Source organism: Entelurus aequoreus, linkage group LG14 (assembly GCF_033978785.1).
Source record: "Entelurus aequoreus isolate RoL-2023_Sb linkage group LG14, RoL_Eaeq_v1.1, whole genome shotgun sequence".
Lineage (NCBI taxonomy): Eukaryota > Metazoa > Chordata > Actinopteri > Syngnathiformes > Syngnathidae > Entelurus > Entelurus aequoreus.
Genome location: NC_084744.1, coordinates 34,467,712 through 34,730,727, shown reverse-complemented (window position 1 = coordinate 34,730,727; position 263,016 = coordinate 34,467,712). Strand labels below are relative to the sequence as shown.

Genomic DNA, 263,016 nt, shown 5'->3' with positions numbered 1-263,016 from the left:
AATAAATTTTTTTTGTCTTTTAGAGTTATAAATCTTTCTCTCTGGAATAAAAAAAAAATCTTGCTTATTTCCAGAATAATAAATCTTGCTTTCTGGAATAAAAGAAGTTGATTTCTAAAATTATAAATCTTGCTTTCTGGAATTAAAAAATATATAATTTCTAGAACAATAAATCTTGTTTTCTGGAACAAAAAAAAAAATAGTTTTTTTAGTATTATAAATCAAATATGCTTTTTGAAATAAAAAAAATATTTCTTTGTGAAACAAAAAAATCTTGTTTTCTGGAGTAATACATCTTGTTTTCTGGAATTAAAAAAGAAAGGTATTTTAGAACAATAAATCTTGCTTTCTGGAATTAAAAAAGTTTATTTCTAGAACAATAAATATTGCTTCCTGGAATTTAAAAAATATTGCTTTCAAGAATAATACATCTTGTTTTCTGGAATAAAAAAAAATCTTGCTTTCTCAAATGGAAAAATATGATTTTTGGAATAAAAAAAATATTTCTTTGTGGAACAAAAAAAAAAAATTTTCTGGAATTAAAAAAAAAAAAGTATTTTATAACAATAAATCTTTCTCTCTGGAGTAAAAAAAATCTTGCTTTCTGGATTTAAAAAAAGTTGATTTCTAGAATAATAAATCTTGCTTCCTGGAAATAAAAAATATATAATTTCTAGAACAATAAATCTTTTTTTCTGGAATAAAAAAACTATTTTTTTCCCTAGAATAATAAATCTTGCTTTCTGGAATTAAAAATAATTTCTAGAAGACTATATCTTGTTTTTCCTGGAATTAAAAAAAAGTATTGTTTTTTAGAAAAATACATTTTAAAAATTGGAATGTAAAAAATATTGCTTTCAAGAATAATAAATCTTGTTTTCTGGAATAAAAAAAAATCTTGCTTTCTTAAATGGAAAAATATTTATTTCCAGAATTATAAATGTTGCTTTCTGGAATAAAAAAATATTTATTTGTAAAACAAAAAATCTTGTTTTCTGGAAAAAAAAAAAATTGTCTTTTAGAATTATAAATCTTTCTCTCTGGAAAAAAAAATCTTGCTTACTTCCAGAATTATAAATCTTGTTTTCTGGAATTAAAAAAGTTGATTTCTAGAACAGTAAATCTTGTTTTCTGTAATAAAAAAAGAAATCTTGCTTTCTGAAATGGAAAAATATTTATTTCCAGAATTATAAATTGTGCTTTCTTGAAAAAAAAAAATTGTTCTTTGTAGAACAAAAAATCTTGTTTTCTGGAATAATAAATCCTGTTTTCTGGAATAAAAAAAAAATTGTCTTTTAGAACAATAACTATATGTGGAGTAAAAAAATCTTGCTTTCTGAAATGGAAAAAATATTTATTTCCAGAATTATAAATCTTGTTTTCTGGAAAAAATAAATAAAAATGTTTTTTTAGAATAATAAATCTTGCTTTCTGGATTTGAAAAAAGTTTGATTTCTAGAATAATACATTTTGCTTCCTGGAAATAAAAAATATATAATTTCTAGAACAATAAATATTTTTTCCTGGAATAAAAAAACAATTTTTTTTTCTAGAATAATAAATCTTGCTTTCTGGAATTAAAAAAATATAATTTCTAGAAGACTATATCTTGTTTTTCCTGGAATTAAGAAAAAGTATTGTTTTTTAGAATAATACATTTTAAAAATTGGAATCTAAAAAATATTGCTTTCAAGAATAATAAATCTTGTTTTCTGGAATTAAAAAAAATATTGCTTTCTTAAATGGAAAAATATTTATTTCCAGAATTATAAATTTTGCTTTCTGGAATAAAAAAAAAAAAATTTGTAAAACAAAAAATCTTGTTTTCTGGAATAAAAAAAATATTGTCTTTTAGAATTATAAATCTTTCTCTCTGGAATAAAAAAAAATCTTGCTCTCTGAAATGGAAACATGTTTATTTCCAGAATTATAAATCTTGTTTTCTGGAATAAAAAAAAAAGTATTTTAGAACAATAACTATTTATCTGTGGAGTAAAAAAAATCTTGCTTTCTGAAATGGAAAAAATATTTATTTCCAGAATTATAAATCTTGTTTTCTGGAATAAAAGAAGTTGATTTCTAAAATTATAAATCTTGCTTTCTGGAATTAAAAAATATATAATTTTTAGAACAATAAATCTTGTTTTCTGGAACAAAAAAAGATATAGTTTTTTTAGTATTATAAATCAATTATGCTTTTTTAAATAACATTTTTTATTATTTGTGAAACAAAAAAATCTTGTTTTCTGGAATAATACATCTTGTTTTCTGGAATTAAAAAAGAAAGGTATTTTAGAACAATAAATCTTGCTGTCTGGAATTAAAAAAGTTGATTTCTAGAACAATAAATATTGCTTCCTGGAATTTAAAAAATATTGCTTTCAAGAATAATACATCTTGTTTTCTGGAATAAAAAAAAAATCTTGCTTTCTCAAATGGAAAAATATGATTTTTGGAATAAAAAAAATATTTCTTTGTGGAACAAAAAAAAAATTATTTTCTGGAATTAAAAAAAAAATTGTCTTTTAGAACAATGAATCTTTCTCTCTGGAGTAAAAAAAATCTTGCTTTCTGGATTTAAAAAAAGTTGATTTCTAGAATAATAAATCTTGCTTCCTGGAAATAAAAAAAATATAATTTCTAGAACAATAAATCTTTTTTTCTGGAATAATTTTTTTTTTCTTTTTCTTGAATAATAAATTTTGCTTTCTGGAATTAAAAAAATATAATTTCTAGAAGACTATCTTGTTTTTCCTGGAATTAAAAAAAAGTATTGTTTTTTAGAATAATACATTTTAAAAATTGGAATCTAAAAAATATTGCTTTCAAGAATAATAAATCTTGTATTCTGGAATAAAAAAAAATCTTGCTTTCTTAAATGGAAAAATATTTATTTCCAGAATTATAAATTTTGCTTTCTGGAATAAAAAAATATTTATTTGTAAAACAAAAAATCTTGTTTTCTGGAACAAAAAAATATATAGTTTTTTTAGTATTATAAATCAAATATGCTTTTTGAAATAAAAAAAATATTTCTTTGTGAAACAAAAAAATCTTGTTTTCTGGAATAATAAATCTTGTTTTCTGGAGTTAAAAAAGAAAGGTACTTTAGAACAATAAATCTTTCTCTCTGGAGTAAAAAAAAAATCTTGCTTTCCGGATTTAAAAAAAGTTGATTTCTAGAACAATAAATCTTGCTTCCTGGAATTTAAAAAATATTGCTTTTAAGAATAATACATCTTGTTTTCTGGAATAAATAAAAAATCTTGCTTTCTCAAATGGAAAAATATGATTTTTGGAATAAAAAAAATATTATTTTCTGGAATAATAAATATTGTTTTCTGGAATTTAAAAAAAAATTGTCTTTTAAAACAATAAATCTTTCTCTCTGGAGTAAAAAAAAATCTTGCTTTCTGGATTTAAAAAAAGTTGATTTCTAGAATAATACATTTTGCTTTCTGGAATTAAAAATATATAATTTCTAGAACACTAAATCTTGTTTTTCCTGGAATAAAAATAAGTATTAGTTTTTTAGAATAATACATTTTAAAAATTGGATTCTAAAAAATATTGCTTCCAAGAATAATAAATCTTGTATTCTGGAATAAAAAAAAATCTTGCTTTCTTAAATGGAAAAATATTTATTTCCAGAATTATAAATTTTGCTTTCTGGAATAAAAAAATATTTATTTGTAAAACAAAAAATCTTGTTTTCTGGAATTAAAAAAATCTTGTCTTTTAGAATTATAAATGTTTCTCTCTGGAAAAAAAAAATCTTGCTTTCTGAAATGGAAACATGTTTATTTCCAGAATTATAAATCTTGTTTTCTGGAATTAAAAAAGTTGATTTCTAGAACAGTAAATCTTGTTTTCTGGAAAAAAAAAAAAATCTTGCTTTCTGAAATGGAAAAATATTTATTTCCAGAATTATAAATTGTGCTTTCTGGAAAAAAAATATATTTCTTTGTAGAACAAAAAATCTTGTTTTCTGGAATAATAAATCCTGTTTTCTGGAATAAAAAAAATATTGTCTTTTAGAACAATAACTATTTATCTGTGGAGTAAAAAAAATCTTGCTTTCTGAAATGGAAAAAATATTTATTTCCAGAATTATAAATCTTGTTTTCTGGAAAAAAAAGAAAAAAAAAGTTTTTTTAGAATAATAAATCTTGCTTTCTGGATTAAAAGAAGTATATTTGTAGAATAAGTGTTAGTTTGGACTGACTTGTTATCCACAGTGTGGAGCGTGGCCGTCATCTTGCTGTAGTTCCTCACAGGCTCCTCCTCCATGGTTGCCGCGGCAACAGAAAGCTGACCAAAGAGTTGAACTAACCAGGTGAGGCGAGCGATGCCACTGAAGGCCATGAACCCAGAACTGGCCTTCAGAGCGCCACCTGTGGACAGCAGGTCTTGGATCAGACTTGTGGGCTTTTCCAAGGTTTTAGCTGGTTCAGAACCAGGTCCACTCGGTGGACGCAACACAAGCTGAAGGTGACCAGACCATGGACACATTCTGTTGGCCACCAGGATTAGTGAGTCCGAGTCTCAGTGAGTCAGGACTAACTCGTTAGCGAGGACGCCTTAGTGGTCCATTTTGTGTTTGACACAAATTGGTACATAAATATATCACCCCTAATCAGGTCTATGTGTCCTAATCAGGTCTATGTGTCCTATACAGGTCTATGTGTCCTATACAGGTCTATGTGTCCATGGTCTCTATCCCTAATCAGGTCTATGTGTCCTATACAGGTCTATGTGTCCATGGTCTCTATCCCTAATCAGGTCTATGTGTCCTATACAGGTCTATGTGTCCATGGTCTCTAGCCCTAATCAGGTCTATGTGTCCTATACAGGTCTATGTGTCCATGGTCTCTATCCCTAATCAGGTCTATGTGTCCATGGTCTCTATCCATAATCAGGTCTATGTGTCCTATACAGGTCTATGTGTCCATGGTCTCTATCCCTAATCAGGTCTATGTGTCCTATACAGGTCTATGTGTCCATGGTCTCCATCCCTATACAGGTCTATGTGTCCATGGTCTCCATCCCTATTCAGGTCTATGTGTCCATGGTCTTCATCCCTATACAGGTCTATGTGTCCATGGTCTCCATCCCTATACAGGTCTATGTGTCCTATACAGGTCTATGTGTCCATGGTCTCCATCCCTATACAGGTATATGTGTCCATGGTCTCCATCCCTATACAGGTCTATGTGTCCATGGTCTCCATCCCTATACAGGTCTATGTGTCCATGGTCTCCATCCCTATACAGGTCTATGTGTCCATGGTCTCCATCCCTATACAGGTCTATGTGTCCTATACAGGTCTATGTGTCCATGGTCTCCATCCCTATACAGGTCTATGTGTCCATGGTCTCCATCCCTATACAGGTCTATGTGTCCATGGTCTCCATCCCTATACAGGTCTATGGGTCCATGGTCTCCATCCCTATACAGGTCTATGGGTCCATGGTCTCCATCCCTATACAGGTCTATGTGTCCATGGTCCCCATCCCTATACAGGTCTATGTGTCCATGGTCTCCATCCCTATACAGGTCTATGTGTCCATGGTCTCCATCCCTATACAGGTCTATGTGTCCATGGTCTCCATCCCTATACAGGTCTATGTGTCCATGGTCTCCATCCCTATACAGGTCTATGTGTCCATGGTCTCCATCCCTATACAGGTCTATGTGTCCATGGTCTCCATCCCTATACAGGTCTATGTGTCCATGGTCTCCATCTCTATACAGGTCTATGTGTCCATGATCTCCATCCCTATACAGGTCTATGTGTCCATGGTCTCTATCCCTATACAGGTCTATGTGTCCATGGTTTCCGTCCCTATACAGGTCTATGTGTCCATGGTCTCCATCCCTATACAGGTCTATGTGTCCATGGTTTCCATCCCTATACAGGTCTATGTGTCCATGGTCTCCATCCCTATACAGGTCTATGTGTCCATGGTCTCCATCCCTATACAGGTCTATGTGTCCATGGTCTCCATCCCTATACAGGTCTATGTGTCCATGGTCTCCATCCCTATACAGGTCTATGTGTCCATGGTCTCGGACTGGAGTTTAAAAACTGTAGAAAGACTCGCCTGTAAAATGAAGACTTCCTTCCAGCAGGATCTTTCCTTGGACTTCTTTCTGCAGGGCTTGGAAGTCTGCTGACATCAGCTCGATGTGTTCCTCGTGAAGAACCACACCTGCACACACACACACACACACACACACACACACACACACACACACACACACACACACACACACACACACACACACACACACACACACACACACACACACACAGAGTCAAGATCTTGTGGACAAGACCAGGTGTGTCCTGCCAGAACATTATTTGCTGGACTCTTGGGTGGTGTGCCTGGTGATTGTGTCCGTGGAGGACCACCTATCCAAGACCGTGGTACCAGGACATGTGCTGACTGGAGCAGGCCTTGCCTTGGTCTATCCAGCAGTTCTAGGTCCCCAAAGCTGCCACACATGAGTGAAGGGTGGGCAGAGCTGTGGACACTCGGGCTTTTGTCATTTCTTAACAAACTGGACATCAACTTGGAGAAGCTGTCTAGTCTGCAAGGCGAAGGTAAATTTGTTCAAACACAAACATTTTCATCTAGATTTCTTCTTCTTCCCCTTGGGATGGTTTTGCAAGGTCGTTGCTAGGAGACTGATCCAGAGCTCCAAATTCCTTCTCCGTCTTTATTGGACACACTCTTGTAGTTTGTTACTTCTGTTGGACTGTGTTATCACGAAAATACTCAGCGAGAGCAACAAAGTCAAGGGACAAGCGACTCTTCAGGCTTATGTCTGCCACCTAGTGTTGGTTTGAGACTAGGGACTAGACTCTTCAGGCTTATGTCTGCCACCTAGTGTTGGTTTGAGACTAGGGACTAGACTCTTCAGGCTTATGTCTGCCACCTAGTGTTGGTTTGGACTAGGGACTAGACTCTTCAGGCTTATGTCTGCCACCTAGTGTTGGTTTGAGACTAGGGAGTAGACTCTTCAGGCTTATGTCTGCCACCTAGTGTTGGTTTGAGACTAGGGACTAGACTCTTCAGGCTTATGTCTGCCACCTAGTGTTGGTTTGAGACTAGGGACTAGACTCTTCAGGCTTATGTCTGCCACCTAGGGTTGGTTTGAGACTAGGGACTAGACTCTTCAGGTTTATGTCTGCCACCTAGTGTTGGTTTGAGACTAGGGACTAGACTCTTCAGGCTTATGTCTGCCACCTAGTGTTGGTTTGAGACTAGGGACTAGACTCTTCAGGTTTATGTCTGCCACCTAGTGTTGGTTTGAGACTAGGGACTAGACTCTTCAGGCTTATGTCTGCCACCTAGTGTTGGTTTGAGACTAGGGACTAGACTCTTCAGGCTTATGTCTGCCACCTAGTGTTGGTTTGAGACTAGGGACTAGACTCTTCAGGCTTATGTCTGCCACCTAGTGTTGGTTTGAGACTAGGGACTAGACTCTTCAGGCTTATGTCTGCCACCTAGTGTTGGTTTGAGACTAGGGACTAGACTCTTCAGGCTTATGTCTGCCACCTAGTGTTGGTTTGAGACTAGGGACTAGACTCTTCAGGTTTATGTCTGCCACCTAGTGTTGGTTTGAGACTAGGGACTAGACTCTTCAGGCTTATGTCTGCCACCTAGTGTTGGTTTGACACTAGGGACTAGACTCTTCAGGTTTATGTCTGCCACCTAGTGTTGGTTTGAGACTAGGGACTAGACTCTTCAGGTTTATGTCTGCCACCTAGTGTTGGTTTGAGACTAGGGACGAGACTCTTCAGGTTTATGTCTGCCACCTAGTGTTGGTTTGAGACTAGGGACTAGACTCTTCAGGCTTATGTCTGCCACCTAGTGTTGGTTTGAGACTAGGGACTAGACTCTTCAGGCTTATGTCTGCCACCTAGTGTTGGTTTGAGACTAGGGACTAGACTCTTCAGGTTTATGTCTGCCACCTAGTGTTGGTTTGAGACTACGGACTAGACTCTTCAGGCTTATGTCTGCCACCTAGTGTTGGTTTGAGACTAGGGACTGGACTCTTCAGGTTTATGCCTTCCACCTAGTGTTGGTTTGAGACTAGGGACTAGACTCTTCAGGTTTATGTCTGCCACCTAGTGTTGGTTTGAGACTAGGGACTAGACTCTTCAGGTTTATGTCTGCCACCTAGTGTTGGTTTGAGACTAGGGACTAGACTCTTCAGGCTTATGTCTGCCACCTAGTGTTGGTTTGAGACTAGGGACTAGACTCTTCAGGCTTATGTCTGCCACCTAGTGTTGGTTTGAGACTAGGGACTAGACTCTTCAGGTTTATGTCTGCCACCTAGTGTTGGTTTGAGACTAGGGACTAGACTCTTCAGGCTTATGTCTGCCACCTAGTGTTGGTTTGAGACTAGGGACTACACTCTTCTGGTTTATGTCTGCCACCTAGTGTTGGTTTGAGACTAGGGACTAGACTCTTCAGGCTTATGTCTGCCACCTAGTGTTGGTTTGAGACTAGGGACTAGACTCTTCAGGTTTATGTCTGCCACCTAGTGTTGGTTTGAGACTAGGCACTAGACTCTTCAGGTTTATGTCTGCCACCTAGTGTTGGTTTGAGACTAGGGACTAGACTCTTCAGACTTATGTCTGCCACCTAGTGTTGGTTTGAGACTAGGGACTAGACTCTTCAGGCTTATGTCTGCCACCTAGTGTTGGTGTGAGACTAGGGACTAGACTCTTCAGGTTTATGTCTGCCACCTAGTGTTGGTTTGAGACTAGGGACTAGACTCTTCAGGTTTATGTCTGCCACCTACAGTGTTGGTTTGAGACTAGGGACTAGACTCTTCAGGTTTATGTCTGCCACCTAGTGTTGGTTTGAGACTAGGAACTAGACTCTTCAGGTTTATGTCTGCCACCTACAGTGTTGGTTTGAGACTAGGGACTAGACTCTTCAGGTTTATGTCTGCCACCTAGTGTTGGTTTGAGACTAGGGACTAGACTCTTCAGGCTTATGTCTGCCACCTAGTGTTGGTTTGAGACTAGGGACTAGACTCTTCAGGCTTATGTCTGCCACCTAGTGTTGGTTTGAGACTAGGGACTACACTCTTCTGGTTTATGTCTGCCACCTAGTGTTGGTTTGAGACTAGGGACTAGACTCTTCAGGCTTATGTCTGCCACCTAGTGTTGGTTTGAGACTAGGGACTAGACTCTTCAGGTTTATGTCTGCCACCTAGTGTTGGTTTGAGACTAGGCACTAGACTCTTCAGGTTTATGTCTGCCACCTAGTGTTGGTTTGAGACTAGGGACTAGACTCTTCAGACTTATGTCTGCCACCTAGTGTTGGTTTGAGACTAGGGACTAGACTCTTCAGGCTTATGTCTGCCACCTAGTGTTGGTTTGAGACTAGGGACTAGTCTCTTCAGGTTTATGTCTGCCACCTAGTGTTGGTTTGAGACTAGGGACTAGACTCTTCAGGTTTATGTCTGCCACCTACAGTGTTGGTTTGAGACTAGGGACTAGACTCTTCAGGTTTATGTCTGCCACCTTGTGTTGGTTTGAGACTAGGCACTAGACTCTTCAGGTTTATGTCTGCCACCTACAGTGTTGGTTTGAGACTAGGGACTAGACTCTTCAGGTTTATGTCTGCCACCTAGTGTTGGTTTGAGACTAGGGACTAGACTCTTCAGGCTTATGTCTGCCACCTAGTGTTGGTTTGAGACTAGGGACTAGACTCTTCAGGCTTATGTCTGCCACCTAGTGTTGGTTTGAGTCTAGGGACTAGACTCTTCAGGTTTATGTCTGCCACCTAGTGTTGGTTTGAGACTAGGGACTAGACTCTTCAGGTTTATGTCTGCCACCTAGTGTTGGTTTGAGACTAGGGACTAGACTCGTCAGGTTTATGTCTGCCACCTAGTGTTGGTTTGAGACTAGGGACTGGACTCTTCAGGTTTATGTCTGCCACCTAGTGTTGGTTTGAGACTAGGGACTAGACTCTTCAGGTTTATGTCTGCCACCTACTGTTGGTTTGAGACTAGGGACTAGACTCTTCAGGTTTATGTCTGCCACCTAGTGTTGGTTTGAGACTAGGGACTAGACTCTTCAGGCTTATGTCTGCCACCTAGTGTTGGTTTGAGACTAGGGACTAGACTCTTCAGGTTTATGTCTGCCACCTAGTGTTGGTTTGAGACTAGGGACTAGACTCTTCAGGCTTATGTCTGCCACCTAGTGTTGGTTTGAGACTAGGGACTAGACTCTTCAGGCTTATGTCTGCCACCTAGTGTTGGTTTGAGACTAGGGACTAGACTCTTCAGGCTTATGTCTGCCACCTAGTGTTGGTTTGAGACTAGGGACTAGACTCTTCAGGTTTAAGTCTGCCACCTAGTGTTGGTTTGAGACTAGGGACTAGAGTCTTCAGGTTTATGTCTGCCACCTACAGTGTTGGTTTGAGACTAGGGACTAGACTCTTCAGGTTTATGTCTGCCACCTAGTGTTGGTTTGGGACTAGGGACTAGACTCTTCAGGCTTATGTCTGCCACCTAGTGTTGGTTTGAGACTAGGGACTCGACTCTTCAGGCTTATGTCTGCCACCTAGTGTTGGTTTGAGACTAGAGACTAGACTCTTCAGGCTTATGTCTGCCACCTAGTGTTGGTTTGAGACTAGGGACTAGACTCTTCAGGTTTATGTCTGCCACCTAGTGTTGGTTTGAGACTAGGGACTAGACTCTTCAGGCTTATGTCTGCCACCTAGTGTTGGTTTGAGACTAGGGACTAGACTCTTCAGGTTTATGTCTGCCACCTAGTGTTGGTTTGAGACTAGGCACTAGACTCTTCAGGTTTATGTCTGCCACCTAGTGTTGGTTTGAGACTAGGGACTAGACTCTTCAGACTTATGTCTGCCACCTAGTGTTGGTTTGAGACTAGGGACTAGACTCTTCAGGCTTATGTCTGCCACCTAGTGTTGGTTTGAGACTAGGGACTAGTCTCTTCAGGTTTATGTCTGCCACCTAGTGTTGGTTTGAGACTAGGGACTAGACTCTTCAGGTTTATGTCTGCCACCTACAGTGTTGGTTTGAGACTAGGGACTAGACTCTTCAGGTTTATGTCTGCCACCTTGTGTTGGTTTGAGACTAGGAACTAGACTCTTCAGGTTTATGCCTGCCACCTACAGTGTTGGTTTGAGACTAGGGACTAGACTCTTCAGGTTTATGTCTGCCACCTAGTGTTGGTTTGAGACTAGGGACTAGACTCTTCAGGCTTATGTCTGCCACCTAGTGTTGGTTTGAGACTAGGGACTAGACTCTTCAGGCTTATGTCTGCCACCTAGTGTTGGTTTGAGACTAGGGACTAGACTCTTCAGGTTTATGTCTGCCACCTAGTGTTGGTTTGAGACTAGGGACTAGACTCTTCAGGTTTATGTCTGCCACCTAGTGTTGGTTTGAGACTAGGGACTAGACTCATCAGGTTTATGTCTGCCACCTAGTGTTGGTTTGAGACTAGGGACTGGACTCTTCAGGTTTATGTCTGCCACCTAGTGTTGGTTTGAGACTAGGGACTAGACTCTTCAGGTTTATGTCTGCCACCTACTGTTGGTTTGAGACTAGGGACTAGACTCTTCAGACTTATGTCTGCCACCTAGTGTTGGTTTGAGACTAGGGACTAGACTCTTCAGGCTTATGTCTGCCACCTAGTGTTGGTTTGAGACTAGGGACTAGACTCTTCAGGTTTATGTCTGCCACCTAGTGTTGGTTTGAGACTAGGGACTAGACTCTTCAGGCTTATGTCTGCCACCTAGTGTTGGTTTGAGACTAGGGACTAGACTCTTCAGGCTTATGTCTGCCACCTAGTGTTGGTTTGAGACTAGGGACTAGACTCTTCAGGCTTATGTCTGCCACCTAGTGTTGGTTTGAGACTAGGGACTAGACTCTTCAGGTTTAAGTCTGCCACCTAGTGTTGGTTTGAGACTAGGGACTAGAGTCTTCAGGTTTATGTCTGCCACCTACAGTGTTGGTTTGAGACTAGGGACTAGACTCTTCAGGTTTATGTCTGCCACCTAGTGTTGGTTTGGGACTAGGGACTAGACTCTTCAGGCTTATGTCTGCCACCTAGTGTTGGTTTGAGACTAGGGACTCGACTCTTCAGGCTTATGTCTGCCACCTAGTGTTGGTTTGAGACTAGAGACTAGACTCTTCAGGCTTATGTCTGCCACCTAGTGTTGGTTTGAGACTAGGGACTAGACTCTTCAGGTTTATGTCTGCCACCTAGTGTTGGTTTGAGACTAGGGACTAGACTCTTCAGGTTTATGTCTGCCACCTAGTGTTGGTTTGAGACTAGGGACTAGACTCTTCAGGTTTATGTCTGCCACCTAGTGTTGGTTTGAGACTAGGGACTCGACTCTTCAGGCTTATGTCTGCCACCTAGTGTTGGTTTGAGACTAGAGACTAGACTCTTCAGGCTTATGTCTGCCACATAGTGTTGGTTTGAGACTAGAGACTGGACTCTTCAGGTTTATGTCTGCCACCTAGTGTTGGTTTGAGACTAGGGACTAGACTCTTCAGGTTTATGTCCGCCACCTACTGTTGGTTTGAGACTAGGGACTAGACTCTTCAGACTTATGTCTGCCACCTAGTGTTGGTTTGAGACTAGGGACTAGACTCTTCAGGCTTATGTCTGCCACCTAGTGTTGGTTTGAGACTAGGGACTAGACTCTTCAGGCTTATGTCTGCCACCTAGTGTTGGTTTGAGACTAGGGACTAGACTCTTCAGGTTTATGTCTGCCACCTAGTGTTGGTTTGAGACTAGGGACTAGACTCTTCAGGTTTATGTCTGCCACCCAGTGTTGGTTTGAGACTAGGGACTAGACTCTTCAGGCTTATGTCTGCCACCTAGTGTTGGTTTGAGACTAGGGACTAGACTCTTCAGGCTTATGTCTGCCACCTAGTGTTGGTTTGAGACTAGGGACTAGACTCTTCAGGTTAATGTCTGCCACCTAGTGTTGGTTTGAGACTAGGGACTAGACTCTTCAGGCTTATGTCTGCCACCTAGTGTTGGTTTGAGACTAGGGACTAGACTCTTCAGGCTTATGTCTGCCACCTAGTGTTGGTTTGAGACTAGGGACTAGACTCTTCAGGCTTATGTCTGCCACCTAGTGTTGGTTTGAGACTAGGGACTAGACACTTCAGGCTTATGTCGGCCACCTAGTGTTGCTTTGAGACTAGGGACTAGATTCTTCAGGCTTATGTCTGCCACCTAGTGTTGGTTTGAGACTAGGGACTAGACTCTTCAGGTTTATGTCTGCCACCTAGTGTTGGTTTGAGACTAGGGACTAGACTCTTCAGGCTTATGTCTGCCACCTAGTGTTGGTTTGAGACTAGGGACTAGACCCTTCAGGCTTATGTCTGCCACCTAGTGTTGGTTTGAGACTAGGGACTAGACTCTTCAGGCTTATGTCTGCCACCTAGTGTTGGTTTGAGACTAGGGACTAGACTCTTCAGGTTTAAGTCTGCCACCTAGTGTTGGTTTGAGACTAGGGACTAGACTCTTCAGGTTTATGTCTGCCACCTACAGTGTTGGTTTGAGACTAGGGACTAGACTCTTCAGGTTTATGTCTGCCACCTAGTGTTGGTTTGGGACTAGGGACTAGACTCTTCAGGCTTATGTCTGCCACCTAGTGTTGGTTTGAGACTAGGGACTCGACTCTTCAGGCTTATGTCTGCCACCTAGTGTTGGTTTGAGACTAGGGACTAGACTCTTCAGGCTTATGTCTGCCACCTAGTGTTGGTTTGAGACTAGGGACTAGACTCTTCAGGTTTATGTCTGCCACCTAGTGTTGGTTTGAGACTAGGGACTAGACTCTTCAGGTTTATGTCTGCCACCTAGTGTTGGTTTGAGACTAGGGACTAGACTCTTCAGGTTTATGTCTGCCACCTAGTGTTGGTTTGAGACTAGGGACTCGACTCTTCAGGCTTATGTCTGCCACCTAGTGTTGGTTTGAGACTAGAGACTAGACTCTTCAGGCTTATGTCTGCCACATAGTGTTGGTTTGAGACTAGAGACTAGACTCTTCAGGTTTATGTCTGCCACATAGTGTTGGTTTGAGACTAGAGACTAGACTCTTCAGACTTATGTCTGCCACCTAGTGTTGGTTTGAGACTAGGGACTAGACTCTTCAGGCTTATGTCTGCCACCTAGTGTTGGTTTGAGACTAGGGACTAGACTCTTCAGGCTTATGTCTGCCACCTAGTGTTGCTTTGAGACTAGGGACTAGACTCTTCAGGCTTATGTCTGCCACCTAGTGTTGGTTTGAGACTAGGGACTAGACTCTTCAGGTTTATGTCTGCCACCTAGTGTTGGTTTGAGACTAGGGACTAGACTCTTCAGGCTTATGTCTGCCACCTAGTGTTGGTTTGAGACTAGGGACTAGACTCTTCAGGCTTATGTCTGCCACCTAGTGTTGGTTTGAGACTAGGGACTAGACTCTTCAGGTTTAAGTCTGCCACCTAGTGTTGGTTTGAGACTAGGGACTAGACTCTTCAGGTTTATGTCTGCCACCTAGTGTTGGTTTGAGACTAGGGACTAGACTCTTCAGGCTTATGTCTGCCACCTAGTATTGGTTTGAGACTAGGGACTAGACTCTTCAGGCTTATGTCTGCCACCTAGTGTTGGTTTGAGACTAGGGACTAGACTCTTCAGGTTTAAGTCTGCCACCTAGTGTTGGTTTGAGACTAGGGACTAGACTCTTCAGGTTTATGTCTGCCACCTACAGTGTTGGTTTGAGACTAGGGACTAGACTCTTCAGGTTTATGTCTGCCACCTAGTGTTGGTTTGAGACTAGGGACTAGACTCTTCAGGCTTATGTCTGCCACCTAGTGTTGGTTTGAGACTAGGGACTAGACTCTTCAGGCTTATGTCTGCCACTTAGTGTTGGTTTGAGACTAGGGACTAGACTCTTCAGGTTTATGTCTGCCACCTAGTGTTGGTTTGAGACTAGGGACTAGACTCTTCAGGCTTATGTCTGCCACCTAGTGTTGGTTTGAGACTAGGGACTAGAGTCTTCAGGCATATGTCTGCCACCTAGTGTTGATTTGAGACTAGGGACTAGACTCTTCAGGTTTATGTCTGCCACCTAGTGTTGGTTTGAGACTAGGGACTAGACTCTTCAGGCTTATGTCTGCCACCTAGTGTTGGTTTGAGACTAGGGACTAGACTCTTCAGGCTTATGTCTGCCACCTAGTGTTGGTTTGAGACTAGGGACTAGACTCTTCAGGTTTATGTCTGCCACCTAGTGTTGGTTTGAGACTAGGGACTAGACTCTTCAGGCTTATGTCTGCCACCTAGTGTTGGTTTGAGACTAGGGACTAGACTCTTCAGGCTTATGTCTGCCACCTAGTGTTGGTTTGAGACTAGGGACTAGACTCTTCAGGCTTTTCAAACAGAGTGTAGTAGCGTTGTTGATTCATGAGTACCGTGGTACTATACTAGTACCGCTATATAGTCCAGACTTTATGGAAAGGTGTGAGTCCTCGGAACAGCTCACCTTTGTCCTCAGCCAAGTCCCAGAGGTGGGCAGCAGCGTGGGAGGTGAGGGTAATGGGGTATTCCACACACACGTGCTTCCCTGCCTGCAGGAACTTCCTGCAAGTATCAAGCATAGCGTCCCTACGCTTTGAACCCTGCGGCTTGGAAAAAGGTGCGGCTAATTTGTGCATTTTTCTTCTCCGTATTCAACAAATACTTTTCCTTTTACATATACACTGAAAAGGTGTGTTGAAGTACTAGTGTTTTCTTAAAGGTACAGTACAGGTGTTGAAGTACTAGTGTTTTCTTAAAGGTACAGTACAGTGTTTAAGTACTAGTATTTTCTTAAAGGTACAGTACAGGTGTTGAAGTACTAGTGTTTTCTTAAAGGTACAGTACAGGTGTTGAAGTACCTGACGTAGTCTTGGTGTGAGGCATTCTCAGTGCAGATGAAGACAACATGGATGTCGTCTCTCTTCACAACTTCTTCTTCTGACAGCTGACACACTCCTTGTTCGCTCTCCAGTCTTCTCCTGTTGACAAACACGTCAGCAAAGAGTGTGTGTGTGTGTGTGTGTGTGTGTGTGTTACCTGGAGACGAAGCCTTTGAGAGTGAGTCGTTCAGCAGGACTGCCTTGCAGCGGAGCCAACATGTCTCTGATCCTCACCCGCCCCGCTGTGCCCACACCCAACACTGCTGCTCCAAACATGCTGACAAACAACAACAACAACAATAGGAGCTTGCAGCTACACAACAGCTAAGCACACAAGCCAGACATAGTAATAATCATTCAACAATATAAACAATTATGGTGCACAATACTCTCACACGCACAACGTCTCCAAGGCAGATTAGAAAGTATCCAGTAACAAACGTGTCCGCATCATTTAATTACTGCGTCTGGCGCTTCATGGCAGCACAGTCGCCATTAATTTTACTGTAAAAGAGCACTTTTCTGTTTAAAGTAAGAAAAAAAACACTGTATATTTTACAGTAAAATTGAGCTTCCATGTTTTTACTGTAAAAAACAGCAGTACTGTTGTCATTTACAGTAATATACTGTACAAACTGCAGAGAATTGTACAGTAACTAACTGAGCTGCCAGTTTGTTTGTTTTGTTACCACAAAATCAGAGTAAATTTTTTTTTAAAATATATATATGTATATAAAAAAATATATATATATAAAAAATGTTTATTTATATATATTTTATTTTTTACTCTGAGATATATATATATATATGAAATATTTATAAATTAATTGTCATTTTTCATTGTTACAAAATGTCCCATGCATTTGAGTATATACTGTATATATATATATATATATATATATATATATATATATATATATATATATATATATATATATATATATATATATATATACTCAAATGCATGGGACATTTTGTAACAATTAAAATATTTCATACATGTAGACATATGGATATTAAAAACCACTTTTCGACGTCAAGATTGCTGAATGACTTGCTGGTGTACTGACATGACCAGTAACACTGCTACTATTAACACTAACCTTAACCTTAGGGTTAAGGTTAGTGTTAACCCTAACCCTAACCCACATAATAATTCAAAAGAAAAATATTTTAATGACGCTGTTCCTCATAACGACCACCAGATGGCAGCGCTGATGTGTTTTGGTTTTATAAGTCGTTTATTTGACTAAATACTGCCTCGGCGTTTATTCCTCAGTGAAATATTACTAATAATAAGTAATATTGTTTATAATAAGTAATATTGATAATAATAATATTACGAATAGTGACATTTTAACAGCGAGCAAACGTTGATGTTTAAATACTCCATTCAAGATAATGTCGTAGCTTAAATGCTAACAAATAATTCATGAATGTAACCATGTCATTATTACAATCACCAGTTAAACCCGAACAAGATATTAGATTTAACTTACATTCTCAGAATAAAACATAGTTTGTGTTTCTTACCTGCTTTGTCGCGGTCTTGGTTGAGCTGCACCGGAAGTAGCTCTCAAACACCAACGGAAGTAGATTCTCCTTCTTTCCGTTTAATGGCGGTTGGGAGGCCGGAAGTCGGTCTTTTCAAGCTAAAGCTCAAACGAGGCTAAAGCTAGTGCCCGGTGTGTCTCCACATGACGTAATGCATGAATAGATGTGTGTTTACTGGTGTCTCCACATGACAACTGTGTTTAGTGGTGACGTCATGCATGAATAGCTGCAGTGGCGCATAGACATCTTGTATGGGTCCGCCATCTTGAAGCGGGCAACATCTCCATCTAGTGGCAGGATCAAACTTCTACATGTAGATATATTTAATACAAACTTCTACATGTAGATATGATACAGTGCACATGAATTGTCCTATTTTAATATTCACAGTGGGATAAACAATACAATATTCTGACTTTACTGTAAACAAGTATTTTGCAAACACATATATACACTTTTCTATTTATAATATATACCTGTACATATTAAACTATGCTTTTACTTCATTAATTATGTTGTAGTGGTACTTATTAGGCTGGTACTCTCCGGTACACCTGGATAGACCTTACCTCTCCGGTACACCTGAATAGACCTTACCTCTCCGGTACACCTGAATAGACCTCACCTCTCCAGTACACCTGGATAGACCTCACCTCTCCAGTACACCCGGATAGACCTTACCTCTGCGGTACACCTGAATAGACCTTACCTCTCCGGTACACCTGGATAGACCTTACCTCTACAGTACACCTGGATAGACCTTACCTCTCCGGTAAACCTGAATAGACCTCACCTCTCCAGTACACCTGGATAGACCTTACCTCTCCGGTACACCTGAATAGACCTCACCTCTCCAGTACACCTGGATAGACCTTACCTCTCCGGTACACCTGGGTAGACCTTACCTCTCCGGTACACCTGGGTAGACCTTACCTCTCCGGTACACCTGAATACACCTTACCTCTCCGGTACACCTGGATAGACCTTACCTCTCCGGTACACCTGGATAGACCTTACCTCTCCGGTACACCTAAATAGACCTTACCCTTTCCGGTACACCTGAATAGACCTTACCTCTCCGGTACACCTGAATAGACCTCACCTCTCCAGTACACCTGGATAGACCTTACCTCTCCGGTACACCTAAATACACCTTACCTCTCCGGCACACCTGGATAGACCTTACCATGAAGTCTGAGGCCTGTGATGTTGTGTATAAGTCCATGGAACACAATTGAAATGTAAATGTTTAATAAGTAGCACATTTGACTACTAACATGGTAACCTTTAAAAGATGCGCAGTAAAAAAAACATGAATTAAAGTAGTAGTACTAGTAGTAGTATTTAAAAAGTTACAATGAAACAAACAAAACAAAACAAGCCTTCAATGATTTAAAAAGTAGAAAAACATGGTACTATGAAGTACTACATGTAGTCGCTGATCACAAGTACCACCTGTAATACATGATCATGTAGTACATGAACATTTAGTACATGATTATGTAGTACATGAACATTTAGTACATGATCATGTAGTACATGAACATTTAGTACATGATTATGTAGTACATGAACATTTAGTACATAATATAGTTTAACATTTAGTACATAATCATGTAGTACATGAACATTTAGTACATAATTATGTAGTGCATGAACATTTACTACATAATCATGTAGTACATGAACATTTAGTACATAATTATGTAGTACATGAACATTTAGTACATAATTATGTAGTACATGAACATTTAGTACATGATCATGTAGTACATGAACATTTAGTACATAATATAGTTTAAGAACATTTAGTACATAATCATGTAGTACATGAACATTTAGTACATAATCATGTAGTACATGAACATTTAGTACATGATTATGTAGTACATGAACATTTAGTACATAATATAGTTTAAGAACATTTAGTACATAATCATGTAGTACATGAACATTTAGTACATAATCATGTAGTATATAAACATTTAGTACATAATTATGTAGTACATGAACATTTAGTACATGATCATGTAGTACAAGCACGTTTAGTACATAATCATGTACTACATTAACATTTAGTACATGATCATGTAGTACATGAACATTTAGTACATCATGTAGTACATGATCATGTAGTACATGAACATTTAGTACATCATGTAGTACATGAACATTTAGTACATGATCATGTAGCACATGAACATTTAGTACATGATCATGTAGGACATGAACATTTAGTACATGATCATGTAGTACATGAACATTTAGTACATGATTATGTAGTACATGAACATTTAGTACATGATTATGTAGTACATTATAATTTTTTATTTATTTAATTTGTTGAAAGGACTAGTTGGTACAATCCCTGGGGACTCTGCATGGCAGGGGCGTCCTCCTCCCTGAGCCAGGCTTGCACCTGACCGCATACCTAAGTGAGGCTAGGTGACACTGCTGGGAGGCTTTTCCACCATTGGGACACATCTAGTGTATGTAGTACATGAACATTTAGTACATGATCATGTAGTACATGAACATTTAGTACATGATCATGTAGTACATGAACATTTAGTACATGATCATGTAGTACATGAACTTTAGTACATAATTCTGTAGTACATGAACATTTAGTACATAATATAGTTTAAGCACATTTAGTACATAATCATGTAGTACATGAACATTTAGTACATGATCATGTAGTACATGAACATTTAGTACATGATCATGTAGTACATGAACATTTAGTACATGATTAAGTAGTACATGAACATTTAGTACATGATCATGTAGTACATGAACATTTAGTACATGATTAAGTAGTACATGAACATTTAGTACATGATCATGTAGTACATGAACACGTACTACATGATGATGAAGTACATAAACATTTAGTACATGAACATGTAGTACATGATGATGAAGTACATAAACATGTAGTACATGAACATTTAGTACATGATCATGTAGTACATGAACATGTAGTACATGATGATGAAGTACATAAACATTTAGTACATGAACACGTAGTACATGATGATGAGAGTTTTCAGGAGTGTGAATGGATCAAAGTACTACCAAAGTACGCAGTGATGGTCTTCAGTTTGTTGTTGAGTAAGTTTTGTTCCACTTCCACTTTTCCTCCTGCACCCGCCAGGGAGACAACCTATGAACACATTATTATTACTACTACATGAATATTCACAACACAGAAATGATCACATGAATATTCATAATGCATACGATATTACATGAATATTCATAACATACATTATTATTATTATTAAATGAAAATTCCAATACATGACTTGATTCTGGATGGGAGTTAGTAATGTACTATCAGGAATATATGTGAGTGAATAAGTGAATATGACATGAATATATGGGGAGTTAGATGTGTGAGTGAATAAGTGAATATGACATGAATATATGGGGAGTTAGATGTGTGAGTGAATAAGTGAATATGACATGAATATATGGGAGTTAGATGTGTGAGTAAATAAGTGAATATGACATGAATATATGGGGAGTTAGATGTGTGAGTGAATAAGTGAATATGACATGAATATATGGGGAGCTAGATGTGTGAGTGAATAAGTGAATATGACATGAATATATGGGGAGTTAGATGTGTGAGTGAATAAGTGAATATGACATGAATATATGGGGAGTTAGATGTGTGAGTGAATAAGTGAATATGACATGAATATATGGGGAGTTAGATGTGTGAGTGAATAAGTGAATATGACATGAATATATGGGGAGTTAGATGTGTGAGTGAATAAGTGAATATGACATGAATATATGGGGAGTTAGATGTGTGAGTGAATAAGTACATATGACATGAATATATGGGGAGTTAGATGTGTGAGTGAATAAGTAAATATGACATGAATATATGGGGAGTTAGATGTGTGAGTGAATAAGTACATATGACATGAATATATGGGGAGTTAGATGTGTGAGTGAATAAGTGAATATGACATGAATATATGGGGAGGTCGATGTGTGAGTGAATAAGTGAATATGACATGAATATATGGGGAGTTAGATGTGTGAGTGAATAAGTACATATGACATGAATATATGGGGAGTTAGATGTGTGAGTGAATAAGTACATATGACATGTATATATGGGAGTTAGATGTGTGAGTGAATAAGTGAATATGACATGAATATATGGGAGTTAGACGTGTGAGTGAATAAGTACATATGACATGAATATATGGGAGTTAAGATGTGTGAGTGAATAAGTGAATATGACATGAATATATGGGAGTTAGATGTGTGAGTGAATGAGTGAATATGACATGAATATATGTGAGTTAGATGTGTGAGTGAATAAGTAAATATGACATGAATATATGGGGTGTTAGATGTGTGAGTGAATAAGTGAATATGACATGAATATATGGGGAGTTAGATGTGTGAGTGAATAAGTGAATATGACATGAATATATGTGAGTTAGATGTGTGAGTGAGTAAGTACATATGACATGAATATATGGGAGTTAGATGTGTGAGTGAATAAGTACATATGACATGAATATATGTGAGTTAGATGTGTGAGTGAATAAGTGAATATGACATGAATATATGGGGAGTCAGATGTGTGAGTGAATAAGTGAATATGACATGTATATATGGGAGTTAGATGTGTGAGTGAATAAGTTAATATGACATGAATATATGGGAGTTAGATGTGTGAGTGAATATGTACATTTGACATGAATATATGGGAGTTAGATGTGTGAGTGAATAAGTACATATGACATGAATATATGGGAGTTAGATGTGTGAGTGAATAAGTGAATATGACATGAATATATGGGAGTTAGATGTGTGAGTGAATAAGTGAATATGACATGAATATATGTGAGTTAGATGTATGAGTGAATAAGTAAATATGACATGAACATATGGGGAGTTAGATGTGTGAGTGAATAAGTACATATGACATGAATACATGGGAGTTAGATGTGTGAGTGAATAAGTGAATATGACATGAATATATGTGAGTTAGATGTGTGAGTGAATAAGTACATATGACATGAATATATGGGAGTTAGATGTGTGAGTGAATAAGTGCATATGACATGAATATATGTGAGTTAGATGTGTGAGTGAATAAGTGAATATGACATGAATATATGGGGAGTTAGATGTGTGAGTGAATAAGTACATATGACATGAATATATGTGAGTTAGATGTGTGAGTGAATAAGTGAATATGACATGAATATATGGGAGTTAGATGTGTGAGTGAATAAGTAAACATGACATGAATATATGGGAGTTAGATGTGTGAGTGAATAAGTGAATATGACATGAATATATGGGGAGTTAGATGTGTGAGTGAATAAGTGAATATGACATGAATATATGTGAGTTAGATGTGTGAGTGAATAAGTACATATGACATGAATATATGGGAGTTAGATGTGTGAGTGAATAAGTACATATGACATGAATATATGGGGAGTTAGATGTGTGAGTGAATAAGTAAATATGACATGACTATATGGGAGTTAGATGTGTGAGTGAATATGTACATATGACATGAATATATGGGAGTTAGATGTGTGAGTGAATAAGTACATATGACATGAATATATAGGAGTTAGATGTGTGAATGAATAAGTGAATATGACATGAATATATGGTGAGTTAGATGTGTGAGTGAATAAGTGAATATGACATGAATATATGTGAGTTAGATGTGTGAGTGAATAAGTAAATATGACATGAATATATGGGGAGTTAGATGTGTGAGTGAATAAGTGAATATGACATGAATATATGGTGAGTTAGATGTGTGAGTGAATAAGTGAATATGACATGAATATATGTGAGTTAGATGTGTGAGTGAATAAGTACATATGACATGAATATATGGGGAGTTAGATGTGTGAGTGAATAAGTACATATGACATGAATATATGGGGAGTTAGATGTGTGAGTGAATAAGTGAATATGACATGAATATATGGTGAGTTAGATGTGTGAGTGAATAAGTGAATATGACATGAATATATGTGAGTTAGATGTGTGAGTGAATAAGTAAATATGACATGAATATATGGGGAGTTAGATGTGTGAGTGAATAAGTGAATATGACATGAATATATGTGAGTTAGATGTGTGAGTGAATAAGTAAATATGACATGAATATATGGGGAGTTAGATGTGTGAGTGAATAAGTGAATATGACATGAATATATGGGGAGTTAGATGTGTGAGTGAATAAGTGAATATGACATTAATATATGGGAGTTAGATGTGTGAGTGAATAAGTACATATGACATGAATATATGGGGAGTTAGTGTGAGTGAATAAGTGAATATGACATGAATATATGTGAGTTAGATGTGTGAGTGAATAAGTGAATATGACATGAATATATGGGAGTTAGATGTGTGAGTGAATAAGTACATATGACATGAATATATGGGAGTTAGATGTGTGAGTGAATAAGTGAATATGACATGAATATATGGGAGTTAGATGTGTGAGTGAATAAGTACATATGACATGAATATATGGGAGTTAGATGTGTGAGTGAATAAGTGAATATGACATGAATATATGGGAGTTAGATGTGTGAGTGAATAAGTGAATATGACATGAATATATGGGAGTTAGATGTGTGAGTGAATAAGTGAACATGACATGAATATATGGTGAGTTAGATGTGTGAGTGAATAAGTGAATATGACATGAATATATGGGAGTTAGATGTGTGAGTGAATAAGTGAATATGACATGAATATATGGGGAGTTAGATGTGTGAGTGATTAAGTGAATATGACATGAATATATGGGAGTTAGATGTGTGAGTGAATAAGTACATATGACATGAATATATGGGAGTTAGATGTGTGAGTGAATAAGTGAATATGACATGAATATATGGGAGTTAGATGTGTGAGTGAATAAGTACATATGACATGAATATATGGTGAGTTAGATGTGTGAGTGAATAAGTACATATGACGTGAATATATGGGAGTTAGATGTGTGAGTGAATAAGTGAATATGACATGAATATATGGGAGTTAGATGTGTGAGTGAATAAGTACATATGACATGAATATATGGGAGTTAGATGTGTGAGTGAATAAGTGAATATGACATGAATATATGGGAGTTAGATGTGTGAGTGAATAAGTGAATATGACATGAATATATGGGAGTTAGATGTGTGAGTGAATAAGTGAATATGACATGAATATATGGTGAGTTTGATGTGAGTGAATAAGTGAATATGACATGAATATATGGGAGTTAGATGTGTGAGTGAATAAGTGAATATGACATGAATATATGGGGAGTTAGATGTGTGAGTGAATAAGTGAATATGACATGAATATATGGGAGTTAGATGTGTGAGTGAATAAGTACATATGACATGAATATATGGGAGTTAGATGTGTGAGTGAATAAGTACATATGACATGAATATATGGGAGTTAGATGTGTGAGTGAATAAGTGAATACGACATGAATATATGGGAGTTAGATGTGTGAGTGAATAAGTGAATATGACATGAATATATGGGGAGTTAGATGTATGAGTGAACAAGTGAATATGACATGAATATATGGGAGTTAGATGTGTGAGTGAATAAGTGAATATGACATGAATATATGGTGAGTTAGATGTGTGAGTGAATAAGTGAATATGACATGAATATATGGTGAGTTAGATGTGTGAGTGAATAAGTGAATATGACATGAATATATGTGAGTTAGATGTGTGAGTGAATAAGTGAATATGACATGAATATATGGGGAGTTAGATGTGTGAGTGAATAAGTGAATATGACATGAATATATGGGGAGTTAGATGTGTGAGTGAATAAGTAAATATGACATGAATATATGGTGTTAGATGTGTGAGTGAATAAGTGAATATGACATGAATATATGGGGAGTTAGATGTGTGAGTGAATAAGTGAATATGACATGAGTATATATGGGGAGTTAGATGTGTGAGTGAATAAGTACATATGACATGAATATATGGGAGTTAGATGTGTGAGTGAATAAGTGAATATGACATGAATATATGGGGAGTTAGATGTGTGAGTGAATAAGTGAATATGACATGAATATATGGGAGTTAGATGTGTGAGTGAATAAGTACATATGACATGAATATATGGGAGTTAGATGTGTGAGTGAATAAGTACATATGACATGAATATATGGGAGTTAGATGTGTGAGTGAATAAGTGAATACGACATGAATATATGGGAGTTAGATGTGTGAGTGAATAAGTGAATATGACATGAATATATGGGGAGTTAGATGTATGAGTGAATAAGTGAATATGACATGAATATATGGGGAGTTAGATGTGTGAGTGAATAAGTACATATGACATGAATATATGTGAGTTAGATGTGTGAGTGAATAAGTGAATATGACATGAATATATGGGAGTTAGATGTGTGAGTGAATAAGTGAATATGACATGAATATATGGGAGTTAGATGTGTGAGTGAATAAGTGAATATGACATGAATATATGGTGAGTTAGATGTGTGAGTGAATAAGTGAATATGACATGAATATATGGTGAGTTAGATGTGTGAGTGAATAAGTACATATGACATGAATATATGTGAGTTAGATGTGTGAGTGAATAAGTGAATATGACATGAATATATGGGGAGTTAGATGTGTGAGTGAATAAGTGAATATGACATGAATATATGGGGAGTTAGATGTGTGAGTGAATAAGTAAATATGACATGAATATATGGTGTTAGATGTGTGAGTGAATAAGTGAATATGACATGAATATATGGGGAGTTAGATGTGTGAGTGAATAAGTGAATATGACATGAATATATGGGGAGTTAGATGTGTGAGTGAATAAGTGAATATGACATGAATATATGGGGAGTTAGATGTGTGAGTGAATAAGTGAATATGACATGAATATATGGGGAGTTAGATGTGTGAGTGAATAAGTGAATACGACATGAATATATGGGAGTTAGATGTGTGAGTGAATAAGTGAATATGACATGAATATATGGGGAGTTAGATGTGTGAGTGAATAAGTGAATATGACATGAATATATGGGGAGTTAGATGTGTGAGTGAATAAGTGAATATGACATGAATATATGGGGAGTTAGATGTGTGAGTGAATAAGTGAATATGACATGAATATATGGGAGTTAGATGTGTGAGTGAATAAGTGAATACGACATGAATATATGGGAGTTAGATGTGTGAGTGAATAAGTGAACATGACATGAATATATGGGAGTTAGATGTGTGAGTGAATAAGTGAATATGACATGAATATATGGTGAGTTAGATGTGTGAGTGAATAAGTGAATACGACATGAATATATGGGAGTTAGATGTGTGAGTGAATAAGTGAATATGACATGAATATATGGGAGTTAGATGTGTGAGTGAATAAGTGAATATGACATGAATATGTAATAAAGACATAGTAGAAGTGACCTGGTCCATGTCAGCGTTGCGAGGCAGGAAGTAGACGATGTTGTCTGTGATCTGATTGGCCACATGGAAGATGTGAAAAGTGAGTACTGTCAAGGAGGATAATAATACTTGGTAAGTACTGTCAAAGATGTGTAAAAGTGAGTACTGTCAAGGAGGATAATAATACTTGGTAAGTACTGTCAAAGATGTGTAAAAGTGAGTACTGTCAAGGAGGATAATAATACTTGGTAAGTACTGTCAAAGATGTGTAAAAGTGAGTACTGTCAAGGAGGATAATAATACTTGGTAAGTACTGTCAAAGATGTGTAAAAGTGAGTACTGTCCATGAGGATAATAATACTTGGTAAGTACTGTCAAAGATGTGTAAAAGTGAGTACTGTCAAGGAGGATAATAATACTTGCTAAGTACTGTCAAAGATGTGAAAAGTGAGTACTGTCAAGGAGGATAATAATACTTGGTAAGTACTGTCAAAGATGTGTAAAAGTGAGTACTGTCAAGGAGGATAATAATATTTGCTAAGTACTGTCAAAGATGTGTAAAAGTGAGTACTGTCAAGGAGGATAATAATACTTGCTAAGTACTTTCAAAGATGTGTAAAAGTGAGTACTGTCAAGGAGGATAATAATACTTGCTAAGTACTGTCAAAGATGTGTAAAAGTGAGTACTGTCAAAGAGGATAATAATACTTGCTAAGTACTGTCAAAGATGTGTAAAAGTGAGTACTGTCAAGGAGGATAATAATACTTGCTAAGTACTGTCAAAGATGTGTAAAAGTGAGTACTGTCAAGGAGGATAATAATACTTGGTAAGTACTGTCAAAGATGTGTAAAAGTGAGTACTGTCAAGGAGGATAATAATACTTGGTAAGTACTGTCAAAGATGTGTAAAAGTGAGTACTGTCAAGGATAATAATACTTGGTAAGTACTGTCAAAGATGTGCAAAAGTGAGTACTGTCAAGGAGGATAATAATACTTGGTAAGTACTGTCAAAGATGTGTAAAAGTGAGTACTGTCAAGGAGGATAATAATACTTGGTAAGTACTGTCAAAGATGTGTAAAAGTGAGTACTGTCAAGGAGGATAATAATACTTGGTAAGTACTGTCAAAGATGTGTAAAAGTGAGTACTGTCAAGGAGGATAATAATACTTGGTAAGTACTGTCAAAGATGTGTAAAAGTGAGTACTGTCAAGGATAATAATACTTGGTAAGTACTGTCAAAGATGTGTAAAAGTGAGTACTGTCAAGGAGGATAATAATACTTGGTAAGTACTGTCAAAGATGTGTAAAAGTGAGTACTGTCAAGGATAATAATACTTGGTAAGTACTGTCAAAGATGTGTAAAAGTGAGTACTGTCAAGGAGGATAATAATACTTGGTAAGTACTGTCAACGATGTGTAAAAGTGAGTACTGTCAAGGAGGATAATAATACTTGGTAAGTACTGTCAAAGATGTGTAAAAGTGAGTACTGTCAAGGATAATAATACTTGGTAAGTACTGTCAAAGATGTGTAAAAGTGAGTACTTTCAAGGAGGATAAAACTACAAAGGATATCCATCGGGCTCCATCATGGTCCTGAGATCAAAGACTTGGGCAGTCAGGTAGTCTGGACCCCCCCAGGGGGGAGACAGGAAGACCACGTCACCGCGCAGACGAGGTGCTAGCTGGAGGAAGTCTCCCTGCACGAAGTCGATGTGGCGCTCCACGCCATAGACGGCGGCGTTGTGGCGCGCCAAGTCCAGACGCAGCGGGTCGATGTCCACCGCCAGCACTGAGGGCACACGCACAGAGTCTTTGGTCCCAGGAGGAGCAAGGATGCGGACACGTTTGGTACTGGCGACTTTTCTATGTGTAAATAATGATATATCTTTACAGTGTCACCTATGAGTGCTACTGCGTGCTTAGCTGTGGTGTAGCAGCACTCCAATCATAATAATAAATATGTTTTTAAGCCATTAAATATAAGTGCAAGTTCACCACTTTAGTCATCAGTTTGGCGCTTGAGAAACTGACTTCTTCTGTTTGTTTGATGATGTCATTACTGCCACAAGTGGTGGAAAAGTGCATTACAGCTGAGTGTTGTATACAATAACAGATTTACATGAAACTGCGGTACATAAATACATGTGTTTTCATATTTTTAATGGTTATAAATGAAAAAGGTCTATTTCGTTCTGTTAACTGAGGACTAGAATGCAGCTGTGATAGGCTCCAGCACCCCCCGCCACCCTGAAGGGGACAAACGGTAGAAAATATGTAACATATGACATTATTTAGTGAGAGAATAATGGATAAGTCATTGAGGGTTGATGTCAACATGAAACTATTCTTACATTTTTAAATGACGTGGGGGGCCACCTTAAACAATGAGGTATGCCACATTACACTACGTGGAGGGCCACATTAAACATTGTGGCAAGCGACTTTAAACATTGTGGCAGGCCACCTTATACGACGCAGCAAACCACTTTTAACGACATGGCAAGACACCTTAAATGATATGGCGGGCCAACTTAAATGACGTGGGGGGCCACTTTAAACAATATGGTATGCCACATTACACAACGTGGAGGGCCACTCTAAACATTGTGGCAGGCCACCTTATACGACGCAGCAAACCACTTTTAACGACATGGCAAGACACCTTAAATGATATGGCGGGCCAACTTAAATGACGTGGGGGGCCACTTTAAACAATATGGTATGCCACATTACACAACGTGGAGGGCCACTTTAAAACATTGTGGCAAGCGACTTTAAACATTGTGGCAGGCCACCTTATACGACGCAGCAAACCACTTTTAACGACATGGCGGGACACCTTAAATGATATGGCGGGCCAACTTAAATGACGTGGGGGGCCACTTTAAACAATATGGTATGCCACATTACACAACGTGGAGGGCCACTTTAAAACATTGTGGCAAGCGACTTTAAACATTGTGGCAGGCCACCTTATACGACGCAGCAAACCACTTTTAACGACATGGCGGGACACCTTAAATGATATGGCGGGCCAACTTAAATGACGTGGGGGGCCACTTTAAACAATATGGTATGCCACATTACACAACATGGAGGGCCACTTTAAAACATTGTGGCAAGCGACTTTAAACATTGTGGCAGGCCACCTTATACGACGCAGCAAACCACTTTTAACGACATGGCGGGACACCTTAAATGATATGGCGGGCCAACTTAAATGACGTGGGGGGCCATTTTAAACAATATGGTATGCCACATTACACAACGTGGAGGGCCACTTTAAAACATTGTGGCAAGCGACTTTAAACATTGTGGCAGGCCACCTTATACGACGCAGCAAACCACTTTTAACGACATGGCGGAACACCTTAAATGATATGGCGGGCCAACTTAAATGATGTGGGGGGCCACATTAAACAATATGGTATGCCACATTACACAACATGGAGGGCCACTTTAAAACATTGTGGCAAGCGACTTTAAACATTGTGGCAGGCCACCTTATACGACGCGGAAAACCACATTAAACGACGTGGCGGGGCACATTAAATGACGTTGTGGGCCAATTCAAACAAGGTGGTAGTACACATCAAACGAGGTAGCGGGCCAATTCAAACAAGGTGGTGGTGCACATCAAACGAGGTAGCGGGCCAATTCAAACGAGGTGGCGGTGCACATCAAACGAGGTAGCGGGCCAATTCAAACAAGGTGGCGGTGCACATCAAACGAGGTAGCGGGCCACTTCAAACAATGTGGCGGTGCACATCAAACGAGGTGACGGGCCAATTCAAACAAGGTGGTGGTGCACATCAAATGAGGTGGCGGGCCAAATTAAACAAGGTGGCGGGCCAATTCAAACAAGGTGGTAGTACACATCAAACAAGGTAGCGGGCCAATTCAAACAAGGTGGTGGTGCACATCAAACGAGGTAGCGGGCCAATTCAAACAAGGTGGCGGTGCACATCAAATGAGGTGATGGGCCAATTCAAACAAGGTGGCGGTGCACATCAAACGAGGTAGCGGGCCAATTCAAACGATGTGGCGGTGCACATCAAATGAGGTGACGGGCCAATTCAAACAAGGTGGCGGTGCACATCAAATTAGGTGGCGGGCCAATTCAAACAAGGTGGCGGTGCACATCAAATGAGGTGGCGGGCCAATTTAAACGAGGTGGCGGTGCACATCAAATGAGGTGGCGGGCCAATTCAAACAAGGTGGTGGTGCACATCAAACGAGGTAGCGGGCCAATTTAAACGAAGTGGCGGTGCACATCAAATGAGGTGGCGGGCCATTTCAAACAAGGTGGTGGTGCACATCAAATGAGGTGGCGGGCCAATTTAAACGATGTGGCGGTGCACATCAAATGAGGTGGCGGTGCACATGAAACAAGGTGGCGGTGCACATGAAATGAGGTGGCGAGCCAACATAAATGACATTGTGGGCCACTTTAAACAATGTAATTGGCCACCTTATATGACGCGGTAACCCACATTCAATGTCGTGGCAGGCCAATTTAAACGAGGTGGAAGTGCATATAAAAGGATGTGGCGGTGCACATGAAAGGAGGTGGTGGTGCACATGAAAGGAGGTGGTGGTGCACATGAAAGGATGTGGTGGTGCACATGAAAGGAGGTGGCGAGCCACCTTAAATGACGTTGTGGGCCAGTTTAAACAATGTAACCGTCCACGTCATATGACGCAGCAAACCACATTCAACGTCGTGGCGGGCAAATTTAAATGAGGTGTTGGTGCACATGAAAGGAGGTGGCGGCGCACATGAAAGGAGGTGGCGGCGCACATGAAAGGAGGTGGCGGCGCACATAAAAGGAGGTGGCGGCGCACATGAAAGGAGGTGGCGGCGCACATGAAAGGAGGTGACAGGCCATATGAAAGGAGGTGACAGGCCATGTGAAAGGAGGTGGTGGCGCACATGAAAGGAGGTGGCGGCGCACATGAAAGGAGGTGGCGGCGCACATGAAAGGAGGTGGCGGTGCACATGAAAGGAGGTGACGGGCCATTTGAAAGGAGGTGTTGGCGCACATGAAAGGAGGTGGTGGGGCACATGAAAGGAGGTGGCGGCGCACATGAAAGGAGGTGACAGGCGCACGTGAAAGGATGTGGCGGCGCACGTGAAAGGAGGTGGCGGCGCACGTGAAAGGAGGTGGCGGCGCACGTGAAAGGAGGTGACAGGCGCACGTGAAAGGAGGTGACAGGCGCACGTGAAAGGAGGTGGCGGCGCACGTGAAAGGAGGTGGCGGCGCACATGAAAGGAGGTGGCGGCGCACATGAAAGGAGGTGGCGGGGCACATGAAAGGAGGTGGCGGGGCACATGAAAGGAGGTGGCGGGGCACATGAAAGGAGGTGGCGGGGCACATGTAAGGAGGTGGTGGGGCACATGAAAGGAGGTGACAGGCCATGTGAAAAGAGGTGGTGGCGCACATGAAAGGAGGTGGCGGCGCACATGAAAGGAGGTGACAGGCCATGTGAAAGGTGGCGGCGCACATGAAAGGAGGTGGCGGTGCACATGAAAGGAGGTGACAGGCCATGTGAAAGAATGTGGCGGCGCACATGAAAGGAGGTGGTGGGGCACATGAAAGGAGGTGACAGGCGCACGTGAAAGGAGGTGACAGGCCATGTGAAAGGAGGTGGCGGCGCACGTGAAAGGAGGTGGCGGCGCACATGAAAGGAGGTGGCGGCGCACATGAAAGGAGGTGGTGGCGCAAATGAAAGGAGGTGGTGGCGCACATGAAAGGAGGTGACAGGCGCACGTGAAAGGAGGTGACAGGCCATGTGAAAGAAGGTGGCGGCGCACATGAAAGGAGGTGGTGGGGCACATGAAAGGAGGTGGCAGCGCACATGAAAGGAGGTGGCGGCGCACATGAAAGGAGGTGACAGGCCATGTGAAAGGAGGTGGCGGCGCACATGAAAGGAGGTGACAGGCCATGTGAAAGGAGGTGGCGGCGCACATGAAAGGAGGTGACAGGCCATGTGAAAGGAGGTGGCGGCGCACATGAAAGGAGGTGACAGGCCATGTGAAAGGATGTGGTGGTGCACATGAAAGGAGGTGGCGAGCCACCTTAAATGACGTTGTGGGCCACTTTAAACAATGTAACCGTCCATGTCATATGACGCAGCAAACCACGTTCAACGTCGTGGCGGGCCAATTTAAATGAGGTGGTGGCGCACATGAAAGGAGGTGGCGGCGCACATGAAAGGAGGTGACAGGCCATGTGAAAGGAGGTGGCGGCGCACATGAAAGGATGTGGCGGCGCACATGAAAGGATGTGGCGGTGCACATGAAAGGAGGTGACGGGCCATTTGAAAGGAGGTGACGGGCCATTTGAAAGGAGGTGGCGGCGCACATGAAAGGAGGTGGCGGCGCACATGAAAGGAGGTGGCGGCGCACATGAAAGGATGTGGCGGCGCACATGAAAGGAGGTGACAGGCGCACGTGAAAGGAGGTAGCGGCGCACATGAAAGGAGGTGACAGGCCATCTGAAAGGAGGTGACAGGCCATGTGAAAGGAGGTGGTGGCGCACATGAAAGGAGGTGGCGGTGCACATGAAAGGAGGTGGCGGTGCACATGAAAGGAGGTGACGGGCCATTTGAAAGGCGGTGTTGGCGCACATGAAAGGAGGTGGCGGCGCACATGAAAGGATGTGGTGGGGCACATGAAAGGAGGTGGCGGCGCACATGAAAGGAGGTGACAGGCGCACGTGAAAGGAGGTGACGGCCATGTGAAAGGAGGTGGCGGCGCACGTGAAAGGAGGTGGCGGCGCACGTGAAAGGGGGTGGCGGCGCACGTGAAAGGAGGTGGCGGGGCACGTGAAAGGAGGTGACAGGCCATGTGAAAGGAGGTGGCGGCGCACATGAAAGGAGGTGGCGGCGCACATGAAAGGAGGTGGTGGCGCACATGAAAGGAGGTGGCGGCGCACATGAAAGGAGGTGGCGGGGCACATGAAAGGAGGTGGCGGGGCACATGAAAGGAGGTGGCGGGGCACATGTAAGGAGGTGGCGGGGCACATGTAAGGAGGTGGCGGGGCATGTGAAAAGAGGTGGCGGCGCACATGAAAGGAGGTGGCGGCGCACATGAAAGGAGGTAGCGGCGCACATGAAAGGAGGTGACAGGCCATGTGAAAGGTGGCGGCGCACATGAAAGGAGGTGGCGGTGCACATGAAAGGAGGTGACAGGCCATGTGAAAGGAGGTGGCGGCGCACATGAAAGGATGTGGCGGGGCACATGAAAGGAGGTGGTGGCGCACATGAAAGGAGGTGGCGGCGCACATGAAAGGAGGTGACAGGCCATATGAAAGGAGGTGGTTGCGCACATGAAAGGAGGTGGCGGCGCACATGAAAGGAGGTGGCGGCGCACATGAAAGGAGGTGACAGGCGCACATGAAAGGAGGTGACAGGCGCACATGAAAGGAGGTGACAGGCCATGTGAAAGGAGGTGGCGGTGCACATGAAAGGAGGTGGTGGCGCACATGAAAGGAGGTGGCGGCGCACATGAAAGGAGGTGGTGGCGCACATGAAAGGAGGTGACAGGCGCACGTGAAAGGAGGTGACAGGCCATGTGAAAGGAGGTGGTGGCGCACATGAAAGGAGGTGGTGGGGCACATGAAAGGAGGTGACAGGCCATGTGAAAGGAGGTGGCGGCGCACATGAAAGGAGGTGACAGGCCATGTGAAAGGAGGTGTTGGGGCACATGAAAGGAGGTGGCGGGGCACATGAAAGGAGGTGGCGGCGCACATGAAAGGAGGTGACAGGCCATGTGAAAGGAGGTGGCGGCGCACATGAAAGGAGGTGACAGGCCATGTGAAAGGAGGTGGCGGCGCACATGAAAGGAGGTGACAGGCCATGTGAAAGGAGGTGGCGGCGCACATGAAAGGAGGTGACAGGCCATGTGAAAGGAGGTGGCGGCGCACATGAAAGGAGGTGGTTGCGCACATGAAAGGAGGTGGCGGCGCACATGAAAGGAGGTGGCGGCGCACATGAAAGGATGTGGCGGGGCACATGAAAGGAGGTGGTGGCGCACATGAAAGGAGGTGACAGGCGCACGTGAAAGGAGGTGACAGGCCATGTGAAAGGAGGTGGCGGCGCACATGAAAGGAGGTGGCGGCGCACATGAAAGGAGGTGGCGGCGCACATGAAAGGAGGTGACAGGCGCACGTGAAAGGAGGTGACAGGCCATGTGAAAGGAGGTGGTGGCGCACATGAAAGGAGGTGGTGGGGCACATGAAAGGAGGTGGCGGCGCACATGAAAGGAGGTGACAGGCCATGTGAAAGGAGGTGGCGGCGCACATGAAAGGAGGTGACAGGCCATGTGAAAGGAGGTGGTGGGGCACATGAAAGGAGGTGGTGGCGCACATGAAAGGAGGTGACAGGCCATGTGAAAGGAGGTGGCGGCGCACATGAAAGGAGGTGACAGGCCATGTGAAAGGAGGTGGCGGCGCACATGAAAGGAGGTGACAGGCCATGTGAAAGGAGGTGGCGGCGCACATGAAAGGAGGTGACAGGCCATGTGAAAGGAGGTGACAGGCCATGTGAAAGGAGGTGGTGGGGCACATGAAAGGAGGTGGCGGCGCACATGAAAGGAGGTGGTGGGGCACATGAAAGGAGATGACAGGCCATGTGAAAGGAGGTGGTGGCGCACGCGAAAGGAGGTGACAGGCCATATGAAAGGAGGTGGCGGCGCACGTGAAAGGAGGTGACAGGCCATGTGAAAGGAGGTGGCGGTGCACATGAAAGGAGGTGGTGGCGCACATGAAAGGAGGTGGCGGCGCACGTGAAAGGAGGTGACAGGCCATGTGAAAGGAGGTGGTGGCGCACGTGAAAGGAGGTGGTGGCGCACGTAAAAGGGGGTGGTGGCGCACATGAAAGGAGGTGACAGGTCATGTGAAAGGAGGTGGGTATGACAGGGCTGTGACATAACTGTTGTGAAAAGAGTACTCACCTCTCTTGCCAGCGAGTGCAAACTGGATGGCGTTTCCTCCCACGCCACAGAAGGCATCGATGACCAGCTGAGCGTGCGAGAAGTTGCAAGCCACTCTCAGGGCGATGTGCTCTGCGATCTTCTCTGGCGTGACGGAGAACCAACCCTCTGCAGCACATACAGTATTAGCACCACTTCACTAGTATTAGCACCACTTCACTAGTATCAGCACCACTTCACTAGTATTAGCACCACTTCACTAGTATTAGCACCACTTCACTAGTATCAGCACCACTTCACTAGTATTAGCACCACTTCACTAGTATCAGCACCACTTCACTAGTATTAGCACCACTTCACTAGTATCAGCACCACTTCACTAGTATGAGCACCACTTCACTAGTATTAGCACCACTTCACTAGTATCAGCACCACTTCACTAGTATTAGCACCACTTCACTAGTATCAGCACCACTTCACTAGTATCAGCACCACTTCACTAGCACCACTTCACTAGTATTAGCACCACGTCACTAGTATTAGCACCACTTCACTAGTATCAGCACCACTTCACTAGTATTAGCACCACTTCACTAGCACCACTTCACTAGTATTAGCACCACTTCACTAGCACCACTTCACTAGTATTAGCACCACTTCACTACATGCTTGTGTGCACATCCACACTGAATGTTACCTTGGATTATGTTTAAAGGATGAAAACATTCCTCTAACATTGACCTCGGTCTAGTCAGGTTTACATTCCTCTAACATTGACCTCGGTCTAGTCAGGTTAACATTCCTCTAACACTGACCTCGGTCTAGTCAGGTTTACATTCCTCTAACATTGACCTCAGTCTAGTCAGGTTTACATTCCTCTAACACTGACCTCGGTCTAGTCAGGTTTACATTCCTCTAACATTGACCTCGGTCTAGTCAGGTTAACATTCCTCTAACACTGACCTCGGTCTAGTCAGGTTTACATTCCTCTAACACTGACCTTGGTCTAGTCAGGATAACATTCCTCTAACACTGACCTCGGTCTAGTCAGGTTAACATTCCTCTAACACTGACCTGGGCCTAGTCAGGTTAACATTCCTCTAACACTGACCTCGGTCTAGTCAGGTTAACATTCCTCTAACACTGATCTCGGTCTAGTCAGGTTAACATTCCTCTAACACTGACCTCGGTCTAGTCAAGTTAACATTCCTCTAACTGACCTCGGTCTAGTCAGGTTAACATTCCTCTAACACTGACCTCGGTCTAGTCAGGTTAACATTCCTCTAACACTGACCTCGGTCTAGTCAGGTTAACATTCCTCTAATACTGACCTCGGTCTAGTCAGGTTTACATTCCTCTAACACTGACCTGGGTCTAGTCAGGTTTAGATTCCTCTAACACTGACCTCGGTCTAGTCAGGTTTACATTCCTCTAACACTGACCTCGGTCTAGTCAGGTTAACATTCCTCTAACACGGACCTCGGTCTAGTCAGATTAACATTCCTCTAACACTGACCTCGGTCTAGTCAGGTTAACATTCCTCTAACACTGACCTCGGTCTAGTCAGGTTTACATTCCTCTAACACTGACCTCGGTCTAGTCAGGTTTACATTCCTCTAACACTGACCTCGGTCTAGTCGGATTCCTTGGTCGAAGCGGGAGAAGAGTCTGTAGCGCTGAGCCCAGTACTTGGCCAGACCTGGTTCTGATGCCATGTCTGCTGGGACCTGCTGCTGCTTATTGGCCCACTTCCTCTTCTTCTTCTTACACTTCCTGCCACCTTCAACACATTCACTCTGTCACCATACTACAGCACAACTGTCAACACATTCACTCTGTCACCATACTACAACACAACTGTCAACACATTCACTCTGTCACCATACTACAGCACAACTGTCAACACATTCACTCTGTCACCATACTACAACACAACTGTCAACACATTCACTCTGTCACCATACTACAGCACAACTGTCAACACATTCACTCTGTCACCATACTACAGCACAACTGTCACAACCTTCACTCTGTCACCATACTACAGCACAACTATCAACACATTCACTCTCTCACCATACTACAGCACAACTATCAACACATTCACTCTGTCACCATACTACAGCACAACTGTCAACACATTCACTCTGTCACCATACCACAGCACAACAGTCAACACATTCACTCTGTCACCATACCACAGCACAACATCAACACATTCACTCTGTCACCATACTACAGCACAACTATCAACACATTCACTCTGTCACCATACTACAGCACAACTATCAACACATTCACTCTGTCACCATACTACAGCACAACTGTCAACACATTCACTCTGTCACCATACTACAGCACAACTGTCAACACATTCACTCTGTCACCATACTACAGCACAACTGTCAACACATTCACTCTGTCACCATACTACAGCACAACTGTCAATACATTCACTCTGTCACCATACTACAGCACAACTGTCAACACATTCACTCTGTCACCATACTACAGCACAACTGTCACAACCTTCACTCTGTCACCATACTACAGCACAACTATCAACACATTCACTCTCTCACCATACTACAGCACAACTATCAACACATTCACTCTGTCACCATACTACAGCACAACTGTCAACACATTCACTCTGTCACCATACTACAGCACAACAGTCAACACATTCACTCTGTCACCATACCACAGCACAACATCAACACATTCACTCTGTCACCATACTACAGCACAACTGTCAACACATTCACTCTGTCACCATACTACAGCACAACTATCAACACATTCACTCTGTCACCATACTACAGCACAACTGTCAACACATTCACTCTGTCACCATACTACAGCACAACTATCAACACATTCACTCTGTCACCATACTACAGCACAACTGTCAACACATTCACTCTGTCACCATACTACAGCACAACAGTCAACACATTCACTCTGTCACCATACTACAGCACAACTGTCAACACATTCACTCTGTCACCATACTACAGCACGACTGTCAACACATTCACTCCGTCACCATACTACAGCACAACTGTCAACACATTCACTCTGTCACCATACTACAGCACAACTGTCAACACTTTCACTCCGTCACCATACTACAGCCCAACTGTCACAACCGTCACACTGTCACCATACTACAGCACAACTGTCAACACATTCACTCTGTCACCATACTACAGCACAACTGTCAACACATTCACTCTGTCACCATACTACAGCACAACTGTCAACACATTCACTCTGTCACCATACTACAGCACAACTGTCAACACATTCACTCTGTCACCATACCACAGCACAACTATCAACACATTCACTCTGTCACCATACTACAGCACAACTGTCACAACCTTCACTGTTCAACTTTTAAACCCAGCTGCGATACGTACAACTGCAGCGATATCAGTCTCATTATTATCATGATTATTATTGTTGTTATTGTTATGATTATTATTGTTGTTAGTATCATGATTATTACTGTTGTTACTATCATGATTATTATTGTTGTTATTATTATCATCAATATAATTGTTATTATTATGATTATTATTGTTGTTAATATTATGATTATTATTGTTGTTATTATTATGATTATTAATGTTGTTGTTATTATGATTATTAATGTTGTTAGTATGATTATTATTGTTATTATTATAATTACTATTTGTATTTTTATGAGAACTATTATTTTTATTATTATGATTATTATTGTTGTTATTATGATTATTGTTGTTATGATTATTATTGTTATTATTATAATTATTATTGTTGTTTCTATTATGATTATTAATGTTGTTATCATTATGATTATTATTGTTATTATTATAATTACTATTTGTATTTTTATGATTAATATTGTTTTTGTTATTATGATTATTAATGTTATTATTAACATGATTACTATTGCTGTTATGATTATTATTGTTATCGTGATTATTATTGTTATTATGATATTGTTGTTATCATTATGACTATTGTTATTATTATTATGATTACTATTGTTATTATATTACTATTGTTATTGTTATGATTATTGTTGTTATGATTATCATTGTTATTATTATTATTATGAATACTATTGTTATTATTATGATTACTATTATTATTATTGTTGTTATTATTGTTATGATTATTATGATTACTATTATTGTTATTATTATGATTACTATTATTGTTATTATCATGATTATTATTGTTATTATGATTATTATTATTATTATGAATACTATTGTTATTATTATGATTATTATTATTATAATTATTATGATAACTATTGTTATTATTATGATTACTATTGTTATTATCATGATTATTATTGTTATTATGATTATTATTATTATGACTACTATTGTTGTTATTATGATTACTACTGTTATTATAATTATGATTTTATTATTATGATTAATATTGTTGTTATTATTATTACTATTGTTGTTATTATTATAATTATGATCGTTATTATGATTACTATTGTGATTACTATTTTTATTATTATTATTACTATTGTTATTGTAATTATAATTGTTATTATTATGATTACTATTATGATTATTATTGTTGTTATTATTATAATAACTATTGTGGTTATTGTGATTACTATTGTCATTTTGAAGATTATTGTTGTGATGATTATTACTCACCACCATTGACAGCAGGTGTGTGGGGTATCTGCACAGCTTCTAAGTGTGGATGAGATGTTCCTTCATCAAGAAGAGGAGGAAGGACACTTTTTCCTTCACACTCCTCAGGGTCCAAGGAGCTGCTACTTCTCTCCTGGTCTTGTGGGGACACATCAGAGTGTGACACCTTCCTCTCCTGGTCTTGTGGGGACACATCAGAGTGTGACACATTCATCTCCTGGTCTTGTGGGGACACATCAGAGTGTGACACCTTCCTCTCCTGGTCTTGTGCGGACACATCAGAGTGTGACACCTTCCTCTCCTGGTCTTGTGGGGACACATCAGAGTGTGACACCTTCATCTCCTGGTCTTGTGGGGACACATCAGAGTGTGACACCTTCATCTCCTCACGTGACGAGCTCTGATCTTCATGCTCTATGTTCTCAAGGAAGTCACGCACCTGTGAAAAGATGTTTGTTTACTTCTGCAAACTACATTCTCTCAAGTTAGAAACATGTTGGCATTACATTCAAAGTCAAATTATAATAATAATAATAATAATACTAATAATAATAATAATAATAATGTATGATTGTCTCAGAATGATTGTCAACCTTAGGCAAAATCCCAAAAAAGTGCAGTTTTGCCTTCATTAGTTTCACCACCTGCTGCTGCCACTAATCTAGCCCCTTTGTATGTACCTGCTCTGTCCTATGTTGGCTCTACACAACACTTGACCTTTGTTAGGCTATGTGCTAAGTACTAACTTTGTATGTTCTGCTGCTTCTGGTCCTTCTGTCCTTTGTTAGGCTATGTGCTAAGTACTAACTTTTTATGTTGTCTGGATTTAAGACTTCTGCTACTTCCTGTCCTTCTGCATCCTGACAACACAACCACCCAGACATGGTCTTGGTATTGTCAGGGCATTCAACTGTCTGGTTTGTCTGCACATCTAGTCTTAGTCTTAGATTGGTCACATCTAGTCTTAGACTCCAGAATAATGTAGTCTTGGATTTAGATTGGTCACATCTAACACTGGATGTGACCAATCTAAGTCTAAGACTAGATGTGACCAATCTAAGTCTAACACTAGATGTGACCAATCTAAGTCTAACACTAGATGTGACCAATCTAAGTCTAACACTAGATGTGACCAATCTAAGTCTAAGACTAGATGTGACCAATCTAAGTCTAAGACTAGATGTGACCAATCTAAGTCTAACACTAGATGTGACCAATCTAAGTCTAAGACTAGATGTGATCAATCTAAGTCTAAGACTAGATGTGACCGATCTAAGTCTAAGACGAGATATGATCAATCTAAGACTAAGACTAGCTATGACCAATCTAAGTCTAAGACTAGATGTGATCAATCTAAGTCTAAGACTAGATGTGACCGATCTAAGTCTAACACTAGATGTGACCAATCTAAGTCTAACACTAGATGTGACCAATCTAAGTCTAAGACTAGATGTGACCGATCTAAGTCTAAGACTAGATGTGATCAATCTAAGTCTAAGACTAGATGTGACCGATCTAAGTCTAAGACTAGATGTGACCAATCTAAGTCTACGACTAGATGTGACCAATCTAAGTCTAACACTAGATGTGACCAATCTAAGTCTAAGACTAGATGTGACCAATCTAAGTCTAAGACTAGATGTGACCAATCTAAGTCTAACACTAGATGTGACCAATCTAAGTCTAAGACTAGATGTGACCAATCTAAGTCTAACACTAGATGTGATCAATCTAAGTCTAAAACTAGATGTGACCGATCTAAGTCTAAGACGAGATATGATCAATCTAAGACTAAGACTAGCTATGACCAATCTAAGTCTAAGACTAGATGTGATCAATCTAAGTCTAAGACTAGATGTGACCGATCTAAGTCTAACACTAGATGTGACCAATCTAAGTCTAACACTAGATGTGACCAATCTAAGTCTAAGACTAGATGTGACCAATCTAAGTCTAAGACTAGATGTGATCAATCTAAGTCTAAGTCTAGATGTGACCGATCTAAGTCTAAGACGAGATATGATCAATCTAAGACTAAGACGAGATGTGACCAATCTAAGTCTAAGACTAGATGTGACCGATCTAAGTCTAACACTAGATGTGACCAATCTAAGTCTAACACTAGATGTGACCAATCTAAGTCAAAGACTAGATGTGACCAATCTAAGTCTAGGACTAGATGTGACCAATCTAAGTCTAAGACTAGAAGTGACCAATCTAAGTCTAAGACTAGATTAGAAGTCCAGGAGTATGAACAGGGAATACCAAGACCTGGAGGAATGCGAACATCCATAGACACTCTGTAAGACTATTTCAGGGACAAGAACCCTTATAACCCTTAGGCCTGGGGGACCATGTTGTTACTAGAACAAGAGCCAAGCAGTGTGGACTATGGAGAAAAGCAACATAGTTACGTAACACCACTAGCTGCTTCAAAGACCTAAGAGAGGTTAAAGGCTAGTTTGGACTCTGATTCCAATCACTTGTATTGATCATCGACTATATTTGTAAGGCGGTCACTTCCCCGGTCTTACCTTGTGAAGGGTGCTGCAGCACTGTGGCTGTGTCAGGTCCTCCTGGTCCTCCTGGTCCTCTGTGAACCTGATGTGTTGGTTGATGTTGTTGCCGCCTTTCTTGGAGCACCATCGCCTCCATCGCTTCTGGCCTGGAACGTCTTTGAAGTCGAACACATTGTCAAACCTGAGACACAAGGAGAGGATTCTAAGTGATGGACTAGAACTGGGGATTTGTGGAGTCTAAGTGATGGACTGGGTCAGGGTTAGAACCGTGGAATTGTGGATTCTAAGAGATGGACTGGGTTAGGGTTGGAACCGTGAAATTGTGGATTCTAAGTCATAGGCTGGGTTAGGGTTGGAACCGTGGATTTGTGGATTCTAAGTGATAGACTGGGTTAGGGTTGGAACCGTGGATTTGTGGATTCTAAGTGATAGACTGGGTTAGGGTTGGAACCGTGGATTTGTGGATTCTAAGTGATAGACTGGGTTAGGGTTGGAACCGTGGAATTGTGGATTCTAAGTGATAGACTGGGTCAGGGTTGGAACCGTGGATTTGTGGATTCTAAGTGATGGACTGTGTCAGGGTTAGAACCGTGAAATTGTGGATTCTAAGTGATAGACTGGGTCAGGGTTAGAACCGTGAAATTGTGGATTCTAAGTGATAGACTGGGTCAGGGTTGGAACCGTGGATTTGTGGATTCTAAGTGATAGACTGGGTCAGGGTTGGAACCGTGGAATTGTGGATTCTAAGTGATAGACTGGGTCAGGGTTGGAACCGTGGAATTGTGGATTCTAAGTGATAGACTGGGTTAGGGTTGGAACCGTGGATTTGTGGATTCTAAGTGATAGACTGGGTCAGGGTTGGAACCGTGGATTTGTGGATTCTAAGTGATGGACTGGGTCAGGGTTAGAACCGTGGAATTGTGGATTCTAAGTGATAGACTGGGTCAGGGTTGGAACCGTGGAATTGTGGATTCTAAGTGATGGACTGGGTCAGGGTTGGAACCGTGGATTCTAAGTGATAGACTGGGTTAGGGTTGGAACCGTGGAATTGTGGATTCTAAGTGATAGACTGGGTCAGGGTTGGAACCGTGGATTTGTGGATTCTAAGTGATAGACTGGGTTAGGGTTGGAACCGTGGATTTGTGGATTCTAAGTGATGGACTGGGTCAGGGTTAGAACTGTGGAATTGTGGATTCTAAGTGATAGACTGGGTCAGGGTTGGAACCGTGGAATTGTGGATTCTAAGTGATGGACTGGGTCAGGGTTGGAACCGTGGATTCTAAGTGATAGACTGGGTTAGGGTTGGAACCGTGGAATTGTGGATTCTAAGTGATAGACTGGGTCAGGGTTGGAACCGTGGATTTGTGGATTCTAAGTGATGGACTGGGTTAGGGTTAGAATTGTGGATTGTAAGTGATGGACTGGGTTAGGGTTAGAATTGTAGATTCTAAGTGATAGACTGGGTCAGGGTTGGAACCGTGGATTTGTGGATTCTAAGTGATGGACTGGGTTAGGGTTGGAACCGTGGCTTTGTGGAGTCTAAGTGATGGACTGGGTCAGGGTTGGAACTGTGGATTTGTGGAGTCTAAGTGATGGACTGGGTCAGGGTTGGAACGGTGGATTTGTGGATTCTAAGTGATAGACTGGGTCAGGGTTGGAACCGTGGAATTGTGGAGTCTAAGTGATAGACTGGGTCAGGGTTGGAACCGTGGATTTGTGGATTCTAAGTGATGGACTGGGTTAGGGTTGGAACCGTGGCTTTGTGGAGTCTAAGTGATGGACTGGGTCAGGGTTGGAACTGTGGATTTGTGGAGTCTAAGTGATGGACTGGGTCAGGGTTGGAACCGTGGATTTGTGGATTCTAAGTGATAGACTGGGTCAGGGTTGGAACCGTGGAATTGTGGAGTCTAAGTGATAGACTGGGTCAGGGTTGGAACCGTGGATTTGTGGATTCTAAGTGATGGACTGGGTTAGGGTTGGAACCGTGGCTTTGTGGAGTCTAAGTGATGGACTGGGTCAGGGTTGGAACCGTGGATTTGTGGAGTCTAAGTGATGGACTGGGTCAGGGTTGGAACCGTGGAATTGTGGAGTCTAAGTGATAGACTGGGTCAGGGTTGGAACCGTGGGATTGTGGATTCTAAGTGATAGACTGGGTCAGGGTTGGAACCGTGGATTTGTGGAGTTTAAGTGATGGACTGGGTCAGGGTTGGAACCGTGGAATTGTGGATTCTAAGTGATAGACTGGGTCAGGGTTGGAACCGTGGATTTGTGGATTCTAAGTGATGGACTGGGTTAGGGTTGGAACCGTGGAATTCTAAGTGATGGACTGGGTTAGGGTTGGAACCGTGGAATTGTGGATTCTAAGTGATGGACTCGGTCAGGGTTGGGACCGTGGATTTGTGGATTCTAAGTGATGGACTGGGTTAGGGTTGGAATTGTGGATTCTAAGTGATGGACTGGGTTAGGGTTAGAATTGTGGATTCTAAGTTATGGACTGGAATGGAGGAGACTGCTCAGACTCACATAGATTGTGGATTGTGTTTGAGTCCAAGTTTCTTCCAGGCTTCATCACGTGACAGATGAGGCGTCTCCTCGGCATCAAGTTCATGACTGCAAGACAACAGGAGATTATACATTCATGAAGTGTGTATGTGCTGGATAAGGTGATGTGTGTTTGTGCTGGATAAGATGATGTGTGTATGTGCTGGATAAGGTGATGTGTGTATGTGCTGGATAAGATGATGTGTGTATGTGGTGGATAAGATGATGTGTGTATGTGGTGGATAAGATGATGTGTGTATGTGGTGGATAAGATGATGTGTGTATGTGCTGGATAAGAAGATGTGTGTATGTGGTGGATAAGATGATGTGTGTATGTGCTGGATAAGATGATGTGTGTATGTGCTGGATAAGATGATGTGTGTATGTGGTGGATAAGATGATGTGTGTATGTGGTGGATAAGATGATGTGTGTATGTGCTGGATAAGAAGATGTGTGTATGTGCTTGATAAGATGATGTGTGTATGTGGTGGATAAGATGATGTGTGTATGTGCTGGATAAGATGATGTGTGTATGTGCTGGATAAGATGATGTATGTATGTGGTGGATAAGATGATGTGTGTATGTGGTGGATAAGATGATGTGTGTATGTGCTGGATAAGATGATGTGTGTATGTGCTGGATAAGATGATGTGTGTATGTGCTGGATAAGATGATGTGTGTATGTGCTGGATAATATGATGTGTGTATGTGCTGGATAAGGTGATGTGTGTATGTGCTGGACAAGGTGATGTGTGTATGTGGTGGATAAGATGATGTGTGCTGGATAAGATGATGTGTGTATGTGCTGGATAAGATGATGTGTGTATGTGGTGGATAAAGTGATGTGTGTATGTGCTGGATAAGATGATGTGTGTATGTGGTGGATAAGATGATGTGTGTATGTGCTGGATAAGATGATGTGTGTATGTGCTGGATAAGGTGATGTGTGTATGTGCTGGACAAGGTGATGTGTGTATGTGCTGGATAAGATGATGTGTGTATGTGGTGGATAAGATGATGTGTGTATGTGCTGGACAAGGTGATATGTGTATGTGCTGGATAAGATGATGTGTGTATGTGGTGGATAAGGTGATGTGTGTATGTGGTGAATAATGTGATGTGTGTATGTGGTGGATAAGGTGATGTGTGTATGTGGTGGATAAGATGATGTGTGCTGGATAAGATGATGTGTGTATGTGCTGGATAAGATGATGTGTGTATGTGGTGGATAAAGTGATGTGTGTATGTGCTGGATAAGATGATGTGTGTATGTGGTGGATAAGATGATGTGTGTATGTGCTGGATAAGATGATGTGTGTATGTGCTGGATAAGATGATGTGTGTATGTGCTGGATAAGATGATGTGTGTATGTGGTGGATAAGATTATGTGTGTATGTGGTGGATAAGATGATGTGTGTATGTGGTGGATAAGATGATGTGTGTATGTGCTGGATAAGATGATGTGTGTATGTGCTGGATAAGATGATGTGTGTATGTGGTGGATAAGGTGATGTGTGTATGTGGTGGATAAGGTGATGTGTTGAAGTCACCTGCGTTTGACCTTGGCATGTCCTCTTGAGGGACCTTCATCTCCACCATCATCCTCATGGTCACCATTGAACATTCTGGAAGTCACTGTTTGGCTGGTGCTGCCAGCCGCTAGTCGGGAGTCTGAAGTACATCAAACATCAAGTTGACTTGGCTGGTGCTGCCAGCAGCTAGTCGGGAGTCTGAAGTACATCAAACATCAAGTTGACTTGGCTGGTGCTGCCAGCAGCTAGTCGGGAGTCTGAAGTACATCAAACATCAAGTGGACTCGGCTGGTGCTGCCAGCAGCTAGTCGGGAGTCTGAAGTACATCAAACATGAAGTTGACTTGGCTGGTGCTGCCAGCAGCTAGTCGGGAGTCTGAAGTACATCAAACATCAAGTTGACTTGGCTGGTGCTGCCAGCAGCTAGTCGGGAGTCTGAAGTACATCAAACATCAAGTTGACTTGGCTGGTGCTGCCAGCAACTAGTCGGGAGTCTAAAGTACATCAAACATCAAGTTGACTTGGCTGGTGCTGCCAGCAGCTAGTCGGGAGTCTGAAGTACATCAAACATGAAGTTGACTTGGCTGGTGCTGCCAGCAGCTAGTCGGGAGTCTGAAGTACATCAAACATCAAGTTGACTTGGCTGGTGCTGCCAGCAGCTAGTCGGGAGTCTGAAGTACATCAAACATGAAGTTGACTTGGCTGGTGCTGCCAGCAGCTAGTCGGGAGTCTGAAGTACACCGAACATCATGTTCACTTGGCTGGTACCATGGCCTTAATACCGTGGTAATACCATACCGTGGCCTTAATACCGTGGTAATATCATACTGTGGCCTTAATACCGTGGTAATATCGTACCGTGGCCTTAATACCGTGGTAATATCGTACCGTGGCCTTAATACCGTGGTAATATCATACCGTGGCCTTAATACCATGGTAATATCATACCGTGGCCTTAATACCGTGGTAATATCATATTGTGGCCTTAATACAGTGGTAATATCATACCGTGGCCTTAATACCGTGGTAATATCATACCGTGGCCTTAATACCGTGGTAATATCATACTGTGGCCTTAATACCGTGGTAATATCATATTGTGGGCCTTAATACCGTGGTAATATCGTACTGTGGCCTTAATACCGTGGTAATATCATACTGTGGCCTTAATACCGTGGTAATATCGTACCGTGGTCTAAATACCATGGTAATATCATACTGTGGCCTTAACCGTGGTAATATCGTACCGTGGCCTTAATACCGTGGTAATATCATACTGTGGCCTTAATACCGTGGTAATATCATACCGTGGCCTTAATACCGTGGTAATATCATACAGTGGCCTTAATACCGTGGTAATATCGTACCGTGGCCTTAATACCGTGGTAATATCATACCGTGGCCTTAATACCGTGGTAATATCATACCGTGGCCTTAATACCGTGGTAATATCGTACCGTGGCCTTAATACCGTGGTAATACCATACCGTGGCCTTAATACCGTGGTAATATCGTACAGAGGCCTTAATACCGTGGTAATATCATACCGTGGACTTAATACCGTGGTAATATCATACCGTGGCCTTAATACCGTGGTAATATCATACCGTGGTAATATCATACCGTGGCCTTAATACCGTGGCCTTAATACCGTGGTAATATCATACCGTGGTAATATCGTACCGTGTCCTTAATACCGTGGTAATATCATACCGTGGCCTTAATACCGTGGTAATATCATACCGTGGCCTTAATACCATGGTAATATCATACTGTGGCCTTAATACCGTGGTAATATCGTACCGTGGCCTTAATACCGTGGTAATATCATACCGTGGCCTTAATACCGTGGTAATATCGTACCGAGGCCTTAATACCGTGGTAATATCATACCGTGGACTTAATACCGTGGTAATATCATACCGTGGCCTTAATACCGTGGTAATATCATACCGTGGCCTTAATACCGTGGTAATATCATACCGTGGTCTTAATACCGTGGTAATATCGTACCGTGTCCTTAATACCGTGGTAATATCATACCGTGGCCTTAATACCGTGGTAATATCATACCGTGGCCTTAATACCGTGGTAATATCATACCGTGGTCTTAATACCGTGGTAATATCGTACCGTGGCCTTAATACTGTGCTAATATCGTACAGTGGGAGTCATAAATATGGCTCAAGGACTACTACTACTAATAATGGTAATGGTATGTGTAAGTCACTGACCTGTAGGCTGGGTAGCTTCCTGCTGAGAGGAAACATCCGACTTCTTGCCACAATCTCCTGCATCACAGGGCTGATCAGACCTGGGCTGGTGTGGAAGGACGTGGGTAGCAACTTGAGGCCATCTTGTTTGAGAGTCAGGTGAGTGTAAAGAGCAGTTGTGTTCTAGAAGAAGGTTGAAGTCTTTCTCTGACGTTGCCTCACAGGTCCATCCCTGTGCTGCCCAGTAGGAGTACTGCTCCCAGTACAGGTAGTAGGTGTCTGTGGCGTGCTGGTCCCAGGTGGTCTTGGTGCTGGGATGGTCCCAAGGAGCCACTTGGGAACCTTCTGAAGACCCATGCTTGTCCTGCCAGCTGCTCCACAGCAGACCTTCACCCTGTTGGGCTGCAGCACACAAGACAACAGCTCATTTTATTGTCCTCTTCAATATATATATATATATATATATATATATATATATATATATATATATATATATATATATATATATATATATATATATATATAAAAATATATATATATATATTTTTTTTAAATATTACTTTTTCAATTAAAAAAGTCTATATTTTTTATCATTGTAATATATAAGATCAGATTTCTTTAAATAAAAAATAATTTAATAAACAATATTAAAATATATATTTATTTTTATTTGATATGTATATCAATTATATTATATATATTTGCAAACATTATTTTGTAGTTATTATTTTCAATTAAAAACTGTTTTTATTTTTTATTATTGTAAATATATCTAAATGATAAAAAAAATTTAAAAATGTGTTTTATTTTTTATATGTATATATATACACATTAGGGCTGCAACAACTAATCAATTAAATTGATTAAAATCGATTATAAAAATAGTTGCCGATTAATTTAGTCATCGATTCGTTGGATCTATGCTACGCGCATGCGCAGAAGCTTTTTTTAAATAAAAATTTAAAAAAAAAAAACAACCTTTTTTTTTTTTAATAAACCTTTATTTATAAACTGCAACATGTATATATATTTATATATGTATATTTATATATATGGAAAAATAATAATTATGAAAAATAATATCAAAAATATATATACATATATTTTAAAATGTTATTAATTTTTAAAAAATCTGATTTTATTTTATATATGTATATATATATAATACAAATATTTAAAAAATATATCTATAAATATATTTTAAAATGTTACTAATTTTAAAAAATCTGATTTTATTTTATATATATATAAAATCTAATTTTTTAAATTAATAACATTTTAAAATATATGTATATATTTTTTTTAATATTATTTTATTAATTAAAAAAATTCTGATTTTATTTTATATATATATAAATAAAATCTGATTTTTTTAAATTAATATTCTAAAATATATGTTGTTGTTTTTTTAAATATTATTTTTCGTAATATTTATTATTTTTCAATATATATAAAAATATATATATATATATATAAATATATGTTTAAATTAAAACTGAAAAAAACAAAACAGTTTTCATCACACACACAAATATATGATATAATAAAACTTTTTATTGGACAAAGTATTAATATATATAAAAAACAATATTTCAAAAAATATCTATTTTTATACATCATTTTAATACTATTAATAGTTTGTTACATAGTTGTGTGGTTTTGTGCTATATTTTACCCCAGTAGGCCTGCCAGCCTTCATGGTGATCACACAGGGTCTCCAAATGTTCCCCCAGGGTCTCCGTCTCCAGTTCTTCCTCCACACCGTTCCTGTCGTCTGTGCAAGCAATCAAATCACTTTTTATTCACTTGGAGTAACTCCTGCTTCATGTTCACATAGACTGCACAATGCTGCTGGTGTAACTCCTGCTTCATGTTCACATAGACTGCACAATGCTGCTGGTGTAACTCCTGCTTCATGTTCACATAGACTGCACAATGCTGCTGGTGTAACTCCTGCTTCATGTTCACATAGACTGCACAATGCTGCTGTTTATGTGGATATTTACAACTGCAACTTACTTGATTTGCTGCCATGGAGGCGAGGATCGCTTAGTTGTGAAACACAGCTAGAAAGTGGGATCATACTTACACGCTTATAAGGGGGACCATTTTGGGTCCTCAAGACCTTAAGTGTCATTTTTGTTCTTAAACTGTCAACAAATAATAATGAACCAAAATCAATGTTGTTATGAATTATTGACATTTTCAAGGCTCCAATTATTTCACATCAAATATTACACTTTGACATATTTTTTGGGGGAAATATTGCATATTTTGTGTGTTTGCCATATTAAAACATAGTTATGTTTGACAGCAGGGGCATAAAACAAATCATAATAATTAGGGATGTCCGATAATGGCTTTTTGCCGATATCCGATATTGTCCAACTCTTTAATTACCGATACCGATATCAACCGATACCGATATCAACCGATATATGCAGTCGTGGAATTAACACATTATTATGCCTAATTTGGACAACCATGTATGGTGAAGATAAGGTCCTTTTTTAAAAAAATAATAAAATAAGATAACTAAATTAAAAACATTTTCTTGAATAAAAAAGAAAGTAAAACAATATGAAAACAGTTACATAGAAACTAGTAATTAATGAAAATGAGTAAAATTAACTGTTAAAGGTTAGTACTATTAGTGGAGCAGCAGCACGCACAATCATGTGTGCTTACGGACTGTATCCCTTGCAGACTGTATTGATATATATTGATATATAATGTAGGAAGCAGAATATTGATAACAGAAAGAAATGGGGGGAGGGAGGTTTTTTGGGTTGGTGCACTAATTGTAAGTGTATCTTGTGTTTTTTATGTTGATTTAATTTAAAAAAAACAAACAAACAAAAAAAAAAACGATACAGATAATAAAAAAAACGATACCGATAATTTCCGATATTACATTTTAACGCATTTATCGGCCGATAATATTGGCAGGCCGATATTATCGGACATCCCTAATAATAATGCAACAAAAACAGATAATTGACAGATAGACCTGAAGTTGATGTAGAGATTGAAAAGAAAGCCTTGAAAAGAAAAAAAATAATGACTTATTTTTGAACACTTTTATGAGTGGGACCCTTTCGGATCCCTGGGAATTTGAGTGTCTTTTTTATTTTTTAACAAAATCAATGTTATTAATTATTGACATATAAAAGGCTCCAATTACTTCACATGAAATATTCCCCATTTTGGGGGGAAATATTGCATATTTTGTGTGTTTGCCATTTCAACACCAACATTTTATTTGACAAAAAGGGCACAACACCAACAAAAAAACATGACATTTTTTTAAAAAAAATTCTAATTGACAGATAGATCTGAAGTTGATGTTGAGATTTATGTGTTGAGAGTAAACAAATAATACTTTGATGAGTGGGACCATTTCGGGTCCCCAATACCTTTAGTGCAGTGGTCCCCAACCACCGGACCGCGGCACGGTACCGGTCCGCGGACCGATTGGTATCAGGCCGCACAAGAAATTAAAAAAAAAATAAAAATAATAATTTAATGAAATAATTTATTTTATGAAATCAACATAAAAAACACAATGTATACATTATATATCAATATAGATCAATACAGTCTGCAGGGATACCGTCCGTAAGCACACATGATTGTATTTATTTATGTAAAAAAAAAAAAAAAAAAAAATTTTTTTTTTAAATTTTTTAAATACACCCCCCCACCCCCCACCCCCCACCGGTCCGTGGGACAAATTTTCAAGCAGCTACAAAAAGGTTGGGGACCACTGCTTTAGTGTATTTTGTTTTAAACTGTCATTGCTAAAAAAAAAATCAAAAAATAATTCTAAATCATAGTTATGAGTTATTGATTTTTTTGTCTCCAATTAAAATATTCCAGAAAAAAAAACCCACCTATTTTTAACACTTTAATGAGTGGGACCCTTTTGGGTCCCCAAGACCTTTAGTGTAATCTTTTTTTTTAATAACTATCATAGTTAAAAGAATAATAGTGAATTAAAATCAATGTTATGAAATATTGTTCTGACCTTGGTTGGTGGTGTCTTCCTGCTGGTCTTGGAGAGGCTTAGTCGGGTATGAAGCTGACTTTTTCTTGCAGCCTTTCTCCTGTCACAGCAACACAACTTGTACTAACTAACTAGTCATGTCAGGAACATGTAATACTGCTGGTCTTGTACTAACTAGTCATGTCAGGGACATGTAATACTGCTGGTCATGTACTAACTAGTCATGTCAGGAACATGTAATACTGCTGGTCTTGTACTAACTAGTCATGTCAGGAACATGTAATACTGCTGGTCTTGTACTAACTAGTCATGTCAGGAAGATAGAAATACTGCTAGTCTTGTACTAACTAGTCATGTCAGGAACATGTAATGCTGCTGGTCTTGTACTAACTAGTCATGTCAGGAAAATGTAATACTGTTGGTCTTGTACTAACTAGTCATGTCAGGGACATGTAATACTGCTGGTCATGTACTAACTAGTCATGTCAGGAACATGTAATACTGCTGGTCTTGTACTAACTAGTCATGTCAGGAACATGTAATACTGCTGGTCTTGTACTAACTAGTCATGTCAGGAAGATAGAAATACTGCTAGTCTTGTACTAACTAGTCATGTCAGGAACATGTAATACTGCTGGTCTTGTACTAACTAGTCATGTCAGGGACATGTAATACTGGTGGTCTTGTACTAACTAGTCATGTCAGGAACATGTAATACTGCTGGTCTTGTACTAACTAGTCATGTCAGGGACATGTAATACTGCTGGTCTTGTACTAACTAGTCATGCCAGGAACATGTAATACTGCTGGTCTTGTACTAACTAGTCATGTCAGGAACATGTAATACTGCTGGTCTTGTACTAACTAGTCATGTCAGGAAGATATAAATACTGCTAGTCTTGTACTAACTAGTCATGTCAGGAACATGTAATACTGCTGGTCTTGTACTAACTAGTCATGTCAGGAACATGTAATACTGCTGGTCTTGTACTAACTAGTCATGTCAGGGACATGTAATACTGCTGGTCATGTACTAACTAGTCATGTCAGGAACATGTAATACTGCTGGTCTTGTACTAACTAGTCATGTCAGGAAGATAGAAATACTGCTAGTCTTGTACTAACTAGTCATATCAGGAACATGTAATACTGCTGGTCTTGCACTAACTAGTCATGTCAGGGACATGTAATACTGCTGTTCTTGTACTAACTAGTCATGTCAGGAACATGTAATACTGCTGGTCTTGTACTAACTAGTCATGTCAGGAACATGTAATACTGCTGGTCTTGTACTAACTAGTCATGTCAGGAACATGTAATACTGCTGGTCTTGTACTAACTAGTCATGTCAGGTACATGTAATACTGCTAGTCTTGTACTAACTAGTCATGTCAGGGACATGTAATACTGCCGGTCATGTACTAACTAGTCATGTCATGAACATGTAATACTGCCGGTCTTGTACTAACTGGTCATGTCAGGTACATGTAATACTGCTAGTCTTGTACTAACTAGTCATGTCAGGTACATGTAATACTGCTGGTCTTGTACTAACTAGTCATGTCAGGTACATGTAATACTGCCGGTCTTGTACTAACTAGTCATGTCAGGGACATGTAATACTGCCGGTCTTGTACTAACTAGTCATGTCAGGGACATGTAACACTGCCGGTCTTGTACTAACTAGTCATGTCAGGAACATGTAATACTGCTGATCTTGTACTAACTAGTCATGTCAGGAACATGTAATACTGCCGGTCTTGTGCTAACTAGTCGTGTCAGGAACATGTAATACTGCCGGTCTTGTGCTAACTAGTCATGTCAGGAACATGTAATATTGCCGGTCTTGTACTAACTAGTCATGTCAGGAACATGTAATACTGCTGGTCTTGTACTAACTAGTCATGTCAGGAAGATAGAAATACTGCTTGTCTTGTACTAACTAGTCATGTCAGGAACATGTAATACTGCTGGTCTTGTACTAACTAGTCATGTCAGCAAGATAGAAATACTGCTAGTCTTGTACTAACTAGTCATGTCAGGAACATGTAATACTGCCGGTCTTGTACTAACTAGTCATGTCAGGGACATGTAATACTGCCGTCTTGTGCTAACTAGTCATGTCAGGAACATGTAATACTGCCGGTCTTGTACTAAGTAGTCATGTCAGGAACATGTAATACTGCCGGTCTTGTACTAACTAGTCATGTCAGGAACATGTAATACTGCTGGTCTTGTACTAACTAGTCATGTCAGGAAGATAGAAATACTGCTAGTCTTGTACTAACTAGTCATGTCAGGAACATGTAATACTGCTGGTCTTGTACTAACTAGTCATGTCAGGGACATGTAATACTGCTGGTCTTGTACTAACTAGTCATGCCAGGAACATGTAATACTGCGGGTCTCGTACTAACTAGTCATGTCAGGAACATGTAATACTGCCGGTCTTGTACTAACTGTTCATGTCAGGTACATGTAATACTGCTGGTCTTGTACTAACTAGTCATGTCAGGTACATGTAATACTGCTGGTCTTGTACTAACTAGTCATGTCAGGTACATGTAATACTGCCGGTCTTGTACTAACTAGTCATGTCAGGAACATGTAATACTGCCGGTCTTGTACTAACTAGTCATGTCAGGGACATGTAATACTGCTAGTCTTGTACTAACTAGTCATGCCAGGGACATGTAATACTGCCGGTCTTGTACTAACTAGTCATGTCAGGGACATGTAATACTGCCGGTCTTGTACTAACTAGTCATGTCAGGAACATGTAATACTGCCGGTCTTGTACTAACTAGTCATGTCAGGAACATGTAATACTGCCGGTCTTGTACTAACTAGTCATGTCAGGAACATGTAATACTGCCGGTCTTGTACTAACTAGTCATGTAAGGAACATGTAATACTGCCGGTCTTGTACTAACTAGTCATGTCAGGAACATGTAATACTGCCGGTCTTGTACTAACTAGTCATGTCAGGGACATGTAATACTGCCGGTCTTGTACTAACTAGTCATGTCAGGGACATGTAATACTGCCGGTCTTGTACTAACTAGTCATGTCAGGGACATGTAATACTGCCGGTCATGTACTAACTAGTCATGTCAGGGACATGTAATACTGCTGGTCATGTACTAACTAGTCATGTCAGGAACATGTAATACTGCTGGTCTTGTACTAACTAGTCATGTCAGGAACATGTAATACTGCTGGTCTTGTACTAACTAGTCATGTCAGGAACATGTAATACTGCTGGTCTTGTACTAACTAGTCATGTCAGGGACATGTAATACTGCTGGTCTTGTACTAACTAGTCATGTCAGGAACATGTAATACTGCTGATCTTGTACTAACTAGTCATGTCAGGAACATGTAATACTGCCGGTCTTGTGCTAACTAGTCGTGTCAGGAACATGTAATACTGCCGGTCTTGTGCTAACTAGTCATGTCAGGAACATGTAATATTGCCGGTCTTGTACTAACTAGTCATGTCAGGAACATGTAATACTGCTGGTCTTGTACTAACTAGTCATGTCAGGAACATGTAATACTGCCGGTCTTGTACTAACTAGTCATGTCAGGAACATGTAATACTGCTGGTCTTGTACTAACTAGTCATGTCAGGAAGATAGAAATACTGCTTGTCTTGTACTAACTAGTCATGTCAGGAACATGTAATACTGCTGGTCTTGTACTAACTAGTCATGTCAGCAAGATAGAAATACTGCTAGTCTTGTACTAACTAGTCATGTCAGGAACATGTAATACTGCCGGTCTTGTACTAACTAGTCATGTCAGGGACATGTAATACTGCCGTCTTGTGCTAACTAGTCATGTCAGGAACATGTAATACTGCCGGTCTTGTACTAAGTAGTCATGTCAGGAACATGTAATACTGCCGGTCTTGTACTAACTAGTCATGTCAGGAACATGTAATACTGCTGGTCTTGTACTAACTAGTCATGTCAGGAAGATAGAAATACTGCTAGTCTTGTACTAACTAGTCATGTCAGGAACATGTAATACTGCTGGTCTTGTACTAACTAGTCATGTCAGGGACATGTAATACTGCTGGTCTTGTACTAACTAGTCATGCCAGGAACATGTAATACTGCGGGTCTCGTACTAACTAGTCATGTCAGGAACATGTAATACTGCCGGTCTTGTACTAACTGTTCATGTCAGGTACATGTAATACTGCTGGTCTTGTACTAACTAGTCATGTCAGGTACATGTAATACTGCTGGTCTTGTACTAACTAGTCATGTCAGGTACATGTAATACTGCCGGTCTTGTACTAACTAGTCATGTCAGGAACATGTAATACTGCCGGTCTTGTACTAACTAGTCATGTCAGGGACATGTAATACTGCTAGTCTTGTACTAACTAGTCATGTCAGGTACATGTAATACTGCTGGTCTTGTACTAACTAGTCATGTCAGGTACATGTAATACTGCCGGTCTTGTACTAACTAGTCATGCCAGGGACATGTAATACTGCCGGTCTTGTACTAACTAGTCATGTCAGGGACATGTAATACTGCCGGTCTTGTACTAACTAGTCATGTCAGGAACATGTAATACTGCCGGTCTTGTACTAACTAGTCATGTCAGGAACATGTAATACTGCCGGTCTTGTACTAACTAGTCATGTCAGGAACATGTAATACTGCCGGTCTTGTACTAACTAGTCATGTAAGGAACATGTAATACTGCCGGTCTTGTACTAACTAGTCATGTCAGGAACATGTAATACTGCCGGTCTTGTACTAACTAGTCATGTCAGGGACATGTAATACTGCCGGTCTTGTACTAACTAGTCATGTCAGGGACATGTAATACTGCCGGTCTTGTACTAACTAGTCATGTCAGGGACATGTAATACTGCCGGTCATGTACTAACTAGTCATGTCAGGGACATGTAATACTGCTGGTCATGTACTAACTAGTCATGTCAGGAACATGTAATACTGCTGGTCTTGTACTAACTAGTCATGTCAGGAACATGTAATACTGCTGGTCTTGTACTAACTAGTCATGTCAGGAACATGTAATACTGCTGGTCTTGTACTAACTAGTCATGTCAGGGACATGTAATACTGCTGGTCTTGTACTAACTAGTCATGCCAGGAACATGTAATACTGCGGGTCTTGTACTAACTAGTCATGTCAGGAACATGTAATACTGCCGGTCTTGTACTAACTGTTCATGTCAGGTACATGTAATACTGCTGGTCTTCTACTAACTAGTCATGTCAGGTACATGTAATACTGCTGGTCTTGTACTAACTAGTCATGTCAGGTACATGTAATACTGCCGGTCTTGTACTAACTAGTCATGTCAGGGACATGTAATACTGCCGGTCTTGTACTAACTAGTCATGTCAGGAACATGTAATACTGCCGGTATTGTACTAACTAGTCATGTAAGGAACATGTAATACTGCCGGTCTTGTACTAACTAGTCATGTCAGGAACATGTAATACTGCCGGTATTGTACTAACTAGTCATGTCAGGGACATGTAACACTGCCGGTCTTGTACTAACTAGTCATGTCAGGGACATGTAACACTGCCGGTCTTGTACTAACTAGTCATGTCAGGGACATGTAACACTGCCGGTCTTGTACTAACTAGTCATGTCAGGGACATGTAATACTGCCGGTCTTGTACTAACTAGTCATGTCAGGAACATGTAATACTGCCGGTCTTGTACTAACTAGTCATGTCAGGGACATGTAATACTGCCGGTCTTGTACTAACTAGTCATGTCAGGAACATGTAATACTGCCGGTCTTGTACTAACTAGTCATGTCAGGAACATGTAATACTGCCGGTCTTGTACTAACTAGTCATGTCAGGAACATGTAATACTGCCGGTCTTGTACTAACTAGTCATGTCAGGGACATGTAATACTGCCGGTCTTGTACTAACTAGTCATGTCAGGGACATGTAATACTGCCGGTCTTCTACTAACTAGTCATGTCAGGAACATGTAATACTGCCGGTCTTGTACTAACTAGTCATGTCAGGAACATGTAATACTGCCGGTCTTGTACTAACTAGTCATGTCAGGGACATGTAATACTGCTGAACTTGTACTAACTAGTCATGTCAGGGACATGTAATACTGCTGAACTTGTACTAAAAAGTCATGTCAGGAACATGTAATACTGCTGGTCTTGTACTAACTAGTCATGTCAGGAACATGTAATACTGCCGGTCTTGTACTAACTAGTCATGTCAGGGACATGTAATACTGCCGGTCTTATACTAACTAGTCATGTCAGGGACATGTAATACTGCTGGTCTTGTACTAACTAGTCATGTCAGGAACATGTAATACTGCTGGTCTTGTACTAACTAGTCATGTCAGGCACATGTAATACTGCTGGTCTTGTACTAACTAGTCATGTCAGGGACATGTAATACTGCTGGTCTTGTACTAACTAGTCATGTCAGGAACATGTAATACTGCTGGTCTTGTACTAACTAGTCATGTCAGGGACATGTAATACTGCTGGTCTTGTACTAACTAGTCATGTCAGGAACATGTAATACTGCTGGTCTTGTACTAACTAGTCATGTCAGGGACATGTAACACTGCCGGTCTTGTACTAACTAGTCATGTCAGGAACATGTAATACTGCCGGTCTTGTACTAACTAGTCATGTCAGGGACATGTAATACTGCTGGTCTTGTACTAACTAGTCATGTCAGGAACATGTAATACTGCTGGTCTTGTACTAACTAGTCATGTCAGGGACATGTAATACTGCTGGTCTTGTACTAACTAGTCATGTCAGGAACATGTAATACTGCTGGTCTTGTACTAACTAGTCATGTCAGGGACATGTAACACTGCCGGTCTTGTACTAACTAGTCATGTCAGGAACATGTAATACTGCCGGTCTTGTACTAACTAGTCATGTCAGGGACATGTAATACTGCCGGTATTGTACTAACTAGTCATGTCAGGGACATGTAATACTGCCGGTCTTGTACTAACTAGTCATGTCAGGGACATGTAACACTACCGGTCTTGTACTAACTAGTCATGTCAGGAACATGTAATACTGCCGGTCTTGTACTAACTAGTCATGTCAGGAACATGTAATACTGCCGGTCTTGTACTAACTAGTCATGTCAGGGACATGTAACACTGCCGGTCTTGTACTAACTAGTCATGTCAGGGACATGTAACACTGCCGGTCTTGTACTAACTAGTCATGTCAGGGACATGTAATACTGCCGGTCTTGTACTAACTAGTCATGTCAGGAACATGTAATACTGCCGGTCTTGTACTAACTAGTCATGTCAGGGACATGTAACACTGCCGGTCTTGTACTAACTAGTCATGTCAGGGACATGTAATACTGCTGGTCTTGTACTAACTAGTCATGTCAGGAACATGTAATACTGCTGGTCTTGTACTAACTAGTCATGTCAGGAACATGTAATACTGCTGGTCTTGTACTAACTAGTCATGCCAGGAACATGTAATACTGCCGGTCTTGTACTAACTAGTCATGTCAGGAACATGTAATACTGCCGGTCTTGTACTAACTAGTCATGTCAGGGACATGTAATACTGCTGGTCTTGTACTAACTAGTCATGTCAGGAACATGTAATAATGCCGGTCTTGTACTAACTAGTCATGTCAGGAACATGTAATACTGCCGGTCTTGTACTAACTAGTCATGTCAGGGACATGTAATACTGCCGGTCGTGTACGAACTAGTCATGTCAGGAACATGTAATACTGCCGGTCTTGTACTAACTAGTCATGTCAGGAACATGTAATACTGCCGGTCTTGTACTAACTAGTCATGTCAGGAACATGTAATACCGCCGGTCTTGTACTAACTAGTCATGTCAGGAACATGTAATACTGCTGGTCTTGTACTAACTAGTCATGTCAGGGACATGTAATACTGCCGGTCTTGTACTAACTAGTCATGTCAGGAACATGTAATACTGCCGGTCTTGTACTAACTAGTCATGTCAGGGACATGTAATACTGCCGGTCTTGTACTAACTGTTCATGTCAGGTACATGTAATACTGCTGGTCTTCTACTAACTAGTCATGTCAGGTACATGTAATACTGCTGGTCTTGTACTAACTAGTCATGTCAGGTACATGTAATACTGCCGGTCTTGTACTAACTAGTCATGTCAGGGACATGTAATACTGCCGGTCTTGTACTAACTAGTCATGTCAGGAACATGTAATACTGCCGGTATTGTACTAACTAGTCATGTAAGGAACATGTAATACTGCCGGTCTTGTACTAACTAGTCATGTCAGGAACATGTAATACTGCCGGTATTGTACTAACTAGTCATGTCAGGGACATGTAACACTGCCGGTCTTGTACTAACTAGTCATGTCAGGGACATGTAACACTGCCGGTCTTGTACTAACTAGTCATGTCAGGGACATGTAACACTGCCGGTCTTGTACTAACTAGTCATGTCAGGGACATGTAATACTGCCGGTCTTGTACTAACTAGTCATGTCAGGAACATGTAATACTGCCGGTCTTGTACTAACTAGTCATGTCAGGGACATGTAATACTGCCGGTCTTGTACTAACTAGTCATGTCAGGAACATGTAATACTGCCGGTCTTGTACTAACTAGTCATGTCAGGAACATGTAATACTGCCGGTCTTGTACTAACTAGTCATGTCAGGAACATGTAATACTGCCGGTCTTGTACTAACTAGTCATGTCAGGGACATGTAATACTGCCGGTCTTGTACTAACTAGTCATGTCAGGGACATGTAATACTGCCGGTCTTCTACTAACTAGTCATGTCAGGAACATGTAATACTGCCGGTCTTGTACTAACTAGTCATGTCAGGAACATGTAATACTGCCGGTCTTGTACTAACTAGTCATGTCAGGGACATGTAATACTGCTGAACTTGTACTAACTAGTCATGTCAGGGACATGTAATACTGCTGAACTTGTACTAAAAAGTCATGTCAGGAACATGTAATACTGCTGGTCTTGTACTAACTAGTCATGTCAGGAACATGTAATACTGCCGGTCTTGTACTAACTAGTCATGTCAGGGACATGTAATACTGCCGGTCTTATACTAACTAGTCATGTCAGGGACATGTAATACTGCTGGTCTTGTACTAACTAGTCATGTCAGGAACATGTAATACTGCTGGTCTTGTACTAACTAGTCATGTCAGGCACATGTAATACTGCTGGTCTTGTACTAACTAGTCATGTCAGGGACATGTAATACTGCTGGTCTTGTACTAACTAGTCATGTCAGGAACATGTAATACTGCTGGTCTTGTACTAACTAGTCATGTCAGGGACATGTAATACTGCTGGTCTTGTACTAACTAGTCATGTCAGGAACATGTAATACTGCTGGTCTTGTACTAACTAGTCATGTCAGGGACATGTAACACTGCCGGTCTTGTACTAACTAGTCATGTCAGGAACATGTAATACTGCCGGTCTTGTACTAACTAGTCATGTCAGGGACATGTAATACTGCTGGTCTTGTACTAACTAGTCATGTCAGGAACATGTAATACTGCTGGTCTTGTACTAACTAGTCATGTCAGGGACATGTAATACTGCTGGTCTTGTACTAACTAGTCATGTCAGGAACATGTAATACTGCTGGTCTTGTACTAACTAGTCATGTCAGGGACATGTAACACTGCCGGTCTTGTACTAACTAGTCATGTCAGGAACATGTAATACTGCCGGTCTTGTACTAACTAGTCATGTCAGGGACATGTAATACTGCCGGTATTGTACTAACTAGTCATGTCAGGGACATGTAATACTGCCGGTCTTGTACTAACTAGTCATGTCAGGGACATGTAACACTACCGGTCTTGTACTAACTAGTCATGTCAGGAACATGTAATACTGCCGGTCTTGTACTAACTAGTCATGTCAGGAACATGTAATACTGCCGGTCTTGTACTAACTAGTCATGTCAGGGACATGTAACACTGCCGGTCTTGTACTAACTAGTCATGTCAGGGACATGTAACACTGCCGGTCTTGTACTAACTAGTCATGTCAGGGACATGTAATACTGCCGGTCTTGTACTAACTAGTCATGTCAGGAACATGTAATACTGCCGGTCTTGTACTAACTAGTCATGTCAGGGACATGTAACACTGCCGGTCTTGTACTAACTAGTCATGTCAGGGACATGTAATACTGCTGGTCTTGTACTAACTAGTCATGTCAGGAACATGTAATACTGCTGGTCTTGTACTAACTAGTCATGTCAGGAACATGTAATACTGCTGGTCTTGTACTAACTAGTCATGCCAGGAACATGTAATACTGCCGGTCTTGTACTAACTAGTCATGTCAGGAACATGTAATACTGCCGGTCTTGTACTAACTAGTCATGTCAGGGACATGTAATACTGCTGGTCTTGTACTAACTAGTCATGTCAGGAACATGTAATAATGCCGGTCTTGTACTAACTAGTCATGTCAGGAACATGTAATACTGCCCGTCTTGTACTAACTAGTCATGTCAGGGACATGTAATACTGCCGGTCGTGTACGAACTAGTCATGTCAGGAACATGTAATACTGCCGGTCTTGTACTAACTAGTCATGTCAGGAACATGTAATACTGCCGGTCTTGTACTAACTAGTCATGTCAGGAACATGTAATACCGCCGGTCTTGTACTAACTAGTCATGTCAGGAACATGTAATACTGCTGGTCTTGTACTAACTAGTCATGTCAGGGACATGTAATACTGCCGGTCTTGTACTAACTAGTCATGTCAGGAACATGTAATACTGCCGGTCTTGTACTAACTAGTCATGTCAGGGACATGTAATACTGCCGGTCTTGCACTAACTAGTCATGTCAGGAACATGTAATACTGCAGGTCTTGTACTAACTAGTCATGTCAGGAACATGTAATACTGCCGGTCTTGTACTAACTAGTCATGTCAGGAACATGTAATACTGCTGGTCTTGCACTAACTAGTCATGTCAGGAACATGTAATACTGCCGGTCTTGCACTAACTAGTCATGTCAGGAACATGTAATACTGCCGGTCTTGTACTAACTAGTCATGTCAGGAACATGTAATACTGCTGGTCATGTACTAACTAGTCATGTCAGGAAGATAGAAATACTGCTGGTCTTGTACTAACTAGTCATGTCAGGAAGATAGAAATACCACTTTGTGCCGTCTAGAAGAGCTGGCAAAGGCAAGAGGAAGACCCATGCTAGACATCAGCTGAGCCTCTTCATCTAATTCTTCTTCTTCTTCTTCATCTAATTCTTCTTCTTCTTCTTCTTCTTCTTGGTGGCCTTCTGTGGACCAAGTCATGATGTAAACACTCCCATGGAATTAGTAGTCCCAAACAAAGCTTCAGTAATGTCCAGTCTTTCTTACTTGCAAAAAGCTCTAAAAAAACGTATTTATTGTCATCACGGGTATTGTGTGTGGAATTTTGAGGACAAAAATGAATTTATTCCAGTTTTCCTGGAAATTCAAACACAGCATTGAAACTATTCTTCCTACATTCTGTCAGCATTTGTGTGTTATCAGAGTCGACGTTACACATTTTTCTGGCTACATTTTTTCATTTTGGCTCTTTTATTCCACTTTTTAACGTTTTGTGTTGGTCAGAATGTGCTGCAGGCCACACTTAGTGTCACGTGACCGTCACAACAACATCCGGGTACTGAGCGGAAGTCACAACAACATCCGGGTACTGAGCGGAAGTGCGCCAAAGTCGACAAAACCGGGACGGAATATTTCATAAAAGTTACTCATAAGCAACAAAGTAAAGTGTGATTGATAAATGCTGGAATGGGTGAGGGCCGACATCCGGGCAACTGAGCTACATACGGGTTCTTCGAGCCATAGCAACCAGACTGGCGTTGAAAACAAACCGTTGCCATTACTCTTTAACCTGTCGACCTACGCTGGTTAAACCAGTCATTCTGCCTCCAAAATGCCGAAAAACGGTGTTGTTTTTGGTTGTGCTAACCACAACTGGAAACAGGGAAAACAAAGGTTGTATTTTGTTCTGCCAAAGCGTGATAAAAGCCCACAGAGACGAGACAAATGGCTCGCAGCTTTACACCGGGAAAACGAGGACGGTTCTCACTGGAGTCCCCCAAAGTCCCGGGTCGTGTGTTCGGATCACTTCGTTTCTGGTAAATATAAGGAACAAAAATCCACCTTCTTAACCACAACTTGGCTATACCGTCCGTGCTAATGTTGTACTTGTTGAATTTGTACCTTATAACGTTCGACAGCTGAAGTTGTTGTACAAAAATAACATGCGGTATATACTATATAGTCTATAGCAGGGGTCACCAACGCGGTGCCCGCGGGCACCAGGTCGCCCGTAAGGACCAGATGAGTCGCCCGCGGGCCTGTTCTAAAAAAAAAAAAAAATTTTTAAATTTAAAAAAATATATATATATATATATTTAAAAAAAAAAATAAATCTACATAGAAAAAACACAAGATACACTTTCAATCAGTGCATCAACCCAAACAACCTCCCCCATGCACACTCATCCACACCCACTCACACAAAAGGGGTTATTTCTTTCTGCTACCAATATTCTGGTTCCCACAACATAGACAACACATCTGCAAGGGACACAGTCCCTGAAGCACACATGATTGTATAGGCTGCTGGTCCACTAACATTTTCATTAATTACTATTTTTCATGTAATTATTTTTATACTGTTTTACTTTCTTTTTTATCCAAGAAAATGTTTTTTATTTATTCATCTTATTTTATTTTATTTTTTAAAAAAGGGCCTTATCTTCAACAGACCAGGTTGTCAATGAAATTAGATTTGTTTAAAGGGTTTTTTAAACCAGGCCCAGTCCAGATAATGTCCAAGTCGGACTCAGCAACACACACCTTCATTCATGTACACAGAAAAAAATTAGGGAACACAACAGATTGCATATAATTTATAAACAAAATTACATTTTCAAAATAAGCATTTATGTACAGTCCAGATTATGTCCAGGTCACTCAAATTAGGGAACACAACAACAGATATCATATAATCTATAAATATAATTATACTTTCAAAATAAGCCTTTGAGGACTTCTCATCTTTTTTTTAATGTTTTTTGGCATCATTATCGTTTTCAACCATGTAACTTTCTAAAGTTAGAAAATACTGAATAAATGTTTTAAAGAAAGTAATACTAAGTGAATATCTGTTTTTGGCCTTAAAAATAAACATTTTACCGAGTACTATAATTAAATTGACTAAATCATGATTGTCAATGAACTCTCCTAAAATAACAGAAACCACATTAAGCTTCATAAACAAACCAATCCTTAAACACATTTTTTCAACTTCCACCCAAAACAAAGACACAATATGGCAATACCAAAACAAATGCAGGGTGGATTCAGGCTCTTGACAACAAAATCGGCAATCATCTGACTCTGTCATATTCCATAATTTTAACATTTTCCCTGTGGGTAAGAAGTTATAAATAATTTTAATTTGAAAATAACGATTTTGCACATCGATAGTGGTTTTATACATTAGTTTGAATATGGCATCCCATGGCAACGGGCAGTCAAAAAAGGCCTCCCATTTTCCATTTGTGTTGTATGAGGCAGCCTTCAAAGATTTCTTTATTAAATAAAAATTATATATTTTTCTATTTATTTTAGTTCCTTTTTGCCAACTAGAATTTCTTATTAGAGGTTTACAAACTAATAATTTAGTAGATCCATAATTAATTATTTGTTTCCATCTTTTCCCAATTACTCCAGTTAGTTGATAAAATGAAAAGCTTGAGCAAGCATCACCATACATAGCTCTAAATTCATCATACTTCATAATTTTACCATTCTCATTGATAATATCATTGACAAAAATGATTCCTCTTTCAAACATATTTTTCCAAAAGAAAGGCTTTCCATCTATTACAATATTAGAGTTCATCCATATTATCTGCTGCAAAATATCGTCTCTTTTTTCTGGCACATCAAATTGAAAACACCACTATGAGTGGATTGTTTCCTTTATGAACCCCGCCATGTTTCCCAGCAGACTCTCTGGGAGGGGATCACTTGTAAAAAAGGATACCATTTCTTTTGATACAGTACATGTTTTTTGTCCAACAGGACATTTGTGTACCACTCAATGTTTAAATACATCTTTGGAACAATTGATGCTTTTAAAGACAGACACATAGCTTCAAGGTTGAGAAGTTTCAGGCCCCCATATTCATACTCTTTGTACAAAACCTTTCTTTTAATCTTTTCTGGTTTGCCGTTTCAGACAAAATCGAAGACCCTCCGCTCATAAATCTTAAAAAAGTTTTGTGATGGAGCTGGTAATGACAAAAACAAATAAATAAATTGAGGAATAATTAACGAGTTGGCAATAGACATTTTGTCAAGACTTGGTCTATGGCGTGGTTTGTTCTCCCGTGGTGCAAAGGAATTGGACCAAACGTGGCGTGCAGGTGAGGACATATTTATTTTTTACTATAACAAAAGGAACAAACTAAAGGCGCGCACAAGGCGGAGGTACAAACTTGACTATGAAACAAAAACTTGCACGTGGGCAAAAAACTAAGGACATGAACAAAAGTCGCTAACTGTGGCATAAATAGAACAAACTTACTTGATAAGGCATGAAGTGCGCAGAGGGGAACAGAGTGATGTCGCCAGGCCGACTGCCTGGCAACAATGGCCTTAAATACTGGTGACATGATTAGTGAAAACGTGAGACAGGTGCGTGACATGAGGATGTGAAACAGGTGCGTGACAAGACAGGTGAAAACTAATGGGTGACCATGGAAACCAAACCAAACAAGGAAGTGCAACCAGGAACTAAAAAAAGAGCCCAAAACCCAAGAAAAACAAAAACATGATTAACACAGACATGACACATTTTACCATACAAGGTTAGGGATTTCCCTTTCCATAATTGCATAATTTTGTCCAGCTTTCTTAGTCGATTATCATAATTTACTGAGCCTAGATCTTCCAGATTTTCTGGGACAACAACACCAAGTATGTTAACTGGTCCATCTGTCCACAAAACAGGCACTTTGCATTCCATTCGAAAGGACGTTCCCTTTAGATTTCCGATCCTTAACATTTGACATTTATCATAATTAAGCTTAAGGCCAGATTGCTGTGAAAATATGTCCAAAAGATTAAGAAGGTTCCGCAAACAATGAGGAAAAATCTTATCTTTGTGAATCAGCCTTTTCTGACATGAACTTCATCAAAACAAACACAGAACATGCCTCACTGATGCACATGTGCAAGACTCACTCAGAGTTGCAGTGTCAAGTTACACACCAGAGTACAACACACTAGTTAACAGCATGCAATGCCAGGCTTCCCACTAACTGACAAAGAAACAGATAACAGATTTGGTGTCCAGTTCAAAGTGTGACATGATTTAAAAATTTGAGAGTTGACTTTTGTATTTTACATGAGTTATTATTTGTACAAACATGGTGCAAAGTAATTCATGATTTGTTAAAAAAAATGTTAGTGGCTAGCTAGTTAAAATGGGATATTGTGATTTCACAAGACTGTCTTAGAAGTGATCATTTGAAAATGTTCAATTTGAAAAATGTGCACTTAGAGAAAATATAAAAATAAAGTGTTGCATATTGATATTTATCTGTTTCTATATATATTTATTGTGAGAAATCATTAAGATGATCAGTGTTTCCACAAAGATAAATATCATTAATTATTAATAATAACAGAGTTAAAGGTAAATTGAGCAAATTGGCTACTTCTGGCAATTTATTTAAGTGTGTATCTAACTGGTAGCCCTTCGCAGTAATCAGTACCCAAGAAGTAGCCCTTGGTTTCAAAAAGGTTGGTGAACCCTGGTCTATAGCCTAGCTAGCTATTTTCGAAAACCGGACAACGAGAGGATACCAAAGGCAGCGTTAAGATGGACACCACCGGGAAAACGTAAGCCAGGGCGGCCAAAGAACACCTGGCAAAGAACAGTTGAAGGGGAGCTGAAAGAGATGAAGCTTACATGGGGCAAGGCACAGAGACGAGCACAGCAGCGAGATGAATGGCGTCGAGTCGTCGAAGCCTTATTTCCCATCCGGGAAGAAGAGGATTAAGTTAAGTAAGTAATATACTATATAGTCTATAGCCTAGCTAGCTATTTTCGAAAACCGGTTTCGTTTAAATTTGCACTTAACAGTTGGGTTTTTAAAAACCAATAAACCCTATAATGTTCATGTTGCCATTCAATACATGTAGCCCTCAAATCTCTCAATGTTTTATACACTAACACTTGATCTTGTTGTTGATAACTTCCGCGTCTCTTTCTTAGTAGCGTGCAGGCTAAGCTAACTAGCAAGCTAAGCTAAGCCTGAGAAGCTTTAAAGTTCACTGAGACGAGTCTGACGCAAATAATACATTTTCGTTTTTTCACACGATATGCGAATAAGTAAAAATGCGTAAATGAAGGATTTAACGCCGACTTCCAAGCCACAACGCTCGTTAAATGCTTTTTCTGTCAATGCTGTGTTCGCTGTGAGCTGGTTTGTTTTCAACGAATTCCCGGTTGCTAGGGGATTGGTAGGCGGAAGTGACGTGGGTCCGCCCTTACTCACTGAGCGGAAGTGCGCCAAAGTCGACAAAACCAGGATGGAATATTTTATAAAAGTTACTCATAAGCAACAAAGTAAAGTGTGATTGATAAATGCTGGAATCGCAAAAATAAAAAAAAATAATATCTGAATTTACCTCGAAATGAAGTTTCCGGTTGGTCAAATGAAAAGAGTCTTTTGTCCGAACGATACAGTTCTCTGTCCCTGGAAGGAATAACACATTTAACAGTCATAAATGTACAATAGTTTGATTAAAAAAAAGATGATTATTAGGTATACTTACTGCACAAAGACTCTGGAGCAGCAGCAGTGGATTCCTGCTTCTGATGAATGTTTTCTACTGAATAAAATGTCCGCCACGACAGTCACACGACTCATGTCCAGCATCATTGTGCCTCAATGTATAAATAACAACAGTAATATGTAATTAGTCATCTCAATGAAAAGTCAATAAGTCGTAGTTTGTACGTACTGTGTCGAATTAGTTCAACATCGCGACCGCATGCGCAGACTTCACTTCCGCATTGCGAGGGGAACACGGAGGTTTCCAGAAATGGATTTTCACAATAAAAACATTTCTTTTTTTTCCTTTTTAAATTGGTTTATTTAAATCCCTTGTTTGAATGATGCTCGGCTGTAGCAAATTCTTTTTTTTTTAAATGTATTCGTATGAGATTGATAGCTCTATAAAATAATAAAATTGTTTAAATGTTTTGGAAAAGCGTTTTAAGCTAAATGTATTGCGACGTTATGCTTGGTACTTTTAGCACACCCCTCATGGTTGAGGAATTCACATTAGTCGCATCATTTTGGTCTTGACCTCTGTATGTATGACGGATATTCAAGATGCAACCTTTTAATTACATTTGAATAATAGGATATTGAGACTGATTTGGTGGATTTAAATATCCCTTTTGTATTTATAAATGAAATTGTAAAAGTGTATTTGCTGGGTAGATTCTGAAATGTGTTGTATTGTATTGTATTTTGTATATTATATGATGATGTATATTTTAACTGTTCATTCATTACTTTATTACTCCAGTACTCTTGTTTTGTTCTGTATGTTGTACAGTTTTTATATATTGTACATGATTGTGTATTGTTTTTATTGGATATTAGTCTGTTTATTTCAATTCTTATTTTTTATCTTTATTACTTATGTGATTTATTTTTATTCCATATTTGTTTCCACTACCGCACCTTAAATTGGAGTCCTTAATCTCGTTATATGCAAATATAATGACAATAAAGTCCATTTTATTCTTCTATTCTATAAACTGTGTGCTTCTAGGGATGACCTTTTTGCAGAATGGACTCTGATATTAACAAAATAAACAATAATGCAATACAAAACTATGTCTGTCTGTAAATAAATAAGTAAATAAATAAATATAAAATATTGAGTTTTTTTCTTTTTTTTCTTTTTTTCTTGAAGGGCAATTGAAAAACAAAAACGGCTAGTTTTATCAAATTTTATAGCAGCCCTTTTCCGTCACTAAAATATATCCTTATAGTAAGTCATAATTATGAGATTTAGGGGAAAAGGGCGACCTAAAAAAGGGACAAGCGGTCGAAAATGGATGGACTTTTTTTTTTATTGCAAAATGTCGAGTTCCATCCATCCATCCATTTTTTCCACCGCTTGTCCCTTTCATAGTGGCTTTCGTATCATAATCATGACTTTTTGTGTCATCATTTCGACTTTTATAGTCTCATAATTAAGATTTACTAATTAATTTAGTGGCGGAAACCAGTTTCCATAGAATTCAATCTAAAAAATAAAAAAATGTGGTGACCCAAACCATATAATGAGAGACATTCACCTAAGAGGACACTGTAGCTTTAAGAGAAGAAGCGGAGAGGGAGTTAGGAACTTCCGCTTCCGGTTCAGAGGTCGTTGTTGTTGTCGGATGTATGACATGCTATGTTGGAGCTAGTAAACTTCCTCGACTACGCTCACGTCTCCTGTCTCGTTGTTTACAAACTCCACATTGGTGACCCCGAGAATACGAACTACGAATACGAGCATGTCAGACAATGAAGGCGCTGACAATTTTGTTGACGCGGTACCCGCAGACGGAGTAGCTGCTGCTAACAACAACATGGCTAACGCGGTACCCGCAGGCGGAGTAGCTACTGCTAACAACATGGCTAACGCGGGAATCTACGCCGTTACTGTGAAGTTACCCGATTTCTGGCAGCATAACCCACGGCCGTGGTTTCAACACGTGGAAGCCCAGTTCCAGCTAAGGGGAATAACGCAGGATTCTACGAAGTACTTCCATGTAGTGGCGGCGTTGGACGCATCAACGACGGCGCGAGCGATGACACTGTTGGAGGCTCCACCGCCTGCTGGCAAATACGATGCTTTAAAGACTTTCCTCCTGAAGTTATTTGAGCTGTCGGAGCTGGAAAAAGCGGACCGTTTACTGTCCCTACATGGCCTTGGTGACGGGAAACCGTCTGAACTGATGGAAAAAATGCTGTCTGTGCTGGGATCAGCCGACCCGGCGTTTCTGTTTACACACATTTTCCTGAGGCAGCTCCCCGCACCGGTACGCACACCGATAGCCAGTTCTCCACTCGCCGCCTCCAAGGACTACCGTGCTTTGGCCGCTGAGGCGGACAGGGTTTTCCTGGCCAACCGGCAACAGTTTGTGCATGCCCTGCTGCCCCACCAGGCCGTCCCGCCACCTCCTGTGGATGACTATGTGGACACCGCGGCTGCGGTGACGGCTCGCCGCCAACCTGAAGACGGGCTCTGTTTTTACCATGCCAGGTTCGGGGCCAAGGCGAAGCAGTGTCGCAAACCCTGCAGTTACAGGATTCAGGGAAACGCCAGGGCCGGCGCTCGTTAGCGGCTATGGGCGCCGGCCGTGACTGCAAGCTGTTGTTCATCAGGGACTCCTTGTCGGGCCGGCGGCTGCTGGTGGACTCTGGTGCGCAACGCAGTATACTACCAGCACAAGCTGTGGACACGATGACCGGCAGCCACGGCCCCCAGATGGACGCCGCCAACGGCACCTCCATTCGGACGTACGGTGTCAGGCGCGTGGATGTTAGTTTTGGCGGCCGACGGTTCGGTTGGGATTTTGTGATGGCTGCTGTATCCACCCCGCTGCTAGGTGCGGATTTCCTCTGCGCGTTCAACCTGCTGGTGGATATTAAGAACTGTCGCTTGATTGATGCCGTCTCTTTTGCGTCATACCCCTGCACGCTTGGGGGGGCTGGGGCGTTGTGCCTCGCTAACACACTCGCCACCGGGGATCCATACCAACGCCTGCTCGCCGGTTTCCCTGGGCTCACCACGCCCACCTTTTCCTCGGCGGTGGCCAAGCACGGTGTGGAACATCACATCGCCACTGTGGGCCGCCCGGTTTACGCCCGGGCCCGACGCCTCGACTCGTCCAAGCTCGCAATAGCCAGGGAGGAGTTTTCGATGATGGAACGCCTCGGCATTGTCCGCCGTTCGGACAGCCCGTGGGCTTCTCCGCTACATATGGTTACTAAGGCCGGCGGGGGTTGGCGCCCTTGCGGAGACTTCCGTCGCCTAAACAACGCCACGACCCCCGACCGGTACCCCATACCGCACATCCAAGATTTCTCTTCCCACTTGGCGGGCGCTACCATCTATTCCAAAATTGACTTAGTGCGAGGCTACCACCAGGTACCGGTCCACCCGCGAGATGTCCCAAAAACGGCTGTCATCACACCCTTCGGGCTCTTCGAGTTCTTACGTATGCCGTTTGGCCTTACGGGGGCGGCGCAGACGTTCCAACGTCTTATGGACTCTGTGCTCCGGGACATGCCATTTTTGTTTGTGTACTTGGACGACATCCTTGTGGCCAGCGCGTCGGTGGAGGAACACATGACACACCTCAGGCAGCTGTTCGAGAGGCTTAGCGAGCACGGCCTCATCATCAACCCAGCCAAGTGTCAGTTCGGGGAGTCGTCCATCACCTTCCTCGGGCACCACATCACTCCGCAGGGGGCCGTTCCCCTGCCTGACAGGGTTGAGGCTGTCGCCGCGTTCCCCCGTCCCCCTACTGTACAGGCCTTGCAGGAGTTTTTGGGCATGGTGAACTTTTATAACCGTTTCCTGCCTCGTGCTGCACACGTCATGCGTCCCCTTTATGGGGCCCACCGGGGGAAGAAGTCTAAGGACAAGTTGGACTGGTCCCCAGAGATGGATGAGGCTTTTGAGGCTGCCAAGTCTGCGCTGGCCAATGCTGCGCTGCTAGCTCACCCGTCGCCGGCCGCCCCTATAGCCCTTACGACGGACGCCTCCGACTATGCCGTGGGGGCCGTATGTGAGCAGTGGGTGGCTGGTGGATGGCAGCCATTGGCGTTCTTCAGTAAACAGCTCCGGGAAAATGAGCGCAAGTACAGCACCTTTGATAGGGAGCTACTGGGACTTTTCCTCGCAACCAGACACTTTCGGTTCCTGTTGGAGGGCCGGCAGTTCACCGCTTTCGTGGACCACAAACCGCTGACGTTCTGCATGGCCAAAACTTCGGAGCCGTGGTCTGGGCGTCAGCAGCGCCATCTCGCGGCGGTCTCTGAGTTCACTACGGACATACAACATGTGTCTGGCAAGGATAACTTTGTCGCCGACTGCCTTTCACGGGCTGTTGTTAACTCCGTTCACTTGGGGCTCGACTACGCCGCTATGGCAGCGGACCAGGCCAAGGACGCGACCGTTCAGGACTACCGGTCGGGCCCTACGGCGCTGCGCCTGGAGGACATGGCGTTTGACGCGGCTAACACTACCCTCCTCTGCGACGTCTCCACCGGCCAACCGCGACCCCTGGTGCCTGCTTCCTGGCGGCGCCGGGTTTTCGACACCGTCCACGGCCTTTCACATCCTGGGGTGAAGGCCTCGACCAAGATGGTGAGTGTCAAGTTTGTTTGGCCGGGGCTCCGCAAGGATGTTAGAGCCTGGGCCAGCTCGTGTGTGGCGTGCCAGCGCGCCAAGGTGCACCGCCATACCAAAGCCCCTTTGGCGCCGTTTGTGGTTCCAGAGAGGCGGTTCGACCACGTGAATGTTGACCTTGTGGGCCCTCTGCCTCCCTCCCGTGGTTATACCTTCCTCCTCACTATTGTGGACAGGGCTACCAGATGGCCGGAGGCTATCCCCTTGTCCTCGACGACGGCCGCGGAGGTGGCACGGGCGTTCATCGGCTGCTGGGTGGCCCGTTTTGGCACGCCTGGTGACATCACAAGCGACCGAGGCTCCCAATTTACCTCTGAGCTCTGGACGGCGGTTGCTGAGCACCTCGGGATGAAGATCCACCGCACTACTGCCTACAACCCGCAGAGCAACGGACTGTGCGAGCGGTTCCATCGGGACATGAAAGCAGCTCTGCGGGCCAGCCTCACGGACGGCGACTGGGTGGACCGGCTTCCGTGGGTCATGCTCGGCCTGCGTTCAGCCCCTAAGGAGGACCTCCAGGCATCCGCCGCGGAGCTGGTGTATGGCGAGCCTCTACGGGTTCCAGGGGCGTTCCTTCCGACTGCTACGGCTCCCTGGTCGCCCGCCTCTCACCTCAGTGTGTCCCGGAGCGCTGCTGACGCCTTCGTTCCCGTTCCGACGTCTCGACACTGCCTTCCCCAGTCCTACGTCCCCAAGGATCTGCCATCGGCGAAATACGTCTTCATAAGACACGACAGCCATCGGTCCCCGCTGCAGCCTCCATACGACGGGCCCTTCCGTGTCCTGGAGGCGGGGGATAAGAACTTTGTGGTAGACATGGGGGGCAGACCGGAGCGGGTGGCTATAGACCGTCTCAAGCCTGCTCACGTGGACATTGGGGAGTCGGTGCAAGTGGCCCTGCCGCCGCGACGGGGGCGCCCTCCTCAGTCGGCCCCTGCGCCTGCCTCTCTTCCGGCCCCAGCTCCACCGGTGGCTCGCGTTTCGGGCCCATCTGTTTCCCCTCCTGTCAAGCACAGCCGTTACGGACGGAAGGTCCTCCCCCCGGCCCGTTACCTGTTGTCCCATTGACTTTGCACTGTGTTGGTTACTGTTCATTTACTGCAGGGTCATGTTTTTCTGTTATGCAATTGCACTTTTTCTGTTTTGCAGGGTTTTGTGTAGGTGAATTCTGGGGGGGCCTGTGTGGTGACCCAAACCATATAATGAGAGACATTCACCTAAGAGGACACTGTAGCTTTAAGAGAAGAAGCGGAGAGGGAGTTAGGAACTTCCGCTTCCGGTTCAGAGGTCGTTGTTGTTGTCGGATGTATGACATGCTATGTTGGAGCTAGTAAACTTCCTCGACTACGCTCACGTCTCCTGTCTCGTTGTTTACAAACTCCACAAAAACCTAAAAAAAAACCCAGTGAAAAACACGTTGTTTTTTTCTAAAAACTATTTATCTTTAATTTTACATTTGTATAACAAAAAATATGATCCCTAGTAAACAGAAACGGAAAACATGTTTTTTTTTCCCAACAGCCTGACACCAGAAATGATCATTTTCAAAGTAAAAGCGGTGGCTAAAATGTCTTTGGGGCCCTACACAAAAATTAATATTTTAGATTGCTATACTTCCTGTCATTTCAAATCACCACTTTCATTTGGAATTCAAAAGTTGATTTAGATGAGACCATTTTTTTGTGTATTTATTTATTTATATTTAAAAAAAATCTTGTTGTACTGCCTCTTACTTTTCACTCTTTTTGTTTGTGCAAATATATCGATTGCTCAACCTTGAGAATGTCTGTAATGTTCAAATATTTTACCAGTGCCTTGATTTGTTTGTATATTGTCAATACTTGCTGTTTGTGTGTTGAGTTCTACAGTACAAAACAACAATAATACCAATCGCTACTTCCAGCTTGGTCCGCTCTTTAAAATTGCGTTTCCGGTCAATATTTTTGGTGGGAAAAAATAAAACATCCGTTTTTGGGCTGTTTTGTTCGTTTCTGTTTACTAAGGATTTAAATATTTGGTTATACGAAATATAAAATAATATAACGCGGGTCAACCGAATTAAGAATGATATTTACGTTTTATTAAGTGGAAGTGGCTTTGCTGGTGACAACGTAGGCCGGAAGTGCTAGTGTGTCACACTGAAAGCGCCCCGGCGGACTCTTCAATGGAGTGTCTGTGAGCTGAAAGTTCGAAGCAAGAAAACAAACCCTAGATTTAGATTCATGTATCTACAAGCAAAGTCCACATTTAAGGTAATTACTTGTCTTTTTTTATATCAGTAGTCTTGTTTACGTTGACAACTCGTGCTTGTTTTACTGTAATTTGACTGCCTCACCGTTTTGTGTTTTTATTGTAATTATTGTTAATATTATCATTAGTATGTCATTTCTCATAAGATTATGACGAGCTCGCACCTTCAATGATATTTCAATGATATTTTAATATGTTGTGATTCACGGCAATTGTTGTGAAACGTCAGTGTGTCGCTCCGTGATGACGTCATCCATTGATGTAGTTTGTTTGGTGTGATCCTGAAGAGACTTCTTCTTCTTCTTTTTCTTCTTCTTCTCCTTCTTCTTCTTCTTCTCCTTCTTCTCCTCCACTGATCCTGGCAGCACTGCAGCAGGAAGGATGTCAGAAGTTGTGAACCAGTCCTGTCTGGCGGGAGCAGAAGACACCATCTCCTTCCTGGTGAGACATCTTTTCTACAACATGGCTCCTCATTTGCATGTGTCACCTGGCCAACCAATAAGATGTGTCCCCACGGCTCACTTCCTTGTTTACCTGGGATGCAGGCGTGTCCAAAAGTATATATGTACATATACGTGTATGTATATACAGTATGTATGGATACATATACACATATATATGTGTATATGTATACATATATGTATGTATATATGTATGTATATTTATTCATATTTAAATATATTTAAACCGTCTAAACCTAGTGAAGTGTATTTAGGGTAAGTAAGACTAGTATTTGTAGATGACAACATGCTGTGTGTGTGTGTGTGTGTGTGTGTGTGTGTGTGTGTGTGTGTGTGTGTGTGTGTGTGTGTGTGTGTGTGTGTGTGTGTGTGTGTGTGTGGTCCTCCCAGGTGTGTGTCCTTCATGCGTGTGAAGAGTGGGCGGGTCTAGGCCAGGTGGAAGACTACCTGAGTGTGTTGGAGTATTTGTTGTGGGTCTTCACCCCTCTGGCAGTGGTCTTCATCCTGCCCTTCCTCATCGTCATCCTCCTCTACCTCTCCATACTCTTCCTTCATGTCTACAAGGTAAGACTTCATTATATTTACTGGAGTAGAACCTCACTTGCATACACTTGCATACACTTGCATTTGTACACATACATCCTCGTATACATCACATATATCACCACGTACATCGTCATATACATCATGTATATCATCACGTACATCGTCATATACATCATGTATATCATCATGTACATCGTCATATACATCATGTATATCATCACGTACATAGTCATATACATCATGTATATCACCACGTACATCGTCATATACATCATGTATATCATCATTTACATCGTCATATACATCATGCACATCATCACGTACATCGTCATATACATCATGTATATCATCATTTACATCGTCATATACATCATGTATATCACCACGTACATCGTCATATACATCATGTATATCATCACGTACATCGTCATATACATCATGTATATCACCACGTAGCATCGTCATATACATCATGTATATCATCACATACATCATCATGTACATCATCACGTACATCGTCATATACATCATGTACATCATCACATACATCGTCATATACATTATGTATATCATCACATACATCGTCATATACATCATGTACATCATCACGTACATCGTCATATACATTATGTATATCATCACGTACATCGTCATATACATCATCATGTATATCATCACGTACATCGTCATATACATCATGTACATCATCACGTACATCGTCACATACATCATTATGTACATCATCACGTACATAGTCATATACATCATTATGTATATAATCCCCTTACATCGTCATATACATCATGTATATCATCACGTACATCGTCATATACATCATCATGTATATCATCACGTACATCATCATATACATCATGTATATCATCACGTACATCGTCATATACATCATCATGTACATCATCACGTACATCGTCATATACATCATGTATATCATCACGTACATCGTCATATACATCATGTATATCACCACGTACATCGTCATATACATCATGTATATCATCATTTACATCGTCATATACATCATGCACATCATCACGTACATCGTCATATACATCATGTATATCATCATTTACATCGTTATATACATCATGTATATCACCACGTACATCGTCATATACATCATGCACATCATCACGTACATCGTCATATACATCATGTATATCATCATTTACATCGTCATATACATCATGTATATCACCACGTACATCGTCATATACATCATGTATATCATCACGTACATCGTCATATACATCATGTATATCACCACGTAGCATCGTCATATACATCATGTATATCATCACATACATCATCATGTACATCATCACGTACATCGTCATATACATCATGTACATCATCACATACATCGTCATATACATTATGTATATCATCACATACATCGTCATATACATCATGTACATCATCACGTACATCGTCATATACATTATGTATATCATCACGTACATCGTCATATACATCATCATGTATATCATCACGTACATCGTCATATACATCATGTACATCATCACGTACATCGTCACATACATCATTATGTACATCATCACGTACATAGTCATATACATCATTATGTATATAATCCCCTTACATCGTCATATACATCATGTATATCATCACGTACATCGTCATATACATCATCATGTATATCATCACATACATCATCATATACATCATGTATATCACCACGTACATCGTCATATACATCATGTATATCATCACGTACATCGTCATATACATCATGTATATCATCACGTACATCGTCATATACATCATGTATATCACCACGTACATCGTCATATACATCATGTATATCATCATTTACATCGTCATATACATCATGCACATCATCACGTACATCGTCATATACATCATGTATATCATCATTTACATCATGTATATCACCACGTACATCGTCATATACATCATGTATATCATCACGTACATCGTCATATACATCATGTATATCACCATGTACATCGTCATATACATCATGTATATCATCACATACATCATCATGTACATCATCACATACATCGTCATATACATCATGTACATCATCACATACATCGTCATATACATTATGTATATCATCACATACATCGTCATATACATCATGTACATCATCACGTACATCGTCATATACATTATGTATATCATCACGTACATCGTCATATACATCATGTACATCATCACATACATCGTCATATACATCATTATGTACATCATCACGTACATCGTCATATACATCATTATGTATATCATCCCGTACATCGTCATATACATCATGTATATCATCACGTATATCGTCATATACATCATTATGTACATCATCACTTACATCATCATATACATCATGTATATCATCACATACATCGTCATATACATCATGTATATAATCACATACATCATCATGTACATCATCACGTACATCGTCATATACATAATGTATATCATCACATACATTGTCATATACATCATCATGTACATCATCACGTACATTGTCATATACTTCATGTATATCATCACGTACATTGTCATATACATCATGTATATCATCACGTACATCATCATATACATCATCATGTATATCATCATGTACATCCTCATATACATCATGTATATCATCACATACATCGTCATATACATCATGTATATCATCACGTACATTGTCATATACATCATGTACATCATCACATACATCGTCATATACATTATGTATATCATCCCGTACATCATCATATACATCATGTATATCATCACGTATATCGTCATATACATCATCATGTACATCGTCATATACATCATGTCATTTGTGTAAAGTGATTGTTAGTTGCTGTAAAGTGATTGTTAGTTACTGTAAAGTGATTGTAAGTTACTGTAAAGTGATTGTAAGTTGCTGTAAAGTGATTGTAAGTTGCTCTAAAGTGATTGTAAGTTGCTGTAAAGTGATTGTAAGTTGCTGTAAAGTGATTGTTAGTTGCTGTAAAGTGATTGTTAGTTGCTGTGAAGTGATTGTTAGTTGCTGTAAAGTGATTGTAAGTTGCTGTAAAGTGATTGTTAGTTGCTGTGAAGTGATTGTTAGTTGCTGTGAAGTGATTGTAAGTTGCTGTAAAGTGATTGTTAGTTGCTGTAAAGTGATTGTAAGTTGCTGTAAAGTGATTGTTAGTTGCTGTGTAGTGATTGTTAGTTGCTGTGAAGTGATTGTTAGTTGCTGTAAAGTGATTGTTATTTGCTGTAAAGTGATTGCTAGTTGCTGTAAAGTGATTGTTAGTTGCTGTAAAGTGATTGCAAGTTTCTGTAAAGTGATTGCTATTTGCTGTAAAGTGATTGTTAGTTGCTGTAAAGTGATTGTAAGTTGCTGTAAAGTGATTGTTAGTTGCTGTAAAGTGATTGTTAGTTGCTGTAAAGTGATTGCAAGTCGCTGTAAAGTGATTGCAAGTCGCTGTAAAGTGATTGCTAGTCGCTGTAAAGTGATTGTTAGTTGCTGTAAAGTGATTGTTAGTTGCTGTAAAGTGATTGTAAGTTGCTGTAAAGTGATTGTTAGTTGCTGTAAAGTGATTGTAAGTTGCTGTAAAGTGATTGTTAGTTGCTGTGAAGTGATTGTTAGTTGCTGTAAAGTGATTGCTAGTTGCTGTAAAGTGATTGCTAGTTGCTGTAAAGTGATTGCTAGTTGCTGTAAAGTGATTGCAAGTTGCTGTAAAGTGATTGCTATTTGCTGTAAAGTGATTGCTATTTGCTGTAAAGTGATTGTAAGTTGCTGTAAAGTGATTGTTAGTTGCTGTAAAGTGATTGTTAGTTGCTGTAAAGTGATTGTTAGTTGCTGTAAAGTGATTGTCAGTTGCTGTAAAGTGATTGTCAGTTGCTGTAAAGTGATTGTCAGTTGCTGTAAAGTGATTGTAAGTTGCTGTAAAGTGATTGTAAGTTGCTGTAAAGTGATTGTTAGTTGCTGTAAAGTGATTGTAAGTTGCTGTAAAGTGATTGTTAGTTGCTGTAAAGTGATTGCTAGTTGCTGTAAAGTGATTGTTTGTTGCTGTAAAGTGATTGTTTGTTGCTGTAAAGTGATTGTTGGTTGCTGTAAAGTGATTGTTGGTTGCTGTAAAGTGATTGTTAGTTGCTGTAAAGTGATTGTTAGTTGCTGTAAAGTGATTGTTAGTTGCTGTAAAGTGATTGTTAGTGTAAAGTGATTGTTAGTTGCTGTAAAGTGATTGTTAGTTGCTGTAAAGTGATTGTTAGTTGCTGTAAAGTGATTGTTAGTTGCTGTAAAGTGATTGTTAGTTGCTGTAAAGTGATTGTTTGTTGCTGTAAAGTGATTGTTAGTTGCTGTAAAGTGATTGTTAGTTGCTGTAAAGTGATTGTAAGTTGCTGTAAAGTGATTGTTAGTTGCTGTAAAGTGATTGTTAGTTGCTGTAAAGTGATTGTTAGTTGCTGTAAAGTGATTGTTAGTGTAAAGTGATTGTTAGTTGCTGTAAAGTGATTGTTAGTTGCTGTAAAGTGATTGTTAGTTGCTGTAAAGTGATTGTTAGTGTAAAGTGATTGTTAGTTGCTGTAAAGTGATTGTTAGTTGCTGTAAAGTGATTGTTAGTTGCTGTAAAGTGATTGTTAGTTGCTGTAAAGTTATTGTTTGTTGCTGTAAAGTGATTGTTAGTTGCTGTAAAGTGATTGTTAGTTGCTGTAAAGTGATTGTTAGTTGCTGTAAAGTGATTGTTAGTGTAAAGTGATTGTTAGTTGCTGTAAAGTGATTGTTAGTGTAAAGTGATTGTTAGTTGCTGTAAAGTGATTGTAAGTTGCTGTAAAGTGATTGTTAGTTGCTGTAAAGTGATTGCTAGTTGCTGTAAAGTGATTGCTAGTTGCTGTAAAGTGATTGTCAGTTGCTGTAAAGTGATTGTCAGTTGCTGTAAAGTGATTGTCAGTTGCTGTAAAGTGATTGTAAGTTGCTGTAAAGTGATTGTAAGTTGCTGTAAAGTGATTGTTAGTTGCTGTAAAGTGATTGTTAGTTGCTGTAAAGTGATTGTTAGTTGCTGTAAAGTGATTGTCAGTTGCTGTAAAGTGATTGTCAGTTGCTGTAAAGTGATTGTCAGTTGCTGTAAAGTGATTGTAAGTTGCTGTAAAGTGATTGTAAGTTGCTGTAAAGTGATTGTAAGTTGCTGTAAAGTGATTGTTAGTTGCTGTAAAGTGATTGTAAGTTGCTGTAAAGTGATTGTTAGTTGCTGTAAAGTGATTGCTAGTTGCTGTAAAGTGATTGTTTGTTGCTGTAAAGTGATTGTTTGTTGCTGTAAAGTGATTGTTGGTTGCTGTAAAGTGATTGTTAGTTGCTGTAAAGTGATTGTTAGTTGCTGTAAAGTGATTGTTGGTTGCTGTAAAGTGATTGTTAGTTGCTGTAAAGTGGTTGTTAGTTGCTGTAAAGTGATTGTTAGTTGCTGTAAAGTGATTGTTAGTTGCTGTAAAGTGATTGTTAGTTGCTGTAAAGTGATTGTTAGTGTAAAGTGATTGTTAGTTGCTGTAAAGTGATTGTTAGTTGCTGTAAAGTGATTGTTAGTTGCTGTAAAGTGATTGTTAGTTGCTGTAAAGTGATTGTTAGTTGCTGTAAAGTTATTGTTTGTTGCTGTAAAGTTATTGTTTGTTGCTGTAAAGTGATTGTTAGTTGCTGTAAAGTGATTGTAAGTTGCTGTAAAGTGATTGTTAGTTGCTGTAAAGTGATTGTTAGTTGCTGTAAAGTGATTGTTAGTGTAAAGTGATTGTTAGTGTAAAGTGATTGTTAGTTGCTGTAAAGTGATTGTTAGTTGCTGTAAAGTGATTGTTAGTTGCTGTAAAGTGATTGTTAGTTGCTGTAAAGTGATTGTTAGTTGCTGTAAAGTGATTGTTAGTTGCTGTAAAGTGATTGTTAGTTGCTGTAAAGTGATTGTTAGTGTAAAGTGATTGTTAGTTGCTGTAAAGTGATTGTTAGTGTAAAGTGATTGTTAGTTGCTGTAAAGTGATTGTTAGTTGCTGTAAAGTGATTGTTAGTTGCTGTAAAGTGATTGTTAGTTGCTGTAAAGTGATTGTTAGTTGCTGTAAAGTGATTGTTAGTGTAAAGTGATTGTTAGTTGCTGTAAAGTGATTGTTAGTTGCTGTAAAGTGATTGTTAGTTGCTGTAAAGTTATTGTTTGTTGCTGTAAAGTGATTGTTAGTTGCTGTAAAGTGATTGTTAGTTGCTGTAAAGTGATTGTAAGTTGCTGTAAAGTGATTGTTAGTTGCTGTAAAGTGATTGTTAGTTGCTGTAAAGTGATTGTTAGTGTAAAGTGATTGTTAGTTGCTGTAAAGTGATTGTTAGTTGCTGTAAAGTGATTGTTAGTTGCTGTAAAGTGATTGTTAGTTGCTGTAAAGTGATTGTTAGTTGCTGTAAAGTGATTGTTTGTTGCTGTAAAGTGATTGTTAGTTGCTGTAAAGTGATTGTTAGTTGCTGTAAAGTGATTGTTTGTTGCTGTAAAGTGATTGTTAGTTGCTGTAAAGTGATTGTTAGTTGCTGTAAAGTGATTGTTAGTTGCTGTAAAGTGATTGTTAGTGTAAAGTGATTGTTAGTTGCTGTAAAGTGATTGTAAGTTGCTGTAAAGTGATTGTTAGTTGCTGTAAAGTGATTGCTAGTTGCTGTAAAGTGATTGCTAGTTGCTGTAAAGTGATTGTCAGTTGCTGTAAAGTGATTGTCAGTTGCTGTAAAGTGATTGTCAGTTGCTGTAAAGTGATTGTAAGTTGCTGTAAAGTGATTGTAAGTTGCTGTAAAGTGATTGTTAGTTGCTGTAAAGTGATTGTTAGTTGCTGTAAAGTGATTGTTAGTTGCTGTAAAGTGATTGTCAGTTGCTGTAAAGTGATTGTCAGTTGCTGTAAAGTGATTGTCAGTTGCTGTAAAGTGATTGTAAGTTGCTGTAAAGTGATTGTAAGTTGCTGTAAAGTGATTGTAAGTTGCTGTAAAGTGATTGTTAGTTGCTGTAAAGTGATTGTAAGTTGCTGTAAAGTGATTGTTAGTTGCTGTAAAGTGATTGCTAGTTGCTGTAAAGTGATTGTTTGTTGCTGTAAAGTGATTGTTTGTTGCTGTAAAGTGATTGTTGGTTGCTGTAAAGTGATTGTTAGTTGCTGTAAAGTGATTGTTAGTTGCTGTAAAGTGATTGTTGGTTGCTGTAAAGTGATTGTTAGTTGCTGTAAAGTGGTTGTTAGTTGCTGTAAAGTGATTGTTAGTTGCTGTAAAGTGATTGTTAGTTGCTGTAAAGTGATTGTTAGTGTAAAGTGATTGTTAGTTGCTGTAAAGTGATTGTTAGTTGCTGTAAAGTGATTGTTAGTTGCTGTAAAGTGATTGTTAGTTGCTGTAAAGTGATTGTTAGTTGCTGTAAAGTGATTGTTAGTTGCTGTAAAGTGATTGTTAGTTGCTGTAAAGTGATTGTTAGTTGCTGTAAAGTGATTGTTAGTGTAAAGTGATTGTTAGTTGCTGTAAAGTGATTGTTAGTGTAAAGTGATTGTTAGTTGCTGTAAAGTGATTGTAAGTTGCTGTAAAGTGATTGTTAGTTGCTGTAAAGTGATTGTTAGTTGCTGTAAAGTGATTGTTAGTGTAAAGTGATTGTTAGTTGCTGTAAAGTGATTGTTAGTTGCTGTAAAGTGATTGTTAGTTGCTGTAAAGTTATTGTTTGTTGCTGTAAAGTGATTGTTAGTTGCTGTAAAGTGATTGTTAGTTGCTGTAAAGTGATTGTAAGTTGCTGTAAAGTGATTGTTAGTTGCTGTAAAGTGATTGTTAGTGTAAAGTGATTGTTAGTTGCTGTAAAGTGATTGTTAGTTGCTGTAAAGTGATTGTTAGTGTAAAGTGATTGTTAGTTGCTGTAAAGCAGGGGTCACCAACGCGGTGCCCGCGGGCACCAGGTCGCCCGTAAGGACCACATGAGTCCTTACGGACATAAATCTACATAAAAAAAAACACAAGATACACTTTCAATCAGTGCATCAACCCAAACAACCTCCCCCATGCACACTCATCCACACCCACTCACACAAAAGGGGTTATTTCTTTCTGTTACCAATATTCTGGTTCCCACAACATAGACAACACATCTGCAAGGGACACAGTCCCTGAAGCACACATGATTGTATAGGCTGCTGGTCCACTAACCTTTTCATTAATTACTATTTTTTATGTAATTATTTTTATATTGTTTTACTTTCTTTTTTATCCAAGAAAATGTTTTTTATTTATTTATCTTATTTTATTTTATTTTTAAAAAAGGGCCTTATCTTCAACAGACCAGGTTGTCAATGAAATTAGATTTGTTTAAAGGGTTTTTTAAACCAGGCCCAGTGCAGATAATGTCCAAGTCGGACTCAGCAGCACACACCTTCATTCATGTACACAGAAAAAAATTAGGGAACACAACAGATTGCATATCATTTATAAACAAAATTACATTTTCAAAATAAGCATTTATGTACAGTCCAGATTATGTCCAGGTCACTCAAATTAGGGAACACAACAACAGATATCATATAATCTATAAATATAATTATACTTTCAAAATAAGCCTTTGAGGACTTCTCATCTTTTTTTTAATGTTTTTTGGCATCATTATCGTTTTCAACCATGTAACTTTCTAAAGTTAGAAAATACTGAATAAATGTTTTAAAGAAAGTAATACTAAGTGAATATCTGTTTTTGGCCTTAAAAATAAACATTTTAACGAGTACTATAATTAAATTGACTAAATCATGATTGTCAATGAACTCTCCTAAAATAACAGAAACCACATTAAGCTTCAGAAACAAACCAATCCTTAAACACATTTTTTCAACTTCCACCCAAAACAAAGACACAATATGACAATACCAAAACAAATGCAGGGTGGATTCAGGCTCCTGACAACAAAATCGGCAATCATCTGACTCTGTCATATTCCATAATTTTAACATTTTCCCTGTGGGTAAGAAGTTATAAATAATTTTAATTTGAAAATAACGATTTTGCACATCGATAGTGGTTTTATAGATTAGTTTGAATATGGCATCCCATGGCAACGGGCAGTCAAAAAAGGCCTCCCATTTTCCATTTGTGTTGTATGAGGCAGCCTTCAAAGATTTCTTTATTAAATAAAAATTATATATTTTTCTATTTATTTTAGTTCCTTTTTGCCAGCTAGAATTTCTTATTAGAGGTTTACAAACTAATAATTTAGTAGTTCCATAATTAATTATTTGTTTCAATCTTTTCCCAATTACTCCAGTTAGTTGATAAAATGAAAAGCTTGAGCAAGCATCACCATACATAGCTCTAAATTCATCATACTTCATAATTTTACCTTTCTCATTGATATCATTGACAAAAATGATTCCTCTTTCAAACATATTTTTCCAAAAGAAAGGCTTTCCATCTTTTACAATATTAGAGTTCATCCATATTGACTGCTGCAAAATATCGTCTCTTTTTTCTGGCACATAAAATTGAAAACACCACTATTAGTGTATTGTTTCCTTTATGAACCCCGCCATGTTTCCCAGCAGACTCTCTGGGAGGGGATCACTTGTAAAAAAGGATACAATTTCTTTTGATACAGTACATGTTTTTTGTCCAACAGGACATTTGTGTACCACTCAATGTTTAAATACATCTTTGGAACAATTGATGCTTTTAAAGACAGACACATAGCTTCAAGGTTGAGAAGTTTCAGGCCCCCATATTCATACTCTTTTGTACAAAACCTTTCTTTTAATCTTTTCTGGTTTGCCGTTCCAGACAAAATCGAAGACCCTCCACTCATAAATCAAAAAAGTTTTGTGATGGAGCTGGTAATGACAAAAACAAATAAATAAATTGAGGAATAATTAATGAGTTTGCAATAGACATTTTACCATACAAGGTTAGGGATTTCCCTTTCCATAATTGCATAATTTTGTCCAGCTTTCTTAGTCGATTATCATAATTTACTAAGCCTAGATCTTCCAGATTTTCTGGGACAACAACACCAAGTATGTTAACTGGTCCATCTGTCCACAAAACAGGCACTTTGCATTCCATTCGAAAGGACGTTCCCTTTAGATTTCCGATCCTTAACATTTGACATTTATCATAATTAAGCTTAGGGCCAGATTGCTGTGAAAATATGTCCAAAAGATTAAGAAGGTTCCGCAAACAATGAGGAAAAATCTTATCTTTGTGAATCAGCCTTTTCTGACATGAACTTCATCAAGAACAAACACAGAACACGCCTCACTGATGCACATCTGCAAGACTCACTCAGAGTTGCAGTGTCAAGTTACACACCAGAGTACAACACACTAGTTAACAGCATGCAATGCCAGGCTTCCCACTAACTGACAAAGAAACAGATAACAGATTTGGTGTCCAGTTCAAAGTGTGACATGATTTAAAAATTGGAGAGTTGACTTTTGTATTTTACATGAGTTATTATTTGTACAAACATGGTGCAAAGTAATTCATGATTTGTTAAAAAAATGTTAGTGGCTAGCTAGTTAAAATGGGATATTGTGATTTCACAAGACTGTCTTAGAAGTGATCATTTGAAAATGTTCAATTTGAAAAATGTGCACTTAGAGAAAATATAAAAATAAAGTGTTGCATATTGATATTTATCTGTTTCTATATATATTTATTGTGAGAAATCATTAAGATGATCAGTGTTTCCACAAAGATAAATATCATTAATTATTAATAATAACAGAGTTAAAGGTAAATTGAGCAAATTGGCTACTTCTGGCAATTTATTTAAGTGTGTATCTAACTGGTAGCCCTTCGCAGTAATCAGTACCCAAGAAGTAGCCCTTGGTTTCAAAAAGGTTGGTGACCCCTGCTGTAAAGTGATTGTTAGTTGCTGTAAAGTGATTGTTAGTTGCTGTAAAGTGATTGTTAGTTGCTGTAAAGTGATTGTTTTTTGCTGTAAAGTGATTGTTTGTTGCTGTAAAGTGATTGTTAGTTGCTGCAAAGTGATTGTTAGTTGCTGCAAAGTGATTGTTAGTTGCTGTAAAGTGGTTGTTAGTTGCTGTAAAGTGATTGTTAGTTGCTGTAAAGTGATTGTTAGTTGCTGTAAAGTGATTGTTAGTTTAAAGTGATTGTTAGTTGCTGTAAAGTGATTGTTTGTTGCTGTAAAGTGATTGTTTGTTGCTGTAAAGTGATTGTTTGTTGCTGTAAAGTGATTGTTAGTTTAAAGTGATTGTTAGTTGCTGTAAAGTGATTGTTTGTTGCTGTAAAGTGATTGTTTGTTGCTGTAAAGTGATTGTTAGTTGCTGTAAAGTGATTGTTAGTTGCTGTAAAGTGATTGTTAGTTGCTGTAAAGTGGTTGTTAGTTGCTGTAAAGTGGTTGTTAGTTGCTGTAAAGTGATTGTTAGTTGCTGTAAAGTGATTGTTAGTTGCTGTAAAGTGATTGTTAGTTGCTGTAAAGTGATTGTTAGTTGCTGTAAAGTGATTGCTAGTTGCTGTAAAGTGATTGCTAGTTGCTGTAAAGTGATTGTTTGTTGCTGTAAAGTGATTGTTTGTTGCTGTAAAGTGATTGTTAGTTGCTGTAAAGTGATTGTTAGTTGCTGTAAAGTGATTGTTAGTTGCTGTAAAGTGATTGTTAGTTGCTGTAAAGTGATTGTTAGTTGCTGTAAAGTGATTGTTTGTTGCTGTAAAGTGATTGTTAGTTGCTGCAAAGTGATTGTTAGTTGCTGCAAAGTGATTGTTAGTTGCTGTAAAGTGGTTGTTAGTTGCTGTAAAGTGATTGTTAGTTGCTGTAAAGTGATTGTTAGTTGCTGTAAAGTGATTGTTAGTTTAAAGTGATTGTTAGTTGCTGTAAAGTGATTGTTTGTTGCTGTAAAGTGATTGTTTGTTGCTGTAAAGTGATTGTTAGTTTAAAGTGATTGTTAGTTGCTGTAAAGTGATTGTTTGTTGCTGTAAAGTGATTGTTTGTTGCTGTAAAGTGATTGTTAGTTGCTGTAAAGTGATTGTTAGTTGCTGTAAAGTGATTGTTAGTTGCTGTAAAGTGATTGTTAGTTGCTGTAAAGTGGTTGTTAGTTGCTGTAAAGTGGTTGTTAGTTGCTGTAAAGTGATTGTTAGTTGCTGTAAAGTGATTGTTAGTTGCTGTAAAGTGATTGTTAGTTGCTGTAAAGTGATTGTTAGTTGCTGTAAAGTGATTGCTAGTTGCTGTAAAGTGATTGCTAGTTGCTGTAAAGTGATTGTTAGTTGCTGTAAAGTGATTGTTTGTTGCTGTAAAGTGATTGTTTGTTGCTGTAAAGTGATTGTTAGTTGCTGTAAAGTGGTTGTTAGTTGCTGTAAAGTGGTTGTTAGTTGCTGTAAAGTGATTGTTAGTTGCTGTAAAGTGATTGTTAGTTGCTGTAAAGTGATTGTTAGTTGCTGTAAAGTGATTGTTAGTTGCTGTAAAGTGATTGTTAGTTGCTGTAAAGTGATTGTTTGTTGCTGTAAAGTGATTGTTAGTTGCTGTAAAGTGATTGTTAGTTGCTGTAAAGTGATTGTTTGTTGCTGTAAAGTGATTGTTAGTTGCTGTAAAGTGATTGTTAGTTGCTGTAAAGTGATTGTTAGTTGCTGTAAAGTGATTGTTAGTTGCTGTAAAGTGATTGTAAGTTGCTGTAAAGTGATTGTTAGTTGCTGTAAAGTGATTGTTAGTTGCTGTAAAGTGATTGTTAGTTGCTGTAAAGTGATTGCTAGTTGCTGTAAAGTGATTGTTAGTTGCTGTAAAGTGATTGTTAGTTGCTGTAAAGTGATTGCTAGTTGCAGTAAAGTGATTGCTAGTTGCTGTAAAGTGATTGTTAGTTGCTGTAAAGTCATTGTAAGTTGCTGTAAAGTGATTGTCAGTTGCTGTAAAGTCATTGTAAGTTGCTGTAAAGTGATTGTCAGTTGCTGTAAAGTGATTGTCAGTTGCTGTAAAGTGATTGTCAGTTGCTGTAAAGTGATTGCTAGTTGCTGTAAAGTGATTGCTAGTTGCTGTAAAGTGATTGCTAGTTGCTGTAAAGTGATTGTAAGTTACTGTAAAGTGATTGTTAGTTGCTGTAAAGTGATTGCTAGTTGCTGTAAAGTGATTGCTAGTTGCTGTAAAGTGATTTCTAGTTGCTGTAAAGTGATTGTTAGTTGCTGTAAAGTGATTGTTAGTTGCTGTAAAGTGATTGTTAGTTGCTGTAAACTGATTGTTAGTTGCTGTAAAGTGATTGTTAGTGTAAAGTGATTGTTAGTTGCTGTAAAGTGATTGTTAGTTGCTGTAAAGTGATTGTTAGTTGCTGTAAAGTGATTGTTAGTTGCTGTAAAGTGATTGTTTGTTGCTGTAAAGTGATTGTTTGTTGCTGTAAAGTGATTGTTAGTTGCTGTAAAGTGATTGTTAGTTGCTGTAAAGTGATTGTTAGTTGCTGTAAAGTGATTGTTTGTTGCTGTAAAGTGATTGTTAGTTGCTGTAAAGTGATTGTTAGTTGCTGCAAAGTGATTGTTAGTTGCTGTAAAGTGGTTGTTAGTTGCTGTAAAGTGATTGTTAGTTGCTGTAAAGTGATTGTTAGTTGCTGTAAAGTGATTGTTAGTTGCTGTAAAGTGATTGTTAGTTTAAAGTGATTGTTAGTTGCTGTAAAGTGATTGTTTGTTGCTGTAAAGTGATTGTTTGTTGCTGTAAAGTGATTGTTAGTTGCTGTAAAGTGATTGTTAGTTGCTGTAAAGTAATTGTTAGTTGCTGTAAAGTGATTGTTAGTTGCTGTAAAGTGGTTGTTAGTTGCTGTAAAGTGGTTGTTAGTTGCTGTAAAGTGATTGTTAGTTGCTGTAAAGTGATTGTTAGTTGCTGTAAAGTGATTGTTAGTTGCTGTAAAGTGATTGTTAGTTGCTGTAAAGTGATTGTTTGTTGCTGTAAAGTGATTGTTTGTTGCTGTAAAGTGATTGTTAGTTGCTGTAAAGTGATTGTTAGTTGCTGTAAAGTGATTGTTTGTTGCTGTAAAGTGATTGTTAGTTGCTGTAAAGTGATTGTTAGTTGCTGTAAAGTGATTGTTAGTTGCTGTAAAGTGATTGTTAGTTGCTGTAAAGTGATTGTAAGTTGCTGTAAAGTGATTGTTAGTTGCTGTAAAGTGATTGTTAGTTGCTGTAAAGTGATTGTTAGTTGCTGTAAAGTGATTGCTAGTTGCTGTAAAGTGATTGTTAGTTGCTGTAAAGTGATTGTTAGTTGCTGTAAAGTGATTGCTAGTTGCAGTAAAGTGATTGCTAGTTGCTGTAAAGTGATTGTTAGTTGCTGTAAAGTCATTGTAAGTTGCTGTAAAGTGATTGTCAGTTGCTGTAAAGTGATTGTCAGTTGCTGTAAAGTGATTGTCAGTTGCTGTAAAGTGATTGCTAGTTGCTGTAAAGTGATTGCTAGTTGCTGTAAAGTGATTGCTAGTTGCTGTAAAGTGATTGTAAGTTGCTGTAAAGTGATTGTTAGTTGCTGTAAAGTGATTGCTAGTTGCTGTAAAGTGATTGCTAGTTGCTGTAAAGTGATTTCTAGTTGCTGTAAAGTGATTGTAAGTTGCTGTAAAGTGATTGTTAGTTGCTGTAAAGTGATTGTTAGTTGCTGTAAAGTGATTGTTAGTTGCTGTAAAGTGATTGTTAGTGTAAAGTGATTGTTAGTTGCTGCAAAGTGATTGTTAGTTGCTGTAAAGTGATATTTAGTTGCTGTAAAGTGATTGTTAGTTGCTGTAAAGTGATTGTTTGTTGCTGTAAAGTGATTGTTTGTTGCTGTAAAGTGATTGTTAGTTTCTGTAAAGTGATTGTTAGTTGCTGTAAAGTGATTGTTAGTTGCTGTAAAGTGATTGTTAGTTGCTGTAAAGTGATTGTAAGTTGCTGTAAAGTGATTGTTAGTTGCTGTAAAGTGATTGTAAGTTGCTGTAAAGTGATTGTTAGTTGCTGTAAAGTGATTGTTAGTTGCTGTAAAGTGATTGTTAGTTGCTGTAAAGTGATTGCTAGTTGCTGTAAAGTGATTGCTAGTTGCTGTAAAGTGATTGTTAGTTGCTGTAAAGTGATTGCTATTTGCTGTAAAGTGATTGCTATTTGCTGTAAAGTGATTGCTAGTTGCTGTAAAGTGATTGCTAGTTGCTGTAAAGTGATTGCAAGTTGCTGTAAAGTGATTGCTAGTTGCTGTAAAGTGATTGCAAGTTGCTGTAAAGTGATTGTAAGTTGCTGTAAAGTGATTGTTAGTTGCTGTAAAGTGATTGTTAGTTGCTGTAAAGTCATTGTAAGTTGCTGTAAAGTGATTGTCAGTTGCTGTAAAGTGATTGTTAGTTGCTGTAAAGTGATTGTTAGTTGCTGTAAAGTGATTGTTAGTTGCTGTAAAGTGGTTGTTAGTTGCTGTAAAGTGATTGTTAGTTGCTGTAAAGTGATTGGTAGTTGCTGTAAAGTGATTGTTAGTTGCTGTAAAGTGATTGTTAGTTTAAAGTGATTGTTAGTTGCTGTAAAGTGATTGCTAGTTGCTGTAAAGTGATTGTTTGTTGCTGTAAAGTGATTGCTAGTTGCTGTAAAGTGATTGTTAGTTGCTGTAAAGTGATTGTTAGTTGCTGTAAAGTGATTGTTTGTTGCTGTAAAGTGATTGTTAGTTTCTGTAAAGTGATTGTTAGTTGCTGTAAAGTGATTGTTAGTTGCTGTAAAGTGATTGTTTGTTGCTGTAAAGTGATTGTTAGTTGCTGTAAAGTGATTGTTAGTTGCTGCAAAGTGATTGTTAGTTGCTGTAAAGTGGTTGTTAGTTGCTGTAAAGTGATTGTTAGTTGCTGTAAAGTGATTGTTAGTTGCTGTAAAGTGATTGTTAGTTGCTGTAAAGTGATTGTTAGTTTAAAGTGATTGTTAGTTGCTGTAAAGTGATTGTTTGTTGCTGTAAAGTGATTGTTTGTTGCTGTAAAGTGATTGTTAGTTGCTGTAAAGTGATTGTTAGTTGCTGTAAAGTGATTGTTAGTTGCTGTAAAGTGATTGTTAGTTGCTGTAAAGTGGTTGTTAGTTGCTGTAAAGTGGTTGTTAGTTGCTGTAAAGTGGTTGTTAGTTGCTGTAAAGTGATTGTTAGTTGCTGTAAAGTGATTGTTAGTTGCTGTAAAGTGATTGTTAGTTGCTGTAAAGTGATTGTTAGTTGCTGTAAAGTGATTGTTTGTTGCTGTAAAGTGATTGTTTGTTGCTGTAAAGTGATTGTTAGTTGCTGTAAAGTGATTGTTTGTTGCTGTAAAGTGATTGTTTGTTGCTGTAAAGTGATTGTTAGTTGCTGTAAAGTGATTGTTAGTTGCTGTAAAGTGATTGTTAGTTGCTGTAAAGTGATTGTTAGTTGCTGTAAAGTGATTGTAAGTTGCTGTAAAGTGATTGTTAGTTGCTGTAAAGTGATTGTTAGTTGCTGTAAAGTGATTGTTAGTTGCTGTAAAGTGATTGTTAGTTGCTGTAAAGTGATTGCTAGTTGCAGTAAAGTGATTGCTAGTTGCTGTAAAGTGATTGTTTGTTGCTGTAAAGTGATTGTTAGTTGCTGTAAAGTGATTGTTAGTTGCTGTAAAGTGATTGTTTGTTGCTGTAAAGTGATTGTTAGTTTCTGTAAAGTGATTGTTAGTTGCTGTAAAGTGATTGTTAGTTGCTGTAAAGTGATTGTTAGTTGCTGTAAAGTGATTGTTAGTTGCTGCAAAGTGATTGTTAGTTGCTGTAAAGTGGTTGTTAGTTGCTGTAAAGTGATTGTTAGTTGCTGTAAAGTGATTGTTAGTTGCTGTAAAGTGATTGTTAGTTGCTGTAAAGTGATTGTTAGTTTAAAGTGATTGTTAGTTGCTGTAAAGTGATTGTTTGTTGCTTTAAAGTGATTGTTTGTTGCTGTAAAGTGATTGTTAGTTGCTGTAAAGTGATTGTTAGTTGCTGTAAAGTGATTGTTAGTTGCTGTAAAGTGATTGTTAGTTGCTGTAAAGTGGTTGTTAGTTGCTGTAAAGTGGTTGTTAGTTGCTGTAAAGTGATTGTTAGTTGCTGTAAAGTGATTGTTAGTTGCTGTAAAGTGATTGTTAGTTGCTGTAAAGTGATTGTTAGTTGCTGTAAAGTGATTGTTTGTTGCTGTAAAGTGATTGTTTGTTGCTGTAAAGTGATTGTTAGTTGCTGTAAAGTGATTGTTAGTTGCTGTAAAGTGATTGTTTGTTGCTGTAAAGTGATTGTTAGTTGCTGTAAAGTGATTGTTAGTTGCTGTAAAGTGATTGTTAGTTGCTGTAAAGTGATTGTTAGTTGCTGTAAAGTGATTGTAAGTTGCTGTAAAGTGATTGTTAGTTGCTGTAAAGTGATTGTTAGTTGCTGTAAAGTGATTGTTAGTTGCTGTAAAGTGATTGCTAGTTGCTGTAAAGTGATTGTTAGTTGCTGTAAAGTGATTGTTAGTTGCTGTAAAGTGATTGCTAGTTGCAGTAAAGTGATTGCTAGTTGCTGTAAAGTGATTGTTAGTTGCTGTAAAGTCATTGTAAGTTGCTGTAAAGTGATTGTCAGTTGCTGTAAAGTGATTGTCAGTTGCTGTAAAGTGATTGTCAGTTGCTGTAAAGTGATTGCTAGTTGCTGTAAAGTGATTGCTAGTTGCTGTAAAGTGATTGTAAGTTGCTGTAAAGTGATTGTTAGTTGCTGTAAAGTGATTGCTAGTTGCTGTAAAGTGATTGCTAGTTGCTGTAAAGTGATTTCTAGTTGCTGTAAAGTGATTGTAAGTTGCTGTAAAGTGATTGTTAGTTGCTGTAAAGTGATTGTTAGTTGCTGTAAAGTGATTGTTAGTTGCTGTAAAGTGATTGTTAGTGTAAAGTGATTGTTAGTTGCTGTAAAGTGATTGTTAGTTGCTGTAAAGTGATATTTAGTTGCTGTAAAGTGATTGTTAGTTGCTGTAAAGTGATTGTTTGTTGCTGTAAAGTGATTGTTTGTTGCTGTAAAGTGATTGTTAGTTTCTGTAAAGTGATTGTTAGTTGCTGTAAAGTGATTGTTAGTTGCTGTAAAGTGATTGTTAGTTGCTGTAAAGTGATTGTAAGTTGCTGTAAAGTGATTGTTAGTTGCTGTAAAGTGATTGTAAGTTGCTGTAAAGTGATTGTTAGTTGCTGTAAAGTGATTGTTAGTTGCTGTAAAGTGATTGTTAGTTGCTGTAAAGTGATTGCTAGTTGCTGTAAAGTGATTGCTAGTTGCTGTAAAGTGATTGTTAGTTGCTGTAAAGTGATTGCTATTTGCTGTAAAGTGATTGCTATTTGCTGTAAAGTGATTGCTAGTTGCTGTAAAGTGATTGCTAGTTGCTGTAAAGTGATTGCAAGTTGCTGTAAAGTGATTGCTAGTTGCTGTAAAGTGATTGCAAGTTGCTGTAAAGTGATTGTAAGTTGCTGTAAAGTGATTGTTAGTTGCTGTAAAGTGATTGTTAGTTGCTGTAAAGTCATTGTAAGTTGCTGTAAAGTGATTGTCAGTTGCTGTAAAGTGATTGTTAGTTGCTGTAAAGTGATTGTTAGTTGCTGTAAAGTGATTGTTAGTTGCTGTAAAGTGGTTGTTAGTTGCTGTAAAGTGATTGTTAGTTGCTGTAAAGTGATTGTTAGTTGCTGTAAAGTGATTGTTAGTTGCTGTAAAGTGATTGTTAGTTTAAAGTGATTGTTAGTTGCTGTAAAGTGATTGCTAGTTGCTGTAAAGTGATTGTTTGTTGCTGTAAAGTGATTGCTAGTTGCTGTAAAGTGATTGTTAGTTGCTGTAAAGTCATTGTAAGTTGCTGTAAAGTGATTGTCAGTTGCTGTAAAGTCATTGTAAGTTGCTGTAAAGTGATTGTCAGTTGCTGTAAAGTGATTGTCAGTTGCTGTAAAGTGATTGCTAGTTGCTGTAAAGTGATTGCTAGTTGCTGTAAAGTGATTGCTAGTTGCTGTAAAGTGATTGTAAGTTGCTGTAAAGTGATTGTTAGTTGCTGTAAAGTGATTGCTAGTTGCTGTAAAGTGATTGCTAGTTGCTGTAAAGTGATTTCTAGTTGCTGTAAAGTGATTGTAAGTTGCTGTAAAGTGATTGTTAGTTACTGTAAAGTGATTGTTAGTTGCTGTAAAGTGATTGTTAGTTGCTGTAAAGTGATTGTTAGTTGCTGTAAAGTGATTGTTAGTTGCTGTAAAGTGATTGTTAGTGTAAAGTGATTGTTAGTTGCTGTAAAGTGATTGTTAGTTGCTGTAAAGTGATTGTTAGTTGCTGTAAAGTGATTGTTAGTTGCTGTAAAGTGATTGTTTGTTGCTGTAAAGTGATTTTTAGTTGCTGTAAAGTGATTGTTAGTTGCTGTAAAGTCATTGTTTGTTGCTGTAAAGTCATTGTTAGTTGCTGTAAAGTGATTGTTAGTTGCTGTAAAGTGATTGTTAGTTGCTGTAAAGTGATTGTAAGTTGCTGTAAAGTGATTGTTAGTTGCTGTAAAGTGATTGTAAGTTGCTGTAAAGTGATTGTTAGTTGCTGTAAAGTGATTGTTAGTTGCTGCAAAGTGATTGCTAGTTGCTGTAAAGTGATTGCTAGTTGCTGTAAAGTGATTGTTAGTTGCTGTAAAGTGATTGCTAGTTGCTGTAAAGTGATTGCTAGTTGCTGTAAAGTGATTGTAAGTTTCTGTAAAGTGATTGCTAGTTGCTGTAAAGTGATTGCAAGTTGCTGTAAAGTGATTGCAAGTTGCTGTAAAGTGATTGCTAGTTGCTGTAAAGTGATTGTTAGTTGCTGTAAAGTGATTGTCAGTTGCTGTAAAGTGATTGTCAGTTGCTGTAAAGTGATTGTCAGTTGCTGTAAAGTGATTGTTAGTTGCTATAAAGTGATTGTAAGTTGCTGTAAAGTGATTGTTAGTTGCTGTAAAGTGATTGTTAGTTGCTGTAAAATGATTGTTTGTTGCTGTAAAGTGATTGTTAGTTGCTGTAAAGTGATTGTTAGTTGCTGTAAAGTGATTGTTAGTTGCTGTAAAGTGATTGTTAGTTGCTGTAAAGTGATTGTTTGTTGCTGTAAAGTGATTGTTAGTTGCTGTAAAGTGATTGATAGTTGCTGTAAAGTGATTGTTAGTTGCTGTAAAGTGATTGCTAGTTGCTGTAAAGTGATTGTTTGTTGCTGTAAAGTGATTGTTAGTTGCTGTAAAGTGATTGTTAGTTGCTGTAAAGTGATTGTTAGTTGCTGTAAAGTGATTGCTAGTTGCTGTAAAGTGATTGCTAGTTGCTGTAAAGTGATTGTTAGTTGCTGTAAAGTGATTGTTAGTTGCTGTAAAGTGATTGTTTGTTGATGTAAAGTGATTGTTGCTGTAAAGTGATTGTTAGTTGCTGTAAAGTGATTGTTTGTTGCTGTAAAGTGATTGCTAGTTGCTGTAAAGTGATTGTTAGTTGCTGTAAAGTGATTGTTAGTTGCTGTAATGTGATTGTTTGTTGCTGTAAAGTGATTGCTAGTTGCTGTAAAGTGATTGTTAGTTGCTGTAATGTGATTGTTAGTTGCTGTAAAGTGATTGTTAGTTGCTGTAAAGTGATTGTTAGTTTCTGTAAAGTGATTGTTAGTTTCTGTAAAGTGATTGTTAGTTTCTGTAAAGTGATTGGTAGTTGCTGTAAAGTGATTGTTAGTTGCTGTAAAGTGATTGTTAGTTTCTGTAAAGTGATTGTTAGTTTCTGTAAAGTGATTGTTAGTTGCTGTAAAGTGATTGTTAGTTGCTGTAAAGTGATTGTTGGTTGCTGTAAAGTGATTGTTAGTTGCTGTAAAGTGATTGTTGGTTGCTGTAAAGTGATTGCTAGTTGCTGTAAAGTGATTGTTAGTTGCTGTAAAGTGATTTTTAGTTGCTGTAAAGTGATGTGTGCCGTGTTGCAACAGAGGAAGAACCAGCTGCGGGAGGCCTACTGCAACAACCTGTGGGACGGAGCTCGGAAGACTCTGGCCACGCTGTGGGACGGACATGGAGCGATATGGCACGGTAGAGGAAGAGGGTCTTCCAGCTCTGGCTTCTCTTTGGCACCGTAACCATCCAGAGAGAGACTGTGCTCCCACAGGCTATAACCATCCAGAGACTGTACTCCCACAGGCTATGAGATCCACGGCATGGAGAAGATCCCGGCCCAAGGAGCGGCACTGATCGTGTACTACCATGGAGCCATCCCCATAGACTACTACTACTTCCTGGCCAATGTCATCATCCAGAAAGGACGCACCTGTCACTCTGTGGCCGACCACTTCCTCTTCAAAATACCAGGTGGGTGGACAGCGAGGTGATGGAAACATCACTCCTGGTGGAGAACTTCACACTTCTAAAATTCTGCTTTTTTTTAACACAAATTCAGTTTTAAAATGTAGTTTGAAAATGTTCAGTAAAATGTGCTGAAAGAATGTTGACATGGAAGGTTCCAGAAGGTGTGTCTGGTGCAGGTTTCAAGCTGCTGCTGGAGGTGTTCAGTGTGATGCACGGCCCCCAGGAGGAGTGCGTGCAGGCCCTGAGGAATGGCCACCTGCTGGGCATCTCACCAGGAGGTGTGAGGGAGGCTCTGTTCAGTGACGAGACTTACCCTCTTCTCTGGGGCAAACGCAGGGGCTTTGCCCAGGTGGCCATCGACTCCCAGGTGGTGAGTCACCTTTTTATTACAGCACCCATCTAACTTTCACCTTTACAAATATACCACATTACCAGGAGATCCACGTATTCCAGGAATAGCTCCACAATTTGGCCAATATACAAACCTTTCCATATCCCACATTACTCAACCGATTCCAACCGTTCCAACATCCACACACTCCACTTATCCTGGATGCAAACATTTCTCTGATTACCAGGAAATCCAGGTATATCTCCACAATTTGGGCAATATACAAACCTTTCCATATCCCACATTTCTCAACCGATTCGTACCATTCCAACATCCACACACTCCACTTATCTTGCATGCAAAAATGTCCCTGATTACCAGGAAATCCAGGAAAATCTCCACCATTTGGCCAATATACAAACCTTTCCATATCCCACATTTCTCGTCTGATTTGTACCGTTCCAACATCCACACACTCCACTTATCCTGGATGCAAACATTCCCTGATTACCAGGAAATCCAGGAATATCTCCACAATTTGGCCAATATACAAACCTTTCCATATCCCACATTACTCAACCGATTCGAACTGTTCCAACATCCACACACTCCACTTATCCTGGATGCAAAAATGTCCCTGATTACCAGGAAATCCAGGAATATCTCCACAATTTGGGCAGTATATAACCCTTTTCATATCCCACATTTCTCCACCAATTCCAACCGTTCCAACATCCACACACCCTACTTATCCTGGATGCTAATATTTCCCTGATTACCAGGACATTTAGGTATTCCAGGAAAATCTCCACAATTTGGCCAATATACAAACCTTTCCATATCCCACATTTCTCAACCGATTCAAACCGTTCCAACATCCACACACTCCACTTATCCTGGATGCAAAAATGTCCCTGATTACCAGGAAATGCAGGTATTCCAGGAATATCTCCACAATTTGGCCAATATACAAACCTTTCCATATCCCACATTTCTCGTCTGATTTGTACCGTTCCAACATCCACACACTCCACTTATCCTGGATGCAAACATTCCCTGATTACCAGGAAATCCAGGAATATCTCCACAATTTGGCCAATATACAAACCTTTCCATATCCCACATTACTCAACCAATTCAAACTGTTCCAACATCCACACACTCCACTTATCCTGGATGCAAAAATGTCCCTGATTACCAGGAAATCCAGGAATATCTCCAGAATTTGAACAGTATACAAACCTTTCCATATCCCACATTTCTCAACCAATTCTAACCGTTCCAACAGCCACACACCCTACTTATCCTGGATGCTAATATTTCCCTGATTACCAGGAAATCCAGGTATTCCAGGAAAATCTCCACAATTTGGCCAATTTACAAACCTTTCCATATCCCACATTTCTCAACCAATTCGAACCGTTCTAACATCCACACACTCCACTTATCCTGGATGCAAAAATGTCCCTGATTACCAGGAAATGCAGGTATTCCAAGAATATCTCCACAATTTGGCCAATATACAAACCTTTCCATATCCCACATTTCTCGTCTGATTTGTACCGTTCCAACATCCACACACTACACTTATCCTGAATGCAAACATTCCCTGATTACCAGGAAATCCAGGAATATCTCCACAATTTGGCCAATTTACAAACCTTTACATATCCCACATTACTCAACCGATTCAAACCGTTCCAACATCCACACACCCCACTTATCCTGGATGCAAAAATGTCCCTGATTACCAGGAAATCCAGGAATATCTCCACAATTTGGGCAGTATATAAACCTTTTCATACCCCACATTTCTCAACCAATTCCAACCGTTCCAACATCCACACACTCCACTTATCCTGGATGCAAACATTCCCTGATTACCAGGAAATCCAGGAATATCTCCACAATTTGGGCAGTATATAAACCTTTTCATACCCCATATTTCTCAACCAATTCCAACCGTTCCAACATCCACACACCCTACTTATCCTGAATGCAAAAATGTCCCAGATTACCAGAAAATGCAGGTATTCCAGGAAAATATCCACAATTTGGCCAATTTACAAACCTTTCCATATCCCACATTACTCAACCGATTCGTACCATTCCAACATCCACACACTCCACTTATCTTGGATGCAAAAATGTCCCTGATTACCAGGAAATCCAGGAATTCCAGGAAAATCTCCACAATTTGGCCAATATACAAACCTTTCCACATCCCACATTTCTCGTCTGATTTGTACCGTTCCAACATCCACACACTCCACTTATCCTGGATGCAAACATTCCCTGATTACCAGGAAATCCAGGAATATCTCCACAATTTGGCCAATATACAAACCTTTCCATATCCCACATTACTCAACCGATTCGAACTGTTCCAACATCCACACACTCCACTTATCTTGGATGCAAAAATGTCCCAGATTACCAGGAAATTCAGGTATTCCAGGAAAATCACCACAATTTGGCCAATTTACAAACCTTTCCATATCCCACATTACTCAACCGATTCAAACTGTTCCAACATTCACACACTCCACTTATCATGGATGTAAAAATGTCCCTGATTACCAGGAAATCCAGGAATATCTCCACAATTTGGCCAATATGCAAACCTTTCCATATCCCACATTTCTCAACCGATTCGAACCGTTCCAACATTCACACACTCCACTTATCCTGGATGCAAACATTTCCCTGATTACCAGGAAATCCAGGAATATCTCCACAATTTGACCAATATACTAACCTTTCCATATTCCACATTTCTCAACCGATTCGAACTGTTCCAACATCCACACACTCCACTTATACTGGATGAAAACATTTCCCTGATTACCAGGAAATCCAGGAATATCTCCACAATTTGGGCAGTATATAAACCTTTCGATATCCCACATTTCTCAACCAATTCCAACCGTTCCAACATCCATACACCCTACTTATCCTGGATGCTAATATTTCCCTGATTACCAGGAAATCCAGGTATTCCAGGAAAATCTCCACAATTTGGCCAATATACAAACGTTTCCATATCCCACATTATTCATTTGATTTGTACCGTTCCAACATCCACACACTCCACTTATCTTGGATGCAAAAATGTCCCAGATTACCAGGAAATTGAGGTATTCCAGGAAAATCTCCACAATTTGGCCAATTTACAAACCTTTACATATCCCACATTACTCAACCGATTCGAACTGTTCCAACATCCACACTCCACTTATCTTGGATGCAAAAATGTCCCAGATTACCAGGAAATTCAGGTATTCCAGGAAAATCTCCACAATTTGGCCAATTTACAAACCTTTCCATATCCCACGTTACTCAACCGATTCAAACTGTTCCAACATCCACACACTCCACTTATCCTGGATGCAAAAATTTCTCTGATTACCAGGAAATCCAGGAATATCTCCACAATTTGGGCAATATACAAACCTTTCCATATCCCACATTTCTCATCTGATTCAAACTGTTCCAACATCCACACACTCCACTTATCCTGGATGCAAAAATGTCCCTGATTACCAGGAAATCCAGGAATATCTCCACAATTTGGCCAATATGCAAACCTTTCCATATCACACATTTCTCAACCGATTCGAACCGTTCCAACATTCACACACTCCACTTATCCTGGATGCAAACAATTCCCTGATTACCAGGAAATCCAGGAATATCTCCACAATTTGGCCAATATACAAACCTTTCCATATTCCACATTTCTCAACCGATTCGAACTGTTCCAACATCCACACACTCCACTTATACTGGATGAAAACATTTCCCTGATTACCAGGAAATCCAGGAATATCTCCACAATTTGGGCAGTATATAAACCTTTCGATATCCCACATTTCTCAACCAATTCCAACCGTTCCAACATCCACACACCCTACTTATCCTGGATGCTAATATTTCCCTGATTACCAGGAAATCCAGGTATTCCAGGAAAATCTCCACAATTTGGCCAATATACAAACGTTTCCATATCCCACATTATTCATTTGATTTGTACCGTTCCAACATCCAAACACTCCACTTATCTTGGATGCAAAAATGTCCCTGATTACCAGGAAATCCAGGAATATCTCCACAATTTGGTCAATATACTTTTCTATTGACTTCTTTTCTCCCAGTTTTCATCCAAACTCGACTGTTCAAGTATCTAAATGTTCATCTTGGCCTAGCATTGATGGCAAGTTTTTTCCAAAATTTTCAAGTTTACCAGGAATTCCAGGAATTTCTCCCCATTGAAAATGAATGGGACATATACAAAGTCCTGCATATCCCGCATTTCTCATCTGATTCGAACTGTTCCACCGTCCGCAATGTCCACTCACCTTGGACATTCAAGCCGAAAATGTTTGCAGGTTAAAAAATGTCCCTGATTACCAGGAATTTTGGCTTTTTGCTCATTTTTCTTTCTTTTAACCAAACTTGCTTGGAGCGATGAATGAAGCATCCATTCAAGTAGAAACGCTATGGACGGTAAGGAGGCGGAACAGGACTTCTACTTCCGGTTGAAGGCTCAGTCTAACAGAAGGCAGTGCAGCACAGCAGCACTTGCAGTGAGCAAACGTGTCCAGAAGATGGCACCACAGCACACACAATAACAAAACACAAATTAGCCGCACCGTTTTATAAGCCAAAGGGTTCAAAGCGTAGGAAAATAGTAGCGGCTTATAGTCCGGAATTTTCTTATCAACTGTCTGGAATGGACTTATGCTGTCTTTAGGTTGAAGTGGAGTAGTTATTGTTTTTTTGTGACACCTCGTGGTCACAATAGTTGATGAAGATAGATTTTTAGAAAGCTCTCCAACCTTCCCCAAATTCTTTAAAAGTTCAAAGGGTATAAAATACTTTCCCCACGTGGACAAAGGCCATAAAAGAAGGCTCTTGCAGGTCTTGAGAGTTGGACCCCCTGGTGTAGTCCCTGCAAAGCCATGACTGGAAATCGCTTGATCAATAAAACCTGCTGAGGCGACCCATCAATGTCTTTCTGGACCTGGTATACCGTCCTAGGTCCAGATATACTTTAGCATTTTGGCTCATTCTTTGTTTCTCCCTTCCAGACCATCATTCCCATGTTTACTCAAAACCTGCGAGAAGGCTTTAGGTCTCTGGGCACACTCAGTAAGTGTTGATGACTAGATCCTTGTACCTCAACTTTGTACATCTCTTATTGGACATGCAAGCTCAGCAGTTTCTGCCAAAGCTGAACCACCACGAGAACATGTGTTCCAAAGATACTTATTCTGTTTTCTATGATCTGTTTGACCTTTTTGGACAGGATTCTTCCGCTGGTTGTACGAGAGGTTTCGTCTTCCTGTCGCTCCCGTCTATGGTGGATTTCCAGTGAAGTTCCGGACATTCCTTGGCGATCCGATCCCGTATGACCCGGACATAACTGCAAATGAGCTGGCAGAAAAAGTAAGCTCCGTTCTAGCACAAGTTGTAATGGTAGGTGTAGCAGATCTAGGTTGGGTACAGAGGCGAACCATCTTTCACGGTCCAAACTCATCATGATGAGTTGATGCTAGTCATGTCTCCTGGACTTGCAGTCTTAGAACTTTAAAAGTAGTGCTTACTGACCAACCTGTGCCATCCTAAAGACCATACTTCCACACAAGGTTTCCTGGTGAGACCTGTTAGACCTGATCTTCACCTGATTGAAGAACGTCCTCATGACACGCTCCTGTGATGCGGACCATTCTGTTGCGTCCAGCCCAAGAAGGTGGAAGGAGCCAAACCACCCGTATTGACACGTCCGTGACCAAGTCTCTGAACATGGTGGCTCAGTTCACAAAGAGGACCTTCTAGAGGGAACATCATATCGGCAACACCGTCCACCATACACCTTTCTTTGTCAAAGAAAGGGCCAAGACCTGTACAGCTCAGACCAAGCCTGTGCTCCAAGAAGAAGCCATTGGGGCTCTCAGGATAGTAAGAAACAAGGCATGGGACCTAATAGTTTTTTCTTTTTATAACTTATCGTGGACTAGACACTGACCAACCTGTGCCATCATAAAGACCATACTTCCACACAAGGTTTCCTGGTGAGACCTGTTGGACCTGATCTTCACCTGATTGAAGAACGTCCTCATGACACGCTCCTGTGATGCGGACCATTCTGTTGCGTCCAACCCAAGAAGGTAGAAGGAGCCAAACCACCCGTATTGACACGTCTCTGAACATGGTGGCTCAGTTCACAAAGAGGACCTTCTAGAGGGAACACCATATCGGCAACACCGTCCACCATACACCTTTCTTTGTCAAAGAAAGCGCCAAGACCTGTACAGCTCAGACCAAGCCTGTGCTCCAAGAAGAAGCCATTGGGGCTCTCAGGATAGCAAGAAACAAGGCATGGGACCTAATGGTTTTTTCTTTTTATAACGTATCGTGGACTAGACACTCTCATCCATCCGTCTTCTTCCACTTATCCGAGGTCGGATCACGAAAGCAGCAGCCGAAGCAGAGAAACCCAGATTTGCTTAATCCCAGCCACTCTGAAGGATCCTGAGATGTTCCCAGGCCAGCTCCCCCCAATGTGTCCTGGGTCTTTCCCGTGGCCTCCAACCGGTCGGATGTGCCGTAAACACCTCCCCAGGGAGGCATCCGTGTGGAATCCTGACCAGATGCCTGAACCCCCTCATCTGGCTCCTCTCCATGTGGAGGAGCAGCGGATTGACTTTGATCTCCTCCTGGATGACAGAACTTCTCACCCTATCTCTAAGGGAGAACTCCGCCACCCGACAGAAAACATTTATTTGCTTGGACCCGTGATCTTGTCCTTTCCATCATAATCCAAAAACCATGACCATAGGTGAGATCTTGTACCCGTGATCTTGTCCATTAGTCAGAACCAAAGACCATGACCATAGGTGAGGATGGGAACATAGATCTTGTACCCGTGATCTTGTCCTTTAGTCAGAACCAAAGACCATGACCATAGGTGAGGATGGGGACATAGATCTTGTACCCGGGATCTTGTCCGTTAGTCAGAACCAAAGACCATGACCATAGGTGAGGATGGGAACATAGATCTTGTACCCGTGATCTTGTCCTTTAGTCAGAACCAAAGACCATGACCATAGTGAGGAGGGGAACGTAGATCTCGTCCTTTCCGTCATAATCCAAAAGTCATGATAGGTGAGGATGGGAACGTAGATCGACCGGTAAATTGAGAGCTTTGCCTTAAGGCTCAGCTCCTTCTTCACCACAACGGATCGACACAGGGTCCGCATGACTGAAGACCCCGCACCGATCCACCTGTCGATCTTCTTCCCTCACTCGTGAACAAGACGCCGAGGTACTCCTTCACTTGGGTCAGGATCTTGTCCGCAACCCAGAGATGGCACTCCACCCTTTTCCGGGCGAGAACCATGGACTCGGACAGGGAGGTTCCGGATTTTCTTCCCAGTCACTTCACACTCGGCTGCGAACCGATCCAGTGAGAGCTGTAAAGGTACCAGTCTAGATGAGGTGCTAGCTGACCGGAATTGTCACCCCGGATGGATCGCTCCTCCATGCACAGCTGTGGACCTCTCTGTGTGGCTACCTGGATGAAGATCCCCTGGGACTATCTGGACGATCTTGGACGGGGGCGTCCCTACATCTGTGGTCCCTTTTCTAGGGTTCTTCTGGGCCTTTTGGAGTTCTTCCCTGCCCGGACGTGGGTTGAGTTCTGAAGCCCTAAGTCTACATTTATTCGGCTAAGATTGATGAACATGTGTTCTTGTGTTGACTTGAGTCAGGTGCTGTAGAACCTTTCCAGGTCAATGATCCCTGGTCCAAGTCTGGGGACTTACTGCAGGTGTGTTTGTCATGCAGGTGAAACAGTCTGTCCAGGGTCTGATAGACAAGCACCAGCAGATCCCAGGCAACATCCTGAGAGCTCTTCTGGAGAGGTTCCACAGCAAGTACAAAGACAAGTAACTCCTTCCCAGTCTTGGTGGGAAATGAAGGAGCAGCACACAGCAGGTCTGAGGTCAATAGAGAAGAACTGTTCAGGCACGGGACCTGCTGTGGACTTGGAAGTCCTCCATTTAAAGCACCCGTGTCAAACTCAAGGCCAGTCACATCATTTAATGTGGTCTGCCACTCATTTAAAATGGCCTGCCACCTCATTTAATGTGGCCTGCCACCTCATTTAATGTGGTCTGCCACTTCATTTAACGTGGTCTGCCACTCATTTAAAATGGCCTGCCACCTCATTTAATGTGGTCTGCCACTTCATTTAACGTGGTCTGCCACTCATTTAATGTGATCTGCAACTCATTTAAAATGACCTGCCACCTCATTTAATGTGGCCCGTCACATTATTTAAGTTAGCCTGCCACATCATTTAATATGTCCTGCCACATAATTTAATGAATGTGGTCTGCCACGTCATTTAATGAGGCCTGCCACTTAATTTAAAGTGGTCTGTCACATCAAGTCTGCCACTCATTTAAAATGGCCTGCCACCTCATGTAATGTGGTCTGCCACATCATTTAAAGTGGCCGACTACTTCATTTAAAGTGGCCCATCACATAATTGAATGTGGTCTACCACATCATTTATTGTGGCCTGCCACATAATTGAATGTGGCCTGCCACATCATTTAACATGTCCTGCCACATCATTTAATGAATGTGGTCTGCCACATCATTTAATGTGGTCTGTCACATCATTTAATGTGGTCTGTCACATCATTTAGTGTTGTCTGCCAAGTCATTTAATGTTGTGGCCTGCCACATTATTTAATCAGGCCTGCCACTTCATTTAATGTGGTCTGTCACATCATTTAGTGTGGTCTGCCACATCATTTAATGTGGTCTGCCACATCATTCAATGTGGTCTTCCACGTCATTTAAAGTGGCCTGCCACATCATTTAACATGTCCTGCCACATTATTTAATGAATATGGCCTGCCACATCATTTTATGAGGCCTGCCACTTCATTTAATGTGGTCTGTCACATCATTTAATGTGGTCTGCCGCATCATTTAGTGTTGTCTGCCAAGTCATTTAATGTGGTGGCCTGCCACATTATTTAACCAGGCCTGCCACTTCATTTAATGTGGTCTGTCACATCATTTAGTGTGGTCTGCCACATCATTTAATGTGGCCTGCCACTTCATTTAATGTGGCCTGCCACATCATTTAAAGTGGCCTGCCACATCATTTAACATGTCCTGCCACATTATTTAATGAATATGGCCTGCCACATCATTTAATGAGGCCTGCCACTTCATTTAATGTGGTCTGTCACTTCATTTAGTGTGGTCTGCCACATCATTCAATGTGGTCTTCCATGTCATTGAAATTGGCCTGCCACTTCATTTAAAGTGGCCTGCCACATCATTTAACATGTCCTGCCACATTATTTAATGAATATGGCCTGCCACATCATTTAATGAGGCCTGCCACTTCATTTAGTGTGGTCTGTCACATCATTTAGTGTGGTCTGCCACTTCATTTAGTGTGGTGGCCTGACACTTCCGTTAAAGTGGCCTGCCACATCATTTAATGTGGTGGTCTGTCACATCATTTAGTGTGGTCTGTCACACCATTAAACGTGGTGGCCTGCCACATCATTTAACGAGGCCTGCCACTTCATTTAAAGTGGTCTGTCACATCATTTAGTGAGGTGGCCTGACACTTCCTTTAAAGTGGCCCGCCACATCATTTAAAGTGACATTTAATGTGGTCTGCCACTTCAATTAGTGGTCTTCCGCAACATTTAATATGGCCCGTCACATCATTTAATGTAGTCTGCCACATCATTTAATATGGCCTGCCACGTCATTTAAAGTGGTATGCCACATCATTTAAGGTGGTCTGCCACATCATTTAAAGTGGCCTTGTGAGGGCAGCCATAACTGCGATGAATAAGAATCCAGTGTGTTTAGTTGGTGTTGTTGAAGTTGGACTTGAGTTCTGCTGACACGGGGGAACCAGAACCAGGCCACTTGAATACTCCCCTCATGTGGAAGTGCTTTTATTGTGAAGGAGTCCCATTGTACTTGATGAGACATAGTACTGCAGTAGTACCTCAACTCATCACTTCAATGGAGCTTGTAACTCAAAACACTCTTATCTCAAAGCAGCACTGGAACCAATTAAAGTCCATTTAATTTACATCCAATATTGTATAAAACTACAATAGTAATATTAGTAGTACTATCTATCTTTTACATACAATATTGTATAAAACTACAATAGTAGTATTACACACTATCTATCTTGGAGAGGGGATTTCTAAAGTTGCTTCACCATCAGCAACTTCTCCAAAATTTTCATGGATAAATGCATGGATAATATTTGAACCTCCTTAGCCTACTCTTTCTGCTTCACTATCCAAAAAACATGTAAACTGAGGTACTACTGCACTTACTACCCTGATCATTGTGTAACTTGGTAGTACTGCACTTACTACCCTGATCATTGTGCAACTTGGTAGTACTGCACTTACTACCCTGATCATTGTGTAACTTGGTAGTACTGCACTTACTACCCTGATCATTGTGTAAGTTGGTAGTACTGCACTTACTACCCTGATCATTGTGTAACTTGGTAGTACTGCACTTATTACCCTGATCATTGTGTAACTCGGTAGTACTGCACGTATTACCCTGATCATTGTGTAACTCGGTAGTACTGCACTTACTACCCTGATCATTGTGTAACTCGGTAGTACTGCACTTACTACCCTGATCATTGTGTAACTTGGTAGTACTGCACTTACTACCCTGATCATTGTGTCACTTGATAGTACTGCACTTACTACCCTGATCATTGTGTAACTTGGTAGTACTGCACTTACTACCCTGATCATTGTGTAACTTGGTAGTACTGCACTTACTACCCTGATCATTGTGTAACTTGGTAGTACTGCACTTACTACCCTGATCATTGTGTAACTTGGTAGTACTGCACTTACTACCCTGATCATTGTGTAACTTGGTAGTACTGCACTTACTACCCTGATCATTGTGTCACTTGATAGTACTGCACTTACTACCCTGATCATTGTGTAACTTGGTAGTACTGCACTTACTACCCTGATCATTGTGTAACTTGGTAGTACTGCACTTACTACCCTGATCATTGTGTAACTTGGTAGTACTGCACTTACTACCCTGATCATTGTGTAACTTGGTAGTACTGCACTTACTACCCTGATCATTGTGTAACTTGGTAGTACTGCACTTACTACCCTGATCATTGTGTCACTTGATAGTACTGCACTTACTACCCTGATCATTGTGTAACTTGGTAGTACTGCACTTACTACCCTGATCATTGTGTCACTTGGTAGTACTGCACTTACTACCCTGATCATTGTGTAATTTGGTAGTACTGCACTTACTACCCTGATCATTGTGTAAGTTGGTAGTACTGCACTTACTACCCTGATCATTGTGTAACTTGGTGGTACTGCACTTACTACCCTGATCATTGTGTAACTTGGTAGTACTGCACTTACTACCCTGATCATTGTGTAACTTGGTAGTACTGCGCTTACTACCCTGATCATTGTGTAACTTGGTTGTACTGCACCTACTACCCTGATCATTGTGTAACTTGGTAGTACTGCACTTATTACCCTGATCATTGTGTAACTTGGTAGTACTGCACTTACTACCCTGATCATTGTGTAAGTTGGTAGTACTGCACTTATTACCCTGATCATTGTGTAACTTCATACATTTTTATGCTAGCTTGATTCTAACAGAGACTAATTGTTAGCAAGTACTTTGTACTTCATTTGTTCCCAGTACAGCATGTGATGTAGTACTTGTTGTTGGCAAGTACTACATCACATGTTTCTTGTACTTCTAGTTGTTGTAGTGTACTTGTAGTTGAATTACATTTGTACTACTTGTAGTTTTTTGTAGTTGTGGTACTTAGAGTATTGTATTTTTAGTTGTACTAGTAGTGCACTTGTAATTGTAATAGTTGTAGTTGTGTTATATAGTTTTGATATTTTGTAGTTGTAGTATTGTTTTGTGGTTGTAGTATATTGTAGTTTTTGTAGTTGTAGTAGTGTATTGTAGCTTTTGGTAGTTGTAGTAATATATTATGGTTGTGGTATATTGTAATTTTTGTAGTATATTGTAGTTTTTTGTAGTTGTAGTGTATTGTCATGTTTTGGTAGTTGTAGTAGTGTATCAGTTTCTTGTAGTTGTAGTCTACCGTAGTTTGTTGTAGTAGTAGTAGTACTGTATTATAGTTTCTTGTAGTTGTAGTAATCCCGTGTGAATCATTGAGGTGTTGCTTGCCAAACATGGTCTATTCCAGTCCTGTGCGGGTCTATTCCAGTCTTGTGCAGGTTTATTCCAGTCTTGTGCAGGTCTATTCCAGTCCTGGGCAGATCTGTCCCAGTCCTGTGCATGTCTGAAATAGACTTGTGCAGGTCTATTCCAGTCCTGTGCAGGTCTATTCCAGTCTTGTGCAGGTGTGTCCCAGTCTTGTGCAGGTCTACAGTCTTGCCCATGTGTGTTTGCTAGACATAATGAAGTAGTACTTCCTTAAAGGTGCAGAACAATCAGTCTCAGTTAGCATCAAGTTAGCTTATTAAAGGTTTTGTATAAAAGTGATTTTCAAATCAATGTTGAAGTACTGAGTGCAGTTTTAGTGTATTTATATTTATATATATTTTTTTTTCATGTGACTTTTTATCACATGCCTTTATATTGCACTCAAATGGGATTTGAATAAAACTATTTTTTTAACATCTTTCATTGGACTTCCTTCTTTTGTACCGTGGATCCACACAGTATCAGTCAGTATCATTTGATCGACACAGTATCAATCAGTATAGATTGATCAACACAGTATCAGTCTTTGTGTTTCAGTATCGTCTAATCGACAACAGTATCCGTCCTTGTGTTTCAGTATCCTTTGATCGACAACAGTATCAGTCCTTGTGTTTCAGTATCCTTTGATCGACAACAGTATCAGTCCATGTGTTTCAGTATCGTTTAATCGACAGCGTATCAGTCCATGTGTGTCAGTATCGTTTGATCGACACGTATCATTCCATGTGTTTCAGTATCGTTTGATCGACACAGTATCAGTACATGTGTTTCAGTATCGTTTGATTGATACAGTATCAGTCCTTGACTTTCAATATCGTTTGATCGACACGTATCGGTCCATGTGTTTCAGTATCGTTTGATCGACACAATATCAGTCCATGTGTTTCAGTATCGTTTGATCGCTACAGTATCAGTCCACGTGTTTCAGGATCGTTTGATCGACACAGTATCAGTCCATGTGTTTCAGTATCGTTTGATCGACAATAGTATCAATCCTTGTTTTTCAGTATCGTTTGATCGACACAGTATCAGTCCATGTGTTTCAGTATCGTTTGATCGACACCGTAATAGTCCTTGTGTTTCAGTATCATTTATCGACACAGTATCAGTCCATGTGTTTCAGTATGGTTTGATTGGTACAGTATCAGTCCACGTGTTTTAGTATCATTTGATCGACACAGTATTAGTCCTTGTTTCAGTATCGTTTGATCGACACAGTATCAGTCCATGTGTTTCAGTATCATTTGATCGACACAGTATCAGTCCATGTGTTTCAGTATCGTTTGATCGACACAGTATCTGTCCACGTGTTTCAGTATCGTTTGATCGACACAGTATCAGTCCTTGTATTTCAGTATCGTTTGATCGACACGTATCAGTCCATGTGTTTCAGTATCGTTTGATCGACAATAGTATCAATCCTTGTTTTTCAGTATCGTTTGATCAACACAATATCAGTCCATGTGTTTCAGTATCGTTTGATCGAAACCGTATCAGTCCTTGTTTCAATATGATTTATCGACACAGTATCAGTCCATGTGTTTCAGTATCGTTTGTTTGCCAACGTATCAGTCCACGTGTTTCAGTATCATTTGATCGACACAGTATTAGTCCTTGTTTCAGTATCGTTTGATCGACACAGTATCAGTCCATGTGTTTCAGTATCGTTTGATCGACACTGTATCAGTCCTTGTGTTTCAGTATCATTTGTCGACACAGTATCAGTCCATGTGTTTCAGTATCGTTTGATTGCCAACGTATCAGTCCTTGTTTCAGTATCGTTTGAGCGACAACAGCATCAGTCCTTGTTTCAGTATCGTTTGACCGACACAGTATTAGTCCTTGTGTTTCAGCATCGTTTGATCGACAACAGTATCAGTCCTTGTGTCTCAGTTAGCATGCGTCCCAGAAGGAAGCTAACATGCTACAATAAATGAAAAAGTTAATGGAATGTGATTATTTCACAATTCTAGTCAATATTTCCAGATATTATTTGACAATTGAATTATTTGACACTGAAAGTAACTTTTTCACAATGTAATTATTTGACAAATGAATTCCTTATTCCACAATTTGTATTTTATTGAACAATTTGCTGAGTTCATGATTGAGCCTGATTATTATTTCACAATTGTAGTCAATATTTCACAATTTATTTGACAATTAAAATAATTGTTTCGCTGTAATATTTCGACATTTAATTAATTGTTTTTCCTTCATTTATTTTGTTATTCTTTAATTTTGTACTTCATCATTTACTTTTTCTCCATGAAAGGAATTATTTCACAATTTAATTTTTTACTCATTTAATTTGTTCATGATTTATTTCTAATTATTTCACAATTTGATTCAATATTTTAAGATTTAATTATTCAACCATGGAATTATTTCTCATTTGAGTTATTTTACTATTATTTTTGAATGAAGTCTTTTTTTATTGACTCGGACCAAAAAAAACTGGAGTATTTATGAAAGTACGGACTCTTATTTACTCACTTTAGTCTGAGTAGAACTTTATTTTGAAAGGTCAAATAGTCAAGACAATCTAACACTTCCAAGATGGTGCCAAGTAAAGAAATCCATCATTTTGGAGGTTTTAAACGTACACAAAAATGCTAGCATAAACCGTTAGCATGAGAAGGAAGAGTTAGCTTACCTTCAAGATCCCGTCTTTGTGGACTTGTCTCCTCCAGCCTGGTCTGTCCTGGGCTTGTTCCGGGTACACGTCCCAAGCCCTGAGACCCGGAGCCAGCGGGTGACGGGGCCGTCTCTGGGATTTAAGGGCGACGTACAACTGCCATCGTTAAACGCTTCAGCACACTTTGCTAACGAGTCTCTGACCAACTGGCATCTCTTGAAAACTGAGGTGGTCCAGGGAGTCCAAAGCCCTGGATCTCCAAAGACTCTTATCAGATCTTCACCCCCAGATATGGACCAGTACTGCCGCCCTAACCTGGCCATCCGACGTCCATCCATCCATCCATTTTCTACCGCTTATTCCCTTTGGGGTGGCGGGGGGCGCTGGGCGGAAGGCGGGGTACACCCTGGACAAGTCACCAGGCCATCCCACGTGACCGAGAGAAATTCCGGAGTGATCCGACAAAGATTTCTTGGAACAACAATCTACGGCAAGTCCTTTGCCAAACTAAGTCTGGTCCCAGGCACCACTGTTTGGTAGTTAAAGACTAAGTCCTTTGAGATGAGAAAGACCGCATTGACCACTGGAGGGAGCTCTTCAGCCGGCTTCTAAACCTTGCACCCTAAAGACCCCACACTCAAAACCACCGCCCACCACCTCCCTGGAACCAGCCGAGGAAAATGCCACTCTTCCAAAGATGAAGACCGGCAAAGACCCTGGCACATGTGGGGTCACTGCTGGGACGCCGAAGTCCGGGGAGGACAACACCAGACAAATAACTTAGGTATGGGTCCATGAGACTTCTGAAGACTGAGAATCATTCTGCCCTTCTGGAAAAGACCACCTTATTTGTAGCAACCACAGGACTCTCCATACCCGCACCCTACTCTCCAGTACTGCCTGCCACCATAAGTCCGCGCTGCTGAGAACAACCTGTATGCCTAACAGACCCACCATAGACCACATCTCTGGCTCATGGAAAAGTACATCTATGTGGCATTCATCGACCTTAAAGCTGCCTTTGACACGGTGGACCATGGACCACTCTGGAACCGGAGCTCCTCCCAAAATAACCCCCCCTCTATGGCAGCTGTATCATCGTGCTGAGAACTGTGTGTGGACCGAAGAGACTCGGACTAGTTCCCCAGCATTAGTGGTGGGAGACAAGGCTGGGTCAGGTCTGGTCAGGTTGGATCGCCCCCCCCCTCCCTTCCTCCAAGCTATTCAACTGCGTCATTGACCACCTAAAGACCAGGATGACCTAGGTGTACCACTGGGCACTTGCACACCTGCTGGTGACGCCCTCAGCACCTTTGACAAGGGAGTCTTAACGTCAGCCGGGCGAAGTCTGAACTTTGGCACATAGATGACGGTCCCGACCCACCACCCTTCCAGTTCCATGTTACCCCGGTTCTTGTCTCCACCTTTAAACACCTTGGATCTACAAATCCAAAATTGGCGACCGGAGACCAGAGGTGGACTCTCTGGAGGCCCTGAGACAACCATATGTTTCCAGAAACCTGGCCCCCGAGGACCAGGTGACACGGTTTGTCCCTGGAGTCTAGGAGAATGGGGAGAATGACTCCGAGATCCGAGGGCAGGACACAACAAATCCCTGCCTCTGGACTTGCAGCAATGTGGGGGATCCCGAGGCGTTCCCAGGCCAGCCGGGAGACATAGTCTCCCCAACGTGTCCTGGGTCTTCCCCGTGGCCTCCTACCGGTCGGACGTGCCCTAAACACCTCCCTAGGGAGGCGTTCGGGTGGCATCCTGACCAGATGCCCGAACCACCTCATCTGGCTCCTCTCCATGTGGAAGAACAGTGGCTTTACTTTGATCTACTCCCGGATGGCAGATCTTCTCACCCTATCTCTAAGGGAGAGACCCACCACCCGGCGGAGGAAACTCATTTCGGCCGCTTGTACCCGTGATCTTGTCCTTTCAGTCATAACCCAAAGCTCATGACCATAGGTGAGGATGGGAACGTAGATCGACCGGTAAATTGAGAGCTTTGCCTTCCGGCTCAGCTCCTTCTTCACCACAACGGATCGATACAGCGTCCGCATTACTGAAGACGCCGCACCGATCCATCCGCCTGTCGATCTCACCATCCACTCTTCCCTCACTCGTGAACAAGACTCCGAGGTACTTGAACTCCTCCACTTGGGGCAAGATCTCCTCCCAAACCCGGAGATGGCACGCCACCCTTTTCCGGGCGAGAACCATGGACTCGGACTTGGAGGTGCTGATTCCCATCCCAGTCGCTTCACACTCGGCTGCGAACCGATCCAGTGAGAGCTGAAGATCCTGGCCAGATGAAGCCATCAGGACCACATCATCTGCAAAAAGCAGAGACCTAATCCTGCAACCACCAAACCAGATCCCCTCAACGCCTTGAATGCGCCTAGAAATTCTGTCCATAAAAGTTCAGAACAGAATGGGTGACAAAGGGCAGCCTTGGCGGAGTCCAACCCTCACTGGAAACGTGTCCGACTTACTGCCGGCAATGCGGACCAAGCTCTGACACTGATCATACAGGGAGTGGACCGCCACAATCAGACAGTCCGATACCCCATACTCTCTGAGCACTCCCCACAGGACTTCCCGAGGGACACGGTCCAATGCCTTCTCCAAGTCCACAAAGCACATGTAGACTGGTTGGGCAAACTCCCATGCACCCTCAAGGACCCTGCCCAGAGTATAGAGCTGGTCCACAGTTCCACGACCAGGACCAAAACCACACTGTTCCTCCTGAATCCGAGGTTGGACTATCCGGCGTAGCCTCCTCTCCAGTACACCTGAATAGACCTTACCTCTCCGGTACACCTGAATAGACCTTACCTCTCCGGTACACCTGAATAGACCTTACCTCTCCGGTACACCTGAATAGACCTTACCTCTCCAGTACACCTGAATAGACCTTACCTCTCCAGTACACCTGAATAGACCTTACCTTTCCAGTACACTTGAATAGACCTCACCTCTCCAGTACACCTGAGTAGACCTTACCTCTCCAGTACACCTAAATAAACCTCACCTCTCCAGTACACCTGAATAGACCAAACCGGGAAGTCTGAGGACTGTGATCCCAGAAAAGTACTGACAAGCGGTAGAAAATGGATGGATGGAGGGATAGTCTGAGTAGAACTTTATTTTGAAGTGTCAAATAGTAAAGACAATCTACAGGAAGTTCACTTAATGAAACATCTTGAACTTTATTTTTTAAACCTCTTCAGGGTTTAAGTCCAAAACGCGAAAAAGAAAGTTAAAATAAATACAGTAAAAAAATTTAATATATAAAAAATAGGAAAAAACTAATTAAATAACCAAAAAGAACATAAATACAACATTTAAGAATAAAAACAAAAGAAAAAAGAAAATAATTGAAGTCCAAAAATAAAATAAAAAAATGAAAATAAAAAATAATAAAATAAATAAAAGAAAAGAAAAGAAAAAACAAACCAAAAAAATGTGTAAAGTCCAAAAATAAAATGAATAAAAAAATCTAATCAAATAAAAAATTAAATGCACAAATAAAGTCCAAAAAGAAAAAAAAATTAAAATAACTATGGTAAATGAATAAGTCAAAAAATATAATAATAAAAACTAAGAAAAAACAAATTAAATAACAAATAAAGTCTAAAAAGAACATAAATACAATTTAAAGAATAACAAAACAAATAATGATAAAATAAATAATTGACATACAAAAAGAAATTAAGAAATAACATTTTTTAAATGTCCAAAAATAAAATAATTTAAAAATGAAAATAAAAAAATACAATAAAATAAATTACGAATATGAATAAAATAGTCCAAAAAGAAAATGAAATGAATGAAAAATTCAAATAAAAAACTAAATAAAACAATTTAAGTCTAAAAATAAAAGAAAAAACTAAATAAAGTCCCAAAAGTTCGAATAAATAATAATAAAGTTAATAAATAAAAATACATAAAATCAAATACATTAAAAATAAGGAAAAAACAAAATCATAAAGTCTAAAAAAGAACATCAATACAATATTTTTAAGAATAAAAAACAAAAGAAAACAATTAAATAATAATACAATTATTGAAGTCCAAAAAGAAAATAAGAAATAAAGAAATTTAAAAAATAAAGTCCAAAAATAAAATAATTAAAAAATGAAAATAAAAAAGTTAATAAATAAAAAATAATAATAAAAAGGAATAAAATAAAAAAATAAATGAATGACAAATAAAATTAAATAAAAAACTAAATACACATATAATTAAAGTCCAAAAAGAAGTTGAGTGATTTGAAATATTTATTGATATATTTCATTGATCATGTACATTTCACACGCAGCATCAAACTTACAAACATTTCACTCACTTCCACTCACCTTCTCACTCATTCATTGACTGTCAAAATAAAAGTACTACAATTAGTTGACTGCCAAACTAAAAGTACTACGATTAGTTGACTGTCAAACTAAAAGTACTACAATTAGTTGACTGTTAAACTAAAAGTACTACGATTAGTTGACTGTCAAACTAAAAGTACTACGATTAGTTGACTGTCAAACTAAAAGTACTACCATTATTGACTGTTAACTCTTGCGACAGCTGGCAGTTTTTCAGAATAAAATCTACAGATGATGTTTCTATTTCAGTGCCTTCTCCTCGATAATAAATTGTGCTCTTATTGTCTGGAACAAATTCATCAAAATGAGTTTTTTTTTGTTTCGGTTTTGACGACATGCGTGGCGATACTGAACTAGCGATACCGCCGATACCAGATCTCAAATCAAAGTATTGATACTTTAGTTCAGGGGTGTCCAAACTTTTTCCTCCCCATACTGACAGGAAACATTCAAAAACATGCGGCGGCCATTTTGATATTTTGTGCTTTTTAATGGTGCCGAGTCTCCGAAGCCGTGACTTTTAGGTGTAACGCTACAAAATGAGCTACACAGCTAGCCTAAAACATTAGCATGCGCACATTAAAATGCCAACGCTTAGCATTTGTGCTAACGATGGTACGCTAACAGTTAGCATGTCTCACATTTCAAGTAACATGGCTGCGGAATTCGAGAAAAAAGTGTAAAATGTGCACAAAAAAAAGTTAGCACTTGAATGCTAACGTTAGCATGCTAACAGTTAAGAAGCTAGCACATGACTGCGTGAGAAGAAATAGTAAAATGCAGAATTTGTTGGTGTCGACATCGTGCAAGCAGCCCATAATAATCATAATCATAACAAAAATAATAATCATAATAATAATAATAATCATAACAATAATAATGATAATCATAATCATACCAATAATAATAACAATAATAATAATAATAATCATAACAATAATGATAATAATAATAATAATGATAATAATAATCATAACAATAATAATGATAATCATAATCATACTAATAATAATCATAACAATAATGATAATAATAATAATAATAATAATGATAATAATAATCATAACAATAATAATGATAATCATAATCCTACCAATAATAATAACAATAATAATAATCATAACAATAATGATAATAATAATGATAATAACAATAATCGTAGCAATAATAATAATAATGATAATAATAATAATAATAACAATAATAATAATAATCATAATAATAAGATAGTGTCACTGTTACATAAATTCTGCCTTATATAAATATTCATGTTCAAATTACACATTTAACACTTTTTTATGGATGTTGTCATTTTACTAATTCATTCATTCATAAGTTAGTATGTTTTATTTTGTAATGAACTAAACACTCTTCTTCATTGATTCATCATTTTCAAAAATGTTTAAAAAAAATTATTTTTATACAGATACATTTTTTTAAGCCGCCCTTTAGGCAACAAAAATGTGCATTTAAAAAAAAAATCTGTTTAAAAAAAAAAAGTTATGTTATGTTGTCATTTTACTATTTCATTCATTCATAAGTTAGTATGTTTTATTTTGTCATGAACTAAACAATTCTTGCCGACTCTTCTTTTTTGATTCATAATTTTTAAAAAATGTGTTACATTTTTTATTTTTATTAGGATGAATTTTTTTAAGCCGCCCTTTATGCAACAAAAATTAGCTTTTTTTTTTTTCCTAAATCTGTTTAAAAAAAAGAAGTAATATAATTATGTTATGTTGTCATTTTACTATTTCATTCATTCATAAGTTAGTATGTTTTATTTTGTCATGAACTAAACAAACTTTGTTAACATTTGAAGTATATTTTATTTTGAGAGCTTCTAATATTTTACACGACTAAACTTTTTCCACCAGGAAGATTTTCATGTTTTTCTATTTAAAAAAAAAACTATAAAGAAATATGATAAACATTTAAAAACATAACTGACTAACTTTATTATTATTATTATTATTACTTTTTAAATGTCAGCTTTGTATCATTAATTTCCATTTTGACTGTTTTGAGAACATAGAAAACCACTTTTCACACGTGTGCGGACACTCTAGTTACTGAATATTTGCACCAAGTATCGTCGGTATCGCCAATAGCAGCCTGGACTCGACTTGGTATCGGATCGGTAAGACAACCAGTGGTATGGCACATGACTGGGACATTTGTCCGTGTGTTCGTCTTATTTACACGTTTCTACTCCGGCATATAAAAATGTAACACAACCTAAGCCCCGCCTCCAACCTCATTTGAATATCTGACAGTAGAGCTGCCACCATCTTGTGGACCACGTGAGTAAACCAAGTCAATGACCACGGCGCAGTATTTTTATATGTGACCCAATCCAGACCACCTCTTTCCACTCATGGCGCAAAAAAACCAACACAGAAAGCCAAACCAGGAGTGTTCTTACAAAGACCTTGGTCCAACCAGGAGTGTTCTCACAAAGACCTTGAAAGTACTCCAAGTCCAAAGACAGGATGACAAGGTACACACAAACAGGAAGTACACACAAACAGGAAGTACACACATGAATGAACTATTTAGTCTCTTCACATCCTGAAGGATTTCCTCAAAGGCTTCTTGTTGTCATTTTGGCACAAACGAGATCCACGCATATCATTTGCATAAATTATACACCACCACCTCATTAACATAATCAATAAAAATGATACACCACCTCATTAACATAATTAATATCAAAGCGTCGTTCCAGTGAAAGAATCAATTCTTCCCAAAATAAACTGGAAACAGGATTGTGTAATAATGGTCTCATGTATGCAAAGTGCGCTGGACCAGGACCAGGACCAGGACCAGGTCTTCATACCATTAAGAGTAGACCTTGGTACCACTAAGGTAACACCTATTGTGGGACCACCTTGGTACCCAAAAGGGACCAACCTCGTACCACAAAGAGACCACCTTTTGTGGTACCACCATGTTACAAACAAGGGACCACACCTTGTGGGACCACCTTTTTTTTTTAAACCAAAGTGGGTTAGGGTACCACGAAAAGGCCATCTCTTGAGGGACCACCTTGGTACCAAAAAGTGGCCAACTATTTTGAGACCACCTTGGTACCCCAAAAGGGACCACACCTTGGGGGACCACCTTTTTTTTTTTTAAACCAAACTGAGACTAACGTGGTACCACAAAAAGGCCATCTTTTGAGGGACCACCTTGGGACCCCAAAAGGCACCAACTTAGACCACCTTATGTGGGACCACCTTGGTACCACAAAGTGGTCATCTATTTTAAGACCACCTTGGGACCCTAAAAGGGACCAACTTTTTGTGGGACCACTTTGTTACCCAAACGGGACTTATTTTGTACCACGAAGACACCACCCTTTGTGGGACCACCTTGGTACTACAGCTTCGTACCACAAAGGGACCACCTTGGTACCACCAAATGGTCATCTATTTTGAAACCGCCTTGGTACCCCAAAAGGAACCAACTTAGTACCAAGTACAGACCACCTTTTGTGGGACCACCTTGGTACTACAAAGCAGCCACTTTGATACCACAGAGGGACTAGCTTGGTACCACAAAGGGACCACCTTTTGTGGGACCCAAAAGGGACTCATATGGTACTACAAAGCGCCCACCTTGAAACCAGAGGGATGAGCTTGGTACCACAAAAGGACCACCTTGGTACAAAAAGAAGAAATTTTGGTACCACAAAGACACCACTCTTTGTAGGACCACCTTGTTACGACCAAGGGCCACACTTTGAGGGACCATCTTTGTACCAAAAAGGGACCGACTTGGTACCAAGAACAGACCACCTTTGTGGGACCACTTTGGTACCCAAAATGGACTAATTTTGTACAACAAAGAGACCACCTTTGTGGCACCACTTTGGTACCCAAAAGGGACTAATCTTGGTACACACTTTGAGGGACCATCTTTGTACCAAAAAGGGACCGACTTGGTACCAAGAACAGACCACCTTTGTGGCACCACTTTGGTACCCAAAAGGGACTAATCTTGGTACACACTTTGAGGGACCATCTTTGTACCAAAAAGGGACCGACTTGGTACCAAGAACAGACCACCTTTGTGGGACCACTTTGGTACCCAAAATGGACTAATTTTATACAACAAAGAGACCACCTTTGTGGCACCACTTTGGTACCCAAAAGGGACTAATCTTGGTACACACTTTGAGGGACCATCTTTGTACCAAAAAGGGACCGACTTGGTACCAAGAACAGACCACCTTTGTGGCACCACTTTGGTACCCAAAAGGGACTAATCTTGGTACACACTTTGAGGGACCATCTTTGTACCAAAAAGGGACTAACTTGGTACCACGAAAAGGCCATCTTTTGAGGGACCACCTTGGTACCACAAAGTGGCCATCTATTTTGAAACCACCTTGGTACCCCAAAAGGAACCAACTTAGTACCCCAAAAGAGGCCACCTTTTGTGGGACCACCTTGGTACCAAAAGGGACTAATTTTGTATGACGAAGAGGCCACCTTTTGTGGGACCACATTGGTACTACAAAGGGCCACACTTTGAGGGACCATCTTTGTACCAAAAAGGGACCTACTTGGTACCAAGAACAGACCACTTTTTGTGGGACCACTTTGGTACCCAAAAGGGACTAATCTTGTACCACAAAGAGACCACCTTTGTGGGACCACTTTGGTACCCAAAAGGGACTAATCTTATACCACAAAGAGAACACCTTTGTGGGACCACTTTGGTACCCAAAAGGGACTAATCTTGTACCACAAAGAGACACTTTGAGGGACCATCTTTGTACCAAAAAGGGACCGACTTGGTACCAAGAACAGACCACCTTTGTGGGACCACTTTGGTACCCAAAATGGACTAATTTTGTACAACAAAGAGACCACCTTTGTGGCACCACTTTGGTACCCAAAAGGGACTAATCTTGGTACACACTTTGAGGGACCATCTTTGTACCAAAAAGGGACCGACTTGGTACCAAGAACAGACCACCTTTGTGGCACCACTTTGGTACCCAAAAGGGACTAATCTTGGTACACACTTTGAGGGACCATCTTTGTACCAAAAAGGGACTAACTTGGTACCACGAAAAGGCCATCTTTTGAGGGACCACCTTGGTACCACAAAGTGGCCATCTATTTTGAAACCACCTTGGTACCCCAAAAGGAACCAACTTAGTACCCCAAAAGAGGCCACCTTTTGTGGGACCACCTTGGTACCAAAAGGGACTAATTTTGTATGACGAAGAGGCCACCTTTTGTGGGACCACATTGGTACTACAAAGGGCCACACTTTGAGGGACCATCTTTGTACCAAAAAGGGACCTACTTGGTACCAAGAACAGACCACTTTTTGTGGGACCACTTTGGTACCCAAAAGGGACTAATCTTGTACCACAAAGAGACCACCTTTGTGGGACCACTTTGGTACCCAAAAGGGACTAATCTTATACCACAAAGAGAACACCTTTGTGGGACCACTTTGGTACCCAAAAGGGACTAATCTTGTACCACAAAGAGAACACCTTTGTGGGACCACTTTGGTACCAAAAAGGGACTAATCTTATACCACAAAGAGAACACCTTTGTGGGACCACTTTGGTACCCAAAAGGGACTAATCTTGTACCACAAAGAGACCACCTTTGTGGGACCACTTTGGTACCCAAAAGGGACTAATCTTGTACCACAAAGAGAACACCTTTGTGGGACCACTTTGGTACCCAAAAGGGACTAATCTTGTACCACAAAGAGACCACCTTTGTGGGACCACCTTGGTACCCAAAAGGGACTAATCTTGTACCACAAAGAGAACACCTTTGTGGGACCACTTTGGTGCCCAAAAGGGACTAATCTTGTACCACAAAGAGACCACCTTTGTGGGACCACTTTTGTACCCAAAAGGGACTAATCTTGTACCACAAAGAGAACACCTTTGTGGGACCACTTTGGTACCCAAAAGGGATTAATCTTATACCACAAAGAGAACACCTTTGTGGGACCACTTTGGTACCCAAAAGGGACTAATCTTGTACCACAAAGAGACCACCTTTGTGGGACCACCTTTGTACCCAAAAGGGACTAATCTTGTACCACAAAGAGACCACCTTTGTGGGACCACTTTGGTACCCAAAAGGGACTAATCTTGTACCACAAAGAGACCACCTTTGTGGGACCACTTTGGTACCCAAAAGGGACTAATCTTGTACCACAAAGAGAACACCTTTGTGGGACCACCTTGGTACCCAAAAGGGACTAATCTTGTACCACAAAGAGACCACCTTTGTGGGACCACTTTGGTACCCAAAAGGGACTAATCTTGTACCACAAAGAGACCACCTTTGTGGGACCACTTTGGTACCCAAAAGGAACTAATTGTGTACCACGAAGCTCATTTTGTGGGACCACCTTGATACTACAAAGCACCCACCCTGATACCAGTGGGACTAGCTTTGTCCTACAAATCTTCGTACCAAAAAGGGACTGACTTGGTACCACAAAAGGGACCATCTTTTGTGGGTCCACCTTTGTACCAAAAGAAGAAATATTGGTCCCACAAAGAGACCACCCTTTGAGGGACCACCTTGGTACCACAAAGTGGCCATCTATTTTGAGACTACCTTGGCACCCAAAAGGGACCAACTTAGTACCCCAAAAGAGGCCACCTTGGTACCAAAAAGGGACTAATTTTGTACCACAAAGGAACCACCTTTTGTGGGACCATCCTGGTACTACAAAGCGCCCACCTTGATACCACAGAAGGACTAGCCTGGTACCACCAAAGCACCACCTTTTGTGGGTCCATCTTGGTACCAAAAGAATAAATCTTGGTACCACAAAGGGACCACCTTTTAACGACCAAGGGGCCACACTTTGAGGGACCATCTTTGTTCCAAAAAGGGACTAACTTGGCACCAAGAACAGACCACCTCTTGTGGGACCACCTTGGTACAACCAAGGGACCACACTTTGACGGACCAACTTTGTACCTAACTTGGTACCACCAAGGAACCACACTTTGAGGGACCAACTTTGTACCTAACTTAGTACCACCAAGGGACCACACTTTGAGGGACCAACTTTGTACCTAACTTGGTACCACCAAGGGAGCACCCTTTAAAGGACCACTTTGGTACTTCAAAGCGCCCACCTGGATACCAAAGACGGACTACTTTTTGAGACACCACATTTTGTGTGACCACCTTGGTACTACCTTGATACTACCTTGGTAACACATTGGTACCACCTTGATACTACCTTGGTACTACCTTGATACTACCTTGGTACCACATTGGTACTACCTTGATACCACATTTGTACTAGCTTGATATTACCTTGCTACCACCTTGATAGTACCTTGATACCATCTTGGTACTACCTTGGTACCATCTTGATACTACCTTGGTACTACCTTGATACTACCTTGATACCACATTTGTACTAGCTTGATATTACCTTGCTACCACCTTGATAGTACCTTGGTACTACCTTGGTACCATCTTGATACTACCTTGGTACTACCTTGATACTACCTTGATACCACATTTGTACTACCTTGGTACTACCTTGATATTACCTTGCTACCACCTTGATAGTACCTTGATACCACCTTGGTACTACCTTGGTACCATCTTGATACTACCTTGATACCAGATTTGTACTACCTTGATACCACATTTGTACTACCTTGGTACTACCTTGATACCACCTTGGTACTACCTTGATACCACATTTGTACTACCTTGATACTACCTTGATATTACCTTGCTACCACCTTGGTACCACCTTGATACTACCTTGGTACCACCTTGATACTACCTTGATACCACATGTGTACTACCTTGGTACTACCTTGATACCACATTTGTACTACCTTGGTACTACCTTGGTACCACCTTGATATTAACTTGCTACCACCTTGATACTACATTGGTACCACATTGGTACTACCTTGGTACCACCTTGGTACTACCTTGGTAACACCTTGATACTACCTTGGTACCACATTGGTACTACCTTGGTACCACCTTGATACTACCTTGGTACCACCTTGATACTACCTTGATACCACCTTGGTACTACCTTGATACCACATTTGTACTACCTTGATACTACCTTGGTGGTACCACCTTGATATTAACTTGCTACCACCTTGATACTACCTTGGTACCACCTTGGTACTACCTTGGTACGACCTTGATATTAACTTGCTACCACCTTGATACTACCTTGGTACCACCTTGGTACTACCTTGGTAACACCTTGATACTACCTTTGTACCATATTGGTACTACCTTGGTAACACCTTGATACTACCTTGGTACAACCTTCATACTACCTTGGTACCAAATTGGTAATACCTTGGTAACACCTTGGTACTACCTTGGTACCACATTGGTACTTCCTTGATACCACCTTGGTACTACCTTGGTACCACCTTGATACTACCTTGGTACCACCTTGGTACCACCTTGATACTACCTTGGTACCACCTTGATATTAACTTGCTACCACCTTGATACTACCTTGGTACCACATTGGTACTACCTTGGTACCACCTTGGTACTACCTTGGTACCACCTTGATACTACCTTGGTACCACCTTGATACTACCTTGATACCACGTGTACTACCTTGATACCACATTTGTACTACCTTGATACTACCTTGGTACCACCTTGATATTAACTTGCTACCACCTTGATACTACCTTGGTACCACCTTGATATTAACTTGCTACCACCTTGATATTAACTTGCTACCACCTTGATACTACCTTGGTACCACCTTGGTACTACCTTGGTAACACCTTGATACTACCTTGGTACCACCTTGGTACAACCTTGATACTACCTTGGTGCCAAATTGGTAATACCTTGGTAACACCTTGGTACTACCTTGGTACCACATTGGTACTTCCTTGATACCACCTTGGTACTACCTTGGTACCACCTTGATACTACCTTGGTACTACCTTGGTACCATCTTGATACTACCTTGGTACTACCTTGATACTACTTTGGTACTACCTTGATACTACCTTGGTATTAACTTGCTACCACCTTGATACTACCTTGGTACCAAGGTGGTACCAGGGTAGTACCAAGGTGGTACCGTGGGCCCTCAGAAGTCAGAATTTTCTGCTTAACAAAGTTGCAACTTAACGATGCGAGCAGGAAGTTGGTGATGTTAGGGTGAGTAGCAGTTACCATGGCAACACAAAGGGGTGAGTAGCAGTTACCATGGCAACGCAAAGGGGTGAGTAGCAGTTACCATGGCAACGCAAAGGGGTGAGTAGCAGTTACCACGGCAACGCAAAGGGGTGAGTAGCAGTTACCACGGCAACACAGAGGGGTGAGTAGCAGTTACCACGGCAACGCAAAGGGGTGAGTAGCAGTTACCACGGCAACGCAAAGGGGTGAGTAGCAGTTACCACGGCAACACAGAGGGGTGAGTAGCAGTTACCACGGCAACACAAAGGGGTGAGTAGCAGTTACCATGGCAACGCAAAGGTGATCACACTTGCTTGTGGTCGTGATGGTACTTCCAGGAACTATTTGGTCCAATTCCAATGGAAACACACTATTTGGTGGAACAAAGTCCAGGAGGGAACCATGGTTGCACAGGACACACACACACACACACACACTCTTATTTTGGCGGGGTGGAGCTGCCCCTCCCCCACCCCTCATAGGAGCCGTCACAGTACTTCAATATTTGCTACTTTCATACTTGTTTTCTTCCAGGAAGTAGTCTTTGCCATTACCTTGCCTCTTGTTGCGCCCCACAAAGTGTTTGTACTGCAAGTATTGCACATACCAGTCCGTTCTGACTCACCCTCATTCTAATTCCATTCATCATTTTCAAAAAAAAATCGCCATGTAAAATTGCTAATGCTAATCGGTAGCATGTCTAGGGTGTATCCCATGTAAATTAGCATGGAGCTAGCACCGCCTCATTCCATCAGGCATGGAAAATGACAACAAAAAGGTATCAAAATGTGGCACCGTTTGATTTTAGGTGAGTCGGCGTTGGGTCGGTACCGATAAAGTACTAGAAAAAGTTAGCATGTTCACAGTACTGTACATCCTCCTCGCTTCCTTGACTCCTTTCCTCTTTCCTTCCCAGTCTAGTCTCCTCACTTTCTGTGCTTGGCGCTCCGTGGAAAGACAGGACCAAGTAGATCCATGTCCGCCTCCACAAGCCTATTCTCCATCTTCTAGCCCATAAGAATCCACTTTTTCAAGACACAGAACACATTAGCCATGTTTTTGTGTTCATGACACCTTTTAGTGTCGCACAAATGTACTGTCAATCGAATAATGCTAACGTTAGCATGCTAACGGTTAGCATGCGTCACGCACCAACTTATATGACTGAGCTGTACGGCAGCAAAATTGGCCAAAAAGTTAGCATGGCAACGTTAAAATGCTAACAGTTAGCATATGTCACGTACAGACTTATATGACTGAGGTGTATGGTGGAAAAATTGGCAAAAAAGTTAGCATGCTAACAGTTAGCATATCACATACCAACTTATATGACTCAGGTGTACGGCGGCAAAATTGTCTTAAAAAGTTAGCATGCTAACATGCTAATGTTTGGATGCTAACAGTTAGCATATGTCACTTATAGCATGCTAACTTGCCAATGTTTGGATGCTAACAGTTAGCATATGTCACTTATAGCATGCTAACACTAATGTTTGGATGCTAACAGTTAGCATATGTCACTTATAGCATGCTAACAGGCTAATGTTTGGATGCTAACAGTTAGCATATGTCACTTACAGCATGCTAACACGCTAATGTTTGGATGCTGACAGTTAATGTATGTCACTTATAGCATGCTAACACACTAATGTTTGGATGCTAACAGTTAACATATGTCACTTATATAGCATGCTAACACGCTAATGTTTGGATGCTAACAGTTAGCATATGTCACGTATAGCATGCTAACAGGCTAATGTTTGGATGCTAACAGTTAGCATATGTCACTTATAGCATGCTAACAGGCTAATGTTTGGATGCTAACAGTTAGCATATGTCACTTACAGCATGCTAACACGCTAATGTTTGGATGCTAACAGTTAATATATGTCACTTATAGCATGCTAACACACTAATGTTTGGATGCTAACACTTAGCATATGTCACTTATAGCATGCTAACAGGCTAATGTTTGGATGCTAACAGTTAGCATATGTCACTTACAGCATGCTAACACGCTAATTTTTGGATGCTAAGAGTTAGCATATGTCACGTATAGCATGCTAACAGGCTAATGTTTGGATGCTAACAGTTAGCATATGTCACTTATAGCATGCTAACACGCTAACGTTTGGATGCTAACACTTAGCACATGTCACGTACCAACTTATATGACTGAGGTGTATGGCGAAAAAATCTAAGTCTAAGACTAGATGTGACCAATCTAAGTCTAAGACTAGATGTAACAATCTAAGTCTAAGACTAGATGTGACCAATCTAAGTCAAAGACTAGATGTGACCAATCTAAGTCTAAGACTAGATGTGACCAATCTAAGTCTAAGACAAGATGTGACCAATCTAAGTCTAAGACTAGATGTGACCAATCTAAGTCTAAGACTAGATGTGACCAATCTAAGTCTAAGACTAGATGTGACCGATCTAAGTCTAAGACTAGATGTGACCAATCTAAGTCTAAGACTAGATGTGACCAATCTAAGTCTAAGACTAGATGTGACCAATCTAAGTCTAAGACTAGATGTGACCAATCTAAGTCCAAGACTAGATGTGACCAATCTAAGTTTAAGACTAGATGTGACCAATCCAAGTCTAAGACTAGATGTGACCAATCTAAGTCTATGAGCACGAACGCGGGTCCCGCACCTCCAGTTGAAGACCTGTAAAGTGGATTCTTATGAGTTAAAATGAGATACTGTAGTTCTTTCAAGATGTTGGAGTTTTTTCTTCTGGTTCAGGATCTTAAAAAGTCGACACTTGTGGGAAAACCAGCAGAAGGTTTTTTGGCACTGAGAGCAGGAACAGAATCCAACAAATTATCCTGGATGTGGTGATCCCAACCAACCTGGATCAACATATCCTTTCAGAGTCTGAATCCAACAGCAACTTATCCTGGATGTGTTGACCCTGAGTCGACCAATCTGGATCAACATATCCTCTCGGGGTCTGAATCCAACAGCAACTTATCTTGGATGTGTTGATCCCGAGTCGACTAACCTCGATCAAAATATCCTCTCAGGGTCTGAATCCAAGAGCAACTTATCCTAGATGTGCTGATCCCGAGTCGACCAACCTGGATCAATATATCTTCTCAGGGTCTGAATCCAACAGCAACTTATCCTGGATGTGTTGATCCCGAGTCAACCAATCTGGAACCACATATCCGCATGGGGTCTGAATCCAAAAGCAACTTATCCTAGATGTGCTGATCCCGAGTCGACCAACCTGGATCAATATATCTTCTCAGGGTCTGAATCCAACAGCAACTTATCCTGGATGTGCTGATCCCGAGTCGACTAACCTCAATCAAAATATCCACTCAGGGTCTGAATCCAACAACAACTTATCCTGGAGGTGTTGACCCCAACCAACCTAGGTCAAAGTGTTCTCTCAGGGTCTGAATCCAACAACTTATCCTGGATGTGCTGACCCCGACCAACCTGGATCAACACATGGTCTCAGGTTTTGGCTTGTATCCCACAGGACTTCCCTGATGAGACTCGGTAAAAAAAAAAAATATTCTCCTCTCCTGAGAGCAGAGAGCAGGTCCACCATCTTCTTTCAGACCAGTAGGAACCTTTTATTGCTAGAGTCGTCGTTGCTGCTCACTACAACGTGGTTTCGTACTCCAACCTCTCCTGGACCAGAGCGTCATCCTTATACTGCAGGCGCGGCGTCACGGAGCAGTCGATGGCCAGGATGGCTTTGCGTATGCCCCGGTCCAGGACGTGGCGCTCCCAGGCCGGGTAGCGGTTCCTGCACAGGTCGATCTTGATGACCGTCTCCTCAAGGCGAGGAGCGCGAGACAACGTCGTGGACGGCACGGCGCGTCGCACCTGGAACACCGGCACGCAGCCGTCCCTTTCCGAGTGCTTGGCGTCACGCTCCAGCGTGGTGGCGGCGGTGCCCGGGTTGGAGCGCAGGGAGTCGGCGGCGCCCTCGGACGGCAGCGCTGAGAAGTGGGCGGCGGCGTCCGGGTCCAGGCGCTGGCGGCTGGGCGAGTGCGGGAAGCGCGGGCCGTTGGGGTGAAAGAAGGCGTAGTACATGAGCAGGAACAGCACCCCCGTCAGGAAACTGCTGAAGATGACGCACAGCGCCGGCACCGCCAAGGAGTCGGTGGCGGCGGGAGCGCGGTAAACGTACCACAATGCACTGAGGGCGGCGTTCTCCCCCAGGATCACAGAGTAGTAAATGAACAGACGACACCTGCAACAGACAAACAATAAAAGCATTAAAACAAGACAGTCAAAAATATAAAAATGAACTAAGCTTTTCTAAAAAGGTATGTTTTTAGCCCCTTTTTTCATCCACCGGGGAGCGGCAGCTTCAAAAGCTCTGTCCCCCCATGGTCTTGAGCCGTGTCCTGGGTGGGTGAGGAGGTCAGTGAAGTAAGTGGGGACAGACAGTGGTAGGTGTGCCGGAAGACCTTGTACTCAATGCGGGCGAAGATAGTGAGCCGGTGAATGGTGCAGAGGATGGGGGTGATGGGCTCGTATTTCCACACCCTCATCAGGACCCTGGCAGCGCTGTCCTGAACATACTGCTGCTTTCGGAGGCTCCTGCCAGGGATCCGGATGGGGAGTGCGTTACAGTAATCCAACCTGGAGGAGACAAAGGCACGGACGAGCTTCTCTGCAGCTGGAAGGGACAGAGTTTGGAGAAGTTTTGAAGATGTGGGTGACACAAACCTGACCCCAAGGTTGGTAACGGAGGGAGAGACGGGAAAGTTGAGGCCAAAAAAATGAAATCAAGGTTACGTGGGGAAGAACGGAGTTGTTGAGGGATACCGGTTTGGATGGCTCCATACGTTTATCTCCCCCTGGCAGGAGCTGAGACGGGCAACAGTGGCAGAGGTGGACCCAGAGGGGGAGACCAAGGTGGAGTTGTGTGTCGTCAGCATAGTCTGCTGGCGACACACCCGAGGGGAAGCATGTAGATGGTGTTTGTTTGTTTGTCACCTGAGTCGCCTCAGGATGACCCTCAGAAGCATGAGATTGCTATTGGGAGGTTCTGAAGTTCACCAAAAGAGTTGCCAAGTTCCGATGATATCGCTCTTACATCAGCGCTGGGCACCGTCGCCAGAGGTTTTCGGCAAATTCTTGTCGTCTTCACCCTTTCCCGTCAGATGAAGCCACCTTCGGAGAGCAGGGTGGTTACCGGATCGGAACCAACTCGATCGATCAACTCGCCATGCAATCATCCATAGGAGATGCCTCACTCCCCCGTCTCATCTCCTGAACATCCCACAAAACCAACCCTCAAGAGGAGTCCTCGTTGTCGAAGAAAGACCTCACCGACCCCAACTGTTTCTGTAGATGGTGAAGAGGGTTGGACTGAGCACAGAGCCCCGGGGGACCCCACGGGTGACAGTGTGGGGGCGAGACTTAGCATCCTGTCAGTGAGGTAGGAGTGGAACCAGTGACGGGCAATCTCAGAGAGCCGGATGAAGTACTGGAGACGGTGGGGGAAGATCTTGTGGTCAATAGTGTCAAACGCAGCAGAGAGGTCGAGAAGAAGGATGAGGGTGGAGGACCCCGAGTCAGAGGCCAAAAGCAGATCATTGGTGACTCTGATGAGAGCTGTTTCTGTGGTGGGGAAGGAGCGGACACCGGAATGTACCTTCTACATTAAGGTTCTACCCTCTGCATTGAGAGTCTACCCTCGGCATTGAGAGTCTACCCTCGGCATTGAGAGTCTACCCTCGGCATTGAGAGTCTACCCTCGGCATTGAGAGTCTACCCTCTGCATTGAGAGTCTACACTGCATTGAGAGTCTACCCTCGGCATTGAGAGTCTACCCTCGGCATTGAGAGTCTACCCTCGGCATTGAGAGTCTACCCTCGGCATTGATAGTCTACCCTCGGCATTGATAGTCTACCCTCTGCATTGGGAGTCTACCCTCTGCATTGGGAGTTTACCCTCGGCACTGAGAGTCTACCCTCGGCACTGAGAGTCTACCCTCTGCATTGAGAGTCTACCCTCTGCATTGAGAGTCTACCCTCGGCATTGAGAGTCTACCCTCGGCATTGAGAGTCTACACTCGGCATTGAGAGTCTACCCTCGGCATTGAGAGTCTACCCTCGGCATTGAGAGTCTACCCTCGGCATTGAGAGTCTACCCTCGGCATTGAGGGTCCTACCCTCTGCATTGAGGGTCCTACCCTCTGCATTTAGGTCCTACCCTCTGCATTGAGAGTCTACCCTCTGCATTGAGAGTCTACCCTCTGCATTGAGAGTCTACACTCGGCATTGAGAGTCTACACTCGGCATTGAGAGTCTACCCTCTGCATTGAGAGTCTACCCTCGGCATTGAGAGTCTACCCTCGGCATTGAGAGTCTACCCTCTGCATTTAGGTCCTACCCTCTGCATTTAGGTCCTACCCTCTGCATTGAGAGTCTACCCTCGGCATTGAGAGTCTACCCTCGGCATTGAGAGTCTACCCTCGGCATTGAGAGTCTACCCTCGGCATTGAGAGTCTACCCTCGGCATTGAGAGTCTACCCTCTGCATTGAGAGTCTACCCTCGGCTTTGAGAGGCTACCCTCGGCATTGAGAGTCTACCCTCGGCATTGAGAGTCTACCCTCGGCTTTGAGAGTCTACCCTCGGCATTGAGAGTCTACCCTCGGCATTGAGAGTCTACCCTCGGCATTGAGAGTCTACCCTCGGCATTGAGAGTCTACACTCTGCATTGAGAGTCTACACTCTGCATTGAGAGTCTACCCTCGGCATTGAGAGTCTACCCTCGGCATTGAGAGTCTACCCTCGGCATTGAGAGTCTACCCTCGGCATTGAGAGTCTACCCTCTGCATTGAGAGTCTACCCTCTGCATTGAGAGTCTACCCTCGGCATTGAGAGTCTACCCTCGGCATTGAGAGTCTACCCTCTGCATTGAGAGTCTACCCTCGGCATTGAGAGTCTACCCTCTGCATTGAGAGTCTACCCTCGGCATTGAGAGTCTACCCTCGGCATTGAGAGTCTACCCTCGGCATTGAGAGTCTACACTCTGCATTGAGAGTCTACACTCTGCATTGAGAGTCTACCCTCTGCATTGAGAGTCTACACTCTGCATTGAGAGTCTACCCTCTGCATTGAGAGTCTACACTCGGCATTGAGAGTCTACCCTCGGCATTGAGAGTCTACACTCTGCATTGAGAGTCCACCCTCGGCATTGAGAGTCCACCCTCGGCATTGAGAGTCCACCCTCGGCATTGAGAGTCCACCCTCGGCATTGAGAGTCCACCCTCGGCATTGAGAGTCCACCCTCGGCATTGAGAGTCCACCCTCGGCATTGAGAGTCCACCCTCGGCATTGAGAGTCCACCCTCGGCATTGAGAGTCCACCCTCTGCATTGAGAGTCTACCCTCTGCATTGAGAGTCTACACTCGGCATTGAGAGTCTACCCTCGGCATTGAGAGTCCACCCTCGGCATTGAGAGTCCACCCTCTGCATTGAGAGTCCACACTCGGCATTGAGAGTCTACACTCGGCATTGAGAGTCTACCCTCGGCATTGAGAGTCTACCCTCGGCATTGAGAGTCTACCCTCGGCATTGAGAGTCTACCCTCGGCATTGAGAGTCTACCCTCGGCATTGAGAGTCTACACTCGGCATTGAGAGTCTACCCTCGGCATTGAGAGTCTACCCTCGGCATTGAGAGTCTACCCTCTGCATTGAGAGTCTACCCTCTGCATTGAGAGTCTACCCTCGGCATTGAGAGTCTACACTCGGCATTGAGAGTCTACCCTCTGCATTGAGAGTCTACCCTCTGCATTGAGAGTCTACCCTCGGCATTGAGAGTCTACACTCGGCATTGAGAGTCTACCCTCTGCATTGAGAGTCTACCCTCTGCATTGAGAGTCTACCCTCTGCATTGAGAGTCTACCCTCGGCGTTGAGAGTCTACCCTCGGCGTTGAGAGTCTACCCTCTGCGTTGAGAGTCTACCCTCTGCATTTAGGTCCTACCCCCTACACTGAGGTGTAAAAGGCCAGTTACCTGGTGCGTCCCTCCTTGACGTTGAACCAGGAGAAGATGTAGATGATGCCCACCACCATGTCGAAGACGATCTCCTCCCACTTGCTGACACAGAAGTGGGTCTCACAGTGCACGATCCAGAAGGTCATGACGCACCAGTGCAGCACGATGAAGATGCCAAAGTAGAGTTGGAAGACGGACGCAAACAGGGCGAAGGTCACCACTCTGGCCGCGATGGTGAAGAAGTGCCAGCAGAACTGGACCACCACGGCCAGGTAGCCCATGGACTTCTTGTCGTCGCGGGACTCTCTCAGCGCCTTCTGGTACGACGACAGGGCCCAGGCCAGAGACACCAGGGAGGCGCCCGCCGTCATGCCTGCAACACACAATGATATAATCATATAGATACTGGATCAACTGTAGACTTAGCTCATATATAGACTTAGATTAGTCTTAGATTGGTCACATCTAGTCTTCGACTTAGATTGGTCACATCTAGTCTCAGACTTAGATTGGTCACATCTAGTCTTAGACTTAGATCGGTCACATCTAGTCTTCGACTTAGATCGGTCACATCTAGTCTCAGGCTTAGATTGATCACATCTAGTCTTAGACTTAGATTGGTCACATCTAGTCTTAGACTTAGATTGGTCACATCTAGTCTTAGACTTAGATTGGTCACATCTAGTCTTCGACTTAGATTGGTCACATCTAGTCTTCGACTTAGATCGGTCACATCTAGTCTTCGACTTAGATCGGTCACATCTAGTCTTCGACTTAGATCGGTCACATGTAGTCTTCGACTTAGATCGGTCACATCTAGTCTCAGACTTAGATCGGTCACATCTAGTCTCAGACTTAGATTGGTCACATCTAGTCTTAGACTTAGATCGGTCACATCTAGTGTTAGACTTAGATTGGTCACATCTAGTCTTAGACTTAGATTGGTCACATCTAGTCTTAGACTTAGATCGGTCACATCTAGTCTTCGACTTAGATCGGTCACATCTAGTCTTCGACTTAGATCGGTCACATCTAGTCTTCGACTTAGATCGGTCACATCTAGTCTTCGACTTAGATCGGTCACATCTAGTCTTCGACTTAGATCGGTCACATCTAGTCTTAGACTTAGATTGGTCACATCTAGTCTTAGACTTAGATTGGTCACATCTAGTCTTAGACTTAGATTGGTCACATCTAGTCTTCGACTTAGATCGGTCACATCTAGTCTTCGACTTAGATCGGTCACATCTAGTCTTAGACTTAGATCGGTCACATCTAGTCTTTGACTTAGATCGGTCACATCTAGTCTTAGACTTAGATCGGTCACATCTAGTCTTAGACTTAGATCGGTCACATCTAGTCTTCGACTTAGATCGGTCACATCTAGTCTTCGACCTAGATCGGTCACATCTAGTCTTAGACTTAGATCGGTCACATCTAGTCTTCGACTTAGATCGGTCACATCTAGTCTTCGACTTAGATTGGTCACATCTAGTCTTCGACTTAGATCGGTCACATCTAGTCTTCGACTTAGATCGGTCACATCTAGTCTTCGACTTAGATCGGTCACATCTAGTCTTAGACTTAGATCGGTCACATCTAGTCTTAGACTTAGATTGGTCACATCTAGTCTTCGACTTAGATCGGTCACATCTAGTCTTCGACTTAGATCGGTCACATCTAGTCTTCGACTTAGATCGGTCACATCTAGTCTTCGACTTAGATCGGTCACATCTAGTCTTCGACTTAGATCGGTCACATTTAGTCTTCGACTTAGATCGGTCACATTTAGTCTTCGACTTAGATCGGTCACATCTAGTCTTCGACTTAGATCGGTCACATCTAGTCTTCGACTTAGATCGGTCACATCTAGTCTTCGACTTAGATCGGTCACATCTAGTCTTAGACTTAGATCGGTCACATCTAGTCTTCGACTTAGATCGGTCACATCTAGTCTTCGCCTTAGATCGGTCACATCTAGTCTTCGACTTAGATCGGTCACATCTAGTCTGCGACTTAGATCGGTCACATCTAGTCTGCGACTTAGATCGGTCACATCTAGTCTTCGACTTAGATCGGTCACATATAGTCTTCGACTTAGATCGGTCACATCTAGTCTTCGACTTAGATCGGTCACATCTAGTCTTCGACTTAGATCGGTCACATCTAGTCTTAGACTTAGATCGGTCACATCTAGTCTCAGACTTAGATCGGTCACATCTAGTCTCAGACTTAGATCGGTCACATCTAGTCTCAGACTTAGATCGGTCACATCTAGTCTACGACTTAGATCGGTCACGTCTAGTCTCAGACTTAGATCGGTCACGTCTAGTCTCAGACTTAGATTGGTCACGTCTAGTCTCAGACATAGATTGGTCACATCTAGTCTCAGACTTAGATTGGTCACATCTAGTCTCCGACTTAGATTGGTCACGTCTAGTCTCAGACTTAGATTGGTCACGTCTAGTCTCAGACTTAGATTGGTCACGTCTAGATTGGTCACGTCTAGTCTCAGACTTAGATTGGTCACGTCTAGTCTTCGACTTAGATTGGTCACATCTAGTCTTCGACTTAGATTGGTGACATGTAGTCTTCGACTTAGATCGGTCACATCTAGTCTTCGACTTAGATCGGTCACATCTAGTCTTCGACTTAGATCGGTCACATCTAGTCTTCGACTTAGATCGGTCACATCTAGTCTTCGACTTAGATCGGTCACATCTAGTCTTCGACTTAGATCGGTCACATCTAGTCTTCGACTTAGATCTGTCACATCTAGTCTTCGACTTAGATCTGTCACATCTAGTCTTCGACTTAGATCGGTCACATCTAGTCTTCGACTTAGATCGGTCACATCTAGTCTTCGACTTAGATCGGTCACATCTAGTCTTCGACTTAGATCGGTCACATCTAGTCTTAGACTTAGATCGGTCACATCTAGTCTCAGACTTAGATTGGTCACATCTAGTCTTAGACTTAGATTGGTCACATCTAGTCTTAGACTTAGATTGGTCACGTCTAGTCTCAGACTTAGATTGGTCACATCTAGTCTTAGACTTAGATTGGTCACATCTAGTCTTAGACTTAGATTGGTCACATCTAGTCTTAGACTTAGATTGGTCACATCTTGTCTTAGACTTAGATTGGTCACATCTAGTCTTAGACTTAGATTGGTCACGTCTAGTCTCAGACTTAGATTGGTCACATCTAGTCTTAGACTTAGATTGGTCACATCTAGTCTTAGACTTAGATTGGTCACATCTAGTCTTAGACTTAGATTGGTCACATCTTGTCTTAGACTTAGATTGGTCACATCTAGTCTTAGACTGGTCACATCTAGTCTTAGACTAGTGTCAAATGTCTTCCCATGCGCGGGGTGTGCGTGCAGTACCTTGCACGGCCAGCAGCTCCTGGGTCTGGATGACGATGCACAACTGCAGCACCAGTTGCGGAGCACTCTCCAGGAAGGTGGCCAGCAGGTGCAGCATGCTGACGTCAGCAAACTGGTAGATCATCCTCCAGTGGTAACGCCAACGCTGCGTCTCACCGCTCTGACGGCTGCGCACACCCAGGTAGATGGCAGTCAGGTACCTGCACACCAATCACAGCACAGGGAAGTAAGGTCTCCACCTAGTGGTGCGCCGTAGAATCACCTGCTTAAATATTCAAACACAGTGTTACTGTTCAAACTGTGTGTAGTGTTGTATATACCTGTTCAATAACACCTTGTTTTAATGAATACTTAGGTGTACTACACTACTGTATTTAATGTTGTCATTATGGTGGTACTTAATGAATACTTAGGTCTACTACACTACTGTATTTAATGTTGTCATTATGGTGGTACTTAATGAATACTTAGGTCTACTACACTACTGTATTTAATGTTGTCATGGTGGTACTTAATAAATACTTAGGTCTACTACACTACTGTATTTAATGTTGTCATGATGGTACTTAATGAATACTTAGGTCTACTACACTACTGTATTTAATGTTGTCATGGTGGTACTTAATGAATACTTAGGTCTACTACACTACTGTATTTAATTTTATAGTGGTACTTAATGAATACTTAGGTCTACTACACTACTGTATTTAATGTTGTCATTATGGTGGTACTTAATGAATACTTAGGTCTAAACACTACTGTATTTAATGTTGTCATTATGGTGGTACTTAATGAATACTTAGGTCTACTACACTACTGTATTTTAATGTTATGGTGGTACTTAATGAATACTTAGGTCTACTACACTACTGTATTTAATGTTGTCATGATGGTACTTAATGAATACTTAGGTCTACTACACTACTGTATTTAATGTCATTATGGTGGTACTTAATGAATACTTAGGTCTACTACACTACTGTATTTAATGTCATTATGGTGGTACTTAATGAATACTTAGGTCTACTACACTACTGTATTTAATGTCATTATGGTGGTACTTAATGAATACTTAGGTCTACTACACTACTGTATTTAATGTTGTCATTATGGTGGTACTTAATGAATACTTAGGTCTACTACACTACTGTATTTAATGTTGTCATTATGGTGGTACTTAATGAATACTTAGGTCTACTACACTACTGTATTTAATGTTGTCATGATGGTACTTAATGAATACTTAGGTCTACTACACTACTGTATTTAATTTTATAGTGGTACTTAATGAATACTTAGGTCTACTACACTACTGTATTTAATGTTGTCATGGTGGTACTTAATGAATACTTAGGTCTACTACACTACTGTATTTAATTTTATAGTGGTACTTAATGAATACTTAGGTCTACTACACTACTGTATTTTAATGTTATGGTGGTACTTAATGAATACTTAGGTCTACTACACTACTGTATTTAATGTTGTCATGATGGTACTTAATGAATACTTAGGTCTACTACACTACTGTATTTAATGTCATTATGGTGGTACTTAATGAATACTTAGGTCTACTACACTACTGTATTTAATGTCATTATGGTGGTACTTAATGAATACTTAGGTCTACTACACTACTGTATTTAATGTCATTATGGTGGTACTTAATGAATACTTAGGTCTACTACACTACTGTATTTAATGTTGTCATGGTGGTACTTAATGAATACTTAGGTCTACTACACTACTGTATTTAATGTTGTCATGGTGGTACTTAATGAATACTTAGGTCTACTACACTACTGTATTTAATGTTGTCATGGTGGTACTTAATGAATACTTAGGTCTACTACACTACTGTATTTAATGTTGTCATGGTGGTATTTAATGAATACTTAGGTCTACTACACTACTGTATTTAATGTTGTCATTATGGTGGTACTTAATGAATACTTAGGTCTACTGCACTACTGTATTTAATGTTGTCATTATGGTGGTACTTAATGAATACTTAGGTCTACTACACTACTGTATTTAATGTCATTATGGTGGTACTTAATGAATACTTAGGTCTACTACACTACTGTATTTAATGTTGTCATTATGGTGGTACTTATTTAATACTTAGGTCTACTACACTACTGTATTTAATGTTGTCATGGTGGTACTTAATGAATACTTAGGTCTACTACACTACTGTATTTAATGTCATTATGGTGGTACTTAATGAATACTTAGGTCTACTACACTACTGTATTTAATGTTGTCATTATGGTGGTACTTAATGAATACTTAGGTCTACTACACTACTGTATTTAATGTTGTCATGGTGGTACTTAATGAATACTTAGGTCTACTACACTACTGTATTTAATGTCATTATGGTGGTACTTAATGAATACTTAGGTCTACTACACTACTGTATTTAATGTTGTCATGGTGGTACTTAATGAATACTTAGGTCTACTACACTACTGTATTTAATGTCATTATGGTGGTACTTAATGAATACTTAGGTCTACTACACTACTGTATTTAATGTCATTATGGTGGTACTTAATGAATACTTAGGTCTACTACACTACTGTATTTAATGTTGTCATTATGGTGGTACTTAATGAATACTTAGGTCTACTACACTGCTGTATTTAATGTTGTCATTATGGTGGTACTTAATGAATACTTAGGTCTACTACACTACTGTATTTAATGTTGTCATGGTGGTACTTAATGAATACTTAGGTCTACTACACTACTGTATTTAATGTTGTCATGGTGGTACTTAATGAATACTTAGGTCTACTACACTACTGTATTTAATGTTGTCATTATGGTGGTACTTAATGAATACTTAGGTCTACTACACTACTGTATTTAATGTTGTCATTATGGTGGTACTTAATGAATACTTAGGTCTACTACACTACTGTATTTAATGTTGTCATTATGGTGGTACTTAATGAATACTTAGGTCTACTGCACTACTGTATTTAATGTTGTCATTATGGTGGTACTTAATGAATACTTAGGTCTACTACATTACTGTATTTAATGTTGTCATGGTGGTACTTAAGGAATACTTAGGTCTACTACACTACTGTATTTAATGTTGTCATTATGGTGGTACTTAATGAATACTTAGGTCTACTACACTACTGTATTTAATGTTGTCATTATGGTGGTACTTAATGAATACTTAGGTCTACTGCACTACTGTATTTAATGTTGTCATTATGGTGGTACTTAATGAATACTTAGGTCTACTACATTACTGTATTTAATGTTGTCATGGTGGTACTTAATGAATACTTAGGTCTACTACACTACTGTATTTAATGTCATTATGGTGGTACTTAATGAATACTTAGGTTTACTACACTACTGTATTTAATGTTGTCATGATGGTGGTACTTAATGAATACTTAGGTCCACTACACTACTGTATTTAATGTTGTCATGGTGGTACTTAATGAATACTTAGGTCTACTACACTACTGTATTTAATGTCATTATGGTGGTACTTAATGAATACTTAGGTCTACTACACTACTGTATTTAATGGTGTCATTATGGTGGTACTTAATGAATACTTAGGTCTACTACACTACTGTATTTAATGTTGTCATGATGGTGGTACTTAATGAATACTTAGGTCCACTACACTACTGTATTTAATGGTGTCATTATGGTGGTACTTAATGAATACTTAGGTCTACTACACTACTGTATTTAATGTTGTCATGATGGTGGTACTTAATGAATACTTAGGTCCACTACACTACTGTATTTAATGTTGTCATTATGGTGGTACTTAATGAATACTTAGGTCTACTACACTACTGTATTTAATGTCATTATGGTGGTACTTAATGAATACTTAGGTCTACTACACTACTGTATTTAATGTCATTATGGTGGTACTTAATGAATACTTAGGTCTACTACACTACTGTATTTAATGTTGTCATGGTGGTACTTAATGAATACTTAGGTCTACTACACTACTGTATTTAATGTTGTCATTATGGTGGTACTTAATGAATACTTAGGTCTACTACACTACTGTATTTAATGTTGTCATGGTGGTACTTAATGAATACTTAGGTCTACTACACTACTGTATTTAATGTTGTCATGGTGGTACTTAATGAATACTTAGGTCTACTACACTACTGTATTTAATGTCATTATGGTGGTACTTAATGAATACTTAGGTCTACTACACTACTGTATTTAATGGTGTCATTATGGTGGTACTTAATGAATACTTAGGTCTACTACACTACTGTATTTAATGGTGTCATTATGGTGGTACTTAATGAATACTTAGGTCTACTACACTACTGTATTTAATGTTGTCATGATGGTGGTACTTAATGAATACTTAGGTCCACTACACTACTGTATTTAATGTTGTCATTATGGTGGTACTTAATGAATACTTAGGTCTACTACACTACTGTATTTAATGTCATTATGGTGGTACTTAATGAATACTTAGGTCTACTACACTACTGTATTTAATGTCATTATGGTGGTACTTAATGAATACTTAGGTCTACTACACTACTGTATTTAATGTTGTCATGGTGGTACTTAATGAATACTTAGGTCTACTACACTACTGTATTTAATGTTGTCATTATGGTGGTACTTAATGAATACTTAGGTCTACTACACTACTGTATTTAATGTTGTCATGGTGGTACTTAATGAATACTTAGGTCTACTACACTACTGTATTTAATGTTGTCATGGTGGTACTTAATGAATACTTAGGTCTACTACACTACTGTATTTAATGTTGTCATGGTGGTACTTAATGAATACTTAGGTCTACTACACTACTGTATTTAATGTTGTCATGGTGGTACTTAATGAATACTTAGGTCTACTACACTACTGTATTTAATGTTGTCATTATGGTGGTACTTAATGAATACTTAGGTCTACTACACTACTGTATTTAATGTTGTCATTATGGTGGTACTTAATGAATACTTAGGTCTACTACACTACTGTATTTAATGTTGTCATTATGGTGGTACTTAATGAATACTTAGGTCTACTACACTACTGTATTTAATGTTGTCATTATGGTGGTACTTAATGAATACTTAGGTCTACTACACTACTGTATTTAATGTCATTATGGTGGTACTTAATGAATACTTAGGTCTACTACACTACTGTATTTAATGTTGTCATTATGGTGGTACTTAATGAATACTTAGGTCTACTACACTACTGTATTTAATGTTGTCATGGTGGTACTTAATGAATACTTAGGTCTACTACACTACTGTATTTAATGTTGTCATGATGGTACTTAATGAATACTTAGGTCTACTACACTACTGTATTTAATGTTGTCATGGTGGTACTTAATGAATACTTAGGTCTACTACACTACTGTATTTAATGTTGTCATGATGGTACTTAATGAATACTTAGGTCTACTACACTACTGTATTTAATGTTGTCATTATGGTGGTACTTAATGAATACTTAGGTCTACTACACTACTGTATTTAATGTTGTCATGGTGGTACTTAATGAATACTTAGGTCTACTACACTACTGTATTTAATGTTGTCATGATGGTACTTAATGAATACTTAGGTCTACTACACTACTGTATTTAATGTCATCATGGTGGTACTTAATAAATACTTAGGTCTACTACACTACTGTATTTAATGTTGTCATTATGGTGGTACTTAATGAATACTTAGGTCTACTACACTACTGTATTTAATGTTGTCATGGTGGTACTTAATGAATACTTAGGTCTACTACACTACTGTATTTAATGTTGTCATGATGGTGGTACTTAATGAATACTTAGGTCTACTACACTACTGTATTTAATGTTGTCATTATGGTGGTACTTAATGAATACTTAGGTCTACTACACTACTGTATTTAATGTCATTATGGTGGTACTTAATGAATACTTAGGTCTACTACACTACTGTATTTAATGTCATTATGGTGGTACTTAATGAATACTTAGGTCTACTACACTACTGTATTTAATGTTGTCATTATGGTGGTACTTAATGAATACTTAGGTCTACTACACTACTGTATTTAATGTTGTCATGGTGGTACTTAATGAATACTTAGGTCTACTACACTACTGTATTTAATGTTGTCATGATGGTACTTAATGAATACTTAGGTCTACTACACTACTGTATTTAATGTCATCATGGTGGTACTTAATAAATACTTAGGTCTACTACACTACTGTATTTAATGTTGTCATTATGGTGGTACTTAATGAATACTTAGGTCTACTACACTACTGTATTTAATGTTGTCATGGTGGTACTTAATGAATACTTAGGTCTACTACACTACTGTATTTAATGTTGTCATGATGGTGGTACTTAATGAATACTTAGGTCTACTACACTACTGTATTTAATGTTGTCATTATGGTGGTACTTAATGAATACTTAGGTCTACTACACTATTGTATTTAATGTCATTATGGTGGTACTTAATGAATACTTAGGTCTACTACACTACTGTATTTAATGTTGTCATGGTGGTACTTAATGAATACTTAGGTCTACTACACTACTGTATTTAATGTTGTCATGGTGGTACTTAATGAATACTTAGGTCTACTGCACTACTGTATTTAATGTTGTCATTATGGTGGTACTTAATGAATACTTAGGTCTACTACACTACTGTATTTAATGTTGTCATGGTGGTACTTAATGAATACTTAGGTCTACTACACTACTGTATTTAATGTCATTATGGTGGTACTTAATGAATACTTAGGTCTACTACACTACTGTATTTAATGTTGTCATTATGGTGGTACTTAATGAATACTTAGGTCTACTACACTACTGTATTTAATGTCATTATGGTGGTACTTAATGAATACTTAGGTCTACTACACTACTGTATTTAATGTCATTATGGTGGTACTTAATGAATACTTAGGTCTACTGCACTACTGTATTTAATGTTGTCATTATGGTGGTACTTAATGAATACTTAGGTCTACTACACTACTGTATTTAATGTCATTATGGTGGTACTTAATGAATACTTAGGTCTACTACACTACTGTATTTAATGTTGTCATGGTGGTACTTAATGAATACTTAGGTCTACTACACTACTGTATTTAATGTCATTATGGTGGTACTTAATGAATACTTAGGTCTACTACACTACTGTATTTAATGTTGTCATGGTGGTACTTAATGAATACTTAGGTCTACTACACTACTGTATTTAATGTCATTATGGTGGTACTTAATGAATACTTAGGTCTACTACACTACTGTATTTAATGTCATTATGGTGGTACTTAATGAATACTTAGGTCTACTACACTACTGTATTTAATGTTGTCATGGTGGTACTTAATGAATACTTAGGTCTACTACACTACTGTATTTAATGTCATTATGGTGGTACTTAATGAATACTTAGGTCTACTACACTACTGTATTTAATGTCATTATGGTGGTACTTAATGAATACTTAGGTCTACTACACTACTGTATTTAATGTTGTCATTATGGTGGTACTTAATGAATACTTAGGTCTACTACACTGCTGTATTTAATGTTGTCATTATGGTGGTACTTAATGAATACTTAGGTCTACTACACTACTGTATTTAATGTTGTCATGGTGGTACTTAATGAATACTTAGGTCTACTACACTACTGTATTTAATGTTGTCATTATGGTGGTACTTAATGAATACTTAGGTCTACTACACTACTGTATTTAATGTTGTCATTATGGTGGTACTTAATGAATACTTAGGTCTACTGCACTACTGTATTTAATGTTGTCATTATGGTGGTACTTAATGAATACTTAGGTCTACTACACTACTGTATTTAATGTCATTATGGTGGTACTTAATGAATACTTAGGTCTACTACACTACTGTATTTAATGTCATTATGGTGGTACTTAATGAATACTTAGGTCTACTACACTACTGTATTTAATGTTGTCATGGTGGTACTTAATGAATACTTAGGTCTACTACACTACTGTATTTAATGTCATTATGGTGGTACTTAATGAATACTTAGGTCTACTACACTACTGTATTTAATGTCATTATGGTGGTACTTAATGAATACTTAGGTCTACTACACTACTGTATTTAATGTTGTCATTATGGTGGTACTTAATGAATACTTAGGTCTACTACACTGCTGTATTTAATGTTGTCATTATGGTGGTACTTAATGAATACTTAGGTCTACTACACTACTGTATTTAATGTTGTCATGGTGGTACTTAATGAATACTTAGGTCTACTACACTACTGTATTTAATGTTGTCATTATGGTGGTACTTAATGAATACTTAGGTCTACTACACTACTGTATTAAATGTTGTCATGGTGGTACTTAATGAATACTTAGGTCTACTACACTACTGTATTTAATGTTGTCATTATGGTGGTACTTAATGAATACTTAGGTCTACTACACTACTGTATTTAATGTCATTATGGTGGTACTTAATGAATACTTAGGTCTACTACACTACTGTATTTAATGTCATTATGGTGGTACTTAATGAATACTTAGGTCTACTACACTACTGTATTTAATGTTGTCATGGTGGTACTTAATGAATACTTAGGTCTACTACACTACTGTATTTAATGTCATTATGGTGGTACTTAATGAATACTTAGGTCTACTACACTACTGTATTTAATGTCATTATGGTGGTACTTAATGAATACTTAGGTCTACTACACTACTGTATTTAATGTTGTCATGGTGGTACTTAATGAATACTTAGGTCTACTACACTACTGTATTTAATGTCATTATGGTGGTACTTAATGAATACTTAGGTCTACTACACTACTGTATTTAATGTCATTATGGTGGTACTTAATGAATACTTAGGTCTACTACACTACTGTATTTAATGTCATTATGGTGGTACTTAATGAATACTTAGGTCTACTACACTACTGTATTTAATGTTGTCATGGTGGTACTTAATGAATACTTAGGTCTACTACACTACTGTATTTAATGTTGTCATGGTGGTACTTAATGAATACTTAGGTCTACTACACTACTGTATTTAATGTTGTCATTATGGTGGTACTTAATGAATACTTAGGTCTACTGCACTACTGTATTTAATGTTGTCATTATGGTGGTACTTAATGAATACTTAGGTCTACTGCACTACTGTATTTAATGTTGTCATTATGGTGGTACTTAATGAATACTTAGGTCTACTACATTACTGTATTTAATGTTGTCATGGTGGTACTTAAGGAATACTTAGGTCTACTACACTACTGTATTTAATGTTGTCATTATGGTGGTACTTAATGAATACTTAGGTCTACTGCACTACTGTATTTAATGTTGTCATTATGGTGGTACTTAATGAATACTTAGGTCTACTACATTACTGTATTTAATGTTGTCATGGTGGTACTTAATGAATACTTAGGTCTACTACACTACTGTATTTAATGTCATTATGGTGGTACTTAATGAATACTTAGGTTTACTACACTACTGTATTTAATGTTGTCATGATGGTGGTACTTAATGAATACTTAGGTCCACTACACTACTGTATTTAATGTTGTCATGGTGGTACTTAATGAATACTTAGGTCTACTGTATTTAATGTCATTATGGTGGTACTTAATGAATACTTAGGTCTACTACACTACTGTATTTAATGGTGTCATTATGGTGGTACTTAATGAATACTTAGGTCTACTACACTACTGTATTTAATGTTGTCATGATGGTGGTACTTAATGAATACTTAGGTCCACTACACTACTGTATTTAATGGTGTCATTATGGTGGTACTTAATGAATACTTAGGTCTACTACACTACTGTATTTAATGTTGTCATGATGGTGGTACTTAATGAATACTTAGGTCCACTACACTACTGTATTTAATGGTGTCATTATGGTGGTACTTAATGAATACTTAGGTCCACTACACTACTGTATTTAATGGTGTCATTATGGTGGTACTTAATGAATACTTAGGTTTACTACACTACTGTATTTAATGTTGTCATGATGGTGGTACTTAATGAATACTTAGGTCCACTACACTACTGTATTTATTGTTGTCATTATGGTGGTACTTAATGAATACTTAGGTCTACTACACTACTGTATTTAATGTCATTATGGTGGTACTTAATGAATACTTAGGTCTACTACACTACTGTATTTAATGTCATTATGGTGGTACTTAATGAATACTTAGGTCTACTACACTACTGTATTTAATGTTGTCATGGTGGTACTTAATGAATACTTAGGTCTACTACACTACTGTATTTAATGTTGTCATGGTGGTACTTAATGAATACTTAGGTCTACTACACTACTGTATTTAATGTCATTATGGTGGTACTTAATGAATACTTAGGTCTACTACACTACTGTATTTAATGTTGTCATTATGGTGGTACTTAATGAATACTTAGGTCTACTACACTACTGTATTTAATGTTGTCATGGTGGTACTTAATGAATACTTAGGTCTACTACACTACTGTATTTAATGTTGTCATGATGGTGGTACTTAATGAATACTTAGGTCTACTACACTACTGTATTTAATGTTGTCATTATGGTGGTACTTAATGAATACTTAGGTCTACTACACTACTGTATTTAATGTTGTCATGGTGGTACTTAATGAATACTTAGGTCTACTACACTACTGTATTTAATGTTGTCATGGTGGTACTTAATGAATACTTAGGTCTACTACACTACTGTATTTAATGTTGTCATGGTGGTACTTAATGAATACTTAGGTCTACTACACTACTGTATTTAATGTTGTCATGATGGTGGTACTTAATGAATACTTAGGTCTACTACACTACTGTATTTAATGTCATTATGGTGGTACTTAATGAATACTTAGGTCTACTACACTACTGTATTTAATGGTGTCATTATGGTGGTACTTAATGAATACTTAGGTCTACTACACTACTGTATTTAATGGTGTCATTATGGTGGTACTTAATGAATACTTAGGTCTACTACACTACTGTATTTAATGTTGTCATTATGGTGGTACTTAATGAATACTTAGGTCTACTACACTACTGTATTTAATGTTGTCATGATGGTGGTACTTAATGAATACTTAGGTCTACTACACTACTGTATTTAATGTTGTCATTATGGTGGTACTTAATGAATACTTAGGTCTACTACACTACTGTATTTAATGTCATTATGGTGGTACTTAATGAATACTTAGGTCTACTACACTACTGTATTTAATGTCATTATGGTGGTACTTAATGAATACTTAAGTCTACTACACTACTGTATTTAATGTTGTCATTATGGTGGTACTTAATGAATACTTAGGTCTACTACACTACTGTATTTAATGTTGTCATGGTGGTACTTAATGAATACTTAGGTCTACTACACTACTGTATTTAATGTTGTCATGATGGTGGTACTTAATGAATACTTAGGTCTACTACACTACTGTATTTAATGTTGTCATGGTGGTACTTAATGAATACTTAGGTCTACTACACTACTGTATTTAATGTTGTCATGGTGGTACTTAATGAATACTTAGGTCTACTACACTACTGTATTTAATGTCATTATGGTGGTACTTAATGAATACTTAGGTCTACTACACTACTGTATTTAATGTTGTCATTATGGTGGTACTTAATGAATACTTAGGTCTACTACACTACTGTATTTAATGTTGTCATTATGGTGGTACTTAATGAATACTTAGGTCTACTGCACTACTGTATTTAATGTTGTCATTATGGTGGTACTTAATGAATACTTAGGTCTACTACACTACTGTATTTAATGTCATTATGGTGGTACTTAATGAATACTTAGGTCTACTACACTACTGTATTTAATGTTGTCATGGTGGTACTTAATGAATACTTAGGTCTACTACACTACTGTATTTAATGTTGTCATGGTGGTACTTAATGAATACTTAGGTCTACTACACTACTGTATTTAATGTCATTATGGTGGTACTTAATGAATACTTAGGTCTACTACACTACTGTATTTAATGTCATTATGGTGGTACTTAATGAATACTTAGGTCTACTACACTACTGTATTTAATGTTGTCATTATGGTGGTACTTAATGAATACTTAGGTCTACTACACTGCTGTATTTAATGTTGTCATTATGGTGGTACTTAATGAATACTTAGGTCTACTACACTACTGTATTTAATGTTGTCATGCTGGTACTTAATGAATACTTAGGTCTACTACACTATTGTATTTAATGTTGTCATGGTGGTACTTAATGAATACTTAGGTCTACTACACTACTGTATTTAATGTTGTCATGTTGGTACTTAATGAATACTTAGGTCTACTGCACTACTGTATTTAATGTTGTCATTATGGTGGTACTTAATGAATACTTAGGTCTACTGCACTACTGTATTTAATGTTGTCATTATGGTGGTACTTAATGAATACTTAGGTCTACTACATTACTGTATTTAATGTTGTCATGGTGGTACTTAATGAATACTTAGGTCTACTGCACTACTGTATTTAATGTTGTCATTATGGTGGTACTTAATGAATACTTAGGTCTACTACACTACTGTATTTAATGTCATTATGGTGGTACTTAATGAATACTTAGGTCTACTACACTACTGTATTTAATGTTGTCATTATGGTGGTACTTAATGAATACTTAGGTCTACTACACTACTGTATTTAATGTTGTCATTATGGTGGTACTTAATGAATACTTAGGTCTACTGCACTACTGTATTTAATGTTGTCATTATGGTGGTACTTAATGAATACTTAGGTCTACTACACTACTGTATTTAATGTCATTATGGTGGTACTTAATGAATACTTAGGTCTACTACACTACTGTATTTAATGTTGTCATGGTGGTACTTAATGAATACTTAGGTCTACTACACTACTGTATTTAATGTTGTCATGGTGGTACTTAATGAATACTTAGGTCTACTACACTACTGTATTTAATGTTGTCATGGTGGTACTTAATGAATACTTAGGTCTACTACACTACTGTATTTAATGTTGTCATTATGGTGGTACTTAATGAATACTTAGGTTTACTACACTACTGTATTTAATGTTGTCATTATGGTGGTACTTAATGAATACTTAGGTTTACTACACTACTGTATTTAATGTCATTATGGTGGTACTTAATGAATACTTAGGTCTACTACACTACTGTATTTAATGTTGTCATGGTGGTACTTAATGAATACTTAGGTCTACTACACTACTGTATTTAATGTCATTATGGTGGTACTTAATGAATACTTAGGTCTACTACACTACTGTATTTAATGTCATTATGGTGGTACTTAATGAATACTTAGGTCTACTACACTACTGTATTTAATGTTGTCATGGTGGTACTTAATGAATACTTAGGTCTACTACACTACTGTATTTAATGTCATTATGGTGGTACTTAATGAATACTTAGGTCTACTACACTACTGTATTTAATGTCATTATGGTGGTACTTAATGAATACTTAGGTCTACTACACTACTGTATTTAATGTTGTCATTATGGTGGTACTTAATGAATACTTAGGTCTACTACACTGCTGTATTTAATGTTGTCATTATGGTGGTACTTAATGAATACTTAGGTCTACTACACTACTGTATTTAATGTTGTCATGGTGGTACTTAATGAATACTTAGGTCTACTACACTACTGTATTTAATGTTGTCATTATGGTGGTACTTAATGAATACTTAGGTCTACTACACTACTGTATTTAATGTTGTCATTATGGTGGTACTTAATGAATACTTAGGTCTACTGCACTACTGTATTTAATGTTGTCATTATGGTGGTACTTAATGAATACTTAGGTCTACTACACTACTGTATTTAATGTCATTATGGTGGTACTTAATGAATACTTAGGTCTACTACACTACTGTATTTAATGTTGTCATTATGGTGGTACTTAATGAATACTTAGGTCTACTACACTACTGTATTTAATGTCATTATGGTGGTACTTAATGAATACTTAGGTCTACTGCACTACTGTATTTAATGTTGTCATTATGGTGGTACTTAATGAATACTTAGGTCTACTACACTACTGTATTTAATGTCATTATGGTGGTACTTAATGAATACTTAGGTCTACTACACTACTGTATTTAATGTTGTCATGGTGGTACTTAATGAATACTTAGGTCTACTACACTACTGTATTTAATGTCATTATGGTGGTACTTAATGAATACTTAGGTCTACTACACTACTGTATTTAATGTCATTATGGTGGTACTTAATGAATACTTAGGTCTACTACACTACTGTATTTAATGTTGTCATTATGGTGGTACTTAATGAATACTTAGGTCTACTACACTGCTGTATTTAATGTTGTCATTATGGTGGTACTTAATGAATACTTAGGTCTACTACACTACTGTATTTAATGTTGTCATGGTGGTACTTAATGAATACTTAGGTCTACTACACTACTGTATTTAATGTTGTCATGGTGGTACTTAATGAATACTTAGGTCTACTACACTACTGTATTTAATGTTGTCATGTTGGTACTTAATGAATACTTAGGTCTACTGCACTACTGTATTTAATGTTGTCATTATGGTGGTACTTAATGAATACTTAGGTCTACTGCACTACTGTATTTAATGTTGTCATTATGGTGGTACTTAATGAATACTTAGGTCTACTACATTACTGTATTTAATGTTGTCATGGTGGTACTTAATGAATACTTAGGTCTACTGCACTACTGTATTTAATGTTGTCATTATGGTGGTACTTAATGAATACTTAGGTCTACTACACTACTGTATTTAATGTTGTCATTATGGTGGTACTTAATGAATACTTAGGTCTACTACACTACTGTATTTAATGTTGTCATGGTGGTACTTAATGAATACTTAGGTCTACTACACTACTGTATTTAATGTCATTATGGTGGTACTTAATGAATACTTAGGTCTACTACACTACTGTATTTAATGTCATTATGGTGGTACTTAATGAATACTTAGGTCTACTACACTACTGTATTTAATGTTGTCATTATGGTGGTACTTAATGAATACTTAGGTCTACTACACTGCTGTATTTAATGTTGTCATTATGGTGGTACTTAATGAATACTTAGGTCTACTACACTACTGTATTTAATGTTGTCATGGTGGTACTTAATGAATACTTAGGTCTACTACACTACTGTAGTTAATGTTGTCATGGTGGTACTTAATGAATACTTATGTCTACTACACTACTGTATTTAATGTTGTCATGTTGGTACTTAATGAATACTTAGGTCTACTGCACTACTGTATTTAATGTTGTCATTATGGTGGTACTTAATGAATACTTAGGTCTACTGCACTACTGTATTTAATGTTGTCATTATGGTGGTACTTAATGAATACTTAGGTCTACTACATTACTGTATTTAATGTTGTCATGGTGGTACTTAATGAATACTTAGGTCTACTGCACTACTGTATTTAATGTTGTCATTATGGTGGTACTTAATGAATACTTAGGTCTACTACACTACTGTATTTAATGTTGTCATGGTGGTACTTAATGAATACTTAGGTCTACTACACTACTGTATTTAATGTCATTATGGTGGTACTTAATGAATACTTAGGTCTACTACACTACTGTATTTAATGTTGTCATTATGGTGGTACTTAATGAATACTTAGGTCTACTACACTACTGTATTTAATGTTGTCATTATGGTGGTACTTAATGAATACTTAGGTCTACTGCACTACTGTATTTAATGTTGTCATTATGGTGGTACTTAATGAATACTTAGGTCTACTACACTACTGTATTTAATGTCATTATGGTGGTACTTAATGAATACTTAGGTCTACTACACTACTGTATTTAATGTTGTCATGGTGGTACTTAATGAATACTTAGGTCTACTACACTACTGTATTTAATGTTGTCATTATGGTGGTACTTAATGAATACTTAGGTCTACTACACTACTGTATTTAATGTCATTATGGTGGTACTTAATGAATACTTAGGTCTACTACACTACTGTATTTAATGTTGTCATGGTGGTACTTAATGAATACTTAGGTCTACTACACTACTGTATTTAATGTCATTATGGTGGTACTTAATGAATACTTAGGTCTACTACACTACTGTATTTAATGTTGTCATTATGGTGGTACTTAATGAATACTTAGGTCTACTACACTACTGTATTTAATGTTGTCATGGTGGTACTTAATGAATACTTAGGTCTACTACACTACTGTATTTAATGTTGTCATGGTGGTACTTAATGAATACTTAGGTCTACTACACTGCTGTATTTAATGTTGTCATTATGGTGGTACTTAATGAATACTTAGGTCTACTACACTACTGTATTTAATGTTGTCATGGTGGTACTTAATGAATACTTAGGTCTACTACACTACTGTATTTAATGTTGTCATTATGGTGGTACTTAATGAATACTTAGGTCTACTACACTACTGTATTTAATGTTGTCATGGTGGTACTTAATGAATACTTAGGTCTACTACACTACTGTATTTAATGTTGTCATGGTGGTACTTAATGAATACTTAGGTCTACTACACTACTGTATTTAATGTTGTCATGTTGGTACTTAATGAATACTTAGGTCTACTGCACTACTGTATTTAATGTTGTCATCATGGTGGTACTTAATGAATACTTAGGTCTACTGCACTACTGTATTTAATGTTGTCATTATGGTGGTACTTAATGAATACTTAGGTCTACTACACTACTGTATTTAATGTCATTATGGTGGTACTTAATGAATACTTAGGTTTACTACACTACTGTATTTAATGTTGTCATGATGGTGGTACTTAATGAATACTTAGGTCTACTACACTACTGTATTTAATGTCATTATGGTGGTACTTAATGAATACTTAGGTCTACTACACTACTGTATTTAATGGTGTCATTATGGTGGTACTTAATGAATACTTAGGTCTACTACACTACTGTATTTAATGGTGTCATTATGGTGGTACTTAATGAATACTTAGGTCTACTACACTACTGTATTTAATGTTGTCATGATGGTGGTACTTAATGAATACTTAGGTCTACTACACTACTGTATTTAATGTTGTCATTATGGTGGTACTTAATGAATACTTAGGTCTACTACACTACTGTATTTAATGTCATTATGGTGGTACTTAATGAATACTTAGGTCTACTACACTACTGTATTTAATGTCATTATGGTGGTACTTAATGAATACTTAGGTCTACTACACTACTGTATTTAATGTTGTCATGGTGGTACTTAATGAATACTTAGGTCTACTACACTACTGTATTTAATGTTGTCATTATGGTGGTACTTAATGAATACTTAGGTCTACTACACTACTGTATTTAATGTTGTCATTATGGTGGTACTTAATGAATACTTAGGTCTACTACACTACTGTATTTAATGTTGTCATGGTGGTACTTAATGAATACTTAGGTCTACTACACTACTGTATTTAATGTTGTCATTATGGTGGTACTTAATGAATACTTAGGTCTACTACACTACTGTATTTAATGTTGTCATTATGGTGGTACTTAATGAATACTTAGGTCTACTACACTACTGTATTTAATGTTGTCATGGTGGTACTTAATGAATACTTAGGTCTACTACACTACTGTATTTAATGTTGTCATGATGGTACTTAATGAATACTTAGGTCTACTACACTACTGTATTTAATGTCATCATGGTGGTACTTAATGAATACTTAGGTCTACTACACTACTGTATTTAATGTTGTCATTATGGTGGTACTTAATGAATACTTAGGTCTACTACACTACTGTATTTAATGTTGTCATGGTGGTACTTAATGAATACTTAGGTCTACTACACTACTGTATTTAATGTTGTCATGGTGGTACTTAATGAATACTTAGGTCTACTACACTACTGTATTTAATGTTGTCATTATGGTGGTACTTAATGAATACTTAGGTTTACTACACTACTGTATTTAATGTTGTCATGATGATGGTGGTAATTAATGAATACTTAGGTCTACTACACTACTGTATTTAATGGTGTCATTATGGTGGTACTTAATGAATACTTAGGTCTACTACACTACTGTATTTAATGGTGTCATTATGGTGGTACTTAATGAATACTTAGGTCTACTACACTACTGTATTTAATGTTGTCATTATGGTGGTACTTAATGAATACTTAGGTCTACTACACTACTGTATTTAATGTCATTATGGTGGTACTTAATGAATACTTAGGTCTACTACACTACTGTATTTAATGTCATTATGGTGGTACTTAATGAATACTTAAGTCTACTACACTACTGTATTTAATGTTGTCATTATGGTGGTACTTAATGAATACTTAGGTCTACTACACTACTGTATTTAATGTTGTCATGGTGGTACTTAATGAATACTTAGGTCTACTACACTACTGTATTTAATGTTGTCATGATGGTACTTAATGAATACTTAGGTCTACTACACTACTGTATTTAATGGTGTCATTATGGTGGTACTTAATGAATACTTAGGTCTACTACACTACTGTATTTAATGGTGTCATTATGGTGGTACTTAATGAATACTTAGGTCTACTACACTACTGTATTTAATGTTGTCATTATGGTGGTACTTAATGAATACTTAGGTCTACTACACTACTGTATTTAATGTCATTATGGTGGTACTTAATGAATACTTAGGTCTACTACACTACTGTATTTAATGTCATTATGGTGGTACTTAATGAATACTTAAGTCTACTACACTACTGTATTTAATGTTGTCATTATGGTGGTACTTAATGAATACTTAGGTCTACTACACTACTGTATTTAATGTTGTCATGGTGGTACTTAATGAATACTTAGGTCTACTACACTACTGTATTTAATGTTGTCATGATGGTACTTAATGAATACTTAGGTCTACTACACTACTGTATTTAATGTTGTCATGATGGTACTTAATGAATACTTAGGTCTACTACACTACTGTATTTAATGTCATCATGGTGGTACTTAATGAATACTTAGGTCTACTACACTACTGTATTTAATGTTGTCATTATGGTGGTACTTAATGAATACTTAGGTCTACTACACTACTGTATTTAATGTTGTCATGGTGGTACTTAATGAATACTTAGGTCTACTACACTACTGTATTTAATGTCATTATGGTGGTACTTAATGAATACTTAGGTTTACTACACTACTGTATTTAATGTTGTCATGATGGTGGTACTTAATGAATACTTAGGTCTACTACACTACTGTATTTAATGTTGTCATGATGGTACTTAATGAATACTTAGGTCTACTACACTACTGTATTTAATGTTGTCATGGTGGTACTTAATGAATACTTAGGTCTACTACACTACTGTATTTAATGTTGTCATGGTGGTACTTAATGAATACTTAGGTCTACTACACTACTGTATTTAATGTTGTCATGATGGTACTTAATGAATACTTAGGTCTACTACACTACTGTATTTAATGTTGTCATGATGGTACTTAATGAATACTTAGGTCTACTACACTACTGTATTTAATGTCATCATGGTGGTACTTAATGAATACTTAGGTCTACTACACTACTGTATTTAATGTTGTCATTATGGTGGTACTTAATGAATACTTAGGTCTACTACACTACTGTATTTAATGTTGTCATGGTGGTACTTAATGAATACTTAGGTCTACTACACTACTGTATTTAATGTCATTATGGTGGTACTTAATGAATACTTAGGTTTACTACACTACTGTATTTAATGTTGTCATGATGGTGGTACTTAATGAATACTTAGGTCTACTACACTACTGTATTTAATGTCATTATGGTGGTACTTAATGAATACTTAGGTTTACTACACTACTGTATTTAATGTTGTCATGATGGTGGTACTTAATGAATACTTAGGTCTACTACACTACTGTATTTAATGTTGTCATGATGGTGGTACTTAATGAATACTTAGGTCTACTACACTACTGTATTTAATGTTGTCATGGTGGTACTTAATGAATACTTAGGTCTACTACACTACTGTATTTAATGTTGTCATGATGGTGGTACTTAATGAATACTTATGTCTACTACACTACTGTATTTAATGTTGTCATTATGGTGGTACTTAATGAATACTTAGGTCTACTACACTACTGTATTTAATGTTGTCATTATGGTGGTACTTAATGAATACTTAGGTCTACTACACTACTGTATTTAATGTCATTATGGTGGTACTTAATGAATACTTAGGTCTACTACACTACTGTATTTAATGTTGTCATTATGGTGGTACTTAATGAATACTTAGGTCTACTACACTACTGTATTTAATGTTGTCATGATGGTACTTAATGAATACTTAGGTCTACTACACTACTGTATTTAATGTTGTCATTATGGTGGTACTTAATGAATACTTAGGTCTACTACACTACTGTATTTAATGTTGTCATTATGGTGGTACTTAATGAATACTTAGGTCTACTACACTACTGTATTTAATGTTGTCATTATGGTGGTACTTAATGAATACTTAGGTCTACTACACTATTGTATTTAATGTCATTATGGTGGTACTTAATGAATACTTAGGTCTACTACACTACTGTATTTAATGTTGTCATGGTGGTACTTAATGAATACTTAGGTCTACTACACTACTGTATTTAATGTTGTCATGGTGGTACTTAATGAATACTTAGGTCTACTACACTGCTGTATTTAATGTTGTCATGGTGGTACTTAATGAATACTTAGGTCTACTACACTACTGTATTTAATGTTGTCATGGTGGTACTTAATGAATACTTAGGTCTACTACACTACTGTATTTAATGTTGTCATGTTGGTACTTAATGAATACTTAGGTCTACTACACTACTGTATTTAATGTTGTCATGGTGGTACTTAATGAATACTTAGGTCTACTACACTACTGTATTTAATGTTGTCATGTTGGTACTTAATGAATACTTAGGTCTACTGCACTACTGTATTTAATGTTGTCATTATGGTGGTACTTAATGAATACTTAGGTCTACTACATTACTGTATTTAATGTTGTCATGGTGGTACTTAATGAATACTTAGGTCTACTACACTACTGTATTTAATGTCATTATGGTGGTACTTAATGAATACTTAGGTTTACTACACTACTGTATTTAATGTTGTCATGATGGTGGTACTTAATGAATACTTAGGTCTACTACACTACTGTATTTAATGTTGTCATGGTGGTACTTAATGAATACTTAGGTCTACTACACTACTGTATTTAATGTCATTATGGTGGTACTTAATGAATACTTAGGTCTACTACACTACTGTATTTAATGGTGTCATTATGGTGGTACTTAATGAATACTTAGGTCTACTACACTACTGTATTTAATGTTGTCATGATGGTGGTACTTAATGAATACTTAGGTCTACTACACTACTGTATTTAATGTTGTCATTATGGTGGTACTTAATGAATACTTAGGTCTACTACACTACTGTATTTAATGTCATTATGGTGGTACTTAATGAATACTTAGGTCTACTACACTACTGTATTTAATGTCATTATGGTGGTACTTAATGAATACTTAGGTCTACTACACTACTGTATTTAATGTCATTATGGTGGTACTTAATGAATACTTAGGTCTACTACACTACTGTATTTAATGTTGTCATGGTGGTGCTTAATGAATACTTAGGTCTACTACACTACTGTATTTAATGTTGTCATTATGGTGGTACTTAATGAATACTTAGGTCTACTACACTACTGTATTTAATGTTGTCATGGTGGTACTTAATGAATACTTAGGTCTACTACACTACTGTATTTAATGTTGTCATGATGGTACTTAATGAATACTTAGGTCTACTACACTACTGTATTTAATGTCATTATGGTGGTACTTAATGAATACTTAGGTCTACTACACTACTGTATTTAATGTTGTCATGGTGGTACTTAATGAATACTTAGGTCTACTACACTACTGTATTTAATGTTGTCATTATGGTGGTACTTAATGAATACTTAGGTCTACTACACTACTGTATTTAATGTTGTCATTATGGTGGTACTTAATGAATACTTAGGTCTACTACACTACTGTATTTAATGTTGTCATGGTGGTACTTAATGAATACTTAGGTCTACTACACTACTGTATTTAATGTTGTCATGATGGTACTTAATGAATACTTAGGTCTACTACACTACTGTATTTAATGTCATCATGGTGGTACTTAATGAATACTTAGGTCTACTACACTACTGTATTTAATGTTGTCATTATGGTGGTACTTAATGAATACTTAGGTCTACTACACTACTGTATTTAATGTTGTCATGGTGGTACTTAATGAATACTTAGGTCTACTACAGTACTGTATTTAATGTTGTCATGGTGGTACTTAATGAATACTTAGGTCTACTACACTACTGTATTTAATGTTGTCATGATGGTGGTACTTAATGAATACTTAGGTCTACTACACTACTGTATTTAATGTTGTCATTATGGTGGTACTTAATGAATACTTAGGTCTACTACACTACTGTATTTAATGTCATTATGGTGGTACTTAATGAATACTTAGGTCTACTACACTACTGTATTTAATGTCATTATGGTGGTACTTAATGAATACTTAGGTCTACTACACTACTGTATTTAATGTCATTATGGTGGTACTTAATGAATACTTAGGTCTACTACACTACTGTATTTAATGTTGTCATGGTGGTACTTAATGAATACTTAGGTCTACTACACTACTGTATTTAATGTTGTCATTATGGTGGTACTTAATGAATACTTAGGTCTACTACACTACTGTATTTAATGTTGTCATTATGGTGGTACTTAATGAATACTTAGGTCTACTACACTACTGTATTTAATGTTGTCATTATGGTGGTACTTAATGAATACTTAGGTCTACTACACTACTGTATTTAATGTTGTCATGGTGGTACTTAATGAATACTTAGGTCTACTACACTACTGTATTTAATGTTGTCATGATGGTACTTAATGAATACTTAGGTCTACTACACTACTGTATTTAATGTCATTATGGTGGTACTTAATGAATACTTAGGTCTACTACACTACTGTATTTAATGTTGTCATGGTGGTACTTAATGAATACTTAGGTCTACTACACTACTGTATTTAATGTTGTCATTATGGTGGTACTTAATGAATACTTAGGTCTACTACACTACTGTATTTAATGTTGTCATGGTGGTACTTAATGAATACTTAGGTCTACTACACTACTGTATTTAATGTTGTCATGATGGTACTTAATGAATACTTAGGTCTACTACACTACTGTATTTAATGTCATCATGGTGGTAGTTAATGAATACTTAGGTCTACTACACTACTGTATTTAATGTTGTCATGGTGGTACTTAATGAATACTTAGGTCTACTACACTACTGTATTTAATGTTGTCATTATGGTGGTACTTAATGAATACTTAGGTCTACTACACTACTGTATTTAATGTTGTCATGGTGGTACTTAATGAATACTTAGGTCTACTACACTACTGTATTTAATGTTGTCATGATGGTACTTAATGAATACTTAGGTCTACTACACTGCTGTATTTAATGTCATCATGGTGGTACTTAATGAATACTTAGGTCTACTACACTACTGTATTTAATGTCATCATGGTGGTACTTAATGAATACTTAGGTCTACTACACTACTGTATTTAATGTTGTCATTATGGTGGTACTTAATGAATACTTAGGTCTACTACACTACTGTATTTAATGTTGTCATGGTGGTACTTAATGAATACTTAGGTCTACTACACTACTGTATTTAATGTTGTCATGGTGGTACTTAATGAATACTTAGGTCTACTACACTACTGTATTTAATGTTGTCATTATGGTGGTACTTAATGAATACTTAGGTTTACTACACTACTGTATTTAATGTTGTCATGATGATGGTGGTACTTAATGAATACTTAGGTCTACTACACTACTGTATTTAATGTTGTCATGGTGGTACTTAATGAATACTTAGGTCTACTACACTACTGTATTTAATGTTGTCATGATGGTGGTACTTAATGAATACTTAGGTCTACTACACTACTGTATTTAATGTTGTCATGGTGGTACTTAATGAATACTTAGGTCTACTACACTACTGTATTTAATGGTGTCATTATGGTGGTACTTAATGAATACTTAGGTCTACTACACTACTGTATTTAATGGTGTCATTATGGTGGTACTTAATGAATACTTAGGTCTACTACACTACTGTATTTAATGTTGTCATTATGGTGGTACTTAATGAATACTTAGGTCTACTACACTACTGTATTTAATGTCATTATGGTGGTACTTAATGAATACTTAGGTCTACTACACTACTGTATTTAATGTCATTATGGTGGTACTTAATGAATACTTAAGTCTACTACACTACTGTATTTAATGTTGTCATTATGGTGGTACTTAATGAATACTTAGGTCTACTACACTACTGTATTTAATGTTGTCATGGTGGTACTTAATGAATACTTAGGTCTACTACACTACTGTATTTAATGTTGTCATGATGGTACTTAATGAATACTTAGGTCTACTACACTACTGTATTTAATGTTGTCATGATGGTACTTAATGAATACTTAGGTCTACTACACTACTGTATTTAATGTCATCATGGTGGTACTTAATGAATACTTAGGTCTACTACACTACTGTATTTAATGTTGTCATTATGGTGGTACTTAATGAATACTTAGGTCTACTACACTACTGTATTTAATGTTGTCATGGTGGTACTTAATGAATACTTAGGTCTACTACACTACTGTATTTAATGTCATTATGGTGGTACTTAATGAATACTTAGGTTTACTACACTACTGTATTTAATGTTGTCATGATGGTGGTACTTAATGAATACTTAGGTCTACTACACTACTGTATTTAATGTCATTATGGTGGTACTTAATGAATACTTAGGTTTACTACACTACTGTATTTAATGTTGTCATGATGGTGGTACTTAATGAATACTTAGGTCTACTACACTACTGTATTTAATGTCATTATGGTGGTACTTAATGAATACTTAGGTTTACTACACTACTGTATTTAATGTTGTCATGATGGTGGTACTTAATGAATACTTAGGTCTACTACACTACTGTATTTAATGTCATTATGGTGGTACTTAATGAATACTTAGGTTTACTACACTACTGTATTTAATGTTGTCATGATGGTGGTACTTAATGAATACTTAGGTCTACTACACTACTGTATTTAATGTTGTCATGGTGGTACTTAATGAATACTTAGGTCTACTACACTACTGTATTTAATGTTGTCATGATGGTGGTACTTAATGAATACTTAGGTCTACTACACTACTGTATTTAATGTTGTCATGGTGGTACTTAATGAATACTTAGGTCTACTACACTACTGTATTTAATGTTGTCATGATGGTGGTACTTAATGAATACTTAGGTCTACTACACTACTGTATTTAATGTTGTCATTATGGTGGTACTTAATGAATACTTAGGTCTACTACACTACTGTATTTAATGTCATTATGGTGGTACTTAATGAATACTTAGGTCTACTACACTACTGTATTTAATGTTGTCATTATGGTGGTACTTAATGAATACTTAGGTCTACTACACTACTGTATTTAATGTTGTCATTATGGTGGTACTTAATGAATACTTAGGTCTACTACACTACTGTATTTAATGTTGTCATTATGGTGGTACTTAATGAATACTTAGGTCTACTACACTATTGTATTTAATGTCATTATGGTGGTACTTAATGAATACTTAGGTCTACTACACTACTGTATTTAATGTTGTCATGGTGGTACTTAATGAATACTTAGGTCTACTACACTACTGTATTTAATGTTGTCATGGTGGTACTTAATGAATACTTAGGTCTACTACACTACTGTATTTCATGTCATTATGGTGGTACTTAATGAATACTTAGGTCTACTACACTACTGTATTTAATGTTGTCATGATGGTGGTACTTAATGAATACTTAGGTCTACTACACTACTGTATTTAATGTTGTCATGATGGTGGTACTTAATGAATACTTAGGTCTACTACACTACTGTATTTAATGTTGTCATTATGGTGGTACTTAATGAATACTTAGGTCTACTACACTACTGTATTTAATGTCATTATGGTGGTACTTAATGAATACTTAGGTCTACTACACTACTGTATTTAATGTTGTCATTATGGTGGTACTTAATGAATACTTAGGTCTACTACACTACTGTATTTAATGTTGTCATGGTGGTACTTAATGAATACTTAGGTCTACTACACTACTGTATTTAATGTTGTCATGATGGTACTTAATGAATACTTAGGTCTACTACACTACTGTATTTAATGTTGTCATTATGGTGGTACTTAATGAATACTTAGGTCTACTACACTACTGTATTTAATGTTGTCATTATGGTGGTACTTAATGAATACTTAGGTCTACTACACTACTGTGTTTAATGTTGTCATTATGGTGGTACTTAATGAATACTTAGGTCTACTACACTACTGTATTTAATGTTGTCATTATGGTGGTACTTAATGAATACTTAGGTCTACTACACTATTGTATTTAATGTCATTATGGTGGTACTTAATGAATACTTAGGTCTACTACACTACTGTATTTAATGTTGTCATGGTGGTACTTAATGAATACTTAGGTCTACTACACTACTGTATTTAATGTTGTCATGGTGGTACTTAATGAATACTTAGGTCTACTACACTACTGTATTTCATGTCATTATGGTGGTACTTAATGAATACTTAGGTCTACTACACTACTGTATTTAATGTTGTCATTATGGTGGTACTTAATGAATACTTAGGTCTACTACACTACTGTATTTAATGTTGTCATGGTGGTACTTAATGAATACTTAGGTCTACTACACTACTGTATTTAATGTTGTCATGATGGTGGTACTTAATGAATACTTAGGTCTACTACACTACTGTATTTAATGTTGTCATGGTGGTACTTAATGAATACTTAGGTCTACTACACTACTGTATTTAATGTTGTCATTATGGTGGTACTTAATGAATACTTAGGTCTACTACACTACTGTATTTAATGTTGTCATGGTGGTACTTAATGAATACTTAGGTCTACTACACTACTGTATTTAATGTTGTCATGATGGTGGTACTTAATGAATACTTAGGTCTACTACACTACTGTATTTAATGTTGTCATGGTGGTACTTAATGAATACTTAGGTCTACTACACTACTGTATTTAATGTTGTCATGATGGTGGTACTTAATGAATACTTAGGTCTACTACACTACTGTATTTAATGTTGTCATGGTGGTACTTAATGAATACTTAGGTCTACTACACTACTGTATTTAATGTTGTCATGATGGTGGTACTTAATGAATACTTAGGTCTACTACACTACTGTATTTAATGTTGTCATGGTGGTACTTAATGAATACTTAGGTCTACTACACTACTGTATTTAATGTCATGGTGGTACTTAATGAATACTTAGGTCTACTACACTACTGTATTTAATGTTGTCATTATGGTGGTACTTAATGAATACTTAGGTCTACTACACTACTGTATTTAATGTTGTCATGGTGGTACTTAATGAATACTTAGGTCTACTACACTACTGTATTTAATGTTGTCATGATGGTACTTAATGAATACTTAGGTCTACTACACTACTGTATTTAATGTCATCATGGTGGTACTTAATGAATACTTAGGTCTACTACACTACTGTATTTAATGTTGTCATGGTGGTACTTAATGAATACTTAGGTCTACTACACTACTGTATTTAATGTTGTCATTATGGTGGTACTTAATGAATACTTAGGTCTACTACACTACTGTATTTAATGTTGTCATGGTGGTACTTAATGAATACTTAGGTCTACTACACTACTGTATTTAATGTCATCATGGTGGTACTTAATGAATACTTAGGTCTACTACACTACTGTATTTAATGTCATCATGGTGGTACTTAATGAATACTTAGGTCTACTACACTACTGTATTTAATGTTGTCATTATGGTGGTACTTAATGAATACTTAGGTCTACTACACTACTGTATTTAATGTTGTCATGGTGGTACTTAATGAATACTTAGGTCTACTACACTACTGTATTTAATGTTGTCATGGTGGTACTTAATGAATACTTAGGTCTACTACACTACTGTATTTAATGTTGTCATTATGGTGGTACTTAATGAATACTTAGGTCTACTACACTACTGTATTTAATGTTGTCATGATGATGGTGGTACTTAATGAATACTTAGGTCTACTACACTACTGTATTTAATGTTGTCATGGTGGTACTTAATGAATACTTAGGTCTACTACACTACTGTATTTAATGGTGTCATTATGGTGGTACTTAATGAATACTTAGGTCTACTACACTACTGTATTTAATGGTGTCATTATGGTGGTACTTAATGAATACTTAGGTCTACTACACTACTGTATTTAATGTTGTCATTATGGTGGTACTTAATGAATACTTAGGTCTACTACACTACTGTATTTAATGTCATTATGGTGGTACTTAATGAATACTTAGGTCTACTACACTACTGTATTTAATGTCATTATGGTGGTACTTAATGAATACTTAAGTCTACTACACTACTGTATTTAATGTTGTCATTATGGTGGTACTTAATGAATACTTAGGTCTACTACACTACTGTATTTAATGTTGTCATGGTGGTACTTAATGAATACTTAGGTCTACTACACTACTGTATTTAATGTTGTCATGATGGTACTTAATGAATACTTAGGTCTACTACACTACTGTATTTAATGTTGTCATGATGGTACTTAATGAATACTTAGGTCTACTACACTACTGTATTTAATGTCATCATGGTGGTACTTAATGAATACTTAGGTCTACTACACTACTGTATTTAATGTTGTCATTATGGTGGTACTTAATGAATACTTAGGTTTACTACACTACTGTATTTAATGTTGTCATGATGGTGGTACTTAATGAATACTTAGGTCTACTACACTACTGTATTTAATGTCATTATGGTGGTACTTAATGAATACTTAGGTTTACTACACTACTGTATTTAATGTTGTCATGATGGTGGTACTTAATGAATACTTAGGTCTACTACACTACTGTATTTAATGTTGTCATGGTGGTACTTAATGAATACTTAGGTCTACTACACTACTGTATTTAATGTTGTCATGATGGTGGTACTTAATGAATACTTAGGTCTACTACACTACTGTATTTAATGTTGTCATGGTGGTACTTAATGAATACTTAGGTCTACTACACTACTGTATTTAATGTTGTCATGATGGTGGTACTTAATGAATACTTAGGTCTACTACACTACTGTATTTAATGTTGTCATTATGGTGGTACTTAATGAATACTTAGGTCTACTACACTACTGTATTTAATGTCATTATGGTGGTACTTAATGAATACTTAAGTCTACTACACTACTGTATTTAATGTTGTCATGGTGGTACTTAATGAATACTTAGGTCTACTACACTACTGTATTTAATGTTGTCATGATGGTACTTAATGAATACTTAGGTCTACTACACTACTGTATTTAATGTTGTCATTATGGTGGTACTTAATGAATACTTAGGTCTACTACACTACTGTATTTAATGTTGTCATTATGGTGGTACTTAATGAATACTTAGGTCTACTACACTACTGTATTTAATGTTGTCATTATGGTGGTACTTAATGAATACTTAGGTCTACTACACTATTGTATTTAATGTCATTATGGTGGTACTTAATGAATACTTAGGTCTACTACACTACTGTATTTCATGTCATTATGGTGGTACTTAATGAATACTTAGGTCTACTACACTACTGTATTTAATGTTGTCATGATGGTGGTACTTAATGAATACTTAGGTCTACTACACTACTGTATTTAATGTTGTCATGGTGGTGGTACTTAATGAATACTTAGGTCTACTACACTACTGTATTTAATGTTGTCATGATGGTGGTACTTAATGAATACTTAGGTCTACTACACTACTGTATTTAATGTCATTATGGTGGTACTTAATGAATACTTAGGTCTACTACACTACTGTATTTAATGTTGTCATTATGGTGGTACTTAATGAATACTTAGGTCTACTACACTACTGTATTTAATGTTGTCATGGTGGTACTTAATGAATACTTAGGTCTACTACACTACTGTATTTAATGTTGTCATGATGGTACTTAATGAATACTTAGGTCTACTACACTACTGTATTTAATGTTGTCATTATGGTGGTACTTAATGAATACTTAGGTCTACTACACTACTGTATTTAATGTTGTCATTATGGTGGTACTTAATGAATACTTAGGTCTACTACACTACTGTATTTAATGTTGTCATTATGGTGGTACTTAATGAATACTTAGGTCTACTACACTACTGTATTTAATGTTGTCATTATGGTGGTACTTAATGAATACTTAGGTCTACTACACTATTGTATTTAATGTCATTATGGTGGTACTTAATGAATACTTAGGTCTACTACACTACTGTATTTAATGTTGTCATGGTGGTACTTAATGAATACTTAGGTCTACTACACTACTGTATTTAATGTTGTCATGGTGGTACTTAATGAATACTTAGGTCTACTACACTACTGTATTTCATGTCATTATGGTGGTACTTAATGAATACTTAGGTCTACTACACTACTGTATTTAATGTTGTCATTATGGTGGTACTTAATGAATACTTAGGTCTACTACACTACTGTATTTAATGTTGTCATGGTGGTACTTAATGAATACTTAGGTCTACTACACTACTGTATTTAATGTTGTCATGATGGTGGTACTTAATGAATACTTAGGTCTACTACACTACTGTATTTAATGTTGTCATGGTGGTACTTAATGAATACTTAGGTCTACTACACTACTGTATTTAATGTTGTCATGATGGTGGTACTTAATGAATACTTAGGTCTACTACACTACTGTATTTAATGTTGTCATGGTGGTACTTAATGAATACTTAGGTCTACTACACTACTGTATTTAATGTTGTCATGATGGTGGTACTTAATGAATACTTAGGTCTACTACACTACTGTATTTAATGTTGTCATGGTGGTACTTAATGAATACTTAGGTCTACTACACTACTGTATTTAATGTTGTCATGGTGGTACTTAATGAATACTTAGGTCTACTACACTACTGTATTTAATGTTGTCATGATGGTGGTACTTAATGAATACTTAGGTCTACTACACTACTGTATTTTACTAACAGATAGTATTGGTTATAGGTGTAGACTATGGTGTATTGATGATGATTCCTGGTGTGGCGCCAAAGGAGAAGAAGGTAAGAAGGTAAGTCCTTTACATCCACATGAGGTGCAGGAAGGAGGCGGAAAGAAGGGAGAGAAGAAAGTAAGAAAAGAAGAAAGGAAGAAGGTAAGAAGGTAAGTCCTCCTACCTCCATATGAGTCCCAGGTGCAGGAAGAAGGAGCAAAGAAGGAAAAAGAAGAAGAAGAAGGTAAGAAGGTAAGTCCTCCTACCTCCATATGAGTCCCAGGTGCAGGAAGAAGGAGGAGAGGAAGAAGAAGAAGAAGGTAAGAAGGTAAGTCCTCCTACCTACACATGAGTCCCAGGTGCAGGAAGAAGGAGGAAAGAAGGAAGAAGGTAAGAAGGAGGTAAGAAGGTAAGTCCTCCCACCTCCACATGAGTCCCAGGTGCAGGAAGAAGAAGGAGGAAAGAAGGTAAGAATAAGGTAAAAAGGTAAGTCCATTACCTCCACATGAGTCCCAGAGGCAGGAAGAAGGAAGAAAGAAGGTAAGAAGAAGGTAAAAAGGTAAGTCCATTACCTCCAATTGAGTCCCATGTGCAGGATGAAGGAGGATAGAAGGAGGAAGAAGAAGAAGAAGAAGAAGAAGGTAAGTCCTTTACCTCCACATGAGTCCCAGGTGCAGGATGAAGGAGGAGAGGAAGAAGAAGAAGGTAAGAAGGTATGTCCTCCTACCTCCACATGAGTCCCAGGTGCAGGATGAAGGAGGAGAGGAAGAAGAAGAAGGTAAGTCCTCCTACCTCCACATGATTCCCAGGTGCAGGAAGAAGAAGAAGGAGGAAAGAAGGTAAGAAGAAGGTAAAAGGGTAAGTCCTCCTACATCCACATGAGTCCCAGGTGCAAGAAGAAGGAGGAAAGAAGGAAGAGTAAGTTAAGAAGAAGGTAAAAAGGTAAGTCCATTACCTCCATATGAGTCCCAGGTGCAAGAAGAAGGAGGATAGAAGGTAAGAAGAAGGTAAAAAGGTAAGTCCATTACCTCCACATGAGTCCCAGGTGCAGGAAGAAGAAGAAGAAAGAAAGGAAGAAGGTAAGTCCTCCTACCTCCACATGAGTCCCAGGTGCAGGAAGAAGGAGGAAAGAAGGTAAGATGAAGGTAAAAAGGTAAGTCGTCCTACCTCCACATGAGTTCTAGGTGCAGGAAGAAGGAGGAAAGAAGGTAAGAAGAAGGTAAAAAGGTAAGTCCTCCTACCTCTACATGAGTCCTAGGTGCAGGAAGAAGAAGAAGGAGGAAAGAAGGTAAGAAGAAGGTAAAAAGGTAAGTCCTTTACCTCCACATGAATCCCAGGTGCCGGAAGAAGGAGGAAAGAAGGAAGAAGAAGTTAAGAAGAAGGTAAAAAGCTAAGTCCATTACCTCCACATGAGTCCCAGGTGCAGGACGAAGGAGGAAAGAAGGTAAGAAGAAGATAAAGAGGTAAGTCCATTACCTCCACATGAGTCCTAGGTGCAGGATGAAAGAGGAAAGAAGGTAATAAGAAGGTAAAAAGGTAAGTCCATTACCTCCACATGAGTCCTAGGTGCAGGAAGAAGGAGGAAAGAAGGTAATGAGAAGGTAAAAAGGTAAGTCCATTACCTCCACATGAGTCCCAGGTGCAGGACGAAGGAGGAAAGAAGGTAAGATTAAGGTAAAAGGGTAAGTCCATTACCTCCACATGAGTCCCAGGTGCAGGAAGAAGGAGGAAAGAAGGTAAGAAGAAGGTAAAAAGGTAAGTCCATTACCTCCACATGAGTCCTAGGTGCAGGAAGAAGGATGAAAGAAGGTAATAAGAAGGTAGAAAGGTAAGTCCATTACCTCCACATGAGTCCCAGGTGCAGGAAGAAGAAGGAGGAAAGAAGGTAAAAAGGTAAGTCCATTACCTCCACATGAGTCCCAGGTGCAGGACGAAGGAGGAAAGAAGGTAAGAAGAAGGTAAAAAGGTAAGTCCATTACCTCCACATGAGTCCCAGGTGCAGGATGTGCAGGAGTGCCTGACCCGCGCACACGCACACAGAGAGTGAGGCGGGTGGTGTCTTCGGCGTGGTGGTGGTGGTGGTGTTGGTGGTCCTGCTGGCCGTGGACGCCTGCCTCTGGTGCGGGTGGTGCGGGCTGACCTCCCCGCCCAGCAGCGCGTCCAGCGGGTCTGGCGCCTGGTCCTCGGGGGCCAGGTCGTGCAGGAACCACCGGAAGCTGAAGAGCTGCACGCAGAAGGATCCCAGGACCACGAAGACCAGGGTCAGGCCGAACCACCAGTAGTCCCGCTGCACGTAGTAGTCCGCCGCCAGCCACACGTCCGTGCCCACGTCCGCCACGTAGACCAGCATGGCGGCCAGGATCCACAGGCACTCCCACATCGGCTGATGCTTCCGGTCTGGGTGCGCCGAGGCGCCACTGCCGCCGTTGGCCAAGTCCGGGTCTGCGGTCCTCAGACTCGGTGGCAGCACGTGGACCGAACCCGAGTGTTCAGAGTTCTGCAGAGGCGTGAAGGCCACGTCGCTCTTCTTCATCCTCACGCCGTCCGACTTGGCGGCCATGATGATGAGGAGGATGACTACACACACACACACACACACACACACACACACACACACACACACACACACACACACACACACACACACACACACACACACACACACACACACACACACACACACACACACACACACACACACTAATGGACCCGGTCCGAGCCGAGCCGAGCCGGTCCCGCTGCGGTCCGGGTTCCGTCAGCTGGAGTCAAGTGTGGACAAAAGGAGGAAGGACGCCGTCGTCGTCTTCTTCACTGGCGGGTATGTGACGTCATCCGCGTGACGTCATCAGCACGCACGGCAAAACATTCGCTTTTGATTTTCCTCAACGGAAGAAAAAACGACTAAATGTTGTCGAAAACTATTATTATTGTATCGTAAAGTCTTTTATTTTGAAACTCCAGTTAAAGGAAAGCTTTATTTTAAAAGCTTTCATATATTTTGTATACATCAAATATTATACTGCTTTATATACATCAAATATGTATTATACTGTTTTATATACATACAATATATATTATACTGTTTTATATACATACAATATGTATTATACTGTTTTATATACATAGAATATGTATTATACTGTTTTATATACATACAATATATATTATACTGTTTTATATACATAGAATATGTATTATACTGTTTTATATACATACAATATATATTATACTGTTTTATATACATAGAATATGTATTATACTGTTTTATATACATACAATTTTAATGATACTGTTTTATATAGATAAAATATCTATTAATGATACTGTTTTATGTACATAAAATATGTATTAATGATACTGTTTTATATACATAAAATATTAATGATACTGTTTTATATACATCAAATATTAATGATACTGTTTTATATACATCAAATATTAATGATGCTGTTTTATATACATCAAATATCTATTAATGATACTGTTTTTGTCATGTTTTGTTTTAGTCATGTCCTGTTCGGTTTTGGTCACTTAGTTCCCGCTTTTTCACTCCCTTGTTTTGTTTCCATGGCAACCCATTAGTTTTCACCTGTTCATGTCACACACCTGTCTCACATTTTGCACTCGCGCACCTGTCACTAATCATGTCGGTATTATTTAAGCTTTCAGTTGCCAGGCAGTCTGTCTGGCAACATTATCTGCTGTTACCCTTGTCACTCATTACCCTTGTCAATCATTACCCTTGTCACTCATTACCCTTGTCACTCATTACCCTTGTCAATCATTACCCTTGTCACTCATGTGTTCATTCCATGCCATTGTTCCATGATCGTTTCCATGTAAGTTTTTGTTTATTCATGTCACGTTTAGCAGTTCTTTTGTTTCATGTCCTTGGTCTACGTTAAGTGTAAATTTTTGTTTCATAGTCAAGTTTGTACCTCCGCCTTGTGCGCGCCTTTTGTTTGTACTTTGTTAGAATAAATATGTCCTTACCTTCACGCCATGTCCGCTCCAACTTCTATTGCATCTCGACTGGTTGGGCAAACTCCCATGCACCCTCAAGGACCCTGCAGAGAGTATAGAGCCGGTCCACAGTTCGACGACCAGGATGAAAACCACACTGTTCCTCCTGAATCCGAGGTTCGACTATTTGGCGTAGCCTCCTCTCCAGTACACCTGAATAGACCTTACCTCTCCAGTACACCTGAATAGACCTTACCTTTCCAGTACACCTGAATAGACCTTACCGGGAAGGCTGAGGAGTGTGATCCCACGATAGTTGGAACACACCCTCCGGTTCCCCTTTATAAAGAGAGGAACCACCCCCCCGGTCTGCCAATCCAGAGGTACCGCCCCCGATGTCCACGCGATGCTGCAGAGTCTTGTCAACCAAGACAGCCCCACAGCATCCAGAGCCTTAAGGAACTCTGGGCGGGTCTCATCCACCCCCGGGGCCTTGCCACCGAGTAGCTTTTTAACTACCTCGGCAACCTCAGCCCCAGAAATAGGAGAGTCCACCACAGATTCCCCAGGCACTGCTTCCTCATAGGAAGACGTGTTGGTGGGATTGAGGAGGTCTTTGAAATATTCCCTCCACCGATCCACAACATCCGCAGTGGAGGTCAGCAGCACACCATCCCCACCATACACGGTGTTGACAGTGCACTGCTTCCCCTTCCTGAGGCGGCGGATGGTGGTCCAGAATCGCTTCAAAGCCGCCTGGAAGTCGTTTTCCATGGCTTCCCCGAACTCCTCCCACGTCCGAGTTTTTGCCTCCGCCCGCGACCACCGAAGCCGCACACCGCTTGGCCGGTCGGTACCTGTCAGCTGCCTCTTGTGTCCCATGAGCCAAAAGGACCCGATAGGACTCTTTCTTCAGCTTGATGGAATCCCTCACCGCTGGTGTCCACTTGCGGGTTCTAGGATTACCGCCACGACAGGCACCAACCACAAGGTTCCGCCTCAACAATAGAGGTATGGAACCTGGTCCACTCGGACTCAATGTCCAGCGCCTCCCTCGTGACATGTTCAAAGTTCTTCCGGAGGTGGGAATTGAAACTTGCGGCCGAGGGTGTCCTGGTGCCAAGTGCACATATGGACACCCTTATGTTTGAACATGGTGTTCGTTATGGACAATCTGTGACGGGCACAAAAGTCCAATAACAAAACACCACTCGGGTTCAGATCCGGGCGGCCATTCTTCCCAATCAGGCCTCTCCAGGTTTCACTGTCGTTGCCAACATGAGCGTTGAAGTCCCCCAGTAGAACGAGGGAATCACCCGGGGGAGCACTCTCCAGTACTCCCTCGAGTGTATCCAAAAAGGGTGGGTACTCTGTGGTGCTGTTTGGTGCGTACGCACAAACAACAGTCAGGACCCGTCCCCCCACCCGAAGGCGGAGGGAAGCTACCCTCTCATCTACTGGGTTAAAGTCCAGCCGGGGGGGCAACAAGAATTGTCACCCCAGCCCGTCACCTCTCACTGCGTGCAACACCAGAGTGGAAGAGAGTCCAGACCCTCTCCAGAGAACTGGTTCCAGAGCCCTTGCTGTGCGTCGAAGTGAGTCCGACTATATCTAGTCAGAACTTCTCCACCTCGCACACCAGCTCAGGCTCCTTGTGTATAGGTTTTGTAATCATTAAAAAACATATACATCTTTCTTTATTGTCAATAATAATAATACATCTTTCTTTATTGTCAATAATAATACACCTTTCTTTACTGTCAATAATAATAATAATACACCTTTCTTTACTGTCAATAATAATACACCTTTCTTTACTGTCAATAATAATAATACACCTTTCTTTACTGTCAATAATAATAATAATACACCTTTCTTTACTGTCAATAATAATACACCTTTCTTTACTGTCAATAATAATAATAATACACCTTTCTTTACTGTCAATAATAATACACCTTTCTTTACTGTCAATAATAATAATACACCTTTCTTTACTGTCAATAATAATAATAATACACCTTTCTTTACTGTCAATAATAATACACCTTTCTTTACTGTCAATAATAATAATACATCTTTCTTTATTGTCAATAATAATAATACACCTTTCTTTACTGTCAATAATAATAATAATACACCTTTCTTTACTGTCAATAATAATACACCTTTCTTTACTGTCAATAATAATAATAATACACCTTTCTTTACTGTCAATAATACACCTTTCTTTACTGTCAATAATAATAATAATACACCTTTCTTTACTGTCAATAATAATACTTCTTTCTTTGTCAATAAATAATAATAATACACCTTTCTTTATTGTCAATAAATAATAATAATAATAATACACCTTTCTTTATTGTCAAATAATAATAATAATACACCTTTCTTTATTTTAAATAAATAATACTACTACACCTTTCTTTGTCAATAAATAATAATAATAATACACCTTTCTTTATTGTCAATAAATAATAATAATACACCTTTCTTTACTGTCAATAAATAATAATAAACCATTCTTTGCAGTCAAATAATAATAATACACCTTTCTTTATTGTCAATAAATAATAATACACCATTCTTTACTGTCAAATAATAATACACCTTTCTTTATTGTCAATAAATAATAATAATACACCTTTCTTTATTGTCAATAAATAATAATAATAATAATACACCTTTCTTTATTGTCAAATAATAATAATAATACACCTTTCTTTATTTTAAATAAATAATACTACTACACCTTTCTTTGTCAATAAATAATAATAATAATACACCTTTCTTTACTGTCAAATAATAATAAACCATTCTTTGCAATCAAATAATAATAATACACCTTTCTTTATTGTCAATAAATAATACACCATTCTTTACTGTCAAATAATAATACACCTTTCTTTATTGTCAATAAATAATAATACACCATTCTTTACTGTGAAATAATAATACACCTTTCTTTATTGTCAATAAATACACCTTTCTTTACTGTCAATAAATAATAATAAACAATTCTTTACTGTCAATAAATAATAATAATAATACACCATTCTTTACTGTCAATGAATAATAATAATACACCTTTCTTTGTCAATAAATAATAATAATAATACACCTTTCTTTATTGTCAATAAATAATAATAATAATAATACACCATTCTTTACTGTCAATGAATAATAATAATACACCTTTCTTTGTCAATAAATAATAATAATAATACACCTTTCTTTATTGTCAATAAATAATAATAATACACCTTTCTTTATCGACAATAAATAATAATGATACACCTTTCTTTACTGTAAATAAATAATAATAATAATAATAAATATTAAATAAACACACAAAAAAAATATATATATATAATAATACATATAATAACTATAATAATAATAATAATAATTATATGGTAATAATTATAATAATAATATTACGGTGTATTTTAGGATATTGAACAAAATATGTTGAATACCTTATTTTCATATTTCAATTTTGATTGGAGGATTTTTCTTCTTGGAATATTTGTTGTGGACTTTTCATTGTTGCATCATCATCTTCATCATCATCATCACTATCGTCATCTTTATCATCATCATCATCATCATCTTCACCATCATCATTATCTTCATCATCATCATCATCATTATCTTCATCTTTATCATCATTATCTACTTCTTCATCATCAACTTATTATTTCTTGCGTGGAACTTTGTCACCGAGTGGAACTTCAGCCATCAGCTTCTACACGCACGCACGCACGCACGCACGCACGCACACACGCACACACACACACACACACACACACACACACACACAGAGTTAGACACACACACACACACACACACACACACACACACACACACACACACACACACACACACACACACACACACACACACACACACACACACACACAGAGAGTGGTTACCTCCATGAGCCGGCTGTAGTAAAGTACTCCATCTTCAGCCTCGGTGCGGGAGTCCTCCACCTTGTACCTGCGGCAGGCCAGCAGGAGTTCGTTGGAGCTGTACAGGTGAGCCGGGTCTAAGGAGTTGCTGTTGATCAGGCTGACCAGGTACTCTCTGTAATGCTTCCTGCACACAACATGGAGGCCAGTGAAGGACTTGTTGCCATGGTGACAGACTGGGACACCCCCTAGTGGACACTTTAAGGGTGCGGGTGGCAGACTCGGCTACAAAACACGGACTCTGAGAGCGCAGAAAGCGTAGGACGGTTCGTACTCGCAGAGTCCGGCGTGTCCCGGTTGGGTGTGCGCTCCACAGGCCGAGTCCGCTTGCTGGCCTCCATCGTCCTTCTGCTCGATCACCCCGCACAGTCCTTGGAGAGAGAGGCAGGGATTAGGAGGGCACCAAAAACCTGGGACATTGGTTGATAGAAAAGCAGTCTGGGCGAGCGACAGGAAGAGAAAACTGGCAACCAGACCGCCGGTGAAAACATGGACCATACGGAAAGGTCTGCGGTGTCGGACTCTTTGCTAGAACCTTTTCCAAGTCTTTCTTCATGGACTTCTCCTACATCCCACTTTTTACTACCACCACCGCCAAAGCTGCTTCAGGAGACTCGGCTTGACAGCCATCAGTTTTAGAGGTTTCTGGCACTGACCCAAGGCACCGATTGGCCGCCTGAGCAATGGAGGCTCCAACACAGACCACTCAGACCTGGTATGCTCGGCCTCCCGTGGGATGCGGGCCAAGGTCTGCCGAGGTACAGTTGAAGACCCACGTTAAGGTCTGTCAGACCTGTCCGGCATCTTTCTCCCTCGTCTGATCCAGCTCAGACCTTCTCTCCACCCAAGTCACCAAAACATGCAAGCACAAGTCTGATGGAAGACCTGCAGCCAAGGGTGTCCTGGTGCCAGGTACACTTACTGACATGGGATGTTGGACAAACTGTGGTTTGGCCAGGTTTAGATCCAAGAGACGTTGAAGTCTCCTAGTGGAACTACAGAGTCGGCTGTAGGCTCTCTGTGCTGTGGCACGGTTTTGGTCTTGATCTCTTCAAAGTCAGGAACAGTTCATCGGGATTGGCAAACCAGGTGGTCCGCATTTTCAAAAAAAGATGACCGAAGGGTGCGTTCCAACTACAGGGTGGATCACAGTCCTCAGCCTGTCTAGGAACATCTATTCCAAAGTACTGGAGAGAAGAGTAGGACCGTACTCGAATCTCAGCTATAGAGTCGTACAATGTACGCTAGTTTTTGTCCTGGTCGTGGAACACTGGACCAGGTCTACAGCGTACTGGAGGGTGCATGGGACTTTGCCCAACCAGGCTACATGTGCTTTGTTGACTTGTAAAATGGTAATTGCCCGAGTCTCTCATAGTGTCCTGTGGCGGGTACAGGATTTATGGCAAGCTAGGACCTGCTCAGTAATTACTGAACATGAATATTCATGAGGACTAATAGCTGAACATGAATATTCATGAGGGGTAATAGCTGAACATGAATATTCATGAGGAGTAATAGCTGAACATGAATATTCATGAGGCGTAATAGCCGAACAGGAATATTCACGAGGGGTAATAGCCGGACATGAATAATCATGAGGGAGTAATAGCTGAACATGAATATTCATGAGGGGTAGTAGCCGAACATGAATATTCATGTTCGGCTATTACTCTTTATGAATATTCATGGGGGGTGTTAATAGCCAAAGTAATAGCTGAACATGCATATTAATGAGGGGTAATAGATGAACATGAATATTCATGAGAGGGGGGTTAATAGCTGAGCATGAATATTCATGAGGGGCAATAGCTGAACAAGAATATTCATGAGGAGTAATAAACGAACATGAATATGTATGAGGAGTAATAGCCGAACATGAATATTCATGAGGGGGGGGGGTAATAGACGAACATGAATAGTCATGAGGAACAATAGCTGAACATGAATATTCACGAGGGGGGGGGGGGGCGGGTTAATAACTGAACATGAATATTCATGGATGGGGGGGGGGGTAATAGCCTAACATGAATATTCATGAGGAGCAATAGCTGAACATGAATATTCACGAGGGGGGGTTAATAACTGAACATGAATATTCATGAGGGGTAATAGCTGAACATGAATATTCATAAGGGGTAATAGCTGAACATGCATATTCATGAGGGGGTTTAATAGCTGAACATGAATATTCATGAGGGGGGATAGCTGAACATGAATATCCATGAGGAGTAATAACCGGACATGAATATGCATGAGGGGGGTTAATAGCTGAACATAACTATCCATGAGGAGTAATAACCGGACATGAATATGCATGAGGGGGGTTAATAGCTGAACATGAATAATCATGGGGAGTAATAGCTGAACATGAATATTCATGAGGGGGGGGGGTAATAGCTGAACATGAATATTCACGAGGAGTAATAACCGGACATGAATATTCACGAGGGGGTTAATAGCTGAACATGAATATTCATGGAGAGTAATAGCTGAACATGAATATTCATGAGGAGTAATAGCCGAACATGAATATTCATGAGGAGTAATAGCTGAACATGAATATTCATGAGGGGTAATAACGGAACATGAATATTCACGGGGAGTAATAGCTGAACATGAATATTCAGGAGGAGCAATAGCTGAACAGGAATATTCATGATGGGCAATAACTGAACATGAATATTCATGAGGATCATAATAAGTGAAGTGGCTGTGCCAGCAATCGGAGGGTTGCTGGTTACTGGGGTTCAATCCCCACCTTCTACCTTCCTAGTCACATCCGTTGTGTCCTTGGGCAAGACACTTCACCCTTGCTCCTGATGGCTGCTGGTTAGCGCCTTGCATGGCAGCTCCCGCCATCAGTGTGTGTGAATGGGTGAATGTGGAAATAGTGTCAAAGCGCTTTGAGTACCTTGAAGGTAGAAAAGCGCTATACAAGTATAACCCATTTATCATTTAACATGAATATTCATGAGGAGCATAATAAGTTACCATGAATATTCATGCAGATCATAGTAAGTGAACATGAATATTCAGGGGGAGTAATAGCTAAACATGAATATCCATGAGGATCACAATAAGTTAACATAAATATTCATGAGGGGCATAATAAGTTACCATGAATATTCATGCAGATCATAATAAGTGAACATGAATATTCATGAAGACCATAATAAGCGAACGTGAATATAATGGCAAACACAACAATAATAAGTGAACATGAATATTCATGAGGATAATAATAAGTGTGCATGAATATTCATGAGGATAATAAGTCAATATGAATATTCATGAGGATCATAATAAGTGAACATTAATATTCATGAGGATCATAAGTAAAATAAATATTCATGAGGTCATACTACATGAATTTCCGTGAGCATCATAAGTGAACACAAATATCCATGAGCATCATAATAAGTGAACATGAATATTCATGAAGACCATAATAAGCAAACATGAATATTCATGAGGTCATACTACATGAATATTCATGAGCATCATAATAAGTTAACACTAATATTCATGAGGATAATAAGTGTGCATGAATATTCATGAGGATCATAATAAGTGTGCATGAATATTCATGAGCATCATAATAAGTGCGCATGAATATTCATGAGCATCATAATACATTAACACGAATATTCATGAGGATCGTAAGTAAAATGAATATTCATGAGGTCATACAACATGAATATTCATGAGCATCATAATAAGTGAACACGAATATTCATGAGCATCACAATAAGTGAACATGAATATTCATGAGGACCATAATAAGCGAACGTGAATATTAATGGAAATATAACAATAACAAGTGAACATGAATATTCATGAGGATCATAGTGTGCATGAATATTCATGAGGATAATAAGTGAACATGAGGATCCTAATAAGTGTGCATGAATATTCATGAGGATAATAAGTGAACATGAATATTCATGAGGATCATAATAAGTGTGCATGTATATTCATGAGGATAATAATAAGTGAACATGAATATTCATGAGGATCGTAATAAGTGAACACAAATATTCATGAGGATCATAAGTAAAATGAATATTCATGAGGTCATACTACATGAATATTCATGGGCATCATAATAAGTGAACACGAATATTCATGAGCATCATAATAAATGAACATGAATATTCATGAGGATCATAAGTAAAATGAATATTCATGAGGTCACACTACATGAATATTCATGAGGCTCATAATAATAATAATAATAACTGGCCATGAATATTCATGAGGATCATAATAACTGACCATGAATATTCATGAGGATCATAATAAGTGAACATGAATATTCATATGGAACCAAAGTCTTACCTGTTTGTGTTCCAGGAGGAGGGTCAGTATTAAAGGTAACACCATTCTTCTGTCAGGCACACAATGAGACACATTTCAATCATTGTACTGCAGTACTTTTACTAAGTTGAAAAGTACTGTAGTACCTCCAGTACAAAGTACTGTAATACCACTAGTATAAAATAGTATAAAAGTACTGTAGTACCTCCAGTACAAAGTAGTATAAAAGTACTGTAAAACCATTAGTATAAAAGTACTGTAATACCACTAGTATAAAAGTACTGTAACACCACTAGTATAAAATAATATAAAAGTACTGTAATACCACTAGTATAAAAGTATTGTAATACTACTAGTATAAAATAGTATAAAAGTACTGTAGTACCTCCAGTACAAATTAGTATTAAAGTACTGTAATACCACTAGTATAAAATAGTATAAAAGTACTGTAATACCACTAGTATAAAATAGAATAAAAGTACTGTAGTACCTCTAGTACAAAGTAGTAGAAAAGTACTGTAGTAGCTCTAGTATAAAAGTACTGTAAAAACCCTAGTATAAAATAGTAAAAAAGTACTGTAATACCATTAATATAAAATAGTAAAAAAGTACTGTAATACCACTAGTATAAAAGTACTGTAGTACCACTAGTATAAAAGTACTGTAATACCACTAGTATAAAATAGTATAAAAGTACTATAGTACCACTAGTATAAAATAGTATAAAAGTACTATAGTACCACTAGTATAAAAGTAGTGTAGTGCCTCCGGTGTAAAATAGTAGCAATGTAGTGTAGTACTGGTGTAGTACTGGTGTGGTACTGGTGTGGTACTGGTGTGGTACTGGTGTAGTACTGATGTAGTACTGGTGTAGTACCTGGAGTAGTACTGGTGTAGTACTGGTGTAGTACTGGTGTGGTACTGGTGTAGTACTGGTGTAGTACCTGGAGTAGCGCCTGCAGTCTAGAAGGTTCCCAGTCCCTCAAGTAGAAGAGACAGTCTCTGGGGTGATGAGCATGTAGTCCTGATACTGTGCACTCCTCCACTGCACACGTCTAGTACAAGTACACACTACTCTCAGTACAAGTACACAGTATTCTGAGTACACGTACACAGTACTCTGAGTACAAGGACACAGTATTCTGAGTACAAGAACACTACAAAACACTACCTTTTTGGGTGTAAAGTGATGTATTTCCTTGCCAACACTAAGTATTTCTATGTGTAGTACAGCATGAGTATTACTAGTCCAGTATGGTGATGAAGTAACGATGTCTTACTGTGTGGAAAGGGTTGTTGCAACCACTGCAGAATTGGTAGCGACACTGCGAGCAGCAGAAGTGCATGCAGCCTCCTTTGGACAAGGCGTACTGGAAGCGGCAGTTGGGACACGCTGAAACACAGTACAACATACCTAGTAGTACACACCACCTAGTAGTACACATCACAGTACAACATACCTGGTAGTACACACCACCTAGTAGTACACATCACAGTACAACATACCTAGTAGTACACACCACCTAGTAGTACACATCACAGTACAACATACCTAGTAGTACACACCACCTAGTAGTACACATCACAGTACAACATACCTAGTAGTACACACCACCTAGTAGTACACATCACAGTACAACATACCTGGTAGTACACACCACCTAGTAGTACACATCACAGTACAACATACCTAGTAGTACACACCACCTAGTAGTACACATCACAGTACAACATACCTAGTAGTACACACCACCTAGTAGTACACATCACAGTACAACATACCTAGTAGTACACACCACCTAGTAGTACACATCACAGTACAACATACCTAGTAGTACACACCACCTAGTAGTACACATCACAGTACAACATACCTAGTAGTACACACCACCTAGTAGTACACATCACAGTACAACATACCTAGTAGTACACACCACCTAGTAGTACACATTGCAACACAACACAGTACATCACCTAAAATTGGTTATAAAAGTTAGCATGCTAACATTAGCGCGGTAACAGTTGACATGTCACGTACCAAGTTAACGACTTGGGTAAACGGTTGCAAAATTAGCAAAAAAAAGTTAGCACGCTAACATTAGCATGCTAGCATGCTACCGTTAGCATGCTAACAGTTGACATATGTCACGCACCAAGTTAACGACTTGGGTAAACGGTTGCAAAATTAGCATAAAATAATTTAGCATTTTAATGTTAGCATGCTAAAATTAACGTGCTAACAGTTGCCATATGTCACGTAACAATTTAACGACCGGGGTAAACGGTTGCAAAATTAGCAAAAAAAAGTTAGCATTTTAATGTTAACATGCTAGCATGCTAACGTAAGCGTGCTAAGAGTTGACATATGTCACGTACCAAGTTAACGACTGGGGTAAACAGTTGCAAAATTAGCACAAAAAAAAAGTTAACATTTTAATGTTAGCATGCTAACGTTAGCGTGCTAACAGTTAACATATGTCACGTACCAAGTTAACGACTGGTGTAAACGGTTGCAAAATTAGCAAAAAAAAGTTAGCATTTTAATGTTAACATGCTAGCATGCTAACAGTTGCCATATGTCACGTAACAATTTAACGACTGGGGTAAACGGTTGCAAAATTAGCACAAAAAAAAGTGAACATTTTAATGTAAGCATGCTAACATAAGCGTGCTAACAGTTGCCCTATGTCACGTACCAATTTAACGACCGGGGTAAACGGTTGCAAAATTAGCAAAAAAAAAGTTGGCATTTTAATGTTAGCATGCTAGCATGCTAACAGTTAACATATGTCACGTACCAAGTTAACGACTGGGGTAAACGGTTGCAAAATTACCAATAAAAAAGGTAACATTTTAATGTTAACATGCTAGCATGCTAACGTTAGCGTGCTAACAGTTAACATATGTCACGTACCAATTTAATGACTGGGGTAAACGGTTGCAAAATTAGCAAAAAAAAAAGTTAACATTTTAATGTTAGCATTCTAGCATACTAACGTTAGCGTGCTAACAGTTGCCATATGTCACGTACCAATTTAACGACTGGGGTAAACGGTTGCAAAATTACAAAAAAAAAAGTTAACATTTTAATGTTAACATGCTAGCATGCTAACAGTTAACATATGTCACGTACCAAGTTAACGACTGGGGTAAACGGTTGCAAAATTAGCAAAAAAAAGTTAGCATTTTAATGTTAACATGCTAGCATGCTAACAGTTAACATATGTCACGTACCAAGTTAACGACTGGGGTAAACGGTTGCAAAATTACCAATAAAAAAGGTAACATTTTAATGTTAACATGCTAGCATGCTAACGTTAGCGTGCTAACAGTCAACATATGTCACGTACCAATTTAATGACTGGGGTAAACGGTTGCAAAATTCCCCCCAAAAAAGTTAACATTTTAATGTTAGCATGCTAGCATACTAACATTAGCGTGCTAACAGTTGACATATGTCACGTACCAAGTTAACGACTGGGGTAAACGGTTGCAAAATTAGCAAAAAAAAGTTAGCATTTTAATGTTAACATGCTAGCATGCTAACAGTTAACATATGTCACGTACCAAGTTAACGACTGGGGTAAACGGTTGCAAAATTACCAATAAAAAAGGTAACATTTTAATGTTAACATGCTAGCATGCTAACGTTAGCGTGCTAACAGTTAACATATGTCACGTACCAATTTAATGACTGGGGTAAACGGTTGCAAAATTAGCAAAAAAAAAAGTTAACATTTTAATGTTAGCATTCTAGCATACTAACGTTAGCGTGCTAACAGTTGCCATATGTCACGTACCAATTTAACGACTGGGGTAAACGGTTGCAAAATTACAAAAAAAAAAGTTAACATTTTAATGTTAACATGCTAGCATGCTAACGTAAGCGTGCTAACAGTTGCCATATGTCACGTAACAACTTAACGACTGGGGTAAACGGTTTCAAAATTAGCAAAAAAAAAAAGTTAACATTTTAATGTTAGCATGCTAGCATGCTAACGTAAGCGTGCTAACAGTTGCCATATGTCACGTAACAATTTAACGACTGGGGTAAACGGTTGCAAAATTAGCAAAAAAAAAAGTTAACATTTTAATGTTAGCATGCTAGCATGCTAACGTAAGCGTGCTAACAGTTGCCATATGTCACGTAACAATTTAACGACTGGGGTAAACGGTTGCAAAATTCCAAAAAAAAATATTAACATTTTAATGTTAGCATGCTAATGTTAGCGTGCTAACAGTTGCCATATGTCACGTACCAATTTAACGACTGGGGTAAACGGTTGCAAAATTAGCAAAAAAAAAAGTTAACATTTTAATGTTAGCATGCTAGCATGCTAACGTAAGCGTGCTAACAGTTGCCATATGTCACGTACCAATTTAACGACTGGGGTAAACGGTTGCAAAATTACAAAAAAAAAAGTTAACATTTTAATGTTAGCATGCTAGCATACTAACATTAGCGTGCTAACAGTTGACATATGTCACGTACCAAGTTAACGACTGGGGAAACGGTTGCAAAATTAGCAAAAAAAAAAAGTTAACATTTTAATGTTAGCATGCTAGCATGCTAACGTAAGCGTGCTAACAGTTGCCATTAGTCACGTACCAATTTAACGACTGGGGTAAACGGTTGCAAAATTAGCAAAAAAAAAAGTTAGCATTTTAATGTTAGCATGCTAAGGTAAGCGTGCTAACAGTTGATATATGTCACGTACCAATTTAACAACAAGGGTAAACGGTTGCAAAATTAGCAAAAAAAAAGTTAGCATTTTAATGTTAGCATGCTAGCATGCTAACATTAGCATGCTAACAGTTAACATATGTCATGTACCAAGTTAACGACTGGGGTAAACGGTTGCAAAATTACAAAAAAAAAGTTAACATTTTAATGTTAACATGCTAGCATGCTAACGTAAGCGTGCTAACAGTTGCCATTAGTCACGTACCAATTTAACGACTGGGGTAAACGGTTGCAAAATTAGCAAAAAAAAAAGTTAGCATTTTAATGTTAGCATGCTAAGGTAAGCGTGCTAACAGTTGATATATGTCACGTACCAATTTAACAACAAGGGTAAACGGTTGCAAAATTAGCAAAAAAAAAGTTAGCATTTTAATGTTAGCATGCTAGCATGCTAACATTAGCATGCTAACAGTTAACATATGTCATGTACCAAGTTAACGACTGGGGTAAACGGTTGCAAAATTACAAAAAAAAAAGTTAACATTTTAATGTTAACATGCTAGCATGCTAACGTTAGCGTGCTAACAGTTAACATATGTCACGTACCAATTTAATGACTGGGGTAAACGGTTGCAAAATTAGCAAAAAAAAAAGTTAACATTTTAATGTTAGCATTCTAGCATACTAACGTTAGCGTGCTAACAGTTGCCATATGTCACGTACCAATTTAACGACTGGGGTAAACGGTTGCAAAATTACAAAAAAAAAAGTTAACATTTTAATGTTAACATGCTAGCATGCTAACGTAAGCGTGCTAACAGTTGCCATATGTCACGTAACAACTTAACGACTGGGGTAAACGGTTTCAAAATTAGCAAAAAAAAAAAGTTAACATTTTAATGTTAGCATGCTAGCATGCTAACGTAAGCGTGCTAACAGTTGCCATATGTCACGTAACAATTTAACGACTGGGGTAAACGGTTGCAAAATTAGCAAAAAAAAAGTTAACATTTTAATGTTAGCATGCTAGCATGCTAACGTATGCGTGCTAACAGTTGCCATATGTCACGTACCAATTTAACGACTGGGGTAAACGGTTGCAAAATTCCAAAAAAAAAAGTTAACATTTTAATGTTAGCATGCTAATATTAGCGTGCTAACAGTTGCCATATGTCACGTACCAATTTAACGACTGGGGTAAACGGTTGCAAAATTAGCAAAAAAAAAAGTTAACATTTTAATGTCAGCATGCTAGCATGCTAACGTAAGCGTGCTAACAGTTGCCATATGTCACGTACCAATTTAACGACTGGGGTAAACGGTTGCAAAATTACAAAAAAAAAAGTTAACATTTTAATGTTAGCATGCTAGCATACTAACATTAGCGTGCTAACAGTTGACATATGTCACGTACCAAGTTAACGACTGGGGAAACGGTTGCAAAATTAGCACAAAAAAAAAGTTAACATTTTAATGTTAGCATGCTAGCATGCTAACGTAAGCGTGCTAACAGTTGCCATTAGTCACGTACCAATTTAACGACTGGGGTAAACGGTTGCAAAATTAGCAAAAAAAAAAGTTAGCATTTTAATGTTAACATGCTAGCATGCTAACGTAAGCGTGCTAACAGTTGCCATATGTCACGTACCAATTTAACGACTGGGGTAAACGGTTGCAAAATTACAAAAAAAAAAGTTAACATTTTAATGTTAACATGCTAGCATGCTAACGTAAGCGTGCTAACAGTTGCCATATGTCACGTAACAACTTAACGACAGGGGTAAACGGTTGCAAAATTAGCAAAAAAAAGTTAGCATTTTAATGTTAACATGCTAGCATGCTAACGTAAGCGTGCTAACAGTTGACATATGTCACGTACCAAGTTAACGACTGGGGTAAACGGTTGCAAAATTAGCAAAAAAAAGTTAGCATTTTAATGTTAACATGCTAGCATGCTAACAGTTGCCATATGTCACGTAACAATTTAACGACTGGGGAAACGGTTGCAAAATTAGCAAAAAAAAAAGTTAACATTTTAATGTTAGCATGCTGGCATGCTAACGTAAGCGTGCTAACAGTTGCCATATGTCACGTACCAATTTAACGACTGGGGTAAACGGTTGCAAAATTCCCCCCAAAAAAGTTAACATTTTAATGTTAGCATGCTAGCATACTAACATTAGCGTGCTAACAGTTGACATATGTCACGTACCAAGTTAACGACTGGGGTAAACGGTTGCAAAATTAGCAAAAAAAAGTTAGCATTTTAATGTTAACATGCTAGCATGCTAACAGTTGCCATATGTCACGTAACAATTTAACGACTGGGGAAACGGTTGCAAAATTAGCAAAAAAAAAAGTTAACATTTTAATGTTAGCACGCTAACGTTAGTGTGCTAACAGTTAACATATGTCACGTACCAAGTTAACGACTGGGGTAAACGGTTGCAAAATTAGCAAAAAAAAGTTAGCATTTTAATGTTAACATGCTAGCATGCTAACAGTTGCCATATGTCACGTAACAATTTAACGACTGGGGAAACGGTTGCAAAATTAGCAAAAAAAAAAGTTAACATTTTAATGTTAGCATGCTGGCATGCTAACGTAAGCGTGCTAACAGTTGCCATATGTCACGTACCAATTTAACGACTGGGGTAAACGGTTGCAAAATTCCCCCCAAAAAAGTTAACATTTTAATGTTAGCATGCTAGCATACTAACATTAGCGTGCTAACAGTTGACATATGTCACGTACCAAGTTAACGACTGGGGTAAACGGTTGCAAAATTAGCAAAAAAAAAAGTTAACATTTTAATGTTAGCATGCTAATGTTAGCGTGCTAACAGTTAACATATGTCACGTACCAATTTAACGACTGGGGAAACGGTTGCAAAATTAGCAAAAAAAAAAGTTAACATTTTAATGTTAGCATGCTAGCATGCTAACGTAAGCGTGCTAACAGTTGCCATATGTCACGTACCAATTTAACGACTGGGGTAAACGGTTGCAAAATTAGCACAAAAAAATTTGGGGCCTTTAACAGTCACCACCATGGGTCCCTGGGGCCTTTAACAGTCACCACCATGGAGGGGAAACCTAATCCTTTTGAAAATGAAAACTATCATTTGTTTCAGTATTCTTAGCTTAGCCGTTAGCATGGCTTCTTGTGTCCTCTTACAGAGGTGAGTGTGGCATGTTTTGCCAGCCCTCGTACTCCGGTGATAACACTACTTGTAGTTAATGACATCCAGAGTGACTCACTGATGCCGTTGTCTCGCAAGTAGCCTGCCAGACCTTGCTTCTGGTACTCTGGGTCGTTCTCTCTCTTCCACCACTGGTACTGCTCACACGACAATCCTGCATGCTGGGACTCCCACTATATATACATATAAACACACACACTGTGTGAAATAAGGATCTAAATAAGGACTTCTTCATGACACCGTCATTTTTGCGCGGCTGTTTACGACCCCCCGTCCCTTTGGAAACAGCAGTTGCCATGTAATCAGGGAAAGTCCGAATAAAAGAGGCGTACAATCTTTCGTCAGAGCGTGGTGAGACACTGTGCAGGGGTACAGGTCTACGCGTTTCTCCTCAATTGAGCCAAATTGAATTATGTCTCTGTTTAATTCCTTGCTTCTTGTCTTGTTTAATAGATGTCATCGATGTTTGAACCCAACAGTCAATGTTCATAAAATAATAATGGATCAAAATCAATGTTGTGAATTATTAAACTATTTAAGGCTTCAATTACTAAACATCAAATATTTAGTTTTGGGGTTTTTGTGATTTCTGATGGTTTGTGAGGGCACCAAAGGGACTTGTGTGGGGGCTTGTCAACTCCTGCTTTGCTGGATTGTGCCAAGGACTACTCACGGGCTTCTTGCAGTGGGCACAGAAAGTGTTGCGACACTGGAAGCAGGTGACTTTCAGCTGGTCTCCATCGTAGATGAAGCCGTAGGAACACTGGGGGAGGAGAGGAGAAGGTGATGCGGTGACATGGTAGTGCGTGTGAGGGACTACAACCACCACCACCTACGTGACAGCACCACAGGAACTTGGGGTCTTTGATGAGAGCTTGTTCTGTCAGCTTCTTGTGGAAAAGCTCGTAGACTTCTGGCTCCAAACATTCTCTCAGCTGGAACGTTAGCAACAACACACACAGTCTTCAAGCACCGTCAATAGCGTATGATGGTAGTTGTTGCAGAAAAGGCTTTACCAAACATGTCAATGGGATAGTCAATGTATGTTAGCGTCGAGCTATTTTGGAAAAGTGGAGCCTTAATTACGTCGGAGCGTTTTTCTTTTTTTGTACTTCTAATCAGCACATTTGGAAGTGTCGAGAATTCGCCATGTAAAATCGCTAATGCTAATCGGTAGCATGTCAATGGGAAAGTCCATGTATGTTAGCGTCGAGCTATTTTGGAAAAGTGGAGTCTTAAATTACGTCGGAGCGTTTTTTTTTTTATACTTCTATCAGCACATTTGGAGGTATCGAGAATTCGCCATGTAAAATCGCTAATGCTAATCGGTAGCATGTCAATGGGAAAGTCCATGTATGTTAGCGTCGAGCTATTTTGGAAAAGTGGAGTCTTAAATTACGTCGGAGCGTTGTTTTTTTTATACTTCTATCAGCACATTTGGAGGTGTCGAGAATTCGCCATGTAAAATCGCTAATGCTAATCGGTAGCATGTCAATGGGAAAGTCCATGTATGTTAGCGTCGAGCTATTTTGGAAAAGTGGAGTTTTAAATTACGTCGGAGTGTTGTTTTTTTTATACTTCTATCAGCACATTTGGAGGTATCGAGAATTCGCCATGTAAAATCGCTAATGCTAATCGGTAGCATGTCAATGGGAAAATCCATGTATGTTAGCGTCGAGCTATTTTGGAAAAGTGGAACCTTAATTATGTCTGAGCGTTTTTTTGTTTTATACTTCTAATCAGCACATTTGGAAGTGTCGAGAATTCGCCATGTAAATTCGCTAATGGTAATCGGTAGCATGTCAAAGGGAAAGTCCATGTATGTTAGCATCAAGGTATTTTGGAAAAGTGGAGCCTTAATTACGTCAGAGCATTTTTTGTTTTTTTTATACTTCTAATCAGCACATTTGGAGGTGTCGAGAATTCGCCGTGTAAAATCGCTAATGCTAATCGGTAGCATGTCAATGGGAAAGTCCATGTATGTTAGCGTCGAGCTATTTTGGAAAAGTGGAGCCTTATTTATGTCGGAGTGTTTTTTTTATACTTCTAATCAGCACATTTGGAGGTGTCGAGAATTCGGCATGTAAAATCGCTAATGCTAATCGGTAGCATTTCAATGGGAAAGTCAATGTATGTTATCTTCAAGCTATTTTGGAAAAGTGGAGCCTTAATTACGTCGGAGCGTTTTTCTTTTTTTATACTTCTAATCAGCACATTTGGAGGTATTGAGAATTCGCCATGTAAAATCGCTAATGCTAATCGGTAGCATGTCAATGGGAAAGTCCATGTATGTTAGCGTCGAGCTATTTTGGAAAAGTGGAGTCTTAAATTACGTCGGAGCGTTTTTTTTTTATACTTCTATCAGCACATTTGGAGGTATCGAGAATTCGGCATGTAAAATCGCTAATGCTAATCGGTAGCATGTCAATGGGAAAATCCATGTATGTTAGCGTCGAGCTATTTTGGAAAAGTGGAACCTTAATTATGTCGGAGCGTTTTTTTGTTTTATACTTCTAATCAGCACATTTGGAAGTGTCGAAAATTCGCCATGTAAATTCGCTAATGGTAATCGGTAGCATGTCAAAGGGAAAGTCCATGTATGTTAGCATCAAGGTATTTTGGAAAAGTGGAGCCTTAATTACGTCGGAGCATTTTTTGTTTTTTTTATACTTCTAATCAGCACATTTGGAGGTGTCGAGAATTCGCCATGTAAAATCACTAATGCTAATCGGTAGCATGTCAATGGGAAAGTCCATGTATGTTAGCGTCGAGCTATTTTGGAAAAGTGGAGCCTTAATTACGTCGGAGCGTTTTTTGTTTTTTTTTTAATACTTCTAATCAGCACATTTGGAGGTGTCGAGAATTCGCCATGTAAAATCGTTAATGCTAATCGGTAGCATGTCAATGGGAAAGTCAATGTATGTTAGCGTAGAGCTATTTTGGAAAAGTGGAGCCTTAATTACGTCGGAGCGTTTTTTTTTTTTTATACTTCTAATCAGCACATTTGGAGGTGTCGAGAATTCGCCGTGTAAAATCGCTAATGCTAATCGGTAGCATGTCAATGGGAAAGTCAATGTATGTTAGCGTCGAGCTATTTTGGAAAAGTGGAGCCTTAATTACGTTGGAGCGTTTTTTTATTTTTATACTTCTAATCAGCACATTTGGAGGTATCGAGAATTCACCATGTAAAATCGCTAATGCTAATCGGTAGCATGTCAATGGGAAAGTCAATGTATGTTAGCGTCGAGCTATTTTGGAAAAGTGGAGCCTTATTTATGTCGGAGTGTTTTTTTTATACTTCTAATCAGCACATTTGGAGGTGTCGAGAATTCGGCATGTAAAATCGCTAATGCTAATCGGTAGCATGTCAATGGGAAAGTCAATGTATGTTAGCGTCAAGCTATTTTGGAAAAGTGGAGCCTTAATTACGTCGGAGCGTTTTTCTTTTTTTATACTTCTAATCAGCACATTTGGAGGTATCGAGAATTCGCCATGTAAAATCGCTAATGCTAATCGGTAGCATGTCAATGGGAAAGTCAATGTATGTTAGTGTCGAGCTATTTTGGAAAAGTGGAGCCTTAATTACGTCGGAGCGTTTTTTTGTTTTATACTTCTAATCAGCACATTTGGAAGTGTCGAGAATTCGCCATGTAAAATCACTAATGCTAATCGGTAGCATGTCAATGGGAAAGTCAATGTATGTTAGCGTCGAGCTATTTTGGAAAAGTGGAGCCTTATTTATGTCGGAGTGTTTTTTTTATACTTCTAATCAGCACATTTGGAGGTGTCGAGAATTCGGCATGTAAAATCGCTAATGCTAATCGGTAGCATGTCAATGGGAAAGTCAATGTATGTTAGCGTCAAGCTATTTTGGAAAAGTGGAGCCTTAATTACGTCGGAGCGTTTTTCTTTTTTTATACTTCTAATCAGCACATTTGGAGGTATCGAGAATTCGCCATGTAAAATCGCTAATGCTAATCGGTAGCATGTCAATGGGAAAGTCAATGTATGTTAGTGTCGAGCTATTTTGGAAAAGTGGAGCCTTAATTACGTCGGAGCGTTTTTTGTTTTATACTTCTAATCAGCACATTTGGAGGTGTCGAGAATTCGCCATGTAAAATCGCTAATGCTAATCGGTAGCATGTCAGCGTATGTTAGCGTTGAGCTATTTTGGAAAAGTGGAGCCTTAATTATGTCGTAGCGTTTTTCTTTTTTTATACTTCTAATCAGCACATTTGGAGGTGTCGAGAAGTCGCCATGTAAAATCGCTAATGCTAATCGGTAGCATGTCAATGGGAAAGTCAATGTATGTTAGCGTCAAGCTATTTTGGAAAAGTGGAGCCTTAATTACGTCGGAGCATTTTTCTTTTTTTATACTTCTAATTAGCACATTTGGAGGTATCGAGAATTCGCCATGTAAAATCGCTAATGCTAATCGGTAGCATGTCAATGGAAAAGTCAATGTATGTTAGCGTCGAGCTATTTAGGAAAAGTGGAGCCTTAATTACGTCGGAGTGTTTTTTGTTTTATACTTCTAATCAGCACATTTGGAGGTGTCGAGAATTCGCCATGTAAAATCGCTAATGGTAATCGGTAGCATGTCAATGGGAAAGTCAATGTATGTTAGCGTCGAGCTATTTTGGAAAAGTGGAGCCTTAATTACGTCGGAGCGTTTTTTTTTTTTTTCACACTTCTAATCAGCACATTTGGAGGTATCGAGAATTCGCCATGTAAAATCGCTAATGCTAATCGGTAGCATGTCAATGGGAAAGTCAATGTATGTTAGCGTCAAGCTATTTTGGAAAAGTGGAGCCTTAATTACGTCGGAGCGTTTTTCTTTTTTTATACTTCTAATCAGCACATTTGGAGGTATCGAGAATTCGCCATGTAAAATCGCTAATGCTAATCGGTAGCATGTCAATGGAAAAGTCAATGTATGTTAGCGTCGAGCTATTTTGGAAAAGTGGAGCCTTAATTACGTCGGAGTGTTTTTTTTATACTTCTAATCAGCACATTTGGAGGTGTCGAGAATTCGCCATGTAAAATCGCTAATGCTAATCGGTAGCATGTCAATGGGAAAGTCAATGTATGTTAGCATCGAGCTATTTTGGAAAAGTGGAGCCTTAAGTACGTCGGAGCGTTTTTTGTTTTTTTTATACTTCTAATCAGCACATTTGGAAGTGTCGAGAATTCGCCATGTAAAATCGCTAATGCTAATCGGTAGCATGTCAATGGGAAAGTCAATGTATGTTAGCGTCGAGCTATTTTGGAAAAGTGGAGCCTTATTTATGTCGGAGTGTTTTTTTATACTTCTAATCAGCACATTTGGAGGTGTCGAGAATTCGCCATGTAAAATCGCTAATGCTAATTGGTAGCATGTCAATGGGAAAGTCAATGTATGTTAGCATCGAGCTATTTTGGAAAAGTGGAGCCTTAATTACGTCGGAGCGTTTTTTGTTTTTTTTATACTTCTAATCAGCACATTTGGAAGTGTTGAGAATTCGCCATGTAAAATCGCTAATGCTAATCGGTAGCATGTCAATGGGAAAGTCAATGTATGTTAGCGTCGAGCTATTTTGGAAAAGTGGAGACTTAATTACGTCGGAGAGGTTGTTTTTTTTATACTTCTAATCAGCACATTTGGAAGTGTCGAGAATTCGCCATGTAAAATCGCTAATGCTAATCGGTAGCATGTCAATGGGAAAGTCAATGTATGTTAGCGTCAAGCTATTTTGGAAAAGTGGAGCCTTAATTTCGTCGGAGCGTTTTTCTTTTTTTATAGTTCTAATCAGCACATTTGGAGGTATCGAGAATTCGCCATGTAAAATCGCTAATGCTAATCGGTAGCATGTCAATGGGAAAGTCAATGTATGTTAGCGTCAAGCTATTTTGGAAAAGTGGAGCCTTAATTACGTCGGAGCGTTTTTTTTTTTTATACTTCTAATCAGCACATTTGGAGGTGTCGTGAATTCGCCATGTAAAATCGCTAATGCTAATCGGTAGCATGTCAATGGGAAAGTCAATGTATGTTAGCATCAAGCTATTTTGGAAAAGTGGAGCCTTAATTACGTCGGAGCGTTTTTGTTTTTTTTCACACTTCTAATCAGCACAATTGGAGGTATCGAGAATTCGCCATGTAAAATCGCTAATGCTAATCGGTAGCATGTCAATGGGAAAGTCCATGTATGTTAGCGTCGAGCTATTTTGGAAAAGTGGAGCCTTAAATTACGTCGGAGCGTTTTTTTTTTCTTCATACTTCTAATCAGCACATTTGGAGGTATCGAGAATTCGCCATGTAAAATCGCTAATGCTAATCGGTAGCATGTCAATGGGAAAGTCAATGTATGTTAGCGTCGAGCTATTTTGGAAAAGTGGAGCCTTATTTATGTCGGAGTGTTTTTTTTATACTTCTAATCAGCACATTTGGAGGTGTCGAGAATTCGGCATGTAAAATCGCTAATGCTAATCGGTAGCATGTCAATGGGAAAGTCAATGTATGTTAGCGTCAAGCTATTTTGGAAAAGTGGAGCCTTAATTACGTCGGAGCGTTTTTCTTTTTTTATACTTCTAATCAGCACATTTGGAGGTATCGAGAATTCGCCATGTAAAATCGCAAATGCTAATCGGTAGCATGTCAATGGGAAAGTCAATGTATGTTAGCGTCGAGCTATTTAGGAAAAGTGGAGCCTTAATTACGTCGGAGTGTTTTTTGTTTTATACTTCTAATCAGCACATTTGGAGGTGTCGAGAATTCGCCATGTAAAATCGCTAATGGTAATCGGTAGCATGTCAATGGGAAAGTCAATGTATGTTAGCGTCGAGCTATTTCGGAAAAGTGGAGCCTTAATTACGTCGGCGCGTTTTTTTTTTTTTTCACACTTCTAATCAGCACATTTGGAGGTATCGAGATTTCGCCATGTAAAATCGCTAATGCTAATCGGTAGCATGTCAATGGGAAAGTCAATGTATGTTAGCGTCAAGCTATTTTGGAAAAGTGGAGCCTTAATTACGTCGGAGCGTTTTTTGTTTTTTTTATACTTCTAATCAGCACATTTGGAAGTGTCGAGAATTCGCCATGTAAAATCGCTAATGCTAATCGGTAGCATGTCAATGGGAAAGTCAATGTATGTTAGCGTCAAGCTATTTTGGAAAAGTGGAGCCTTAATTACGTCGGAGCGTTTTTTTTTTTTATACTTCTAATCAGCACATTTGGAGGTGTCGTGAATTCGCCATGTAAAATCGCTAATGCTAATCGGTAGCATGTCAATGGGAAAGTCAATGTATGTTAGCATCAAGCTATTTTGGAAAAGTGGAGCCTTAATTACGTCGGAGCGTTTTTGTTTTTTTTCACACTTCTAATCAGCACAATTGGAGGTATCGAGAATTCGCCATGTAAAATCGCTAATGCTAATCGGTAGCATGTCAATGGGAAAGTCCATGTATGTTAGCGTCGAGCTATTTTGGAAAAGTGGAGCCTTAAATTACGTTGGAGCGTTTTTTTTTTTTTCATACTTCTAATCAGCACATTTGGAGGTATCGAGAATTCACCATGTAAAATCGCTAATGCTAATCGGTAGCATGTCAATGGGAAAGTCAATGTATGTTAGCGTCGAGCTATTTTGGAAAAGTGGAGCCTTATTTATGTCGGAGTGTTTTTTTTATACTTCTAATCAGCACATTTGGAGGTGTCGAGAATTCGGCATGTAAAATCGCTAATGCTAATCGGTAGCATGTCAATGGGAAAGTCAATGTATGTTAGCGTCAAGCTATTTTGGAAAAGTGGAGCCTTAATTACGTCTGAGCGTTTTTCTTTTTTTATACTTCTAATCAGCACATTTGGAGGTATCGAGAATTCGCCATGTAAAATCGCTAATGCTAATCGGTAGCATGTCAATGGAAAAGTCAATGTATGTTAGCGTCGAGCTATTTAGGAAAAGTGGAGCCTTAATTACGTCGGAGTGTTTTTTGTTTTATACTTCTAATCAGCACATTTGGAGGTGTCGAGAATTCGCCATGTAAAATCGCTAATGGTAATCGGTAGCATGTCAATGGGAAAGTCAATGTATGTTAGCGTCGAGCTATTTTGGAAAAGTGGAGCCTTAATTACGTCGGAGCGTTTTTTTTTTTTTTTCACACTTCTAATCAGCACATTTGGAGGTATCGAGAATTCGCCATGTAAAATCGCTAATGCTAATCGGTAGCATGTCAATGGGAAAGTCAATGTATGTTAGCGTCAAGCTATTTTGGAAAAGTGGAGCCTTAATTACGTCGGAGCGTTTTTCTTTTTTTATACTTCTAATCAGCACATTTGGAGGTATCGAGAATTCGCCATGTAAAATCGCTAATGCTAATCGGTAGCATGTCAATGGAAAAGTCAATGTATGTTAGCGTCGAGCTATTTTGGAAAAGTGGAGCCTTATTTATGTCGGAGTGTTTTTTTTATACTTCTAATCAGCACATTTGGAGGTGTCGAGAATTCGCCATGTAAAATCGCTAATGCTAATCGGTAGCATGTCAATGGGAAAGTCAATGTATGTTAGCATCGAGCTATTTTGGAAAAGTGGAGCCTTAATTACGTCGGAGCATTTTTTGTTTTTTTTATACTTCTAATCAGCACATTTGGAAGTGTCGAGAATTCGCCATGTAAAATCGCTAATGCTAATCGGTAGCATGTCAATGGGAAAGTCAATGTATGTTAGCGTCGAGCTATTTTGGAAAAGTGGAGCCTTAATTACGTCGGAGAGGTTTTTTTTTTTATACTTCTAATCAGCACATTTGGAAGTGTCGAGAATTCGCCATGTAAAATCGCTAATGCTAATAGGTAGCATGTCAATGGGAAAGTCCATGTATGTTAGCGTCGAGCTATTTTGGAAAAGTGTAGCCTTAATTACGTCGGAGTGTTTTTTTGTTTTATACTTCTAATCAGCACATTTGGAGGTGTCGAGAATTCGCCATGTAAAATCGCTAATGCTAATCGGTAGCATGTCAATGGGAAAGTCAATGTATGTTAGCGTCAAGCTATTTTGGAAAAGTGGAGCCTTAATTACGCCGGAGCGTTTTTTTTTTTTATACTTCTAATCAGCACATTTGGAGGTGTCGAGAATTCGCCATGTAAAATCGCTAATGCTAATCGGTAGCATGTCAATGGGAAAGTCAATGTATGTTAGCATCAAGCTATTTTGGAAAAGTGGAGCCTTAATTACGTCGAAGCGTTTTTTGTTTTTTTCACACTTCTAATCAGCACAATTGGAGGTATCGAGAATTCGCCATGTAAAATCGCTAATGCTAATCGGTAGCATGTCAATGGGAAAGTCCATGTATGTTAGCGTCGAGCTATTTTGGAAAAGTGGAGCCTTAAATTACGTCGGAGCGTTTTTTTTTTCTTCATACTTCTAATCAGCACATTTGGAGGTATCGAGAATTCGCCATGTAAAATCGCTAATGCTAATCGGTAGCATGTCAATGGGAAAGTCAATGTATGTTAGCGTCGAGCTATTTCGGAAAAGTGGAGCCTTATTTATGTCGGAGTGTTTTTTTTATACTTCTAATCAGCACATTTGGAGGTGTCGAGAATTCGGCATGTAAAATCGCTAATGCTAATCGGTAGCATGTCAATGGGAAAGTCAATGTATGTTAGCGTCAAGCTATTTTGGAAAAGTGGAGCCTTAATTACGTCGGAGCGTTTTTCTTTTTTTATACTTCTAATCAGCACATTTGGAGGTATCGAGAATTCGCCATGTAAAATCGCTAATGCTAATCGGTAGCATGTCAATGGGAAAGTCAATGTATGTTAGCGTCGAGCTATTTTGGAAAAGTGGAGCCTTAATTACGTCGGAGCGTTTTTTGTTTTATACTTCTAATCAGCACATTTGGAGGTGTCAAGAATTCGCCATGTAAAATCGCTAATGCTAATCGGTAGCATGTCAATGGGAAAGTCAATGTATGTTAGCGTCGAGCTATTTTGGAAAAGTGGAGCCTTAAATTACGTCGGAGCGTTTTTTTTTTCTTCATACTTCTAATCAGCACATTTGGAGGTATCGAGAATTCGCCATGTAAAATCGCTAATGCTAATCGGTAGCATGTCAATGGGAAAGTCAATGTATGTTAGCGTCGAGCTATTTCGGAAAAGTGGAGCCTTATTTATGTCGGAGTGTTTTTTTTATACTTCTAATCAGCACATTTGGAGGTGTCGAGAATTCGGCATGTAAAATCGCTAATGCTAATCGGTAGCATGTCAATGGGAAAGTCAATGTATGTTAGCGTCAAGCTATTTTGGAAAAGTGGAGCCTTAATTACGTCGGAGCGTTTTTCTTTTTTTATACTTCTAATCAGCACATTTGGAGGTATCGAGAATTCGCCATGTAAAATCGCTAATGCTAATCGGTAGCATGTCAATGGGAAAGTCAATGTATGTTAGCGTCGAGCTATTTTGGAAAAGTGGAGCCTTAATTACGTCGGAGCGTTTTTTGTTTTATACTTCTAATCAGCACATTTGGAGGTGTCAAGAATTCGCCATGTAAAATCGCTAATGCTAATCGGTAGCATGTCAATGGGAAAGTCAATGTATGTTAGCATCGAGCTATTTTGGAAAAGTGGAGTCTTAATTACGTCGGAGCGTTTTTTTGTTTTATACTTTTAATCAGCACATTTGGAGGTGTCGAGAATTCGCCATGTAAAATCGCTAATGCTAATCGGTAGCATGTCAATGGGAAAGTCAATGTATGTTAGCGCCAAGCTATTTTGGAAAAGTGGAGCCTTAATTACGTCGGAGCGTGTTTTTTTTTTATACTTTTAATCAGCACATTTGGAGGTGTCGAGAATTCGCCATGTAAAATCGCTAATGCTAATCGGTAGCATGTCAATGGGAAAGTCAATGTATGTTAGCGCCAAGCTATTTTGGAAAAGTGGAGCCTTAATTACGTCGGAGCGTTTTTTTGTTTTATACTTCTAATCAGCACATTTGGAGGTGTCGAGAATTCGCCATGTAAAATCGCTAATGCTATTTTGGAAAAGTGGAGCCTTAATTACGTCGGAGCGTTTTTTGTTTTATACTTTTAATCAGCACATTTGGAGGTGTCGAGAATTCGCCATGTAAAATCGCTAATGCTAATCGGTAGCATGTCAATGGGAAAGTCAATGTATGTTAGCGCCAAGCTATTTTGGAAAAGTGGAGCCTTAATTACGTCGGAGCGTTTTTTTGTTTTATACTTCTAATCAGCACATTTGGAAGTGTCGAGAATTCGCCATGTACAATTGCTAATGCTAATTGGTAGCAGTGGTGTATTCTGCTACACCACTGTGTTGTGTTCCTGCCTGGATGTCCAAGGTGGAGACTACAAAAAACGGGTGGTGTATGTCCAAGTGTTGTGTTCCTGCCTGGATGTCCAAGGTGGAGAAGTAGCTGTTGAGGTGTTCGGGGTCGTTGATGTCGGGCTCCCAGCAGACGGGACACACCATGTCTCGGATGTGTTTGTCCCTCACAGCGATGGTGAAGTGTTGCTGGAAACATCCGCAACAGACGGAGCACTGGCAGGACGTCAGGGACTGCATCTGAGCGGGACACCATGGCAAGACTTGTGAGGTGACCACACCCACATGAGGACTACTCTGCATGCTACCATCACAGGTGAGGTGACCACACCCACATGAGGACTACTCTGCATGCCACCATCACAGGTGAGGTGAGCACACCCACATGAGGACTACTCTGCATGCTACCATCACAGGTGAGGTGAGCACACCCACATGAAGACTACTCTGCATGCTACCATCACAGGTGAGTTGAGCACACCCACATGAGGACTACTCCCACACATACTTTGCTGTGGGGGAAGACGGAGAGGCAGATGGGACATTCCTTGGCCAGAACTCTCTTGATGAAGTCCCGGTCATGGGACTCTCTGACCGCCTGCACCACATCATCCAGGGCGTAGGGGGCGTTGTGCTCCAGGAGCAGGGACAGTGCCAGCTCACAGCGGCCCCAGCTAGGGAGGTCATACACGGCTAGCAGCCTGCGACATGTGCGCTGGAAGTAGATAGGCAAGTACTGCAAACATCTATACTATTATCATGTTGTACATAGTCCTCTACTTAATACAAGTACTGCAAACATCTATACTATCATCATGTTGTAGATAGTCCTCTACTTAATACAAGTACTGCAAACATCTATACTATCATCATGTTGTACATAGTCCTCTACTTAATACAAGTACTGCAAACATCTATACTATCATCATGTTGTACATAGTCCTCTACTTAATACAAGTACTGCAAACATCTATACTATCATGTTGTAGATAGTCCTCTACTTAACACAAGTACTGCAAACATCTATACTATCATGTTGTAGATAGTCCTCTACTTAACACAAGTACTGCAAACATCTATACTATCATGTTGTAGATAGTCCTCTACTTAGTACAACTACTGCGAACATCTATACTATCATGTTGTACATAGTCCTCTACTTAATACAAGTACTGCAAACATCTATACTATCATCATGTTGTAGATAGTCCTCTACTTACTACAAGTACTGCAAACATCTATACTATCATGTTGTAGATAGTCCTCTACTTAGTACAACTACTGCGAACATCTATACTATCATGTTGTACATAGTCCTCTACTTAATACAAGTACTGCAAACATCTATACTATCATCATGTTGTAGATAGTCCTCTACTTAATACAAGTACTGCACACATCTATACTATCATCATGTTGTAGATAGTCCTCTACTTAATACAAGTACTGCAAACATCTATACTATCATCATGTTGTAGATAGTCCTCTACTTAATACAAGTACTGCAAACATCTATACTATCATCATGTTGTAGATAGTCCTCTACTTAATACAAGTACTGCAAACATCTATACTATCATGTTGTAGATAGTCCTCTACTTAATACAAGTAATGCAAACATCTATACTATCATCATGTTGTAGATAGTCCTCTACTTACTAAAAGTACTGCAAACATCTATACTATCATGTTGTAGATAGTCCTCTACTTAGTACAACTACTGCGAACATCTATACTATCATGTTGTACATAGTCCTCTACTTAATACAAGTACTGCAAACATCTATACTATCATCATGTTGTAGATAGTCCTCTACTTAATACAAGTACTGCACACATCTATACTATCATCATGTTGTAGATAGTCCTCTACTTAATACAAGTACTGCAAACATCTATACTATCATCATGTTGTAGATAGTCCTCTACTTAATACAAGTACTGCACACATCTATACTATCATCATGTTGTAGATAGTCCTCTACTTAATACAAGTACTGCAAACATCTATACTATCATGTTGTAGATAGTCCTCTACTTAACACAAGTACTGCAAACATCTATACTATCATCATGTTGTAGATAGTCCTCTACTTAATACAAGTACTGCAAACATCTATACTATCATCATGTTGTAGATAGTCCTCTACTTAATACAAGTACTGCAAACATCTATACTATCATGTTGTAGATAGTCCTCTACTTAATACAAGTACTGCAAACATCTATACTATCATCATGTTGTAGATAGTCCTCTACTTAATACAAGTACTGCAAACATCTATACTATCATGTTGTAGATAGTCCTCTACTTAATACAAGTACTGCAAACATCTATACTATCATCATGTGTACCATCAGTTAGAGATAGTCCTGTATTTAATACAAGTACTACAAGTACTGCAAACATCAACACTGTCACCAATATTACTATCATGTGTACCCTCAGTTGTAGATAGTCCTGTATTTAATACAAGTACCACAAACATCAACACTGTCTCTAATATTACTATCATGTGTACCCTCAATTGTAGATAGTCCTAACATGGTATTATACAGTATGATATATATACTAGTATAAGTACAGAGTACTACATAGTATATGACATATATACTACTAGAAGTACTACATAGTATCTGCTTGTCAGGATAGTGGATGTCCAGTGGAGGTTCAGGCTGTTATATATGTACTACTAGAAGTACTACATAGTACCTGCTTGTCAGGATGGTGGATGTCCAGTGGAGGTTCAGGCTGTTATATATATACTACTAGAAGTAATACATAGTACCTGCTTGTCAGGATGGTGGATGTCCAGTGGAGGTTCAGGCTGTTATATATATACTACTAGAAGTACTACATAGTACCTGCTTGTCAGGATGGTGGATGTCCAGTGGAGGTTCAGGCTGTTATATATATATATATATACTACTAGGAGTACTACATAGTACCTGCTTGTCAGGATGGTGGATGTCCAGTGGAGGTTCAGGCTGTTATATATATACTACTAGAAGTACTACATAGTACCTGCTTGTCAGGATGGTGGATGTCCAGTGGAGGTTCAGGCTGTTATATATATACTACTAGAAGTACTACGTAGTACCTGCTTGTCAGGATGGTGGATGTCCAGTGGAGGTTCAGGCTGTTATATATATACTACTAGAAGTACTACATAGTACCTGCTTGTCAGGATGGTGGATGTCCAGTGGAGGTTCAGGCTGTTATATATATATATATACTACTAGGAGTACTACATAGTACCTGCTTGTCAGGATGGTGGATGTCCAGTGGAGGTTGAGGCTGTTATATATATACTACTAGAAGTACTACATAGTACCTGCTTGTCAGGATGGTGGATGTCCAGTGGAGGTTCAGGCTGCTATATATATACTACTAGAAGTACTACATAGTACCTGCTTGTCAGGATGGTGGATGTCCAGTGGAGGTTCAGGCTGTTATATATATATATTGAAAGATATATATATATATATTCATATATCCATATTTTGTGTTACTTATTAATTTTCATAGTCATATTACATATAGCTAATGTTCCATATTGTACTCTTTGCTTTTCTTTTCATCCCATGACAAAGTGCTCGCACTTGGGCCGGCCTTGAAGTAGAAGGCAGAGAGGAGGAATTCCTCCTTCCTGTGCTTCCCAGGCCGACTCAAGATAAGAGACAATGAGCATGTGTTTGAGGTGAGACAAGTGAGGGCGGGGGGAGATACAGAAGAGGAGAGGGCTTTCCGGGAAGTTTTCAGATCAACTTGGGCTGCGCATTTGTATGTGTTGTTCGAGGCTGGTCTCATTATTGCCAAAGCTTTGACAATAAAATTACAAAATGCCTATTCTGTGCTTGGTGGTACGTTTGAGTTCAGTTGATATGTCATTAAGGAACTTGGGACTGACCAGCGTTTTACATCCCACTTGGAGGAACATCTGGTCAAACGCAACAATTTGGGGGCTTCGTCCGAGATGACACGCTGACAATTGGACCTTCTCTTGCAATCTTCTGGACAGACTCACATGGCCAAAACATAATTCAAGGTAAGCAGAACCTTTCTTTTTAGATAAAATCTGCATTAGGAGTCTGCCCAGAAGTCTGTAAGTTAAACACTGCTTTGTACCCCAGACACAGAATGGTGATTTTGATAGATTGATTGCATTTTTGCCGAGCCTGCCATTGCATTAAAATTGTAAATAAGTGGTCAACTCACGTCATTGTGTCTCGATTACCGTGACGGGCAGTTTCATTGACGAGTGAACTAATAGTTGGGTGTGGCTCACCCTGGGTAGTTGGTCGCCGCCTAAAAGAGTAACGGGTTGGATGCCCATCATATGGTACAGTAAATACTCCCCGGTTGTGAGATCCCTGTTGACATTTTTATGTGCACACAAATTAAGGATGGGTCGGAGGCCATTTGTAAAATACAATAAATACTCCCTGGTTGCGAGTTCCCTACGGCATTAACGTGTGCGTTAAAATTAAGAAACGTACGGGAGGAGGCCCTTCTGTACCATATGATAAATTCCACGGCTGGAGGCCATTTGTAATAAATACAATAAAGATTCCCCGGTTGTGAGGTCCCGGCGACACTTTAGTGTGCGCTAAAATTAAGGAAAAATAGACACAATGGCCAAGGAGTGTGACAGAAAAGAATGTGATGACGGCTGGGGAAAATGTGATGAATCATTACTGTTTAATAATCCATTGAATGCACTGTTGTCGACAATGGAATTAGCAGGTAAAGTTTAAAAAGAAAAAAAAAAAAAGAAAAAAAAAAAAGAAAAGAGAACGTTCCTTGAAAGGGTTAAGAGGGAGTTTACAATACTCGAAAAGTTGTGAACTCAAACGTCTGGTAAAATAAAAAATAAAATAAAAAAAGTAACTGGAAGTTTTATGGTAAAGTGAAACGCAGAGAGAGTGCTTACGTGTGCGTGGGTGTGTGTGCGTGAGTGCTTACACGTGCTTGTGTGTGTGTGTGCGCTGGTGAAAATGGCCAAGGAGTGTGACAGACAAGAACCGATGATTAATAGGACAGACTAGACTGATTGGTGTTTTGTCTGCCGCGCATGCGCAAGACAATTCAAACGACCCGCCCAGACTTTGACTAGGCCACCGCCCCCTACTCCAGTGAGAAGGAGAGAGAGACAAAAAGAGAGCAGGTGAAGGAAGATTGAGGGTGAAGAGGATGGTTTGAGAAAATATGGGAAAAGGATGTTTATAACCTTACGTTATGTGAATGGTTTCTAGGAGAACAGAAAATAGAAACATTGTGTGAAGTGTAAGGAAGAGATGGATACAGGATGTTGTTTGTAAAGGAAAACGAAAGTGAAGAAAAGATGAGAAAGTGACAAATGAAGGTATTCGTAAATGGTATGCTGTTGATTGTGGTTAGCTGCAAGTTTGTTTATTTGTTTGTTTGTTTAGTTGTTTGAGTGAAATGGGAAGAAATCAATAGGAGACTTTAGAAGCATTTTGTATCGTTGTGTTTCCACACAAGATGGCAAAAATACAGAACAACAAGTAGGATTAATGGCTGAATCTTCGACCTCACCGATAACACCATACGTTACAAACATAGCTACTGCTATGCGCAGTCTCTTTCCTCAAGATGAGGATGATAAGGCTAATGACAGAGCAGCAAGGAAGCAACTCCTTAATTTACAGATCGCTGAAAATAAAAGGTTAAAAGAACCAAAAGGTCAAAGATCAGCTAGGATATATTCAGCAGTGGGTGACCTTGCTTTTGAGTTCCAACAGGTGAAGGAAAGAATCCTCAACAGACGTGCGACCAGACGGTTGGACTCAGGTGGTGGACAACACGGTGCTTCAAAGCCAGTCCGGGGTGGAAACTGTTTCGGCTGTGACCAGCCTGGTCACTGGAGTCGTGACTGTCCGAACATTTCCGAACAGGAAATGTTCCGTAGTGCCAACAAACGAACACAAAAGCGTGGCAAAGGACGCCCACCGCAGGAGCCCCAGCAGGAGACACAGACTGGCCCCCTGCTGGACATGAGTGTCAACGGACAATGTTATGAGTTCGTGATTGACACTGGCGCCACCCATTCGATTCTGAATGCAGAGGTACCAAAGAAACTGTGTGCTTCCTCTTTAAAGGTTGAAGGCTTCGCTGGGGTCACAAGAAGGTTACCTGTCACCAAACCACTTCCGGTTCAGATTGCGGGACACACACTAAAGCACCCCTTCGTGTTTGACCTGCACACACCCTGCCAGATTGCTGGACCTCCTTTACAGACTGTACCCTGACATTCAAATCGCACAGAAGGAACATTCCTGGTGTTACCTGACGGCTTAACCACCAAGCTGCGACCCCACTACCAAGGCTCCTACCACAGCCTGAAACAACAGGAATGGCTGACATCCAACTGCTCTAACAGTGAAAACCCTGACTGGCTGAGATGCTTCCGTGTGTTCTGCCACCCGACTCGCCATATGTTATGATCACCAGTTAGACACTCATACCAGGAGACCTTTGACTCCTTTGTATATTTATATATGTTGGAACTCATTGTGTGGTTGCTCATGTTGACCTATCTTTGCAACAGCTAGCATGATATAAGATGGACACAATTGATGTCCCACATTGTTCACTTGCTCTCTGTCTCGCCTACAAAACCAGAGAACTTAGGTGCAATGATAAGACACGGCGTAGCTGCCAAACATTACACCGACACCCAAATACCACATTTTCAATTGTTTAGGTTTAGCACATAGTTGTGTTAAACACATAACTATGGGCTGCACTTTAGACACCTGTAGGCTACGAGGAGCTAGCAGCTACACAACAGCTGAGCTAAAACGACACATTACACATTTAAGAATATCAAATAATTATAGTTGCTCATTACATACACATAGTCGTCATGGCAGAAGTCTGATAGAAAGTATTCAGTAACAAACGTGTCCGCATCATTCAACTTTCTACAACATGAGCTTGACTTAATGAATTATTGGGGCTACCAGGTGTGGTAAAATTTCAAAATACTATTGCTAAAGCATTCGCCACAAGGGTAGTATTTTTCTAGTATTGGTGACAATACATAAATATAAGCATATTTGTTACTTTCACCATATTGAATAAGTTACATAAAAGCTAGGGTTTAGTTGAGTTTGAGTTATTTGTGATATTGCTAAGGGGTCCCCTACCCTAACAACACCCCCCAGTGGACCATAGAGGCTAAAGAGACAATCATTGACCTCAAACATGACTTGTCCTCCGCTACTTGGCTATTAGTTGACCTTTTTCTTAGATGTTTCTGAAAGTGATAGTATTACTAACACAGTCCTTTTTTTCAGAAACAGAAGGGGGTGAGTGAGGGTGGATACAGACTCCTTGGAACAAAATCGACAATCATCCGACTCTGACACATTCCATAGTTTTAACATTTTTCCCGTGGGTAAGAAGTTATAACTAATTTTAATTTGAAAATAACGATTTTACACATCGATAGTACTTTAGTAGATCAAATTTAGAATAGGGAGGAGGTGAGGGTGAATCATGTATAGTCTTTGATTTCACTGATATGATCAATACGGTACAAGGGAAAAGGTACGTACTGACTTGGGTTGACAATCACAGTGGTTGGCCGGAAGCAACAACAGCCTCAAAAGAGGATGCAACATCAGTAATTAAATGACTTGTGAATGACCTAGTACCCCGACATGGTTTCCCCAAAAAGATTAGGTCAGACAACGGCAACCATTTAAAAAAAAAAAAAAAAAAAACCTCACTTAGCCTTGGTCGAAAAGGCTTTCGGACTAGAACACAGGTTTGGGGTACCATCCTGAGTCCCAAGGTAAGGTTGAAAGGATGGACCAGAACATTAAAAACTAATTGGCTAAAATCTGTGCACAGACCAAATTTAATTGGATTGACATGTTGCAATTAGCGTTAATGATCATTCGAAGGTCCGTGAATAAAACTGTTTTACCGCCCTTTGAGTTTTTTCACCCTATGAGCTGCATACAGGTCAGCCCAGGACCAGCAGCCGCCATGGAAGGAGGACTCAGCGTAAAACCAAAATGGTATTTTACACAAAAAATGCAGAATTTGTGTGCCAGTTCTTCTGTACAGATACGAGGATGACAGCCCGCCACTCCAGATTCCCTTCCGGCCGCTGAGAGGGTCAAGATCTAGGTCATCAAACGCAAGTGGACGGAGCCCAGGTGGACTGGTCCCTTCAAGGTCGTGGAACGGACGTCTCACGCCCTTCGACTAGCTGGTAAAGGGGACACCTGGTACCACCTCTCCCTCTACACTCCTGCTGAAGAACCTGACAGATCACCAGCGGATGTCATTGCTGACATAGCCACATCATCTGCCCCACTCGACCCCCTAGCAGTGCCTTTTGAGCCTGAGGCAGCTGAAGAAGAACGGGAGCAGAAAACGACTCATTTTTAGTGTGTGTGTTAACGAAGTAACACACATAAGGGGTGACCGTGCTAGTAACCTCTCCCCCTCTAGGTCATAGAAGAGCAAGGCTTTAATTACACACACATAATCCTACAGCCCAGAAGACGACGCTGAGAGAGAGATTTTCTACCTATATTACTCTTTTTAACTTCTATATTGTATATCCTTATTTGAGACCAGCCTTTATACTCGAAGTTATCCAATTTCTCTTGCTTGTTTTCAGCATAACTACATGTGTCTTTACATTAAGTGAAAAGTTTGATGTTTATCCCCGTTTCGTTACCTGAATTACTCTGATTTTGATAGACGAAAAGCAGGATGTTACGCCCAGAAGTATTTCCTGACGGATTGGTGTTTAGGCTTGTTCTACTGTTCTTGTGCCTCAGTCCTTCCTTCCTGACGACAGTGACTGACAAGTGTCTAAGAACAAACAGCGGACTTTAAATAGACTGGGTCAAAGGGGATAGCAAGACTTATTTTTTGACCTATGCAGTGTGATTAATTACGGGGGACACAATAGCTATTACCGTGGTAATAACCTCTATATTTGTTACGACTCAACCCTGAACCATTGGTGTCGGATGCAGACAACATACTATGGTAAGTGGTGCCCATCGTCCCTTTTATGTTGTTTTGGGGGTTGACCTGACTGATACAGACTCTAATTATTAAAATTAATGTCCTTGAGAGGGCGTTAACTACCTCTACACCCTCTGTAGCACCTAAAGTACCACCCCACCTTGGTGGTGTTTCAAAGGCTCTTACATCTGTGCGTGCTAATGACATCACCACCGAAGGCCTGGTAACTTTGACCTTAGGAGCGGGTACAGGTAAACCTGTGGCTCAGGTGGATGCCAAAACCTGGGTGACTGTGTTGCTTGTTCCGCTGGACGTCCTTTTCCCCACACTTACCCCGCCCCTTTTAAGTTGACTGACATGTGTACCCTTCTGTTGACAATGCCACCCGACTTCTTCCATTTGTGGCCCAAGAGCTGAATTACACGTGTTTTCAATTCAAAGGACCCTCTTCGTCCCCCAACAAATTGGGTGACATTAACCCTTCCTGGTGCACCACACTGATAGATGGCTCAAGGATGGGCCCTTGGGCACGAGCTGACGTATTCTGGTATTGTGGGGAGCACAAATTGTACATTAGAATCCCAACGCTATCCGTAGGGCTTTGTGCTATGGTTAGACTGGTGACCCCACTCACCCTAGTGGGTACCAAATTAACTCCCCTTGTAACTCCTGTCTCAGCGGCCTCTCTAACTTCTTGCCGACGCCGCCATGTTTTATCTCGGAGGAGTGTAAAGGGCTCCTTTGATCTGATGAGGAACCCTGATGGTGTTTACTTTGATGCAATAGGCCAACCAAGAGGGGTCCCCTCACAGCAAAAATTGTGGTGTGAATCCTGTGCAGGTTTCGAGAACCTTCCTATCATTGGTGCTATTTTCCCTGTGACTGCTACTAAAAATGTAGAACGCATTAACTATGTTTTTTATAATCTGTGAAGACTGACCAACCTGACTCGTGACGCCGTTGAGGGACTTGCTGAACAACTTGCCCCGACCTCTCTCATGGCCATCCAGAACCGCATAGCCCTTGACCGCATCCTAGCCAAGGAAGAAGGTGTGTGTGTGCAATGTTTGGTGACCAATGCTGTACCTTCATTCCTAACAATGCTGCCCCCGATGGCTCGGTCCAGAGCGCCTTAGAAGGCCTCAGAGCCTAAGAACTTACTGAAGTTTCCGGTGTCTCTGACCCCTTTAAAGATTGGCTTCATAACACCTTTGGCAGGTGGTCTGACCTAATTAAGTCGGCCCTGGTCTCCATTGGAGTTTTCTTGGCCGTCATAACCTCATGCGGATGCTTTATTGCCCCTTGTGCTAGGTCTCTATGCACCCGCATCATTGTTAGAGCTGTCAAAGGTCAACCCCACCCTGGTTCTGGGCTTGCTATGTCACTGAAGGGGGTCAAGCATAGTGGTGACTTTCAGGGACCGTTAGTTTCCTTCCCTGACAATGACGACATTGACGTTGACTCCCTCCTTCTCTCTCCCATGTAACTATGGTTTGATTGTTTATCGATAGCTTGCTCGAAAACCAAAACAGCACCTACTTTAATGTAGGGCGTGCTTTAGAGGTGTTGCTCTCGTAGGAGAGATCTTTTGGATAAGATCTGAAGGGGGAATTGAAAGATATATATATATATATTCATATATCCATATTTTGTGTTACTTATTAATTTTCATAGTCATATTACATATAGCTAATGTTCCATATTGTACTCTTTGCTTTTCTTTTCATCCCATGACAAAGTGCTCGCACTTGGGCCGGCCTTGAAGTAGAAGGCAGAGAGGAGGAATTCCTCCTTCCTGTGCTTCCCAGGCCGACTCAAGATAAGAGACAATGAGCATGTGTTTGAGGTGAGACAAGTGAGGGCGGGGGGAGATACAGAAGAGGAGAGGGCTTTCCGGGAAGTTTTCAGATCAACTTGGGCTGCGCATTTGTATGTGTTGTTCGAGGCTGGTCTCATTATTGCCAAAGCTTTGACAATAAAATTACAAAATGCCTATTCTGTGCTTGGTGGTACGTTTGAGTTCAGTTGATATGTCATTAAGGAACTTGGGACTGACCAGCGTTTTACATCCCACTTGGAGGAACATCTGGTCAAACGCAACAATATATATATATATATACTACTGGGAGTACTACATAGTACCTGCTTGTCAGGATGGTGGATGTCCAGTGGAGGTTCAGGCTGTTATATATATACTACTAGAAGTACTACATAGTACCTGCTTGTCAGGATGGTGGATGTCCAGTGGAGTTTCAGGCTGTTATATATATACTACTAGAAGTACTACATAGTACCTGCTTGTCAGGATGGTGGATGTCCAGTGGAGGTTCAGGCTGTTATATATATACTACTAGAAGTACTACATAGTACCTGCTTGTCAGGATGGTGGATGTCCAGTGGAGGTTCAGGCTGTTATATATATATATATATATATACTACTAGGAGTACTACCTAGTACCTGCTTGTCAGGATGGTGGATGTCCAGTGGAGGTTCAGGCTGTTATATATATACTACTAGAAGTACTACATAGTACCTGCTTGTCAGGATGGTGGATGTCCAGTGGAGGTTCAGGCTGTTATATATATACTACTAGAAGTACTACATAGTACCTGCTTGTCAGGATGGTGGATGTCCAGTGGAGGTTCAGGCTGTTATATATATACTACTAGAAGTACTACATAGTACCTGCTTGTCAGGATGGTGGATGTCCAGTGGAGGTTCAGGCTGCTGGCTCCAGATGCGTTGATGAAAAGTGTCCAGCAGAGGGCGCTGCAGAAGAGTGAGAGCTGCTCTCACCTGACCACCACTTTGTCTCAACACCTCGTGACACTGTGACTCCTCACTGAAGCCCAGGGAGACCAGCACCTTTACCTGCACAGGTGAAGTAATACACACATTTCATACAAGATGGACGCTCATCAAAGTCATTTGTCACTCACAACTTTCCCTGGCCCCATGGTGAGCCAGAGTGTCAAGCTCCGAGCAAAGAGTTGACTTACCTTGGCCAGTCTGTCCCTCAGTGCTTGTCTGGCTGCTCTCTCAGTGGCGCCCCCTGCTGTCAGCCAGCCTTGCTTGGCCTCTGCTCTGGACAGGTGGAGCACACCTGTGGTCTTCCCCTCACCCACTTTGGCAGGAACATCAGTGGAACCTCCATGCAGCCTGCTCTGTGGCAGCACCATCCATCCATCAATCAATCAATCAATCAATCAACAATCAATCAATTGTATGCATTCAAAAAAGACGGTGGACGGAAAATCAATCAATCAATCATCCATCCATCTTCTTCCACTTATCCGATGTCGGGTCGCGGGGGCAGCAGCCTAGGCAGGGAAGCCCAGACTTCCCTCTCCCCAGTCACTTGGTCCAGCTCTTCCCGGGGGATCCCGAGGCGTTCCCAGGCCAGCCGGGAGACATAGTCTTCCCAACGTGTCCTGGGTCTTCCCAACGTGTCGTCCTACTGGTCGGACGTGCCCTAAACACCTCCCTAGGGAGGCGTTCGGGTGGTATCCTGACCAGATGCCCGAACCACCTCATCTGGCTCCTCTCCATGTGGAGGAGCAGCAGCTTTACTTTGAGCTCCTCCCGGATGACAGAGCTTCTCACCCTATCTCTAAGGGAGAGACCCGCCACCCGGCGGAGGAAACTCATTTGGGCCGCTTGTACCCGTGATCTTGTCCTTTCGGTCATGACCCAAAGCTCATGACCATAGGTGAGGATGGGAACGTAGATCGACCGGTAAATTGAGAGGTTTGCCTTCCGGCTCAGCTCCTTCTTCACCACAACGGATCGATACAGCGTCCGCATTACTGAAGACGCCGCACCGATCCGCCTGTCGATCTCACCATCCACTCTTCCCCCACTCGTGAACAAGACTCCCAGGTACTTGAACTCCTCCACTTGGGGCAAGGTCTCCTCCCCAACCCGGAGATGGCACTCCACCCTTTTCCGGGCGAGAACCATGGACTCGGACTTGGAGGTGCTGATTCTCATCCCAGTCGCTTCACACTCGGCTGCGAAGCGATCCAGTGAGAGCTGAAGATCCTGGCCAGATGAAGCCATCAGGACCACATCATCTGCAAAAAGCAGAGACCTAATCCTGCAGCCACCAAACCGGATCCCCTCAACGCCTTGACTGCGCCTAGAAATTCTGTCCATAAAAGTTCAGAACAGAATGGGTGACAAAGGGCAGCCTTGGCGGAGTCCAACCCTCACTGGAAACGTGTCCGACTTACTGCCGGCAATGCGGACCAAGCTCTGACACTGATCATACAGGGAGTGGACCGCCACAATCAGACAGTCCGATACCCCATACTCTCTGAGCACTCTCCACAGGACTTCCCGGGGTACACGGTCCAATGCCTTCTCCAAGTCCACAAAGCACATGTAGACTGGTTGGGCAAACTCCCATGCACCCTCAAGGACCCTGCCGAGAGTATAGAGCTGGTCCACAGTTCCACGACCAGGACGAAAACCACACTGTTCCTCCTGAATCCGAGGTGCGACTATCCGGCGTAGCCTCCTCTCCAGCACACCTGAATAGACCTTACCGGGAAGGCTGAGGAGTGTGATCACACCATAGTTGGAACACACCCTGCGGTTGAAGTCCCCCAGTAGAACGAGGGAATCACCCGGGGGAGCACTTTCCACTACTCCCTCGAGTGTGTATCCAAAAAGGGTGGGTACTCTGAACTGCTGTTTGGTGCGTAAGCACAAACAACAGTCAGGACCCGTCCCCCCACCTGAAGGCGGAGGGAAGCTACCCTCTCGTCCACTGGGTTGAAGTCCAACGTGCAGGCTCTGAGCCGGGGGGGCAACAAGAATTGCTATCCCAGCCCATCACCTCTTACTGCCTGCAACGCCAGAGTGGAAGAGAGTCCAGACCCTCTCGAGAGAACTGGTTCCAGAGCCCTTGCTGTGCGTCGAAGTGAGTCCGACTATATCCAGCCGGAACTTCTCCACCTCACGCACCAGCTCAGGCTCCTTCCCCCTCAGCTAGGTGATGTTCCACGTCCCAAGACCTAGCTTATGTAGCCGAGGATCGGACTGCCAAGTACCCTGCCTTCGGCTGCCGCCCAGCTCACGACGCACCCAACCTCTATGGCCCCTCCCATGAGTGGTGAGCCCATTGGAGGGGGGATCCACATCAATCAATCAATTGAATGCATTAAAAGATGGTGGACGGAAAATCAATCAATCAATTTAATTAACATGATCTAGTCCTCTTACTGGCTGATGTAGAGACATGAACATGATCTAGTCCTCTTACTGACTGATGTAGAGACATGAACATGATCTAGTCCTCTTACTGACTGATGTAGAGACATGAACATGATCTAGTCCTCTTACTGACTGATGTAGAGACATGAACATGATCTAGTCCTCTTACTGACTGATGTAGAGACATGAACATGATCTAGTCCTCTTACTGACTGATGTAGAGACATGACATAACATTTTCACTAATCACTATTTTTTATGTAATTGTTTTTAAAATTGCTTTACTTTCAAACAAAACAAACAAAGGACCTTAACTTCACCAGACCGGGTTGTCAATGAAATCAGATTGTTCAAAAGGGTTCTTAAAACCAGGTCCAGTTCAGATTACGTCCAGATCGGGCTCAGCAACACACACCTTCACCCATGTACACCAAAAACCAGGGAACACAACAGGTTGCATACAATCCACAAACAAAAATACATTTTCAAATTAAGCACCCATGTACAGTCCACATCACATCCAAGTCGAAGTCAGCAACACATACCTTCATTTATGTACACTTAAAATAGGGAATACAACAACAGATTGCATATCATATATAAACAAAATTACATTTTCAAAATAAGCCTTTGAGGACTTCCCATCTTTTTTTATGTTTTTTGGCATCATTATCGTTTTCAACCATATAATTTTCTAAAGTTAAAAAATACTGAATAAATGTTTTAAAGAAAGAAATACTAAGTGAATATCTGTTTTTTGCCTTAAAAATAAACCTTTTACCGAGTACTATAATTAAATTGACTAAATCATGATTGTCAATGAACTCTCCTAAAATAACAGAAACCACATCAAGCTTCATAAACAAACCAATCTTTAAACACATTTTTTCAACTTCCACCCAAAATGAAGACACAATATGACAATACCAAAACAAATGTAAGGTGGATTCAGGCTCCTGACAACAAAATCGGCAATCATCTGACTCTGTCATATTCCATATTTTTAACATTTTTCCCGTGGGTAGGAAGTTATAAATAGTTTTAATTTGAAAATAACGATTTTGCACATCGATAGTGGTTTTGTAGATTAATTTGAATATTGCATCCCACGGCAACGGGCAGTCAAAAAAGTCCTCCCATTTTCCATATGTGTTGTATGGGGCAGCCTTCAAAGATTTCTTTATTAAATAAAACTTATATATTTTTCTATTTATTTTAGTTCCTTTTTGCCAACTAGAATTTCTTATTAAGGGTTTACAAACTAATAATTTAGTAGTTCCATAATTAATTTGTTTCCATCTTTTCCCAATGACTCCAGTTAGTTGATTAAATGAAAAGCTTGAACAAGCATCACCATACATAGTTGTAAATTCATCATATTTCATAATTTTTCCATTCTCATTGATAATGTCATTGACAAAAATGATTCCTCTTTCAAACATATTTTTCCAAAAGAAAGGCTTTCCATCTATTACAATATTAGAGTTCATCCATATTATTTGCTGTAAAATATCATCTCTTTTTTCTGGTACATAAAATTGAAAACACCACCATGAGTGGATTGTTTCCTTTATGAACCCCGCCATGTTTCCCAGCAGACTCTCTACATAAGGAAAATGGGAGGGGATCACTTGTAAAAAAGGATACAATTTCTTTTGATACAATACATGTTTTCTGTCCAACAGGACACTTGTGTACCACTCAGTGTTTAAATACATCTTTGGAACAATTGATGCTTTTAAAGACAGACACATAGCTTCAAGGTTGAGAAGTTTCAAGCCCCCATATTCATATTCATTGTACAAAACCTTTCTTTTAATCCTTTCTGGTTTGCCGTCCCAGACAAAATCGAAGACCCTCCGCTCATAAATATTAAAAAAGTTTTGTGATGGAGCTGGTAATGACAAAAACAAATAAATAAATTGAGGAATAATTAACGAGTTGACAATAGATATTTTACCATACAAGGTTAAGGATTTCCCTTTCCATAATTGCATAATTTTATCCAGCTTTCTTAGTCGATTATCATAATTTACTGAGCCTAGATCGTCCAGGTTCTCTGGGACAACAACACCAAGTATGTTAACTGGTCCATCTGTCCACAAAACAGGCACTTTGCATTCCATTCGAAAGGACGTTCCCTTTAGATTTCCGATCCTTAATATTTTACATTTATCATAATTTAGCTTAAGCCCAGATTGCTGTGAAAATATGTCCAAAAGATCAAGAAGGTTTTGCAGACAATGAGGATTGGGGCTTATAAAGAAGCTTGTATCGTCTGCATACATTGTTATTTTACTTTCAATATTATTATTACTGAGCCCTTCAATATTTTTATTCAATCTAACTTTAATCGCCAATATTTCCATAGCAATAATAAATAAGTATGGAGACAAAGGGCACCCTTGTTTTAGACCTCTTAATAGATGTATTGTCCCAGAGATGTATCCATTATTGATAATTCTACAATTGGTTTTATTATATAGCGTCTTGATCCAGTGTAATACGGAGTTGCCAAAATTGAAAAAAACTAAGCTTTTACAAATAAAATCCAAGCTAATTTTGTCAAAAGCCTTCTCCAGGTCGGCTACAAAAAATAATCCTCTTTTATTTTCCATATTATAATTCTCTATAATTTCTAATAACTGTGTAATATTGTTTCCTATATTTCTTCCTTGTAGGAAGCCTGATTGATCTTGGTGAATAATATTTGACAAAACAGACTTAAGTCGTGTAGCCAAACATTTTGCCAGGATTTTAGCATCATAACACTGAAGTGTTATTGGTCTCCAATTTTTTAGATGAACTGGGTCTTTATACTGACCATTTATTTCCTGTTTCAATAATAAGGAAATAAGACCTTCTGTTTGAGTGTTGGACAAAAAAACTGTCTCATATGAGTAATTAAAACTAGAAAGTAATGGTTTCTTAAGATCTTCATAAAATACTTGATAAACCTCAATAGGTATTCCATCTAATCCTGGGGTTTTCCCTGGATGAAAAGATTTAACAGCTTCCACAAGTTCTTCCTCTCTAATGAGGCCTTCACATGAATGGCTTTCTTCCGAATTCAATTTTCTTTCATAATTTTCTGGAAAAAAAGTTGTAGTTTCAGGAGGGATTACTGGATTAGAAAAAATGTTTCCTGTTTCAATAATAAGGAAATAAGACCTTCTGTTTGAGTGTTGGACAAAAAACCTGTCTCATATGAGTAATTAAAACTAGAAAGTAATGGTTTCTTAAGATCTTCATAAAATACTTGATAAACCTCAATAGGTATTCCATCTAATCCTGGGGTTTTCCCTGGATGAAAAGATTTAACAGCTTCCACAAGTTCTTCCTCTCTAATGAGGCCTTCACATGAATGGCTTTCTTCCGAATTCAATTTTCTTTCATAATTTTCTGGAGAAAAAGTTGTAGTTTCAGGAGGGATTACTGGATTAGAAAAAATGTTTTTAAAGTAATTTTACATTTCTTTCAACAATGTGGTGTGTGTATCCAATACCTTTCCATTTGTTTTAATAAGCTTGGAAATGTTCTTTTTAGAACGATTTTTTGTTTGGATATTTAAAAAGAATTTTGAACACTTCTCACCTTTTTTCATCCAGATTGCTCTGTTGCAGTCATAACTTTTCAATAATTGTTTTTCAACTAAATCTGCTAACTCCTCTTGTTTGGCTATAAAGGTATTCAGTTGCTCACTAGTTAGATTATCATTACTGTCAATGTTTTTTTGTAAATCCTCAATTTCTTTCTTTAATTCCTGTTCTGCCGCTTTAATTTTTTTTTTTTTCCATGACGAGTATGCAATGGCATATCCTCTAAAACAACATTTGAAGGCTTCCCAGACTATTTGGGGATTTGAAGATCCTACATTATTTAAAAAAAAATCAGTAATAAATTGCTTTGTTTTTTCGATAAATTCATCATCCTGTAGATGCATTTGATTAAACTTCCAATATCCGGGCCCACGTGTATTATCTTCAATTGCAATATTTATTCCTATACAATTATGATCAGAACGCAATTTATCATCGATTGCTATTGCAGTCACTTTGTTTAGCAATGAAAATGATATCAAAAAATAGTCAATACGACTTGCCTGCTTTTGTCTTCTCCATGTATACCGTACTAACCTAGGGTTTTTGAATCTCCAGATATCAATTAAATCAAATGCATCCATAACATTTTGAATCTTTTGTAAAGATTGAGGATGATAATCCATTGAAAAATTCCCTTTTCGGTCCAGAACTTTATCCAAAGCAACGTTAAAGTCCCCCACAATAATAATTTCCCCTTGTTGTTCTTGCAACATGTCACTTATTTCTTCAAAAAAGGAAGGTTCATCAACATTTGGCCCATACAGATTCAAAACACACATCTTTTGACCTTGAATAATCATATTTAATATTAGCCAACGTCCTTGTGAGTCTTTTTCCATACAGTTAAATTGAAAATTAAAGTTTTTTTTTATCAAAATCATAACACCTTTTGAATTTCTGTAACCATGTGAAAAGAAAATTGGACCATCCCATTCTTTTCTCCATTTTTCTTCATCTAAATGTGTTGAATGCGTTTCTTGAAGACAAAAAAGATCTTGTTTTTTTTCATTCAACCACATAAATATAAGTTTTCTTTTTCTGTTGTCTGCAAGACCATTGCAATTATAACTAATTATTCCAACTTCATTATCGTTCCTATAAATCATATAATCTGAGTAAATTCATTGTATATTTTATTGATTCTCTTAATACCATAAGTTTCATAGACATGAAAATCTTGTAACTAAAAACTGCAGCATCACTTGCTATTTCCAAGGAAACCAATATCCCCTCTAATAAACCCACAGACATACCATTCACACCACAGCACCCAAGACAAACAAACATATAACCCCCAAAATATATAATTCGCTGACCGTTTGCCAACATCTAACTACATTGTCCAGTCCCAGAATAAACTAAAAAGCTCCACAAACAAAATGTCAAAACACATCCGTCAAGTCGTTACCATGGTGATGTCGCGATGACGCAATCACTGCGCGACATTGTTATTGTTCCTCACATGCTTCTGTACAGCTCACCGTTAATGTACAGTTTATCCACAACAAGACGAGCTTGTTGTCCTTTTTGCCTAAATGACTTCATAATTGGAATCAACTTACGTCGTTTCTCCACCACCTCGATTGGATATTGGCTGGTCATGAAGAATTTAGTACCTTTCAGTCTTCTGGAGACAGCAAGCATTTCGTCTTTGCATTTGGAGTTAGTAAACTTTACAAGCATAGGTCTCGGTATAGCATCCTCCTTGCGTCTGCCAATCCTGTGTGCTCGCTCCATCTGGATCCTCTTAACTTCTTCCTCCGGGATGCTGAGTTGCTTCTGCAGAAAGGCTCTGACGAGGTTCTCCGCAATGCCGTAAGTTTCTCCTCCATCTTCGCTAATTCCCATGATTAGCAGGTTGTCCCGCATGCTCCTGCAGCGGAGTTCCAACAAGTCTGCCTTTAATTTCTCGTTCTCCGTTGTCAGTCTTGTAGTTTCGAGTTTCAGGCTTGTTAACTCAACTTTTAGCGTTGTCTGTTCCTTTTTTATCTCCACCATTTCAGCGTGATTGTGCTCGACTGATTTTTTCAGCTCTGAAACGTCAGTTTTTAGTTCATCCAAAATGTCCAATTTTCCAAATTTTTCACCCATGGCTTGCAACATTTTTCGATCGTCCGGAGTAAACGTTGCTTTTTCATCCAAATCACTGGAGGACAATTGATCACGGCCACGTTTTGACTCCTTTGATCCGCGTTGTGGCATGTTTGCAGGTGAACAATGAGTCACTCGGCGTTCGAGGCACCTTATCTTCCGCCAAATCACCCTCGTGAGGAGTATATATCTCACCAATTGCAGAGAGGTGGATATATACAACGAAAACGACTTAAATTATTGTATCACTGGAGCGTTTATGCCATTATTAACTATACATACTGGGACTTGTGTAGAGACGGTCTCAACTCACGTTGCTCACGGCGGCCATCTTCCTCTTACTGACTGATGTAGTGACATGAACATGATCTAGTCCTCTTACTGACTGATGTAGTGACATGAACATGATCTAGTCCTCTTACTGACTGATGTAGAGACATGAACATGATCTAGTCCTCTTACTGACTGATGTAGAGACATGAACATGATCTAGTCCTCTTACTGACTGATGTAGTGAAATGAACATGATCTAGTCCACTTACTGAAGATGATCTAGTCCACTTACTGACTGATGTAGTGAAATTAACATGATCTAGTCCACTTACTGAAGATGATCTAGTCCACTTACTGAAGATGATCTAGTCCACTTACTGACAAGGTTGCTGCCAACATGATGATCTTGTCCAACTGCAGAGGTAGTTCGGACTTCATCCACCTGCAGGCCACTAGGGGACTATCTCCTGCCACCCTGGTGCAGGTGTAGACCTCCTCAGGACTCATGCCCACCTTCTCCCCCTCCTGACATGGAGCCAACACAAATAGCATGAAGAACATGCGCGTACCAAACAAGTCACGGAGTAAAGAGGACTTGCACGTATCAGCTGGACGAGCTTTAGCCCCTCCTCCTTCAGCCGCCGCTGCCTACACGAGTCCAGGTCTTCCTGGGCGGTCACTTTGCGCTTGACTGGCAGGGCGGGCACCCGCCTGACCGGGGAGGGAGGGCGGAGCTTGGCCGGCAGAGGGGCGGGCTCCGGACGTGCCAGGTCGCACATCTCACACACGGTGGCGGGGGAGTAGTTGAGGTAGGTGCAGAACTGACACACCCACTGGCAGGGCGGCAAGACGCTAACAGTTAGCTTGCTAGCCAGATAGCGTCAAGTCACAAAATAAATGACTGTACCGTTAAAATGAGGCAAAGAAAATGCTGTCATGCTAACATTAGCATGCTAATAGTTAACATGCTACGAACTGCTACAAACTGACGAATCAAAGAATGCGGCGGCCATTTTTGTAGTTTACACATTCAAAACCAGTACAAAATGTACATTTTTTTCAAACAACTATAAAATGTTATTTCTGTAGAAATTCCGTGTTAATGCTGAAGAGGCAAAGTCAAACTGTAATGCTAACAGCTAGCACGCTCAAGTAACCAAAAATACAAGCAAGGACTATGCTAATATGCCAACAATAGCCCGCTTACAGATAGCATTAGCAAAATACAGAAATATATGACCTGCAAAATTAACTTAAAAAGTTAGCGTGATAATGCTAGCATGTTAAAATGCTAACTGTAACATGCGTACCAAAATATATACCATGTATAGCTGGGAAAAAAGTGGTTTAAAAAGGTTAGCATTAGGGATGTCCGATAAATGCGTTAAAATGTAATATCGGAAATTATCGGTATCGTTTTTTTTATTATCTGTATCGTTTTTTTTAATTTTTTTAATTAAATCAACATAAAAAACACAAGATACACTTACAATTAGTGCACCAACCCAAAAAACCTCCCTCCCCCCATTTCTTTCTGTTATCAATATTCTGCTTCCTACATTATATATCAATATATATCAATACAGTCTGCAAGGGATACAGTCCGTAAGCACACATGATTGTGCGTGCTGCTGCTCCACTAATAGTACTAACCTTTAACAGTTAATTTGACTCATTTTCATTCATTACTAGTTTCTATGTAACTGTTTTTATATTGTTGTACTTTCTTTTTTATTCAAGAAAATGTTTTTAATTTAGTTATCTTATTTTATTATTCTTTTTAAAAAGTACCTTATCTTCACCATACCTGGTTGTCCAAATTAGGCATAATAATGTGTTAATTCCACGACTGCATATATCGGTTGATATCGGTATCGGTAATTAAAGAGTTGGACAATATCGGAATATCGGATATCGGCAAAAAGCCATTATCGGACATCCCTAGTTAGCATGCTAACGTTAGCGGACTTTGGCGTGTACCTATAAAATTTGCGGGGAAAACAAGCTAGGCTACTAACGTTAGCATGCTGACAAGTAAGAAAATATTTGATGCTGAGATGTAGAACTGCAAAATTAGCACGAAAAAATCATGCTAAGTGTAGTTACGGAAAAAGATAGTGGATGAAAAAAAAGATGGACAAAATAGACAAAAAAGGGTGGCAGGATAAAATGTTGTTTTTTTTATAAATTAAGAAAAAGGTAGTGGATGAAAAAGAATAGATGGTGGCTAAAACAATAATAAGAAAAATAAATAAATAAAAAGATGATGGTTGGAAAAAAAGATGGAGGATAAAAACGAATCAAAAATTATGAAAAAAAAAATAAAGGAGGATGCACATTTTTTAAATATAAATTAAAAACGGAGAATGCAAAAAAGATGGATGAAAAAAATAAATAAATGAAAAAAGATGGTGGATGGAAAAAAGATGGAGGATAAAAACGTTGTTATAAATAAAAACAAATGGTTGGTTAACGAAGAACAAAATGGATAGAAAAAAGTTTGAGGATAAAATTTATTTTGAAAATAAAAAAAAGGTTGATGGAAAAAAAAAATTGTAGATGAAAAGCTATCATGCTAATATTTGAATGCTAACAATTGTGCCGCGAGCTGTTGAAAAATGAGTTAGCACTTTGACACCTCTGCTATAATTGATATCAAACATCTACAAACCCCGTTTCCATATGAGTTGGGAAATGGTGTTAGATGTAAATATCTGGACTACAGGCAGGCCAGTCTAGTACCCGCACTCTTTTACTATGAAGCCACGTTGATGTAACACCTGGCTTGGCATTGTCTTGCTGAAATAAGCAGGGGCGTCCATGGTAACGTTGCTTGGATGGCAACATATGTTGCTCCAAAAGCTGTATGTACTTTTCAGCATTAATGGTGCCTTCACAGATGTGTAAGTTACCCATGTCTTGGCCACTAATACACCCCCATACCATCACACATGCTGCCTTTTACACTTTCACCCTAGAACATGTCTTGACCACTAATACACCCCCATACCATCACACATGCTGCCTTTTACACTTTCACCCTAGAACATGTCTTGACCACTAATACACCCCCATACCATCACACTTTCACCCTAAAACATGTCTTGACCACTAATACACCCCCATACCATCACACTTTCACCCTAGAACATGTCTTGACCACTAATACACCCCCATACCATCACACATGCTGCCTTTTACACTTTCACCCTAGAACATGTCTTGACCACTAATACACCCCCATACCATCACACATGCTGCCTTTTACACTTTCACCCTAGAACATGTCTTGACCACTAATACACCCCCATACCATCACACATGCTGCCTTTTACACTTTCACCCTAGAACATGTCTTGACCACTAATACACCCCCATACCATCACACATGCTGCCTTTTACACTTTCACCCTAGAACATGTCTTGACCACTAATACACCCCCATACCATCACACTTTCCCCCTAGAACATGTCTTGACCACTAATACACCCCCATACCATCACACATGCTGCCTTTTACACTTTCACCCTAGAACAGTCTTTTCCTCTTTGGTCCGGAGGACACGACGTCCACAGTTTCCAAAAACAATTTGAAATGTGGACTCGTCAGACCACAGAACACTTTTCCACTTTGTATCAGTCCATCTTAGATGAGCTCAGGCCCAGCGAAGCCGACGGCGTTTCTGGGTGTTGTTGATAAACGGTTTTCGCCTTGCATAGGAGAGTTTTAACTTGCACTTACAGATGTAGCGACCAACTGTAGTTACTGACAGTGGCTTTCTGAAGTGTTCCATGTGGTGATATCCTTTACACACTGATGTTTTGGCCTTGCATAGGTGATATCCTTTACACACTGATGTTTTGGCCTTGCATAGGTGATATCCTTTACACACTGATGTTTTGGCCTTGCATAGGTGATATTCTTTACACACTGATGTTTTGGCCTTGCATAGGAGAGATTTAACTTGCACTTACAGATGTAGCGACCAACTGTAGTTACTGACAGTGGCTTTCTGAAGTGTCCCATGTGGTGATATCCTTTACACACTGATGTTTTACACACTGATGTTTTGGCCTTGCATAGGTGATATCCTTTACACACTGATGTTTTGGCCTTGCATAGGTGATATCCTTTACACACTGATGTTTTGGCCGTGCATAGGAGAGATTCAACTTGCACTTACAGATGTAGCGACCAACTGTAGTTACTGACAGTGGCTTTCTGAAGTGTCCCATGTGGTGATAACCTTTACACACTGATGTGGCTTGTCGATGCAGTACAGCCTGAGGGATGGAAAGTCACCGGGCTTAGCTGCTTACGTGCAGTGATTTCTCCACATTCTCCGAACCCTTTGATGATATTACGGAGCGTAGATGGTGAAATCCCTAAAATTCCTTGCAATAGCCTGGTTGATAAATGTCGTTCTTAAACAAATTTGCTCAGGCATTTGTTGACAAAGTGGTGACCCTCGCACCATCCTTGTTTGTGAATGACTGAGCATTTCATGGAATCTACTTTTATACCCAATCATGGCACCCACCTGTTCCCAATTAGCCTGCACACCTGTGGGATGTTCCAAATAAGTGTTTGATGAGCATTCCTCAACTTTATCAGTATTTATTGCCACCTTTCCCAACTTCTTTGTCACATGTTGCTGCCATCAAATTCTAAAGTTAATGATTATTTGCACAAAAAAAAAAGATTGTGAGTTTGAACATCAAATATGTTGTCTTTGTATTCCGTTTATATTTACATCTAACACCATTTCCCAACTCATATGGAAACGGGGTTTGTACATGACATCAATATAAAACAAGCATTACACCCCTGGTGACATTATGTGCAAACTGGACTCATGTACCAGGAATGGCAGGAACACAAAGAAGAAATCAATAACTGCTATAGGAAATCAATAACTACTATAATAAGTCAATAACTTCTATAAGAAATCAATAAGTGTAAAATAAATGAGTACGGTAAGTGGTATAAGAAGTCAGTAAGTGGTAGTAACAGGGGTGAGTGAGTACCTGGCTGTCAGGATCTCCAGGCATGCCCAGCACAGGTGCAGGTGGTCTGGGTGGTGTAACAGGAGGGTGTGATGGAGTCAGTGGAGGTCTGGTAGCCAGGCGGGGTCTTTCACACACCTCACACAGTACACTGATGCCTGCATTGATGACTGTGCAGCTCCTACACTGCCACTCTGTAACAACACACTCATCTTGTATCTACACACTCATGTTGTATCTACATACTCTGTAACAACACACTCATGTTGTATCTACACACTCATGTTGTATCCACACACTCACAGTACACTGATGCCTGCATTGATGACTGTGCAGCTCCTACACTGCCACTCTGTAACAACACACTCATCTTGTATCTACACACTCATGTTGTATCTACACACTCATGTTGTATCTACACACTCACACAGTACACTGATGCCTGCATTGATGACTGTGCAGCTCCTACACTGCCACTCTGTAACAACACACTCATCTTGTAGCTACACACTCATGTTGTATCTACACACTCATGTTGTATCTACACACTCACACAGTACACTGATGCCTGCATTGATGACTGTGCAGCTCCTACACTGCCACTCTGTAACAACACACTCATCTTGTATCTACACACTCATGTTGTATCTACATACTCTGTAACAACACACTCATGTTGTATCTACACACTCATGTTGTATCCACACACTCACAGTACACTGATGCCTGCATTGATGACTGTGCAGCTCCTACACTGCCACTCTGTAACAACACACTCATCTTGTATCTACACACTCATGTTGTATCTACACACTCATGTTGTATCTACACACTCACACAGTACACTGATGCCTGCATTGATGACTGTGCAGCTCCTACACTGCCACTCTGTAACAACACACTCATCTTGTAGCTACACACTCATGTTGTATCTACACACTCATGTTGTATCTACACACTCACACAGTACACTGATGCCTGCATTGATGACTGTGCAGCTCCTACACTGCCACTCTGTAACAACACACTCATCTTGTATCTACACACTCATGTTGTATCTACACACTCTGTAACAACACACTCATGTTGTATCTACACACTCACACAGTACACTGATGCCTGCATTGATGACTGTGCAGCTCCTACACTGCCACTCTGTAACAACACACTCATCTTGTATCTACACACTCATGTTGTATCTACACACTCTGTAACAACACACTCATGTTGTATCTACACACTCATGTTGTATCTACACACTCACAGTACACTGATGCCTGCATTGATGACTGTGCAGCTCCTACACTGCCACTCTGTAACAACACACTCATGTTGTATCTACACACTCACACAGTACACTGATGCCTGCATTGATGACTGTGCAGCTCCTACACTGCCACTCTGTAACAACACACTCATCTTGTATCTACACACTCATGTTGTATCTACACACTCATGTTGTATCTACACACTCACACAGTACACTGATGCCTGCATTGATGACTGTGCAGCTCCTACACTGCCACTCTGTAACAACACACTCATCTTGTAGCTACACACTCATGTTGTATCTACACACTCATGTTGTATCTACACACTCACACAGTACACTGATGCCTGCATTGATGACTGTGCAGCTCCTACACTGCCACTCTGTAACAACACACTCATCTTGTATCTACACACTCATGTTGTATCTACACACTCTGTAACAACACACTCATGTTGTATCTACACACTCACACAGTACACTGATGCCTGCATTGATGACTGTGCAGCTCCTACACTGCCACTCTGTAACAACACACTCATCTTGTATCTACACACTCATGTTGTATCTACACACTCTGTAACAACACACTCATGTTGTATCTACACACTCATGTTGTATCTACACACTCACAGTACACTGATGCCTGCATTGATGACTGTGCAGCTCCTACACTGCCACTCTGTAACAACACACTCATCTTGTATCTACACACTCATGTTGTATCTACACACTCATGTTGTATCTACACACTCACACAGTACACTGATGCCTGCATTGATGACTGTGCAGCTCCTACACTGCCACTCTGTAACAACACACTCATCTTGTAGCTACACACTCATGTTGTATCTACACACTCATGTTGTATCTACACACTCACACAGTACACTGATGCCTGCATTGATGACTGTGCAGCTCCTACACTGCCACTCTGTAACAACACACTCATCTTGTATCTACACACTCATGTTGTATCTACACACTCTGTAACAACACACTCATGTTGTATCTACACACTCACACAGTACACTGATGCCTGCATTGATGACTGTGCAGCTCCTACACTGCCACTCTGTAACAACACACTCATCTTGTATCTACACACTCATGTTGTATCTACACACTCATGTTGTATCTACACACTCTGTAACAACACACTCATGTTGTATCTACACACTCACACAGTACACTGATGCCTGCATTGATGACTGTGCAGCTCCTACACTACAACTCTGTAACAACACACTCATGTTGTATCTACACACTCATCTTGTATCTACACACTCTGTAACAACACACTCATGTTGTATCTACACACTCTGTAACAACACACTCATGTTGTATCTACACACTCATGTTGTATCTACACACTCACACAGTACACTGATGCCTGCATTGATGACTGTGCAGCTCCTACACTGCCACTCTGTAACAACACACTCATGTTGTATCTACACACTCATGTTGTATCTACACACTCATGTTGTATCTACACACTCACACAGTACACTGATGCCTGCATTGATGACTGTGCAGCTCCTACACTGCCACTCTGTAACAACACACTCATGTTGTATCTACACACTCTGTAACAACACACTCATGTTGTATCTACACACTCACACAGTACACTAATGCCTGCATTGATGACTGTGCAGCTCCTACACTGCCACTCTGTAACAACACACTCATCTTGTATCTACACACTCATGTTGTATCTACACACTCTGTAACAACACACTCATGTTGTATCTACACACTCATGTTGTATCTACACACTCACAGTACACTGATGCCTGCATTGATGACTGTGCAGCTCCTACACTGCCACTCTGTAACAACACACTCATCTTGTATCTACACACTCATGTTGTATCTACACACTCATGTTGTATCTACACACTCACACAGTACACTGATGCCTGCATTGATGACTGTGCAGCTCCTACACTGCCACTCTGTAACAACACACTCATCTTGTAGCTACACACTCATGTTGTATCTACACACTCATGTTGTATCTACACACTCACACAGCACACTGATGCCTGCATTGATGACTGTGCAGCTCCTACACTGCCACTCTGTAACAACACACTCATCTTGTATCTACACACTCATGTTGTATCTACACACTCTGTAACAACACACTCATGTTGTATCTACACACTCACACAGTACACTGATGCCTGCATTGATGACTGTGCAGCTCCTACACTGCCACTCTGTAACAACACACTCATCTTGTATCTACACACTCATGTTGTATCTACACACTCATGTTGTATCTACACACTCTGTAACAACACACTCATGTTGTATCTACACACTCACACAGTACACTGATGCCTGCATTGATGACTGTGCAGCTCCTACACTACAACTCTGTAACAACACACTCATGTTGTATCTACACACTCATCTTGTATCTACACACTCTGTAACAACACACTCATGTTGTATCTACACACTCTGTAACAACACACTCATGTTGTATCTACACACTCATGTTGTATCTACACACTCACACAGTACACTGATGCCTGCATTGATGACTGTGCAGCTCCTACACTGCCACTCTGTAACAACACACTCATGTTGTATCTACACACTCTGTAACAACACACTCATGTTGTATCTACACACTCACACAGTACACTGATGCCTGCATTGATGACTGTGCAGCTCCTACACTGCCACTCTGTAACAACACACTCATCTTGTATCTACACACTCATGTTGTATCTACACACTCTGTAACAACACACTCATGTTGTATCTACACACTCATGTTGTATCCACACACTCACAGTACACTGATGCCTGCATTGATGACTGTGCAGCTCCTACACTGCCACTCTGTAACAACACACTCATCTTGTATCTACACACTCATGTTGTATCTACACACTCATGTTGTATCTACACACTCACACAGTACACTGATGCCTGCATTGATGACTGTGCAGCTCCTACACTGCCACTCTGTAACAACACACTCATCTTGTAGCTACACACTGATGTTGTATCTACACACTCATCTTGTATCTACACACTCTGTAACAACACACTCATGTTGTATCTACACACTCTGTAACAACACACTCATGTTGTATCTACACACTCTGTAACAACACACTCATCTTGTATCTACACACTCTGCAACAACACACTCATCTTGTATCTACACACTCTGTAACAACACACTCATGTTGTATCTACACACTCTGTAACAACACACTCATCTTGTATCTTCACACTCATGTTGTATCTACACACTCTGTAACAACACACTCATCTTGTATCTACACACTCATGTTGTATCTACACACTCTGTAACAACACACTCATCTTGTATCTACACACTCTGTAACAACACACTCATGTTGTATCTACACACTCTGTAACAACACACTCATCTTGTATCTACACACTCATCTTGTATCTACACACTCTGTAACAACACACTCATCTTGTATCTACACACTCTGTAACAACACACTCATCTTGTATCTACACACTCTGTAACAACACACTCATCTTGTATCTACACACTCTGTAACAACACACTCATGTTGTATCTACACACTCATGTTGTATCTACACACTCTGTAACAACACACTCATCTTGTATCTACACACTCTGTAACAACACACTCATCTTGTATCTACACACTAATGTTGTATCTACACACTCTGTAACAACACACTCATCTTGTATCTACACACTCATGTTGTATCCACACTCTGTAACAACACACTCATGTTGTATCTACACACTCATGTTGTATCTACACACTCTGCAACAACACACTCATGTTGTATCTACACACTCACACAGTACACTGATGCCTGCATTGATGACTGTGCAGCTCCTACACTGCCACTCTGTAACAACACACTCATCTTGTATCTACACACTCATGTTGTATCTACACACTCATGTTGTATCTACACACTCTGTAACAACACACTCATCTTGTATCTACACACTCATCTTGTATCTACACACTCTGTAACAACACACTCATGTTGTATCTACACACTCATCTTGTATCTACACACTCTGTAACAACACATTCATGTTGTATCTACACACTCTGTAACAACACACTCATCTTGTATCTACACACTCTGTAACAACACACTCATCTTGTATCTACACACTCATGTTGTATCTACACACTCTGTAACAACACACTCATCTTGTATCTACACACTCATGTTGTATCTACACACTCTGTAACAACACACTCATCTTGTATCTACACACTCACACAGTACACTGATGCCTGCATTGATGACTGTGCAGCTCCTACACTGCCACTCTGTAACAACACACTCATGTTGTATCTACACACTCTGTAACAACACACTCATGTTGTATCTACACACTCACACAGTACACTGATGCCTGCATTGATGACTGTGCAGCTCCTACACTGCCACTCTGTAACAACACACTCATCTTGTATCTACACACTCATGTTGTATCTACACACTCTGTAACAACACACTCATGTTGTATCTACACACTCATGTTGTATCCACACACTCACAGTACACTGATGCCTGCATTGATGACTGTGCAGCTCCTACACTGCCACTCTGTAACAACACACTCATCTTGTATCTACACACTCATGTTGTATCTACACACTCATGTTGTATCTACACACTCACACAGTACACTGATGCCTGCATTGATGACTGTGCAGCTCCTACACTGCCACTCTGTAACAACACACTCATCTTGTAGCTACACACTGATGTTGTATCTACACACTCATCTTGTATCTACACACTCTGTAACAACACACTCATGTTGTATCTACACACTCTGTAACAACACACTCATGTTGTATCTACACACTCTGTAACAACACACTCATCTTGTATCTACACACTCTGCAACAACACACTCATCTTGTATCTACACACTCTGTAACAACACACTCATGTTGTATCTACACACTCTGTAACAACACACTCATCTTGTATCTTCACACTCATGTTGTATCTACACACTCTGTAACAACACACTCATCTTGTATCTACACACTCATGTTGTATCTACACACTCTGTAACAACACACTCATCTTGTATCTACACACTCTGTAACAACACACTCATGTTGTATCTACACACTCTGTAACAACACACTCATCTTGTATCTACACACTCATCTTGTATCTACACACTCTGTAACAACACACTCATCTTGTATCTACACACTCTGTAACAACACACTCATCTTGTATCTACACACTCTGTAACAACACACTCATCTTGTATCTACACACTCTGTAACAACACACTCATGTTGTATCTACACACTCATGTTGTATCTACACACTCTGTAACAACACACTCATCTTGTATCTACACACTCTGTAACAACACACTCATCTTGTATCTACACACTAATGTTGTATCTACACACTCTGTAACAACACACTCATCTTGTATCTACACACTCATGTTGTATCCACACTCTGTAACAACACACTCATGTTGTATCTACACACTCATGTTGTATCTACACACTCTGCAACAACACACTCATGTTGTATCTACACACTCACACAGTACACTGATGCCTGCATTGATGACTGTGCAGCTCCTACACTGCCACCCTGTAACAACACACTCATGTTGTATCTACACACTCATGTTGTATCTACACACTCTGTAACAACACACTCATCTTGTATCTACACACTCATCTTGTATCTACACACTCTGTAACAACACACTCATGTTGTATCTACACACTCATCTTGTATCTACACACTCTGTAACAACACATTCATGTTGTATCTACACACTCTGTAACAACACACTCATCTTGTATCTACACACTCTGTAACAACACACTCATCTTGTATCTACACACTCATGTTGTATCTACACACTCTGTAACAACACACTCATCTTGTATCTACACACTCATGTTGTATCTACACACTCTGTAACAACACACTCATCTTGTATCTACACACTCACACAGTACACTGATGCCTGCATTGATGACTGTGCAGCTCCTACACTGCCACTCTGCAACAACACACTCATGTTGTATCTACACACTCACACAGTACACTGATGCCTGCATTGATGACTGTGCAGCTCCTACACTGCCACTCTGTAACAACACACTCATCTTGTATCTACACACTCATGTTGTATCTACACACTCATGTTGTATCTACACACTCACACAGTACACTGATGCCTGCATTGATGACTGTGCAGCTCCTACACTGCCACTCTGTAACAACACACTCATCTTGTATCTACACACTCATGTCAGTGTTTCCCACACATTCATTTATTTGTGGCGGCCCGCCACTAAATAATTACGTCAGCCACAAATAAAAATTTTAAAAAAATTAAAAAAAACATTAAAAATTTAATTTTTTTTTTTTTTTTTTTTTTTTTTGTCCTGTCCAGCTTTTCAGGCAAATCATATAGTAGATGTAGATGCCCATATCGGCTGTTCACATTTACTTTACAAAAGAGAAGTGTAGGATACTTCTCTTGTTGCCTTATTTGTATTTTACTTTAATAAATGTATTTATATTAGAAACACAACATGTGTATATAACAAAGGGTGCAAAGTCTGCAGGCAGTAGGAAACACATGGTTAAGTGTAGGGAGTAAAACTGATTCAAGATTTTTGGAGCTCTTTGTTCATTGGATCAGATGTTTGATGAAGCTCTGTGTCTATCTACCACCACTACTGTTTTCTGTTTATTTGTTACTGACTCTGCCTCTGTTTCACTTTATGTTGCTGGTAAATAATATGCTTGTAGTAGTAGGCTAAAGTTAAATGATTTAGTATGCACTAATTAAAGGGGCAGAGCTTTGAGACATTTTAGCTCTATATATTTTATAAGATATATTTTTTGTAAGAACCACAATTAATAAATATATTTCAGTGAATAACTTATTGTTCAAATCTGTATATAAATATGTACATAAAGTGTTGTAATTATATTATAAAATGGATGGATGGACGTTTAAAACAAAACCGTTATTATTAATAAGTATACATTTTTTGAGCCTTTTTAGAGAAAATCAAATCATTGTAGTAAATTATGCAAATTACTCGATGATGTCATGGTGACCACGCCCATAGCCACGCCCCCACCGCCACAGGTATCTTGGCAGTTTATGGGAAACACTGCATGTTGTATCTACACACTCTTGTCAGCCATGTAGTAAGAGGACATTAGTATACAATAACTACATATAGTAACTAGTAAGGAATAACTAGTAAACATAACCAGTAAGTATTTTTTTGTATTTAGTAACCAGTAATACTAACTAGTATTTAGTTACTTGTAGGATCAAGTATCCAGTAACTAGTAGTTAGCAGTCAGTAATAGTATATCACAACCAGTAAGTAGTAACCAGTAACTAGTGAGTGGTAACTAGTATGTTGTAATTTGTACCTAGTAAATAGTCACGAGTAAGTAGTAGTTAGTGACTACTAACTAGTAAGCAGTAACTAGCAGCTAATAACTAGTAATTAGTAAATACAATAATAGTAATGAGTAACTAATTATTAACTAGTATGTAGTAACTACTAAGTAGTAAGAACAACCAGTGAGCAATAGGTAGTCATTAGAATGTAGTAACTAACAAATACTAAGTAGTAACTAGCAAGCAGTAACTAGCAAGCAGTGACTGGTATGTAGTTATTATTGGGGATAGTCAGCAATTAGTCAGTAATAACTAGTAATTACTTAGTAATAGGTAGTAATTAGTAACTAGTATGTAGTAAGAACAACTAGTGAGCAATAGGTAGTAATTAGTATGTAGTAACTAACAATTACTAAATAGTAACTAGCAAGCAGTAACTAGTAAGAAGTGACTGGTATCTACTTATTATTGGGGATAACCAGTATTTAGTCAGTAATAACTTGTAATTAGTTAGTAATAGGTAATAATTAGTAACTAGTATGTATTCATTAGTGAGTAGGAAGAACAACTAGTGAGCAATAGGTAGTAATGAGTATGTAGTAACTAAAAATTACTAAATAGTAACTAGCAAGCAGTAAATTGTAAATAGCAAGCAGTAACTAGTAAGAAGTGACTGGTATCTAGTTATTATTGGGGATAACCAGTTTTTAGTCGGTAATAACTAGTAATTAGTTAGTAATAGGTAGTAATGAGTAACTAGTAAGAACACTAGTGAGCAAAAGGTAGTAATTAGTATGTAGTAACTAACAATTACTAAATAGTAACTAGCAAGCAGTAACTAGTAAGTAGTGACTGGTATCAAGTTATTAGTGGGGGTACCACAAATCTACCATTCATAAGTAAAATAATTGAGAAAGTTGTCCTCCAACAACTAAATCACTTCTTGGCTTCTACTGGCTGCCACAACAACTTCCAGTCAGGATTTCGACCTCTTCATAGCACAGAGACGGCCCTTCTTAAAGTTATAAATGACATCCGTCTAAACACAGACTCTGGCAAAACTTCAGTATTAATGCTTTTGGACCTCAGTGCTGCATTTGACACTGTCGACCACTCAATACTTTTGGACAGGTTGGAAAACTGGGTGGGGATCTCAGGCACAGTTTTAAGCTGGTTCAAGTCATATCTACAAGATAGGAACTATTTTGTTTCCATTGGTGACTTTGTATCAGAACCAACCAACGTAACGTGTGGAGTCCCCCAAGGTTCAATCTTGGGGCCGACTTTATTTAACATCTATATGCTCCCACTAGGACAAATCATGCAAAATAATAACATTGACCATCATTGCTATGCCGATGACACCCAAATCTATGTAGCGCTATCACCAAATGACTATCGCCCCATAGATCTTCTGTGCCAGTGCATTGAGCAAGTCAAACACTGGATGTGCCAAAATTTCCTACAACTAAATGAAGATAAAACTGAGATAATTGTTTTTGGTGCTAAAAAAGAAAGGTTTAAAGTCATCCAACACCTTCAATCACTGTCCCTGAAAACCTCAAATAAAGCCAGAAATCTTGGGGTTATTTTAGATTCTGATTTACATTTCGACAGTCACATCAAATCAGTAACAAAATCGGCCTACTATCACCTCAAAAATGTAAAAAGACTTAGAGGGCTCATGTCAGCTCAAGACTTAGAAAAACTTGTACATGCCTTTATTACCAGTAGGCTAGACTATTGTAATGGTCTCCTTGCAGGTCTTCCCAAAAAAACTGTCAGGCAGCTACAGCTTGTTCAGAACGCTGCTGCTAGAGTTCTAACAAAGACCAAAAAATGTGAGCACATTACACCAATTCTTAAATCCTTACATTGGCTCCCTGTACATCAGAGAATAGATTTCAAAATCCTCCTGCTCACATATAAATCACTACATGGTCTAGGGCCCAAGTATATCACTGATATGCTCCCACTATATACGCCCTCTAGATCACTAAGATCTTCTGAGACCAATCTGTTAGCGGTTCCAAGAGTAAACTCAAATCAAGGGAGATCATCATTCAGTCACTATGCAACACATAGCTGGAATAAACTTCCTGAAGATGTCAGACTCTCCCCAACTCTCACTACTTTTAAAACTAGACTGAAGACTTTTATGTTCACCTTAGCTTTCAGCTAAATCTTTTAATCTTTTAACTTTTAACGTCTGCACTGTTCTTATTTTTATTGTCTGCATTTTAATTTTGCTTTTATTTTCTTTCATTTCACTTTGTTGTCTGTGAAGCACTTTGAGTCTGCCTTGTGTATGAAAAGCGCTATACAAATAAAGTTGCCTTGCCTTGCCTTGCCTACCAGTAATTAGTCAGTACTAACTAGTAGAACAGACCTGTGACGGTAGCAGGCTGGTAGTGTTCCGCTGCACAGCTGAGGGCTTGGTAGCGAGGAGCCTCACATTCCTCACAGAGCACATCCTGGGACCAGTTGACCTTTGTGCACTGAAGGCAATGCCAGGTGGGAGAACTGCAAAGTGAAAGTGAAAGTGTCAAAATGGAAACCAGATTGAGTCAGTATAAGCCTGGTCCATAAAACCATGAGGACTAAGTACTTCTTATTGCAGAGTACTCTATTTATGTTACATAAAGTTAGCATATTTCTAAGATGGCGCCTAGTTTAAAAAGCCATGATATTGAGGTTTAAATAAACATAATGAGCTAAAATGCTAACATGAATGTTAACATGCTAACCTTAGCTTGTCTTCCTATGTTAGCATGCTAACGTAAGAAAGGTCAACATGCTTCTAAGATGGTGCCTGGTTTAAAAAGTCATGATGTTGAGGTTTAAACAAACAAAATTAGCTAAAATGCTAGCATTAACTATGAGCATGACAACATAGGAAAAGTTAGCGTACTTTAAAGATGGCGCCAAATATCAAAATCCAAGATTTTTGGATAAAAACTGGCTAAATTGCTAGTAGGAAGCATTAGCATGCTAACATTAGCACGGGAGCAGATAGGGAGAAATGCCATCCTGTCTGGTGTGTAATTGTTCAAATGCTAACATTAGTGCGGGAGAAGTGCCATCCTGTCTGGTGTGTATTTGTTCAAATGCTAACAGTTAGCATGCTAACATTAGCACAAGAGAAATGCCATCATGCCTGGTGTGTATTTGTTCAAATGCTAACAGTTAGCATGCTAAAACTAGCACGGGAGAAATGCCATCATGTCTGGTGTGTAACTGTTCAAATGCTAACATTAGCACAGGAGAAATGCCATCATATCTGGTGTGTGTTTGTTCAAATGCTAACAGTTAGCATGCTAAAATTAGCACGGGAGAAATGCCATCCTGTCTGGTGTGTATTTGTTCAAATGCTAACAGTTAGCATGTTAACATTAGCACGGGAGAAAAGCCATCCTGTCTGGTGTGTATTTGTTCAAATGCTAACAGTTAGCATGCTAACATTAGTACGGAAGAAATGCCATCATGTCTGGTGTGTGTTTGTTCAAATGCTAACAGTTAGCATGCTAAAATTAGCACGGGAGAAATGCCATCATGTCTGGTGTGTATTTGTTCAAATGCTAACAGTTAGCATGCTAACATTAGCACGGGAGAAATGCCATCATGTCTGGTGTGTGTTTGTTCAAATGCTAACAGTTAGCATGCTAACATTAGCACGAGAGAAATGCCATCCTGTCTGGTGTGTATTTGTCCAAATGCTAACAGTTAGCATGCTAGCAAGAACATTAGGAAACAAGGCCAGCACCCCCCGCGACCCCAAAAGGGACAAGCGGTAGAAAATGGATGGATGGAAGCGGTTATGTTTCCACTGTGAAGGGGGTACCTAATCAACTGTCTCACTTGTCCCTAATCAATGGTCCTATAGTGAGGAAAAAGGCAGACATGTTTGAAGTTGTCCAACCTTTTAGTGATGATGATAAAGATACCTTTTAGTGTGTCCACTGGGGGGACACGGTGATGGTGATGATGAAGAAGAGGTGAGGGTGGTGCGGCGGTGCTTGTCTCTGTGAGGGTGGTCGTGGTAGAGGCGGTCACACTCCCCACACAGACCCTGCAGGCAGCTCAGACAGTGCACAGTCACACGGAATATTCCACACATGGTGCAGTTCTCTGGAAGATACAGTACATGACCGCATTTGGACCACACTGGGCTGCTTGTATCGCACATGATATCACACATAAATAAACACACTGCAGGACTGCTTGTATCACACATGATATCAAACACACACACACACACACACACTAATAAACACTGTGCAGGACTGCTTATATCGCACACACAAGTAAAAAGACAGTGCAGGACTGCTTGTATCACACACAAGTAAAAAGACCGTGCAGGACTGCTTGTATCACACATGATATCAAACACAAGTAAACACACTATAGGACTGCTTGTATCACATGATATCACACACAATTAAACACGCTATAGGACTGTTTGTATCACACACAAGTAAACACACTGCAGGACTGCTTGTATCGCATATATCACACAGAATTAAACACGACAGGACTGCTTGTATCACACATGATATCACAAACAAGTAAACACACCATAGGACTGCTTGTATCACACATGATATCACACACAAGTAAAAACACTGCAAGACTGCTTATATCGCATATGATATCACACAGAATTAAACAATGCAGGACTGCTTGTATCACACATGATATCACACACAAGTAAACACACTATAGGACTACTTGTATCACACATGATATCACACACAAGTAAACACACTATAGGACTGCTTGTATCACACATGATATCACACACAAGTAAACATACTAAAGGACTGCTTGTATCACACATGATATCACACACAAGTAAAAAGACCGTGCAGGACTGCTTGTATCACACATGATATCAAACACAGGTAAACACACTATAGGACTGCTTGTATCACACACACAAGTAAACACACTATAGGACTGCTTGTATCACACATGATATCACACACAAGTAAAAACACTGCAAGACTGCTTATATCGCATATGATATCACACAGAATTAAACAATGCAGGACTGCTTGTATCACACATGATATCACACACAAGTAAACACACTATAGGACTACTTGTATCACACACAAGTAAACACACTATAGGACTGCTTGTATCACACATGATATCACACACAATTAAACACACTATAGGACTGTTTGTATCACACACAAGTAAACACACTGCAGGACTGCTTGTATCGCATATGATATCACACAGAATTAAACACTGCAGGACTGCTTGTATCACACATGATATCACACACAAGTAAACACACCATAGATAGGGGTGGGGGTGTTGCACTAATATACAACAAAAACTTTAGCCTTACCTCGGACCTAAATAATAAATATAACTCGTTTGAGGTGCTTACTGTGAGGTTTGTCACACCGCTGCCTCTGCACCTGGCTGTCATCTACCGCCCCCCAGGGCCCTATTCGGACTTTATCAATGAATTTTCAGAGTTCGTTGCTGATCTAGTGACGCACGCCGACAATATAATCATAATGGGAGACTTTAACATCCATATGAATACCCCATCGGACCCTCCATGCGTGGCGCTCCAGACTATAATTGATAGCTGTGGTCTTACACAAATAATAAATGAACCCACGCATCGCAACGGTAATACGATAGATCTAGTGCTTGTCAGGGGTGTCACCACCTCTAAAGTTACGATACTCCCGTACACTAAAGTAATGTCCGATCATTACCTTATAAAATTCGAAGTTCTGACTCATTGTCAACAAACTAATAATAATAATAATAACTACTATAGCAGCCGCAACATTAATACTGCCACAACGACGACTCTTACTGACCTACTGCCTTCAGTAATGGCACCATTCCCAAATTATGTGGGCTCTATTGATAACCTCACTAACAACTTTAACGACGCCCTGCGCGACACCATTGATAGTGTAGCACCGCTAAAGCTAAAAAGGGCCCCTAAAAGGCGTACCCCATGGTTTACAGAAGAAACTAAAGCCCAGAAATTATCATGTAGAAAGCTGGAACGCAAATGGCGTGCGACTAAACTTGAGGTTTTCCATCAAGCATGGAGTGATAGTTTAATAACTTATAAACGCATGCTTACCTCAGCTAAAGCTAAATATTACTCAAATCTCATCCACCTCAACAAAAATGATCCTAAATTTTTGTTTAGTACAGTAGCATCGCTAACCCAACAAGGGACTCCTCCCAGTAGCTCCACCCACTCAGCAGATGACTTTATGAATTTCTTTAATAAGAAAATTGAAGTCATTAGAAAAGAGATTAAAGACAATGCATCTCAGCTACAACTGGGTTCTATTAACACAAATACGACGGTATATACGACGGACATTGCCCTCCAAAATAGTTTCTCTCTCTTTGATGAAATAACATTGGAGGAATTGTTAAAATGTGTAAATGGGACAAAACAAACAACATGTTTACTTGACCCAATTCCTGGGAAACTTATCAAGGAGCTTTTTGTTTTATTAGGTCCATCAGTGTTAAATATTATAAACTTATCACTTTCCTCTGGTACTGTTCCTCTAGCATTCAAAAAAGCGGTTATTCATCCTCTACTCAAAAGACCTAACCTCGATCCTGACCTCATGGTGAACTACCGGCCGGTGTCCCACCTACCGTTTATCTCGAAAATTCTCGAAAAAATTGTTGCACAGCAGCTAAATGAACACTTAGCGTCTAACAATCTCTGTGAACCTTTTCAATCCGGTTTCAGGGCAAATCACTCTACGGAGACAGCCCTCGCAAAAATGACTAATGATCTATTGCTAACGATGGATTCTGATGCGTCATCTATGTTGCTGCTTCTTGATCTTAGCGCCGCTTTCGATACTGTTGATCATAATATTTTATTAGAGCGTATCAAAACGCGTATTGGGATGTCAGACTTAGCCTTGTCTTGGTTTAACTCTTATCTTACTGACAGGATGCAGTGCGTCTCCCATAACAATGTGACCTCGGACTATGTTAAGGTAACGTGCGGAGTTCCCCAGGGTTCGGTTCTTGGCCCTGCACTCTTTAGTATTTACATGCTGCCGCTAGGTGACATTATACGCAAATACGGTGTTAGCTTTCACTGTTATGCTGATGACACTCAACTCTACATGCCCCTAAAGCTGACCAACACGCCGGATTGTAGTCAGCTGGAGGCGTGTCTTAATGAAATTAAACAATGGATGTCCGCTAACTTTTTGCAACTCAACGCTAAGAAAACGGAAATGCTGATTATCGGTCCTGCTCAACACCGACATCTATTTAATAATACCACCTTAACATTTGACAACCAAACAATTAAACAAGGCGACTCGGTAAAGAATCTGGGTATTATCTTCGACCCAACTCTCTCGTTTGAGTCACACATTAAGAGTGTTACTAAAACAACTCTCTCGTTTGAGTCACACTTTAAGAGTGTTACTAAAACGGCCTTCTTTCATCTCCGTAATATCGCAAAAATTTGTTCCATTTTGTCCACTAGCGATGCTGAGATCATTATTCATGCGTTCGTTACATCTCGTCTCGATTACTGTAACGTTTTATTTTCGGGCCTCCCTATGTCTAGCATTAAAAGATTACAGATGGTACAAAATGCGGCTGCTAGACTTTTGACAAAAACAAGAAAGTTTGATCATATTACGCCTATACTGGCTCACCTGCACTGGCTTCCTGTGAACCTAAGATGCGACTTTAAGGTTTTACTACTTACGTATAAAATACTACACGGTCAAGCTCCTGCCTATCTTGCCGATTGTATTGTACCATATGTCCCGGCAAGAAATCTGCGTTCAAAGAACTCCGGCTTATTAGTGATTCCCAGAGCCCAAAAAAAGTCTGCGGGCTATAGAGCGTTTTCTATTCGGGCTCCAATACTATGGAATGCCCTCCCGGTAAAAGTTAGAGATGCTACCACAGTAGAAGCATTTAAGTCTCATCTTAAAACTCATTTGTATACTCTAGCCTTTAAATAGACTCCCTTTTTAGACCAGTTGATCTGCCGTTTCTTTTCTTTTCTTTTCTACTCTGCTCCGGGGTGGACCGCTAGCCTGTCCATCAGATGGGGACATCTCTACGCTGCTGACCCGTCTCCGCTCGGGATGGTTCCCGCTGGCCCCACCATGGACTGGACTTTCGCTGATGTGTTGGACTTTCACAATATTATGTCAGACCCACTCGACACCGAGGATGTCGTTGTGGCTTGTACAGCCCTTTGAGACACTTGTGATTTAGGGCTATATAAATAAACATTGATTGATTGATTGATTGATAGGATTGCTTGTATCACACATGATATCACACACAAGTAAAAACACTGCAAGACTGCTTATATCGCATATGATATCACACAGAATTAAACAATGCAGGACTGCTTGTATCACACATGATATCACACACAAGTAAACACACTATAGGACTACTTGTGTCACACATGATATCACACACAAGTAAACACACTATAGGACTGCTTGTATCACACATGATATCACACACAAGTAAACACACTAAAGGACTGCTTGTATCACACATGATATCACACACAATTAAACACACTATAGGACTGTTTGTATCACACACAAGTAAACACACTGCAGGACTGCTTGTATCGCATATGATATCACACAGAATTAAACACGGCAGGACTGCTTGTATCACACATGATATCACACACAAGTAAACACACCATAGGACTGCTTGTATCACACATGATATCACACACAAGTAAAAACACTGCATGACTGCTTATATCGCATATGATATCACACAGAATTAAACAATGCAGGACTGCTTGTATCACACATATCACACACAAGTAAACACACTATAGGACTACTTGTGTCACACATGATATCACACACAAGTAAACACACAATAGGACTGCTTGTATCACACATGATATCACACACAAGTAAACACACTAAAGGACTGCTTGTATCACACATGATATCACACACAAGTAAAAAGACAGTGCAGGACTGCTTGTATCACACACAAGTAAAAAGACCGTGCAGGACTGCTTGTATCACACATGATATCAAACACAAGTAAACACACTATAGGACTGCTTGTATAACACATGATATCACACACAATTAAACACACTATAGGACTGTTTGTATCACACACAAGTAAACACACTGCAGGACTGCTTGTATCGCATATGATATCACACAGAATTAAACACGGCAGGACTGCTTGTATCACACATGATATCACACACAAGTAAACACACCATAGGACTGCTTGTATCACACATGATATCACACACAAGTAAAAACACTGCAAGACTGCTTATATCGCATATGATATCACACAGAATTAAACAATGCAGGACTGCTTGTATCACACATGATATCACACACAAGTAAACACACTATAGGACTACTTGTATCACACATGATATCACACACAAGTAAACACACTATAGGACTGCTTGTATCACACATGATATCACACACAAGTAAACACACTATAGGACTGCTTGTATCACACATGATATCACACACAAGTAAAAAGACAGTGCAGGACTGCTTGTATCACACATGATATCACACACAAGTAAACACACCATAGGACTGCTTGTATCACACATGATATCACACACAAGTAAAAACACTGCAAGACTGCTTATATCGCATATGATATCACACAGAATTAAACAATGCAGGACTGCTTGTATCGCACATGATATCACACACAAGTAAACACACTATAGGACTGCTTGTATCACACATGATATCACACACAAGTAAAAACACTGCAAGACTGCTTATATCGCATATGATATCACACAGAATTAAACAATGCAGGACTGCTTGTATCACACATGATATCACACACAAGTAAACACACTATATGACTACTTGTATCACACATGATATCACACACAAGTAAACACACTATAGGACTGCTTGTATCACACATGATATCATACACAAGTAAACACACTAAAGGACTGCTTGTATCACACATGATATCACACACAAGTAAAAAGACCGTGCAGGACTGCTTGTATCACACAAGTAAAAAGACCGTGCAGGACTGCTTGTATCACACATGATATCAAACACAAGTAAACACACTATAGGACCGCGTGTATCACACATGATATCACACACAAGTAAAAAGACAGTGCAGGACTGCTTGTATCACACATGATATCACACACAAGTAAAAAGACCGTGCAGGACTGCTTGTATCACACATGATATCACAAACAAGTCAAAAGACCGTACAGGACTGCTTGTATCTCACATGATATCAAACACAAGTAAACACACTATAGGACTGCTTGTATCACACATGATATCACACACAAGTAAAAAGACAGTGCAGGACTGCTTGTATCACTCATGATATCACACACAAGTAAAAAGACCGTGCAGGACTGCTTGTATCACACATGATATCAAACACAAGTAAACACACTATAGGACTGCTTGTATCACACATGATATCACACACAAGTAAAAAGACAGTGCAGGACTGCTTGTATCACACATGATATCACACACAAGTAAAAAGACAGTGCAGGACTAATTGTATCACACATGATATCACACACAAGTAAAAAGACCGTGCAGGACTGCTTGTATCACACATGATATCAAACACAAGTAAACACACTATAGGACTGCTTGTATCACACATGATATCACACACAAGTAAAAAGACAGTGCAGGACTGCTTGTATCACACATGATATCTCACAAGTAAACACACTGCAGGACTGCTTGTATCACACATGATATCACACACAAGTAAAAAGACCGTGCAGGACTGCTTGTATCGCACATGATATCACACCTGGGTGTGTGTGGGAGGGAGAGGTGTGTGTGAGACTGTGATGGTGGGAGAAGGAGCTAACACGCTGCAGAGGGAAGACCAGTGACTTGCTCTGAGGGACACAGTGGAGAGACGAGGTGTCCACCACAGCGTCCGTGTTCAGACCCACTTCCTGCACACACACACACACACATTACTTATGTCATGCTAGCATGCTAACGTTAGCCTCTTACAGTGACAACAGTTAGCACACTTGCAAGAGTCTCAAAATACTCCAATTCTACATTGAAATCCTCCAAATGAGCTCAAATGCTAGCATGCTAATGTTAGCATGCTAATGTTAGCTTCTTATAGTGAGAACAGTTAGCATACTTGCAAGATGTCGGCAAGGCTCAAAATACTCCAATTCTACATTGAAATCCTCCAAATGAGCTCAAATGCTAGCATGCTAATGTTAGCTTCTTATAGTGAGAACAGTTAGCATACTTGCAAGATGTCGGAAAGTCTCAAAATACTCCAATTCTACATTGAAATCATCCAAATGAGCTCAAATGCTAGCATCCTAACATTAGCATGCTAATGTTAGCTTCTTATAGTGAGAACAGTTAGCATACTTGCAAGATGTAGGCAAGGCTCAAAATACTCCAATTCTACATTGAAATGATCCAAATGAGCTAAAATGCTAGCATGCTAGTGTTAGCTTCTTATAGTGAGAACAGTTAGCATTCTTGCAAGATGTCGGCAAGGCTCAAAATACTCCAATTCTACATTGAAATCATCCAAATGAGCTCAAATGCCAGCATGCTAACATTAGCATGCTAATGTTAGCATGATGACATAGGGAAAGTAAACACATTTTAAGATGGCACCAAGTATCAAAAAGCCTTGATTTTGAAGTTTAAAAATGAATCAATTAGCTAAAATGCTAGCATAAAACGCTAGCATGCTAATTTTAGCATGATAGCATAGGAAAAAGTTAGCATACTTCTAAAACGGCGCATGGTATCAAGGATCATTATGTTGACGTTTAAACCAATACATTAGCTAAAATGCTAGCATGCTAACATTAGAATGCTAGTCATTAAAGGACTTAAAAGGACTCCAAGGACATCACAGGACTCCAAGGACATCACAGGACTTTAAAGGCCCTCTCCATCCGAGAGGAGGATGTACGCCGGCAGTTCTTGAAGCTGAATACGCGGAAGGCCCCCGGTCCGGATGGTGTCTCCCCCTCCACTCTCAGACACTGTGCGGATCAACTGGCTCCTGTCTTCACTGACATTTTTTAACACCTCTCTGGAGCTATGCCGCGTGCCGTCCTGCTTTAAGACCTCCACCATTGTCCCTGTCCCCAAGAAAGCACGGACCACAGGACTTAATGACTACAGGCCGGTTGCGCTGACGTCTGTGGTCATGAAGTCCTTTGAGCGCTTGGTGCTGCCCCACCTCAAGGACATCACCGCCCCCCTCACTGCAGTTCGCCTACAGAGCCAACAGGTCTGTGGATGATGCAGTGAACCTGGCCCTCCACTTCATCCTGGAGCATCTAGACTCCCCAGGAACCTACGCTAGGATCCTGTTTGTGGACTTCGGCTCTGCCTTCAACACCATACTCCCTGGACTGCTACGAAACAAGCTCTACCAGCTCAGCTCTGCAGTTGGATCAATGACTTCCTGACAGACCGAAGACAGCACGTGCGGCTGGGGAAGATTGTCGCGGACAGTGGAACCACGAACACTGGTACTCCTCAGGGCTGTGTACTCTCCCCCTGGCTCTTCTCCCTGTATACAAACTGTTAGAATAATTGTTTCTGAATTATGACAAAAACCTTTGTGTTACATTGAGTTCTGTCAAGTAAGAAGACAAAAGCTGTCTTTGAAACCTACCAAGAAGAATGCTGGTAAAACTCCACCGTGTAAGGGGGGGAGCCACATGAAGGGTTTTCGGTTTTCTCTCATGTATGGTAATCAACAGAAGGATGTTGTTCCGGCCCAAGGACTTCAAAGCGGAGAGACGACAGGATCTGCCCAATTTCCAGACGAACTCTTTTTGAAGTACCGTATTTCTTTGAATAGCCGCCGGGGCGCTAATTAATTTAAAACCTCTTCTCACTCCTGCGTTTACCAAAAGCATGCGGGATTGGCAAGCATGCGCTAATTATTTTAAAACCTCTTCTCAATCCGGCGCTTACCTTATCATGAAAATCACATTTAATAAAAAAAACGTTATTATGGTCTCACCTTTAGGTATAAATGAGTCCATGCGCAGCTCCTATAGAAGTCTTCCTTATCTTTCTTCAGTTTTAAAAGTCTCTCTGTCTCGATGGAGATCTTCCTTTAAGTATTACCTCCTGCTTCGATTGAAAGTCCAGTTTAGAAAACTGTTTTATTTTAGATATGTAATCCTCCATGGTAAAAGTGCAAGCAAACAATGGCTGCTCACTCTTGCCGTGTGTTGTCTTCTTCTGCAGCACCAGTCTTCTGCAGTACCAGCAGTCGCAAGAAGGATCACTAGCGCCCTCTACCACCAGGAGGCGGAAGTCATTTAATGACTCGTATTTGACCCGGCGGAAGTGCCAAGCATGCGCTAATTATTTTGCGAAACGAGTTTGACCCGGTTGTAATTCTAGGCAGGCGAATACTATATTCCCGGCGGCGATTCAAGGAAATACGGTATTTTATGGACCTCTTTTTGAACTATTTTACCAACTCTTTTTGAACTGACCTTTTCTGTGAATAGTTTACGACTTTTTCTGTGAACTTTTTGCGACCTTTGTCCTTTGGAAACAGTCGTGGCCATGGGGTCGGGGAGGGTCCAAAATAAAAGAAGGAGGCATACAATCTTTTGGCGGAGCGCGCTGGAGATTGTAGAAGGGTACAATGTCCGGGCGACTCTCCTCAATATATTGAGTCCTAATTGAATTCTGTCTCTGTTTAATTCTTTGCCTCTTTTCTTGTTTAATAGATGTCATCAGTGTTTGAACCTGACACAAACTGCTGCACCTCCAGCAGTCACCAGTCCGTAAAACTGCTCAAGTTTGCGGACGACACCACCCTCCCGGCCCACCTCTCTACAGGAGAGAGGTGGACCGGCTGGCGTCCTGGTGCAGCCTCAACAACCTGGAGCTGAACGCCCAGAAAACAGTGGAGATGATCGTGGACTTCAGGAAAGTCACAGCCCCACCATCCCCCCTCACCCTGATTGACTCTCCCACCCCCGTCTCCATTGTGGACTCCTTCCGTTTCTTGGGCACCACCATCACCCAGGACCTCAAGTGGGAGCCGACCATCAGCTCCCTCTTTAAGAAGACCCAGCAGAGGATGTACTTCCTGCGGCAGCTGAGGAAACTTAAGGTGCCGACCGAGATGCTGGTGCAGTTTTACTCAGCCACCATCGAGTCCATCCTGACCTCCTCCATCACCGTGTGGTTCACAGTCCAGGATAAGCATGGACTGCAGCGCATGGTACGTGCTGCTGAGAAGGTGATTGGCTGCAAGCTCCCATCCCTCCAGGACCTGTTCTCCTCCAGGACCAGGAGGCGTGTGGGTCGGATCACAGCTGACTCTTCTCACCCTGGACACACACTATTCTCCCCTCTCCCCTCAGGCAGGAGACTACGGTCCATCCAGACCCACACCTCCTGCCACCTGAACAGTTTTTTCCCCTCGGCCATCAGGCACATGAACAATAACAAGATCCGATAGCTCAGTTACAGCTCATGTTATTACCAAATCGGTGTTCTATGTTCTATGTTGCACCAAGAACTATTCCTAGTCTCTGAACCCGTTCTCAAACAATGGCAATAAAAACTCTTCTGATTCTGATTCTGATGTATATTTACAGTACATAGTACAAAAAACCAAGCACCTTGTGTCTCAGCGTCGGGATGACCCTCTCGTAGAATTCTGGATGCTGGTGAGTCTCCTGAAAACCAATCAGAAATCCTTCATGACATATTGTCACTCCAGCAGCACTGAGAGCCGACTCAGTCAAACTAGGGACTGAAATGTAAAGTAAGGCTCCACTTCTCCACCACCGGGTTAGCTTGACGCTAAGTGCTGATTAGCAATTGGCAACGTGACCACGTCCAAAGCCACTTACAGTACTAAGACTTTGTGGGGCGCACCTTGATGAGCATTTCCAGCTCCATCCTGAGACTCATAACCTCCACGGCCACGGCGGCCACTCGGCCCACGTCGGGGTCGGTGATGTCATCGGGGAAGCTGAGGCCGTCTGGCTGCTGATTGGAGTAACCATAGAGACCCAGGACGGCCCGCCCCCCCTGGGGGGGACACGCACCACCACAACACCACCTTAGACTCATAGAACTTGGTACTGTTAGCATGCTTGAGTGTGTGTTTTCATTTGTGTGTCCGTATTTTCATTTGTGTGCGTAAAAAAAAATAAAAATGTTTTTACACCATGACTAGGGATGGTTGTTTGGTTTGTGTCATACAAATACATGCTGTGCTGTTATTTCTAAGTACCTTCAAGGGTCATTGATGTGATTCACTCACATTGTCCACTAGATGTCATTGTTGGGACGTCTGTTTACACGCTCAACACACAAAATGTAATGTTCTCGTTTACACAAATGTGATTACAGACATTATTTTAATCACACACACAAATCTAAATTCAGACACCTTTTAAATCACACATACAAATCTAAACAAAAACACACTTTTTTAAATCACAAACAAATCTAAATACGGACACACATTTTTTTTTAAGAGCACACACAAATCTAAATAAAGACATTTTTCAATCACAAACACAAATTTAAATATGGACACACATGTATTTACATCTCACACACAAATCTAAATATGGACACATTTTTAAAATCACACACACAAATCTTAATACAGACACACATTTATTTAAATCTCAAACAAATCTAAATAAGCACACACATTTATTTTAATACCACACACAGATTGACATACAGACACACACAGACAGGTGAATGGGATTTTACACACACACACACACACACACACACACACACACACACACACACACACACACACACACACACACACACACACACACACACACACACACACACACACAGATTGACACACACACACACATACAGACAGGCGAATGGGATTTTACACACACACACTGACATACACACACATACAGACAGGTGAATGGGATTACACACACACACACACACACACACACACACACACACACACACACACACACACACACACACACACACACACACACACACAGACAGGTGAATGGGATTACACACACAGATTGACATACAGGCACACACAGACAGGTGAATGGGATTACACACACACACACACACACACACACACACACACACACACACACACAGATTGACATACAGACACACACAGACAGGTGAATGGGATTACACACACATATTGACATACAGACACACACAGACAGGTGAATGTGATTACACACACACACAGACTGACATACAGACACACACAGACAGGTGAATGTGATTACACGCACACACAGATTGACATACAGACACACACAGACAGGTGAATGGGATTACACACACACACAGACTGACATACACATACAGACACACACAGACAGGTGAATGGGATTACACACACATAGATTTTCATACAGACACACACAGACAGGTGAATGGGATTACACACACACACACACACACACAGATTGACATACACACACACAGACAGATTGACATACACACACACACAGACAGGTGAATGTGATTACACACACACAGATTGACATACAGACACACACAGACAGGTGAATGTGATTACACACACACACACACAGATTGACATACAGACACACACACAGACAGGTGAATGTGATTACACACACACAGATTGACATACAGACAGACATGTGAATGTGATTACACACACACAGATTGACATACACACACACACAGACAGGTGAATGTGATTACACACACACACACAGATTGACATACAGACACACAGACAGACAGGTGAATGTGATTACACACACACAGATTGACATACAGACAGACATGTGAATGTGATTACACACACACAGATTGACATACACACACACACACAGACAGGTGAATGTGATTACACACACACACACAGATTGACATACAGACACACAGACAGACAGGTGAATGTGATTACACACACACAGATTGACATACAGACAGACAGGTGAATGTGATTACACACACACAGATTGACATACAGACACACACAGACAGGTGAATGTGATTACACACACAGATTGACATACAGACACACAGACAGGTGAATGTGATTACACACAAACACAGATTGACATACAGACACACACAGACAGGTGAATGTGATTACACACACAGATTGACATACAGACACACAGACAGACAAGTGAATGTGATTACACACACACAGATTGACATAAAGACAGACAGGTGAATGTGATTACACACACACAGATTGACATACACACACACACAGACAGGTGAATGTGATTACACACACAGATTGACATACAGACACACAGACAGGTGAATGTGATTACACACACACACACATATTGACATACAGACACACACAGACAGGTGAATGTGATTACACACACACAGATTGACATAGACACACACAGACAGGTGAATGTGATTACACACACAGATTGACATACAGACACACACAGACAGGTGAATGTGATTACACACACAGAGATTGACATAGACACACACAGACAGGTGAATGTGATTACACACACAGATTGACATACAGACACACAGACAGGTGAATGTGATTACACACACACACACAGATTGACATACAGACACACAGACAGACAGGTGAATGTGATTACACACACACAGATTGACATAAAGACAGACAGGTGAATGTGATTACACACACACAGATTGACAGACAGACAGACAGGTGAATGTGATTACACACACACAGATTGACATACAGACACACAGACAGGTGAATGTGATTACACACACACAGATTGACATACACGCACACACAGACAGGTGAATGTGATTACACACACACAGATTGACATACAGACACACAGACAGACAGGTGAATGTGATTACACACACACAGATTGACATACACGCACACACAGACAGGTGAATGTGATTACACACACACAGATTGACACACAGACAGACAGGTGAATGTGATTACACACACACAGATTGACATACAGACACACAGACAGGTGAATGTGATTACACACACACAGATTGACATACACGCACACACAGACAGGTGAATGTGATTACACACACACAGATTGACATACAGACACACAGACAGACAGGTGAATGTGATTACACACACACAGATTGACATAAAGACAGACAGGTGAATGTGATTACACACACACAGATTGACAGACAGACAGGTGAATGTGATTACACACACACAGATTGACATACAGACACACAGACAGGTGAATGTGATTACACACACACAGATTGACATACACGCACACACAGACAGGTGAATGTGATTACACACACACAGATTGACATACAGACACACAGACAGACAGGTGAATGTGATTACACACACACAGATTGACATACACGCACACACAGACAGGTGAATGTGATTACACACACACAGATTGACACACAGACAGACAGGTGAATGTGATTACACACACACAGATTGACATACACGCACACACAGACAGGTGAATGTGATTACACACACACAGATTGACATACACGCACACACAGACAGGTGAATGTGATTACACACACACAGATTGACAGACAGACAGACAGGTGAATGTGATTACACACACACAGATTGACATACAGACACACAGACAGGTGAATGTGATTACACACACACACACACAGATTGACACACAGACAGACAGGTGAATGTGATTATTGACATATAGATAGAAGATGTAGTACCCTGAGGACCAACACCAGGGAATGAGTCAAAAAAAGAAGAAGTCCACACCTGTGCTGGCAGGTGCTCACCTGGATGGCGTCCACGGTGGCTCTGAAGACGGGGTTGTTGTGCTTGACGGTCCTCCAGTACTTGGGTCTGTTGGGGTTGGTCAGGTTGCAGCCGTACTTCTCCAGGATGTTCAAGGCCGTGGACAAGCGCTGCAGAGAGGCCAGCGTCTGAGGACGAGGCAGGAAACCAGCCAAAGACTTTCACATTAAAAGTTGCAATCAAATATTCAGAAACCGTAGACAGAGAAAATAGCGTAAATTACCGACAAGAAGACACTACTTTTTTCCCACGCTTTGGACCCTGCGGCTAATTTATAGATTTTTTTTTATAGTCAACAAATTTTCACATTACACCGACAGAGACACTGAAAAGGTGTGTTATTGATTGTGCTACAGCGCCATCTTTTGGACGAGTTCGCTCTCTGCCGGTGCTACTTCCTGTTTCGAGCCCTGAACCCGAACTACAACCGTCCATAGCGTTTCTGCTCGAAAGGATTCCTCATTCATCACCAGCAGCGTTGTTAAGTTTTACAATATGACTAAAACAATTCTGTGTGTGATGTCTGGAGGCGTGTTTTCATGCATTTCCTAGTGTAATGACGCTAACGTCGTTAGCATTAGCTAATATGCTAACAAATTACTCCAAGCAAGGTTTGTAAGTTTTACAATATAACTACAACAGTTCTTACTGACTAAAGTGTCCCATGTGTGATGTCTGTAGGAGTGTTTGCATGCATATTTGTACGTGCTATTGTCATGTAATCAAGCTAGCATCGTTAGCATTAGCTAATGTGCTAACAAATCACTCCAAGCCTACGTTTGTAAGTTTTACAATATAACTACAACAATTCTTACTGACTAAAGTGTCCCATGTGTGATGTCTGTAGGAGTGTTTGCATGCATATTTGTACGTGCTATTGTCATGTAATCAAGCTAGCATCGTTAGCATTAGCTAATGTGCTAACAAATCACCCCAGACAAGGTTTGTAAGTTTTACAATATAACTACAACAGTTTTTACTGAATAAAGTGTCCCATGTGTGATGTCTGTAGGAGTGTTTTCTACATATTCGTACGTGCTATCCTAACATAACCAAGCTAGCGTCGTTAGCATTAGCTAATATGCTAACAAATCACTCCAAGCAACGTTTGTAAGTTTTACAATATAACTACAACAATTCTTACTGACTAAAGTGTCCCATGTGTGATGTCTGTAGGAGTGTTTTCTACATATTCGTACGTGCTATCCTAACATAACCAAGCTAGCGTTGTTAGCATTAGCTAATGTGCTAAAAAATCGCTCCAAGCAAGGTTTGTAAGTTTTACAATATAACTACAACAATTCTTACTTACCAAAGTGTCCCATGTGTGATTTCTGTAGGAGTGTTTTCATGCATATTTGTACATGTAATCAAGCTAGCGTCGTTAGCATTAGCTCATATGCTAACAAATCACTCCAAGCAATGTTTGTAAGTTTTACAATATAACTACAACAATTCTTACTTACCAAAGCGTCCCATGTGTGATGTCTGTAGGAGTGTTTGCATGCACATTTGTACGTGCTATAGTAATACAGTCAAAATAAAGTCGTTAACATGAGCTAACATGCTAACAGGTTTAAAAGTGTCTGTGTTAGTATTATTAACTTGCATTCTTTTTGTGTTGTTTCACTTCCTCCGTAAATTCACCAAAACATCACAGTGGAGCTATTGAGTCTGTTTTGCTGATTGTGTTTTGTTTGATCAGCCGTTTTACTGCCCTGTTACAGACACTGTTTGTAAACCATTAAGGTGTGAAAATACACATTTACTAAATATTTCGCAGCGTTATGTATCTGTGGCTTATAGTCCGGTGCGGCTAATATATGTAAAAAATATTTAAATTTCTTAACAAAATGTAGTGGGTGTGGCTTGTATATTGCTGCGCTCAATAGCCCGGAAAGAATGGTATGGTATTTGTGCCCATTGTGCGTCATCCGACGATAAGACGTGACTTACCTCCTTCCTGTTGCTGCCAAAGCTGTTGTGGACCACCATGCTCTCTGCAGCGATGTGCAGGTATTTGGAGCAGGGCGGTAAGGGCAGCAGAGCCATTGCCATCACCCCTGCACGCACCTCCAGCACCCTGCTGCCCGAGTACAGGCACACCTCTGCCTGGCTGCGCGCCTCACGCAGCTGCTCCGATAGCGAGGGCATCCTGCACACATTTAGTGGAAAATGGATGGATGGATATATACATATATTCATAAATACATACATGCATCGCTCCTCTTTTACGTGGGATTTACAATGTTAACTATGAACAACAAAACACTGAATATTAAAAACATATGAACATCGCTCCTCTTTTACGTGGGATTTACAATGTTAACTATGAACAACAAAACACTGAATATTAACAACATATGAACATCGCTCCTCCGCGGGCCGTATTCTGCCCAGGTCTGTTGTAGATGAATTGTGTAATAATACCATGAAGTAAATCCATGCGGCCCTCAAAGGAAATCAAACTCTGTTATATAATTATCAGTGTAACAACTGATAGTATTTTTAATCAAATATATATTCTGATAGTTTTAGAACCAGTAACAACCAGCTGTGGATCCAGAATGGCCGCCGTGCCATACTTTGGACAACCCTACTCATAAGTCATCAGGTCAAAAACGGTGAGCTTGCACACGATATAAAACCTAAATGACAAAAGTTAATTTTTTTATTTTTTATTATGACATTATTTCATATTTTTATTTTCATTTTGAACCGATTGAGACGATTGGAGCCGTCAGTCACGTGACGTCCACCTGCGTAAGCTAGCATGTTACGAGTGGAGGAAAAAGAGCAGAAGGGGCGTCTTGTAACCGCCACAAAAACGTCACATGTGAGCGCGGCTTTCCTACCTCCTTTTGCCGGCAACACGGCGGAGAAAGGCCGGTCCTGTCGTCCGTGTCGAGGGGCTTTTGTATTGGCGGCTCCTCAGCACTCCTCTGCCGCAGCAACATCAGCATCGCAGCGTGACGTCATACGCACATTACGTACGCACATTATTGCTGCTACTCACCTTACGGGGCGTGGTGAGTTCAAGGAAACTCGGCAAATATTAACCGGCGGGACAAATGTACTGTTTCAACTTGGAATATATTTTATTTTAAACAGAATTAGCTCGCCGTCTGTTGGAAAAAACAACATTTTTAAATCGAATTTGAGCGAATGAGAGAAGGTTTTTATTGTTTTGTTTTTTATTGTACAAACCAACATATATTCAGAATGTACACAACAATCTAAGGCACTTTCATCATAACAATGTTCAACATCCACCAGGTTGAGCAATTATTGTCTTTAACAAGGTCAAGGAAGGAGAATAAAAGCAAATACAAATAATACAAAAATAGGATAAGATGCAAAATACAAGGACAAAAAGGCTAATCTAAGAATGAGCGAAGGGTTACCGTTGATTGTGCTTCCTGGTGACGTCACACGCAGTAGACCGGAAGTTGGGCAGACACAATAAAAGAAAGCCTAATGTGTAGCTTGATACTTTTATTCGATTTTTATTTGATTTTTCAAGTTTTCTCCTTTAATGTTTGTGTACTGCACATTTTTGTTAATGTATTAAATCGTAGTCTTTATTTTCATCGTTAAATGTCTATTATAATGTTACTGAAATAAAGTTTTGGGGGAGAAAGGACACACAATAACGGAATTAATGTTAACAGATTACGTGGTAAAGGTGGATTTTATCATTCAAAAGGTGTATTGTCGCAAAGAAAACACAATATTGGGGAAAAGTGTTCAAACACTACCAAGTGGACTTGATGGCGCACTACAACATGTCCTTTTTTGGTAAGATTAGAAAGCGATTAATTAAATTAATCAATTACAAATACTAATCGTTCGTTTATAGTAATCGATTGACAGCACTAGATTTATTGTGGGTTTCATTTTAAATACAAAAATCGTTATTATAAAAAAAAAAAAAAAAAAAAAAAAATACAAAAATCGTCACACAAGAGTTTTAGAGGCGTGGCCGATACGAGATTTAAGCCACGCCCCTGCATTTCTGACCAGGAAGTGACGTTGCATTTCCGCGTGGTGAGTTACTGTAGCACTAAGTTTTTAAACAAATGTTGTTGCAAAGTCTGTAAATCCGCGTATACCTTTGAAAACGGACACATATTCTCTTCAATTATGTCAACTTTTACAGTTTGTATGCAAAATATTATGTTTTTATGAGCGTACAACTCTTCTAATATGTGTTTGCTAGCATTACTTAGTTATGATCTGAATTAGCTCGAACTATACATTTTGGTAGTGACAAAATGAAATGGAAAGTAGTTTAATCCTAACATTTTGAAATAATTGCGTTCACAAAGTCTTAAAATAAGTGATTGTCTTCAAGAATCCTCATTTTAATCGTGTTATCTAAAGCCCATGAGCAGGTTTTTAACGTACTGCTGGTTTCTATCTGTAATTGTAGAGTTCAGGGAGAAAGAATCAAGACATCAACATTCCAACACATGATGTAAGTGTCTATATTAGCTATATTAGCCTACTATCAAAATTACTTTAAACGTCTTACATAAGTGTTATAATGAAGACAACACATGATGTAAGTGTCTATATTAGCTATATTAGCCTACTATCAAAATGACTTTAAAAGTCTTATATAAGTGTTATAATGAAGACAACACATGATGTAAGTGTCTATATTAGCCTACTATCAAAATGACTTTAAAAGTCTTATATAAGTGTTATAATGAAGGCAACACATGATGTAAGTGTCTATATTAGCTAGATTAGCCTACTATCAAAATGACTTTAAAAGTCGTATATAAGTGTTATAATGAAGACAACACATGATGTAAGTCTTTATATTAGCTAGATTAGCCTACTATCAAAATGACTTTAAAAGTCTTATATAAGTGTTATAATGAAGACAACACATGATGGAAGTGTCTATATTAGCTATATTAGCCTACTATCAAAATGACTTTAAAAGTCTTATATAAGTGTTATAATGAAGACAACACATGATGTAAGTGTCTATATTAGCCTACTATCAAAATGACTTTAAAAGTCTTATATAAGTGTTATAATGAAGGCAACACATGATGTAAGTGTCTATATTAGCTATATTAGCCTACTATCAAAATGACTTTAAAAGTCGTATATAAGTGTTATAATGAAGGCAACACATGATGTAAGTCTTTATATTAGCTAGATTAGCCTACTATCAAAATGACTTTAAAAGTCTTATATAAGTGTTATAATGAAGGCAACACATGATGTAAGTGTCTATATTAGCCTACTATCAAAATGACTTTAAAGGTCTTATATAAGTGTTATAATGAAGACAACACATGATGTAAGTGTCTATATTAGCCTACTATCAAAATGACTTTAAAAGTCTTATATAAGTGTTATAATGAAGGCAACACATGATGTAAGTGTCTATATTAGCTAGATTAGCCTACTATCAAAATGACTTTAAAAGTCGTATATAAGTGTTATAATGAAGACAGCACATGATGTAAGTCTTTATATTAGCTAGATTAGCCTACTATCAAAATGACTTTAAAAGTCTTATATAAGTGTTATAATGAAGACAACACATGATGGAAGTGTCTATATTAGCTATATTAGCCTACTATCAAAATGACTTTAAAAGTCTTATATAAGTGTTATAATGAAGACAACACATGATGTAAGTGTCTATATTAGCCTACTATCAAAATGACTTTAAAAGTCTTATATAAGTGTTATAATGAAGGCAACACATGATGTAAGTGTCTATATTAGCTATATTAGCCTACTATCAAAATGACTTTAAAAGTCGTATATAAGTGTTATAATGAAGGCAACACATGATGTAAGTCTTTATATTAGCTAGATTAGCCTACTATCAAAATGACTTTAAAAGTCTTATATAAGTGTTATAATGAAGGCAACACATGATGTAAGTGTCTATATTAGCCTACTATCAAAATGACTTTAAAGGTCTTATATAAGTGTTATAATGAAGACAACACATGATGGAAGTGTCTATATTAGCCTACTATCAAAATGACTTTAAAGGTCTTATATAAGTGTTATAATGAAGACAACACATGATGGAAGTGTCTATATTAGCTATATTAGCCTACTATCAAAATGACTTTAAAAGTCTTATATAAGTGTTATAATGAAGACAACACATGATGGAAGTGTCTATATTAGCCTACTATCAAAATGACTTTAAAGGTCTTATATAAGTGTTATAATGAAGACAACACATGATGGAAGTGTCTATATTAGCTATATTAGCCTACTATCAAAATGACTTTAAAGGTCTTATATAAGTGTTATAATGAAGACAACACATGATGGAAGTGTCTATATTAGCCTACTATCAAAATTACTTTAAACGTCTTACATAAGTGTTATAATGAAGACAACACATGATGTAAGTGTCTATATTAGCTATATTAGCCTACTATCAAAATGACTTTAAAAGTCTTATATAAGTGTTATAATGAAGACAACACATGATGTAAGTGTCTATATTAGCCTACTATCAAAATGACTTTAAAAGTCTTATATAAGTGTTATAATGAAGACAACACATGATGTAAGTGTCTATATTAGTTATATTAGCCTACTATCAAAATGACTTTAAAAGTCTTATATAAGTGTTATAATGAAGGCAACACATGATGTAAGTGTCTATATTAGCTATATTAGCCTACTATCAAAATGACTTTAAAAGTCGTATATAAGTGTTATAATGAAGACAACACATGATGTAAGTGTCTATATTAGCCTACTATCAAAATGACTTTAAAGGTCTTATATAAGTGCTATAATGAAGACAACACATGATGGAAGTGTCTATATTAGCCTACTATCAAAATGACTTTAAAAGTCTTATATAAGTGTTATAATGAAGACAACACATGATGGAAGTGTCTATATTAGCTATATTAGCCTACTATCAAAATGACTTTAAAAGTCTTATATAAGTGTTATAATGAAGACAACACATGATAGAAGTGTCTATATTAGCCTACTATCAAAATGACTTTAAAGGTCTTATATAAGTGTTATAATGAAGACAACACATGATGGAAGTGTCTATATTAGCCTACTATCAAAATGACTTTAAAGGTCCTATATAAGTGTTATAATGAAGACAACACATGATGTAAGTGTCTATATTAGCCTACTACCAAAATGACTTTAAAAGTCTTATATAAGTGTTATAATGAAGACAACACATGATGGAAGTGTCTATATTAGCCTACTATCAAAATGACTTTAAAGGTCTTATATAAGTGTTATAATGAAGACAACACATGATGTAAGCGTCTATATTAGCTATATTAGCCTACTATCAAAATGACTTTAAATGTCTTATATAAGTGTTATAATGAAGACAACACATGATGGAAGTGTCCAAATTAGCCTACTATCAAAATGACTTCAAAAGTCTTATATAAGTGTTATAATGAAGACAACACATGATGGAAGTGTCTATATTAGCTATATTAGCCTACTATCAAAATGACTTTAAAAGTCTTATATAAGTGTTATAATGAAAACAACACATGATGGAAGTGTCTATATTAGCCTACTATCAAAATGACTTTA

The 263,016-nt window shown here is 39.5% G+C and overlaps 5 protein-coding genes across 11 annotated transcripts in view; 1 reads left to right on the top strand and 4 right to left on the bottom strand.

Moving 5' to 3' along the window:
- The window catches only part of LOC133664797 (biliverdin reductase A-like), a 19,062-nt gene extending 1,525 nt beyond the window's left edge, over positions 1-17,537 (bottom strand). The window contains exons 1-6 of the mRNA XM_062069714.1: positions 17,485-17,537; positions 16,109-16,228; positions 15,931-16,050; positions 15,537-15,634; positions 6,105-6,212; positions 4,226-4,394 (exon numbers count right to left, since the gene is read on the bottom strand). Of these exons, the coding sequence (XP_061925698.1) occupies positions 4,226-4,394; positions 6,105-6,212; positions 15,537-15,634; positions 15,931-16,050; positions 16,109-16,227 (614 nt within the window). The 5' untranslated portion in view covers position 16,228; positions 17,485-17,537. The remainder of the gene's footprint in view (positions 1-4,225; positions 4,395-6,104; positions 6,213-15,536; positions 15,635-15,930; positions 16,051-16,108; positions 16,229-17,484) is intronic.
- Positions 17,538-19,951: 2,414 nt separating this feature from the next.
- On the bottom strand, positions 19,952-70,584 carry LOC133664789 (trimethylguanosine synthase-like). Of its 2 annotated transcripts, XM_062069700.1 has the most exons (16): positions 70,522-70,584; positions 70,333-70,444; positions 70,186-70,253; positions 64,621-64,757; positions 53,424-53,502; positions 51,072-51,170; positions 49,418-49,798; positions 47,203-47,323; positions 45,632-45,718; positions 43,124-43,289; positions 40,590-41,028; positions 37,541-37,693; positions 35,935-36,081; positions 28,551-28,767; positions 26,997-27,075; positions 19,952-20,674 (listed from the first exon to the last, which is right to left on the bottom strand). In XM_062069700.1, the coding sequence occupies exons 2-16, from the start codon at positions 70,437-70,439 to the stop codon at positions 20,558-20,560; spliced, it is 2,397 nt and encodes a 798-aa protein (XP_061925684.1). In that variant the 5' UTR covers positions 70,440-70,444; positions 70,522-70,584; the 3' UTR covers positions 19,952-20,557. The 2 variants fall into 2 exon arrangements, with proteins under 2 accessions (XP_061925684.1, XP_061925683.1); XM_062069699.1 differs by having other exon boundaries at positions 70,333-70,575.
- A 6,523-nt stretch (positions 70,585-77,107) lies between these two features.
- On the top strand, positions 77,108-108,737 carry LOC133664795 (monoacylglycerol/Diacylglycerol O-acyltransferase-like). The gene is made up of 9 exons (XM_062069712.1): positions 77,108-77,237; positions 77,601-77,676; positions 78,087-78,260; positions 99,019-99,118; positions 99,227-99,394; positions 99,568-99,761; positions 104,813-104,873; positions 105,031-105,170; positions 107,571-108,737. The coding sequence occupies exons 2-9, from the start codon at positions 77,617-77,619 to the stop codon at positions 107,673-107,675; spliced, it is 1,002 nt and encodes a 333-aa protein (XP_061925696.1). The 5' UTR covers positions 77,108-77,237; positions 77,601-77,616; the 3' UTR covers positions 107,676-108,737.
- A 21,901-nt stretch (positions 108,738-130,638) lies between these two features.
- xkr4 (XK related 4) lies at positions 130,639-174,014 on the bottom strand. 2 transcript variants are annotated; one of them, XM_062069705.1, is made up of 5 exons: positions 173,228-174,014; positions 139,651-139,850; positions 136,278-136,632; positions 132,431-132,493; positions 130,639-132,280 (listed from the first exon to the last, which is right to left on the bottom strand). In XM_062069705.1, exons 1-5 carry the CDS (start codon positions 173,806-173,808, stop codon positions 131,896-131,898), a joined length of 1,584 nt encoding a protein of 527 aa, XP_061925689.1. In that variant the 5' UTR covers positions 173,809-174,014; the 3' UTR covers positions 130,639-131,895. The 2 variants fall into 2 exon arrangements, with proteins under 2 accessions (XP_061925689.1, XP_061925688.1); XM_062069704.1 differs by having other exon boundaries at positions 130,639-132,493.
- A 4,133-nt stretch (positions 174,015-178,147) lies between these two features.
- Positions 178,148-258,414, bottom strand: LOC133664786 (E3 ubiquitin-protein ligase RNF31-like). Of its 5 annotated transcripts, none has more exons than XM_062069691.1 (25): positions 258,291-258,414; positions 257,392-257,590; positions 255,417-255,563; positions 251,559-251,714; positions 251,300-251,356; positions 249,115-249,213; positions 247,453-247,603; positions 240,558-240,741; positions 239,003-239,136; positions 227,933-228,105; positions 223,504-223,737; positions 223,283-223,429; positions 214,721-214,885; positions 214,407-214,592; positions 203,210-203,416; positions 202,768-202,941; positions 192,228-192,326; positions 192,065-192,154; positions 191,450-191,564; positions 184,786-184,898; positions 184,450-184,560; positions 183,527-183,575; positions 179,463-179,559; positions 179,150-179,315; positions 178,148-178,962 (listed from the first exon to the last, which is right to left on the bottom strand). In XM_062069691.1, exons 2-25 carry the CDS (start codon positions 257,587-257,589, stop codon positions 178,912-178,914), a joined length of 3,303 nt encoding a protein of 1,100 aa, XP_061925675.1. In that variant the 5' UTR covers position 257,590; positions 258,291-258,414; the 3' UTR covers positions 178,148-178,911. The 5 variants fall into 5 exon arrangements, with proteins under 5 accessions (XP_061925675.1, XP_061925676.1, XP_061925677.1 ...); XM_062069692.1 differs by having other exon boundaries at positions 251,559-251,672; XM_062069693.1 differs by having other exon boundaries at positions 251,559-251,669.
- Positions 258,415-263,016: the final 4,602 nt, after the last annotated feature.

Excerpts from the sequence above, each read along its gene's own strand:
- LOC133664789 (XM_062069700.1), bottom strand. The coding sequence starts at position 70,439 with ATGATGCTGGACATGAGTCGTGTGACTGTCGTGGCGGACATTTTATTC. Across the intron at positions 70,254-70,332 it reads TGCTCCAGAGTCTTTGTGCA|GGACAGAGAACTGTATCGTT; the intron begins GTAAGTATACCT and ends TATTCCTTCCAG. Across the intron at positions 47,324-49,417 it reads GGAAGCTACCCAGCCTACAG|ACTCCCGACTAGCGGCTGGC; the intron begins GTCAGTGACTTA and ends GATGTACTTCAG.
- LOC133664795 (XM_062069712.1), top strand. The coding sequence starts at position 77,617 with ATGTCAGAAGTTGTGAACCAGTCCTGTCTGGCGGGAGCAGAAGACACC. Across the intron at positions 78,261-99,018 it reads TCTTCCTTCATGTCTACAAG|AGGAAGAACCAGCTGCGGGA; the intron begins GTAAGACTTCAT and ends GTGTTGCAACAG. Across the intron at positions 99,119-99,226 it reads ACATGGAGCGATATGGCACG|GCTATGAGATCCACGGCATG; the intron begins GTAGAGGAAGAG and ends GTACTCCCACAG.
- xkr4 (XM_062069704.1), bottom strand. The coding sequence starts at position 173,808 with ATGGCCGCCAAGTCGGACGGCGTGAGGATGAAGAAGAGCGACGTGGCC. Across the intron at positions 139,851-173,227 it reads CACCTGGGACTCATGTGGAG|GTACCTGACTGCCATCTACC; the intron begins GTAATGGACTTA and ends ATTGGTGTGCAG. Across the intron at positions 132,494-136,277 it reads GTCAAGGAGGGACGCACCAG|GTGTCGTCTGTTCATTTACT; the intron begins GTAACTGGCCTT and ends TGTCTGTTGCAG.
- LOC133664786 (XM_062069691.1), bottom strand. The coding sequence starts at position 257,589 with ATGCCCTCGCTATCGGAGCAGCTGCGTGAGGCGCGCAGCCAGGCAGAG. Across the intron at positions 228,106-239,002 it reads CCAGCCTGCTACCGTCACAG|AGTGGCAGTGTAGGAGCTGC; the intron begins GTCTGTTCTACT and ends GTGTTGTTACAG. Across the intron at positions 184,899-191,449 it reads CTTGCGAGACAACGGCATCA|CGTGTCCCAACTGCCGCTTC; the intron begins GTGAGTCACTCT and ends ACTGTGTTTCAG.